At 39.6% G+C, this 262,977-nt stretch overlaps 3 protein-coding genes, 1 long non-coding RNA gene, 1 other non-coding gene and 1 pseudogene across 15 annotated transcripts; 1 reads left to right on the forward strand and 5 right to left on the reverse strand.

Moving 5' to 3' along the window:
• Positions 1-1,589: 1,589 nt before the first annotated feature.
• Positions 1,590-12,234, reverse strand: CSTA (cystatin A). Its single transcript, XM_045812630.1, has 3 exons — positions 12,090-12,234; positions 5,113-5,214; positions 1,590-1,837 (listed from the first exon to the last, which is right to left on the reverse strand). Exons 1-3 carry the CDS (start codon positions 12,153-12,155, stop codon positions 1,709-1,711), a joined length of 297 nt encoding a protein of 98 aa, XP_045668586.1. The 5' UTR covers positions 12,156-12,234; the 3' UTR covers positions 1,590-1,708.
• A 1,141-nt stretch (positions 12,235-13,375) lies between these two features.
• LOC148110236 (uncharacterized) lies at positions 13,376-26,397 on the forward strand. Its single transcript, XR_015724198.1, has 2 exons — positions 13,376-22,958; positions 25,936-26,397. It is a non-coding gene; the product is annotated as an uncharacterized LOC148110236 (long non-coding RNA).
• On the reverse strand, positions 20,186-20,258 carry TRNAR-CCU (transfer RNA arginine (anticodon CCU)). Its single transcript has one exon. It is a non-coding gene; the product is annotated as a tRNA-Arg (tRNA).
• A 10,101-nt stretch (positions 26,398-36,498) lies between the features above and the next one.
• LOC123802127 (large ribosomal subunit protein uL2 pseudogene) lies at positions 36,499-61,127 on the reverse strand (annotated as a pseudogene).
• Positions 61,128-62,865: 1,738 nt separating this feature from the next.
• CASR (calcium sensing receptor) lies at positions 62,866-143,609 on the reverse strand. 7 transcript variants are annotated; one of them, XM_045812507.2, is made up of 8 exons: positions 142,674-143,374; positions 119,641-119,766; positions 93,642-94,067; positions 90,891-91,197; positions 86,726-87,610; positions 71,140-71,370; positions 67,106-67,229; positions 62,866-65,794 (listed from the first exon to the last, which is right to left on the reverse strand). In XM_045812507.2, exons 3-8 carry the CDS (start codon positions 93,824-93,826, stop codon positions 64,287-64,289), a joined length of 3,240 nt encoding a protein of 1,079 aa, XP_045668463.1. In that variant the 5' UTR covers positions 93,827-94,067; positions 119,641-119,766; positions 142,674-143,374; the 3' UTR covers positions 62,866-64,286. The 7 variants fall into 7 exon arrangements, with proteins under 7 accessions (XP_045668463.1, XP_045668466.1, XP_045668462.1 ...); XM_045812510.2 differs by lacking the exon at positions 142,674-143,374 and adding an exon at positions 120,813-130,451; XM_045812506.2 differs by lacking the exon at positions 142,674-143,374 and adding an exon at positions 109,743-109,836 and having other exon boundaries at positions 119,641-130,451.
• Positions 143,610-181,674: 38,065 nt separating this feature from the next.
• CD86 (CD86 molecule) lies at positions 181,675-245,976 on the reverse strand. 5 transcript variants are annotated; one of them, XM_045812500.2, is made up of 8 exons: positions 245,821-245,976; positions 212,422-212,471; positions 200,459-200,794; positions 197,415-197,717; positions 194,186-194,338; positions 185,474-185,519; positions 183,280-183,356; positions 181,675-183,054 (listed from the first exon to the last, which is right to left on the reverse strand). In XM_045812500.2, exons 1-8 carry the CDS (start codon positions 245,832-245,834, stop codon positions 183,005-183,007), a joined length of 1,029 nt encoding a protein of 342 aa, XP_045668456.1. In that variant the 5' UTR covers positions 245,835-245,976; the 3' UTR covers positions 181,675-183,004. The 5 variants fall into 5 exon arrangements, with proteins under 5 accessions (XP_045668456.1, XP_045668455.1, XP_087717720.1 ...); XM_045812499.2 differs by lacking the exon at positions 245,821-245,976 and adding an exon at positions 223,573-223,663; XM_087861594.1 differs by lacking the exons at positions 194,186-194,338; positions 245,821-245,976 and adding an exon at positions 223,573-223,663.
• Positions 245,977-262,977: the final 17,001 nt, after the last annotated feature.

The following is a 262,977-nucleotide window of genomic DNA, read 5'->3' on the forward strand; positions in this document are numbered from 1 at the left end:
TTGACACTTCAAAGGACAGCATCAAAAAGTAAAAAGAACCACAGAAGGGGAGAAAATATTTACAAATCATATATCTGATAAGGGACTTGTATCCAGAATATGCAAAGAAATCTTACACCTCAGTGATAAAGACAAATAGCCTAATTTAATAATGGGCAAAGGATCTGAATAGACATTTCTTCAAGGAAGATATGCAAATGGATATTAAGATCATGAAGGATCCTTGACATCATTTGTCATCAGGGAAATGCAAAATCAAAACCATAATATGATACCACTTCATGCCCACCACCACGATGGCTAGGCTTAAAAAGGCAGATAATAACAAGTGTTCAGGATATGGAGAAATCCAAACTCTCCTACACTGCTGGTGGGAATGTAAAATGGTGCAGCTATTTTGGAAAACAGTGTAAGTTCCTTGAACAATTAAACATATAGAGTTGCCATGTGAAACAGCAATTTCATTCTTCGGTATCTACCCAAGAGAAATGAAAACATATGTACGCCCCCCGCCAAAATGTGTGCAAATGTTTATACATTGTCCATAATAGTCAAAGGCTGAAAGCAACCAAATATCCATCAACTGATAAGTGGATGAACAAAATGTAGTATATCCATAAAATTGGGTATTATTTGACCATAAAATAGAATAAAATGTAGCACATGCTACAACATAGGTGAATCTCCAAAACATAATGCTAAGTGGAAGAAGCCAGTTGCAAAAACCCATATGTGATTTCATACATATGGAATGTCTAGAACAGGCAAATTTATAGAGACACATAGGAAGTAAGTAAATTAGTGGTTGCTTAGGAGTGAAGATGTGGAGGAAGATGGGGGATGATAGCTAGAAGGTATGGGGTTTCTTTTTGAGGTGATGAAAATGTTCTAAAATTGGCTATGTGATGGTTGCACACATTTTTAAATATACTAAAAACTATTGAGTTGTATACTTTAATTGGGTGAATTATGTGGTATATAAATTATATCTTAGAGTGTTAGAAAAAAGAAAAATGGCAATTAAATGGAACACTTGGTTTTGGACTGGAGCTTTTAGCACTTAAAGACATTTTGGGGACAACTGGGGAACCTGAAGTTGTCTGGGGATTAAATGTTGTAAATGTATCAGTGTTAATTTCCTGATTTTGATGGTTGTATTTCAGTTATTCAGGAGAAAATGCTTGTTTGTAGGAAGTGCACACTAAAATATTTGTTGGTGATGGGGCATCCCTGTAGGTAACTTACTCTCAAAAGTCTGGAAAAAAAGGTTTTTTTGCAACTTATCTATAAGTTTAAGATTATTTCAAAATATAAATATATTTTGTAAAATACCTGATTTAATTTAAAAATGTGAGGCTAGGGATGGAATATTGGATTCTCTGCAACCATAGGACACTGATAGCCCATGATCTAGCCTGCCTATGCTGGTAATGGTGGTGGTGGTGGTCTTATCCTTTAGCAAAGTTGCATTGAGCCTGAATAATTTCTATAAGATTTCCAACTGATATCAGTTTTTATGGAATTTCTACTCTAAAGCAACAACATTGAGAAAGAAAAGGTAAATACTATATAATACAATGAAAGAGAAATAGTTGAAGAAATAAATTTATTTGAAAAGGAATGCTTCTTTATTGATAGTTACATTTATTAGCAGAGAACATTAATCATTAGCCAGTGGAAAATATCAGACCACTTTTCGAATATGCTGCTAAAAGCCTGTGATCTCATCATCCTTGCTTTTGTCAGTCTGGTAACCAGTAAGTGTCAAAGTTGGATTTTGTTGAGGAAGGCCTTTGAATACTTTCAGGTGAATATAACTATTATCACCTACTCGCACCTAAAAGATAAAAAAAAATGAAAAAAATGAAAAGGAAATTCATGCAGGATCTATGTCAAGTGAAAGATCTACAGACTTAAAGACTCACTGAAATAAGCTTTTCAGGAACAGTATTTCTAGATCAGCATTCTTAGTCCCTTGATTTTCATAAATCTACCACCTTATTTTATGAGAAAGGGCAGGCTAAAGGCATGGCAAGAGGCATAAGCCCTTCTTTAATTTTATTTGATCTTATCTTAATTTGTTTTGTTTTATAATTTCCTACTGCTTGGGCACAAATGAAAGTGAATTTCATTTTCAAAGCTGCACAAAGCAAGAAAACAAGTAATAATAATTGATTCTGTTTTCTTTTTTTTTTTTTTTTTTAAAGATTTTATTTATTTATTTGACAGAGATAGAGACAACCAGCGAGAGAGGGAACACAAGCAGGGGGAGTGGGAGAGAAAGAAGCAGGCTCATAGCGGAGGAGCCTGATGTGGGGCTCGATCCCGCAACGCCGGGATCACGCCCTGAGCTGAAGGCAGACGCCCAACCGCTGTGCCACCCAGGCGCCCCTGATTCTGTTTTCTGACTTCCAAATTGGGACACTTTATTTGCCACATGGTTTGAAAAGGGAGGAGAAAATTGGCATTGTCCTAAATTTGGGAGGTGGTGTTCCCATATCTATATTAGAACCTACATTATAAAAGCCCACTGATAGGACTGAGAAGACACCAGGGGATGGGCAGTCTAGTGTCCCTCTAAAGTAAAGGGATCTTGCTGGGAGGTCATTGGTATGAAAATTGAAAAGGTAGTTTGGGTGCTCGCTTCGGCAGCACATATACTAAAATTGGAACAAAAAGGTAGTTTGGGCATGAATCTGGGACCTAGAATATCATGGTGAGAATTTCTACTTTTGTTTTTGGTTGGGACAATACAAGTTTTGTCTTAGAATATTTTTTATGTTCTGATGTCCCTTCCTAAGAAACAAATACCATTTATCAGTTGTTTACTAGGATTTGGAGGCTATGACGAATATTTTATATACTTCTTACTATTGGCCTGAACAAAGGTAGAACAATGACAGTTTTACAGATGCAAAAGCAGATTAGGAGAGATTAAGTAATTTTCCATAAATCTCTCAGCTAATAAGTGACAAAGTCAAAACCTAAATCTAGACTCCAACATCAATGTTCTTTTCAGTCTATAGTGTAACTATTTTTTCTTTTCATGTAGGTTTCACACCCAGCATGGAACTCAATGCGGGGCCTGAACTCACAACCCTGAGATCAAGACCCGAGCTGAGATCAAGAGTTGGTTGAGCCACCCAGATTCCCCTACAGTGTAACCTTTTAAAAGCATTTATCCTGTGCTTGGAACAGGATATCAGCCTTTTCATACATTATTAGAAGCAGCACAGCCAGTAGTTAAGCATCAGATCACCTGGGTTCAAATCCTGGCTCTGCTTTTACATTGTATGACCTTTGTTACTCCATCTCTGTGGGTCTCCATTTTCTCAACACAAGGGAATGATCATACTTATCTCATAGATTTGATGAGAGGATTAAAAGAAATAATAGATGCCCAGGTCTTAGAACAGAGCCTGGCACACTGTAAGTACTCAGTAAATTTCTAGCTCATTTATTCCACACAATACCTGGCAAAGTAGGTTTTTATCTGCATTGTGCAGATAAGGGCATTGAGGCTCTGAGAGGATGAGACACTGAGATCACGCACGCCCTGACTAGTGGAACAAGTTGAACAAGGACGGGTTCAAACCCAGAACTATCTGACACCAAAGCCTGCAGCCCTTCCATTCCACCACCTGGCTCCTGATAGATATTTGAGAAAGAACACAGAAGGTCACATCACCAGAAAGACCTTAAATGTAGAGAGCGGATCAGAGCCGAGATCAACAACTAGACGGCTGGGAAGTAATGAGGGCACTGGGGTCAGGAGTTGTAATCCAGTAGGAGGAATCTGACCAGGCAGGTGGTCTTAAGGTATGAAATTCTCATGAGCTTTTAAAGAAATACGTGAGTTGGTTAATATATGAAATTTATGAACCTGGACTAATTGTAAATTATTAAAACAATGATCCCAATTTTGATGGAATGTTTCTTGTCTTTGAACAAAATCATTTTTAACTGGAAAAACGTTCTTTTTCAGCCGTGAAGAAAGCAGATTGAGAAAGGAGGAAACAATGTCACTGCTTTCTGAGGATAAGGTGGGATGTCATTCATGTGCGCCACCCCAGGACCTGGCATATACAAGGAGCTCAAATTTGGTAGGACTGGGCTGATCCATTTACATGACCCAGTGTTGTAGTTTCCCTGTGCTGAGCTGGTTAGGACCTCTTATTTTATTTTTTTGCTGAAAATATTTTTTAAACATTTTATATCTTAAGTAGTTAATTGTTAAAGAGAAATAAGCCAGACTGTGCCTTGGTCAAATGGTTTTGTAAAGATCAAGTACATGCATTTGAATGTCTGTTGTTATTATTCATTAAATCAGAATTATCATCTGAATACAAAAGGATGAAGATGGTTTTCAAATATCTATGGTTGACTTATTGAATTCGTTCCCTCTCAACTTTGCAAACATTTTCTTCAATTAGAACTGGATAGTGCATCATTTAATGTATTGATATAGCTATAAAATTAATCTTAAAAATTTTTTAAATGCTCCACTGTTTTAAACTATATCTACAGTGTCACAAATTGAATCCTCTTACTTGAATTGTAAAAATTATTTAAATTTTATCCATCAGAATGCTGTGTAAAGGACAACACTGGCTTCAAGTATTTTCCCACCTTAAATTACTTTAAGTCATTCATAAAATTCATTTAATTTAGACACATAGAATCACAAAGCTCTGAGTGGAATAAGCTTTAAGATAGCATCTGGTCCAGCTCCAAGCCTTCAGGCAACTGAGATAGCCTCTCATTTCACACAAAAAGCGCATGGCCACAAACTAGGCATGCTTGGAACCGTTATGAAATCTCTTTCTATACGATTTCTGAAAATTGTAATTTGTAAATTGTAATTGTAATTTGGAAAGAGTCAATATAGGAAAGCTTTCTAAATTCACAGGAAGCAGATGGTATAAATATATCATCATCTGCCGAATTTGAGAGTCTACTACTTGGGAAATTTCCTGCTAGGTAAGTACCTTCATTTAGGACAACAAGAAAGGATAAAAGGTATGGTAGGGGTGACGGGGAACATCACATGAAGTAGGAAATGCAGTATCTTTTAGTGCCAAGGTGAACCCAACAAGGATGTTGAACTCTAACCTTAATGTAGTAATTTATTCCAGCAACCACTTGAGTTTTATACTCTACAGCTTCAAATTCTTGGTAAGTCTCATTTGTTTTTTCTTCAAGCTGAGGTTTAACCTTAAGAAGAGAAAAGAGGAAACACATTATCAAAGCTATATTGGACTCCATTTATGTGATTTACAAGTCTGGAAACCTCGCGTTTCTAAAGGTCCTCAAACATGATGATGAGAGCTATTTTCAGTGTTTCAAGGAAAAGAAAAGATCTGCCTTTAATAAGATTACATGGGCTAACTAAAATGTTAAATTTTGTTGCTTTAGGCTGAATTTGCATCAACTCAGTGTGGTAATATGGCAATATAGTAATGTTTTCACTAGGAAAACTCTGATATATATGTCTTTGATTAATAAAAATAGGAGAGCAATAATCACTATTTCACTTAAAATATTTTTATTTTGAAGTAATTTCAGACTCAGAGTTGCAAAAATAGTATAGTATATCTCAAGATATTATTTCCTTTGCCATGTAAGATAGCACATTTACAGGATTCAGGGATTAGGATGTTGGCCACCATTCTGTCTCCCACAGAGGGATTATAAGCTTTGGTACCAGCATGCCTGAACCAGACATGATAAGGGAATGGAAAGTCTCAAATTCAATATGTGAACTTTTATTGGATCTACCAGTTTTCAGTATCAGTCTCTTTTCTGCCGTGAGCTGAGCCTGAGATGCTAGTTTCCACTGTGTTGTCTCTGACTCACTTTCTGTTAAGAGTATAGCTCCAGAATTCTGCCAGCTTGGAAGATGGTGAAAGGGAAGGATCTGGGGGGTGGCCTAACTGCTCCTTATACAGATCTGCTATCAGTTCTCCTGGCATTAGCCCCATGCCTCACTCTCATCTTCAAACATTCCTGGTGTTGCTAGTGCTTGAGCCATTTTGGAATTCTGCACCATGAATCCACTTGCTGCTGGCTCATCACTGCCCTCTGTGGTTGGGCTCCGTCTAAGTGACCCAGTCATTTTCCATTGTTCATTTGTTTTCCATCTTCCAAGGTTTGGTCAGTATCTCTGAGGTGGTGTTTGCCTATCTCCTCTTTCTATGTGTGGTTTTGTGCCCCTTTCCCCCTAATTTTTTCCTATCATCTAGAGGAAAAAGAAAATAGATGTGTATGTTTGATATCCCTTGTTTATTGGGAAGTTGCCTCCCTGCCCTTCACTAAAGCATTTTACATGTTTCAGGTAGGTCTCCCGAGCATCTAGATTCTCAAAGGCCATTTGGTTCTTCCCATCAGTGGGCAGACATATTGAATACATTTTCTTTCTTTTTTTTTTTTTTAAAGATTTTATTTATTTATTCGACAGAGATAGAGACAGCAGCGAGAGAGGGAACACAAGCAGGGGGAGTGGGAGAGGAAGAAGCAGGCTCCTAGTGGAGGAGCCTGATGTGGGGCTCGATCCCATAACGCCGGGATCACGCCCTGAGCCGAAGGCAGACGCTTAACCGCTGTGCCACCCAGGCGCCCCTGAATACATTTTCTATTGACGCCTCGGTTTGGGTACCAGACTGGTTTTCAAAGATGTAAACATTTCCTGACTCTTTGAGTTCTCAGACCACTTTTGAGGGTACAACACCTCAATGAACCACCACCCATTTCTCCTGTGACCTTCCGAATAGATGGGAAGAATGTACTATTGCTTTTTTGAGATGGAAAATGAAGCTTCAGAGTCAAGAAAGGAAGAAGGCAAATTGTGAGAGAAAAACACCAGAAATGGGAAGAGGTAGGGTGGAGGAGAGAGGGGAAAAAGGTAGACAGGAGTGCAGAGAGAAGTCAAGTAAGGAGAAGAGTTACTGTCCTATTGCTTCCCGTGTCTAACCCTTCTGAGCCAACGCTGTGTACCAGTCAAGTTAGGAGCTGAGTTGGAGAGGGTTAACCTCTAAACCCAAAATTATCTATTTAAACCTCATTTTACAAAGGAGGAACCTAAGGCTCTGAGGAGAATATGACTGCTTAAGGCTGAAAATTATTAATTACAGTTACTTAACATTTTCAACCCCTCGCCTGATAGCTTAAGTATCTGATTTATCTGTTGCAATGATATGTTTTCCTTCTGGTTTCCAGTCTTTTGGTTGTGGTTGTTTGTTTTTTGTTTGTTTGGGGTTTTTTTTGTTTGTTTGTTTTTACCATATGTCAGAAAAATTTATTTCTATTTGTCCTTGTCCTAAAAAATAGATCAAAATCTATAACTTTTCCACTGCATCTGTGCAGTCCCCAAGTCCAGAATTTTCCATAAGAGAGCTGATTTCCAATGTCCTCGTTTATTTTGGTAAGTGCACTGGCACTTGTCAGACTGTGTGCCATGATTTCAGGTTCACTGTACTTATATTCTGTAGCCTTACTCTGTCTTCCAGTAGAAAAGACTGGTATTCTTCTAATGTTGGATGCTATGAACCGGAAGTGGGGATAAGCTGAGGAGCAGGAAAGGGGGCAGAATAGGAAGGAACTGATCCGTGAAACCTTAATTTTCAGAAGGCAGCTTGGTGCTGAAAGACATCCCAGGGATGGGTGCTAGGAGAGTGGAGGCCAGCTGGGAGTGGTGGTCTGGGACCTGGTGGTGCATAGGCAGATGTTGAGCTGAACACCGTTGGCCTTCACCTTCCCCAGCCTGCCATACATGGTGGTAGCTGAGATGCTGGAAGAAACAATATGGGTTTGTCACTCAGACCCCAACCAGGAGAAGGATGCTCTCAGGGAGGAGTAGCTGGTAAAATACAATTACCCTAGAGCTGTTCAAGATATTTTTATTACTGCAGAGCATGAATCTTGGTGAGTTGTTAGTTCTCTGGGATCTGAGGATTTGAGCCACGCTGCACCCAACACACCGAGGCGTTTTCCCTATCTATAATCATTCTGCAGAAATTTTGGACTATGCATAATTTAGGGAAGAATGGATAGAAAGGTGACAGTGGCAACATGGGTGGGCCATATTTTAGGATGTTTACAGGGTAAGGAAGGAGAGTTTGGGTATAGCATAAAAGTATAGTAGGGCTGATGAAAAGTGACTTACAGACATTTGTCATCTGACTATGTTTTTGAAGGAAGGGGCAAGTATGGGACAAGGCACCTGGTATGCAAGAAATGATGGCACCCCACATAAGAGAGGAAGGGCAGAGTCTTAGACTGGAGGGAGGAATGAAATCCAGCAAGGGATAAGGAAATTGAGAGTATTCTTGTACCAGATGAGTGCAATCTTTTAACAGAAGGAACTGAGACCAGCTGGAGGAGCCATGGGGATGGGAGGTATTGAGAAATCAAGGAGAGTGAAGGTCCAGGTCCACCTCTCTGGGGTTTTGAGGAAAGGGCCAACAGGATGTGACTGAAAGGATGTTCTGGCAGCCCTAGGGTCCTGTTGCGGTTGTTTGCTGGCATATATTCATAGATTGGTACTGAGTGAGTTTCTGTGGTTCTGCAACTTCCTTGAGCAAAGTTCTCTGAACCTGGAGCAGAAGCAGAAGAAGAAGTTGTGACAATGGGAGTGATCTCTAATTGAGGATTGGAATGCCAGAATTTCATGGGGTCAACAGAAATCGGGGGTGGAAGAGTGCATGAATCTACCCATCATGGGTCAAGGCTGGATGAGCACTCAAGAGGGCCTAGGCATGTTCTGATGATGAAGATGGGAGGGTGAGGGCCTGAAAGATCGTGGTGTGGCTGAATGGCAGGTTCTCTGGGTGTGGGGCAGTGGGAGAGGCGATTGATGAGGAGGCTGCGGTCACAGAGGAGAACACAAATGTGTGGGTGAGTGACAGCTATGAAATGCTAAGCTCTGGGGTGTGGTGTCCATGATGGTATGCACAGGGGGTGTTTGTATGGTGTTATGTATGGTCTGTGTGGATGCCAGGAATGGCATTCAGCAATTAGGTTTGACTTAGGGTTGTGTGTGTGTGTGTGTGTGTGTGTGTGTGTGTGCATATGTGTGTGTGTTATATCAACCTATGCATGCATAATAATAGCCCTCATTTCTAAAAATAATTATTGAAATAACAGTTCTTTCCTGGACATAAACATACTCTGGAATTCTCATCCCAATTCTCAGGCCAAGTATAGCTCTTTATGTCCTTGGGCATATCTCTTATCTTTTATCTATTTTGTAAATTTCTCTGAAGGCAAGAACCATCTTTGTGTCCCTTCTGTCCCTATAGCAATTCACATAATACTGTGTACATAGTGTTTTCTGAATGAAGAAACCAGGGTTGTTTTTCTTCATGACACCTTGTCTTCCCAGAAAGGAAAGAGGATAAAAGAGGATAGCAGAGACCCACCACTAATAAAGAGAATCCTGGGGAAGGGGATTTCTTCCATGTGTACTTGGGACTCAAGCACCGTTTGCATTCTTCAGTGATACGTGATACACAACTACTATTCAGTTTCCATTATCTTCAGAATGGGGACACTCTTTTCTCCTGCCTTCAGAAATGTTAAGTCTCCTCAACTTCAAGCTCTTTTTTTTTTTAAGATTTTATTTATTTATTTGACAGAGAGAGAGACAACAAGAGAGGGAACGCAAGCAGGGGGAGTGGGAGAGGGAGAAGCAGGCTTCCTGACAAGCAGGGAGCCTGATGTGGGTCTCGATCCCAGGACCCTGGGACCATGACCTGAGCCGAAGGCAGACGCTTAACGACTGAACCACCCAGGCGCCCTAACTACAAGCTCTTTGTTTGATTTTCTTCTCTTTCTGACCTCATCTAACATCCCTCTTTCATTTTTTTTTAAGTTTTTAAAAATTTGTCAGAGAGACAGAGAGAGCACAAGCAGGGGAGTGGCAGGCAGAGGGAGAAGCCAACTTCCTGCTGAGCAGGGAGTACGATGCAGGACTCGATCCCAGGACACTGGGATCATGACCCAAGTCGAAGGCAGACATTTAACCGACTGAGCCACCCAGGCATCCCTCCCTCTTTCATTTTGATGTCAAATTCCTTAAACCTGCAGTTCTCATTTTTTCTTTGATGCTTCCCCCTCTCTATGAGATGGCTTTTCCGCTAAGAAGCTCTCTGTTAAGGACAGGGAAAGCTGATAAACTTCAGCTCCTCTAAGAATACCTGCATTTTAACAGCTGATTTAAAAAAATTAGAATACATAAAAAAATCAAAGGGATAAAATTACAAGGTAAATGACAGGTAGTGGTGGTCTTTCTTGGGACCACCTCAAATCATACTAAGTATATGACTACTAACACTTACCCATTTGCCTGACTCTGACTGGGCACCTAACTAATTCTATAATCTTGGAGTAGGTGTTGATTATATTTCTTCACCTACAGGTGGTTTTGGCAATACCTGCCTCTTGGGGTTGTTTGTGGGGAGATAAATTTTGTCATTGATGGGAAAGTGCTTCCTAAACTGACCATTCTTCTGCCTTCTAATACTTAACTGGGAATTGTCCCCTAAGGCTCTCCTTTGAGAGGGGAGCCAAATGATAACTGGGAACTTAATACCTGAAAAGCTGAACTTACTACACAGTAATTATTCACTTGAAAGTTAGGAGCTTTGCTGGGCAAACTCCAATGTCCTTCCTGGTCCCAAACCTACGATTTAAAAAATGTTCCTTATTGGGGATTGTTTTATAACATTCCAGTTATCTTGATTTCTCTAAATGGACTCTAAACTCCTTGAGAGCAGGGGCCTGAGATCATGACCTGAGCTGAATCCAAGAGTCAGAGGATCAACCGACTGCACCACCCAGACGCCCCCAGGGCTCTGCTTGTGGGAAGCCCATCTCCCATAGGCCTCTTGGATTTAGGTATCTCCAGTCCTGCAGGCCAGTGTGGTCATGGACAGCAGCTGGGGCATCATCTGGTAGCTGGTTAGAAATGCAGGCTCTCAGGCCCACCCCAGCCATATCTACTGAGTCAGAATCTGCATTTTAACAAGACCCCTGGGTAATGTACATGTACGCTGAAGTTTGTGAATACAGGCCTATACATGGAAGTTTGAGAATACTGACCTCAAATAAAGGTATTAATGACTTAACATTACCCTTCACAAGAAAGAAAAGCCCCAAAGTATCTATTTTTTAAAAGAACTCTTGAAAGGGAAACATTTATCCCCAAAGAATGAGTGGTAGAATTTCAGGCATCGAATCTCTAGAGAGCATTCCAGAGCCCTAACATAGAAATCCTATCTCTTTCACTTATGCAAGAAGCCGATCTTATTTGCCAGTGTCATAGAATGAAATTACAGAGAAAAAAAACAAGGAATGGTACAAGAAAATAGGGCAACAATTTACAAACCTAAAATGATAATTTATGTATATTTTCTTTTTGTAAAATATGCAGGATAATAAAATTTTATCATAGGGGTGATCACTAATCAAACAACACTTAGAAAAATGTATCAACTTGCTAAGAACATTGAGTTCTGTTTTCATCTTAATCAATTTCAGAATCATCATAGACTATGCCACTCCTCTTCCCTACTAGTTTAATCGTCCTCTAAATATGAAAAGACTAAAATATTTTCCTTAGTCAAATTGGCAGGAAGTGTGTAAGTGGATTGTCTTTGCAATATTGTCCTTCATTTAACCCATTTAAAAAAATTTCCCCGCAGAGCGTGTGAAGTCTAGTTTGTCAAATTGTTAACAACCCCAGAGTTTAATTACATGTTGGCTCCATTTGGTAAGATTAGAAGCTTCATCAGAAACTGAATTAGTAATCCTAGAATCATACATTGTAAGCCTATAAAGATGACCCAATATAAATTCTTTTATAAATGGGGAAACTGAGGCTCAGAGAAGGAATGTTACTTGTTCAAGATCACTCTCATAGTTGGGATTATTAGAGGTTTCAACTAAAAAGGTTTTTAGTTGTAAGGAAGCCTGAACAAAACCACACATTTCCCAATGTTCTTCTGGTTTTCATGTTCACCCATACGCTTAACGTGGCCCACCTAGGACCCCAGGTTTTGGATCAATCATTTTCATGAGGTACACCAACTCACCTTGTTAGCAATCTCCTGAATTTCCGGAGTGGCAGGTCTGGCTTCGGTTAAGCCTCCAGGTATCATTTTGGCTAATTGCTTCTTTGCTGGGCAGGATGCTGGAACTGAAGTGATCAAGTAAGCGTGGAGACTCTGGTTTTTAAAGAGGGTGTTGCTCAACAAGCCCCGCCTCCAGAAGGTTTTCTTTTTCACAAAGAGCAAAAAGGCACAGGGAAAATGAATATGTCTTGAAGCAAGCCATGCTGCTTCCTCAACAGAATCTGCCAGTAGGAATTTGGGAGAATGAGGGCTGAGGATGAACAAATGGGTGTGCCCCGCGAGTCGCGTCATCACAGGGAGTCAGACTTCCCTGCATTCTCTTTGACAGTGGTTCCATCCTGTTGCATCTGAGGAATGCAATCTAGAGTCACGACCAGAGTTTCTCAATGTTTTAAAACCTCTAATACAAAATTTTATACTTTAGAGGTATATTTATTAATAATGTCAAGGCTGATTGTTCAGAATTTACTTGACTTTATGAAGAAAGTAAAAGGGTCTGTCTGGAGAACCTTGGCTGGATGTTTGTATTTTACTGTTTGTTTGTTTTTACATTTCTAGATCTGTAGAGTAAAACAACAAGCACTTCTATTCCTATCACCTAGATTTGAAACTTTTAACATTTTATCTTACCTACTTTCCCTTTCTTCTTTTCTTTCTCCTTTTTTCTGTTCTTTTTTCTTTTTTTTTTCTTTTCTTCTCTTTTCTTTTCTTTATTCTTTTCTTTTCTTTGTAGTTGTTTTTAAGAAATACAATATAACCAGCCTCCCACTCCCACCCCCCAACTTAGGTCTCCACAGAGGGTAATTACACTGTGAGTTTGGTATCCTCCTATCCCATTTTATACATTTACTTAGTGTGTTTTTAAAAATTTACTTAAGTTGTATGCTAAACATATACTCTATATATGCTTTTTTTCTGCTTAACATGTTTTTGAGTTGTTCCGTGTTGATACACAGATTGACCAATCTAGTTTATTTCCTTTAACTGTTATTCGATGATAGATTTATCTGTCTGCCTATATCTATCTATCTATCTATCTATCTATCTATCTATCTATCTATCTATCATCTATTCTCTCTATCTAACTGCTATATGCTATTCCACATTTTACATACTTATTCCCCTACCGATGAAGACTTTTGTTCTTTCTAGTTTTTTTTTTTTAAAGATTTTATTTATTTATTTGACAGAGATAGAGACAGCCAGCGAGAGAGGGAACACAAGCAGGGGGAGTGGGAGAGGAAGAAGCAGCAGGCTCATAGCAGAGAAGCCTGATGTGGGGCTCGATGCCACAACGCCAGGATCACGCCCTGAGCCGAAGGCAGACGCTTAACCGCTGTGCCACCCAGGCGCCCCTGTTCTTTCTAGTCTTTTAACCCTTATAAACAATATTGCATTTTTTCCCCTTTTATACATGTGCGATGGCTTCTGGAGGGAATTATCTAGAAGTAAAATTGCTGTTTTGCGTGAATATTTATCTGCATTATTTTATTCAATTTTTGAGTATATAACACGTACACATGATTAAAATGTTCAAATGGAACAAAAGAGTTTAAGGGAGAATATAAGGAATTCTTCACCCACTCTATTCCTCAGCCACCCTTCTATTCTCTAGAGACTACTGTCACTAGCTTCTTTTTTTTTTTTTTAAGATTTTATTTATTTATTTGACAGAGAGACAGCCAGCGAGAGAGGGAACACAACAGGGGGAGTGGGAAAGGAAGAAGCAGGCTCCCAGTGGAGGAGTCTGATGCGGGGCTCGATCCCAGGACTTCGGGATCACGCCCTGAGCCGAAGGCAGACATTTAATGACTGAGCCACCCAGGCGCCCCTGTCACCAGCTTCTTTATCCTTCATATCCTACTGCACGAATATATAAATAATTAACTACATACATTCAAATACGTGTGTATATACTTTTCTTCCATAAATGGTACAAATGGTACTCTACCACATAATCTATTATATGCTTCACTTTATCCCTAACTATATTTTGCAAACTGTTTATTATTATATTATATATTAATACTTTCATATTATAATTAATATGCAATATGTTATATAAATTATATATTAGAAAGATACTTCATTCCTTATAAAGTTTGGCAGGTGCTTGACAAATTTTTGGAGATAAGTGGTGTCTTCCTGGATAATCTAAGGGGTGCTAGGCAGATGGATGTCCATGGAATGCCTTCATCCATGTATTGAGAAAAATAGCAAATGTGAATGACATGGTGCTCACTCAAGAGGCCACAAGGCATCTTAAGACTTAGCTCTGGCCACAGATAAACCTAGACATCTTCCTGTGACCTTTCTAAGTCAGGTCCTCTCGTATCCAGGTCTTCAACTTTTTTTTTTCAAGGCCACAGTCCATTTCCACCTCTCTGTTCACCAACTAGTTCAGGTCTAATCCCCCCAGTGGTCAGGCATGGGGTAAGCAGCATATCTTCTGTTCTTTTTCTAGAGTCTATGCCTGTTACTCTTGGGTATTCCCTGTTGATTCTCAAAAATTTCTTTTAGAAGCAATAACTGACCCAAAGTAAATATTGCTTTTGTCTTTGCATTTCTACTGTAATATCCTAACTCTTCTTAAGGTAGTATGGATGCCTCTGATAGGGAAGAGTCACATACAAGGAAGTGCAGAAAAGAAAAGCACAAAAATTAATATCTCTGTTAATAAAAATTAAAGTGACAAAAACAGATCAGAGGTTGCCTCCGGCTGGGGGTGGGAGAAGGATCTACTACTGCAAAGGGACACAAGAAATGTTTTCAGGAGATGGAACTATTCTATATCTGGTTGGGGTGGTGGTTATACAATGGTATACAATTATCCAAATTCATCAAATTGTACACTTAAAATGGGTAGACTTTACTGTATGTAAGTTACACCCCCCCCCCAAAAAAAAAGCTGAGGTAAAAAAAGCACTACCTTTTAAAAACCTTGTTTATTTGTCTCTTGGTCTTGCTTTTATACTGCTTCCTCTAATATTTTCCACCGCATCAACACGTTGCTTTAGAAATGGTTGTAAAGACCCCATTTGAAGTGTGTGCCCCCAAGGACAAAATTACTTCTCCTGGCTATGCTCATGGTGAGGGGAAAAGTAAGAAGTAAGGTTGATTGAAGATAGGTCATAGAAAACAGGTGAAAGATTTTATACTTTAGTTGTTAGGTAACAGAGGTCGCTAACATTTTTGAGCTGTACAGAAACCATGTGTGCTTTAGAAAGATAAAATCAGCAGCAATGTGTAGGCTGGATTGAGGGACAAGATCCTAAAGACAGAAAGACTGATTAGGGAGTTTTCGTAGTGGAATAGTGAAAAGTTAGTCCTGACCCGATGTTGTGTCAAGTGGCTTGGAGAGGAATGGGTATGACGATTTATAAAAACAGTATTAGGAGGGAAGCCGGGACAAGAAAAAGGGAATGAGTGGCTGATGGAGGTGTTTTGTTTGGATAACCAGGAGGATCCCTGTTCAGTGGATGTTTTTATGTTAGAGATGCACGTGGACTGTTGAGGCAGCTGGTGGGTAGCTGCCTGTGACCGTAGCAGACGCCAAAGCGTCCAGTGCCACCAACACTCCTGGAACTACAATCTCCGCTCTCCTTGCTCTACCCCAACTCCGTATGCAAGGCGAATGGCTCCTTTCTCAAACGCAACTTTTGTCCGTCTTTCCTCTGGCAAGTTAGTGCAGTGGTTTTCAAATTGCCCTCAAGGGACTCTAAAGGTTTCTCAGAGCTCCCCCGGGGCCTAGAGGCAAGGATGAGAGGAAATGGGGGAGAGGGGAAGAGCAGTCAGCTGCCCAGAAAGGCTTTGCCTCTGCTCAACCAGAGTGGTGTGGCTAAGCACAGAGAAGAGGGAGTTCTCTGAAAGAACTCCTTTCAGAAGGAGTGCTCTAGGGGCGCCTGGGTGGCTCAGTCGTTAACGTCTGCCTTCGGCTCAGGGCGTGATCCCCGCGCGTTCTGGGATCGAGCCCCACATCAGGCTTCTCTGCTGGGAGCCTGCTTCTCCCTCTCCCACTCCCCCCGCTTGTGTTCCCTCTCTCGCTGGCTATCTCTGTCATCTCAAATAAATAAATAAAATCTTAAAAAAAAAAAAAAAGAAGGAGTGCTCTATTCTTATGAAAGAATTTCCTTGTCCAGGCCTTTTGGGGAGAAAGCTGTGATTCTGTGATCTGGGTGTTGGCATCGGGGCTTGAGAAAAGCAGTTTGTATTCTGCATTCAGAGAGAAAGGGAGACAGTTCAGCTAGCCAGGTGCCAAGAGAGCCAGCCTGTGATTTAGGATGAGACTGCTCTCTGAGAATTTGAATAAAGTCAAACTAACAGAAAGTTGACTAAACTTACAAAATCCACTCCTAGAAGTGGAATTTTTTTAAATCTTTATTTATTTGTTTTTATTTATTTATTTTCGAGAGGGAGCTCATTGTCAGTGGACAGAAGGGAATCAAGAGAGTGAGCCCTTAGGGCTCAGCCAAACTCCTGGGGAGGCATGGAGTTTCCTCCTCTCCAAACTGGATCTTTTTGGCTGGGAAGTCCCCAGTTCCCATCTGGATTCCATGTATTTGGGGTTCCATGTGGGATTCTTCCCCCCCTTTTTTTTAATTGAAGCACGATTTACATGTGGCAAGATGCGCACATTTTCAGTGCACAGCTCAATAATAATGTGCTTAAATTTTGGCAGTTGTATACACCCATACAATGGGTTTGAGAAATATTTCCATCATCCCAGAAAGTTCCCTCATACCCCTTCCCAGTCATTACAGTCTGCTCAACCAGTACTTTTCCAGTTTTTAAATTTCAAATAAGTAGACTCTTATTATAGATTTTCTTTTTTAAAATTTAAATTCAGTTTTGTTAATGTATAATGTATTATTAGTTTCAGAGGTAGAATTTGGTGATTCATCAGTTGCATATAACACCCAATGCTCATTACATCACATTCCCTCCTTAATGCCCATCACCCAATTATCCCTTCCCCTTACCCACCTCCCCTCCAGCAACCCTCAGTTTGTTCCCTATAGTTGAGAGTCTCTTCTGGTTTGCTTCCCTCTCTGTTTTTATCTAATGTTATTTTTCCTTCCCTTCCCCTATGTTCATCTGTTTTGTTTCTTAAATTCCACATATGAGTGAAATCTCATACTGGAGATATTCTTTTGTGTTTGGCTTCTTTTGCTCAGCAAAATGTTTTTGACACTCATTCATGTTGTTGCTTTTATCAAATAGTTTGCTCCTTTATTTCTGTATGGTATTCTATTGTATGAATATGCCATATTTGTTTATTCTACCAATGGGCATTTGGGTTATTTCTATATTGGGCTATTTTGGATAAATCTACTATAAACAAGTCATTTCTCTTGAAGTATAGACTGAGGAGTGGAAATCCTGGGATATAAGGAAGGTGTATGTTTAACTGTATTAGAAACTGCCAAATAATTTCCAATGTGGTTGTGCCGTTTAATGTCCCATCAACAATTCATGGGAGTTCAGGTTTCACCATCAACTTCAGGTGTCTTGCCAAGGAAGTCTAGATCCAAAGAGTAAGATATGTGGAAGGAAGGGGTATATGGGTGTTAACTTTGTCCTTCTCGTGTCCCTAAGAACAATGTTCCTATTGTGTACATAGGTCTGCTGTTGGTAAAGGCATTAAATGCCATGCTTGTAACCAGTTATGTGGACCTAGGAAGTGCTGTAGCCAAAATTGTGTGGCTCTCAGATTTCCATCCCTCCCCCAACCCCCTTAGGTATTACTGTACTCACCTATTTTCCCAATCTCATCTATTAAAACTTACTCTTACAAAAGAATTTGCAAATCTTTCATAAAAAAGTATAGGTGACTAACAAAAATCACCCATGAATATTGACATTTTGGCTGAGATGAAGAAATAATGATGAAGTTTTATGCATGTGATAAAAATACATTTTGGGAAGTAGAGTGTTCGTAGTATCTATTGATCACATCAGTTTGGTGATCACCTACCTTATTTACATGTTAAAGCTGGCGTTTCCTTGTTTCAAAAACTCATTCTGACTTTGTTAGACTAGACGTTTCTTCTACCTCCAGCCTTCCTCAGGGACCCATCTCTATCTGTTCCAAAAGTCTAAAGTTGGCAAAAGTTGCTCACAAGGAAGGAGGTAGTTTTATATTATGGAAAAAACAATGTTGGAATAAATAATTTTAGAGAATAGTTGAAAACTTAACAAAAAATGTATCTAATTGTCCCCAGGTGTTTATATTCACTTACATTTTCTCTAGATTATAAGCTCTATTTAAATATACAATTTTGTGATTGGTTATTGTCTGCATTAAATCTTCTTTAATGGTTCTTGCAGGTTTGTTGAGGTATGATTGACAAAATTATAATACATTTAAAGTGTACATTGCAATGATTTGATGTACATACACATTGTGAAAGAATTCTCACAGAGGTAATGAATATATCCATCTATCCATCACCTCACATAGTTACCTTTGTGTGTGTGACAACACTTAAGTTCTACTCTCTTAGCAAATTTCAGTTATACAATACAGAATTATCAGCTAGTTACCATGTTATTCATTAGATCCTCTGATCTTATTCATATTATAACTGGAAACTTATAGCCTTTTACCAGCCTTTCACTATTTTCTCCAGTCCCAGCTTCTAGGAACCATCATTTTTTAAAAAGATTTGTTTATTTATTTTAGAGACAGGAAAGAAAGAGAGAGAGTAGGTGGGGGGCAGAGGGAAGGGGAGAGAGAGAATCTCAAGCAGACTTGCCACTGAGCATGGAGCCCAACTCAGGGGCCAGATCCCACAACGCTGAGATCATGACCTGAGCCAAAATCAAAAGCTGAGCCACCCAGGTGCCCCCTCTAGCAACCACCATTTTACTGTTTCTACAAGTTCGACTTTTTTTTTTTTTTAGATTCCACATATAAGTGATACCGTGCAGGGTTTGTCTTTCTCTGTCTGGCTTATTTCATTTAGCACGATGCCCTCCAAATTCATCCATGTGCAGGGTTTCCTTCTTTTAAGGCAGAATAATATTCGTGTGTTGTGTGTGTTCACATTTTCTTTGTGCATTCAGTTGTCAACAGACAGATTGTCTCCATACTTTGGCTATTATGAATATTGCTGCAACGAACATGGGAACATAGATATCTCTTTGAGATAGTGATTTGTTTTCTTTGAATATATATCTAGAAATTGGACTGCAGGATGATATGGTAGTTCTATTTTTAATTTCCTAAGGAACCTCCTACTGTTTTCCATCATGGCTATACCAGTTTACCTTCCTCCCAACTGTACAAGGTTACTTTCCTTCACATCCTAGCCAGCGTTTGTTATCTCTTCTCTTTTTTCCCTCAACTTTATTGAGATATTTTTTTTTAAAGATTTTATTTATTTGACAGAGATAGAGACAGCCAGAGAGAGAGGGAACACAAGCAGGGGGAGTGGGAGAGGAAGAAGCAGGCTCCCAGCGGAGGAGCCCGATGTGGGACTCGATCCCGGAACGCCGGGATCACGCCCTGAGCCGAAGGCAGACGCTTTAACGACTGTGCTACCCAGGCGCCCCTATTGAGATATTATTGACATATAGCATTGTATAAGTTTAAGGTGTGATGATTTGACATATGTACATATTTCAAAATGAGTATCACAATAAGGTTAACACAACCACCACTTCACATAGTTACTTCTTTTTTGTGGTGAGAATTTTAAACATTTACTCTCAGCAACTTTCGAGTATACAATACAGTATTATTAACTATAGACACCATGCTGTACATTACATTCCCAGAACTTATTAATCTCATAACTGGAAGTTTATACCTTTAACTACTTTCACCCACCCACCCCTTCCCCTAGCAACCACCAATTTACTTTCTGTTTCTATGAGTTCCATTTTTTTAAGATTACACATATATTGTCTTTCTCTGTCTGACTTACTTCACTTAGCTTAATGCCCTTGAAATCCATCCATGTTGTCACATGTAGCAGGATTTCCTTCTTTTTTATGGCTGAATTATATTCTGTCATATCTCTTATCTTTAAAAAGTTTTTTAAAACTGAGCTCTATGCCCAACATGGGGCTTGAACCCATGACCCCAAGATCAGGAGTCACATACTCTACTGACTGAGCCAGCCAGGTACCCCTTTTGTTTTTTTGATAGTAGACATCCTAGCAGGTGTGAGATTATCTCATTGTAGTTTTGATTTGCATTTCTCTCATGATTTGTGATCTTGCGAGTACCTTTTCAAGTACCTCTTGGCTATTTGTATGTCTTCTTTGGAAAAATGTTTATTCGGGTCATTTGCCCATTTTTAAAATGGGTTGTTTTTTTGCTATTGAGTTGTATGAGTTCCTTGATATTTTGGATATTAGCTCCTTATTGGATGTGTGGTTTGCAAATATTTTCTCCCATTCTATAGGTTACCTTTTCATTTTGATAATTGTTGCCTTTGCTGTGCAGAAGCTTTTTAGTTTGATGTAGTCTTGTTTATTTTTGCTTTAAAAAAATTTTTTTTTATTATATTATGTTAGTCACCATACAGTACATCCCTGGTTTCTGATGTAAAGTTGGATGATTCATTATTTGCATATAACACCCAGTGCACCATGCAATACGTGCCCTTCTTACTACCCATCACCAGCCTATCCCATTCCCCCACACCCCTCCCCTCTGAAGCCCTCAGTTTGTTTCCCAGAGTCCGTAGTCTCTCATACTTCATTCCCCCTTCTGATTACCCCCCTTTCTTTATCCCTTTCTTCTCCTACCGATTTTTGCTTTTTTAACCTTTGCTTTTGGTGTGAAATCTAAAAAAATCATCACCCAGACCAATGTCAAGGAGCTTATGGGGATATGTTTTCTTCTGGAAGTTTTACAGTTTCAGGTCTTATGTTCAAGTCTTTAACCCATTTTGAGTTGATTTTTATACATGGTGTGAGATAGGGGTTCAATTTCTTTCTTTTGCATGTGGCTCTCCAGTTTTTCCAACACCATTCATTGAAGAGTCTATTTTTCCCCATTGTATATTTTGGCTCCTTTGTCAAAAATTAATTGACCATGTACACCTGAAACTAATATTATACTGTATGTTAAATAACTGAAATTTAAATAAAAGCTTAAAAAATTAATTGACTATATATGGGTGGGTTTATTTCTGAGCTCTCTATTCTGTTCCATTGATCTGTGTTGTCTGTTTTTATGCCAATACCATACTGTTTTGATTATTAGCTTTGTAATATAGTCTTTATTTAGGAAGTATGATGCCTCCAGCTTTGTTTTTCTTTTTCAAGATTGCTTTGGCTATTTGGGGTCTTTTGTGGTTCTATGCAAATTTTAGGATTAAAAAAATTCTCTGAAAAATGCCATTGGAATATTGATAGGGGTTGCATTGAATCTGTAGATTACTTTGGATAGTATGGGCATTTTAACAATATTAATTTTTTCCAGTTCATGAAAACAGGATATCTTTCCATTTTTGTCTTCCTCAATTTCTTTGGTCAATGTTTTATACTTTTTAAGGTGCCAATCTTTCACTTCCTCAGTTAAATCAGTACCTAAGTATTTTATTCCGTTTGATACTATTGTAAATGGGATTGTTTTCTTAATTTCTTTCTGAGAGTTCATTAGTAGTGTATAGAAATGCAACTGATTTTTTTATATTGATGTTAAATCCTGCAACTTTTCTGAATTTGTTTATTAGTTGTAACACTTTTTTTGATGGGATCTTTAGAGTTTTCTCTATATATCATATAATCTGCAAAGAGAGACATTTTACTTCTTCCATTCCATGCCTTTTTCCCCCCTAATTGCTTTGGCTAGGACTTCCAGACTATATTGAATAAAATGGTGAGAGTGGGCACCCTTGTCTTTCCTGATCTTAAAAGGAAAGCTTTCAGCTTTTCACCATTAAGTATGATGTTAAATGATTATCATTAATTGAGCTGATAGTTATTCTTTTAAAAAGTAGAAGGTACATGGGTGCCTGGGTGGCTCAATCATTTAAGTGTCTGCCTTTGGCTCAGGTCATGATCCTGGAGTCCCAGGATAGAGTCCCAGGATCGTTGGGCTCCCTGCTCAGTGAGGAGTCTGCTTCTCCCTCTCCCTCTGCTCCTCCCCCTGCTCTCTCTCTTTTTTGCTCAATCATTCTCTCAAATAAATAAATAAAATATTTTTTTAAACAGTAGATGGTACATATGAAAGTATTTCTTAGCCAATACCATCCTAATTATTCGATACATGGTATTCTAGCTTCTTGGAGTTTCCTGGACATCCCTGACTTCTCTGCCCACGGAAAATTCTTGAAACTGCAAGAAAAATATTTCCATTGCAAAAGGTAACAAAAATTCTAGCCAAGTCAAGGCAAAGGAAAAAAAAAATTCTGGCCACGGAGGGCTCTGGCTTTCCATTGGTGGCGGTTGCCAGTAATGAGCAGAGAGTGAGGCCCCCAAGGAGATCCCCTGTAGAGAGCAAAATGGAGTCACTAAGGTCAAGCAGGGGCCTGTGTCAAGCCACAACTCAAGCCACTAAGGGCATTGCAGCTAACACCAGATATCACAGAGACCAGCACCAGCTGTTGACACACTCAGAACTGATAACCAGCAGATATGGAGGAGGTCTGCAAAGGCCAAGATTGATTAAATGCCTTTAAAAAGAGGATTTTTGCAAGTCAGACTCCTTAGACACTGACCCCTCTGTGTCTGACCATTTCAGAAAGGGAGCTGCCACCGAAGGGCTCTGCCTGATCAATCTCCGAAAAGAACAGAGATCTTTCACTGCTTGAACTTAAGAAGCAGTTAAGTGCCAAGAGCTGATCTGTACCGGACCGAGGCCTTACCTCAACTGTGCGTTCACAGACTGACTTTGTGTTTGGTTTGTTAACCTCCTAACCCCGTTCTATCTTGTTTGTTGTGTGACTTGTCTTGTGCTTTGCTTCGTGTGACACGTAAGAAGACAAGTTAAACATGTGGTGAAATGTCATTGAGTTTAGAATCCTGAACCTGCTTTATCATTATGTTAACTTTGCTTTATGACTAAATAAAGCAGACATTGTGGAGAGACACAACTCATGTGTGTGCCTTCACAGCGTGTTCATGACACTCCCAAAAGGTGAGTTCTGGACTTCATGAGTTAGAGGTGAGTGCCTTGCAGCGGAGTAGGCATGGAGATGCACTAGGGGTAGGGAAAGCTGGGATGGGGTATAAGGTGGCTTTTGACCCATATCTGCTTTTATGGTCCTTGACTTGGCTAACTTCGAAGAGGCTTATACAGGTGTGCTGAGACTGAAGGTGGGACTCACGTATTTCAAGCCAACAAGTCTGGGTGCCATGCTGGCCCCAGGGTACCCCTTTTGGTGCCAGGACACTAGGTGAGGTTGGGAACATAGTTTGGAGGGTTGTAGAAACAACAAGGTTGTCATCCTTCAAGAATAAATCTTTCAGGAACCTACAGTTTTTCTCAGTTCAAAAGTGAGTGTAACAGCAATCATTCCCCTCCTCCTTCTCCACAGGATAAAGGAACTGGTGATCTCCACAACCCTGGTGGCTTTTGGGTAATCTCAAAACAATGCAGAAAAGCTTGTCTGACCTCAGGGATCATTCAAACTTTTGCTCAGGAGCTGGTCTAAGAGTTGGGTTGCACATTTGCCCTTTGAGTGGACAGGGAAGTGAATTGTAGGGGTCTACCCACCGTGGATCTCATGAAATGAACTGGCAATACTGGAGTTGGCTGTCTATTTTTATGACTAATAATAAATGCCAGGGTGGAGTAATATTAAGCAATCAAAGTTGCTGCACCTCTCCCTAGGGAGAAAATTCTGCCCTCGCCCAAACACACACTGGGATCACAGGCATCTCCCAACATGACTTTGTGTCAGTTTACACCCTTGGAAAAATCGACTCATGCATAAGCATAGGATTCTTGGGAAATGTTAATTATGAGTTTGGCTTTGTGGATTGTAATGCTGGGTTCAACTTAGCAGTACTTCCCAACATACCATCTGAACCCCCTGGGATGCTTCCTGAGCTCTATCCCATATTTATTAAATTAACATCCCTTGGGGGTAAGCCCCAGAATCTGCATTTTAAAGAAGCTCCCTAGATGATTCTTGTGTGTACTAAATTTAGAGGCCTAGCAACTTACAGTGTTGGTGTCCTGAGTTTACAGATGCATTAGGGAGGTGAACAGTTGGAAATCTGGAAGAACAGTTCATTTTTAGAAGGCAGCCATTTTTACAAAGTGAAAACAGCTCAAGGAAAGAGTTAAAGCAAATGTTCGTAACACGTGGTATTCCAATCAAGTCACATGCATGGGTCCTGGGTTCGTGTTGCGGAACATCCAGTCGGGGGCATGTAATGTGCTGGTACTGAAAAGTGTTTGTCTTAGGCCAGTGACCAGGCCCCCAGTTGTAGCTGAGGATTCTGTGCCTGGGCAGGTGGAGCTCTTCAATCATAGTTATAACACTACCACATCACCTATCAAAACCCAAACTGATCAGTATTTCTCCACAACCTGTGGAGTCCCTTTGTCTTCTGTGTCATTTCCATTTGTTTTATGTACCCTATAGATAACCAGTGTGTGGCCAGATCAGCCCTGTGGTTCTTTTTCTTTTTTCTTTTTTTCAGCCTGTGGTTCTTATTATGATTGCAAGACACCCTCAGCAGCAGTATATTTTTTTGGGGAAAAAAGTATACTATTTACGTGTCCTGGAAGTTACATGACACATGTGGGGCCACACAGCAAAGTTACAGGCAGAGAAGTAGAGAGGGAGCATAAGAGAGGGCAAGCGTGTGCCCGGGGTTCTGCTTTTATTAAGGTCGAGGGTGAGATTTTTGCAGGGTCATTCTTTATTGGTGAATTTAAAACGTAAAAGCAGGAATTTATATTGTGGTAAGAGAAAAAATAAATAGCCCAAATGCTCTGTTGTTGAAACTGACCAAGATCTCTAAAACAGAGGAGCTTTGGTGGGGGTGAGGGGTGGGAGGAGTGGCCTGGCTCTTTATCTTGTCTGGGGCTGGCAATGAGTTTATTCAAGATAGCCATCTTTGAAGTGGATGCTTCTTTGAAGTGGATGCCCCAGCAATCAAAGCTTCTGTAGGGCACTTGATTACAAAAAAAGATAAACCTACTTTCCCGGCCTATGCTACACCATTTTAACCTTTCCAGTGTTCCTTCTCCCTTGCATGGAACCAGCCGCCCTGGGAAGGAAGTGAAGGCAGAGTTAAACTTTAAAACTCTTCACTGATATTGGAAATAGTGTATTCATCGATATTTGGAAATAGTGTATTCTTACAGAGGGACCTTCTGAAGACTGAAATAGAATATTAGCAATAAAAACCTTACACGAAACTGAATAAATGAAGTCTTGGCACAATACTTCTGAGATACTAGAAAACTCTAACTTCAAGGCTCAGCGCACAGAAACCCAGGGGCGCTATTGCCGGGAACCACTCAAATATACTGGCAGTTATGATTTCACAAGGTCTCTCAAATTCACCCTTCCTTGCTGTTTCACGGATGGCACTCCATCAAAGTTTCATCACACCCTTACCAAATTATTGCCCAAAATTTCTGTCTGGATCCCACCCTTCTAGCTCCTCCGGAAAACCAAACTCTTTCTCAAACACTTAAAAAAAATGTTGCTCCACAACTTGGGAACTTCCCATGGTTTACGAGCAATCACTTTGCCAATAGGTTGTAACTCCTTGTGGTGCCCATCTGCCTATTTGTGTCTCTCTAATGATAAAACACAGTTTCACAGATGCAAGAATGGTAAGGGTCATATTTTTCTTTTCTTTCCCCTCTCTCCTTTTCTTTCTACAGATAAACTGGGCTTATATTTTCCAGATAAGTTGAGAAATCTTTTCAGTATTTTCATACAGAAAATGGCTATGCTCCAGAGAGACAAGCAGCTCACTGGCACCCCTGCCAATGGTGAGTAGCCAGAGCCTTGGCAATCTCTGTTATGGGCAGCAACTGAGGACAAGCCAGGGACCTGGCCAGAACCAGGTGAAACAACTAAAGTGGGGTTTGACTTTACAAACAGAACCATCATTTGGCCTGGGTTATCTTTCTTTACATATCTGGGTTTAAATATAATTCACACAACCCTAATCACAACCTTCGACTTTCTGTCTTGAACTGATTTTCCATTTTTACCCTGCAATATTCTAAAAAGGATTTGAATCGACATGCCTAGGTGCTTCAAACACAGCAACAATATGAACTTTTACCATATGTAATTGAGGAAATTGGAAATGGAGGCGAGAAGGAAAATAAGAGTAAGAAGAAAAAAAAATTGAAACCAAGGTGCGGGTATTACAGTAAATGCTGGCTTTTCTAAGGTAGGGTTAGTTGTCAGAGGCAAGCTACAGATTTGGATTTTAAGGTCCTTGGAGCCAACACAAAGAGGGAAACAAGATTAATTAAACATTTCATAAGGAAGAGAAAATAAAAACAAACCAGTTTCTTTTGATAAACACAGCTATTCCCTGATGGCAAGGCCTGATGGACATTCCCTCCATAGGCCTACAAAAAGGAGAGACGGAAAGCATTGACGGAGCTGTCTTCAACATATCCCTATGGTAAATGCAAGTTCCACAAGACTTAGAAATCCTGTTTCTTATATACTGGCTGAAGGGCAGTTCAGCAAAAGCAATTTTAGTAAAATGATCAGCATGAAAATCCCTTGTGCTCACTTAAATCAAAGATAAAATCGAAAGTATCCAGAACACTAGATTCATTGGATCTCCTTTAGACATTCTTCCATAAACCTTTCTCACAGATGGGCAGTCCTGATGATCAGCTGGGCTTCAGATTCTCTGCTCGGCTGGCCAAGGGCTGTTGCAGATGTTTTGACAGTTTGCTCAGTCACTCATCTAATCTGTTCTTAAAAATGAGTTGTCGGGCAGTCTGTATGCCTGGTCTGAATTTAGGCTGAAGTCCTAGTAGTTTGATCTAAGTCGGTACAGTTATGAGGATGCTAGGTTACACAATTCCAGGGGCATTATTCACACTATATTCTAAAATGGAGCTCAAGTCTGTGGGATGTTTTTACTAAGGATACTTTCTTAATTTTCAGTGAAAATGTACTTAACTGGTGAGAAGGCTTTTATGAGATGGATTTAAATTCATCCAATGTTTCAAAGGAGAGCTCACTGGAGGTAGAAAGCATAGAGGTTAATACAATGGGCTTTGGAGTCAGAGATGGCTGTGTTCAAGAATCTGTCTGGTTCTGTAACCCTGGGCACATGACTTTGCTCTTTTGAGCACCAGTTTCATTGTCTGTGAAATATAAATAATAATAACTACCTCACAGAGCTGTGAAGGTTAAATAGAAAATGTATGTGGAACATTTCAGCCAGTGTCTGGCATATGTACTGTCCCATAAATGGAAGCTAGTCGTATTTTCATTTCCAGATATCCTAGCAACTATCCTTACATTTTGCATCCTCAGCTGCATCTTTGAAGGATCTAGAAATATAAAGAGAGACGAAGAAAATAAAACAGATTGGAAGACTGCATTTGGGTTTTTGGATTAATTTTTAATATTTGAGGTTGGTGAGATTAAAAAGCCTCATCGTTATAACCAAACCAGGGTGGGTACCTAAGTATCTTTTTTCTTCTTTCTTTTTCTGATATAAAATGTGGTCCAACAATTGTTGGAGACGATGTGGAGAAAGGGGATCCCTCCTACATTGTTGGTGGGAATGCAAGTTGGTACAGCCACTCTGGAAAACCGTGTGGAGGTCCCTTAAAAAGTTAAAAATTGAGCTACCCTATGATCCAGCCATTGCACTACTGGGTGTTTACCCCAAAGATACAGACGTAGTGAAGAGAAGGGCCATATGCACCCCAATGTTCATAGCAGCAATGTCCACAATAGCTAAATCGTGGAAGGAGCCGAGATGCCCTGCAACAGATGACTGGATTAAGAAGTTGTGGTCCATATATACAATGGAATATTACTCAGCAATCAGAAAGAATGAGTTCTCAACATTTGCTACAACATGGACGGCACTGGAGGAGATAATGCTTAGTGAAATAAGTCAAGCAGAGAAAGACAACTATCATATGATTTCTCTCATCTATGGAACATAAGAACTAGAATGATCAGTAGGGGAAGAAAGGGATAAAGAAAGGGGGGGTAATCAGAAGGGGGAATGAAACATGAGAGACTATGGACTATGAGAAACAAACTGAGGGCTACAGAGGGGAGGGGGGTGGGGGAATGGGATAGACCGGTGATGGGTAGTAAGGAGGGCACATATTGCATGGTGCACTGGGTGTTATACACAACTAATGAATCATCGAGCCTTACATCGAAAACCGGGGATGTACTGTATGGTGACTAACATAATATAATAAAAAATCATTATTAATAAAAAAAAAATAAAATGTGGTCCTTAGTGGAGCTATTGGGTAGGTAATGCTGGATGGTCTCTTGGTTGCAGGGTCTACTTCTGATGACCCCCTCCATATTCTGGTTCTTCTCCTTCTGTGTCCCATGCCTTGGTCCTCTCATTTCCCAGCTTGGAAAGATGGGTGTCACTCTCCACAGTTTGCTCACTCTCAGCCTCCTCTTCAAGTAATCACCATCTCCTGTCAGTTACAGTGGACTCCATCTACTTCTTTCCATCTGGATTGCACCACCCCCATTCGGGCCATGATTATGTGTCTCCTGAATAACTGCAGTAGCTTCTCCAGTCTCCCCCTCTTTGACTATGCTCCATTCTTATACAACAGCCAAATATGTCTTCTAAAAGGCAAATCCGATTGTATTGTTTCCTTAGTTAAAACCCTTCAATAGCATTCTATTGTTCTCAGGATACAGCTGTCACTCTTTAACATGGCTTATAAGACATTTCTGATTTGGTTCTTGCTAAATTCTCCTAAGGCACCCTTCTCTTTGCCTCTTTGCTTATGCTGGGAACCTTTCTCTGTGCTTCCATTTGCCTGTCTGACTCCTCTTTATCAGTCAGGCCTGTTGCTGGCTATGTTATGTCCGTCCCTCCCAATTCATATGTTGAAGCCCTAATCCCCAGTACCTCAGAATGTGACTGTATTTGAAGATTGGGGCTGTAAAGATGTGTTAAGCTAAAATGAGGTCACTAGGGTGGGCCCTCATCCAATATGACTGGTGTCCTTATAAGAAGAGGAAATTAGGACACAAACATACAGACAGAAGACCATGGAAAGACAAAGGGAGAAGATGACAACAGAAAAGCCAACGAGGGAGGCCTCAGTAGAAATCAACTCTGCTGACACCTTGATCTCAAACTTCTGGCCTCCAAAATTGTGAGAAAACAAATTTCTGTTGGTTAAGCCATCCGGTCTGCGGTACTTTGCTCTGGCAGCCCTAACATACTAATACAAGGCCTCAGCTGAAATGTTATTTCTCATCCCATCCCCCCACCTGCCTCAGATATAATGTTTCTCTGTTACCTACTCCCATAGCACTTTGTAATTTCTCTATCAGACGTTTTACTACAGTGTATTAGAACGGCCTATTTCTCTTTTCTTTTCTTTTTTAAAAATTGTTTATTTTGCTTTTATGTTTTTGGTCTGTACTGTCTAAACCATAAGTTTCATAGGCAGAGACTGTGTCTGTTTTGTTCAAGATTTTATCCCTGGTGCCTCACATAGTCTTATACTTCTGGGCATTCAATAAATAGTTGAATGAAAGGAATGAATGATTTGAGGATAATTAAAATCCTAGAGGCTAAACTAATGTTAAAGGTCACCTAGACCTAGATAAACAGATGTAATTTTGAGTGTTGGAGTTGGTTAAAAGAATGTTGACCGGGGTACAGTTCTTAGCACAAAGATAGAAACCATCCCCTTTCTACCACTCTAGTTACAAAACGATGCTAAAACCAAACAGAAGACAGAGGAATGACATCACTGAATGAAGCAAACCACTTTATAACTCCAAATGGAGCTAAAGATAACTGATTCAGATATAAGAAGAAAAATAAAGTGACTATAGGTTGAAATCAGACCCAGATTCAGGGATGACAGGTGGCTTCTTATTCTTCACATTCATAATTCTTCACTAGGTATGCTTGGGTCAAGTTCCAATCCTCCTTCTAAGTACCATTGCTCTTCCTCATCTAACCTGCAAGCCTATGTGAGTAGGTGGGGCTGTCAGACAGCCAGAGCAGAGCCTGGAGACAAAGGGTGGAGTCAGGAGTTATGAAGTCCAGGACAAGTAGTCAGACCAGAATTTTACCAACCGGTTCTTGATGACTCACTTAACCTGTGAACTAGGACATTGGAAACCTGTATGACATAATCAAGTTACTTCCTGATTCTGCAGTCAACTGTGGGGAGACAGTACACTCATAGTACAATCTCCTCTTTGGATCAGCAATTAGTGTACCCATGATTTGCAAAATGATTTTACTAAACATATTAATATCTGAGAATTTAAAAAAAAACAGTAGTATATTTTCTATGGCATAGCCAAGAAATTTAATTATTATAAAACATTTCTTTGATGAGCAAGAAAACCTAACCAGGGCTGAGATTATCTCAGCAGATGTTTCTTTTCTTTCTTATTCTTGTTGTTGAAGATCTCTGCTCTTGTTTATTTTATTTTTTAAAAAAGATTTTATTTATTTATTCGACAGAGATAGAGACAGCCAGCGAGACAGGGAACACAAGCAGGGGGAGTGGGAGAGGAAGAAGCAGGCTCACAGTGGAGGAGCCTGATGTGGGGCTCGATCCCATAACGCCGGGATCACGCCCTGAGCCGAAGGCAGACGCTCAACCGCTGTGCCACCCAGGCGCCCCTGTTTATTTATTTATTTTTTTTAAAGATTTTATTTATTTGAGAGAGAGAGCGTGCATTCACATGAGTGGGGAGGGGCAGAGGGAGAACGAAAAACAGATGCCTTGCTGAGCACAGAGTCCCACGTGGGGCTTGATCCCACCATCCTGAGACCATGACCTCAGCTGAAATAAAGAGTTGTATGCTTTATTGACTAAGCCACCCAGGTGCCCTGCTCTTATTTTTTAAAATCCTTTTGTTGGGGTACCTGGGTGGCTCAGTCAGTTATGCGTCTGCTTTCGGCTCAGGTCATGATCCCAGGGTCCTGGGATTGAGTCCCGGGTCGGGCTTGCTGCTCAGCGGGGGAGTCTGCTTTTCCCTCTTCCTCTCCCTCTGCCCCTGCTCATGTGCTCTCTTTCTTGCTCACTCTCTCAAATAAATTAAATCTTTAAAAAAAATCCTTTTGTTGAGGTATAGCATATAAGTAGTGCACAAATCATAAGCTCAATAAATGCTTTTGGTTTCAAATAACATTATTTCTCTGATTATGAAAACAGTATATGCACATTGCAGAGATATTTTAAAATATGGAAAGAAAATAATTATCATTAATATTCCCACTCATAATACCACCACACAGGGATCCTTTTTAACATTCTGGTAAGGAACTTTCCAACCTTTTTCTATAGGCTCTATTCAAATATGTACTTTATAAAATTGTAATTGCATAGTTTACACTGGGTTTTTTACTTTTATGGTGACTCTTTCCCTATATCATCAGATATTCTTCAGTTTGACATTTAACAGTTGCATAGAATTTTATCCTGTGATCTTACTTTATTTAAGCAATTCCCAGGGCGCCCGGGTGGCTCAGATGGTTAAGTGTCTGCTTTCAGCTTGGATCATTACACGAGGGTCCTGGGATCGAGCCCCTCATCGAGCCCCACAGCAGGTTCCCTGCTCGGCGGGAGCATGCTTCTACCTTTCCCCCTACTGCTCCCCCTGCTTGTGCTCTCTCACTCTGTCAAATAAATAAATAAAATCTTTGAAAAAAAACCCCACAACAATCCTCTATTATTGAACATTTAGAGTGTTTCTAATTTTTTGCTAATATAAATAATGCTACATAAACATTGTTCTATATAAGCTCCTGCCCACATATATGATAAATCAATAAATGATTAGAAGATGTTACTATTTCCAATTTCCTTAGTGCAGATGATCAGATGCCCTGATTTTGTGGGTCAGGTTTACTTCATGTTTTCAAGTCCTAGGATCCTTGGTATTATGGAAACATAGGGCGTCAGCAGAGAAATACTCAAATTGAGGAAAGTGCAGTTAGAAGTAAAAATGAATTTACCAACTTATTTTAATAGGGATGCTAATAACAGATACAAAATTGTGTAAGAAAGATATCTGAGAACCCATGTAAATACTGAAAAATAAAAGTGTGGTCATTTATCTGTAGTGTCATTTGCAAGTATCTTCTCCCATTCTGTGGGCTGCCTCTTAGTTTTTTTGACTGTTTCCTTGGTTGTGCAGAAGCTTTTTATCTTGATGAAGTCCCATAAGTTCATTTTATTTTTTGTTTCTCTTGCCTTTGGAGATGTGTCATGAAAAAGGTTGCTTTGGCCGATGTAGAGGTTGCTGCCTATGTTCTCCTCTAGAATTTTGATGGATTCCTGTCTCACATCGAGGTCTTTCATCCATTTGGAGTTTATCTTTGTGTATGGTGTGAGAGAGTGGTCAAGTTTCATTCTTTTGCATATAGCTGTCCAATTTTCCCAGCACCATTTATTGAAGAGACTATCTTTTTTCCACTGGATGTTTTTTCCTGCTTTGTCAAAGATTAGTTGCCCATAGAGCCAAGGGTCCATTTCTGGGTTCTCTATTCTGTTCCATTGGTCTATGTGTCTCTTTTTGTCTGGTACCATGCTGTCTTTGTGATCACAGCTTTGTAGTATAGCTTGAAATCAGGGAACGTGATGCCCCCAGCTTTGTTTTTCCTTTTCAACAATTCCTTGGTGATTTGGGGCCTTTTCTGTTTCCACACAAATTTAAAGGCTGTTTGTTCCAGCTTGAAGAATGTCATTGGTATTTTGATCGGGATGGCATTGAAAGTGTAGATTGCTCTGGGCAGCATAGACATTTTAACTATATTTATTCTTCCAATCCATGAGCATGGAATGTTTTTCCATCTTTTTGTGTCTTCCATGTCTTTCAAGAGTGATCTGTAGTTTCTAGAGTATAGATCCTTTACATCTCTAGTTAAGTTTTTTTTTTTTTTTAAAGATTTTATTTATTTATTTGACAAAGAGAGACAGCCAGCGAGAGAGGGAACACAAGCAGGGGGAGTGGGAGAGGGAGAAGCAGGATCCCAGCAGAGGAGCCTGATGTGGGGCTCGATCCCAGAACACTGGGATCACGCCCTGAGCTGAAGGCAGACGCTTAACAACTGAGCCACCCAGGTGCCCCTCTCTAGTTAAGTTAATTCCGAAATATTGTATGATTTTTGGTGCTATTGTAAATGAAATCGATTCCCTAATTTCTCTTTGTTCAGTCTCATTGTTCGTGTATAGAAATGCAACTAATTTCTGAGCATTGATTTTGTATCCTGCCACATTACTGAATTGCTCTGTAAGTTCTAGTAATTTGGGGGTAGAGTCTTTTGGGTTTTCCATATAGAGTATCATGTCATCTGCGAAGAGAAGCAGTTTGACTTCTTCTTTGCCTATTTGAATACCTTTTATCCCTTTCTGTTGTCTGATCGCTGTTGCAAGGACTTCTAGTACTATGTTGAATAATAATGGCGAGAGTGGCCATCCTTGTCGTGTTCCTGACTGGTATCCAAGATCTACAAAGAACTTCTCAAACTCAATACGTGAGAAACAAATAATCAAATCAAAAAATGGGCAGAAGATATGAACAGACACTTTTCCAATGAAGACATACAAATGGCTAACAGACACATGAAAAAAATGTTCAACATCATTAGCCATCAGGGAAATTAAAATCAAAACCACATTGAGATACCACCTTATGCCAGTTAGAATGGCAAAAATTGACAAGGCAAGAAACAGCAAATGTTGGAGAGGATGTGCAGAAAGGGGATCCCTCTTACACTGTTGGTTGGAATGCAAGCTGGTACAGCCACTGTGGAAAACAGTGTGGAGGTCCCTTAAAAAGTTAAAAATTGAGCTACCCTATGATCCAGCAATTGCACTACTGGGTATTTACCCCAAAGATACAGACGTAGTGAAGAGAAGGGCCATATGCACCCCAATGTTCATAGCAGCATTGTCCACAATAGCTAAGTTGTGGAAGGAGCCGAGATGCCCTTCAACAGACGAATGGATTAAGAAGATGTGGTCCGTATATACAATGGAATATTACTCAGCCATCAGAAAGAACAATTTCTCAACATTTGCAGCAACATGGATGGGACTGGAGGAGATTATGCTAAGTAAAATAAGTCAAGCAGAGAAAGACAATTATCATATGGTTTCACTCATTTATGGAACATAAGAAATAGCAGGGAGATCAGTAGGAGAAGGAAGGGAAGAATGAGGGGGGGTAAAGAGAAGGGGGAATGAATCACGAGAGACTATGGACTCTGGGAAACAAACTGAGGGCTTCAGAGGGGAGGGGGGTGGGGGATTGGGATAGGCCATTGATGGGTATTAAGGAGGGCACATATTGCATGGTGCACTGGGAGTTATACGCAAATAATGAATCATGGAACACTACATCAAAAACTAAGGATGTACTGTATGGTGACTAACATAACATAATAAAAAATTATTATTAAAAAAACAAAAAAAAACCCATGTTATGGGACAGCAAAAATAAATAAATAAACAAATAAATAAATAAATAAAAGTGTGGTCAGATAATGTTTCAGGTACTTACCTATATTTTTACTTTTCTTAAACTTTTCCCCTGCCCAAGGTAGTGGTCACCCTGTGCTCATTCATCTCTCAAAGGAGGGATGTTACATGTTAGAAAGCAGAAGTCTGAAAGGGTTTCTGGCTTCTGTTTCTAAGAGGTTAAATTCTAGAAGAGAGAGCAGGTAAACAAGGCATGTGTCTGAAAGTGTAGTGAGACTTGAAAATATTGTCCTGGCTAAGGGGAAGGGAAGTGATGAATGAACAGAGATCTCTGGGGGCTTAGAATGAAGGAGGATGGTAGCAAAACCTTAAAAAGGAAATAGTTTCAAGGTGCATTTAGGCATATGGATCCCAGGTAGACTTGCAAAAAGATTCCTGTGCCTGGGTGTGAGGCAGGAGCAGAGGGGTATTCTGACTGGAATGGTAGCCATCTTTACTGTAAACTGGATACACCGGAGAGCTGGAACCAGATTGTGACTCCTGTTCCCCATCTTTGGCACCATATAAGGCCCTCAAACAATGGCGTAACCCAAAGTGAGTGTGGGAAAAGAATTAGGGCAAAGAATTAAGGCTGTTTCCCTGCGAGATGAGGGCTCAAAACAGAAGCAGAAATTTAGAAAATCAAGTTCTATTTCTTTAATATTTGGGCTTATAGTTTGAGATTTATACCCACTATAATTTCTCTATTTTCTGTAGAAATTGATAAAATTTTAAAAAATCCTAACAAGAGTACTAATGGGATACAGTGTAGTTCTCAGTTACATTGCTGTAAATTCAGGTATATATTTTTATGAGGTGTACAACTTTATGGGGCAGAGTTGTAGGATATAATTCATGCAAATTCTGATAGTATCATGGAGTTATTTAGAAATAACTGAAATTCCTTCATACTGTTTCAAATGAATGAAGTAGTGCTTTGAGCATTTTAGGAATTGATTTATAGTATTTAGAAACTTTAGATTTTGCTTGAGAACTTTTAAAGTAGACTTTAGTTTTTTATATTAACTTTCACCGCAGATTAATGATGTCATATGTTTTACAATTCAGTAAATAGAGGCTTAGAGTCTCTAATGCTCTGGCTAAATCTAAGAGTTAAGGTTGTAGTATTTAGAGCATGAGCTCTATTCTCTCTGGTTATCCTTCAAAAATCACATTTCTCATAGCTGGATTTGGGATAAGGATTGGACAGAGAACACTGCAGGTTATGTTATCTGGTAAATTCTCAGTTGGCAACTTCACGTTCAAGCCTTTTCACCTAATTTGATTGGCCAACTAACTCTCAGGGGACTTTAATTATTCAAACATAAATGGCCTAATGCTTTATAGGGAGGAGACCTGGAAGTGAGACAGAAATAGAGGTAGATATGAGAGTCAGAGAGACAGACAATCAGAATGAATGGATGAATGGATAACCGCTTTTCTAGGGAGGTCTGAATTAGAGTCCTAGCTCTTCCTTGGTACCTATTCAATCTATGGGACCTGGGGTAAATGGGTTAAACTTTTGGGCCCGGATTCCTCCTGCGCCCCAAGGGTGCTAATAGTGTCTAGTGACTTCAGAAGGGGGACAGGAACTTCTTTTTTTCTTCTGAGGCTCAACAGAGAAATACTTCTATATGGGAGATGGGCCATTTTATAATCCCTGTCTCTTCCCAGAAGAAGTGTGTTGTTTTTGTTGTCATTATTTTTCATTTTTTTAAGTGGCAGATACTTAATTGAGCCTCCACAGTCTTAGTTCTCATTCTCTGGCATAGTCTTGGTTTCTCTGAGATGCCCAGTCCCCCGTGCAGCGATGAGACCTACTTTGCAGCCGGGGAGGGGTGGCATCTTTGAGGATGGTACCAGGTTTGCCGATGTGCTGGTAGTTGCCACCTCTGAAGGGATGCTCCACAGGGTTCATGGCCACACCCCACATGCGTGGCCAGCAATTCCTCTTGTCCTTATACTTGTGGTAGGCACAGTGGCCTTCAGCATGGGCTTGTAAGTGCGGCCATCTCCGGCCACGACACCGACCACAGGTTTGTTGGCTGACGACCTGACCTTCTTGGAGTCTGAGGGCAGCTTCACTTGTGGCAAGTGACAATGGTGTCGTTCGTGGAGGCTCAGGCCAGCTTGCCTCTGTCGCAGGCTTCTCCTCCAGGCAACACACGATGGCGCATCGTGCTTTCAGGAATGGTGCCCATTGGGAGCACACGGCCGATGCTGAGCTGGGCCTTCTTGCCACAGTACAGGAACTTGCTCACGTGGATGCCCTCAGCCGTGAAGAACAGCTCTGTTTCTCACAGACTAGGGACCCTGGAGGACCGCCTTAGCACGGAGCGCACCCAGCCTGCCGCGTGGATGACGTCCTTCCTGGCGCCCTTGACGTAACTGCGCGGCTCTACGAAGTAGGTGCGCAGGCGCAGAGCGCCTTTTGGTGCTACAACGCGTGCCACGTGAGCCAGTGCCTTTCTGGTTCCTCTGGGCCACACGCTGCTTGGCGTGGCTCTGGGGGTGTTTCAGGGGTATTCGCGGCCGCCCAGGCACCCCGCTACGGCCCAGGAACCTTTGGTATCCCCTCAGGAGAAGTTTCAAGGCTGCTTCTAGTCACGTAGGGATTTAAAACCAGGTAGCTACTTTCTCTCCTCTATACAATTTGAAGATATATTTTTTTAAAGATTTTATTTATTTGAGCGAGATGGAGAGAGAGCACCGGGTGGGAGCAAGGGGGAGGGGGAAGCGGGGAAAGGTAAAGGAGAGGGGGAGGGAGAAGCAGACTCTTCCTGAACCCAGAGCCCAGGGTGGCTGATCCTAGGACCCTGAGATCATGACCTGATCCCGTCAGACGTAGACGCTTAACGACTGAGTCACCCAGGCGCCCCCAGTTTGAAGCTGTTTTGCACAGACTGACGAGAGGGTGCCCTAAGTTTTGTTCTTGGAACTATTGTAACCAGTTATGTGGTTATCGAGTTGATCATATCTGGTCTCATGGTCTCAGGTGGACAGGGGAGGACAAATACAGGAATTCTTATTCCCTCTCATACTTTGGATTCTGACCAGGTGGAAGAAAGGACCGAGAGGAGGTCAAGTGGAGGTCATACCTGGAACTGGCAGTTCTACGAAGTAAGTGTTAAGTTTAGCCACCATTATTTAGAGTTCGTGGAAAACTGATGTTCTTTACTAGCAGAAAGGAGAAGTGAGGTTTTTGGAGCTTTCCAACTTGGAATTTTCAAGTCTAAGCATCTGTAAGGCAGTGATCTTCAGATGTGTGAAGACAAGTCTGGGAATCTCTTTGTGGTAAGAGGAGGAGAAGGACATGTAAAGTTTGAAAACCCATGTTTGTATATATGTTTGGAACACAGAATATTACTATTTTAAATAATCTGAGCTTAATAAGAGCGGTAATCTTTTTAATTCATATTTAATGGGTATGTGTGTAAATAAAGCTTGAGAAACTGCTTTAGGCTGTAAAAAAAGGTGCCAGAAGATGTAAATGAAGTTTAACCCCAGAGTTAGCTAAATAGGGAATCAGTAGCCGTTTAATTAACAGAGGCCTAGCCAGACCTGAGAGACAGACCATCCAGCCCAGGGATTGCCAGGCCATAGCTCCAGGAGCCAAGTCCAAGCTGGCAGCTGATTTTTAATGACCTGCTAGCTAATAATGGTTTTTACATTCTTAAATGGTTGAAAACAAAAAATGAATAATATTTCATGACATGTGGAAACTATGTGAAATTACAATTTCAGTGTCCATAAAATTTTATTGGAACAGAGCAATGCTCATTTGTTTATGTATTCTCATTTGCTGCTTTTTGTGCTGCAAGGACAGAGTTGAGTAGTTGGGACAGTGTATAGCCCATGAACCTTAAAGCATTTATTGTCTCACACTTCACAGAAAATATTTGCTGACTCTCTTGATCTTGCTCAGGGTTCAGGGAAAGAAATTAAGGCTCTGTAAAGGTGACTGGCTTGCTCAAACTCAGATGGTTAAGCAGTACTAGGTTCTTAATATTACTCATGATATCTCTTTTCAGCGTGTCTTTTTAGTTATCATTACTATGTCAGCGCTTCTTCTCTCAACCTTTTCTACCTCCAAAGATATTTCCTAACCGAATTTTCTAGAGCATATCCAGAATTATATTTTTGACAAAGACAGGATTTTGCTTTGCTTCTAGTGCCCTTTTAAAGGATATTCAGCATTTTGCTGACCTTTCCAACTAAGTCAACTTGTGACCTGCCTGAAATGTCTTTATAAATAAGTTTCTAAATCAGTTAGAAGGCTGTTTATGCCTTTTAAGGACTTTGCAGGCACTTGGGAGTCTGTTGCCACCAAGTGGCCAATGACATGTTGATTATGCTTGCCAAACTGAGCTATCATAGAATTATCATAGTGTTACAGGGTCTCATGGTTGGAGGAGATCTGAAATCCCAACCACTTAACACTAAGTTGTTAAGGAGATCATAATGCTGACTAGCCAACTGTTAGATATAAAAGTAGTTTTTTTTTTAAGTAAGCTTACATAGTCACTTTTAAAGCCAGATATAAAGACATGCAAAGTTACAAATGCACTTTGGTTCTATCCTCAGTCTTCAGTGGTCATTAATCATAGATAAAACTGGCCCTGCTGCTAGACTAATGACAACTTTCTCTTTCTATTATTTTCAATTAAATGGCCCTCAGAGGTGTTTTAAAACAGCCTGATATTTAAAGCAACCCCTGTGGCTTGCTAGTATTTATCCCTCTTTTATTTATTTTTATTTTTTATTTTTTATTTTTTTAAAGATTTTATTTATTTATTCGACAGAGACAGAGACAGCCAGCGAGAGAGGGAACACAAGCAGGGGGAGTGGGAGAGGAAGAAGCAGGCTCATAGTGGAGGAGCCTGATGTGGGCTCGATCCCAGAATGCCGGGATCACGCCCTGAGCCGAAGGCAGACGCTTAACCGCTGTGCCACCCAGGTGCCCCTATCCCTCTTTTAAAAGAGAAGTTGGTGGCCCCTGTAACTCTGTGCACAGCCTGACAGAACAGGTGCCTGCTCACCTTCACAGCCTTTTCCTCTAGCACATAATGGTGAATTGTGTATTCATATTTTTTGCCCATTTTTATATTGGGTTTTTGGTCTTTGTTTCCTTTGATTTCTAAAAATAATTTACATATAAGGTGTATTGCCCATTATCTGTGATTTTTTTAATAATAATTTTTTATTATATTATGTTAGTTACCATACAGTACATCGCTAGTTTTTGATGTAAAGTTCCATGATTCATTACTTGCGTATAACACCCAGTGCACCATGCAATACGTGCCCTCCTTAATACCCATCACCAGCCTATCCCTTCCCCCACCCCCCCTCCCCTCTAAAGCCCTCAGTTTGTTTCCCAGAGCCCATAGTCTCTCATGGTTCATTCCCCCTTCTGTTTACCCCCCCTTTCTTCTTCCCTTTCTTCTCTTACCGATCTTCCTTCTTCTTATGTTCCATAAATGAGTGAAACCATGTGATAATTGTCTTTCTCTGCTTGACTTATTTCGCTTAGCATCACTATCTGTGATATATGTTGCAAATATTTTTCTTGCAATGAGTGATTTGTCATTTGACTTTACGTTTGGTGTTCTCTTACGCGATGTGACAGTTTTTAATTTTTTTGTAGTCAACTTTATCAGTATTTTCTTTTATTGAATCTGGATTTTGAATCAGAAAAAGCCTTTTCCCACCTTCAAATTATAAAGAAATTTACCATTGATTTCATCTAGTATTTATATGATCTTCTTTCTTTTCTTTTCTTTTCTTTTCTTTTCTTTTCTTTTCTTTTCTTTTCTTTCTCCTTCCTTCCTTCCTTCCTTCCTTCCTTCCTTCCTTCCTTCCTTCTTTCCTTCCTTCCTTCCTTCCTTCCTTCCTTCTTTTTAAAAGATTTTATTTATTTATTTGAGAGAAAGAGTGAGAGAGAACATGAGCAGTGCCAGGGGAGAGGAAGAAGCAAGCTCCCTGCTGAGAGCAGGGAGTCCAGTGTCGGCTCGATCCCAGGACCCTGGGATCATGATCTGAGCTGACGGCAGATGCTTAACTGACTGAGCCACCCAGGCACTCCTGATCTTATTTCTTACTTCTAGAACTTCTGATCCATTTGGAGTCATTTTTGTGTATGATTTGAGGTATGGATCCAATTTTATCTTTTTCAAAATCATTATCAAGTTGTTCTCACACCCTGTATATGCCCCAGTGATTTTTTGATACCACTTTGATCACATTCCACATTTCCATACGTACTTAGGTTTAATTCTGGACTTTGTGTTCCATTACATAGGTCCATTTATGTGCCAGTATCAAACTTTAATTATAGAAGTTTTGTATTTAGATATTTAGTACAGCTACTTTTCCTTTATAGCCCTTCTTTTTCATTTTTTAAAAAAGCTATTCTTGCGTGTTTATTTTTCCATATGAACTTCAGTATCAGCTTTCTAGTTCTAGGAGAAAAGCATATTGGTATATTTATGAAGAATCTTATTTAATTTATAAGTTGGGGCACCTGGGTGGCACAGTCGTTAAGCGTCTGCCTTCGGCTCAGGGCGTGATCCCGGCGTTATGGGATCGAGCCCTGCATCGTGCTCCTTGGCTGGGAGCCTGCTTCTTCCTCTCCCACTCCCCCTGCTTGTGTTCCCTCTCTCGCTGGCTGTCTCTATCTCTGTCAAATAAATAAATTAAAAAAAATCTTTAATTTATAAGTTATCATAGGAAGAACAGATGTCTTTTTAATATGAGTGATCATACTTAAGAACATAAAATGTCTTTCCACTGGTTCAAGTCTACTTGTGGGTGTTTCAAGAATGTTTCCTCATGTTGATTTTGCACATTTCTTCTTAAGGTTATACCTTAGAATTTATCTTTTTTTTGGTTGCTGTTGTAAATAGGGCCTTTTTTCTCACTTATATCTTGAAACTGATTATTGTTAGTATATCTAAAGGCTGTTGATTTCTGTATGTTAGTTTTATATCTTGCTAACTTTAGAATTCTTTTGTTATTTGGGTAGATTTACCATGGATTCTCTAAGATTTTGTGGATATACAATTATGTCATCTGTATGATGCTGGGTTCAAGACTGAGGTGTATGCATTTTATTACATGAAGAAAATATCCATTAATTTCTATATTTTTGAGTGCTTTTTTTTTTACATGAAGAATACGTTTTGAGTTTTGTCAAATATTTTATAGCCTTTATGGAGATCATCATATATTTTCCTTCCTAGATCTATTGATATGGTGAATTATAGTAATTGATTTTCTAATAATGAACCACTCTTGTAGTTCCTGGAATAAATCCACTGGACATGGTGTATTATTTTCTTAATGTGGCATTGGATTCTGTTTACTATTTTATTTTAGAATTTTTGCATCAACATACATAAGTGGTATTTTTCTGTCATTTTTTAAAAAATATTTTTAAAATTTTTATTTTTAAGTAATCTCTACACCCAACATGGGGCTCAAACCTACAACCCTGAAATCAAGAGTCACATGCTCTACCTACTGAGCCAGCCGGGTGCCCAGTTCTGTCACTTTTTTTAAATAAAGATTTTATTTATTTATTTGAGAGAGAGTGAGCGAGAGAGAGAGAACACAAGCAGGAAGGGGCAGAGGGAGAAGGAGAGGCAGGCTCCCTGCTGAGCAGAGAGCCCTACGTGGGGCTCTCTCCCAGGACTCCGGGATCGCCTGAGCCAAAGGTAGACGTTTAACTGACTGAGCCACCCAGGTGCCCCTGTCATTTTCTTTATGCTATTTTTTGTCAGGTTTAGGAGTCAGTGTTATGCTTCAGTTCATGAAAATAATTTGGATGTTTCTCTTTTCTAGAACAATTTATGTTGCATTAAGATTATCTGGTCTTGGAAGACTTGTAGAATTTTCCTTTGAAACTGAGCCTGAGGGGTGGGAGAGGGAGATGGTGCTAGCCAGCTCCCTTGTTCCTGGCCCAAAGCACCTCTGCGTATGCTGCCTGTCAGGGAAGCACACCGAGAGGAGCAAATAATCTCCCTGTGTGTGTGTCCCAGGTGTTTTTCAGATTGCCGTTTCCACAGTCTTGGTCTGGGTTGTTTGCCAACCCTCTCTCCAGGGGCAGTGCTCTACCCTCTGGGCTCTGTCCTGGCCAAGCTGCTCACTTTTAAAATAAAACATACAGATGGCCAACAGCCACATGAAAAGATGCTCGACATCACCCATCATCAGGGAAATACAAATCAACACTACAGAGAGGTATCATCTCACACCAGTCAGAATGGCTATAATTAATAACGCAGGAAACAACAGGTGTTGGTGAGGATGTGGACAAAGGGGAACCCTCTTAACACTGTTGGTGGGACTACAAACTGGTACAGCCACTGTAGAAAACAGTATGGAGGTTCCTCAAAAAGTTAAAAATAGAACTACCCTGTGATCCAGGAATTGCACTACTAGGTATTTACCCAAAAGATACAGAAATACTAATTCGAAGGGGTATAAGCACCGTGATGTTTATAGCAGCGTTATCAATAATAGCCGAATTATGGGAAGAGCCCAAATGTCCATTGACTGATAAATGGATAAAGAAGTGGTATATAAACACACACAGACACACAGACACAGACACACAATGGAATATTATTCATCTAAAAAGAATGAAGTCTTGCCATTTGCAGCAACATGGATGGAGGTAGAGAAAGACAAATACCTTATGATTTCACTCATGTGAAATTTAAGAAATAAAACAACTGGTCCTAGGGGAAAACAAGAGAAAGACAAACTAAGAAACAGATTCTTAACTATTGAGAACAAACTGATGGTTACTAGAGGGGAGGTGGTGGGGGAATGGATTAAATAGGTGATGGGTATTAAGGAGTGTACTTGTGATGAGCCCTGGGTGTTGTATGTAAGTGTTGAATCACTATATTGTATACCTGAAACTAATATTACACTCTATGTTAACTAACTGAAGTTTAAATAAAGACTAAAGAAAAAAAAAAAGAAAAAGAGAAACTGAGCCTGGTACTTTTTTTGTGAGTAGTCCTTTGACAACTTTGTTTATTTTTTAAAATACTGACATTGGTCTGCTGAAGCTTTTTATCTCTGCTGGAGTCAATTTTGATAGACTGTGTTTTAGTAGGAAATTATCCATTTCATCCAGCTTTTCAAATGTATTTGCATAGTGAGGTACAAAATACTAGCTTATGATTTAAAATATTTTCTGTTTTAATGGTTATTTCCCTTTTGGTATTTATTGTTACTTTTTCTGATTTTTAAAAATTTTTCAGAGAACCAAAATTTTGATTTATTAGTTTTGCAGTTTTTCTGTTCTTTACCTCATTAATTTTGGCTTTTAGATATATTAGTTCCTTCCTTATCCTTTCTTTTAACCAAAACCAGTATTTTTCTAACTTTTTGAGTTGTGAATTTAATTCAGTTATTTTCTTTCTTTAATTTTAATTACCACGTTTAAGACTATGAATTTTCCTCAGATCACTTTTAAGTGGATCCCATAGATTCTAATATGTGGTGTTTCAGTCTCATTATTTTTTGCAAACTCAGTAATTTCAGGGAAAACTATTAATATTTTTCCTTTCATCCAAAAGGTGTTTAATAGAAAGTTTCTTTTCTTTTTTCAAACATACAGTGTTGTATTAGTTTCAGGTATACAACATAGTGATTCAGCAATTCTATACATTACTTAGTGCTCGTCAAGATAAGTGTGCTCTTGATGTCCTTTATCAATTTCACTCTTCTCCCCACCCACCTTCCCTCTGGGAACCACCAGTTTGTTTTCTGTACTTCAGAGGTTTTTGTTTGTCTCCTTTTTTCTTTGTAAATTTGTTTCTTAAATTCCACATATGAGTGAAATCATATGGTGTTTGCCTTTCTCTGAATGAGTTATTTCACTTAACATTGTACTCTCTAGCTCCATCCATGTTGCAAATGGCCAGACCTCTTTCATTTTTTATGGCTAAGTATATATAGAACACATTATTTTCATCCATTCGTTTATGAATGGACCCTTGGGTTGCTTCTGTATCTTGGCTTTTGTAAATAATGCTGAGGTAAACATAGGGGTATATATCTTTTCAAATTAGTGTTTTTGTTTTCTTTGGGTAAATACCCAGTATTGGGATTATTCGATCATATGGTAATTCTCTTTTTAATTTTTTGAGGAAACTTCATACTGTTTTCCACAGTGGCTATACCAGTTTGCATTCCCACCAACAGCGCGCAAAGGTTTCTTTTTCTCCACATCTTCACCAATACTTCTTATTCCTTGTGTTTCTTATTTTAGGCATTCTAACAGATGTGAGGTGATATCTCACTATGGTTTTGATTTGCACTTCCCTCATTAGTGATATTGATCATCTTTTCATGTGGCTGTTGGCCATCTGGATGTCTTTGGAGAAGTATTTACTCATGTCCTCTGCTCATTTTAGTCAGATTATTTGGTTTATTTTTTGGTGTTGAGTTGTATAAGTTCTTTTATGTGTTTTGGGTATTAATCCCTTATCAGATTTATCATTTGCAAATATTTTCTCCAATTTTGTTTTCTTAATGGTTTCCTTTGCTGTGCAAAAGCTTTTTATTTTGGTGTCGTTCCAATAGTTTAATTTTGCTTTTGTTTCCTTTGCCCAAGGAGACATCTAGAAAAATGTTTCTATGGCTAATGTCAAAGCAATTATTGCCTATGTTTTCTTCTGACGTTTTATGGCTTCACGTCTTGCATTTAGGTCTTTAATTCATTTTGAGTGTATTTATCTGTATGGTGTAAGAAAGTAATCCAGTTTCATTCTTTTGCATGTAGCTATCCAGTTTTTCCAGCACCATTTGTTGAAGAGACCATCTTTTCCTTGTTGTATAGTCTTGCCTCCTTTGTCATAGATTAATTGACCATGAGTGTGAGTTTATTTTGGACTCTCTATTCTGTTCTATTGATCTATGTGTCTGTTGTTGTGCCAGTACCATGATTTTTTGATTATTACAGCTTTGTAGTTTATCTTGAGATCTGGGAGTGTAATACATCCTGCTTTGTTCTTCTTTATCAAGATTGCTTTGGCTGTTTGGGTCTTTTGTGGTTGCATACAGATTTTATTATTCTTTGTTCTAGTTCTGAGAAAAATGTTGTTATATTAAATCTGTAGATTGCTTTGGGTAGTATGGACATTTTAGCAATATTGGTTCTTCCAGTCTGTGAGCATGGTATATATCTTTCCATTTGTTTGTATCCATCTTCATTTTTCCTTCATCAGTGTTTTATGATTTTTGGAGTACAGCTCTTTCATTTCCTTGGGTAAGTTTATTTCTAAGTATTTCATTATTTTTGGTGCAATTGTAAATGGATTTGTTTCTTAATTTCTTTTTCTGCTATTTTTAATAGAAGGCTTCTTAACTTCAAGGTGGAATGGCCTTTTTATTTTTGGTTTTGCCATTAATGTCTGGTTTAATTACATTGTGGTTATCTTAAATCTTTTTTTAAATAGTATCCTTCTCTTTCTCCATTGTCATTTATCTCGTATGATCTTACATATCTTGGATTTGGCTGCTTGCTTCCTCACATTATCATTTAACCTATTTTTTTATATTCTGTATTTTCTGTAAATTGCTAGTTACTCCTCAGGCTTGATTAAATTCAGGTTTAATGTTTTATGCAGTAATACTTCATGGGGATGCTATATACTTCCCATTGCAATTGATCATGAAACATGTAATGTCTTGTTCCACTTCAGTGATATAGATATTATTCACTGGGTTTAGGTGAGTAAGCCTGATCCTCCATTATAAACCTGACTGTCAACCTTTTGTGTAATAGTTTTAGCATCCACTGATGTTGTACCCTTGACCTATTATTTTAGTAGATGTAGCAAAACAATGATTTTCCTGCTATTCCTTTTGTTGTTTTTAGTTGTTGTGGTTCTATTTATTTTTTGATAGTTTTTTTGAGGTATAATTGATGTGTAATAAAATGTATGTATTTGAAGTATACAATTTAATTAGCTTTGACATATTTATATACTTACTGATGATTATATAATACATTATTATATATTGATAACTAAATTTTTCTATAAGAAGAATTTTTCTTCATCAACTATTAGATTACCCTGAAATTCAGTTAGTTCATATAGGAAAAGTCAAGCTAAATGCTTGATTCTTTCACTTAATTTATCAGTTAACAGATAATGATTTGATGCCCTGGAAACTTCCATTGGTAACAACTGAAGTTTTTCTCCCCAACACCTTTTTTTAGGGGGGGGTTTGGAAAGGTATTATTATGAACTCATGTATTTTTATATATTTGAAATGCTTCAATCAATTACAGTCGCTGTCTTTTTATTGGTGCTTATGTTATGCCACCTTAGGCTAGTGGGAGTCCCTTCAAGTTGGCTCATATCTTTTTGATAGAATTTCAGTAGTCTTTGATAGCTTCTTTGCTTTTTTGTCACAAAAAGATGTCATAGATTCATCTTGTATATTTTCTACCACAGAACTGGAATAAACCATTTTTCTAAAGAGTGCTGGTTCCTTTTAGTGGGGAATGGTATTTAGAGCTATGAACTTTTCTTTGTTTTCATTTTTAATCTTTCTAAAATGATATATTGGTTCATAACTAATGGTATACATTAGTGACATACATTACTGAATTAATATTTTTTATATTAATTTTTAAGCTAATAGTGTTTAGGTTTGTTTTTTAAATATCCGAGCTAAGAAATAATCTGTAGTCATTTAAAGTAACATTATACCTTGCCTATTATCTTTACTCATGTAGTCAGATTTTTAAAAAGATTTTATTTAGAGTGAGCAGGAGGGAGGAGCAGAGGGAGAGGGAGAGGGAGAGAGAGAATCCCAGAGTGTAGAACCCTATGGGGGGGCTTGATCTCATGACCCTGAAATCATGACCTGAGCCGAAATCAAGAGTCGGTTCCTTAACCGACTGAGCCCCCTAGGTGCCCCTGTAGTCAGATGGTACTTACCACAAAAACTATTTAGAAAGGGCATGGGTACCAACAAGTTGGGAGATCTGGGGACTCAGGCTCACTCTCTGGGTGGTATGAACTTGAATGAACCATCAGCTCTCTCTCTCTCTTTTTTTAAAGATTTTATTTATTTATTTATTTATTTATTTATTTGACACAGAGAGAGAGAGCCAGCAAGAGAGGGAACACAAGCAGGGGGAGTGGGAGAGGAAGAAGCAGGCTCCCAGCGGAGCAGGGAGCCTGGGATCACGCCCTGAGCCGAAGGCAGACGCTTAACGACTGAGCCACCCAGGCGCCCCAAATGAACCATCGGCTCTCTTAAATTTCTGACTTCTCTTTACTTAGGCAGGGGTAAAGACAATGGCCTGTCTCTGAGGACAGCTGATGGCTGTATATGCTATTGGCACATATTACTTCCTTATTGGGCATTGACAATCAGTATAGGCAGAGAAGTAAAGGCAACCGAGAGAGGATGATAAGAGTGGCCAGATAAGTTATAGACACTTGTTCCTTTCCCCTTTCAGACCAAGTAGAGGGAGAGGGGTAGGAGTGAAAGAACAGACCATAGCCGTTTCTGAGTCCCAAGCCAAAGTTGGCCTGCTGATAGGATGAGGGGAATGTGTGATCATTAAATTGGATTTGAAATTCAAATTTTACTAATACTAAAATTTTTAATAAATAGAAGTGACAAGAAAGACATAGATTCTGCCCAAAATATTGTTAAGAGATGAGAAAAAAAGATTCAGCAAAGCCTGGTCAAAGACAGTGAGGGATGGGAGAAAAGCAAAGCTATTTGAGTACGTGGCCCATTGTGTTCAGAATGTACAATAAACTGTGTGTATTTGGTAACCATAGTGGGAGAAGTTACATTTTTTTTGTGTATCAATATAAGAAACAGAGATTCTGGAATAGAAAATTTAGAAGGATTTTCTGTACTTTATTTTTACTATTTTTATTTTTTTTATTATGTTCAGTTAGCCAGCATATAAGTTTTTGTTGTAGTGTTCAATGATTTGTTAGTTGAATATAACACCCAGTGCTCATCCCAACACGTGCCCTCCTTAATACCCCAACCCCCCCTCCTGGTCACCCCAACCCCCCATCCCCCTCCCTTCTGTAACTCTGTTTGTTTCCTGGAGTCCAGAGTCTCTCATGGTTTGTCTCCCTCTCTGATTTCTTCCCATTCAGTTTTCCCTCCCTTCCCCTGTGGTCCTTCGTGCTATTCCTTATGTTCCACATATGAGTGAAACCATATGATAATTGTCTTTCTCTGCTCGACTTATTTCACTTAGCATAATCCCCTCTAGTTCCATTCATGTCGATGCAAATGGTGGGTATTCATCCTGAGATACCACCTTACACCAACTAGAATGGCCAAAATTAACAAGACAGAAAAAAACAAAAGTTGGCAAAGTTGTGGAGAAAAGGGAACCCTCTTAGACTATTGGTGGGAATGCAAGCTGGTACAGCCACTTTGGAAAGCAGTATGGAAGTTCCTCAAGATGTTCAAAATAGAGCTACCCTACAGCCCACTGATTGCACTACTAGGTATTTACCCCAGATACAGATGTAGTAAAAAGAAGGGGCACCTGCACCCCAATGTTCATAGCAGCAATGTCCACAGTAGCCAAACTGTGCAAGGAACCGAGATGTCCTTCAACAGATGAATGGATGAAGATGTGGTACATATATACAATGGAATATTACTCAGCCATCAGAAAGGATTTTCTGTACTTCAAACTAGAGATTGATAATCTCCCCCACCTACTTCTCTCAGGCTTTTCCTGTAATTCAGTCATTCTCCCCTAGGTGGCAGCAGATATCTTGGTTATGCTATCCATGAGCTCAAATTTTAATTTTTTGCTCAGATTTCATTGTAGATTTTAGCTGTATATTTTTCAAATAAAAATTAACAACATCATCTGAGTTTTTTTTTAAGGAAAGACCTGTTTTGTTTAAAGATTTTATTCATTTATTTGAGAGAGAGAGAGCAGCAGAGGGAGAGGGAGAAGCCGACTCTCCACTGAGTAAGGAGCTTGATATGGGGCTCAATCCCAGGACCCTGAGATCATGACCTGAGCTGAAGGCAGACACTTAACCGACTGAGCCACCCAGGCACCCTTCATTTGATTATTTTAATAAAAACTTTTTTAAATGTTTTTTTATTATATTATGTTAGTCACCATACAGTACATCCCTGGTTTTTGATGTAAAGTTCGATGATTCATTAGTTGCGTATAACACCCAGTGCACCTCCTTACTACCCATCACCAGCCTATCCCATTCCCCCACCCCCTCCCCCTGAAGCCCTCAGTTTGTTTCTCAGAGTCCATAGTCTCTCATGCTTCATTCCCTCTTCTGATTACCCCCCTTTCTTTATCCTTTTCTTCCCCTACCAATCTTCCTTGTTCTTATATTCCATAGATGAGAGAAATCATATGATAATTGTCTTTCTCTGCTTGAGTTATTTCACTTAGCATTATCTCCTCCAGTGCCGTCCATGTTGCAGCAAATGTTGAGAACTCGTTCTTTCTGATAGCTGAGTAATATTCCATTGTATATATGGTCCACAACTTCTTAATCCAGTCATCTGTTGAAGGGCATCTCGGTTCCTTCCATGATTTAGCTATTGTGGACAATGCTGCTATGAACATTGGGGTGCATATGGCCCTTCTCTTCACTACGTCTGTATCTTTGGGGTAAATACCTAGTAGTGCAATGGCTGGGTCATAGGGTAGCTCAATTTTTAACTTTTTAAGGGACCTCCACACTGTTTTCCAGATTGGCTGTACCAGCTTGCATTCCCACCAACAATGTAGGAGGGATCCCCTTTCTCCACATCCTCTCCAGCAATTGTTGTTTCTTCCCTTGTCAATTTCTGCCATTCTAACTGGCATAAGGTGGTATCTTAGTGTGGTTTTGATTTGAATTTCCCTGATGGCTAATGATTTTGAACATTTTTTCATGTGTCTGTTAGCCATTTGTATGTCTTCATTGGAAAAGTGTCTGTTCATATCTTCTGCCCATTTTATGATTTGTTTATTTGTTTCTCACGTATTGAGTTTGAGAAGTTCTTTGTAAATCTTGGATACCAGTCTTTTATCTGTAGTGCCATTTGCAAATATCTTCTCCCATTCCGTGGGCTGCCTCTTAGTTTTTTTGACTGTTTCCTTGGCTGTGCAGAAGCTTTTTATCTTGATGAACTCCCACAAGTTCATTTTATCTTTTGTTTCTCTTGCCCTTGGAGATGTGTCATGAAAAAGGTTGCTTTGGCCAATGTCGTAGAGGTTGCTGCCTATGTTTTCCTCTAGGATTTTGATGGATTCCTGTCTCACATCGACGTCTTTCATCCATTTGGAGTTATCTTTGTGTATGGTGTGAGAGAGTGGTCAGGTTTCATTCTTTTGCATGTAGCTGTCCAATTTTCCCAGCACCATTTATTGAAGAGAGTGTCTTTTTTCCACCGGTTGTTTTTTCCTGCTTTATCAAAGATTAATTGCCCATAGAGCCGAGGGTCCATTTCTGGGTTCTCTATTCTGTTCCATTGGTCTATGTGTCTGTTTTTGTGCCAGTACCATGCTGTCTTTGTGATCACAGCTTTGTAGTACAGCTCGAAATCCGGCATTGTGATGCCCCCAGCTTTGTTTTTCCTTTTCAACAATTCCTTGGTGATTCGGGGCTTTTTCTGGTTCCATACAAATTTAAAGACTATTTGTTCCAGTTCTTTGAAAAATGTCATTGGTATTTTGATCGGGATAGCATTGAAAGTGTAGATTGCTCTGGGTAGCATGGACATTTTAACTATGTTAATTCTTCTGATCCATGAGCATGGAATATTTTTCCATCTTTTAAAAACTTGTAAGTATTGCTTTAATATAAATAGGAAATGTTGATCAGACATATTTTTTAAAAAGTCTAAGAGGCAAACTACATAGAAATATTTTTCATTATATTACTAACTAACCCTGTTCTTATCTCTAGACTGACTAGAATGATATTTTTTAATTCCTTCTGATGTCGTTTTGTAATAATATGTTAATAGGAAATGGCTGGCACAGTTCTGAGACTTCAGTTAAATTGGATAACACAAATTTATTGCAGTTTCCCTCTGCTACTGGTTCTAGGATGTTGGGGTTTAGGGAATAATTTTTGTGTCTGTCTTTTTTTTACTTGTCCATAAGTTTCCATTTCTTATTTTCAGAGTTTCATTTTTATCCCTTCTATTGGCAAAAGCAAGAAATGAAAATCTCTGACCTGCTGAGACCAAAAATCCCCATGCCACCAGATTACTTTCTTCAATTAGAGGGCAGTAATTTTCCACTGATTCATAGAATGACATCACTTTTTTCTCATCAGCTTTCTAACTGGAAACTCATTTAAACTACTTTACATATGATAGTACTTATCTTGCCTTATCCTAGCCACAACTCTGAGTTCCTACAAATAATTTTAGAAAGTTCTACACACAAAGGGCATTTTAAGCCAAAATGTATAGTTTCTGAGCGATAGTTCAACAAACATTTATAAACAATTCTAAAAAATAAATTCCCAGGTTTTTATTACAGAGTTTTTAAACATTCAGAAAAATAGTGCAATAAATACTCCGTACCACCACTCAGATTAAATAATTAATATTTTGCTGCGTATTTAAATATATATCTTTTTTTTGGTGAAACATTTTAAAATTGCAGATACTGTGACCATTTACAGAGTAGAGTTGAGTCACATCCCCTAAAATGAGGACATTCTCTTACATAATTGTATTATTACCCCTAAGAAAATTAACAATACTTCCTTACTATTATCTTATAACCAGTCCATATTTACATTTCCCAGATTTCCCTCAAGTTCAAGTTTTACACATTACTTTGGGTTGCTGTTTAGAATATTATAATTTAGAAAGTTTTAAAAGCATTTTTTAAAAAAATAATGATACTGACGTTTTGAAGAGATGGACAGTTGTCTTATAGAATGTCCAATATTTTGGATTTGTCTAACTTTTCTTTATAGTGTCACTTGATTCTAAGAGTATATAGTCAAATTAATTTGATGACAACAATTCCTATTATGTGAAAGTTTTCAGAAGTTGCAGTGGTTTGAAGCCACAAAATGATTTTATTGACTCTTTTGTCATTCTGGAAGACTTGCAACCAGAGAATGTCAGAGCAGGAGAGCCCACTCCGACTGACACATCAGAAAGACTCAGTATGATAGATAATTATTATTGCTGCTGTAACAAGTTACCACAAATATGGTGGCTTAAAATCGCGCAGAGTTGTTATCTTACAGTTCTGGGGGTCAGACGTCCAACATGGGTCCTGGCTAAAATCAAGGTGGTGGCAGGGCTGCACTCCTTTCTGAAGATTAACTTTGTTCCTCACATTTCCCAGCTTCTCTAGGCCATGCTTTGGCTTCTGGTCCCTTCCTTCATCTTCAGCACTTTGGCTGGCTTCAGATCTCTCTCTGACCCTGACCCTGACCCTGACTTTCCTGCTTCCCTCTTCCATTTATAAAAACTACTGTGATTACACTGGTCCCACCTGAATATAATCCAGGATACTCTTCCTTTTTCGGGGTCAGATAATCAGAATCTTAGTTCCATATATAAATTAATTCTTTCTTGCCATGTGACGTAACATATTCAGAGGTTCCAGGGATTAGGACAAAGACATCATTCGGGGCCACTATTTTGCCTATGACAGGAGGTGACCTGACGAGGATTTATAAGTTACTCTCAAGAGTCTTTTCAGTACACTGCAACCTTACATGCTTATTTTGCATTGGAATTCAGTAAAAGGTGATCCTTTGTTGAACCTTGATACATCTGAAATGAGATAGTTTCATTTGTTAGTTTTCTTTTGTTTTGATAAGGAAGTTAAGTGTTTTCTTTGACTATAATTGGAGGATCTAAATGGCTCAAATCTTGTAATTCACTTCAACTCAACCTCTTAAATTCTAGTTTTCTTCTTCTGTCACTTCAGGGTATGGTGAAAGAATCCATAAACATAGGTGGGTCACACATACCTCCTTCTGGGTTATTCAAATCAGAACGGAAGTGGATCATGTTATCGACATCCAGACTCATGTAGTGTCAAGACTTAGTATTTTACCAAAAGCTGAAGTTCTGGTGTGGCCTAGGGCCACTTAGCGTACACAGGGTGCTGACTTCTTGTGATAATTTTATAACTGCTAATGCAATAGAAATTGTTTCTGGCTCAAATATTTTCCTCAGACTTAAGAAAAATCAAACTCATTGATGTCTCATTAAGTGCAATAAAATCTGTCCCACTAATGTTGATGGGGTTTTTCTGAAATGGCAAATGAAAATTGTTGGGTATTATTGATCAGGTAGAGAAATCTAGGGAAAGGAAAATGATGAGGTTTTAGTTAGTAGAGTGAAATGTTTTAAGTTAGTGAATTTTGGTGGATTTTGGGTGCAGTCAGACAAAATAAGAAGGAAGAAATGACAGAATCTTGGGTATACAATAGTTTGTTGAGCCAAGAAAATATTTAGAGTTGAACCAGGTGTATCAGAGGCTTCAGTTTAAGTAAAAATCTCTGCTCTCGGGTGCCCTGATTATGAGTCCTACTCTGTGAGTTAATGATTTTATGATGGGAAAATCCACACCCTCTACCTTGGGCAAGGTCTGGAAGCAGTTTGGGAGGGGCTTGTGCTGTAGACCAAGGCAGTGATTTTGAGGGCGTGGTCTTGGATTCCAAATAATAGTGATTATACAAGCCTGTGAGCTCAAGAACATCTTGGGAACCTCAGCTATGTTGAATGTCCCACCAAAGTGGTTGTGCCAGGGAAAGTGATTTTGTGTATACACATTGTGTTATTTATTCTTTGCAGTGGCCATTGCTACTTAGGAAGGAACCTCAGGGCCATGGGAACTTAGAGCTTATTCTTCAGCATGTTCTTAGATCCCGTCTAAGAGGGCCACCTGCATGAGCGAAAAGAGAAACTGGAGATACTGCAGAATATTTGGGAGTGAGGAGAGTGCATCACCCACATTAAGGAACCTGCAGGAGAGAGGTCCCCAGCAGTGGAGGGGGTCTCTAAGGAACACATGTAAATACTCATGCGCGAGAGTAATCTATAAACACCTGCTGGGTACCAGTCAATATGGGGACTTTCCTACCCAGGTTACTTTTTCTTCCTCTCTGTGCTGCATTCTTGGAGAGGATTGCCATATGTGTAGGGAAGAGAGGGCATAGCACCTGTGGGATAAATAGGGAAATGGCTGACCATAGCCCCTTTCCTGACTAATGGCGTCTTTCTCTGCAGTAGGCCTGAGCTGAGGGAAAAGGAGGGAGACTAAATTAAGCCAAGAGCTTGACTGTAACAGAAACTAGACATTTGAATTACTGATTAGGACCTTGTATGACCTAATAGTTACCAGAAAAGTGATACCCGAGTTTTTCCACTTAGGGAAAAGAGAACTAGGCCCATGGAGCAGATTTAGGTGGATGGGGAAACAAAAATAAAGTTACTTTAGGATTATATCCCATGAGTTTTGCTTTTTTGATAGGATTGTTACAGTTGTGAAAGTTCAGGACATAGATGTCTGGTGCCTTAATTAGCATGCTGGGGGAGAGGGGAAAGGTCAAGAGACTGGAAAACAGATTGAGGGATGGTAATAATATTTTGTTTGTTTTATATTTGGGTTAAAGTTTACTTACCCACATCTGTATAACAAAGAAAGTGTGTTTTAAAATTATTCTTTGAATGTTTTACCTTCCGCTTTATTTTTTAAGGTTTTTTTTTTTTTTTAAGATTTATTTATTTATCTTTAGAGAGAGAGAGAGCAAGAGAGAGTGCATACACACAAGTGGGAGGGGCAGAGGGAGAAGGGGAGAGAATCCCAAGCAGACTCTGCACTGAGCACAGAGCCTGACATGGGGCTAGGTTGCACGTTCCTGACATCATGACCCAAGACGAAACCAAGACTGGTGCTTAACCGACTGCGTTACCCAGGCACCCTTAAGTTTTTTTTCTCTTAAAGAGCTCTTGAGAGAGCATGAGCTTGTGGGCAGGGACAGAGGCATAGTGAGAGAATGCCAAGCAGACTCCTCGAGGGTCTCTATGCCAGGCTCCACGCAGGGCTCGACCCCACGACCCTGAGATCATGACCTGACCCAAAATAAAGAGTCTGATGCTTAAACGACTGAGCCACCCAGGCACCGCAACTTCCCAGCTTATTTAAGGTCCCTTAATATTGGCCAAGATGTAGCGAAATGGATTAACACTCTCCATAGCTTATCCAATCAAGAACTCTGATGGATTTAGCTCAAGAGCCCACAAATGATTTCTTCTCATCTACTGTCCATTATAATCTTGGCTTTATTAGTCCTTAAATCGTAGCTAAAATACCACAGGTAAGGCTGTGTTTCTTTTTCCCTCCCTCCCTCTTTCCTTCCCTCCCTCTTTCAATGATGTTATATAGCATTGCAAAAGAAAGAAAGAGGGCAGACAGTACTTTATTTTCCTTCCCTGTATTTTCTCTTCTTCCTTTTCAGTGAAGCTTCATTTGTGTTATTCTGTGTGGACACAGTATTCTGTGTCCTGCTCTCCCCCTTAGCATTACTTCTAAACTTGATGATGTGTTTTGCTATGGTACACACACTTGTCATACCTGTTGTTTGTGGGCTCTCCCACAGTGGGATTATGGTGTAATTTCCTTAGCTGTGCTCCGGATGTTGGGCATCTGGGTTCTTTCCTGTTTGTATCCCAGACCCTCGTGTGTGTCAGTGCCCCCATGGGTGCAGGCTCTGGGCATGAGGCCCTGGTGGGTTCTCATGCAGCTGGAACATGGTGCTGCTAAATAATCATTACCTGTTGGATTATTTCCTTGGGAGTGTATACATAAAAGAAATCATTGGCACAAAGGCTGAGAAGGATCTTTATAAAAACTTTTAAACCTTTTGCCAAAGGACAATACAGAAAATGAACCAGCCTGAAGTTAGTTTATCTAAGGATAGATCATAATAGAGGACGTCAGAAGATCCCAAGGAACTGGTCTTTCATCAATCTCCGAGAAGGCCTTTCTGATAGGCTTCAAGGAATTACTTTTTGAGCTTTGTTTTAAAGATCTTAATTTTATTTAAAGATTTTTGCTTTTTGACTAAAATTTTAACTGGTTTGCGGACTTTCAGATTCTCTTTGTTTGAGTGTTTGGTGGACTGACTTCTCTTGTGACAAATTGGGGCCAGTCAAATCACTGAAATTCTATTGTGTGATTTGTTTGGCTGATGAATTCTTTATTTTTTTGGCTGATTTTTTAAACATTTTCTATTATGAAGATTTTAAAAACTTAACAAAAATAGAAGGAGTAGAAATATGGAGCCCCATATACTCATTACCAAGCTTCACCAACCATTAACTTTCTGTTGTTCTTTCTTTTCTCCCTATATACTTATTTCCTCCTCACATTGTGATGTTTTATTTTATTTATTTATTTTTAAAGATTTATTTTAGAGAGAGAGAGAGAGAAGAGCACATGAGTGCGGGGGGTAAGGAGGGACAGAAGGAGAAGAGAGTCTTAAGCAGATTCCATGCTGAGTGCACAGCCCAATGCAGGGGCTTGATCTCGTGACCCTGAGATCACGACCTGAGCTGAAACCAAGGGTCAGATGCTTAACCAACTGCACTACCCAGGTGCCCCAACACATTGTGATGTTTTAAAGCAAATCCCAGGCATCATATGATTTCACCCATAAATACTTCACCCTACATCACAACTTATTAAATGACCACAGTGCATATGGCAAAGCCAATAGAGTAAAATGTTAACAGTAAGCGAATTGGGTAAAGGGATATATGTGGTCTTTGTAGTACTTATTTTTACAAATTTTCTGTAAGTTTGAAATTATTTCTAAATAAAAAGTAAAACAAAACAAAACAAAAAACCCACCCAACCAAACAAAAAACATGACCATGATAATACCACATCTGAAAATCCAAGAACAGTTTTTTCTTGTTTTACTATAAACCATACTCTTGGAAAGAAATTAAGGGAAAAACTCAGATGAATATTAAAAAGAAAATAAAAATCACTCATTATTCTAACACCCAGACACAATCACTGTTTAATGATTATGTATTTTTCTCCAGGCTGTTAAACAGACACAGATACACCCAGACAGATACACATAAAATATGCCTCTCATTTAGAAAATCAAATAGTACTAACGGGCTTATAATCAAGCACATAATTCCCATCATCCCATCCCCTCCAGTCTCCCTGCCTGAAGTACTTCCTGCTTGCTCTCTCTTATCTGCTAGCAACCACTAATGGCAAAAGGCCAGCCGCAGCTCTGTGTTCAGGGTAGTACTTCCTTATCTATCACAGCTAAGATGAAAGTGAATCCTATTTTTTCTTGCTTTTTCTCAGGAGAATGTTTTTTTCATTTTGTGTTTGATCTTAAAAATGCTTTGTTTGTGGGCACCATGTACTGCAGATTGGCTTGTCCATCATCCACTTTGACCTTCTTCTAGCAGGTCATCCTATACTGTAGAGGCTGGACAGCAAAAGCCACATTTCCAGACTCCCTTGCAGCTTGGGTTTTGCACATAGCCAGTGGGAGGCCTGGAAAGTTGATATGAATGGGGCCAAGCACAGTGGCAGAAGGGTTTGGTTCCTCCAGCTGCAATGAAGAGTCTAGTATCCAGTTCCCTGTGCCATGGGTGCTAAGTGGAAGGCAGGGGAAGTAGTGAGGTTTTTGCCAGAAGAACCCCATGGAGGGATTGGATATTTTTCCTGGCTGCATTGTTCCTGATTGTGTAGCATCCAAGCTTGGTTATCATAAATTCATAAGCATCTTAATATCCTGTAACAGATTTTTTTTTTTTTTGCTTAAACTAGCTAGAATGAATTTTATTGCATCCAACTGAGAAACTTGATAGAAGAAATTATTGAACTCTAGGACACTTCTTGAGATTCTAAAAGCAAAACCTGCAGACTTTAACCATCTGTGGTTTTGATGATTTTCTATATTTTTCCTATACTCCTGAAAAGGGGGGATACTTTTACATCAGTTATTTTATTTAGCAAATAACCAGTTATGGCAGGTAATATTGTATCTTCTTTATATAAGAAACTGAGACAAATGAATTTGGGCACTAACTACCTCACCTAAGGACATATAGTTTATCTGTTACGCTGTTTAGAATTCCACTCCTGGTGTTTCACTACTCCAATACTCGACCTATTCATGACTAACAATAAAAAATAGTCCCTAAGAGTCCTGGAACCAATTATAGTGCTAGCAAAACTTCATAAGAGTGGCAACTGACCTAACTGGGTGATTCTTATCTAATATAGTTTGCTTATCTATTTAAAACTTTACTCGTGGCAATTTTAAATTCTTTTCTTAATTTTTCTGGTATATTTTTGTGCTTAATGTACAAAATTTGTGAGCTATAATTCTAAAGAAGTGGAAATGATTAGTCCACCACAAGCAGCAGTGTCTATTATTTGAATGTTTTCATAGGTCAGATAGAAACAAAACATTTAAAGAAAATTGGGAGGTTTTGAGCAATAGCCACATCTTTGGGTTGATGTCAAGAACAACACATTCTTCCAAAAACATTTCCTGATACTTCTGTCAGGGATCAAATCCTGTACTGACTCTGAGGGTTATTCTTGGGCTTTGATCTCTTACCTAGTTCCATTATACTCACAAAGATTTGTACTCTATGTGCTGTGAACTCAGTCCTAGAGTTAATTGTTTTATTGGTTCTAGCCTCCTACTCTGGCTAGTTATCCAGGTAGCTAATGCCCCAATTTCAGAGGGAGACAGCTGGTAATAATCTCTATTGCTCTCCTACCCACTTCCTCTAATCTAGCTCTTGGTATAAACAGGTATCTTTGCCTCCACTCCAAACTCCCCCCACTCTTGTGCTTGATTCAGGGGAGGGGACGGATGTGGTGGTCATTCCAGCAGAGGAGGTGGTCCCCCTTGCCCGCTTGATGCCTGGGTCACAGCTGTGCTGCTAGTCCCTAAATACACCTTCTGCTGGTTCTGCCCAGTCTCCTGCCCCTATTTGGTTTCTTCTAGTAGTTCTCCACTTATACCACAGCTGAGCAGCTCTCTTCAAGGCTGAAACTCTTCTCCCTGTCCTTGGAATGCACCTTTGTTCCCATGACTCATCCTACCCTGTACTTGTTGTATTCCTGACCTCTACTTCACTTCTTGCATGATAGCAAAGTTCAACCAACTGCTGGTATTTCCCCATGATCCAGGACAGGAAAGCCAGGGTTTCCTGGACACAAGTGATCTCATCACAACAACTTTCTTCCACCTACCCCAGTTCCACCCACCTTCAAGATCCACCTTTATCTCCATTGGACTCCTAAAATGACCATCCAGGCTCAGACGAGGGGTGACTAACAGCACCCCTTATTAGTGTTCTGCTGCAATGCTAGCCCAGATGTGTTCAAATGCAGGAGATAACACAGGAAAACTGGCTCTGTGCATAGCTAGACCGCAGCTTCTAGGACTTAAGCCAGGCCCAAAGGAGAAATAACATTGCCCGGAAATACAACTTTAGGAGAAAGATGGAGGGAAGTCTGATTTCCCCAGAATTGAAACTAACACAGTTAGACAACTTTTGGTGATCATAGGGACTTTCAGAGTGATAATGTTACATGCTGATCGTTACCCGTGAAGTTCTAGTGTAAATTTTTAAAATCTAGGAAACTCTTTCATTTGAGTGAAAATCCTTCATAACTATATAATTCATTTTTATTTTCAAAAGAAAGATAAACAGTTTTCCATTGCCAGTGGACTCTAAAGAATCTTTTAAAAAACTCTTGACTGACTTTATACAAGAGAAAACAAACCCTCATTTGTTAAAACTACTGTTTTTCAGGTTTCTGCTACTAACAGATAATAAATGGAGAGCGAATGGCTGTTAACTATCTAAAACCGAAACCCAGAAAGACCAAGAACACAAGGTTTCTACTTCCCCAAATAGATTTGAAGGAATAGTATATAGGGCAGAACTTTCTTTTGGGAGGAGAGAGACAGAGCTAGTTGGTGGGGAGAGCATCAGAGTGAGAACAGATGGATCTCTGAGAAAGGTCCTGGCCTTGAGCTGAAAAAGCTCAGGAAAGGGAGGACAGTAAAAATGTGTTAGTTTCCTGCTGTTTCTGTAATAGTACCACAAACTTAGTGGCTTAAAACAACATAAATTTATTATCTTACAGTTCTGGATACCAACAGTCCAAAAAGGCTCTCATTGGGCTAAAATCAAGGTTTTGATAGGACTGGTTCCTTCTAGGACCTCTGGGGAGAGCTTGTTTTCTTACCTTTTCCAGCTTCTAAAAACTGCCTGTGTCTCTTGGCTCCTGGTTCCCTTCCATATTCAAAAGCAGCAATGATCTGTGGAGTCTTTTTCATATCACGTTATTCTGACACTGATTTTCTGCTTTCCTCTTCCACTTTTGAGGAGCTGGTGATGACATGGGGCCCACCTGGATAATTCAAAATAATCTCCCCCCCAAGGTCAGCTGATTAGCAACATTAATCCCATCTGCAACCATAATTCACTCTTGCCACAGAATTTATCATCACAGGTTCTGGAGATTAGGACGTGGGCATCTTTATTGTTATTCAGCCTTCAACAAATTCCTGTATAGATTTGGAGAAACGTGCCCTGTTTTCCCTCTAGCGCCTTGAAAGCTAGTCTCCCTGAATTCTCCATACCAGCATGGGGAGGCAGAGTGAAGTAGAGGCCAGGAGGCAGGGGCCTGAGAGCTGCCTGGCAGTTCCCAGTCCCCCGTGTTCTCTATTCATGAGAAAGCTGGCAGGCCTGGGAGGAGCCTAGCAGTTGGGACAAAGTAATGCAGCTATGAAAATCACCATGGATCCCATGACTGGGGACCTTATGCGGAGGCGAGTCCTCAGAGGATGCCAGTGTGGAGGCATTATAATCACTGGGGCCAGACAAGAATGTTCTCAGATGTCAGTTGGAGTTGATGGTTGAGGAACATCATGTTTCTTTTCACTAAAAACCCTCATGGAAGGGGGAGGGAAGAAACCTTTGAATTGACCCCCAGAAATCTGGATTGATTCAGAAAACTCTGAAGTTACTGAAAAACCCCAATTTAATTAAGATGAATTTCCTGTCACTAGGCTGAATGGGAATTTGAGATAGAAACTAGGTCGTTACAATAAAGCTCATGTTTTACACTCCTGATTTTGTCTGAGAGTTGTGCCTGCAACATATGAATGAGGACAATGATGTTGAGTCTACCATTCTGACAAGACTATTGGGAAATACTTCTGTATTCGTGAGCACTTGGTGAAATGGAGCTTAACGTAAATGTTGGATGTTTTCCTTGATGAGCCTCCTCCAGGTCAGCACCATGGGTGAGCTGCATGTTGAAGGATGAGTGTGTGACATTTTGCACAGAGTAACTGTGTTTCTACATGGCTATTTGACACATAAAAACCAAGCCCTCAAACTTTTCAACTTCCTTTTTTGTTTTTGTTTTAAGGTGAGGTTAAATGTCAAATATAAATCTTCACTCAGCTCTGTGCCTTGCTCAGAGGTATGACGAGGACAGGAGAAGCAGGTGGAGCCTGAGGCCAGCGCCCTTCCTGGCTTGGGGAGCAGATACCTCACCAACATCTTCCTGTGGGAGACCTCCTCTGTGTCTTACAGTGGCACACCCACATGGTGCCCTTGAGGGCCTTTTCATCCAAATTAACAACCATTCACATCAACAAGTTACTTAAAAAATCGTGGAAAGGCAGCCCTTTTGAAGAAAGTGGTCAGAGGAAGAAGTCGTCAAGAGCTGTGAAGTTGAGGCCTCACACAGACTTAATTGCTATATTTTGGCTTTGCGTAAGAGCAGCATTTAGAGTGATCTGAGAAATTGCTTCCAGACTGGTGACATTCTTCCCTTGGTGCTAGAACCAGAGACCCCCCCTGGGGGTCTGATTGACTTTTTGGTTGTCACCAGGAGCCAGTGTTCCAAGGACTGACCCCTTGAACTGGGTCCCAGAGTTCTTGGGGTTATTATGAAGAAAGTTTTTGTCATCAGTGGGCTTGTCATTAAAATCCAAATGGTAAACAAATAAGGTTTGTTTTATATTGTAAGCAAGTGAAAAAAAATAATTGCAATATCAGTAATAATATTAACTAACATTTATTGAGTGTTTATTATGTGCTAGGCACCATGCTAAGGTACTTTACATACATTATCTCTTTTAATTCACATAAGTGCTCTGAGGGAAAAGAATGATTATTACCTCTATTTTAGAGACAAAGAAACTGGGGCTTAGCAAAGTTAAGATTCCCTGCCTACGGTCACCCAACTTGCAAGTGACTGGCTTGAGCCTAGGTCTCTCTGGCTCCAGAGCCTGAATGCTCAGAAGTATGCCATTCAACCACTTTCACACCCATGGGCAGATTCCCACTGCTGGAGGGAATACAGGTATGGCATTGGGAGGGGGGCAGTGCTAGGTTAAGGTCCTGTGAGAGCTCTCTTGGAATCACACTTTCTTACCCCAGCAACCGGTAGGGGCTAACAATTGGAAGCTTATTCTACACAGGGTCAGGTGTGGATCTGGCTTCAGAAAGCCTTGGGGTCAGGGATGGGGGAAACTTCTGGATCCCTGGGACTCACCTGGGCTTAGCTCATGGAGGTGAGGGGGTTGGGGTGGGCAAGGGGTGGGCAAGGAGCTCAATAATACTGCCTTGTATTAACCAGACTGTGACATTTGTTTTCAGTTTATATTGTCCATGAGCTATTGTAACAGAAGTATTTAAAACTACATATTAGCAATATTAATTACAGATACAGCTCATTGGATTCATGCAGTCCCTTCCCAACAATTTGAGGTGATTCTTGTGATCCTGAAATCTAAACATGGCATCATTATCACATTCTTGACCACATGCGGTTGGTACAGGAGGGATGCTAACCTTCTAGATGTCCCATGATAGCAGCAGCAAGTAGGAGACCAAATATCTTACGTTTTCATAAATAGGAGGGGACATGTTCACCTTACTATTTTGAACATTTGAAGTTCTTCCCATTGTCAAGGTGCTGGACAGCACTGGTGACTTTCTGTCTTTCAGACTCTTAAATCTAGTGGTGGCCAGTCTGATGTTTTGTCACTCTGCACACTCTTGTCTCTGGGCCAGGGCGTCTGCAATGTTCAGAGCAGGCATTTCAGTGTTAAGAAAAAAAAAGAGGGAACAGGTGGGTTGCTTACAGCCTTGTTTCATCTCTGGGCTATTGGGTGGGATAGAACAGAGGAGGAGAACAGAGAAGAGACACATAGCATATCTGATTATGGTGTTCTCAATACTCTGACATATCCAACCACAGAATCACATGGCTCTCCTTCTTTTTTTAATTTTAAAGGGAGCATTAGTCAATTCACTGTTATTTAAAACAGTGCAACTAAGTTTGAGGTGTTTGGTGTGTCATCCCTCCTTCCACAGAAGAAAGGAATCTGGGGGGGTGAGATTCCTCATCCTTGTCATCGAACATGATCCCAGGAAACCTCTCTGGATCCTCCCTGGACTGGCCACCTTGTTCCATTTTATGAATGCAGTATGTTTTCTGTGACAGTGCTGCCTCCACTGCTGATGACAAAGCTTTGTGAACTGGACACTACAAGTGCTGGGGACATCTCTTCAGGGTCTTCCGTCTCTGGTCGGCGGTCCCCACCCACAGGCCCTTGGAGGCCTGTCTCCTGGGCAGTCAGGTCTGAGTCTATCTCCCTGCACTGCAGCGGGAGCAATGCCTGGTGTCTGGTCAGGGTCTCGTTGCTTCTCTGGGTCTCCAGGGAGTTCTGGTGCGTGGCATTCCTGTGAGCCATGGCACTCTTCTGAGGCTCATCAAAGCTCAGTGAGAAGGTGACGGTGCCACTGCCAAAGATGACCTTCTGCTTGCATCTGGGCTGCGGCTGTGGCTGTGGCTGCTGCTGTAGGGTCAGGGGTTGCTGTGGCTGCTGCTCTTGCTGGGTCAGGGCCAGTGGCTGCTGCTGCTTCTGCCTCTCGGGCTGTGGGAAGGGGTCTTCACTGTTGCTCTTGCTGCTGATGGAGGAGGAGGGCGTGGATCCCGTGGAGCCCCCGAGGCTGCTGGACCGCTTGCGGGAGACATTGCTGCGGCGCAGTGTGGCCCGGGCCGCCACCTTGAAAGCGTGAGCAGCAGTGCTGCAGCGCACCTCCTCGATGGTGTTCCGGGATGGCTTGAAGAGGATGATGTAGACCTTGTTGAAGAAGATGCAGGCCAGCAAGCCGAAGCTGGCTGCCAGGATGGCGATCACTTCCACGGCAGAGACAAACTTGCCGTAGGTGCTGGCGTAGGCTGGAATGAAGGAGATCCAGACAATGAAGAAGATGAGCATGCTGAAGGTGATGAACTTGGCTTCATTGAAGTTCTCTGGCAGCTTCCGGGACTTGAAGGCAAAGAAGAAGCAGATGGCGGCCAGCAAGCAGGTGTAGCCAATCAAGAAGCCCAGTGCCATAAGTGAGCCCTCATGGCATGTGATAAAGATGATCTCATCCTCCAGCTCATGGTTGCGGTAGCTTGAGGGTGGGGCGGTGTAGAGCCAGATCACACAGATGACAATCTGCATGAAGGTGCAGAGGAAGACCAGCAGGAACTGCAGGTTGAGCCCCCACCATTTGCGGTGGAAGCTTGTGGGGATCTTGGCCTCAAACACCAGGAGGACACGGTTGGTTTTCACCAGGATGCATGATATGCAGAGCACGAAGCTGATGCCAAAGGCTGGCTGGCGCAGGCGGCATGTCCAGTCCTGGGGCTCGCCAATGAAGAACAGGGAGCTGGAGAAGCAGCAGAGCAAGGAGAAGAGGAGGAGGTAGGAGAGCTCTCGGTTGGTGGCCTTGACTATGGGTGTGTTACAGAACTTGATAAAGACACCCAGCACGAAGGCTGTCAGGAAAATGCCCAGCACGGCAAAGAGGGTGAGTGCAATCCCAAAGGGCTCCGTCCAGGACAGAAACTCAATCTCTTTGGCAATGCAGGAGGTGTGGTTTTCATTGGACCAGAAGTCATCAGGGCACTTGTCACAGGCACTTGCATCTGTGAATTATTCCAGGGAAGAGTTAGTTACTGTGTGGCATGGACTATAATTTGTGAGTGTGAATGTGGTGCTAAGGGTGTACAGGTTATTGGATGTGGTCACTTTAAATTTTCTTTGTTGATGACATAATTGTGATTTTTACATTACAAACACATAGAACTCTGACTTATGTTTAATATACTTATTTAATTTCATGTATTTATAATAGTTCTATTATTTTTTTCCTTTGTACACGTGGGGGGTAGTGCTACATGTTTCCTTTAGCACTACTTAGTGATGGTTTATACCAGAGAATGATCAATCTTGCTGGACAGGTGGCTACCTGCGCACTAGGGGTCTAGCATAGTTCATCAACTTTCCATAGTGATTCGCACTCAGCCCGTCTCATTTTGGATATATGGATGGGCTTTGTGGACCTGTCAGAGCAGAATTCCTCTTAGATCAAGGCAGAGTATCCCACACAAATGACCTGTGCCTTCCTTACTCCACATCCATGGCTTTCCAATGAGGGAGACTGCAGACTCATTCAGCCAGTAGACATTTATTAAGTCTCTGCTATGTCTCAAACATCATGCAGTTTTGGGGCGTGAAAGGAGCATGGGCTTTCAGTCAGAGATTTGGATGGGAATCCTGGCTCTGCCATTTACTAGCTGTGTGACTTTGGTCAGGCTCCTTAACCTCTCTGAGTCTCAGTTTTATTCTGTGTAATGAAAGCAATAATCCCATTGTGGTGAGGATGAAATGAGATAATAACAATAACATTATAGTTAATATTTATAGAGTGCCTCCAATATGTCAGGTAAGGTTTTTATTTAACATTTATCTAGAACTTACCATGTGCTATATTAATATTAACTCATTTAATTCCACCAAACTCTATAAAATAGGCTTATTATTCCCACATTATAGATGAAGAAACCGAGGCACAGGAAAAACATAAATAAGACAGCAAATACAATGCCAGGCACCCAGCAGGCAATATATCATAGCCTATTAACTCTATGGTCTGGAACAGATAGAACTTTGTCTATTCAGGGCTACTGAGCTGTAAGAAAAGGAATATAATATTGGAGAGTGGTATCAAAGTAAAAGAAAGATGTCTAAGCTTTTATAGTATTACAAGACATCTAATATTTCTTTTCTATCCCCTCACCCAGTGCCTGGCCCAGCATGACTCTCAGACATACCTTGTTAAATGAGAAACTATGCTAAGTACCTTCTCAGCCTATCTCTTCCAGGGACTTTGCTGACCGCAGGGCCCGAAAGTGGACCAAATCTTGTATGGTGTCCATGAGGGCATGTTCCTTTACCTGTTTCATCACTGTACTCCCCATCAGGACACTCCACACACTCAAAGCAGCAGGTGGGCTCCCCCTCAATGATTCCTTTCCTGGTCCCTGCCAGGCAGTCTCGGCTGCAGTTGGAAAATGGCACCTGGAGAACCGAGAGCACAAAAGTGAAGGGCTGCAGCTGTGGGATCACTTTCACAGCTCCTTTGGCATAATTACGGGGGAGGAGTTTGTGCACAAGGACAGTACGACAGACTTCAGGCCCGTTCCAGGCAGAGGAAGCTCTAGAGATCCTTGTTCCTGTTATCTATGAAAGGGAGAGATGTCCATGGGCCAATGCGCACGCAGGTGTGCGCGCACACCCACACACCCACCCATACCCCCCCCCCCCCCACTCATGGGATTCTGGGAAGATTAGTTGTTGGGTCTCTACACGGTGACCAAAATCCTCCTTAAATAATCCCCCATTCCATTCCCTCCGAATCCCAGAGTGGGACACCTGTTTACTTTCCATAGAAATAGAAGTTTAAGACAAACTAAAAGATACAGGAACATGGACCTACACACAGAAGGACAATTGCAAGGGGATATGCTGAGATGAGAAATTTGTTTGAAAATGAGACTTTGAACTTTGCAGTGGATTGCAATTCCTGCAGTTTTATTTTAGGCTTTATAGGGAGACTTCTGAGATCTTGCAACCATTCAGCAAGGCAGGCAGGACAGGCATAGAAGGGTCAAAAATAAATGGATCAGAAAGATATGTCAGGGAATTACTATCCAAAAGAAATCTGCAATAGCTTTACATTAATTTCAGATAACAGAGATTTTATTTATTTACTTATTTATTTCCTTAGTGGACTTCAGGTGCATGGAATTTGATCATAATCCTTGTTTTTCTCCCCATCATCATTTATTCATGTTTCAGTCACTTTTAGTCAGTCGTTTTTAATGACCACCACCCAAAACAAAAGCTAGGACCAGAACAATAACCTACACCTAACTGCATGCTTTCCTCCACCATTGCTTCCTCCCCCACCACATATTCATACCCGAGATGACCACTGTTCTGTGTTTACCACAGGCAAATTACACTGAACTTTCAAAGAACAGATGAATTTAATCTTATATGAACTCTAGCAGAGGTTTAAAAGAAAAAAAGAAAAAAAAAGGAACACTCACTAACTCATTCTTATAAGACCAGTGTAACCCTGATTCCAAAACCAGACAAAAACAGTATGGAAAAGAAAAAAAAAAATTACAGGCCCATCTCACTACTTTAACTTATCTTCAGAAGCAGACCTGATTTGAGGATCTGTGTACAAGGAGTTTATAAAGAAAGTTCTCTCAAGGGAACCAGGAAGAGAATGGAGCAAGTCAGACATAGAAGGGAAGAAGACAGCAAGGGTGTGATCTTGAGCAAAGACTCTCTAGTAGCTTCTGCCTGATCCCACAGGAGAACTCTGGACTGTAAGTTTTTCCTCAGAGCTGTCCTGACCTGAGGAAAAGGGAGCCAGGGCTTTCATACTTCTGCACCACTCATTGTTAAGGGTCATCTTAAGGAAATGTAAATTCCTAGGCTTTTCTGCCTCCCTGAGCCTGTGGGCAAAGTGGGTTCCATTAGCCTGCTGGTAGTCTCCTGAAAAAGAGTGGTGAGTTCTGGTTATCGGAAGCAAAAATATACAGAAGTCCTGGAGGCATATACAAAGTATAAGGAATCTGAAAGGACCTGGAAAGAGTACAACTATTTTTTACCACTTGAAGAGAGATGAAAAATACTAAAACAATTAACTCAAAGGACATAAAAAACAATACATACCATGATCATGTTGGTTTATGCCAGGAATGCAAGCAAGTTTATCATTAGAAAATCTATAAAGGTCATCCCCTTCATTAGTAAGTTAATGCAGAAAAATCATATGATCATTGGTAGATGAAGAAAAAGCATTTGATGAAATTCAGCACAAACTCATGATTAAAAACTTAACTGAAAAAGGAGTTAGGCAATTGTTGGAGAGGATGTGGAGAAAGGGGATCCCTCCTACATTGTTGGTGGGAATGCAAGTTGGTACTACCACTCTGGAAAACAGTGTGGAGGTCCCTTAAAAAGTTAAAAATTGAGCTACCCTATGACCCAGCCATTGCACTACTGGGTGTTTACCCCAAAGATACAGACGTAGTGAAGACCCCAATGTTCATAGCAGCAATGTCCACAATAGCTAAATTGTGGAAGGAGCCGAGATGCCCTTCAACAGATGACTGGATTAAGAAGTTGTGGTCCATATATACAATGGAATATTACTCAGCTATCAGAAAGAACGAATTCTCAACATTTGCTACAACATGGACGGCACTGGAGGAGATAATGCTAAGTGAAATAAGTCAAGCAGAGAAAGACAACTATCATATGATTTCTCTCATCTATGGAACATAAGAACTAGGAAGATCGGTAGGGGAAGAAAGGGATAAAGAAAGGGGGGGTAATCAGAAGGGGGAATGAAACATGAGAGACTATGGAATATGAGAAACAAACTGAGGACTTCAGAGGGGAGGGGGGTGGGGGAATGGGATAGACCGGTGATGGGTAGTAAGGAGGGCACGTATTGCATGGTGCACTGGGTGTTATACGCAACTTATGAATCATCGAGCTTTACATCGGAAACCGGGGATATACTGTATGGTGACTAACATAATATAATAAAAAATCATTAATTAAAAAAGAAAAGTAAAAAAAAAAAAGAAAAAAAAAGAAAAAGGAGTTAGGAAGAAATATCTTTAACTAAAAAGGGTAATATAAAAAATTCTTAGGTAAACATCATTCTACATGAGAAAATATTAAAAGCATTTCTTTTAAAACAAGAATGCCCACTATCACCACTATTATTAAACATTGCAGAGTTCATAGCTAGTGGAATAAGACAAGAAAAATGAGGGCATAAATATTGGAAAGGACTCAATAAAACTGTTGTTATTTGCAGATGATACGATTGTTCACATAGAAAACTTAAAAGAAACAGCAACCCAATTATTAGAAATAATTGGGGGAGCTGCCCCAAGTTAAAATGCCATGAGCTTTTCTTACCCAGATTTCATTAGTTTTTCTTAAAAATTGACACTTCGCCTTTTGTTTGCTTTTGGTTGATTGCCAGATCCTTAAATAATTGTTTTTGACAGTTTTGTCCAATTTATTGCTTCACCATTTCAGAAGCTCTACTTCTGTCTCATGTCAGATAACATGGAGGGCTCATACTATTTGCAAAATGTCTCTTTAATACGACTCTTCCCTTCTCTTCCCACTTACCTGCTTTATTTGAGACATCTTACAAAGTTAAATGCATGGAAAGCAATAAAATAATTTCTTTGGTCTAACAGAAAAGAAATAACTGGTTTGACAAGGAGTTTTTTAAAAACTTTCAGATGACTGGCATTATCTTCTAATGAAAGAGAGATAGAAAGGGCAATATTGGACCTGATGATTTCTAAGTTTCTTGGGACCCTGGGGAGGGAAAGGAAGGAAAAGAAATAGTGAAGGACAGTACACGTTAGCACTCTCAACCATAGTAACACAGTACTCTCAGAGGTTTTATCTTTCCCAAATTACCAACCCATTTGATCTTCTAAGAAATTGTCCTTTTGATTTATAGGTCTGCCTTGAGCTATTTGGATTATAGGGAACTAACTCTGTGTGAATTGTCCAGGCCCTGCCTTGAACGATATTTATGTTTAGTTAAATATTTTGCTCTAGTTGGGGAAAGTTTTAGGTGAGGAAATTGTTAGCCATTCAGCCAAGGAGTTTTTATGAAGAATAACAAATTTATGAAGAATAACAGATTTTCCAATATAGTAAGTATGGGGCTCGGGTTCTGAGGATTCTCCTCTGTACATGAAACACTGTTGGATTTCACAGGTAGGAACCTGGGCAGTGCAGAGTTAGTGAGTTGAAGGAAGTGGACTTATCAGTTTTCAAGTCCAGTGGTGAAGTCCAAGGCCCTCCCAAAGCTCAGCACAATTTCCTGCCCATGGTGGAGGCATCTGTTGTTCTGATGGACAGCACATACCTCCCTGGAGAACCCACTCCACAGGATTTTCTCCTCATTGATGAAGAGCCTTTCTCCTTTCTTGGCATAGACGTTGTAATATCCGACTTCCTTAAACACTATGGAGCCATCTTCTGGGGAGAGGTGCCAGTTGATGATGGAGTAGTTCCCCATCAGGTCACCACATTCATCGAAAGTCACCTGCTCCCCCATATTGTTGGTAAAATTTAGGTGCCGTAGGTGCTTCAGGACCTAAAGAGGAACAAAGATTCTGAGTACAAGCCACAGGACTGCCATGTATGGTTAAATATGTTGTGTACTGCACAAGGACAGTAAACTATCTTGTTCTAACAGTGGAAGGAACATAACATTTAGGAAGAGGCACCTTTTTCTAATTTACACTAAGGTACTTGCATGTGTTAGCAGCAGCCCTGGTAAGCCATGGGCTTTACTTGGTATTCAAATTGTAACTGAGGTAGGAAACACCTTCTTGAAGTCAGGAAAGTAAAATGGGTACATCTCACCATGGCCCCTGGCCAAATCCAGTTTTCTGCAGGTACATCATCAACTGGTGGTGCCCCAGGAGGTGCAGGGTTTGTAAGCCAGAGCCATTTGTGGTGTCTTCTGAGATGGTCTTTGGGGAAAGAGTGGAGGCATGAAGTACTCTTATGATTTGCACCATCTTTGTGCTACTGCCTCTGGGGAAGTGCCTTGCCAAGATCACAGAGGAGGTGGGTAGAAGGAAGAAAGAAATGAAGCTGTGGGTGGAGACCTCACTATCACTGTTGTAATAGTCATGGCAAACCCTTAATTGTTACAGGGTTTTATATGTCACATAGCTCTTGTACAAAAAAGTAATGATAATAATTATTAAACCTTATTAGTCATTTTACTACATTTTGGGCACAGATGCTACATACTTTATATTCATTATCTAATCCTCACAACAAATAGTACTATCACCCCCATTTTATTGGTGGGGAAAGCGAGGCATAGAAATGGAAGTATCTTGTTTAGGGTCACACATTTAGCAAGTGGTGCAAAGCCTGTGCTCTTAATGGCTGTGCTCTGTTTTAGCATAATTAGGCTCCTGGCTTTGCTTCCCGTGTGCCCCTGACATGGGTCAGGAGGAGGCAGTGGACACTCAGGCCCTTTCATGTGGGATGTGCCAGGGTCACCGAGCCACCAAAAGAGATTAAGACACAGTCCAGCCTATGAATGTAGGGATGCTTACTTCTGCTGCACCTCACAAGTCACTGGGCTTTATCACTCTCCAGCTCTGAGCATATTTCCCCACTTTTGAAAGGAGATTGCTGGGCCAGAAAGGCTGCAGGGTCTCTGCAAACTCTAGTATGGACTTCTCCTGTTCTGTGGTTTGGTGGTCCCAGAAGTACATCTAGAGGCATCTCTCCCTTTTATCATTATTTTTAAGGTACCTAAAAAACCAACATCAAGTCTGACACTGGGGAAAAGTTTGGGTTGAGTCTAATGGATGTCCTTACTGAGGCCTAGCACCCATTATCCATATTAATGTGTATGACAAACTGAGCTGACCGAGCTAGACCTTTAATGTTCCACTCCTTGAGGGCACCTTCAGTGTTCCATTCCATTCCAGAATTGACACTGGTTTTTAACAATATATATTGGTATTGAGATTATTTTCAGATAAACATTTATTATAAGGAAAATTCAATGGGGAAAAGGAGTTACCTGAATTTGCTCATAAACAACTCTGGGACAATTCTGGGGACAGAGTCTATGGCAGACCACATATGCACACAAACACACCATGCTGGATGCCTCACCTAACCTTCTGTGTGTGATTTACTTCTTTAGTGTCCTCACTGCTACCCTGGTAGACTCTGGCTGCCTTGACTTTTGCCCAGACCTATGGGGGAAGGGAGGGGTGCCTCACTCCTTGCTCTCTGTTCTGTTCTGCAACCAGAACTGCTGAGCTATCCTCAAAAGAGATGGAGAATAAATCCTACTAAGGATTCATGCCACCTGTGTTCTCCAGAGCCTTCCTCAGTGGTCATCAATCTTACATTTTTTCCTTCATTTTTACTGAGCTCTTAAATCTGTCTTCAGAGAGGTGCCCCAGATATGCTCCTTTTTTATACCTCCAGCTCTCCTTCCTTATACCTCCAGTTCTCCTTCCTTTTCCTCCTTGCTCTTGGAATGATCTGGCCTCCTCCTGTACAGAGTGGAGTCACTTTTTTCTCTACCCCAATGCATCCCTGTCCTGACACAGCTTCCTTTCCCTGAGAGGAACCTACAGTAAGGCTGACCCTCTCTTGCAGCACTTAGAACCTCATTCCTCCCACCCACTCTGGAACCTTTCTGACATGTTCAGTCTACCCTTCTCCATTCTATAATCATGCTCTTCCCTCATCCTGCTGGGGACCTATCATGGCTCAGATGAAATATGCTTCAAACTTCTCTAGGTAGCTTCCAAAATCTTCCATACTTTGGTCCCACATACCCACCATTACTTTTCAGTGCAAGGGTTTTATTATCCTAATTGTACAGTTTCCATGGTCCTTTCCACAACTGTGCTAACTCTGTCTTTGATGTGTGTAAAGGAGATGAAGAGTGGAGAGGCAGGGAATTACCTCTTATTTTTTTTAGATTATTTTATTTTGTTTATTTATGTGACAGAGAGACAGCCAGCAAGAGAGGGAACACAGCAGGGGAGTTGGAGAGGAAGAAGCAGGCTCCCAGCAGAGGAGCCCGACGTGGGAGTCGATCCCGGAACGCCAGGATCACGCCCTGAGCCAAAGGCAAACGCTTAACGACTGCGCTACCAAGGCATCCCACCTCTTATTTATACTTACTATGTTCCAGGCATTGTACTAATGCTTTACACAATATCTCATTTAATCCTCACAACTCCATTAAAAAGCATATATAGCAGTAAAGCTAGAGTATTTAGCATAAATTTACTTTTTATTCAGGTTTAATTCCTTGGTTCTCAATATGCCAGGCATCGAGCTCCCTCTATCCTTTTTTCTGTCTGTGGGTTTTCTGCAGTGAAACTCTTCAGGCATCAGTGGGTGAATAGGTAAGGAAACAGGGACAATCATTTTATAATTAAATGGTTTTCTTCTACATTGGTCAGATTGGGCAGAAAAGTGACTCAAAGATCACCCCTGGCTATTTGCATTGCTATTGGCATGGGATGGAGATTTCTACCATAATCTTAATTTGAATGAACAAGGAGCTAATCTAAAACCATCCTCTTAAAGTTTCCATTAAAAAACTCATTGTAAATACAAGGTGAGATTTGTATGCTGTTAGAATCAATCAACAAGTAAATATTTATAGACTATCCACTATGTGTTCTGAACTAGGCTGCAGTAGTATAAGGCATAGTAATATAGTGCCCATGGAGTTTACAAATGGGTTAGGGAGATAAGGAATGACATAAATATTGGATGAAATAACAAATCATGTGAGATAAAATATAGTGAAGGGCTAGCTTATGAGGTATCATCTCTAAATACAGCTAAATTCAGGAAAGATGGAAATTAAAAAGGGCTGAAAAGGTCAATGCAGGCTTGAGGCATGGTAGAAATTTGGATTGGCAAAGGACAGAAGGAAGAATGGTGTTAAGAACAGTGGGAATAGCATCGACAAAGATCAAGTTAGGAATAAACATGAAGTGTTACGGGGGCAGTAAAGAAACCAGCTTCTTAAAATTTGTATATGTGCTAGAGAACAAGGGGAAATAAAGTAGATAGGTAAAGAGGAGCCAAGGCAAAGAGGCTAGATTTCAGAATAAAAGGCACAGGACTAGATAATAATGGGTTGATAAGAATATAGAGAAATCAGAATCCACCATACACTGCTGGTGGGGATGTAAAATGGTGCAGACCCTTTGAAAACATTGACACTTCTTCAAAAAGTTAAAAATAGAGTTACCACTCAACCCAGCAATTCTACTCTTATGTGTCATTCCAAGAAAAAGGAAAACATATCCACGCAAAAACTTGAACTCGGCTGCAGCAACTTCATGGAAGACACATCTCTAAAGGCAAGGGAAACAAAAGCAAAAATAAACTACTGGGACATCATCAAGATAAAAAGCTTCTGCACAGCAAAGGAAACAGTCAACAAAACTAAAAACCCTACTGAATGGGAGAAGATATTTGCAAGGACCTATCAGATAAAGGGCTGGTATCCAAGATCTATAAAGAACTTATCAAACTCAACACCCAAAAAACAAATAACCCAGTCAAGAAATGGGCAGAAGACATGAACAGACATTTTTCCAAAGAAGACATACAAATGGCCAACAGACACATGAAAAAATACTCCACGCCACTTGTCATCAGGAAAATACAAATTAAAACCACGAGATACCATCTCACACCAGTTAGAATGGCTAAAATGAACAAGACAGGAAACAACAAATGTTGGTGAGGGTGTGGAGAAAGGGGAACCGTCTTAACACTGTGTGGGAGGGCAAGCTGGTACAGCCACTCTGGAAAACAGTATGGAGGTTCCTCAAGAAGTTAAAAATAGAGCTACCCTATGACCCAGCAATTGCACTCCTCGGTATTTACCACAAAGATACAGATGTAGTGATCTGAGGGGGCACCTGCACCCCAATGTTCATAGCAGCAACGTCCACAGTAGTGAAACTGTGGAAGGAGCCAAGTTGTCCTTCAACTTGAACAAATGTGGTTTATACATACAATGGAATATTACTCAGCATCAGAATGAATACCTACCATTTACATTGACATGGAAGGTACTGGAAGGTATTATGCTAAGTGAGATAAGTTAATCAGAGAAAGACAATTATCATATGGTTTCACTCATGTGGAATATAAGAAATAGTGCAGAGGATCCTAGGGGAAGGGAGGGAAAACTGAGAAAAAATCAGAGAGAGAGACAAACCATGAGAGACTCTTGACTCTGAGAAACAAATTGAGGGTTACAGAAGGGGAGGGGGGTGGGGTGACTGGGTGATGGGCATTAAGGAAGGCACATGATGTGATGAGCACTGGGTGTTATATGCAACTGATGAATCTTTGAACACTACATCTGAAACTAATGATGTACTATATGTTGAATAATTGAATTAAAAAAACTTGAACAGAAATGTTTATAGTAGCATTATTCATAATAATCAAAAAGTGGAAACAAGCTAAGTGTCCATCAGTTGGATTAACGGACAAAGTGTTCTATCTGAATAATGGTATACTATTCTGCCATAAGAAGGAATGAAGTACTGATACATGCTGCAACATGGATGAACCTTGAAAACATGCTAAGTGGAAGAAGTCAGTCACACTGACCACATATTTTATGATTCCATTTATATGAAATGTCCAGAAATATCCAAATACAGAGAGAAAGTAGATTTGTTGTTGTTTAGTAATGGGGGGCTGAGGGGGGAAGGAGTGATAGCTAAAGAATATGAAGTCTCTTTTTGATGTGGTGAAAATGTTCTAAATTGATTGTGGTTATGGTTGCACAACTCTGCAAATATATTAAAAAGCACTTTAATAGGTAAACTGTATGGTATGTGAATTATATCTCAATAAAGCTGTTTAAAAGAGGAGGTATGGAAAGGGATTTCAAATATCCAAATATGACTTCTTTGGTGGAGTTGATATTTAGCAGCAGATAGAGACCTTGACAACAAGGTAACCTTGAGCATACTTGGTGTTGAGAATTTACTAATGAGACATAGCAATTCTAGCCTCAAATGGGACAGGGAGATAAGGATATGCAGAAGGTAAGAGCAGTACAAACATCTTATCCAAAAAAGGAAGTACCCAGAATCTTTGTGGCTAGAAATTTTATACCTGAGATTAGACAAATTTCCTCTAAAGAAGATTTATTCCTTTCTGTATCCCCAGTGATTTGTAGAGGGCCTGAATTTTAATGGATACTCAAACTGTCTGTTGAATGTTTGGTTAATAGTGTGTGCATTAAACTAACACTGTTGCATTTGTCAGGTAATGTCAAACCATGATGAGGTTTTCACCAGTCTGAGGATAAATAAGAAAAATAAGGTCAACATGGTTTCTGTATTAGTTAAAAGAGCAAGTAGGTAGAAAATCAATAAAGATATAAAAGACTTGAATGATACGTGATCAACAGACTTGACCTAATTGATATTTATAGAACACTCAACCCAATAGCAGTAGAATACACATTCTGTTCAAGGGCACATAGAATATTTACCAAGATAAACCATATCCTGGATCATAAAACAAGTTTCCATAAATTTAAAAATATTCAAACAAAGTATGTTTTTTGACTCCAGAGGATTTATTTACTTATTTATTTTTTAAAAGATTTTTATTTATTTATTTATTTATTTGACAGAGAGAGACAGCCAGTGAGAGAGGGAACACAAGCAGGGGGAGTGGGAGAGGAAGAAGCAGGCTCCCAGCAGAGGAGCCTGATGCGGGGCTCGATCCCAGAATGCCGGGATCACGGCCTGAGCCAAAGGCAGACGCTTAACGACTGAGCCACCCAGGAGACCCTGACTCCAGAGGATTTAAATTAGAAATGAATAACAGAAAGATACTTGGAAAATCTCCAGGTACTTGGAAACCAGTAACACACTTCCAAATAACCTATGGGTTAAAGAAGGAATGAAAACGAATGTTAGAATGTATTTTGAATTAAATGAAAATGAAAACATAGCATATAAAAATTTGGGAGTACACCTAATGCAACAGTTAGAGGGAGATATGTAACATTAAAATTACTATATTAGAGGAGAAGAAAGGTCTCAAATCAATGACCCCACTTTCCAAATTAAGAAACTAGAAAAAGAAGAGCGAAGTAAATTGAAATAAAGAAGGGGAAAGGAAATAATAAAGATCAGAGCAAAAAATCAGTGAAATAGAAAACAGAAAAATAGAAAGTCACTGAAACAAAAGTTGGTTCTTTGGGAAGATCAATATAATCAGTGGATCTCTACCTAGATTGATCAGAAAAAGAGGAGAAGATGCATATTTCCAAAAATGGAATGAGATCAGTAACATCACTAAAAATCTTGCAGATAGTCTGAGAATATTGTAAACAATTTAATAAACAATTTCTAAACAAATTTATGCCAATAAACTCAACAACTTAGACAGTTTTTGAAAGACAAACTATCAAAGCTGTCTTCAAAGGTAACTAGAATAGCCCTGTAAGTATTTTTTTTTAAGAGAGAGAGCGAGTATGTATATGCACGTGGAGAGCTGTGGGGTAGGGGCAGAGAGAGAGGGAGAAAGAGAGAACTTAAGCAGGATCCAGACCCAGTGGTAACCTGACACAGGGCTTGATCTCATGACCCTGAGATCATGACCTGAATCAAAATCAAGAGTTGGACACTTAACTGACTGTGCCACCCAGGCGTCCCAGCCCTGTAGGTATTGAAGAAATTGAATTTGCAGTTCAGAATTTTCCCACAAAGAAAACTGGCCCAAGCTGGGGTCACTGATGAATTCTGCCACATATTTAAGGAAGAAGTAATACCAGTTCCACACAAACTCTTTCAGAATATTGAAAAGGAGGCAGCACTTGCTAACTCATTCTTTGAAGCCAATATTACTCAGATACCAAAACCAGATCCAGATATTACTAGAAAATAAAACAATTGACCAATATCTCTCATGAACACAGAAGCAAAATTTCTTAGCCAAATGTTAACTATCTACAAAATACACTGTGACCAAGTAGAGTTTATCATAGGAATGCAAGGTTGGTTTAACATTTGACTACATTAACATAGTACAAAAGGGAAACCATATGATCATCTCAATAAACATAGAAAAAATAGTTGATAACATCCAATGTCCATTCCTGATAAAAACTCCATAATCTTGGGGCGCCTGGGTGGCACAGCGGTTAAGCCTCTGCCTTTGGCTCAGGGCGTGATCCCGGCTTTGTGGGATTGAGCCCCACATCAGGCTCCTCCGCTATGAGCCTGCTCTTCCTCTCCCACTCCCCTTGCTTGTGTTCCTTCTCTCGCTGGCTGTCTCTATCTCTGTCGAATAAATAAAAATAAAATCTTTAAAAAAAAAGATTAAAAAAAACCCTCCATAATCTAGGAGTAAAAAGGAACTTTCTGAATCCTATAAAGGACATCTATGAAAAACCTACAGTTAACATTATGTTTAGTGGTGAGAGATTGAATGTTTTTCCCCTAAGGTCAGGATCAAGACAAGAATGTCCATTCTCACTGTGGCTATACACTGTAGCTATGGAATGGAGGTTCTAGCCAGTACGGCTGGGCTGAATTCAGCTGATTCAGACTGAAAAGATAAGTTCTAAACACAAACAAAAACAAGCAAACAAACAAAAGAACTTTCAAAAAGGTGAAAAGACTTAGGATTCACTTTTTGAAAAACTTCATTGAAGACCATTAAAATTAAGGCTTTTATATAATCAGTTGTAACATAAACCTGTTTTTTAAAAGCAAAATACTTAAAATTATACTACAGGATGAAGGGCCAACACAATTTTTCCCTTTGAGATGTAACTTTAACTTAGGTTCATACATTTTGAATTAAAAAGAAAAACATTCTGGATTTAAAGAAGTAAACAAAAAATGGCACACAAGTGAATGGGGAAATATTAGAATTAGTTTTAAAATGTGCTAAAAGATTTTACTTAACAGTGGTAGGGACGAATTAGTTTTCAGAGAATAAAATGTCAACCTTTCCATAGAGGAAAAAGATCCTTATTTTTTCCCCCCTAGGGGACTATGTCCCTTGAGGTCTTTTTAGAAAGCTGAAGCTAAATATTATATTTTGCATGTCATGTTTTTGGTTACAGGCATACATTTAATTCTGAGTAAACATTCAAAACGTGGAAAAAATGGATTATAAAACTTTCACCACTTTCTTGAGGAAAAAGAAAGTTGGAATCACCATAATGTTGTAATGTTGGTGTAACAGCTGGGAGTGTCCTGAAGAGAAAGGTAAGTCTCCCAAACAACTGTTCCATATAAGATTGATGACAGAGTATGCCAGAAGATGAAGGGAGCAGCTAACACCTGAAATGTAGGACTGACAGTCCCTTAATAGAGAGAGAACCAGAATTATTCAGTTAGCTGTGATAAAGTAATTCAAACTAATTGCAAGGAAGGACGAGCCCCTCTCCCCTTTTAAAAATAAAAAAGAATGCCAAGATAGATTTTTTTAAAAAAAGTTTCTCTTCTCCTTTTAGGGATATTCATTGGTACAAAGTAGGCTAAAAATTGTTCCTGATTCTTAGGAAGTCTGTGTCATTTAAAAATAAGAACAAAATTTAATTGTTTCTGTATCTTCATGTCTCAATAATCCTGTTTGTACTCTATTTTTTTAATACTCTTAAAAATCATTACTGAAGTGGTATTTTCCCCATCATTTATCTCATTGCTAATGAAGAGGTAAGTTTCAGCCCACATTTATGAAGTCAGAATTATTATGTTTTTTTTTTACATGAGCATTTTATGCTGACTTCTTTCAGACCACTCACTTTCTCTTTAATCTATGCCTATGTCTCTGTATTGTTTTGTAGTTATCCACTTAAGAACTGTCTTCTCTCAGTATCTACCATTGTCCCATTCTCTTTCTTTGTTCATTCAACAAGTATTTATTAAGCACCTAATATGGGCCAAACGGGCACTTTTTTAGTGACAAGAGATACAGTTATATTCAATATGGACAAAGGGATGTTTGGTATTACTCTAATTTGGTCAGTTGTGTCCACTCTTACTTATTTGCACACTGTACTTTGTGTCTTTATATGAATTAGTTTCAGGATGGTTGGGTTTCCTCTGGTGATGACCTAGGTTTAGGATGAAACCCAGGTTTTCACTGTGAAACTATTGGCTGACCCTGCAGCTGCTTAGGAGCTAGAAAGCATGTGCCCGGAGGGACAACTGGGTACATGGTTCTTTTAACAGTCATCTTGGTGTCATAAGGGGAACAGACTGCCTGGGGCAGATGTGGGCTTTCTTACTGGCTAGACATATGACTTTGGGCAAATCATTTTGGCTTCTTTAGGTCTTATTTTCCTCACCTGCAAAAGAATAATACTTGACTAATATTTACTGAACACTTACTATGTATAGGCAGTATCCTAAGCACTTTATACATATTAACTAATGTCATCCTTATAATGAACTTATACATTTCATTATCTCCATTTTTCAGGTGAGGGAAGTGAGGCACAGGCACATTAAGTGACAGCCCAAGGTCATACAACTGTTAAGTAGCAATTGGAATTTAGATCTAGTTAGTTTGGCTCTAGGGTCCAAACTGTCAACCATTATACTATATACTGTCTACTCAGGTGTAGGAGTCAGACTAGGTAGTCTATCTATTACATTGTCTATTGCTAGTTACAACAGGTTAACTGGTGTAAAATTTAGTTTGAGAAGATAGGCTTATTTTTAAAATGGGATCATGGAGACATGTATAATGCTTGTGGCAACACAAGAGACCTTAATTGGAAAAGAGGTCCACTGCATGGCCTGAGCTTTCCCACTCCAGGGACTTTTCATTGTTTTATATTTTTAATCAGCTATACTGAAGTATAGTTTACATAGGATAAAATATGCCTATTTTAAGAGTATAGTTCTGAGTTCTGGCGAATATGCCTGTGTAACCACCACTACTGTCATCTCAAAAGGTTCCCAGATGTCCCTTCCAAATTAGTCCCCACCGCCACTTGGAGCCCTAGGTCACTGTGGATCTGTTTTCTTTCTATCATTAGAGAAAGCGGATCTGTTTTCTTTCTATCATTAGAGAGAGGATATCATATAAATGTGTAGTAATAAAAGAGAATGCCTCTTTTAAGTCTGGATTTTTTTGCTTAGCATGATGTTTTGGGGATTTACCTATGTTGTGTATTTGCCTTTGAATTTGACATTTTCTCCAAGGAATAGACCCTTTCCAAAAATCCTGTCCATCCTTCAAGGCCCATCTCAGATGATATCTTTTGTTTTCGTCCTTATTTCAAATCCTAACCAGCATAGGATTGTAGTGTTTCATCCTCACAGCAGGTGTATGAATAAAATCATGAGTACTGAATTTTTCTAGTCAAAATTTGTACCTTGTCCATTAATGGTCAATTATTTGTTTTCTAAGTCATATGTCTAAGTCATCCTTTTAGATATCTTTAATGTTTCTTTGGCATATTGACTTTCAAGTTTGGCTTTGAACACCTAATTTTCTACATTAATACCTTGCATAACAGGGAAGGTTGAGATGGAAACTGTTTCACCCTTAAAAGCAATGGCATGGAATCTTTAAATGATAATCATTGACCTACAAAAGAGCCAACATACATCACAAAATAATTTAGATATTTTCCCCAGAGAGAACACTCTTCTTTTTGGAATTTTAAAAGACGGGACTAATAGTTCCATTAAAAAAGAAAATATAAAATTTTACTTGAGATTACAATCCAGTGTAATATGCTTCTAAATTATTTTACTTGGGGATAAATATGAGGAAAATAAGAATAAATGAAGGGGAAGAGAAAGGAAAACAGTTAATGGAAAGACTTAAATATGAAAATAATATACAGACAAAGAAACTGACAGGCTCATAAAGAAACTAAACACTGTGAAAGACACAGTAAAAGAGGGACAAGTACTTAAAATGTGCACACACTGAGATGGTCATATACTATCTTTTATGTGGTATTATTTCCATCTTGTGGCCTTTTAGGGTATTTCCTCTAAAGGATTTTAAAGTCAAACTATTGCTCATTGTAAGCATAAATGGGAACCACCTCTTGGCACATACTCTAATGGTTAATTGAAATAAACCAAAGACTAGAGACTAGAAACCTCCCACTATTGTCTAGGATTTCCAGCTCTTACACATGGCATCACAGCACAGAGGGAAGATGGGATATACAAAGCACCCCATCCACACAGGGGTGAATGAGGGTTGGTTTACACAGATAAGGAGACTATTGTTTCTTGCCCACTTCCTATACTAAGAGTGTTGGGAAGATCCAGGACCAGTTCCCTTCTCTAACCTCAGCCATATTTCCTTATCTACCCTCCGTCTCTTCTGGTTTTAACCCCAATTCACTCCCTCTGCAAATCCCAACAGTACTCACAATTCCTGGAGAGCAATTCCATTTGACTTCTGTTATCACCGTAGTTCTGTCATTACGCATACCTATTTTTTGACTAGTGAGTGGTTGGTATAAGGTGGGGGAAAGTAGGAAGCATGCCTTATGTATAATCATCCTGAGAGAAGGAAGAAGGTGGTTCCAGACTTCCTTACATAGTGTTCCATACAAATTTGGCTGTTGGGAATGTGACACAGGCTTATCTAATCAGAGTCTAGAGTACTTGGACCAGAGTGATTGACTCAAGGATGGGTTGTTGGGTTGAACACTTTTCTGCAAGGACTCTAGTTGTCAGGCCAAATCAACTAGATTTCTATTCTTTCTTTCGTTTATTCTATACATACTCAGGTGTCGGGTGTTCTGGACATAGTGCTGAAAAGTACATTAGAGGAGTCAGAGTGAAGAGAGCGCTGAGGAGCAGTGGAGAAGGACTTGGGGTCTCTGAGGATGTCAGGAGGGAATTGTGTGCTGTGTGCTCATAAATTATCTGTTAGTGATACTTTAAGGCATATGACTTGATTGACAAATTTTAGGGGTGGTAAAAGTCAACAAAAGAAAAAACTTGTGATCTAATTTAACTAGAAGTTTAATTAATAAGAATCTATTTCAGTCAACTGAAGAGTTATAGAAGCTTAAGTTGAATAGATAAGTGGCAAAAATGAGGAAGAAAGAGTGGTCATAAAGAGTGTGTGTGGGAGTATGACTTGCAGAGACTTCTAGGAGAAAGTGAGTTTTGAAAAAGGGTTAAAACTTCATGGTGGACAGTGGATACAGGAAACAAAAATTGATGGCCCCTCAGGTGTGGGATGTGATCTAAGCCAAAATGCTCTGCCAAAACCTCATAGATGCTTTTGTGGGGAGGTGCCAGGCAGGTTGGCTTATAAGAGAATTGAGAGAAGATGGGGATGGAATTCCAGGCTGAGATCTTTGGATTAGATTATGTGTACTCTACAGGTGATAGGTTTCCATGTAGGTCTTCATAATGAGAGTGAATAATTGTTGGTCCATCTCCTGATAGATAAAGACATGGCCAATATCATTAAATTCCAGAATGCCCACCCAACTGCCTATGTTCCTGAGGCTTAAAGGAGACTTACAGCTAGCACACGGGACGTTTTGGCCAATGACCACATATTATTCCTCCCTAGAGCTGCGACCCTATTTTCCTATCTGTCTCCTGTCCTGGATGAATTGTTCCAGACTGTGTGTGAGCCGGGGGTGGGGGGGCACATCTTAACCTGTACTTAACCTGTCAGCTGAGGTGTCTGTGTGGTGGATCTTTATTTTGCCTGCTTTGCTTCTCTTTTTCCCTCCTTTTGGTAACAGCATCCTGATTTCTCTTTGGGGATCCACTCCCCCTCTTTACTCTCTGTCTATATAGTTTGAAAGGATTCCACTCCTAGCTTCAGGGATGGATATGTGATCCTGGACTGGTCAATCAACATGGGTTCTGGAACTTTTACAGGAGATCCTGGGAAGTAAGAGCCTAACAGTAAAGATTCTGTGAGCCTGAAGCTACTGTAGAGGCTGAAAACTGCTAACCCTGAGGAATAAGGAACAGAGGAGGAGATGAAAGCATCTACTTGTATCTAAAATACTTCTCCAATTTTCAGCATTACGAGCTGCAATAATATGAGTTTCTTCTGCTTAAGCCAATTTGGTTTGGGTTTTCTACCGTATGGAACTAAAAGTCCCAGTTTTGACTATAGCCTCCTTCTTACAGCTTTTTTCGCATATGTCCAAGCTCTGGTCTTGACCATCTGGATCTTAATTCTTTGTTTGGAGAGGAGCCATTGAAGAACAGAACTGTGAAACTACACACTGGAAGCCTCTTTCCCCTTCAACCTCACCCTCGTCCTGTAGGCTTTTCAAGAGCTGGAGTCTTTCTTTCAGGGGACATGGAAGGGAAGGGAGGAAACACAACAGTATTTACTAAAATATTGTACCTTTATTCCTCTTTCTTAAGACTCCCCTCCTTATTATTATGGCTCCTGAAGTCTTTTTTGTTTTTGACTGTCATTAGAACCCCTCTTTTTTTTTTTTTCCGCTGGGGTGCAGGAAGGGGATGGTGCAGTGCAAGGAAAGAGACTTTAAGTACCTCATAGAGATGAGAAACTTTAGCCAACAATGACATCTGAGTGAGATTTTCCCTACACAAGAACGGTTAAGAAGTACTTGCGGTCCTGGCTCATTCTGCCACCCTAGACAGTCTGTTTTGATCCCATGAGAGTCTCTAAAGACTGACATAGGTTGTACATTCTTTGTTTCTTGGTATCTTTTCCCAGGGGTTTGTGGTAGTTGGTTTGTACATACACAGTTATTGTAGTTACCATTTTTAACCTGATTGCTTAATTAGAGGCATATTGAAATACTACTATAATAATCATCATCCATTTAGAGCTTGAAAATTTATAAATTGCTTTCACATATGTCATCACATTTCATCTTCAAAAGAACCTGGGGTGGAAAGTAGGCTAGATATTAGGGCCATTTTGCAGATGAAGAGATTGACTTAAAGCAGTGGCTTGCCAGGGCTTGCCAGTGATTGACTTACAGTGGCTTGCCATCCCCCAAATGATGCAGCTAGTATTTGGGGGAGTTGGAGCTGAAGCTGGAGTCTGGGTCATTCAGCTCATGTTCAGGAATGTCGCCTTCCCCTTTCCCTAATAATCATGCACTGTCTGATAGGTCAGTCTGGAGCCGAGGAAGATACAAAAGGAGTGTAAAACAAGGTTTGGTTGAAAAATCAAGGTACTGTGCAAGACATGAACAACTATGTAGTATTTAAGTCAGGGAGACTTTTATCTTCAGAATTTTTATGAAATGAAAAAGATTATGATGGCTCTTTTATGTGTAATTCAAATAAAAAATACAACATAAGACTAAACCATAAAATGAGTAGGAATTCCACCTTCATCTAATCATTTTCTATGATAACCACTTCAGTGTTTCTTTTTGAAATATCCAATATCAAATCTTTTTAAGAAGAGTTTTTTGTTTTTTTCCTGCGCCCTTGATTTGCTAGTGTCCTAAGCTTAGTTGGCTTACTGGGTTGTGCAGCACATTATATTGTGAATAATATTACGGTAAAAGTAGTGGCTAAATACAGTAACACTAATTTTATGCCCCTTAGTGTATGGAATATAATAGGTACTCAACAAATACTTGTTATAAGGGAATAATATCTGTAATACAAGCATTGTAAAAATACTCCACACAATATTAAATCTGTTCCAGGATATTTAAAAACTTATAGGGGCCATACTCTAGGTATTCTGAACCATTGGACTAAAGAACAGTTGATCCAAGGCTTTAAACAGATAATCAAAATAAATGATTATTAATTTTGCAGAAGTCAGTAGCTCAGATGTTTGAAAAGGCAATTTGAGTCCAAAGCTACATATAGCAACGTCATTTAGATATTGCCTTTTTGAGGTAACCACTTTATCTGTCTCGCCTGGATCCGCCCGACTCTGCCTTAATACACAGTGAACTGTTATCTAAGTGAAGGATATACCTGCCAGGCCTCAACCTTCTTGATATCTGCACAGGAACCGTTGGTGAAGAGCCCTCTTCCAGGTAAGCATGTGTATATATCTTGCAGGGCATGAGCAATGGAATAGACCGCTAAGTAGACATTGTAGGATATCCGTAAGTGTGTATAATCCATGTAAGGGGTCTCCACGCTGCTGATGTTCTCATCCCCTGTACAAAGAGGTCGGAAGGCAGTGGAGCTGTTGCTTATCCTGCCACCACCTTCTTCGTGACCTCTCAGGAAAGTGTCCATGGACAAAGGCCCTTTAGCACCTTCTTGGAGGTGGCAGTTAAATGTTTCTTCCCAAAACTCCTTGGCAAAACCATTGTGGACAGACTTCCTGGGATGGACTTTCTGCAGGAATTCCCGGAAACCTGGGATCTGCCCAGCCTTCAGAGCGAATCCAATGGTGCCTCCAACCACATGGAAGTACTCGGGCATGGCAATCAAGGAAGAGCTGGCCCAGGCCTCACTGGCCAGCCAGATCCTCCCTGTGATATTGCGCCGGACGATCTCCTTGATGAGGGGTTCAAGGTCTGGGCCACTGGAGAAAACAACAATGACTTTGGCTGTGGAATTCTGGATCACCTCCACCACTTGCTGGATCTCTTCCTCATCAGAATACTGGGAGATGAGTTCACTGAAGTCAATGCATATGTCCCTCTCCTCCGCTTCCTCTCGAAACTTCTCAATCCCTGGCCGGCCATAGTCATCATCAGCTGCAATTGTGCCCACCCAGTTCCAGCGGAAATACTCAATAATGTCTGCCATGGCGGTGGCCTGGTGTTCATCATTGGGGATGGTACGGAGGAAGGACTTGAACTGGTTTTTGTTGCTGAGGAGTCTGCTGGAGGAGGCATAGCTGACCTGCAAAGAACACAGGATGAATGAGTGAGGTACCAGTGAGTGAGGCTGTGCATAGGTGCTTTTTTGAGCATTCACTAATTTAATTTATCAAACATGCTTTTCACGGCAGATGGGATGAAAGGGTGAAGACAGCCATAATCTGTTCCTCTCCATTGTGAACACTCAAGCATCTGTCTTTCAGGGGGCATTCTAATTCCCAGTGGGTGATTCTTCACAATGCTACCTTCAGAAATGGGTCTGGCCATAAAGTCAACTCAGTAGTAGAATCTACTTAACCTTTCAAGGGCAGTCTTCATCCACTGTTCCATAGTTGCTCCTAACTTCCTCTGGTACATGGTTATAATATATCCATGTACACATCTTTTTCCCGTTAGGTCCAGGTTCTGATCTGAACGTTTTAGCTTCCCCTTTACTGTGATGAACACTTTGTCCATGACTCACTTCTGGAAGGAATGAGGTTCCCTGTGGGTTATAAACCTAAGGCTCTTCAGAGGAGACCCAAAGGTCTTCTTTCCTATTCTTCCTAGTTTCTCTCTTCCAGTCTCCAGTTATTCTCTCTCTTGGTAATGAAAGAGTGTTTAATATCTCTTGTTCTCCAGTTTTCTAGAGAGATTTTAAAGGAAACCAAGTTGAAAAAACTGGGGGGAATGTTTTTTTAATATTTCTCACCAGTTGAAACAATTAGTTTTCTATGTTCAATGTTTTAAAATGAGTTTTTGTTTTTTTAGATATTTTTTAAATTTAAATTCAATTAGCCAACATACAGTACACCATTACTTTTTGACATAGTGTTCAATGATTCATTAGTTGCATATGACACCCAGTGCTCACCACCTCACGTGCCCTCCTTGAATTTTCCAATATATTCCTTCTTATCAATGAATAGTTTCTACACCAAAAACATGAAAGACATTGGTGTATGAAAGATCAGGGCCAGGGCACATGGGTGGCTGAGTCAGTTGAGCATCTGACTCTTGATTTCAGCTCAGGTCATGATCTTGGTTGTGAGATCAAGCCCTGGGTCGGGCTCGTGCTGGTCGTGGAGCCTGCTTAAAATTCTCTCTCACCCTCTCCTTCTGCCCTCCCCTCTCCACCACTACTAAAGAAAAAAAAAAAAAAAAAAAGACCGAGGCCAACTTTGGTAAGGGGGCATGATTTTTCTGATAAGAGCTTTGATTTTGGAAGTTATAATATGAAATTGACAATTTTTTCTTGTTGTTACGAGAGTTCATGAGGTGTAGGTAGTTTAGACTAAGTAATTTGTTGAGATGTTATTGTTTTTATGGAGCTCTACTTGCAGACCCAAACAGCAGGCTTCTGAATCAGACTTTTGCAAATGAGAAACCTACTCAGGGAAAACATTTTAAAAGGATTAAAATTACAAACGAACATATCTACTATGGATATGGTTCTCTTAAAGTGTATTTATAATATTTGTCCAGTTTTTTTAAAGAAACTAGAAAAGTGGGGATGAGTACTACTTCATTACCTGTTCTCCCCACCAAAAAACAAAACAAAGCAGAACAAAACAAAAAACCCTGAAAAACACAAAACTTTTTTTTATTGTAAGAGGGGAGAATTTCATGAATGATTCAGAAAACTTCTAACCACAACTGTTCTAGCTGGTCCGCTTATTCCATCCACTTGGTGGCATGAGTGGTATAAGAAATACCACAGGGCCTCTGCCCCCACCTGCACAGCAGCGGCTCCCAACTCTGCTGCAGATTAGGATTACCTGGGGAGCTTTCAAAACTGCCGCCCAGGCTGCCTCTCAGATCAGTTAAACCCAAATCTCTGTGGTGTGAGACCCAAACATCGGCATTTTTTTTTAAATAATAATTTTTTATTAGGTTAGTCACCATACAGTACATCCTTGGTTTTTGATGTAGTGTTAAGCTCCCCATGTGATTCCAACATTCAGTCACAGCAGAGAACCACTGCTGTAGATACATTTAACATTGTTTTGACTGAGAATTGGTATAGTCTTCGCTTTTCTAGTTCAAATTCAGTTAGCCTCATCTTTCATCCAAATCACAAAGAATTAAAACCTTTACTTTGGGTTCTTTATTTACTTGGTGGCAATTATATCTTGTGCCTCCTGGCTACAACAACTCACTTTAACTGTCATTTTGAAAAAATTCTGTACAATATGCCAAAATCTTAAGATGCATATTTGCATATTGCCCAGCACATTTACTGATAAGGGCATTGTTAGATCATTTTGCACAAAAGTTATAGAGTCAGGGCTTCCCCATGGGAAACACCTTTAATTCCCTGAAGTAAGGATTCGGGAAATGATGACAAAACTTTTTTAGTTGCCACATGTATATAAAAGGATAATGTCTATTACCAAAGAAAGGGAGACTCCCAACATATAAATGTGAATTTATGAAAGGTACTCTTACAAATTTTAAATATTAGACATTGAAAAGGTAAATTCAATTATCATTTGTAATTTAATTTAGAAATTGTTATAAAGGATGTTCACAATTGAACTGATTCTCCCATCTGTGGACATTTAGGTTGTTTCCAATTTTTCACTATTATAAAATGATGTCATAGATCTATGAATATTAACATGAAAAAAGGTTTACTTCATAGGCGAAAAATATGCAACTTTGAATAAATGTGTATTATAGCACTTGTTTCAGTGAACTGTTCACTAGTATTTGAAAATATAGACATCTCCTCACCTAGGCTGAGTTCCTGCAGGGTGGACACTATTATTCATATGTGTTCTATAAATATTTATTGAATGAAATGGAGTATTTTCCATTTCTAGAATGTGCAAGACAATGGTTAAGTTCCTGTTCTGTGAGAAAGTATACTCTGCTTCCACCTGAGCTAAACTGTCAACCAGAAGGTAGAGAGGTAGACTTTTAAGGAAATAGGATTAGGGACAGATATTTTGAGTTTGAAAGCTGGGGTTTACATCTCATGGTCTCATTCACTTCAGTAAAGACAGAAGAATGGGCATTTACTAAAGGAAGGGAGTGAAAAGTAAATAACTGAACACTTTGATAAAAAAAGACAAAGTTTTATACATGGTATGTTTAAAAGAATTTTGGAAGAGTTGTGAAGGTTTAGTTGACATGGTTGACATGGGGGTCTCAGAAATCCCAAATGGTCATGGTACAGTGCCCCGACTAATTAAAAGGTCTTTTATGCTAAGGTAAAGCTTAGGTAGGAAAATAGCGAGCTGTATGGACAGTGGGCATGGCAGCCCTTTGAGTCCTGATCCCTGCTTACTCTGCTGCCCCATCTAAGAAGGCGCGTGTACCTGGGGGATGTAGAAGAGGCCCAGCAGGTTTGCCACCGCCGTGGAGACGCCCGAGCCAGTTGCTCCCACCACAGCGATAGTAGAGGGGATATGTTCAGAGCAGTTGCAGAACTCGTCAAGGTTCAGAGAATCAATTTTATTCTGTGCCACAAAACTCAGGGTGGCCTCCAAGGCTTTAGAAACAGTGTTGCAAGTATCAAATATTCTGTATCCCAGTGTCATGTTGGGAAGAAGGGCTGGGCTGCTATTGATTTCCTCGATGGCAAATATCATTGCTTGTAACCAACGAAACCCACGGAAATTGTACCTGGAAGAAAGAAGAAATGGAAGAAAATGGGAGGCTTTCTGGTCAATCACTTCAGAGTAGGGACCGGGTAAACCTGGGTTTGAATCACGGCTCTGTTACTCTTTGGTTTCATGATGTGTTCTTTGAAACTCAGAGTCCTCTCTGTAAAATGGGCACAGTGCCTACCTCACATGGTGGCTGTGAACATGAGATAATTATGCAACATTCTCAGCCTGGTGCTTTACACAGAGGGAGCAATGATAGCAAAGATTATTGTAACTAATAGAATGAATAATTTGTATCTGCTTCATTCAGCAAAGAGTTTGAAGTTGCTGATGTGAAGTGTTAAAAATAATACAGAGATTTTTTTTAAAAAGGACTAAGGAAAATATAAATAAGATTAGGATTTTAGGGGCACCTGGGTGGCACAGTGGTTAAGCGTCTGCCTTCGGCCCAGGGCGTGATCCCGGTGTTGTGGGATCGAGCCCCACATCAGGCTCCTCTGCTATGAGCCTGCTTCTTCCTCTCCCACTCCCCCTGCTTGTGTTCCCTCTCTCTCTCTGGCTGTCTCTATCTCTGTCAAATAAATAAATAAAATCTTAAAAAAAAAAAAAAAGATTAGGATTTTAATAGGTGAGAGCCTAAAAATAAGTTCAGGTTTACAAAGTCACAAATTTAGATTATGACATTACTGGAGGTCAGAGGGGAAAGGGAAATGATGGGTCTCATCTTTGTAAACTAACAAACATATACAGAAGGACTGTTTACAAACTGGTTATTTCTGGGTGGTGGAGTGATGGGTTTTTAAATTGTGGGCTTTTGTTTTGTTTATATATTCTGTTTTAAAAAATGAGCATGCTTTGCTTTTCAAAGAACATTATTTTAAATAAATATCAAGCAAATTAAACAAAGAGAAGTAGGGTGAGTGACATAGTTTTCACTCTCCCAAGATTTGGCTCAGAGTGAGGGTTAGATAAGTGTGCTGAATCAGTGTATCAGTGCCCAAAGGAAGAAATGTAACAAGTCTGCAGGTTCTTTCTTTATGCGGTAGGTTATAGGAACTCAGTGACGGGAGGTAAGAAGTACAGTTTGCTACGCTCCACTGTATTGTTTAGGTTCCTAACTTTTAATATGACGTTTTTCTCCTAGTCATTTTTTTTTGTTTAGTTGTTTGTTTTAAACCTGCAACGTTAGGAGAGATTACAGAGTATTTCTTTACATAAAACACTTATACTGCTTTTACTATCTTTCTTTAGTATAATTTTAAAAATATAGTATTTCAGGTCTTCGTGCTTGATCTTAAGTATATACATAGCACATGCACAACTCTGTCCAGGAGGTCACAGCAAAGAGGATATATTTGTCCACATGGGTTATGTGAGGGATGTAATCAGCATAATTGAAATTCTGTACTTAGTTTTTCTGTATTCATGAGGAAAATGTGAAAATGTTAATTTTCCAACTTTCATTACAATATGAACAAAATCCAGTTTTGTTGGAGCAATTGTAGTTTTCATTTTAATTTTCCAGCAATCCAGAAGAGCAGGAAAAAATGCTGGATCCCTTCTGAACGTTGCAAGTCTTAGAGAGAAAGTGGTATTTTCTCTTAGAAGTTGGGAAAAAACTTGGAGTACAGTCATGGTCTCCGATACCCTGGTGAAGAGAGGTGATACACAGTCCATTCTACTCTGCAGAAGTCAGATCTTGTTTGAAGAAATTGTGCCTAATTCTAGATGCCATATCATAGTCATGACAAATTAAGGAGCATTACACGGAGGGCAATGAGAATGGTGAGGGGTCTGGAAATCATGTCATGAAGTAATTGTTCAGAAAGCAGAGACGGGTTTGGAAAAGAAGCGATTCAGTGGGACGTGTTAGCTGTCCTCCGATGGCTGAAGAGAGAGTTCAGTGAGACACTTGGATGGATTCTATGTTTTCTCCATGGGTGTTAGGCAGCAGGATTTTAGCCTTCTATAAGAAGGACTTCCAGAATCCTGTGGGCTGCATTTTGAAGATGCCTGCATTTTGAAGATGAATTTTAAAATCCTTTTTAAAAAAAAAAAAAGTGAGAGGCAGCCAACACTCAGGTATTACTGACCTTAATAGCTGGGGCACTTAAGGTAAATGGGAGATTTTCTAAAGTTTGCAAGACCTGTAAGAAATTTCCTTCTAAGTCCGCAGTCTTTCATTCGGCAACACTCCTGCCAGATGAACGGTGATGATTCAGTTACCAAGTGACCAGGCACAGACTCCCAATAGGCCATGGATTTTTCTACTCAATATTTTTGACATTTTACTTTTTGAAAAATTTCTTTTTAAAAAGGGGGATGGAATAATTTCAGAATGACTACCAGTCACCATTTTTGAAAAGAGAAAACCAAGTTTGAAAAAATTACTTTGGGTTTGGTACAGTTTTTCTACAACCACCAGCAGAGAAGAGACTCTGACTTGGCTCCTCTCCTTACCTGATACATTCCACAGACTCCGGCCTTGACTTTAGATCTTGATCTTTGGCTGCTACTCCAAAATGAATAGGAAAGAGTCCCCCGAGGATAATGTCCCCTTTCTTCTGGGCTCGTTGGTCAGGCCCATAGGCAGAAGTGCACCAGGTAATTGCCAAGAGGGTTAAACAGCAGCTATAAAATGCCATAGTTCTGCTTTCTCTCCAGGGGAGAGACAAGAGTGCTGGTGGTGTGGGGGCCCCTGGAACTTTCCCCCTTGGTTCAGTTCACTCCCTATAGTGGGGGCATATGTCTACAGAGTGAGTAATAACAGAACGGAGGCTGTGGTGTTTGAATATCCATTTCTGACTTTCCCATTGCAGACTAGTAAGGTGGGTGGTCCTTGAGTCTTTAGAAGCCACATCATGTGAAGGGTGTCTGTGATGCTTTCTAAAAGAAAAGAGAAACAAAATGAATTCAGCTAAACCTAAATCCTATCTTGTTATGATGACTGCAACTGACATGGCTTAGCATTTCCATTTAGAGAGGCTGAGGGGTAGCAGGAAGGAAGGCATGACTTAGAGTCTCATTTTTATAGCACTTTGTGAAGATACAGAAAACTTTACTCGCTCATGTTGGAGAAGGACTGTGTTCAGGTGTGAGGCCACCCTTTAAAGAAGTCATTGATAAGCTAAGGCCTCCGCTGATGCTGTTGCTGGATTTTAATTCGTTCATTCTTCTGCATGGATAATGCATAGAATTTTCTTAGTAGAAGCAGTTCCTTGCATTATTGTAATATAAATGATATTTTATTCAGCACCTATGTCCTTATAGAAAATACAGAATGAGTCATATTTTAGTTTAAATCTGTCTTTAAATCAAACAAAAATGTCAGAATAGGCCATTTATTATGGTAGATTCCCTTTTTTGTACCTTCTTATCACAGATCTGTTTCAGTTTATAATATGACACTCCATAAACCTTTGAGAAATGGTTCTTGTAAAGGATGCAGCTAAATCGAAGGTCAGATTATGCTGATAAGGCTCAACAGCTGGATCTAGGGAAAAGTCCTTCTGCTAGGAAATCTTCGTTCTTCTCTACACTCTCTCACCCACTTCCTGGGTCAACTACCAACGATACGTTGATGTTGGGTAACTATACAGCTTCTCCTGAGGTTCAGGGCCAGCACTGAACTGTCAGCTGGCCATCTCCACCTGGATGACAGGTGCTTCCAACTTGACAGGCTCTACACTCACCTTCCTCCCAAACTTCTTGCTACTTCATTGTTTTCTAATCTCAGCAAATGATGTATCATCCACAAAGACACAAAATAAGGAGTCATCTTAGCCTCATCCCTCTTCTCATCATTGCCTTTCATATTCAAACAACCACCAAGTGTTTTAGTCTTTTACATCTTGCATCTTGGAGTTCTCCTCTTGGGAGATTTTTCATACTTGATTATAATTACATGCATAATGTCTGATTCCAGAGCCCGAACCCTTAATCATTGTCACATGCTGCCTCTTGCCCTTTAGGAAACCCACCTCCTCCAATAGCTATTCTAGCAGAGGCTACTGGCCCCCACGTGGAAGGAGTACTCCCACAGACTCTCAGCATTCATGGAATTGTCTCCAATAATGTCTGAACATGCCCATGACCTTACATCTGAGCACCCATGATCCATCCAGAACTACCATGTAGTAGTTCTCTGACCCCAGTCCTGCATTTAGATTTTTGGCTTCATTTTTTGGACCTTGGTCATACATTGATTCATACATTTAATAAGTACATATGTTAAGAACTGGGAATATAAAGGTAACAAACATATGCATGTTCCCTGCCCTCAGGAGCTCCTCGTCTAGTAGGCAGGCACATTGGTGTAGAGGATCAGAATTTACCTCAACATTCAGAAGTGAAAAAAAAATATTATAACTTTGGTTTCAAGAACTAAACTCAGCTATGTTCCCCAGCACTTAGCTCAGTGTCTGAAATAGTAACTGCTGAATAAATGTTGAATGAATGTATAAAAAAAGAAAGCACTTTGGAAGGACACAGAAACTAGCATTTATTGAACCAGGCCTTGTGTCAGGTCCTTTAAACATCCAGTGTATTTTAAATTTCACAACTGCAGTACCAACTCCACTTTCTAGATGGGGGCATAGATTCTCTATATATTCAGCTTACTCAAGTGAGAAATTCTGGCACTTGAATTAAGAATGCCTCAAGAACTGAGAATTTTAAGGAGTCCCAAGTAGTGTACTGAATTAGGAGAGGGAACATTCTGACTGGTTAAGGTAGGTCACTAAGACCTGTTAAATTTTTCCTGTGAAAGATTAACTACTTGGAGAAATTTATTAACTTCATTAGTCCATTCAAGAGAAAATTCATGGCGTGAAGTAATAGATCAAGGAGAGATTTGGGGTCATTTTGCAGCAGTTAACTCCCCCAGTCTAATGCAGTCTCTAAACCGCCCTGTTTAGTCCAATTACTAGGGTCTAATTTGCTTTAAAGCTAAATCATTCTAGATCCTCCCTCTCCCTTTCCTCCAATATCCAACCACTTTGTCCTGCTGATTCTACCATCTTTCTCCACCCTGTCTTCTCCTTTCGATTGCCCTTGCCCTGCCTTACCCAGACTCCCACTGCCCCCCAATTTCCTTGTTGCAAAGGCTTTCTTTTCCTTCTATCTCACTCCTGCTGTCATTGATAGTGGCAATCAGAACAGTACCAATTGTGATCATAGCACAGTGGATTAACAGTTGGAGTTCATCATTGTGACTTCAGCTTGCAGTAATCAGAATACAGTAGTTCTGGAATAATCACTAATATTTCAGTGGCAGTATCTGCAGTAGAGACATCTGATTGTATCCTTCATGTCTGTACTCCTTTTATGCCACACTAAAATTTTTTTTAGCTGGATATGTGGTTATCCAAAATAAAAACCACTTCCCTCAACTTCCTTAATAATCATATGTGGTCAATGGGATGTAAGCTGAAGTGCCTGTGGCAGCCTCCAAGAAACTGCTTAAGAGTTAGGGTTTATCCTTTGTCCCTTCATCCCTCTTCCTTCATTCTGCAGCATGGAGATATAGGTGACAGCTGGAGCCCATCTTGAACCATGCACCATATCTTAGGGAATGATGGTACCATGAGCTGATGATTTCATGGAGCAGAACCTCTATGTCAGACAGTTTTTGGACTTTTACATGATACGTTAAAAGGCTTCTAGCTTGTTTAAGCCATTGTTATTATATTTCTTCTTTCTGTAGCTATATTAACAGTATCTATCCAAGAGTTGCAAGTAAACTCATTTGTTTTCCTTACTATAAGTTCATTCCATGTAAATCATATATAATCATGTTTGCCCTCCTGCAAAAAAGTATTGTAAACACAAGCTGAAGCTAGTATTTGTTCTTTATCTCAATGGCAAATATATTTGGAAGAAGAAATGACCCGTGTACCAGCTGGTTTTATGTTCAGAAAGTCCTTGAAATCATGAGGAGTGTTTCAGTACTAACAGATGACTGATCACTGAGTTCCTAATCCAAGAGATGTGGCATGGGAGGTTGATCTATGGCTCCATAGGTTCATTAATTTGTAAATTCATGCAATTATTTATTCATTCAAAAACATTTATTGAGCTCCCCTATGTGTTAGACACTAGGGAGTGTGAGACACCCAGGAGAGAAAGCTGAGATTGTTACCTTCAAGGTACTCATGGTTTTAAAGGAGACAAAGATATGTATTATAAGTACAGTGATGCAAGCACTAGAAAGAGGCATGAAGTAGGTGTTGAGGGAGTACAGAGGCAGATGCTGCCAAGAGAATTAATTCAGAGTGGAGACCAGAAGCTTCCGAGGGTATGGCCTGTCTCTTCTCATCACTGTAGCTTGGCACTCAGCACAACTTAGTATGTGCTCCACAAATATTTGCTGAATGAATGAATGAAGCATGACCAGTAAAAACCAGGGGTTGGTTGGGCAATTGTAGGACAGAACAGAGAAGGGGTCACCCCACAAGACCAAAGGTTCCTGAGGGGAGGGTCTTCATCATGATCGCAGTTGCATTCCCAGCACTGAACATCGAACCTCGTGCTGAAAGTTATCAAAATATGTTGAACTTGCATTTGTCCAAAAAGTTCCAGAGTCAAGGCTGAATTAACAGAAGATAGAAGGGCAAGGTTAGAAGGCAACAAACATTGCAACATTTCAATTTCCATCAAAGTAAAAACCATCTTGACTCATGTCCCTTGGCTTTAATATTTCCAGAAATTGTGTAACTCAAGAGTGATTTTACCTCTGTTTCAGCTACACAAAACCGAATCATAGACCTCTAAACATAGACCCACTCAGAAATACATACATAATGCTAAGTGAAATAAGTCAAGCAGAGAAAGACAATTATCATATGATTTCTCTCATCTATGGAACATAAGAACTAGTAAGATCAGTAGGGGAAGAAAGGGATAAAGAAAGGGGGGTAATCAGAAGGGGGAGTGAAGCATGGGAGACTATGGACTCTGAGAAACAAACCGAGGGCTTCAGAGGGGAGGGGGGTGGGGGAATGGGATAGACTGGTGATGGGTAGTAAGGAGGGCACATATTGCATGGTGCGCTGGGTGTTATACGCAACTAATGAATCGAACCTTGCATCAGAAACCAGGGATGTACTGTATGGTGACTAACATAATGTAATAAAAAAACATTAAACAAAACAAAACAAAAACAAACAAAACAAAACAAAACAAAAAAGAAATACATACATACATACATACATACATACATAAAACCACTCAGTAAATTAGAGGCATGGCAAACCCAAAAACTACAATTTGTTAATTCCTAGCCTGCAGAAATAAAAATTCCAGGTTGCCTAGAGAAAAGGTGGTTATGAACCCAAAATCGATTTCCAGCAGAAATCATTTATCTACATAGGGTGAGTACATTGATTTGTCTGTGATTTATTGTACTATAATCTTTGCCCTCTTTTGTCACTGATCATAAAGAATAGTAACAGTAGGTGTAAAGCCACCATTGCATAAAGGTGAAACACATACATTTTAAGGAGGGTGAATAGGGAAAAACCTGAGAAACTTCAACCAATATCACAAAACCCGTGTACCTGGCTCTGGTTACAGCTTTCTTTACCTTTTGCTGAGGACACATCCCCAATGTGGGTTTTTATATGCACCTGGTGTGCATTTGCTAAAGAATTAGGGACATCTTATCTGTCATCATTAGTGTGACCATCCTCAGGTCTGTGTCAGACCTCATTCCTTCTGTATTAAAGCAAGGGACATCTTGTTTTCAAATGAGGGCCCTCTGTCAGCACTGGGGGAACATGAGCTGCCGAGTCACACTCGGCTGCCTCCCTCCAGCCCTGCCTGCTGTTCGCTCGCCAGCTGCACAGGTTCCTACCCTCCATCTCCCTGACAACAGGTGTGACTTTTGGAGAGTCCATGCCTCATTTAGCCCTGGTAATGGCTTAATTGAGTCGGAAAAATGCAAGGACAGGAGCGTGATAAAACCAGCTGAGCTGGGTTCCTGTTAGTCACTGGAAAAAACTATCAAGGAAGGGAGGAGAAAGGATGAACAAGAGTGGGGAGGAACAGCGTGGGGTGTCAAGCAATATGGGGAGAAAGAACCAAGACAAAGCAAATAAAGGAGATAAGTAGGAGAGGAAATGAACATTCATTAATGTTGTACTATGAGCCCTCGGCAACATGGCCTGGTCTGTCCCGTTCGTGGCCCAGAACCCAGAGGGGCTCTGTAAATGATTAGGTGAGTGAATATATATACGTGGGGTCCCCACATCCCCATAAACCAGCTTAGGAGTTTATAAAGCCATCTCAAGAAGAAGGAAACAGAAAAAGAAAAAGAGAAAAAGAAATAGAATGGGAGTTGAGGGAAGGTGAAAAATTCAAGGTTAAAAAATGATGAGAAATGCTCATTCTCTGCTCTAGAATCTTATGAGTTGAAATGTGTGCTGGCTTTGGGCTTTGACATTGCCAATGCCTGGTTTCCACAACAGGACGGAGTGAGTTCCTGGGGACACAGGCCATGGAGTTAAGAAATTTTTTTATCCTGAAATGATTCCCTTCATGCCTTAAGTAAGCTCTGCTGATGGATATGTGGACACCTCTGGAATTAATGAAATGGTTGAGGTGAAAAGCAAAAACACACAACTCATGTTTTTATAAAGAAAAATGCGAGAGGTTCAAGTCGTACATGAAAAAAATATTTCTGTGCAATAATGTCCTTTCAAAACTGCAAGAAACCCTGATTAGCCAGGTGTTTTTCAGTCTGGTGTCCCAAGATGTGCTACTACAGTGTCCTTGGGTAAAGTAAGTTTGGGAATTGATGTACACTGGGCCACAAGGACATATTTGCCTCCCAAAGGCTCTGAGAAGTCCTGCAGTAAAGATAACTTTAACCCACTCATTCTCAAATTTATTTCAGCATGGGACTTTTGTTAACAATGCTGTGAAACACAGGCTTGAGAAATGTTAACCTCATGGAAAGTATACAATCCTTCCCTGGAGCCTACCCGTTCTCTCTGGATGCATTTTTGAATGGGGAGGTATGTCCGTCCCTCACTGGGCATAGCATTTCTCGTAATCCCAGGAATGAAATTCCAAAGGGTAAGATTGGAAAGAAGAAAGGACTGAGGGGTGGGGTATGCTGATGCATACTCCAGTCATTCTCTGATCTCGGGGATAGGTGTTCCTGCTCTCTTCTTCTGCAGGATGTCTCTGCGGCACTCAGCAAGCTTGTACACCAAGCCTTTCTCCCTCCTACTTGCAGCAACTCTGGCCTAGAAGTGTTCCCCCACAAGGATCTTTGGAACATGCAGGGGCGTTCTGGTAAACTGGCTCTCTGGAGGCAAAAATAAGAGAGAAAAGGAAAAAAATGAAAGAAAAAATGACCTGATTTGTAGTGTTTGCTGAATATTCCCACCATGGCAGATTTCAAGCTACCAGTGATTTCATAGCCAACTTGCAAAAATCCTTGCTATTTAACCATTGGCTCTCATGGGCTTGTAGAAGCCTGTTGCAACATACTTCTGGGACACAGCTCTAAGCAAATGGAAATACTGGTCTTTGGAAAAACTGGCCCCAATTATTTTATGGACATTATTATGAATCTTTTCTTTCCTCCTGTTTCCTTCTCTGCTCTGACTGCTATGAAGCTGAGGCCAAATCTGAGGCCCAGCTCCAGATAATATAGAAACCAAAGAGTGCATTTATGTGTTCTAACATTACTCAATGTATTACTTTTTCTTCCCATGCTTATTTCACCCCCATTTCCTCACCCTATTAAATCTTTTATTTTTATAAGCAATGATAGGGATATAAACACACACAAAAACATATATTGGGGGTTCTGCTATGGGGAATAAGAAATGTCCCCGGAGAAGACTCCCTGTACAGTGAGAAGGAGGGGTCTGGGAAAGCCATTCTTGCCTCAGTAACTGAGTGGGTAGATTTAAGGGGGCTGTTTTGGGAGGCCAGGTCATTAATCTACACTGGGTGTTATATGCAACTAATGAATCGTTGAACACTACATCAAAAACTAATGATGTGCTATATGTTGGCTAATTGAACATAATAAGAAAATAAAAAATAAAATGTGGAATTTTAGAGGTAGAAGGGACCTGGGAAGCATAACTTGTTCACACTGAAACCTTCTGACACCTCAATTATTGTATCATGGTGGCCACTCTTATCAAGTGTAGGAGTTGGAATTCAGAACTCATGGAAAAAACTGTGTGAGATTCAGCAACGGAAGGGAAGGGAAGTCATTTTCTTTTTTCCTCTGATTTGTCAGTGCCCCCTAGTGTGACTTAGTAATAGCATTTTAGGTTTTTAGGAGACTAAACTTAGTTTCATTTTCAGCATAAAATCTATTATGGGAATTCCTGGAGTTTTAACTGGCCCTTAGGTGTATAGAGTTGGATTAATCATAATCCTTGCTTGGTGACACATCCTCACCATTGGTCCGTGACTGTTCCATTTTTATTTATTAAGTTATTTTAATTTATGAAAATTTTTCTGTTCATTTATCTTTCTCATTATTCTATCAGTTTTGGGCTTTTTCCCCTCCAATTTTAAGAGTTCTTTATATATTACGAATATTAGCCCTTAAGGTGTGAGGTATACTACAAATATTTTCATCAAATTTGGCAGCTCTTTGACTTTATTTTACCACGCTACTTTAAAGAACATTTTTTATGTGGTCAAATTTGTGACTTATTTCCCTTATTGCCCCTGGATTTTGAATTAATGTTAGAAAGCTTTTCCCTACACTGAGTTTATAGAAGAGTTCAACATATTTTTCCACTTTAATTTATTAATTTACTTTCTATCTAATTCTGTTTTTTTTTTACATTTAGTTTCCTGATCAGTGTGGAGTTTATTTTTGTGTATGGTATGAGCTATGGATCTGGTTTTACCTTGTTTTCCAAGTAGCTACCTAGTTGTGCCAGCAACATTTTTTAAAAAGCTCATCTTAAAATAAATAAGTAAAGAAATAGCCCATCTTTGCTTCTGTGGTTGAAGATGCAACCTTTATCTATTCTATTCTTGTCTGTATGGCTATTCTTAGGGCAGTGGCAGTAGCACTCTGTTTTTATTTTTGTTTTTAAGTATACTCCACACCCAGCATGAAGCCCCAACATGGGCTTGAATTTATGACCCTGAGATCAAGACCTACGTTGAGATGAAGAGTCTCACTCTTAACCGACTGAGCCAGGCAGGTGCCCCAGTAGCACCCTGTTTTAATTATGGGGACTCATAGTATAGTTTAATACCTGGTAGGACTAGTCTACATTTATAGTTTTTTTATTTCTTAGTGGGTTCTAGGCTATTCCTGCATGCTTGTTTTTCCTTGTAAACTTTGGCATTAACTTATCCAGCTCCATAAAAAAAGCTTATAGATATTTTTATGGGGATTGTGTTACATTGACATCTTGATGGTGTTGAGTTGTCTTATCCAAGAACTTCAAGGATGCATTTCCTTTTGTTTCAAGTCTAATTTCATGTCTTTCAAGAGTGTTTCCCCTCATTGGTTTTGCACATTTTTGTTAAACTTGTTCCTAAGTATTTATTTTTGTTGCTATTATAAATGGGGCTTTCTTTACCATTATATCCTCTAGCTGATTATTATTTGTGTTTATGAAAGCTGTTGATTTTCGTATGTTAATTACATATGTTGATACCTTACTGACTTCTTTTATTATTTAAATTACTTCCATTGTTCATTGATTCTCTAGTATTGTCTGGAGATATTTTTACTTTTTTTATTGAGATAGACTTGACATTGTAACATTACATTAGTTTCAGGTACACAACATAATGATTCGATATTTGTGGGTATTGTGAAATGATCACCACAATAAGTCTGGTTAACATCCATCACCACACACAGTTACAAATTTTTTTTCTTGTGATGAGAAGTTTTACCACACGTTCATCATTTCTTTGCTTTCCTCTCCACCCCCTCCAACCATGCTTTAAAATTTTTTTTTAAAATCATAACAAAGACTGGGAGGATACACATCAAAATGTTGAGTGATTTGTTTTCAGTGGTAGAATTATGGATTTCTTCCCTGTTTTGCTCTTTGTTTTTGAAACTAAAAAAAAGGTATGATTTTGGAGGTTCTAGCAGGGGAGCGCAGCTACTTGTATACCCTTGACCCAAGAACGGTCCTCCTCTATCGGGAAAGGTTGTCCTCTTTGACGAAGCACGCAGCTTTGGGAGGGACACACATGGAGCGGTGACAATTGGACAGCTACACGAAAAAGAATGAAACTTGACCACTCTCTCACGCCATACACAAAGATAAACTCCAAATGGATGAAAGACCTCGATGTGAGGCAGGAATCCATCAAAATCCTAGAGCAGAACATAGGCAGCAACCTCTTTGACATCGGCCACAGCAACTTTTCTCATGACACATCTCCAAAGGCAAGAGAAACAAAAGAAAAAATGAACTCGTGGGGCTTCATCAAGATAAAAAGCTTCTGCACAGCCAAGGAAACAGTCAAAAAAACTAAGAGACAGCCCACAGAATGGGAGAAGATATTTGCAAATGACACTACAGATAAAAGATTAGTATCCAAGATCTACAAAGAACTTCTCAAACTCAATACACGTGAAACAAATAATCAAATCAAAAAATGGGCAGAAGATATGAACAGACACTTTTCCAATGAAGACATACAAATGGCTAACAGACACATGAAAAAATGTTCAAAATCATTAGCCATCAGGGAAATTCAAATCAAAACCACATTGAGATACCACCTTACGCCAGTTAGAATGGCAAAAATTGACAAGGCAGGAAACAACAAATGTTGGAGAGGATGTGCAGAAAGGGGATCCCTCCTACATTGTTGGTGGGAATGCAAGTTGGTACAGCCACTCTGGAAAACAGTGTGGAGGTCCCTTAAAAAGTTAAAAATTGAGCTACCCTATGATCCAGCAATTGCACTACTGGGTATTTACCCCAAAGATACAGATATAGTGAAGAGAAGGGCCATATGCACCCCAATGTTCATAGCAGCATTGTCCACAATAGCTAAATTGTGGAAGGAGCCGAGATGCCCTTCAATAGATGACTGGGATTAAGAAGATGTGGTCCATATATACAATGGAATATTACTCAGCCATCAAAAAGAACGATTTCTCAACATTTGCTGCAACATGGATGGGACTGGAGGAGATAATGCTAAGCGAAACAAGTCAATCAGAGAAAGACAATTATCATATGGTTTCACTCATTTATGGAACATAAGAAGTCGGAAGATCGGTAGGAGAAGAAAGGGAAGAAGAAGGGGGGTAAACAGAAGGGGGAATGAACCATGAAAGACTATGGACTCTGGGAAACAAACTGAGGACTTCAGAGGGGCGTGGGGTGGGAGACTGGAATAGGCTGGTGATGGGTAGTAAGGAGGGCACGTATTGCATGGTGCACTGGGTGTTATACGCAAGTAATGAACCATGGAACTTTACATCAAAAACTAGGGATGTACTGTATGGTGACTAACATAATATAATAAAAATTATTATACAAAATGTATGATTTTTTAAATCAGAAAAGATGTTGTTGTAAAATGTTATTTAAAAGGATGGCTATGTAATTAGACATAAACATTAAACATGAAGGAAAAACATTGCAAAAATGATTTTACTGTTTAGTCATACTAAATATACTTTGAAATATATTTTGAAACATAGGCTTATGGGTACTACTACTTCATATCTTCTATTTTTTTAATAAAATTTTTACCTCCCTTTTCTCTTTTCTCTGTCTCTCAAACTTTTAATGGCAATATAAGACATCAAGACATATACACAAATCATAAGTGAATTTTCACGATGTAAACACATCCATGAAACGAGCATCCAAAAAACTAGATTGAGAAATAGAACCAGAACCCCAGAGGCCCCACTCATGTCTCCTCCCAGTCATTATCCTCATCTAAGGTAACCAGTAGCCTGACCTTTACCATCACAAATCAGTTTTTCATGTTTTTGACCTTTATATACATGGAATTATGTAGTATATACTCTTTTGTGTCTGGCTTCTTTTTTCCAACATTATGTTTGCAAGATTCATCTATATTGTTTTGTGTAACCATGGTTTGTTTTTTCTCACTGTTGCACATTACATACCCATTCCTCTGTTAATGAACAGGTTTTTTTGTTTGTTTGTTTTTTTAAGATTTTATTTATTCATGGGGCACCTGGGTGGCTCAGTTGTTAAAGCTACTGCCTTCGGCTCAGGTCATGATCCCAGAGCCCTGGCATTGAGTCCCACATAGGGCTCCCTGCTCGGTGGGGAGCCTGCTTCTCCTTCTGACCCTCCCCCCTCTCGTGCTCTCTCTCTCTCTCGCTCACTCTCTCTCAAAATAAATAAATGATATCTTTTTTAAAAAAATATTTTATTTATTCATTTTGAGAGAGAGAGAGAAAGAGCATGCAAGTTGGGGGTGGAGCAGAGAGAGAGAGAGAGTGATAATCAAGCCTGCCTCACGCTGAGCATGGAGCCCAGGGCAGGGCTCGACCTCACGACCCTAATACCATGACCTGAGCCGAAAGCAACCGACTGAGCCGCCCAGGAGCCCCGCAGTTTGAGGTTTTAATGAATAGTGCTGCCGTGAACATTCTTGAATATGTCTTTTTGTGAGATATGTTAAGTACATGCCTGAAGTGGAATTGCTGGGTCACAGAGTTTGTGTATGTTTAACTTAGTAGGTAATACCAAAAAGTTTTTCAAATGGTTGTAACCAGTTTATCTTCCCATGAGCAGTATATGGGAATTTCCACTGATCCATATCCTTGCCCACCCGTGATATTGGCAGTCTTTTTCACTGCAGTCATCTCTTGTTTTCCTTTTATGTGGTTATGTTGTATTTACCTGTAGTCCTAAGAAGCCTTAAAATTTTAAACATTATAAAAGGGCCTCACGCTATATGTAATCTTCTGAGACGTACTTTTTTCACTTAATATTATATTAGTAAGATTCATCTATGTTATTATGTGTACGATCACTCATCATTTTGATTGCTGATAGCCCACTGTGTGAACAGATCACAGTTTATTCATGCACTTTCCCGTCGATTGGCATTTGGGCTGTTTCAGTGATAATGGCAGGTCTTTCCTTCAGGTTTGCTCCCATCTGTGCAGGAATTATGAAAGAGTTCTATGAAATTCCCGACTGCTATTAGCCTTTTGCAAAATCCAAGGCCCAAAATGACATACCCCACCATCCTATTTTAAAGAACATTCTGCCTTAAAGTTAACCAAAATCACAAATATTTTAAAAATTAGGGCCATTTCTTTTTTGCTTACATTATCACTGCAGCAAAAGACCAGATGCAGAAAACTCTAATTCATTTAAAGGTAGCATAGAGTTGCCCTCCTTTTTTTCCAGGCTTAACAATCCAAATTTCTTTCACACCTTTCTGCTTAGGGCTATTTCATATTTTTCTAGAGATACATGTTAATATCCTGTGAACTTTTTCTAACTTCTTCATGTCATTCTTTAGAGTATGCTAACAAAAATGGGACCATGCTTGAGACTGACTTGAGGTTGAGATGCATTATGTCCCGACCCTTTTGTGACAGATTTCAGGACATATTTGTAGCCTTTTATCCACACGCTATAATTTGGCTGACTCGCATCAACATTCTGGTCATCTAGGTTCTGCTTGTTTTTCTAATATATATTTGTTTTCACAGTCCTTTCAGAACCTGTATTGGTATTTTAAAAAATCTCCAGATATATCACATTGCAGTTGTTCAAACTGAATTTTATTTCTGAAGAACTATTGCCCCGTTAAATTCATTTTGAATTTTGTTCCCATTTTTGGAGGACCCCATCCCCCTGGCAAGAAATGTCAGGAAATAACTGGCCTATCCAACTTTGTACTTGTTGGAGACTCATGAATTATCATTTAAAAACATAAATCCTGGAACATGCTGCATTCAGTTGCCCCCATGAGAAGACTCTGCACTGGGCCCTTGCAGCTGTTCTGAAGGAAGACTATCTCAAAGTACAGTAACCCTTCCCCTAAATAAAGCCATGTATGTTTCCATAAACCTGACTTTGAAGCTGGATTATCCAACATACCCTCACACCTGGTGGAAACCCATCCAATTCATTTCCTGCAATGTGGTAAATCTCAGGCAGAAACGTAATGTTATTGAATAGATTCTCACATCTGTCAGGCACTCGGCTGGGTACAGGGCAGTGGGTCTCAAAGTCAAGTCCCTGGACTACCACCACCAGCAACATCATCACCTGGGAACTTGTTAGAAATACAAATTCCTGTGTTGTGGTGTGCACTGGGTGTTATACGTGACTAATGAATCATTGAACACTACATCAAAAACTAATGATGTACTATACAGTGGCTTAATGAACGTAATAAAAAAAAGAAATACAAATTCCTGCATCCCACCCTGACCTACTGAATTAGATACTCTGGGGTGGGGTCCAGCAATCTGGTTTTAACAAGCTCTGTATCTAATATATACTCAAGCTCTGTATCTAATATATACTCAAGCTCTGTATCTAATATATACTCATATCTTAACAATTCTTTTTTATCTGCATTGGCATAGTTTACTAGTCTGTTCTTGGCTCTAAAAAATCTGGTTCCTAAGAATAATTTCAAAATGAACCTTTTTTTCCCAACACTGTCACTTTTTTTCTCTAAGCATAACCTAGCAAGGCAAAAATACATTGGAGCACATACACAATAGTTTCCTGTCAATTTATTCTTCAGTTTCTCTGAAATTTTTCTCATGTAATAATTGATAACATTTTATGACACCAGTATTCCAGGAAACATAGTTCATAAATCATTGCTCTGTAGCTAGGGTAACTTTCTGAATCTATAAAAAGTACGCATGATTTGTGAACTAGAGAAAATGACCATCAACCACAGATTGGCCACTTCTTGCCTTCTCTCCCAGCCAGGGGATTTATCTATCTAGTGATCATTCTCTTCTACCTTTCTCTGGCAGAATCTTGGGAGCTCTACTTTTAAACTGAAATCTTTCATTACTAAATTCCTCTTTCAAATTTGCCAAATGGATATATATTCCACACAACCAGTGGATTAGCTCCAGACAGGAAGGTCCAGCATCCTGTTTATATGTGACCATTAGAAGTCACTTTCACAGGGGCGCCTGTGTGGCTCAGTTGGTTAAGCGTCTGTCTTCAGCTCAGGTCATGATCTCAGGGTCCTGGGATGGAGCCCTACATCAAGCTCCCTGCTCAGCAGGGAGTCTGCTTCTCCCTCTGCCCCTCCCCCTGCTTGTGCTTGTATGCTCTCTCTCTCAAATAAATTAATAAAATCTTTAAAAATAAAGTCACTTTCACAAATCCCCTCTGTCCAGTACCCCCTGTTCTCTTCTGCTCTCTCTGCCAGCCCTTCTGGGGGCTCAGAAAGGCCTCTTCTTCAGGAGCTGGAATGGTCCTGAACATTCTGCAACCTATGGCTATCCAGGGCACTCTCAGTGTCTCTTTGCCCAGTCCTGAGCCTGTTAGAGGCTCCCGAAGACCTGGTCAGGGTAAGAGGAGGCCACAGAGGCCTTACAAAGAGCTCTTTCCACTTTGATGCCTCCATTCCTCTTTTGAAATGAAATCCTATTTTATTTTGATTTTCTTCTCTCTTCTTTCCCTCTTTTGCTTTCTTTTGTCTTTCAGAAGTTTCCAAACTGGTTTTTAAGATTTCTCCCAATCTCTATCATGAGAAACAAGCTCTTTTAAAAGTAATGGTATTATTCCTGTTCCTATTTAGCTATGCCCATGTGCTGATTATACTAGACCAGGGGGCAAACTATGATCAGATTTGGCCCACCTATTTTTGTAAACATTTTATTGCAATATATGCATGCCTATTCACTTGCGTATTATCTGTGGTTGGTTTTGTGCTACAAGGGCAGATTTGAGTAGTTACAACAGATATTGGCCCACAAAGCCTAAAATATTTACTATTTGGTCCTTTACACAGAAAGTTTGCTGACCCCCGAATTAAACTGAACACAGAGAAAACTCCATCTTTGTTATGACTGTACGCTGACAGCTTTGGAAATAGTTAATGTGCCTGGTGTGCAGAACGGTTTCTGCAAGTTAAAAAGAGCGGATTCCATTAGCCTTTTCAACTAGAGCAATGAGTCCAACAGCCTGTTTTGTGACCAGAGAAACAGGTCACTTCTTCTCCTTGGTTGCCATCTGACTCAGGAGTCATCAGGGGTCTTGTTTGTTTGCCATTTTCTCACATGAAGAGAACGGAGTGGGTTGTGTGGTGGGGACTCCCCCCAGTGAAAAAACTAGCTAAAGATGGGAAGTCCAAGCTGAGATGCTGAATCACCAGCAGCAACAATTTTTACCCCCTTTGATGCTGCCAAATGAGTCAGTTCCCTGGGAACCGGCTACCTTCCTGTGAAGATGACCTTAAGGGAGAGTATGATTGGTGTGGTTTGGTTGGGAAACAGAAATACCACTACCTCCCATGTAGCCCATGCATGGTCTGGGCGGGGTGGAGGCCTGAAAGGAGGAGGCCCAGCACTTCAAGAGAGAGAAGAAATGTTTGCTTTCATTCTGCTCTTACCATTGATGGATGCAAATTCCCCTGTGAAGCTGTCCTCTTGGATTTCTCTCATTTTCTTCTTCTCCTCCACTTCACAGCTCCTCTTCCCAACACCCTGAGGCTCAGAGTAGGGTGAGATTAGAGAGCTTTGGAAGGAGAGGGGACCTATGTCAATGCTCTTCAGCCAAGCACCACCAGGACAGAGGGAAGGGAGGCACCCAGGGTGCAGAATGGGAGAGGCACTGCTTGTTGTGGCTGGCCCTCGTCCTGGCCCTTTTGGAGGAACAGCCCTATGGTCGGACAAGTGTGGTTTGTTACTCACTACAGAGAAGTAGAACTGTGGGTCATCTCAGAGAAGGTAGTAGAAAGAACTACAGGATGAGGCTTGTGTGAGGGGATTTGGGGGAAGGCATCTTAGTGACTGTTGTCTAAAGGGAAGGGAGACCAGAATGAGGCTGAAGCTGTAATTGGTAAAGATGCAGTAGCCATCTGAGCCAGGATAGGGTGATGTTTGGTTGTTTTTGTGGTTTGGATAATGTTAGTATTATTATTTTTTAATCTGTGCTCAGACATGATTGTGGAGTGCTTTTGTTTCTGTCTTTGTCCTTCATAGTCACAGAGTGGTCTTGTTTGATGGTGATGTTCTATGAAGTTACATATGTTCAGCAGGAAAACATCAAGGCCTCACTGATAGTACCACCCAGCTCCCCGGTATCCAGAGCCAGTTTTCTCTTTCTGACCAGTTAGTCTCACTGACTCACTCTTTTCCACTTTCCTTAAAGTCACAAAATCACACAATAGTGGAGCCAGAAAGGACTTTAGAAACCATCTAGTTCAAACCTTGCATGTTTAAGTTAAGGAAAGGGAAGATCAGAGAGATGTTGCCTGCCTTGCCAACATCACACTGCCAGTTAGGACTGTGTAGGTGGAGGGACAGCCTATACCACTCTCCTTCCTGTGCTCCAGTCTGCCCATCCCTTCACTTCTTCCAAGGGCCAGGTTCTTTATTGTCTCAGGCCCTTCCCACAAATTGTTTCCTCAGCTTAGAATGCTCTTCCCCCACTCTGCCCTGCACATATTGCTTAATCCATTCCCACTCATCCTTCAGGGTTGGCTCAAATCCCATCACCTCACAAGGAAGCCCCTCCTGACTCTCTAGGCCTCCCTCTTCCTAATGCTCTCTGCATCTTCCTAGCATTTCCCTGCTAGTCCCTCTGAATCTCCTCCAGGCAGTCAGGGATCCGGTCTCTTTCACTGCCCTATGCTCTGGACATAGCAGAGCCTCAGTATGAATGGACACTTTGCCCCAAGACTGGTGGAGGTTCCACCACTGGAATTCTTTTTATAGTACAACAATAATAATAAAAAAGGATTCTGAAATCTTTTCTTGGTGCCTCTATATAAACTTAGAGTCTGGTTGCAAGTAAAGAATACAACAGGCTAAAGCAAAAATGCTGAGGTGTTGCAAGTAGGTGGAGGATGAATTTGATGACCCCATCCCAATGCCGTCCTTCCTGTGATCACTATCTGGACATGCGGGTGTGCTGGAAAGGCCAGCATGCAGCCAGGAGCCCTTCACATCCCTGAACCAGAGAGAGGTCCCAGAGTGTGAAGCTGCTATTGCATCATTATTTAAAATGTTAAAAGACAGTGTAGAGTGGGCTGTTTGGCAAAAAAAAGGGCTATAAAGATGAGATAGTCCAGACAGCTTATTTATATGGATCTCTGAAATGCTGATGAAAACTATGTCTGCTCTTCCCAGAAAAATGCACATCTGCACATAATTCCATATGTTTCAGGTGTTTCATATACCTGAAAAGCAAGGTTATGTGATTTGAGGTTTTTCTCCCTGTGGAGAGGTACTTCTCTGTTACCTCCGTGAAGAAGCAGGGCAAGAATGGAAGCTAAATTTCCTTATTCCCCATCTTTTATCCTTTATCCTAACATCAAAATGTTCATTCCATCATGAGAGACAACAGGGCATAACAGTTGAAGGCACAGGCTCTGAATGAACCCAGGGTTCAAATCTCTGCTTTGACAATGACTCGGTGACTTGGGGCAAGTTGTATAATTTCTGTGCTTTTGTTATCTCATCTGTAACCCAAGAATAATGATAGTGGGGTTGCTGTAAGGATTACATTAAAATAATCTTGTAAGAATTTATCACAGAGCCTAGCACACAGTAGATACTAGATAAAAGTTAGTTCTTAACATGATGATAGCAATGCCCCCCACCTCTCCCCTCTTACTTGAATTGAGCGGAAAGGTTACTTTGCTGTTTCTCTCTGGTCCCAGAATACACCTGGTTTAGCTCACCCACAGCATAGCTACCTTCAAACAGCACATGTATGATGATGAGACAGGACTGGGACAGAAAGTCAGGCACGCCACCTAACAGCTGGATTAGAGATGCAGTTAGCATCCTGTCCACAGGGTGGATATTGCTGTGTGACACACTCCTACAGCGGGAGCATGATCAGGACGTTTTCTGATGTCTACCAGGGTGACCACAGGCCAGAGGATGACACTGAGAAAGTGGCAAACACTCTGAGCTGATGGCCGGTAGAACAAGCAAGGAAGGTCTGCTGTAAACCCCGCAGCAGAGAATGGGCTTCAGGTTTCAACTGTGCGAATCTCGGATCTTTTATTAATCAGTCTGATAGGTCAGTACAACAACTTGGAAGCATGGTTGTCAAGAAACCAAGAAAAAGCCCTTTGGCTGAAAAACCCTGTTGGAGACAGAGGACTAGCAGGGGTCAGGAGACCCTGGTTCTAGTCTCGGTTCTGCCGCTCCCCCTGGGGGACCAGCTGTTGTCCTTCTCCGGGCTTTGGCCTCTTTATCTGTAAGATGGTTGAGCTGGGCGCGGATTTGGTGAGCCGTGCAGGCGGAGCCTCAGTAGAGGGCTGGGCTTAGAAGTGGCCGCTCTGCCTGCCCCCTCCCCTCCTCTTCTACGGGTGAGAGAGCGGGTCTCCCTCCTCCCTTCAGCCAACCCCGTGGGCTCAGCGACTGTCTTGGGCGGGGGCGGCGGGGGTTGGGTAGCGGTGGCGGGAGGCGCGGGGAGAGGACGCCAGTCGCGGGAGCTGGCTCCTTTCCCCGCCGTCAGCAGCCCCCGCCGGCCGCTCTCGCGCAGCCCGGCGTCGTTCCGTCCGCGAGTCCACGCGCCCGCATCGGCCAGGGGCCAGGCTGTGCTGGAGCAGAAAGATCGCAGATCGATTTCCAGCCCCAGCCCGGCGTGGCGTCAGCAGGGCAGAGAGATTGTTTTGATTTGTTAATGCGCGGAGAGAGAAGCCCTCTCTGGCCTTGAGCGTCGGCCCCGTGGCAACAAGGGGACACTGCCTTTGCACTTCTCCGCTCCAGCAGGCGACTCAGCAAACAAACGGCCGCCCCTGCGCGCCTCGGACCGGCGTGGGGGATCGCGTCCCAAGGCCTTAGGCTCCTCTAGGAGTTATTGATCATTTAAGACCAGAGACACTGAGCAAGATGAAATACATAATCGGAATCCAGTAAAACCCTGGCGGCATGTCTATGTTTAGTCTAAATCTGCCATTTACAAACGGGTTAACTGAGGCTCAGGGAGGGGAAACGACTTGCCAAGGGCACATGGCCAGACTTCGGCTGTGCTAGGGGTAGAACGTGAATGTTCATTCTCTCGCTTCATGTTGCTTACTTCGGTAAGGGGTGGAAGTTTTGTTCTTTTTAATTTTTAGTGTGCAAACTTTTTACAAAAGAAAGTAAACCACAAAAGAAAAGATCCATCGCTTTGGACCATTAAAACATTATGTCCAAATGATACAGAATTCTAAATTTGTAAAGTATATTAGAGGTCTTTTAGCTCACTCCCATTTTAGTTATCAACTGCTTGGTGTAGACACCTGTGGACCCTGTCTGCTGCCACAGTTGTTCTTAAATAAACAAACTCACCTTAACAGAAATGCAAATGAACCTCATAAACACACTTAAGTAGGAAAGTAGGAAATTTTGCTTCTAGTGTGTGTCCTAATTTTGAGGGAGGGGTGGAGCTGGGAGAGAAATAGGCTGGGAAAAAAAGTTTAGCAGACTTAAAGTGTATATTTTAAATTTAAGACTGTTTACAATAAAATAAACATTCGGCATAGATTATCTTCATAGTATTGTGGGATCATTAAATTTTAACAATACTTTCAGAAAAACAGGAGTTTCTCTATCTTGTAGGCACTTTATTGCACATAGGCAAGGCTGTGCAAATCAACTGTGGTAACCCAAAGAATCTGAGAGTTAGATCATTTATAATAAAATGCTACATATGTGATTGGGAATTCCAGATAGGAGAAGGCAGTGGGTATCTGGGGGAGGTACCTGAGAGGAGTAGCGCATTGGGGGATGGAAGGTGTAGATGGGGGAGGGAAGGGAGCATTGTGCTGGGGAGTAGAGTGCGTGATGGCACAGGAGCAGGTAGCACAGGGGTAGTTCTGGTCCCCTCTCAGCTTCCCCTGTCAACATGGTAGCTACTAGTGAGCGCAGATTTAGTTCACCCTTGCTAGGGCAGGTATAGTGGGCACAACCTTTATCTCACAGGGTTGTTCTAACAGACATAAAAGTGTCTGGTACCTCAATTCCCAGTAAACAGACACAGCTCCTACCCTGTTCTGAGCCTCCTCCTCTCTTCTAAGAGACCAGTCCTTCAGTCCTTCCTGTTTTCAGGGTCTCAATTCCAGCCAGAGACAGACAAGTCTGTGCAAGTAGCACACAAGAGGTGCGATCTCAATTTGAGAAGCCCAGGTTCTTTCCTTTTCTTTGCACCTGGCAACACTATTCCTTCCCTTCCTCGTTCTTTCCTCCCTCCCTCCCTTCCTCCCTTCTCTCTCTTTCTTTCTTTCTCTTTTTTATTTAAAGATTTTCTTTATTTATTTGACAGAGAGAGCATGAGTGGGGTGGGCAGGGGTAGAGGGAGAAGCAGCCCCCCCCCCCCAGCAGGGAGCCCAATGCGGGACTCCATCCTAGGACCCTGGGACCACAACCTGAGCAGAAGGCAGACGCTCAACTGACTGAGCCACCCAGGCATCCCAACACTGTTTATTTCTTTTTTTTTTTTTTTTAAAGATTTTATTTATTTATTTATTTGACAGAGATAGAGACAGCCAGCTAGAGAGGGAACACAAGCAGGGGGAGTGGGAGAGGAAGAAGCAGGCTCATAGCGGAGGAGCCTGATGTGGGGCTCGATCCCAGAACGCCGGGATCACGCCCTGAGCCGAAGGCAGACGCTTAACCGCTGTGCCACCCAGGCGCCCCCCAACACTGTTTATTTCTAATAGCAAAAATGGAACTCCATGTCCCACAAGTGAGGATTGGCATGCCAAGATGGTACAGTCTCAGTCCTTAAAAAGGTAATAAAACCACCTAAAGACATAGGACAATACTCATAGTATGCTGTTAAATAAATTAAAAAACAAATTTACAGAACAGCATGTGCAGTGAAACCAGCTGGTTTAAAAATATGAATAGACATAGAAAGAAAAGATGGAGCATTATTAACATCTCTGTGAGCTAGACAGGGAAGGGATTCATAGTGTTAGACCCATAATGCTGAAAACAAACAAACAACACAGCAACAACAAGGTTACCCGAGACTGAGGGGTATTAAGTGATTTGCCCTGTATCACACAGCTGGTAAGTGGCAAAGCCTCAGCTGGAACCAGATTTCCCACTCAGTTTTCTTCCCCTGGACCATTCCAATCCACTCCTTCCTCAGACTGCTGGTGTCCCTCATAGGTATGTACATTTCAGGAAGGACTTGTTACTTTGTTTTTTTTAATAATAATTTTTTATTATGTTATGTTAGTCACCATACAGTACATCCCTAGTTTTTGATGTAATGTTCCATTATTCATTAGTTGCATATAACACCCAGTGCTCCATGCAATTTGTGCCCTCCTTAATACCAATCACCAGCCTATCCCCATCTCCCACCCCCCCTTTCCTCTGAAGCCCTCAGTTTGTTTCCCAGAGTCCATAGTCTCTCATGGTTCTTCCCCCTTCTTTTTACCCCCACTTCATTCTTCCCTTCCTTCTCCTACTGATCTCCCTGCTATTTCTTATGCTCCATAAATGAGTGAAACCATATGATAATTGTCTTTCTCTGCTTGACTTATTTCACTTAGCATTATCTCCTCCAGTCCCGTCCATGTTGCTGCAAATGTTGGGTAATCATTCTTTCTGATGGCTGAGTATATTCCATTGTATATATGGACCACATCTTCTTAATCCAGTCAACTGTTGAAGGGCATCTTGGCTCCTTCCACAACTTAGCTATTGTGGACAGAGCTGCTATGAACATTGGGGTGCATATGGCCCTTCTCTTCACTACGTCTGTATCTTCGTGGTAAATACCCAGTAGTGCAATTGCTGGATCATAGGGTAGCAGACTTGTTACTTTGAAGTAGTCACATTGACCCAGCTAGAGGGTCATTTAGATGCCAATAGAAAAAGTTTCGTTTTTATTTGCTTTAAGAAATGGTACAGTAATGGCTCAACAGACATCCTCCCGGCTTCCTGAACCTCTCATGGGCAAGTGGTGTGGGCAAGCTGCCAGGCACTTTATGCACACACCCTGGGTACGTGGGCGATCAGAGCTGGTGGGGACTTGGGGAATTACTTAGCAAATGAGAAAACCAAGGGTCAAGACAAAGTGAATTGTCTTTACCCCCAGCTGGGCATGGATCCTCCCAAAGGCCTCCATTACTCACTCTGTGGAATCTGTTCTGAAGTAATGATGCTGTCTTTTAGAGGCTTTCTCAGAGAAAACCAACCCCACTTCAGTCCTAGAAGACAGTGGCCAGCCCAGTTCTCCCTTTCTGACAGAATTCTCAGTTAACATGCCTGTGGCAGGAAGGAGAATAGCTGTGGATTCAGGTGTTTGTGTGGAAAATGTGCTAGCTTCATGTATCTAAAAGGAAGTGGGAGGAGATGGGAGTTAAATGCCAGATAAGAGAGGTGAGGAAAGGTATATTTGCCATAGTTGTTCATTAAGATTCAATGAGTTCAGAGTTCAGTTCTCAAGGTGGCTTAATGAAAACTGCAGAAATAGAGCCTTTTCCATACCACCAGTTTCATTCTTCATATTCATTGCATGAAAGTTGAAATAATTCAGAGTTCCCTCTGAACTCCTCTTAGATCCCCATTCTGCCCCATGTGGACCATCTAGGTGAAAATTTGCTATGGGTAGAGAGGTCCTAACTCTGGGGTAGGGAGAGGCTGGGGTTGGAGCTAAGACAAGAGAGACTTTATAGCACCAAATTGGCAGCTGGAATGGTGAGCTTTGATGATTCTCCAAGGAAGAAAATGAGGGGGAAAAAAAAGATAGCCTTAGAGTACAATTTCCCAAAGTGTTCTTGATCAAATATATAAAGAAACATTGTGTGAAATAAAAGTAAACATGTCTATTGACTGTAGGACTTATCAATGCCTTCAGTAGTCTAATGTGCTTTATAGAATCTCCAAGAAAAGGACAAAGTAAATAAAGTTGAAAGGCAAGACAAATATAATTTCATTCTGTTGTTTTTCTTCTTATTTTTTCTCTTCTCCTGGATCTCAAGTTCATACTGCTGTAAATCCTTGGTGTTCTATGATTGATTGATTTATTTGTATTTAACTGTGATCATCAGGGATACTGATGATGACTAAGAGGGATGATGCTCTGTAGTTCTCTAGAAAATTTCAGACTGTGTCACACTGAATTACCAATAGTTGGAAAAAATCAGTACTATCTGACACTTCATTGGACCTGGCTTATTGTCATAAATTGCCACCCTTTCTATATGTTGCTGGGCAGCGTTCACATAGGCTGGGGATTGAGACTGGAAGCAGGGCAGCAAGGAGTGGTCAGATGTCAGCAAGCTCTGGAGAGGAGACACGCTGCTGCTCCTTGGGATTGATATCAGAATGGACCATCCTTCTTTTGTCTTGTCTGCCTTGGGTTCAGGTATCTCTTCTATCTCTCTCTTTAATAAAAACATTTTTATTGAGGTATAACTTACATATAATAAAGTTCACAAATTATAAAACTACAACTTGGTGAATTTTTACAAATGTACAACAGCCATATAAACACCATCCACATCAAGACGTAGAACATTCCCAGCACACTAGAAGACTCCCTCATGCCTTCTCCCACTTACACCCTCAAATTCTATTCTGATTTCTATCACTCTAGCTTAGTTTTGCTTATTCTTTAACTTCATAGCAAGCTCAGAGATGCTTGTTGCCCTGCAGATTAATGCACCTGGATGTAGACATTCCTCATACCCCAGCTGCCACACATGCTCATCATGGTTGATTCAATGTGTATATATACATATGTACATGCAGACACAGCAGTATGGCAGCGCTGAGCTGAGACTTGTCACAGAATTCTGAATATTTTCCCTTATGTGCACAATGTTGTTGACATGGAGAGAAACAGAGAATGGGATCAGGGAGGCTAGTACGTTCCTAGTGAGGCTGCCCAAAGGCCTCACACTCTAGATCAAACCAAGTCTGTGAGGCAGGAACTCCTCTTGTCTAAATCACAAGAAGCTGAACAACATCGAGATCATAGTTTTTGATATTCTACAATAGAGCTCACATGTGTGAATCATCCACTAAATATCTTATCAAACTGGTATCATAGATGGTACCTCTTCATCCCTCTAACCTTGAACTGGTGGGTTTGCCACTCTAACCTTCATGGTTGGCCCAGACCTGACCCAGGTTTTGAATCAGTTCCCACTTCTGGCTCCGGGAAGGCACCGCTTGTACAGACCTAGCTCAACAGATTCCCCCTTCACTCTGGGCTATGGTGACTTTGGTGACCTTAGTCCTGGTGAACCCTGATCCCAGTTACCATGGCCGGTTTTGATCTCTGATCCCTGATCCAGGCTGGGTCTCCCTAGTGCCAGCAACCTGCTATTTTGGAGCTTGGACAAATGCAGCCCTACCCTTGCCTGGATTCCAGAGATGAATTGTAGACCCTGTTTCTATGAGTAGGTTACACCATCCTGATGACCTCTGCAGCTGAATCAAGCCACCACTGTTTTAGGGGCCATTTGGATCTTAAATGAAGCTCGTTGGATTTATCTACAAAATGTATCTGTCCACCTCATATCTGTCTACTTCTCCTTAGTTCACACCCCTAGTTCGAGCCATCATTTTCTATCACCTGATCCTACCTGAACTCCCTGCTTTTACTCTTGCTCTAAAATCATCCAGTTTCCCCCATTTTTCATATAGCAGTTAGTCTTTTAAACCCTGATAAGGATATGCTTCTGTAGCCCCATTTTGTATGACTCCCCCTTTGTTCATTATTTTTAATCACCCTTGTCTCTTACCCGTTCCTGGAACACACCAAGCTCTTTGGCCTCACTGTTACCTCTACCTGGAATGTTTTTCTCTTGGCTGCTTCCTTCTCATCCTTCAGGTCAGACCTTAAATGTCACTTTTATTGGTAGGTCTTTCCTGACTACCCTATCAAAAGTTACCCTCAACCCAGTTGTCTGATATCCCTGTGTTTTTCTTCTTCGTAGCACTTCTGTCACACACTCTGCAACATGTAATTGCAATTTCCAAATGCAAACATGATTGTTTATCTGTTTGCTTATTATCAACACTCTAGCTCCAAATCTAGATTGTAACCCCTTGAGGGTAAGGACCTGTCTGTCTTGTTCACAAATGAATCCTCAGTACTTAGCACAGTGTCTGAAATTTAGTAGGAGCTCAATAAATATTTATGATGAATGAGTGAGTAGATTATTTGTATCCCCCCTTTCCTACCTTCTATATCCATTTTATCATGAGATTCTGGAGATTTTTCCACTTAAATAACTTAATTCTTTCTACTTCTTTCCAGCTCCACCACTACCACCCTAGGTCAAGCTACCATCAACCCTCACGTGACCTGCTTCTCACCTTGCATCCCTGCTTCAGTTGGGCTCTCCTCCAATCCATTCTTCTCCTTGCAGTGGGAGTGATCTTTGAATACAGAAATCTGGTCCTTTCATGTTCTTGCTTAAATGACTTCAGAGGCTTCCTTTGCTGTGGAGATCAACACCACAATCCTTACAGTAGTCTGCAAGGCCCTGGTTGGTTTAGTCCCCTCCAGTTCCCAATCTCATTTTCTGCTCTACAACCTATTATTCTCACTACTCCAGATGTGACTATGCCCTGTTCCTTCCAGCCTCAAGGCCTTTGCATCTGTTCCTCCACTGGGAATCTGCTCCTCCCCATTCTTTGCTACATTAGTCCTGTTCACTCTTTGGATCTTAGCTCACATGTCATTTACTTAAGAAAACTCCCTGAATCCTTTTTCCTACTCCCCCTTCCTCCACATAAGATTGGGTCCACTGAGCTACCTGACCTCATAGAATTACACTTTCCCATCATTGCACTTAAAAGAAGTTCTAATAGAACATTTATTTCCATGATTATTTGTTTACTGTTTGTTGTCTTCATAGTAAGCTCCATGGGGATGAGGGTGATGTCTGTTTGGTTCACTGTTGTATCTCCAGTGGATAGTACAGTGCCTTATATATAGTAAAGACTCAGTAAATCCATGTTGAATGAATAAAATATAAACTGCAAAACAATTCCACGTGGTGAAATTAAATCTCTATACCTGAGTAACATTAGCTCATTATTGATGAGGTGCTCTTTCATATGCCAAAAGTCACTGATAGCATGTACACTGACATCTTTATAACTTAGAGTCTGTGAATCCCAATCTTTGTATTAATAATAACACCTAGTTATTACACCTAATAATGACACCTAATAATAACATCTAGTAATAAAAATACTAGACTGTACTGGCTACATAAATAGTGCCTAAAATGTAGTCCTCGCAACCACCTCTTAGGATGGTACAGTTATTATTCCCATTTTTGTAGATGAGATAACTATAGTTTTTAATCTTTCTTGCCCCTTTTAATGCATCATGGGAACTCCTAACTATTCTGATTCCTTTGTTCTGTGAGAGATAACGTAAAAAAAAAAAAAAAGAAAACAAACCTTTCAGATAAATGATAAATTGACCAGATCCTTTTAAAATTCCAAAACAGACATCCCAGACTGAGATCACTTACCACTCCCTTCCCCTCAGGCTCCTGAAAGCTGGAAATGCCAGTAGTGGTGATTCAAACTACATCCCACCAGTTCTTCTCTGATTTCCCTTGCCCACGCTCAGGTATTGGAAAAATCAGGTAAAATGATCATGAGGTCAACGGCAAGGCAGACTTGAAGGGATAAACCTGCAGCCGAAGGAAACCCGGAAGGGAAGAGAATAGTCCTATGCACTTATGCTTTGACGATGTGGCCATCCATGGAGACTGTATCTGTAGGAGGTGTGCCCATCATGAAACAAGATTAATTTGACAGACATACTTAAAGCATAGTGCCTTACATTTGTACAGGGCTTGACAGTTTGCAAAAGTGCTTTCATGTCCATGATCGAATTAGAGTCTCATAACTGCTCATGAAAAGTGGACATTATGAACATCCCATTAAAGATGAGCAAACAGAGGCTCCTCAAGGGTAAGGACCTGACTGAGGCCCACAGCTGGCTCAATTCCAGAGGTTGTGATTCTCAAGGCCTCTGCCACCCCATGCACACATCCTGCAGAGACAGCCCCTCAGAGGATAGCTCTTGTTGGAGTTCAGAGCACTTCTGACACGGGTGCCTCTCTTAGAGCCAATTTCTGAGCTGTCCTAGAAAACCAATTACACCTGACTTGGCACCAAAATCTTGTCGCTCAGCTTAATCATTACCTTATTCACCAGACTCAGCTGGCTCCTGGCAACTTTGACCTATTTCAAAAATCAAATCCTTCCTCAAAGGTGGAAACTTTGTCAAAAGTGATGATATTCAAAAGAATGGGATATATAGAGAAATTCCTGGAATTTCCACCAAATATTAATGATGGACTTTTAGGTGTTTAAAAAACCTTTCAATTTTTGTTCTTTTCTGCATTGCTTGAAACCTCTATAATAAGCCATGTTTTGCTCTAATGAGAAAGCATAGAAACAGATTTCTTAAAGAAAAACGTTGGAAGCGAATATGGCAAAATATTCACAGCTAATTCTAACTTGTAGATATAGATGATTGTCATTTGTGTGCATGTGTGTTTTCCTGCACCCAACTCCCCCAAAATCTTTTGAGGAAACAGAACCATCATGCAATAAGTGGAAAGCCTTTCAAGGGGCTTTACTTAAAAGGAGACCACACTCATTAGGCTGTGCACATAAAAGTGTGTTGATTTAAAATAAATTAGTCATTTTATGCCTCATTCATAGCCTGAGTGTCTAGTTGTGCCTTTTGGTTCACTCCTGGAGGCAGGGGGCTTTAATCATAGCACGGCTCAGCTTTCTCTTGTGTGGGCAAAAACTCTCTATCATTTCTATTATTCAGGGTAGTGAGGCAGCCATATTTGGCAGAATAGCAAAGGCAAGGATAAACCTACTTCCTCCTTTCTTTCTACCCTCCCCCTTAGTGGTCCAGAAAACTCTGGTTTATGTCCTTCCAGTGGCAAAGATTAGTCTCTTGGTGATGCATTCCACACTCCTGAGGTTAATAAATGACTTGGAAGAAAAGCAAGTCATTTATCATGGGCTTTTATGTGACCCTTTGTCCAGTCATTGAAAAAAATACTATTCTATGAGTGCTTTCAAACAAGGAATTGGCCTTACTGCTCTGTTGCCATGTGTCCAGTTAGAGAACATGGTCTTTTCTTTGTTATTTTCATTCCAAGGACTCCTTAACAGCCCAGAGAGATTTTATTTGGCTAAATTCTCACCATTAGAGTCTAGACTGTAAAGCATTCCTGTACAATCCAAGTACAGATGAATGACAGCTGAGTTTACCTGAATAGTAGTACATCTTTCTCTGTTGGGCCAGAGATGCACTCAGATGTGTTCAGCATGTGTCATTCGATGATCTTGATGTTCCCAGTTCACTCTCACCCCTCCTGCCTAGTTCACTATCGCCCTGGGGTTTTTGAGCACTCTGAACTAAGAGAGAACAGTAAGGTTGTGTCTGCATCCTCTTCTCTTAGTCATACAAGTGAGAGATTGGAGAACTTGATTCTCTTCCAGCTCTGAAATTGCTTGTCTATACCCCCTTTTAAGATACCATAAAGCTACTGTAGCATATTTTTAGAGAAGTTCTGAAGAAAGCTTTTAGAAGCCAGCACAAATCAAAGACTTTAATGAGCAAAATGGATATTCTCCATCAAAGACTCTTAAAAGGATCTTCAAGAGGATACTGTAGGCAGAAAAAAAAGAGAGCAGAGTCATAAGGTAGAATCAACAAACCTAAAAGAGCAAATGAAAGAATCTGGTAAATGAAAGATCAGAGGGACAAAGGGATAAGGAAATAGTATATGACAACAACAAAAATGTAAGTACTTCCAAAAGTCACCTTGGAATTTTCAAGAAGAGGGGATAACAGAGGGTCAAGTGTTAAGGAGCTAAATGTGGGTAGTACACTGATATAGGTCCAGGCCAATTGGCAGAATTTGGGCAAGAGGAACAAGCACATGGAAGAAATGAGAAAGATATCTTTAAGTGGAGGACTTGCACCTCTTAGAAACCACAGCTGAAATAGGAACCAGCTTATGCAAGTCATCTTAAATTATCTTTGACCTCTCTTTGCTATGGTTGTCAGATTGATGGATAAAAAAATGAGTGTTGATTTGAGTAATTTAGATAGGTGTTTTGATACTGGCTTAGCAACTATATCTAAATAGTAAGAAAAAAGAAGGGGTTTATAATGCCTGTAGGCAATATATGAGTCACAGGGTCAGGTGGCTCCTAAAGCAGTGGATGTTAACAAGGACGAGGAGGAGAAGGACCAAGAACCCTATCATACCCAGCCTTGGCCTACACTTCCTATGTCACACGGTGTCCAGGTATGTATATTTCAGTCTTAGAGAAGGGGATCCAGACAAGCTGGCTTATGTCTAGAGAAGGCAAACAGGACAATGAAAGCTTGAAAATGAAGCTATGGGATGCCTGGGTGACTCAGTCTGACTCCTGGTTTCTGCTCAGGTCACAATCTCAGGGTCATGAGATGGAGCCTTGTGTTGTTGGGCTCTGTGCTCAGTGGGGAGTCTGCTTGTCCCTCTCACTCTGGTCCCCCTGCCCCCCGAATCATGCTCTTTCTCTCTCTCTCAAATAAATAAATAAAATTAAAAAAAAAAGAAAAAAGAAAATGAAGCCATGAGGAGGAAACAGATGTGGGAACTAACACTGATAGTTTGTTGGGAGAAAAGAACTCTTGGTTGGGACATGACTGGAGTCCTCAGGATGGTGAAAGAGGTCTTAGGTTTTTTTCTTGGTGGGTATCAAGAATAGGACAGAACAGACAGGCAGAGATTCCAGGGAGACAGATTTTGGTGTGATGTAAGAAAGAATTTTCTAACAAAACTGTATAAGGTACAAACCTAGTAGGTTTTCAAAAGCGTGAGAAAAGCTTCCTATTATGACAGTACGATGCAACAATGGAAATACATGCTTTCTAAAGTGAGGGTGTAAAAGTGTTCAGGAAGAGGCTGGAGGAGCAGGTGTAAGGGCAGCGGAGGGGACATCTGGCCATGGGTGAGTGTGGACAGGTGATCTGCCTATCCCAGTAGAAGAATATACAATTCTAAGAACTATCTTGAATTTATACTGTACCTTTCTTTCTTGGAACTTAAAGTGCTTTTACTTCTAGCCTCACAAGAGCAGTGAGTCACAGAATAATGAAGCAACTTGCTTAGAAATTGTTTGAGCTAATTTGGGATCAAAATCCTTCATAGGGATATAATTCTCAATGGTTTCTATACACTTATACATATGAAGCTACTTGAGTTTACCTAGAGGCAACATGCTACGTATATCAAAGGCAAGCTTTTCAGGTTTTATAGGGTAAATATGGAGATGCTGATTTATATGTTTTAATATGTAAAGAAATTGAATCAAACAGTCTTAATGACAAATACGTAAAATAAAATAAATGAATGCAGTTACCTAAGTTGACTTTTGGTTAGTCGCTCCTGCTATATGGGCCCAGCAGGTGAGGACCACCTCTGTGGTTCCTTCCAGCTTTGAGATGTTGTACACTATCAAAGCCAGAGACAGCTTTATTTATTTTTTTTTTAAAGATTTTATTTATTTATGTGACAGAGAGACAGCCAGCGAGAGAAGGAACACAGCAGGGGGAGTGGGAGAGGAAGAAGCAGGCTCACAGCAGAGGAGCCCGATGTGGGACTCGATCCCGGTACGCCGGGATCACGCCCTGAGCCGAAGGCAGACGCTTTAACGACTGCGCTACCCAGGCGCCCCAGAGACAGCTTTAAAACATGATGTCCCAGAGAGCCAGCTAGCCCGTGACAGGAAGTTGGCTGGCAGCAGGTATGGAAGGGGAATGGAGAACTTATGTCCTTCCTATTTTTTATCAGTTGCTTATTTGCACTTGTAGGTGAGTAAAAGCCCAGTATTAAAAACATCATATGATTCCAGTCCTATGTGCAGAGTTAGTCTTTTGCTCTCCCTGGCACCTCTGGTATTGCTTTCCCTCCGGTAGGGCAATGAATCCAACTTCTTCCTTACGTGATTCTCCCTGTCCTACCTCTGCCACTTCACTGTCCCTGAGCCCAAGTAAAAGTGTCTCTGGCAGGACTGCAGCTCCTGAAATGATGAACATGACTTTAAGGCTTGTCTGCTTGCAGTACCTTACCTTTTATTGTGTACTTTAAGAATAAATCCAGTTTATCTGCTTAATAGGAAACTTGCATTAAGTTTGTTACTTCCTGGGGCTTGGGTTTCTGACCTGTCTAGCACTTACTGTCGTGGCAGAGGCCCACCTCTTTGTGGAACAGATCTTAGCAAGGAATTGTCGCTTAAATGGCCATCTTGTCACTGCCCCATCCCCAAAGCTATGTAGGTCTCACTGTCATCCTTCCCCTCCATGTCTTTTGTTGGATACAGACTGAATAATCAGTCCCACCTGATTTATTTGGTTATTTGTGGTCTCCTTCATGCTTTCCTATAAGTTCCTTTCATTGTTCTGTCCCAAATCTCCCATTTCCTCCTGTATTTCCCTCTTCTTTCATTTCTCCCATGTTTGGAGTGGCCATCTGTCATGCTCCAGTCATGGAGTCCAGGGGTGGTATTCATGGTTGCAGTCTCCCTCTTTCCTTCTCAGACACTTTAATAATTTTGTTTCCTTGTCTCTCAATTGTCACTGTTGGGATGTTTTAAGGAGGTGGTATTAGGACAGTATTTTGATTTTGTTTTAAAGTAGGCTCCACACCCAGTGTAGGCTTGAACTCACGACCCTGAGATCAAGATATGTGCTGAGACCCAGACCAAGATTTGAGCTGAGATTGAGAGTTGGATGCTTAACCAAGTGAGCTGGGACAGTGTTTTTCTAAGTATGGTTCTAGGACTCACAGCATCAGCATCACCTGGGAACTTCTTAGAAATGCAAATTCTCAGGCCCCATCCCAGGCCTGCTGAGTCATAAACTCTGGGGTGGGGCCCAACAATGTTTGATCCTGATACCCACCCAACTGCATTAGGAAGTGGTTTTGGCTGGGACTCAGAACTACTCAAATCCTGCCCTCAAGGTTTCAGAGGAAAATGTTTGTACAGAGAATATTAGCTGAGGCTTTGGTCCCAAACCCCAATGTCAAATTGTAGTGGGCCACATAGAAAATTATTTTTCTGTAGTACATTAGCCTAAGTAATCTAGATCTAAGGCATATGATTTTGCCTCTTGCTCCAAGGCTAAACTTGATTTGAACACTTCCTAATCAAGTATGAGAAAACTGTGGTCCAACATACAGGGCATCTCCATGCTAGACATGCCAAACACTATATGTAATGATGAAATTTTAAAAGCCCTCCTTTCAAAATCAGGAACAAGAAAAGGATGCCCCATAATCATTTCTCTTTAACATTTTCTTAAAAGTTTTATTTATTTATTAATAATTTTTTTATTTTAGTCACCATACTTCTCAAAGGTTTTAGACAATTTAGTAATACAGCAGGATGGTATCAAAAGTGTAAGGTTTGGAAAGGAAAAATAAAATTATCAATTATAGACAACATGACAATCTTAGAATCTACATACATATAACTAGAATTCATAAGAGAATTTAGCAAAGTTGCCAGTAATATAGTAGATAAAAGCCAATTGTGTTTCTATTAATCACCAATAACAGAAATATATACTTTGTAAATAGATACTATTTATAATAGAAAAAAGTAAGTTTCTTAAGAAGAGAATGAACTAAAGATGTGCAAGAACTTTTTTGAGAAAATTTCACATTATTGAAAGACACCGAAGAAAATCTAAATAAATTGAGATCTCTACTGTGTTCATGGAAGACTCAATATTGTTATCATGTCAATTCTCCCCAGATTGATCTATAGATTCACTACAATTCTAATAAAAATTTCAACAGACGTGTGTACGTGTGTGTGTGTTGCATAAGCACACCTTGACAAACTGCTTCTATAATTTTTATGGATGAACAAAGGCCTAGAATATTCAATATTCCTGAAGAAGAAGTAAGTGGAAGGGAGGAGGCTCACCTTACCAGATGCTAAAACAATATTATGCTGGAATAATTGAGACAGTTGATAATGGCAGGGAAGACAAATAGTATAGAACAGAGAACACAGAAACAAGGCATTCCATTTTCCATTAATAAAGTTTATGGTTCACAAAAAATTTTTTTAGAATATAGACTGTCTTATAACCCCAAGTATGGAAAGATTTCTTAAGCAAGTTTAAAAAAACACAAATAATACAAGAAAAGATGACAAATTCAACTACATTAAACTAAGAAATGCTCATAAAAAGATCCTATAACGTGAAAAGACAGGCTGCAAACAGGAAGGGGATAGTTGCAGCAATGTAAGTGAAAAAGGATTAGTATTCAGAACGTACAGCATTCCTATAGAAAGAAAAATAGAGCCTCCCAATGGAAAAGCAATGGGCAAAAGACATGTACAGGCATTTCAGAGGGAAAAAAATATGAATAGACCAGGAAAGAAACACATACACATCGCTAACCAACGAAAACTACAACAATTTGGCAACAACTCAACTGTTGGCAAGGATGTAGATAAATGAGAACTCTCACACAGTAATCGTGGAAGTTTAAATTGGTAAAATCACTTTGGAAATCTATCTCACATTGTCTAGTAAACATGAAGATGTGCATACCCTAAACCTAGCACTTTTACCCCTAGGTAGAATGCCCTAGAAACTCTTGCATATGTGCCAAGGAGTCATGTACAAAACTGTTTATAACAACATTTTAAAAATAATACCAGAGAACTGCAAATACCAACTGCTGATCAATAGGAAAATAGATAAACTTTGGCATACTCATAGAATGAAATTCTGTACAGCAGTGAAAATGGATGAACCACAGCTATAGTCATTAACATGGATTACTCTCACAAATATAATATTTTTAGAAATGCACACTGAAATATGCAAATAGCATGATTCCATTTGTACAAAATTCAAAACAATGCAAATTAAACAATATTGTTTAGGGATACAGGTGTCTCTTATATAATGTAATATATGTATTAAAAAAACTCATTCTGTAAAACCATTCATTAACAGTAACAAGATTATAGACTATTTTCCTTTGGAAAAATAGAAAAAAAATCCTAGATAACTTTATAAACAGAATACTAATAAAATAAATAAAAATCCTAGCGAAAACATTTTGTAGTTACAAGACATATTACATTCTTAATAAATAAGTATGTCTGCAAATATGAGAATTGATCTTATGAAAAAGAGGAAGATAGCTTCTTAGAAGAAGGCTGAAGGAAGGTTGAGGAAGCTGCCTTAGGACAAAGATCCTAAGCCTGAAGGTCAGGAAGAACTGTGTAGTAAGTACTTCCTAGATAGGTACAGGCACTTCCCAGACAGATGATGAGCCTAAGATGAGCCAAGAGAAAAACTTGGGGTGGATGAGTTTTGTTTACAGAGATTCACAGCTTGCTGCATTCAGCCTTGTGAGTGTACTCTGCAGTTAGCTACTGCTCCTTAGTAGGACAGAACATTTATGTGTGGAGAAAAATATTATACAAACAATGTGACTTTTGTGCATATTGACACAATTCCCTTATTTGCTCATTGCATATGAACTAGTGTGCATTAAAGTAACACAAGTTGTAGCATAATCAACTGAACATATATATATTTCATAAAACTGTAAGGTAAGGGAATGTGAAATACAAAGTGGGAGTATTTACCTCTTTGAAGGAAGGAACAGGATGGGCTTGATTAGAGACACAGAGGGATTCCAAAGAATTAATTTTCTTAAGCTGATTATGGATACACAGGTATCTATTTTATTATTATTCTTTAAACCATACACATATATTACATATCTCTAGTATGAATGACATATTTCATAATAAGTCAAACGATGTTTGATATTTTCATTCTAAAATGTTAGGAAAATATAAAAGGAAGAATCAGAAATTGAAGTTAGTTATGTAATGTACCAAGAAAAGAAACTAAGTGTTTTTTTGTTTTAAAAACAATGTTTACTAACTGTAAAATATATAAACCATGTACAAAGATATAAAGGAGACATCAAAAGAAACAGAAAATTAAAAATCACCCAAAAGCCCATCACCAAGAGACCTCCTTCTGGTGACTATATATACATATACATGTATAATTTTACAGAACGGGATCATGTTATACATTCTGGACAGCAACCCATTTTTTTTTTCATTCTCAAATGTATCTATTTCCATAAATACGTAACAACCATATTTAGTGGCTTCATAGTGATTAATGGTATAAATGAGTTAAAATTTATGTAACCAATCATCTACTGCTAGGCATTTAAAATATTTCTTATTTTTTTTCCTATTACGAACTATTTCAATTAACCTATCTTCAAATACTTCTTTAACACTTGTCTGACTATCTCCTTAGGATTAATTTCAAGAGGTGGAAATACTGTGTCATGAGCTTTTTTTGGTCATGGATAATTTGCTCTTTTCAAAGATTGCTTGCTTTTTTTTTTTTAACCAATATATACATTTTTTAAAATACAGGGAGTGCCAAACTGATTTTTTGTTTTAGTATTTTATTTTCTAAGGTTAAACTATTCATTCTACAACTGATATGCTCTAAAGAAAAAGGCATGCATGAGTCAGAAAGCTCCACACCCCCTTCAGGAGCCTGAGCGGTGGAACTTGCTTTAAAAATATCTGAAAAAACACTTCAGAGAAGGTTCAAATAAAAGGCTAAAATGATTACACTAAGGATTACCAGCTGAATGGAGGGTACAAATAGATGAGAGACAGATAGGTAGACTGTCTAGAAGCAAAAATGGGGACTGCAAAGCAATCAATGAAGGAAGCCAGCAGAAAGATGATCAAAGCGATGAGAACAGAAAGAAAGCAAGAATGAGGGGTGTCTTCCAAAGACACCCTGAGACCTCAAAGAAGGGGAGGCAATATGATGAGTATAGGAGATATATATGAGTCAGTGGCACAAAGCAGTTGGGAGGTGACCGGGTCAGGAAACCAAAGTGAACTGAGTCAAAGAAAAAAATGAATGAAAACCTGCATTAAGAAAAAAAAGTTATTAAAGAAGCTGAGAGAAGGAAGGGAAAAATGAAGGGGGGGGTAAACAGAGAGAGAAATGAACTATGAGAGACTATGGACTCTGGGAAACAAACTGAGGGTTTTAGTGGGGAGGGGGTGGGGGAATGGGCTAGCCCGGTAATGGGTATTAAGGAGGGCACATATTGCATGGAGCACTGGGTGTTATATGCAAACAATGAATCATGGAACACTACATCAAAAACTAATGATGTACTGTATGGTCATTAACATACCATAATTTTAAAAAAAGCTGAGAAGATGGAACTCAAGTGTCTGTAGAAAAGGTTGTTTGTGGAGGAAATTATAAAAAGAGCACTGGTAAATATGAACAGTGGTCAAAGATTTTGTTATTAAAAAAAAGTGTGAAATTTTCTTCACAGTGTGAGTGAAGGTAAGGAAAGGTGGCACTCCTGCTCTATAGGAAAAATAAGGGTTGCCAGGCACAGAACCAGGTAGCAGAGGGAAGAGGAGAGGGCGTTTAGTTAGTTTAGACCAGGAAAAGGATTTGGATCAAACAAGCTATAAATTTGCTACTTGAACCACAAGGTACAAAATACCAGACAAGAGCTTACTTTCATGCAAACATTTCCAGCACATATGATCAGCTCCCCAGCTCAGCCCTGCAGGTGGGTGGGCAAAAAGAACAATCTAAGAAGTCTTCAGCATAAAAGCACTAACAGAGGAAATGACCAAGATGCAGTTCCAAAGACCCTATGTCTTCAAACAACACACAGACATTTTTCCAATTCAAGAAGAAAAATAAGTTTTAAAAAACTTCAGTGCCAATTTAAAAAGTACACAAAACGATAAAAGAAGAAAATAAAAATTAATCTTAATTCTATCCCATTAATCTCACAACTCTTTGCATTTTTTATATATACTACATATCTGTGTCTCTAGCTCTGTATCATTTCTCTTTGAATCTATTTTGTCATCTGTTTTTACAAAAATGGATGTAATCTGAAATCCTATAGTAGTTACTATATCATGAACACATTTCTGTGCCACTGAACATTCTTTTTCCAAACAATTTATAATGGCTACTTGGTATTTCATTACCTCTATGTATCATACTTAATTCCCTTCTGTTGGACATGGAACCTATTTCAAATTTTTCATATTATGAATATTGCCTCCCTAATCTTCCTTAGGGTTAAATCTTTGAACATATTAATGATTCTTTCCTTAGTATAAATTCAGACATGGGAATTGTTAAAGGATAAGAACATTTAAAAAACTTATCTTCCAATAAGGGTGTTTCCATTTATACTGTCATGGAAGTACACGAGAGAGCTTTTGGCAAAACCATCATATTTTTTGAAGAATGGAACAAAGTTCCCAGAAACTAAATTTTGACTACGGGCTTTGGAATATGTGACATAGGTTTGAATCTAGGCTGTTCCACTTACTGGCCATGAGACCTCAGGCAAGTCACTTAACCTAACTTAACCTCAGTTTTTTCATTGTATTGGGATAATACCCAACCTAAGTTCCCCCCCCCTTTTTATAATAATTTTTTATTATGTTATGTTAGTCACCATACAGTATATCCTTAGTTTCTAATGTAGTGTTCCATGATTCATTTTTTTCATATAACACCCAGTGTTCCATGCAATATGTGCCCTCCTTAATACCCATCACCAGCCTATCCCAATCCCCCACCCCCCTCCCTTTTGAAGCCCTCAGTTTGTTTCCCAGAGTCCACAGTCTCTCATGGTTCATTCCCCCTTCTGTTTACCCCCCACTTCATTCTTCCCTTCCTTCTCCTACCGATCTTCCTTTTTCTTAAGTTCCATAAATGAGTGAAACCATATGATAATTGTCTTTCTCTCTTGACTTATTTTGCTTAGCATTATCTCCTCCAGTCCCGTCCATGTTGCTGCAAATGTTGGGTAATCGTTCTTTTTGATGGCTGAGTAATATTCCATTGTATATATGGACCATATCTTCTTAATCCAGTCATCTGTTGAAGGGCATCTCGGCTCCTTCCACAATTTAGCTGTTGTGGACAATGCTGCTATGAACATTGGGGTGCATATGGCCCTTCTCTTCACTACATCTGTATCTTTGGGGTAAATACCAACCAAAGTTTTTGGTAGGATTAAACAAAGCAAGGTATAAAAATTCTTAGCGCTATGTCCAATACATTGTAAACACTAAAGAAACAGTAAATGGTATTACTTAGAATTTTTTTTTCTTACGGTTTCATATTGAAAGCTACCAAAAATAGCACACAGGATGAGGCACCACAGAGAAGGAATTCAGATTGCAGGGGATACTAAAGGAAAGCATCAGGGCCACCACAAAACTGGCTCATTAATGTGGGTCAGAAAAGAGCCTTCTTCAATTAGAAAACTAATTGACTCTAAAATTATGTCCTAATGGTGTCATTTTAGCAGCATAGCTGCATGAGGCTGCAACACAAACACAGGGAGCACTTTTCCGACTAATGGTCAGGGAGGAAATGACAGCGCCGTGGACAATCTCACCCCTTTGCTATGAGGCCCAGCTGCTCTGCAGACCCCTTACAAGGAGAAAATGACAAGTTTTGGGAAAATTACAAAAGGAAGATTTTAAGCCCTGAGATGTGTAAGCTGTCATAGTGGGTTGATAACATCATTCAAGCAATAACAGGAATAGTGACCTCAAAAAGAAGGAGGAAGGCAGGAATGGAAAGAGGGAGGGAAGTAGGGGAGATGGGAGGGGAAAAAATAACCAAAGTGTGCAGACCAAATGAATGGGTCCCACCATACTGGCCCTAATAGATTTCATTAGGGGGGAAGTAGCTCCGCAGATGTACAAACTGGGAGTGGGCAGTTGAGAACTGACATACTTGAATGAAGACATTCAGTGAAGGATGCAGAGTGAAACTGGGAAGTAAAATAATGGAAACGGAATTTGAGTAAATATGGAAGGAGAGGAGGGGTGTCTGGAAACCCTCAAAAAGAACCAGGGGTTACAGGGCATTGCTAGTGCTTCTCTGCCAAATACAGGGTCTTCTAGAAAAGTTCCTTCTCATGATAGTGTGGAACAACAGGGCAAACACTAGCAAGTAACCCACAGCTGCAATGCAGGGGAGGGGAAAGAAGGGTTAAGGTTGGCTTATTTTTTGACTTCTTGTTGATGGGGCTTGATTTCACCAAATTAGGAAGGGACAAGGTAGAGACAGGGGGATAGGAAAGGAAAAGAGTAGGAAGAGGGGTGTGGGTAAGGGAAGCAATCAATCCCCACAATGGCTACTCCAAGGGGGACCCAGAGATGCATGAGATGGGGCCTGCTTTCAAGGAGTTTCAAATTCAGTTAGGAAGACAAAATCCCTTAATATAAAAATGCAAACACATATGATAAATGGCCAGGTAAGAACATAAGATGAGGTGTGCTGTTGGCTGTGGACAGGTGTAGCTGGGAAAGCTTTCTGGCATAGAAGGCTTGGATGGGATCTGGATAGATGATGAGGAGAGAGGGGGTTCTAGATTGGGGACTCAGCAGGAGCTAGGTAGCTGAGGCACAACTGAGAAGGCATTTTGACTGGAGACCTGGTGACACATACCACCATGGACAGGACAGTAAAATGGAAAGAGCTTCGGCTTTGGGGCCAAAAGGACTTGTTCCTCCCACTTCCTAGGAATCCTAGGACCTCAGTTTTCTCACCTCTAGAACAAGGATTGTTGAAAGGATGAAAAAAAGTAGTATGAATAAAGCACTAACACAGTTACTGGAGCATAATAAGTGCTTAGAAAGTGATAGAAAATTTTATTACATGATTACTTCTGGAAATAAAAGCACAGCATAGGAAGGACCTCTCCTTGACTGGAGAATGATAACATAAAAAACAAGTTGAAGATTTCCAGAAAGGTACAATGTAAGAGGTGATACAAATTAAAGAGGGAATGGATCTGAGCAGAGCTACCTAAAGTGTGGTCCATAGATCAGCATCCCCAGCACCACCTTGGGAACTGGGAAGAATCATAGACATTTGCTTCTACCCCAGAACTACCTAATCAGAATTTCTGGGGGTGGAGCTCAGCAATCTACATGTTAAGAATATCCCCAACCTGAAGTTTGAAAGTCCTGGGCTGGAGGAATTGGAAAAATTTCTTGGCCAAGAGATTGGCTCAAAGTAGATATATCTGATTCCAGTTAGCTTTGACCTCAAAGTTAATCTTTTCACAAGTGCATGAAGGTTATTAATTTATAAAGAACTTTAGAGATTCTTCATGGAAAGTAAAACTATGGAAAAGGATTAAGATAGATGATAGTCACAAAATATGGGTATAGTAAGTGGGATTAGGTTATGTCAGTTTATGTCAGTCCAGTTATGTCTTGTTGGTAATGAAATTATAAAAAACCATTAGTCCCAAAGGTTTTTAGGGCTTTGAGGATTTTGGAATTGTAAATGATATTGATTCATTTAAGCCACAAAACAAGCCTATGTGGTAGGTACTCTTGTCATCCCCTTTGTGTAGATGAGAAAAGTAAGGCATGGAGAGGTTTCCAAGGTTACATGCTAATATGTGGCAGAGCCAGGATTTGAACCCACGTGGTGAAACTCCAGAATCCATGCTTCTAGCTGCTAAACTATGCTGCTTTTCCCCCACCATAATTGATACAACTACTCCTTTACTATTGGACACATAGGTTGTCTCTAACATCTCACTTTCATAAACACTGTGCAGGACCTCTTCAGGTATAAGACTCTAACCATATTCCTGATAATTTCTTTAGGACAGAGTCTCAGAAACTGAAATCCTTGGTCAAGGGCCACAAACAATTTTAAGGCCATTGTTTTCCAGATAATGTGTTACAGGGTAGCCATTTCATCCCACTCCACCTACATTATCTTTAAAGTCTTAGTATTCCTAATAAACAAACTAGTATACCATTTTAAAAAATTCTTATTTCTTTTATTCATGTAAAGTTAAAATATTTGTATATGTTCACCAACCACATGCTTTTCTTTATTTGAAAACAACAGTCCTTTGCCCACTTTTTTGAAATGTTCTTCCTATTCAATTCTATGTGCTTTTTAGATACTGAAACTTTTAACCTTTTGGCATATTTGGTACAATTTGTTTTAGTTTGTTTTCCTTTTGACTTTAATATGTAGTATTTTAAATGTTTATGAAATAAAATATATTAATATTTTCCTTCATGATTTTCTGCTACTTTCACACTGAGAAAGAATTTCCTCATTTCCATAAAAAAATCCTCTGTTTTCCTCCCCACACCCCTAAAGAGAAACTTTCCAAACTTCAAGTTTAACTTGAAGTTACAATTTGAGGGAGTATATTTACAGTAAGAAGTTCATTTCTTCAGAAAGATACAAGAGCTATGTGTATTCACTTTTGCTATTAGATATCTGTTGAGTTCCATGAAATCTGCATAAGATCAAGAGACAGCCAGGTAGTGGGAAGAGTCAAGGGCCAGAAATAAATGCACTCAGGAGTATTAATCCACTCTATCATCCATAGTCGTGTTTTCTCTGGCAAGTCATTCTGCTGCTCAGTGCTCTGATTTTCTCATTTGTAAGCTGGAGATGATGATAGGTATCCCGCTCATCCCCCTTATTTACCTCCTGAGATGTTCTGAGGATCATATGAGTTAATATTAGGAAAGTGCTTTATTGCCACTGAGTGTTATAGCAGTCTACATCTTGAGAGTCATTCCTTCGTTCAGCTCCCCCAATGGACTCTGGGGTTTCAACACCTGAATAAGACCTGCTGTCTGTGCTGGATGAGGTTGAACAATGTGTATTAACTCTTTTAAGTCCTTTAACAACCAACAAGTGGGTGAAATGAGGTGGGTGAAATGGATGAAGGGCATCAAAAGGTACAAACTTCCAGTTATAAAATAAGTCATGGGGATGTAATGAACAGCATGGTGACTGTATTGCATATTTGAGAGTTGCTAAGAGAGTAGATCTTAATTCTTCACAAGAAAAAAATTGTTTATGTTGATGGATGTTAACTAGACTTATTTTGGTGATCATTTTGCAATATATACAAATACCAAATCATTATGTTGTATACCTGAAACTAACATCATGTATATCAATTATAACTCAATTAAAAAACCCCAATGAACTAGGTGATATTAATAATCCCAGTTTATAGATAAGGAAACTGGAGCACAGAGAGGTTAAATACCTCACCCAAGTTCACACAACTAGTAAGTTGTAGAGCTGGGACACGGGCCCAGGCAGAGTAACTCCGAAGTCCAGACTTTTAACCATGAGGCTGTGCTGCCTCTCAAAAGATGAGGGTGATAATTAGATAACTGCAGAGTGAAACTTTATTTGGAATATTTTCATTTTTAAGAATACAGAAAGAGAAGGCCATATGGCCTCCTCACTACCTTTATCTCTTGATCTCTCCATTGACAAACAGTGTAAAAGGACTCCCTTGGACAGGGGTTTGGGGTGTAGGGAGGAGCAGACTGGGATCTTGACCTGAAGGAGCTCATGATCTGATGGACTGGGGGCCTGAAGCTATGGTAGAGAACTTTGGTCTGGTGGTTCTGCTCTCTTTGGCTCTCTCTGATCAGCCGGCACGTCCACTCCTCTACATACACACCCTCTTCCACAAGGGCTACCAGATTGGAGAGCTGGGTCAAGACTGGCCTGAGTGTGTAGTGATAACTTAATGCCTGACACACAGCTGGAGCTCAAACAATGCTTGCTGAACTAAAAAACTAAAGGCTTATGTCAAATTACAGAATATTTAGAAGGACTAAATGGAGGATGTGATAATTTTTTCAACCATCAACTTCTATTAAGAGGAGAAAAACAACTTATTTCCTAAGGACAAAGAGCTCACAATTATTGTTGGGGGTTGAGGGAAACAGTAACAGTATCTTTGAGCCTGCTTCTTTCTTTCTACATGAAAAACAACAAATAAACATGAAACATGCTTGTTAGGAACTCCACCAACAAAAAACATGGAAGAAAGAAGTCAGATCACTTCATTTCCTTACTGTTAGTAATTTTGCTTGCATATATGTGGAAGACTTGTTGAAAGAATAGCTAAAATTAGTTTTCTCCCTGCAGGTATCATATTACCTTTGCCCCCATCATACTGATAAGCATTCCGGGAGGGTGGAGGAAAACAAGTTTCCACCCTAGTTTCTAGGGAAAAAAATCAATTATAGATGAGAAACACATAAAAGCCAATTAATTCAGGTTGCTTAACCTAAGAAATCTTCATTCTTCCTGCTTTATCAGTATAAGGAAAGATCTCAGACAGGGGCTGAGCCAAAGGATGTGGACCAGTTAAGCAGCTACCATATGCCAGGCATTGTTAAGCATTTTCCCTATATAGTTCATTTAACCCTCACAACCACCCTTTGAAGGAGACATTACCTCTGTTTTACAGATATCCAAAGGAATATCCACCAATAAAAACAGGCTTAGAGAGGTGAGATATGTTGCCCAAAGTCACAGAGATGGCCAGTCCACTTTTATCCAAACTCTAGACTGTCTAGGGCAGAGGCAGACCTTACTTTTCTTCATTTTACACTTTACCACCTCACTCATTGGCCCTGCCTAATTATAATGTCTGTTCATTTCTGTGGCTTCAAGTAATTATACAGTTGTTCAAGCAAGTGAATCCAACATTCAGTCAGCATTTCCTAGGATCCACATTTGGGGGAAACAGGCACAAAATTTCCAACAACTTTTCAGCAAACACTACCACACACATCTGGATTATTTTCCATCTCACGAACGGATGCTATGGTTACCAAGACTACACTGCATTATAAAACAGGGACCACCTAAATCCTCTGATTCTCACTAGCTTTAGTAAAGGCACCTTAGCCTGTGCATATTGAATTGTGAGAGGGCATTTGAGAAAAATAGAGAAAAAATTCAATCAGGTTAGTGTCAGGCAAGAGTAAAAACCAAACTACCAGGCACGAGTGAGTGTTGTATGTGGCACTTTATGACAGCGGCAAATGGATGAAATCTAATGTTCACTCACCTTGAACTAAAAGCCTCCCAGAGATGAGAGAGACCGAGAGAGAGATAATGGCTTTTGTTTGTAATGGATCAACTAAGCCTTCCTGATGCTATTTTATGTTGTAACATAGAAGTTGTCAAGGAGTCTTCTCAGTTACAAAGACAGCTTCTTCTTCTTCTTCTTCTTCTTCTTCTTTTTTTTTTTTGTTCCAATCATTAAGTCCTCTGCACAGAAGCAGTTCCTAGATACCTGATCCCTAGTCCTGGTTGATACCTGGTTTCCTTTTGTTATCCTAAAATCACTTAGATGACAGAACCAAAAATGTAGCAGACCAGAATCCCACTCCCCACAAATAATGAGTAATTGAGTTTTGTGGAGTTTACCTTGCAGACACCTCAAGCTTTGGTTCCTTTTCTCTATGGCCACTGCCATGGTCACCATGGTTCGGGCTATCATCATCATCATCTGAATGGGTATAATTTCTGTAAGTGGGTTCTCTGTTCCAAACTTGCCCCCCTTTAACTCAGCATCCTTATGCAGCCAGAATGAATATGGTCTAAATAAAAATGCCCATTAAGTCACTCCTCTACTTAAAACCCTATAGTGACTTCCTTTGCATAAGGATAAATAATGAAAAAAAAAAGCCAATAATAACTAGATGCATAATCTGTGCCAGGTACTACCTGACTTATCCTCAGTTCTTGCAGGAACCCAATAAAGGAGGTACAACCTTCAATACCATTACTTATTGAAGTCAAAAAAGTGGCAGAGCAGTGACTCAAACTTGGGTCTGTATGCCTTCACAGTGTCTATTTTAAAACCACCACCTATCCATGTGATGGCATGCAGGTTCTCTGTGACCTGGCCTGCTCACCACTCCAGCCTCATCTCTTCATGAGTCCCTTTTTGCTCCTGATGCTTCAGCTCTTTGAGCCACTTTTGTGTCCTGGACCTTGACATGCTGTTTCCCACTTCTGTCTTTGTTTTTGCACACAAGTCCCTTCTTCTCTAATGCCCTGTTTCCTTTGTTTATCTTGTGGAATGTCTCGTCTTTCAAGATTCATCTCAAGTGTTAACTCATCCATGAACCTTTCCTCAACCCCTCCTCTCCTTGGTGGAATTTACCCCTCCACTCCCTGTGTATCACTAATTAGGGCAACCACAACGCTTTCCTATCCTTACATGGATAAGGATGACTCCCCCATTTTAGACTTCTATGAATTCCTTAAATGCTGGGACCATGTCTTACTAATCCATTTTATCCATAGTATCTAGCACAGTGCTGGGCATATAGAAGGTTTATTGCAAATATTGTTGAATGAATGAAAATATTTGTTTGCACTTGAAGTATGTTGCTTGGTCAGAGCGCCCCATGCCGTTACATTGTGAGATTTATATTGCTTTTACTTAGAGCATCAATTGCAATTAGTAATTTTTTTCTTTACTAAAGGACTGAATATTCTGAAGAGGCACATGCAGCTTTAGAGTCAATAAACATTTTGAATCCTACCAATTAGAGCAGTGGATAAGAATGGAGAGAAGATATTGTAGTCTACCTGCCACACTTCTTTTCACCTGGGAAAGTGATAACAATGAGTTGTCACTGTACAAGCCAAATTTGGTATGGCAGTTACATACATACCTACCTTAGCAATGGGAATATGGATGATTCATATTTGAACCACAATGCACATATTTTATTATGCTCAGTAAAATAAACCGATAAGAATGAAATTAAACATTTAATTTAAAAGCAAGAATAACAGCAATGGAAAACCATGACCAACTCAAGGCAGCACAGATGATACTGTGATAGGAAGGAATCCTTCCCCAAAATTCCAGAAATGCCAATTCTACACGTATACAAATGCCGTCTGGCAAACACTATGTGGCAGCCAGACTTTTTGATTACTAGCAGCCAAATGCAATTTCTAGCCGATACATTTTGCTCCTACCTCAAAACCATATGGATCGTCAATATTTCCACCTACTCTTGAATATCAGCTCAAGGGAAACCTCCTTGAGAAGCCTTCCTTGCTCTTGCTGTACAGTGTGTATACACCCTCAAAGAACTTTCTTTCTTTCCTTTAGGGAACTTATTTTAGTTTGTAATTACGTATTCAATACTTTGTTATTTTACTAACAGTTGCCTCCCTAAAGCATCTATAAGCTCCAGGAGATCAGAGATCTTGCCTGGTTTTATTCACCATTTTTCCTCCAGTGACTGACACATAGCCAGGCACTCTATAAACATTATGAATGAATGAATGAATTATTGCCATGTTCTCTTAAGAATTATACCTGATTCCTTATGAGACCCAAGCTGGTGCTCAATTCATTCCTCCTGATTATTTCCCTACCCTACCACAAGGATCTGTCCTTATTTTCAAATCTACTCCCCTATTAACCTTCATTCAAAAAGGCTTCTTACAAGTGGTGGGTTCTAACCAGCCTGAACTTTCTGACATGTGTGGGATACAGGTCTAGGTCATGCAACATGAAAAACATGAATAAAATAAAGGAAATGTAGTGACTTAGAGTACCTATTTGGTTATTTTATTTAAGTATTTTTTTAAAGATTTATTTCTTTCAAAGAGAGAGAGAGGGGGGAGGGAGGGGGAGAGGGAGAGGGAGAGAGAGTCTTAAGCTGATTCTGCACTGAGCACAGAGTCCGACTAGGGGCTCCATCCCACGACCCTGAGATCATGACCTAAGCTGCAACCAAGAGTCAACTGCTTGACCAACTGTGCCACCCAGGTGCCCCCATTAGGTTATTTTAAACACTCTACACAACTCCTAAAAAACCTATTAGTTCATTAAAAACAATTTAAACTACTTCTATTTTATCATATAGATAAAAATGGGTTTATTCGCTGATTTTTTCCCATTTCTCAATATATTTTGGCCTTGCATAGTAAAAGCCTTGGAACAGAGTTGATTGTGCTGATTGTTAGCAAGAAGTTAAGCCACATGTGTGTCTTATAGCAAAATTATCTGGAGATTATTCCTAAATGATAGAGCCCTGTGCTTCAGGATTCTTCTCCACTCAAGAATCTTGGCCTGCTCCTCACTTCCTACTTCTGTGTTCCTCTCTCACCCTTCTTCTACATCTCTCTCTGCCAGCCCCCACCCCCATTGTCTGCCACAAAGCTATGTCCCTGAGCCCCTTCACAGGTATAAAACTTCCATCTTTTGAGGTTCTTCCAGAGGAAGAATCCTATGCCTGCTACTCTGCTGGGCCTGGGTAGAGAAGGGAGAGGCAATGTAAAGCTGTAATTGGCAAAGTTCTGCTTTCAGGCATAGGAACTCATGAGGTGTTTAATTCCTGGAAATCGAGCGCATTTTAGGAAATACCCTTCATTAATTCCCCTCAGTACCAGACTCTACTAAATCACACTTGGAAAGTCTAGTTTAAGGGAAAGAACATAGTATAGCACTCATCATGGACTCCTCCCTAATGTGGGGAGAGTTAAGGAAAGTAAATGAAGTGTCCTATCGGTAGCGGGCTCCCTACCCCAAGGTCCACCCCAATGAAAGACTTTGAAGACAGCAGGGGCGGTGCCAGTGGGCAACACTGGAGATTATGGGATGCAGGCAGTGGCAGTGATGTCACATTTTCTTCTGGTACTTTCATTAGGCAGGAGGTGGGATAAAGAATCAAAAGGGGGGGGAAAGAGCAAGAGTAAGAAAGGACATGAGAAAAAAAAAGAGCTATAAACTAGAAGATAAACTTTTGCATTATTTGATTTTAAAAACATGTGCATGTGTTATCTGTTTAAAATTACAATTTTAAAATAATCTAAAAAATAATAAAAGACCCCATTTGTCTGGTACCTTTTTTTTTTTCACCCCAAGGAATGTGGCAGCTGGTGATCAGGTCTGACACCCTAATTTGGTGCCATGGAGGCGGTGTCCTCAAGCACCTGGAGCCTTTGGCCAAGGAGGATGGGTGCTGACACTGTGGCCCTCCCTTTCCTTTGCGAACACACTAGAAAGCTGCCCGTATTCTTGTTAACACACAGGGAAAGGGAGCTCTTTCTGACGGCGCCACAGGCAGAAACAAGGCGCAGGCACAACACACTACCCACAGCCTGTGTCTTGGTACGCACTCCTGTTCATCCGAGAGGGCGACCCCCAGCAACTTCTGCGGGTAACTGAACAGTCCGGTCCTGCGCCTTAAGTCTTTGGTCTTGTAACTTTGCCCTGACTTCCCCCACGCCCCGCACCCGGTGTTCCCAGGGCTGAACCGCTTCGGCGGGCGCCCTTCCTTTGGCTCCTGAGCCCGTGAGGTCTCTGGACGCCGCCACTGCCCATCATGCATCGGGTCGCTTTCCGCTCGCCCTCCTCGCGTACCTTGGTCCTACCTGCCGCCCTGGCCCGGGCTCCCTCACCAGGGGCAGCGCCGGCCCGTTGGCTGTGGATCTACACGAGGATCCGCTGGAAGTTGAGTTCAGGGCGCCAGGTGGGCCCAGCTCCCGATGCCATCCAAGGCCACGGTCTCGGAGAGGCGCCAGCTGTCGGGGCCGGCCACAGCAGCCCCCGCAGACCCTCTGGGTAGCAGCCGCGGCCCCGGCCTTGGAGCTCCGCCCCTCTCCCGCTCCCCGCCCGCCTGCCCCCTGGGGATCCCAGACTGCGGAGCCCAGCTCCCTTCGGAGCCCACTCGGCGGCTGCTCCGTAACCTCGCACCCCCGGCAGCCCCAGTACGCTCACGGTCTTCCCATGCAGATGCAGCTGCGCTAACTCCTCTGGAGCCCGGCGCCGAAGGCGCCTCTTTTCTCTCCCGGGGGCCACTCGTTGGGTCTGTTTCCCAGGGACAGCGGGCCCGCGCTCGGGTCCCCTCCTGTCCTCTCCGCACCAGGAATTCCCGGTCCCCAGATCCTGCTCCAGCAGTCAGAGAGAACCCCTTACCTTCTCCTTGGAAATAAAAAGAGGCGTTAAGGTGTTGGGGGCTTAGGACTCCACCAACGTTCTCTGTGCCAAGAGCGGGAAACTTTTTTTTTTTTTTTTTGGTAAAAGGCCAGAGAGTCACAGTAAAATATAAATCCCATGCCCAAACTCTTACTCATTCTGCAAGACTCCGGTCAAGCGCTGCCCACGCTGCAAGACTTTCTCGGTGCTCGAAAACAGCTCCCTCCTCTCTTCTGTCCACGCTCCTGCGCCAAAGAGCTCTCGGTCCTCCTTGGCTAGTGGCAGCCACCTGTAGCGTGTGGTTTCCTCTACCGACCCGACCCTGCGCTCCTTGAAGACCGGGACCCTATGCCTTGCGCATTTCAGTCCCCAGTCCCTGGCATGGCGCCCGCCACCTATCAGGCACTCGAATATTTTTCGAATAAGGGAAAATTAATGTCTTTTGTAGAAAACCAGTGTTTTTCTTTTTATCCTCAAGCAACACGTACTCCTTTGGGTGGGCGGTTTGCTAGTTCCTATAAAGAACCACAAAAATTATTGTCCCTTTGACGCAGTAATTTCATTCTTGGGGAAATTTCCAAAACAAAATAATGTTCATGTGCAGATGTTCGTAGCAAGATTATTATTTTTTTACATAAATTAATAGTAATAAAAAACACAAAAAGCAAACAAACAAAGCCAAACTGTTGACAATAGGAAATCGGTTAAATTATGGGAGGATAACTTAAAAAGATATTACACAATCTTTGAAATGAAAAGCATCAAGGCAAGAGTGCCTCAAAATGTTTTTAGAACAAGAAGGAGTATTTATTTTTAAAGAAAAAAAAGGAAAATACGAAGTAACATGATGAAGTGTTTGCAAAACAGCATTAAGCCAAAAGAGTAAAAAGTTGCATAGTTACTAAGCTTAACAACTTCAAGTAAAAAACGCAGATTTCTTCTCTGTAAAATGGGGATAACACATAGAGGGATTCTTGGAATATTAAATGTAATTAAATATTTGGGGAAAATGCCGGATACATAGTGATTAGTCAGCAAAAAGTTTCCATTTTCTTGCTTCAAAGGAGCACAGACTCACATCTAGTCTCTCAAATACATCCTCATCATAGCCAGGTTCTGCCCATTGACTTACTTCCCCTCAAACACACCATAAGGAGAGTTGAACAAATGTTTAAGCACCAGGAGAAAGAGGAGAACTAGTTAATAAGAATAAATGCCAAGTCCTTCCTCAGGCCCAAACGCCCAGCAAGGCAATTCACAGAGGGGGATTTAGCTCAGTATTAGTTCGTATCAAAATGTCTTAAAAGATTGTAGTTGGCTGCAAGCACCAGGTAGTCAGGCCCAAAGGCTGAATTAATTCCACCCCAAAACTGAATGATACTGCAGCCTTAGGCTGAATTAATACTTTTCAATGATCAACTTACACCTGGCATAATGTTCAAATGTCTTTAATTAAGAAAGTGTCACTCTGAAGAGCTATTATTACATTTCAAAGATGAAGAAACTGAAGCTTACAGCAGTTAAGAGGTGGCAGAAGCATGACCTGAAATCTGATTCGTTTGACCACAGCCAAGGTGTTTGACCCCTTTGCCAGTGAGTCCCAGTGTGTACATCTCCCGCTGGAGGTATAGTAGATGGTTTTGAGTGGTATATAGTTGATGATGCTAAGTAACAGTGGATCACATGGTGAAAAAAGTTATGTCCTTCTCAGTTCTCTTGATTCTATCGATTATGTCTAGGTAGAACTATCATTTTTGTGCTTCTTTGTCTTTACACCTCTCTAACACTTGCTAATCTGTTTTTAACAAAGAGAAAGCCTGCCTCAGGCTCAGTGCCTTTGCTAGGCAACAGTTCCTAAGTAGAATTTAATATCATCGCTTTCTCTTCCTTCTGATATTATTCCTTACACTGTTAATTTCTGACCGATACAGGTTTTCCACTTACAAGTTGTTTTTGTTTTCATTTAAGGTAAATTTACTTACATAAGAAAAATGGGTAACTTCAAAGAAAAATATTAAAGAACGAGTAAGACCAGTGGTACTTGGATATAATAGAAATGGCAAAATGATGAAGGTGATACACAGTTGCCTGACCTTTGGGAAATCCTGCCTCACACTCCATTATGACCAGCGGATGGAAGGTATGGTGAGGCAGGTTTCAGTTCAAAATGAATGAGAACTTCCTGACAATGAGAGCTGTGTGGGAAGATTTGAAAGGGCTGCCATGGGGGTGTTTACCACATTGCCTTCCCTCCAGGAGTTGCAGCAGGGGTTAGATGCCTGCTTGCCACTAGTGATGGCAAGGGAAGTCAAACACACTAGATAGGCTAGAAGCTTTGAAGCTCCTGCCAACCAGGAGAATCTGACATTCTTGACAGCAGAGCTTCTCAGGGACCTGACCACTGGAGAGACTGCATTTTGAAGTAAGTTACATTAACTGCCCTTGCAGACAAGTCCAAAAGAAGGGTTCCAAGTGAGCTTTGAGGAACAGCAGCACCGATGTGACATTTGTATTATGTATGGAACACTGGCAGATTACTCTCAAGGTAATTGCTTTGAAAGAGATAGCATTTTGGGACGTTTGAAAATGTTAGGGTGTTTATAATTCAATCATTTGCTCTTTAATTGCACTTTCTTCTGGTGTCATCTGTATTCATAACCATCTCCAAGGGCCAGGAGGACAAGGCTGCTCTTCCTTCTTTCAGATATCAGCATCTCCCAGTCTCAGGCTTGTGTGGTGTCTACTTACCCCAAAGCAGCTGCCTGTGCTGTTCATTTTAACCCATTTTGACCAGTATAAAAATGCATGTGTGGTGAAAAAGGTACACAGCAGTTAAAAATTTACTTTGGTGTAGGAAATTTATTTTGCAATCGTATGGGCTAAAAATTCATGATGTACAGGATCATGATCGAACTGCCTTAAAGCTCCAGAATATTTGGCACGTGCAATATCTTAGAGGTCACCGGGGCCTATTGTCTCTAAGGGCAGGAATCCTCTTAGGATCTTATGACAGGTAAGCTAGAAGGAAAAGAGCATTCAGATGGAATGAGTAACTGCCCACATTAGAATAACTGCATCCAGGGAAGCTCATTCAATGGACAGCTCTTTAGGTTGGAAAGTTCTTTCCTAAGGTATCCCTGAAAGACCTCTCTTTCCCTCACATTCCATACCCAATCCATCTGCAAGTCATGCTGGCTCTAATTTCAAAATACAGCCAGAATCAACCTCTTTTCTCCATGTCCACCACTACCAACTTCATCCAAACCAGCATCTCTTAGAAAACCTTCTAATTTTTCCTGCATCCACCTTTGCCTCTCTGCAATCTATTCTTATAGCAACTGGAGCAATACATTTGACACAACTTGGATTATGTCATTTCTTTGTTCAAAACCCTGTCTGTAATGACTTCCTATCTCACTCAGACTAAAATCCAGTAAAATTCATGGCCCATAAAAGCCAGCATCAACTGGCTATTTCTCTGATCTCATCTCTGATCTCATCTCCTATAATCCTTCTTGGCTCCTATATACTGGTTTCCTTGTTGGGTTTTGAATGTGCTCAGCAGATCCTGCCTCAGAGACTTTCATTTACCTTTCCCAATCGAACATTATTTTTGCTTTCTATTCAAGGGTTACCTTTTCAGAGATGCATTCCTCTGGGATTCCTATCCCCTAACAGCATAGCCCCTCTTCCAACCACATCACCCCTATTTCTTTACTCTGCTTTACCATTTTTTTAGGGTGTTGTGAACTTTATGGCTTGAGGGAAATAAAGTTGGGGAGAGAGGTGATGGGGTCAGAGAAGTTAGAGCAAATTGCAGCACAGAAAACAACTTAAAAATGAATATGTAATACTCTGTTCTTTACAAACACGTAGGAATCCAGCTGCCATGAATTTCTCCTTGGCGGTCTTTCCTCCTGGGTTCCTAGTTTCCTGCCTTGTTGCTAGAGGGTGTTTTCACACTCTCATCTCTAGCCCACATCCTTCTTTCACCCTAATCTTTCTCAAAATGCACTAAGAAATTCAGATGGAGCCTAATCATTTTGTTTTTGTCTTAATTAACAAATTTTATTGAAGTGGAACACATGTTTAGAAATACATACAACTTGATCAGCACTTGTACCTTTTTCCATTCTGTAAAACTCCCAGAAAGTAACCATTGTCCTGACTTATAACACCATATTTATATTTATATTAATGGAATCATTCAGTAAATACTCTTTTATATCTAACTTTTTTCACTCAACAACTTGTGACATTCAACCACATTGTGCAGTAGTTTGTTCCTATTCATTGCTGCAGAATATTCTCCTGTATGATTGTATCACAATTTATTGACCCATTTCACTTGATGGACATGTTGCTTCCAGTTTTGAGCTATTATGAATAATGCTGCCATGAATATTTTTTGGTGTATATGTGCTTGCATTTCTGTTGGGCAATATATCAGCGTAGAATTACTGGGTTAATAAGATAAATAAGAACTCTCATTTACTACTGGTGAAAATAGAAATCAGTATGACTACTTCGGAAAATTCTTTGGCAATCTCTTCTAGTGCTAAACATTTGCATACCTTTTATATTCTAGGTTCTTTGCAATTATTGATATTAAAAATGTCTTTTCCAATTCTGTGGTTCTTAATATTAAGTGCCTTTTCATGAACAGATATTTTTAATGTAGTCTTTTCCTTTATGGTTAGTGTGTTTGGTCCTGCTTAAGAAAGCTTTGCCTACACCAAGTCATGAATATATTCTCCATTGTTATCTTCTGGAAGCTTTATTGTTTTCTTTTTACTTTAAGATCTAGGATCCTCCTGGAATTGATTTTTCTATGGTCAACTTTCATTTTTTTCCCAATGAATATCCAATTGACTTGGTACCATTATTGGAAAGATCAACATTTGCCTTCTGTTCTATGTGTCATCTTTGTCATGAAATACCAAATCGTGTGGGTCTGCTTCTAGACTCTCTATTGTATATGTATTTGCCTATTGTTATGCTGAGATAGCAAATTGTCTTTTTTATTGTGGCTTTATAGTAAGTTTGGAAATTTGGTACAGTAAGTTCTCTACCTTTATTCCTCTCTAAGATCATATGGGCTGCTACTGGTCCTTTGCATTTCCATATACATTTTTAGAGTCAGCTTGTCCACACACACACACACACACACACACACACACACACCCCTCTGGATTTTTTACTGGAATTACATTGAATTTATAGATCAATTTTGGAGAAAATTGACATCTCGTAGTTAGACTTGCAATATACAAACATGAAATATTCTCCCACTTATTTAAGTCTTCTTTAACTTCTCTCATTAATAATTTAGAGTTTTCTGTGTATAAGTTTTGTATATATTTTCCTAGATTTATTCCTAAGTGTTTGATGCTTTATTTTTAAAGATTTATTTATTTACTTTTTAGAGAGGAAGTGAGCAAGTGGGGTGAGGGGCAGAAGGAGAGGGAGAGAATCCTTCAACAGACTCCCCACTAAGTGCAGAGCCCCATGTGGAGCTTGATTCCAGAACCCTGAGATCATGACCTGACCTGAAATCAGGAGTCAGATGCTTAACCTACTGAGCCACCCAGGTACCACTAGATGGCTTTTGATACAATTATATTTGGTATCATTTTAAAATTTCATTCTTAATTGTTTGTCGCTGATATTTTTCTTTTTTTCTTTTTTTAAGATACATCACCACTTCATCACCTGACATATTCGTGTGTTATTATCTATCTCTCTTACAAAACATACACTCTTTGAGAATAGAGATTTTGTCCATTTTGATCACTGCTTTATTCCCAGTGCCTCAAACAATTCCTGGCAAAGAATAGGTGCCTTAAATATTTGTTGAGTTGAATTGACTTATATTGAACTGACATCTTGCAACTCATACTTCCTTCCTCTGGACAATACAGAATAAGTCTTTTTCTTTTTTTTTTTAAGATTTTATTTACTCACTTGAGAGAGAGAGCAAGAGAGAGCACAAGCAGGGGGAGAAGCAGAGGGAGAGGGAGAGGCAGACTCTCCACCGAGCTGAGAGCCCCACATGGGGCTTGATCCCAGGACCTGAAGATCATGACCAGAGCCGAAGGCAGACGCTTAACTATCTGAGCCACCCAGGCACCCCTAATAAGTCTTTTTCTTGTACATGTTGGCTCTTCAACTATTCCCCAGCAGGACTCCCTTCTCAGAGGCAAGTGCTTCAAATCCTTCAGCAGTTCCTCAAAAACAGGTTTTAAGACTCTCTCATCATATTGTCTTCATTCCTTAGTATGAGCTCTGGTTTGCAATGTTCTCTTTCAGTCTGGGCTCCCAGACTGATTTGACTGATGCATATGGTAAATTTAGAATATTACTTGCCTGAATTGGCTCTTTTTTTCCCTCTGTCACAATATTGATGCACAATAAGATTGTAGTCAAACAATATCCCCAGCCTGTATTTTTGAAATAAAGTTCAATTATTTTAACATAAATGCAGAACTTTTGCCAGAGGTAGTTATACCTTAAAGCTAATAAAGTTTAAAGTCAGGATACTTCATTTGTATGGCCCCTGTGAATTAGCACAGGGATGCTGGGTATAAAATAAGGGGACCTTAACTCCAAGGCTGTGGTGATTTCTTTATCACACTATAAATATTCACTGTATTTTTTGTATTCATAATGTTGCATTTTTAATTTTAAAAATTAATTTAATTTTATTATTTTTTTCCTATTTTATTGAGATAAAATTGACATAATACTGTATTAGTTTTAGGTGTATATACAATATGATGAAGTGATATATGTATATTTTGTGAAATGACTACCATAATAAGTTTAGTTAACATCACCATATATAGTTACAAATTTTTTTTCTTGTGATGAGAAATTTAAAATTTTAAGATCAGCTCTCCCAGCAACTTTCAAATATATGGTACAATATTTTTACCTTTAGTCACCATGGTGTTCATTACATCCCCAGAACTTGTTTATCTTATAATTGGAAGCTTGTAAACTTTTGACCACCTTTACCCATTTTCCCCTTCCTCATCCCCAACTACCCCCTGCCTAAACCTGCCCTGCATCTGGCAACCACCAGTCTGTTCTCTGTATCTGTGAGTTTGGGGGATTTTTTTTGGTGAGTTCTTTTTCCCCTCTGGATTTCATATATAAATGAGATTATACAGTATTTGTCTTTCTCTGACTTACTTCACTTAGCATAATGCTCTCATGGACCATCCATGTTGTCACAAATGTCAGAATTTCCTTCTTTTTTGTGGCTGACTAACATGGAATAATATATATGTATGTATTTATATAAGTCTATATCCATTTTTTTGTTGATGGACACTCAGGTTGTTTCCATGTCTTGGTTATTATAAAAAATGCTGCAGTGAGCGTGGAAGTGCAGATATCTTTTTGAGATAGTAATTTTATTCTCTCTGGATACATATCCAGAAATGGAATTGCTGGATTATATGGTAGTTCCATTTTTAATTTTTTGAGGAAACTCCATTCTGTTTTCCATAGTGGCTGCACTTGGGAAGTGCCCTTTTCTCTGCATCCTCACTAACACTTGTTATCTCCTGTTTTTTTGGTACTAGCCATTCTAACAGGTGTGAGGTTTGAAATGCATTTCCCTGATGATTAGTGATGTTGAGCACCTTTTCATGTCCCTGTTGGCTATCTGCATATCTTTTTGGGAAAAATTCAGGTCTATTCAGTTCATCTTAACTGACATTGTGTTGTACACCTAAAACTAATATAATGTTATATGCCAATTATACCTCAGTAGAGAGAGAGAGAACTGCTAGAGATAAGCAACTCCTCACATACGAGGAATCCTCAATAAGATCAAGAGCTGATAGAATTCTCAGAAACTATAGAGGTCATAAGGCAGAGGACTGACATACTCAAGTACTGAAAGAAAAAAAAAATGTGAACCAAGAATTCTATTTTCAGCAAAATTTTACTTCAGAGCCAGAGGAGAAATCAAGGTGTTCCCAGATAATAAAAAGTGAGAAACCTGCTCTACAAGAAATACTAAGTGTATGTTGTGATGAGCACCAGGTGTTGTATGTAGAGTTGAGTCACTAAATTCTACACCTGAAACTAATATTATGCTGTATGTTGACTAACTGGAATTTAAATAAAAACTTGAAGAAAAGAGAAATACTAAGTGTAGTCCTTTAGGTTCAAATGAAAGGACACTAGACAGTAACTCAAATTCACATGAAGAAGTAAAAAGCACAAGTAAAGGTAATTACATAGATATATAAAAAAGAGGATATAAATGTACTTTTTGTTTGTAATTGAAATCATATAAAACATGTTTTCTGGCCACAGTGGAATGAAATTAGAAATTAATTACAGGAAAAAATTTGGGAAATCACAAATATGTGCAAATTAAAACACACTTTTAAATAACAAATATGTCAAAGGAAAATTATAAGGTAGATTAGAAATTTTTTGAGATGAGCAACATACCAAACATACGAGATGCAGGTAAAGCAGTGCTTAGAGAGAAATTTATAGCTGAAAACATCTATATGGAAAAGAAATATCTTAAATCAATAATCTAGGCTTACATCATAAGAAACAAGCAGATAAAGATGGGAAAACTAAACACATAGCAAGCAGAAGGAAGGAAAAAAGGACTAGAGTGGAAATAAGTGAAGTAGAGAATAGAAAACTAATAAAATCAAACAAAAATTTAGTTCTTGAAAAGATCAACAAAATTAACAAACCTTTAGCTAGTTTAACTAGAAAAAAGAAAACACAGATTACTAAAATAAATGAATGAAAGAGGTAGCGTAGCTACCAACTTTACAGAAATAAAAAGCATTATAAGAGAATGTTATGAAAAGTTATACATCAGCAAATTAGAAAATCTAAATGAAATGGATGTTACTAGAAAGACAGAAACTAAAGAATGACTCAGGAAGAAATAGAAAATTGGATTAGACACATAATCAGTAAAGATATTGAATTAGTAATCAAAAAACTTCCTACAAGGAAATGTCCAGGCCCAAATGGCTTCACAGATTAATTATACCAAACGTTTAAAGAAGAATTAATACCAATTCTTCAGAGACTCTTCCCAAATGTAGAAAAAAAGGAAACACTTTTCAACTCATTATATGAAGCTACTATTACTCTGATAGTAGAAAACATTCAAAGACATCACAAGAAAACTACAGCTCAATATTCCTTATGAATATAGAAACAAAATCTTGAACAAAATACTAGCAAACCAATCCAGCAACACATACAGAGGATTATATACATGAACAAGTGAATTTATCCCAGTCATATAAGGTTGGCTTAGCATCTGAAAATCAATTATTGTAATATGCTGTATTATTAAAATAAAGAACAAAAACTCATGCTCATCTCAACAGATGCAGAAAAAGCATTTGACAAAATCCAACACCCTTTCATTAAGATAGAAACACTAAAAAACTAGGAATAGAAGAGGACTTCCTTAACCTGATAAAGTGCATTTTTGAAATATCCACAGCTATCATCATACATAACAGCGAAAGACTAGTTCTTTAGATAAAGAACAAGATGAGTATGTCTGCTCTTACCACTACTATTCAACATTGTTCTGGAGGGTTTAGCAAGGGCAGTTAGGCAAGAAAAAGAAATAAAAAACATCCAGGTTGGAAAGAAAGAAGTAAAACTATCTTACGACATTATCTTCTATATAAAAATACAATTAAGAAATCTATAAAAATTATAAGAATGGATAAATGAGTTCAGCTAGGTTGCAGAATATATAATCAATATGCAAAATCAGGTGTGTTTCTATACACCAACAATGAACAATCTGAAAATGAAATTAAGAAAAAAATTCCATTTTTTATAGGATTAGAGAAAGAGAAATACTTAACAATAAATTTAAGTAAAAACAAATGTACTCTGAAAATTAACAAAACATAATTGAAAAATTAAAGAAAACCTCAATATGTGGAAAGACACCTTATGTTCATGATTCAGAAGAGCTAATATTATTAGGATGGTAATACTTCCCCAAATTGGTCTATAGAGTCATTGTAATCCTTACCAGAATCCTAGCTGACTTTTTATAGAAATTGACTAAGTTGATTCTAAAATTCATATGGAATTGCAGGGCACCTAGAATAGCCAAAACAATTTTGAAAAAGAACAAAGTTGAGGACTCACATTTTTTAAATTTCAAAAACTAGTACAAAACTATGGTCATCAAGATCATGTACTAACTACTGGCATAAGAATAGACATACACATCAATGGGATAGAATGGAGAGTCCAGGAAAAAAACCCATGAATCTGTGGTCAACTGTTTTTTTTTTTTCTTCAATTTTTTAATTTAAATTCTGGTTAGTTAACATACAGTGTAGTATTTGTTTCAGGTGTAGAATTTAGTGATTCATCACTTGCATACAACATCCAGTGCTCATCATAAGTGCCCTCCTTAATACTCATCACCCATTTAACCCATCTCCCCGCCTACCTCCCCTCCAACAACTCTCTTTGTTCTCTATAGTTAAAGTCTATTTTCTGGTTTGCCTCTCTTTTTTCCGCCTTATATTCATCTGTTTTGTTTCTTAAATTCCACATATGAGTGAAATCATATGGTATCTGTCTTTCTCTGAGTGATTTATTTTATCGTAATACTCTCTAGCTCCATCCATGTCATTGCAAATGGCAAGATTTCACTCTTTTTATGGCCGAGTAATACTCCATTGTGTGTGTTTGTGTGTGTATACCATATTTTCTTTATCTATTCATCAGTCGATGGACATTTGGGTTTTTTCCATAATTTGGCTATTGTTAATAATGCCATAAACATTGGAGTGCACATATCCTTTTGAATCAGTATTTTTGTATCCTTTGGGTAAGTACCTAGTAGTCAACTGATTTTTGACAAGTGTACCAAGACCATTCAATGGGCGAAAGAATAGTCTTCTCAATAAATGCCGCTGAGAAAACATGATGACCACATGCAAAAGAATGAAGGTGGATCCCTACCTCACACCTTAAAATAGATCATAAACCTAAATAAGAGCTGAAACTATAAAGCTCTTAGAAGAAAACACAGGAGTAATGGTCAATAAGCACATGAAAAGATGCTCAACTTCATCAGTCATTAGGGAAATGCAAATCAAAACCACAATGGGATACATCATACTAAGATGGCTATAATAAAAAAAAAATAACATGTGTTGGCGAGGAGGTGGAGAAATTGGGATTCTTATAAATTGCTGGTGGGGATGTAAAATGGGTATAATCACTTTGGAACACAGTTTGGCAGTTCCTCAAAATGTTATAGAATTATCATATGACCCAGTACTTCCAGGTATGTATAACTGTATATACCTATATCCTAGGGTATATGCCAAAGAGAACTGAAAACACATGTCCACCAAAAGCTTACATACAAGTATTCATAGCAGCATTATCGTAACAGTCAAAAGTGGAAACAACCCAAATACCCATCAGCTGATATATAAAGAAAACACACACACACACACACACACACACACACACACACACACACAATGGAATGTCATTCATCCATAAAAAAGAAGGAAATCCTGCCATTTGCAACAGCATAGATGGACCTAGAGGGCATTAAGCTAAGTGAAAAAGGCAGAGAAAACAAATACTGTATGATCTCACTTATATGTGCGACTTGATAAAATAAAAACTCATAGCAACCAAGAGAGATTGGTGTTTGCCAGAGACAGAGGAGGGGTGAGGGAAATGGTTGAAGGTGCTCAGAAGGTATAAACTTTCATTATGAGATAAGTAAGTTCTGGGGCTATAATGTACAGCATGGTTACTACAGCTAATAATACAGTATTATATATTTGAAAGCTGCTAAGAGAATTGATCTTAAAAGTTCTCATCACAAGAAAAAAATTATACTATGTGAGATGATGAATGTTTAAACTTATTGTGGTGCTCATTTTGATATATAGACATTCATATATGTATAATATACATGTATAGTCATTATCTTTTACACTTTAAACTTACACAATGTTATATGTCAATTATATCTCAATGAAACTAAGAAAAAAAAGATAATCAAGACAAAGTGAAAAATTTGAAGATATCAATCAAAATAGAAAAGTAGTCCAATAAATAAGTAAATGGAGAGTGATGCCATTTTATGCACGGAAAAATTTAATATTATTACCAAGGTATTTTATCAAGGTGTATTATTTATCTCCAAATTAACATAAATTTAGTGTAATCTCAATGAAAATTAATTGCTTTTTAAAAAGGTAATCCTTTTCTAGATGATTCTAAAGTTTACTTGAAAACATATATATGCAAGAAATCAATAAAATTTTAAAATAGGAAAGATATCAAGGAGATATTTGTCTTCAGTAGAATAAAATCCATTATGAAGTTAATAATTAGAGAATGTAAAACTCAATCCAAGAAGATTATGGATTTAGTTTGTGATAAATGGACAACTTGTCATTTATTTTAGAAAAATAAAATCGCACTTTGCAACATATACAAAACAAAATTCCATTCAATTTAAATAGCTAAATATAAAAAAATTATTAGAATAAAACTTCTGAGAGTATTTTTATAATCGTGGGGTGGGTAAGACCTTTCGAAGTGAGATAAAAACGCAGGTGCCAATAGGGAGAGACAGGTAGATCTGACTATTTAGGAAAATTAAAAATTTCTGTACAATAAAAGGCATTAAAGACAAAGAAGGCAGGAAATATTTGCAATATACATAATAGGCAATGTGTTTTGGTAATATTTAGAGGACTTCTGCAAATCAATAAGTAAAATATGAATAACTTAATAGAATAATAGGCAAGGTATATGAATAGGCAATTCACAGATGAAAAAACACAAGTAGCTAAAAATATGAAAAAATAGCCTCCTTAGCAGTTGTGAAAATATAAACTAGGATGATATGATATTTTTGACCATCAGACTGACCAAAAATAGTTATTTTGAGTTTTATAGTACCCATGGTCTGCAACCATGGGAGGAGTGAATATTTTCATATGTGATTGATGTATGAACATTATGGTTGGGAGTTTAAATGATATCACCTATTTGGAAGGTGATTTAGCATTGTCTCCCAAAAGTTCAAATATGTGTACATTTTTGACTTAGCAATTTTATCTTTAAGGATGTAGCCTCTAAAAATATCTGTCAGTCTAAGAAATCTCCCTCCAGGGAATGAACAGAACTTAATAGAGAGCTTCCCTTGTGCAGAGAAACTGGGATCCCCATCATTATTAATGGAAATAAAAAAATATATCAATATTTATCAAAAGTTCAAAAATTTCATACCATTTGGCCTGGTAAATGCCATTGCTGATAATGTACCATGAGGGAATTATCCTATGATAAAAAATGTTATACATAATGATATTCATAGTATCATCATCCTTTATAGCTAAAATTGTGAATTTATTTAAAAGTCTATTATACAGAAATATTAAGTAAACCATAGCACATCTGCTCAACAGACTATTTTGAAACCATTGGAAATGATATTTATGAAGAAAATGTATTAGTAACATAGAAAGTACTTCTGACATTATATTTTGCAAAAAAGTCAGGGTACTGGATTGCACATGAATTATCACCACAGATGTGTTAAACAAATAAATGTCTACTATTTGGAAAGCCCCTCACTTATAATAGCCCCAAGGCCCTCTATGCTCATCCACCTGTTCCCCCATTCCCTGCCCCCTTTTCTGCACGATTCTCTTGTGTCTACCTCTCTCTGAGTTTGTCCACTCTGCAGCCTGCCTCTCTACTGTTTCCTGGCTTCTACCATCTTTCAGCATCTGTGGTCCTGTCTTCCTGTGCTTCATTTCATATAGACAGCACCCTTCTTCCTCCATTCCCTAAGGCGGCAGGAATATTAAGGTGGTTATCTATATTAGATTCTGACTGAGGAGTTAGGGAGCTCAGAGGGGAATTTGAAAGTAGCACTGAAAAAAGGGTCAGAAGAATGTACATTACTGTTGCTAGAACTAATTGTTCTCTTCCCTCAGTAGAATTCCATGCTAACTGTTGAAATAATAATGTGTTTTTCTTTCCTAGTGAAAAAATAATATGAATTGTTGAACTTAAGAAACATATGGTGGTTTTACTCACACATGCCTACTCTGGTTGGCGGGGCTGCCAACACTTCTGAATTCTGAGGCTGGGCTTAGGTTCAGTGAGAAGGAATTAATGCTGTTCTCGGCCATAGCCCAGGGAGGGCCTCCAGTCTGCCATCTTACTCAGGTTAGTGTTAACAATCTGTCATTAAATAGGGTCAGATACTGAGCCCATTTCCACGAAAAGAGAAGAAATCAAATTCTCCAGCCTCAGAATAGGGACAGCTTGTGCTGTCCCAGAAGCACATTAAACAATATAAAACAAAATTGTGCTTTCCTGTGAGATGGTGCTGCCCTCATATCCATATGCTGGAAGATGGATGAATCATGGCTCTGTGTCCTGGTCAGCCATGTCCACAGGCTGCTGCTGGGAGTCAAGCACAGGGCAGGAAATGACTCTGAGTTGCTTACCACAGTTTGTTGCTAGAGAGGAAAGCCGCCAATATCTTCAGGATATTTAAAGGGGGATGCAATCTTATTAAGCCCCTGTTAATAAGCACAACTTCCTTATTTATCAGGATAATGTGGTCTGGGATTAGAGAGAGAGCCTAGTCTTTAGCTTTCAGGAAATAAACTATTTTTTTTTCTGTTTTACCCCACAGCTGTGAACCCAAGATTAACCATTTTACTGTCACAGGATTGACCTTAACTATGATGTATCAAATTCATATCTGAATGCTTAATTCTGTCTCCATTCTTGATTTATAAAATTGTTGCCAGCTGATTACTAAGAAACCCATAATTATAAATATCAAACTTCCTTTCCAAAAAGTGCCTCAGGCTCTTTTGAAAAGAAAAATTCTGACCTTATTTTTCTTTGTGGTAGGAGCAAATTTCCTTGAATTTTAGATGATTTATTGATTAGGTCCATCAAATTTTCCATCAAAATTTCTAAGATGAACTTTACCCTTTCAGGTGGGGAGCCCTGCAGAATGTCTCTCCTTCTCTGAGAATCCCTTCTTATTCTGTGTCCCAGACTGGCTTGGGACCAAGTGCAGTTCAGAGGGAGTCTCTTTCTACCCCAGGTACCAGGCCCCCAACAACAGAGTTTCCTGTAGAGCTGAAGTTTCCATTAAATACTCAGGGAAGCAGCCAGAGGTGGTGACCTTGCAGGCAGCTCCTACTCCATCGTCTGACAGTTCATGATTTGGCATTTTGTAGCTATGGTGGTGAAGCAGATGATAGACTAAAGAAGATAATTTCTGCTGCTCCATGGAGAAAGTTAAAACTTTCCCCACATGAACTGACTGAAGACCACCAGGGTGTGGGATAGAACTTTGGTCAGGAAAGAGGTGTGGGTCCTGGGACTAGGTCAGTGGTCTTCTGTGTAAAGCTAACGCCATGCAACTGTTACTGATAGGAGAGTCTACGTTGTGTGGATGGAGGTCTTGGTTCTTGGATTCCCCATGAAAGATTTATATGAGGATCTGTACTTTAATAAAGATAGCCAGAAAGTAAGTAGTAAGCACAAAGCAGTTTATTAAGGACAGTACACTCTCAAGAAGGGAGAGTGGGCAGGCCCTTCAGGTGTGCCCTGAGTCTATAGGGGTCTTTTCCTTTTATGTAAGCTAGGTCTTGGGTCATGGAGGGTGGTCTCTAGTGAAGGCTGCTTCCAAGCATTTGGGGCACTCCTCTCACAAGTTGGGAGGGGGAGTTTTTGACCCTACAAGGTTTTTACCAGAACAGTCATGGCAGCCTTCCCCCATGGGGGGACTAAAATCATAGTGCAAATGCACTATAATGAGTCTATGGGTTACCTTGGGGCAGAAATGGAAGGGGAAAGTGCATGTGCTGCACCAGTGGCTCTTGGTCTGTTAGTCCTGGGGTCTTGGAAGCCACAAGACCAGGATGTTGAGGGGTTTTGAAAGCCACAAAGTCAGGATGCTGTGCCCCCAATCTTCTAATGTGTAACCTATTTATCAGTGTTCTTGCCTGCAGCTCATGTCTAACTAACTGCCTACTCTATCACAACCTTATATGTTGAGCAGGTCATTGGCAAAGCTCCTCTAGTCAGTTTGAGTTTTCTTTTTAGCTCAGCTTGACTAAGAATGTTTATAAGCATTACCCAGTGTTATTTATTTATTTATTCATTCATTCATTCATTCATTTATTTAAAGAATATGTAAATTGTTCTGTTTCTGTGACCATGTCTACCTAGGGAGGTGGAAGATAAATAGGTCAAGCAAGGCACCTGACCTAGGCAAACGGAGGAAGTCTTTCTTTTCCTTTCCATGCTTGGGGGCTTAGCTGGGTGAATGTGTCTTGGAATGCCCCTGTGTCACTCTTTGCAGACCTGGTCACCAGGCCTCTGAAATCCTCTGTGGGGCTGCAGAGACCACCTACTCATTTATCTTAGAGATGCATGCTCACTATTTGAGAGAGGCCCCAATAATAAAGGTACAGCTCATAGAACAAAAAACATTTATTGAGCATCTAATATGTGCTCAGCACTGAGCTGGATGCTGAAAAAATTATATATTATAAAATTATAATGCCTATTATATATTAAGTATTAAAACCACCATTATTATTCACATTTTATGATGAGGAATTGAGCTCAAAGTGAGTAAGATTAAACAATCTCCCTAAGACCATGCAGCTGGTGGAGCAGAAATTTGATGGTAAATGCCCTTAGCTCAAAGAAGGCACTGAAAGGCCCTTTCCTGTCATTTTAGGACTTCTTTTAAGATCCTGAAATCCTGAGGATATAATGGCTTATTTTCCAGACTATGGTATTAGGGAAAATGTGGATTCATTGACTGCATGTTCGGTTCTGTCTTCTGTTTTTTCACAGTCCAAATATTTACGTTTGGTTTTGTCACAAGATCTCTATTACTGTGAGGGCTTTTCTCAAGGCACAGGAAGTATTTATGTGCCACTATTTCAAACAGTACTCAAAATATACTTTTATTTACTTCACTATCTGTTTGCTCATCTAAGCACAGAGTATTTTATCTGGATCAGGTTCATCTGACAACTCCAGAGTGATTTTTCCACCCCTACATGCTCCAAATCCCTTACGCTAGGAGTTTTATTTTTCTTTTACCTTTTCATTGGCTCAGTTTTCTCAGAACTTTGTTTCTCAGGGCCAGAGTGACTCATGCCATGCTAGGTCAGCAGGGTGGCCAGGGGAAAGGGAAGCAGAGTCAAACTTGGGTGTATCCCTATTAGGGATGATGGCTCAGAGAGGAATAGTGTCAGACAAAAGACAAGTTGGTAGCCAAGGAATAATAGCCACAGGTATCAGACTATTACAATAAATCATGATGTGAGCTTTCATGGAGGTAAGTGAGGTACAGTGGAAGCTCCAACACCCATTCTGTCTCCCAAAATTTTTTCTCTTTCATCATATTTACTACAATATGAAATGAGTGTGAATGTTTAATTACCTCTTAAACGTATGTTCTTTCTACTAGACTGTGAGCTCCATGAGGGCAGGGATCTTATCTGCTTTATTCACTACTGTATATCCAAGTTTATTTATCCACTATGCCTGAAACATAGTAAGTACTCAGTATTAATTGAATAAATGAATGAATGAATGACAACCATTCTATTCTGAGAAGGACCAGGAATTTCATCTCATAGTAGATGCAATGTAGAAATGTTTAACAACAAACTAGATATAGGTAAAGATAATTAGTGAATTATGAGATAGGGCAGAAAAAATGTCTAGAGGAAAAAAAAATTGGAGAATACAGATGAAAAGTTAAGAGGCAAGGAGGATAGTATGGGAAGACCTAAATCAATTAATCAGAATTGTAGTAGGAGAAGAAAGAGAAATTTGGAAAAACAATATATGAAGAGATAATAGATAAAAATTTATAGGAAATGAAAAAGATACTTCAATACAACAATTTAAGTAGCTTAATGAAACCAAGCAACATAAATAAAAAGAAATCCATACCTCGACACGTCATAATGAAACTTCAGAACTCCAAAGACAAAGTGATTTTAAAAGAAGCCAGAGGGGGAAAAAAAGACAGATTGCTTTCAAAGGAGTGACAGATTGTCAGTTGACTTCTCAACGTAACAAGCAGAGCGAGAAGACAGTGGGGTAATATCTTTAATGCACACACACACACAAAAAATTGCCAACATAGAATTTTGTATCTGTCAAGAATAAGGGTAAATAAACAAAACAGAGAGTTTTTCAACAGTAGACCCTCACTGAAAGAAGGTCTAATGCATATGCCTTAAATAGACTGAAAATCATCCTAGAGGGATCCTTAGAGAGAAGGCCTACAGTTTAAGAAGAAATAAAAGATAGTAAAAGTAGTAAATATATGGGTAAATTGACTATACAAAACAGTAATGATGTCTTGTAGTATTAAAAAAAAAAGAAAATATATGGTTAAAGTACATGACAAAAATAACATGTAAGTTGGAAGGGTTTTAAATGGTATTAAAAGTATACTTGGGCTTTGTATTTTCCAAGAGGAGATGGTGATTAATTGTACACTTTGATAATTTTTTATATTGTTGTTTCTATAGAAATCTTCAAAATAACGGAAACAAAATATTTAATTTCACACTTAGCAGAGAATAAAAGATTCTAGAATACTGGAAAATACTAAATCTAAGAGAAGGCAAAAAAGGAGAGAAAAATACACATAGAACAGATGGAACAAATAAAAAGCACAAAATAAAATGATATATTTAAACAAAATATATCAGCAATTACAATAAATATAATAATAATTAATAAACTGGATTTATAAAAACTAAGAATAAATGTTTAGACACATCTAAACCATAAAGACAGTAAGAGGTATCTTAAAAGAATGAAAAAGATACAGTATGCAAATACACCAACAAGTATGGTATGGTTAATAAACATAACACAAAGTATACTTAAAGATAAAAAGAATTACCATATGCAATGAGAACCACTCTATAACAATAAAAGGCTTAATTCACCAGGAAAACATTACAATTTGAAATTTATAATGCATCTAATTTATAGCCTTAAAACATACAAAGCAAAAATTGACAGAATTGTAAGAAATAGAAAAATGCACAGCTATCATGAGAAAATTAAAAAGTTTCTCTCAGTAGTTGATAGAATAACAATACAAAAAAGATCAATAAGGATTTAAATGATTTAACTAACATTAACAGATTTGACACAGTGAATTTATATAGGACACTGTACCCAACAACTACAAAAGTACTTCCATTTCAAACCCACAAGGAGCATAGTAAAAAATTTGACAATATACTGAGCCGTAAAGAACAAAAAGCCACAGACTGGGAATCATGCAGATCATGTTCTCTGCCTATGATGTAATTAATCTAAAAATTGGTAAAAACAAAACAAAAACAAAACCTAGAAAATCCCTAAATGTTTAGATAATGAGAAATACATTTATAAGTAACCCATGAGTTATATAAGAAATCACAATAGAATTTAGAAAATATTTTGAACTGAACAATAATGTATATGCTGCATAGCATACTATTGGGATATAATTAAAGCAGTTTTTAAACAGAATTTATAGCCTTAAGTAAGTAGATCAGAAAGGAAATACACCTGAATGAGTCATCTATTTAAAGAAGTTAGAAAAAGCATGACAAAATAAGCCAAAAGAAAGTAGAAGGAAAGAAATAACAAATATAAGAGCAGAAATGAGTGAAGTAGGAAACAGAATAAAATAGGATCAACAAAACCAAAAGGTAGTTTTTGGGAAGACTAATAAAATTGACAAATCTCTGGTGAGATTGAGTGCATGTGTGGGAGAAAGGTTGGCATGGGGGGAGAGAAAGGGAAAATAAAGGTACAAATAACCAATGTTAGGAATGACAAAAGAGCCATCACTACAGATCTTGCACACATTAATATGATACCAAGAAGATTTGTCAATAAATTTGAAAAGTTAGGTAGATGGGAAATTTTCCCAGAAAAATATAATAAACGAAACTGATTTAAAGAGAAAAAAGTAAAATGAATAGTGCTATAAACTAAAGAAATTGAATCAGTAGTCAAAATCTGCTTATAAGAAAACTCCTGGCACAGATGGCTTTACCAGCGAGGTCTGTCAAATATTCTATATAGAAATAATTTTAGGAAAACCTGGGTGGCTCAGTTGGTTAAGCTTCTGTCTATCGCTCAGTTCATGATCCCAGGGTCCTGGGATTGAGTTATGTTTTGGGCTCCTTGCTCAAGAGGGAGTCTGTTTCTCCCTCTGCTTGCCACTCCCCCTGCTTGTGCTCTCTCTCTCTGACAAATAAAAAAAAAGAAAGAAAAAAGAAAGAAATGATTCTAGTACGAGACAAACTCTTTTAGAAAATAGAAAAAGTAACATTTCTCTAACTCATTATTGGAAACTAATATACTTTTGATACCAAAACTGGACTAGGACAAGATAACTGGACAGGAAAGGAAAATTACCAGACATCTGACTCATGAAAATGGGTACAAAAGTCTGAAGCCAAATATTTAGCAAGCCAAATCTCATCATATATAAAAAGGATCAAGACCAAATTGCATTTATCCCAGAAATATAAAATTGAATAACTTTAGAAATACAATTAATATAATTAACCACATTAATGGAATGATGTAGAAAAATTGTATTATTGTCCCAAAAGATACAGAAAACCATTTGATAACATTAAGTATTCATTTATAATAATAGGATAAAAAATCTCTTAAACTAGGAACAAAAAGGTATTTAAGCTGATAATGAATATGGACAATAACCTACTGCAAACATTCTTAATGGTGAAACATTGAAAAGCATCTCCTTTGGGATCAAGAATAAAACAATGCCTGCTATCACTTCTAATCAGTGTTGTACTAAAAATCCTAGGAAATACAGTAAGTCAAGGGAAAAAATAGATGGTATAAAAATTGGAAAGGAAATAAAACTATTGCTAGTCCCAGATGACACGACTGTGTAAGTAGAAAACCTGAAAGAATCTACAGATAAATTAGTAGAATTAACAAGAGCATTTAGGAAGTTTTCTGGATACAAAATCAATGTATGAAAGTAAATTGTAGTTCTAGATAACAGCAATGGTTCATTAGACATGAAATAAAACTAAAAATATCACATCAAGTGCCAAGGATCATGTCTATCAAAAGATGAGCAAGTGAGCATGGATACCATGGAGAAAATTCTAGCATTTTATTGAAAGACATCAAAGAAGACATAAATGATTGGACAGTTCTACCATATTCGTAGGATGGATAACATGATTTTGTGAAGATGCCCATTCTTTACAAATTGATTCGTAGATTTAATGTTGTGACAGTCAAAATTCAAAAAGATCTATTTGTGGAATTTGGTAAGCAAATTCTAAAACATATATGAAAGTGCTAATGGCTAAGAATAGTCAAGATAGAAAGTGGAAGAACTTGTTTACTAGACTTTAAGTTTAAGACTGCTTGGTAAGCCCTAACCAGACAGTGTGGTGGTATTGGTATAAGGACGGAAAATAGATAAATGGATAAAACAGAGAGCCCCCCCCCAACAGATCCATGCATATCTGGACAAGTGACTTGTGATAGAGGTAGTATATGGAGCAGTGGAGAAAGGGTAGATTTTTTAGTAAACAGTGCTGGGAATATTAGGTATCCAAATTGAAAAAAAAATACTATTTGGGATATATACTTTATACAATACACAAAAATAAATTGTAAATAGTACTTAACATGTGAAAGGAAAAGACAAAAATATTTTAGAGCATAACACGGGAGGAGAATATCTTCATGACTTTGCATGCAGGGACTGATTTCTTAAACAATATCTGAAAAGCACTGATCATAAAGGAAAAAATTGATGCTTTTGACTACATTAAAATGAAGAACTTCTGTTAACCAGAAGATACAATAAAAAGAATAAAAAGACAAGCTATGGAAGAGGAGACAATATTAATAACATATAAAACTGATAGAAAAACCTCACTAGTAATCAAAATATATAAAGAACACCTATGAATCAAAAAGAAAAAGGTAGACAATCTAATATAAAAACTGAATAAATGGGTACTTCATAATACAGCAAATTTAGTTAGCCAATAAGCATATGAAAAGATGTAATCAGGGAAATGCAAATTAAAACCAACCAACCACAAATGAAATGCCATCACACACCCACTAGACTGGCAAAATTAAAAAGACTGACAATACCAAGATTTGACAAGGATGTAAAGTAGGGAAAACTGTCATAAATGTTGGTGGGAATTTAAATTGGAACAACTTTGGAAGAGGTTGGGTTTATCTAATAAAATAGAAACTAACCATGGCCCATGAACTTATGTATGAACCCTGGAGCACTTGTTCACATGTGCACCAGGACATGTGTATGAGAATGTCAACAATGGTATTTTCCATAACAGCTGTGCTTGGGAAAAATTAAACTGTCCATCAAGATTAAGTGGATTTTCAAAACCATGCTGAGTCAAAGAAGCCAGTCACAAAAGAATAATAATACATACTAGTTGTAGAATCACTATGTTGTACACCTGAAACTAATGTAACATGGTGTGTCAACTATACTTCAATAAAATTTTTTTAATTAAAAAAGGAATACATACTGTATGGTTTCATTTATGTAAAATACTTGAAAATCAATCTATCATCTATAAAACAATCTATAATGACAAAAAGCAGATCAGTGGTTGTCTGGGGGCCAGGATGGAGGAAGGAGTGGACTGCAAAGGACATAAGGAATCTTTTGGGAGATGTTCTGAATCTTGGTTTTGGCAGCAGCTTCACGGGTGTATAAATTATGTCAAAACTCATCTAATTATACATTTTTTAAAAGCTTCATTTATTTATTTTAGAGTGAGGGGCGGGTAAGGGCAGAGGGAGAGAGAAACCCAAGCGGATGCTGTGCGATTGCAGAGCCCCACTCAGGACTCCACCCGATGACCCTGAGAGATCACAACCTGAGCCAAAACCAAATATGTGCTCAACTGACTGCACCACCCAGCCGTCCCAAATTATACATTTTTATATAGGTACAATTTTTAAGGTTTGCAAATTGATTTAAATAGCAGCTGACAAACAACTATAGGATCAGGGCTGACCACATCATTTGGCAGGCCCAGTGCCAAATGAAAATGTGGGCACCTTCAAAAAGCAAGAAGAAAGCCTTGTCCTTTCTTCTGTGGTTTCTCTTGACCTGTCACAGTGTTTATGATTTGTTATTTAATGTCATGCTCTCCTGGGTTCTGGGACATTCATGGAACAAGTGCAGATCCTCCCAGGCACTTGGGAGCCCTACCTCATGACTCCATATTGGCATAGGCATGAAACCCACCAACTGCTGGGTTACTCTTCCCACCAGCTTCCAGACCTGACCCCCAAAGTTGAGGCAGTCATCTCCCCTTCTAACCCACAAAGTATTGCAACTTCATGCCTGGAAGTGCTAGGTTCTTGGGCATGGGTCGATGAGAGGTTCGTCCCCATCAAGTCACCTCTGAATTCGCCATGGCATTCCCAGCGTAGGACAGGGACTATTGCCATCATACTCTGCTCCCCCACCCCCCGCCCAGATACTGTAGAACATTATCCTGACCCTCTTTGTGCCCTTGACCAGACCTCTAGTAGGGGGTTAGCCATTGCTGCATGGGGCTGGGACCAGGAAGCCTGGGATGACTGGGGTGGGGAGTGGTTGGCTGAAAACCTACTCAAGGAAGATAGCAGTAGGTAGGATCGTTCTTGAGCCAAGACTTCAAGCCTGCAGCACATGCTGCATTGTTCCATCAGACTTCCCTTACAAAACTAAAATTCAAAGATAAAATTATTAAACCAAGAACAGGTCCTTCTGAGTGTGGGACCCTGTATGACTGCCTTGGTTGCAAGTCCCATGAAACAGACCTTGTAGGATATTCATGTGATGGAATAACATGGAGCACACACATAATATATGTAAATCTCACAAACATAATATAGAGTGAAGGAAATTAGTCACACATAAGAAAACATATAGTATAATTTTATTTATATAAAAGTTGGAAACTGAGGGAAACTAAATTATATTGTTTAGGGTACATACATAGGCTGAAAAATAATAAATCAAACAAGAAAAGTTAAGCACAGGGGCACCTGGTGGCTCAGTTGGTTGAGTGTCTGCCTTTGGCTCAGGTCATAATCCCAGGGTCCTGGGTTTGAGCCCCACATTGGGCTCTCTACTCAGTGGACAGCCTGCTTCTCCCTCTCCCTCTGCCTGCTGCTCCCCCTGCTTGTGCTCTCTCTCTCCCTCTTTCTCTCTGTCAAATAAATAAATAAAATCTTTAAAAAAAAAAAAGAAAGAAAACTTTTATCACAAAGATAAAGATTACCTCTAGGTGTGGGGGGATGGTGGGCTTGTGACCTCAGTTTTCTTATCTGTTCTTGATCCTTTTTGTTTACATATGTTAAACAGGACCTCTGAGGGTGGTCCATCTCTTTGCCCTTAGGGATACCATTTCTACAAGCCATCCCTAGGGATCACTGAGGCCCCCTGCCGACCGTTCCAAACTTGCTGCTGTTTAAGTGCTGCCCCTGCCCTCTAGTATTCCAGGGTCATGTCATCTTCCATGTTTTTAAAAGCCCACTCCGTAACAGCATCTTCTACTGTCAGTCCTCATATACAGAAAACAAATATTACTAGGTTTTCAACAATGCTTACGTCCCCTCTCACCAGCATACTTTTTACTGCTTTGGTTAATGAAGTGTCTTCTAGGCCCTCCTGATCAATGGACAGTGATAGGTGTTCCATGTTTATAGAGTAGGCTCATTTTAGCATTCTGACTTCTCTAAGCCTTCTGAGACTTTCCTCCACAGTTTGCCATCACAGTTCTGGCACCTCTACTTCATTTACAATGGGCCATGTTTTTTTTCTAATCTTCAAGTACCATTTCAGTAATATATTTGAACTGTCACCCAGGACCCTTTTACAGCCAGGTGTTAAATCCTTTATCTAGATTTTCATTCTTCCGCCCTTGAAGAGGCATCAACTCCCAGGAATACTTTCCCAGTTCCTGCCAGTACATGCCAGCCAGGTCCTTTAGCTCTTTTGGTATATTTTCTCTTCTGTTCCATTAGCAAGCCTCAGACTTCCCAGTCAGGTTTTACTTAGACGTGATAATGTGTCCAGTAGCCAGATGGAGGTGGGGGCAGATTATGAATAGGGCAAGAATTGCCTTAAAAATAGGATTTCCAGGGGTGCCTGGGTGGCTCAGTCGGTTAAGCGTCCCACTTCTTGGTTTTGGCTCGGGTCATGATCTCGTGGGTCGTGCGATCAAGCCCCATCTTGGGCTCTTGGGCTAGAGATGGAGCCTGCTTGATGATTTTCTCCCTCTGCCCGTCCCCCCTCCAAAACGAATAAATAAATCTTATAAAAAAGAGGGTTGCCAGCTTTAGCAAGTAAAAATACAGGATACAGGAGACTGGGATACTAAAAAATTATTCATTGTTTATCTGAAATTCAAATGTAACTGGGCATCTTGCATCTTATCTGGCAACCCAACTTGTAAAGCACTGCCTCATTGAGATCTCCTTATAGCCTTTAAGGAGTATGAGGGCTCTATCTTTCAACAAGGGAAAGTTGGTCAGTTTTGTAGGCCTAGGCGTTTCAGGCAACCACAAGTTCTCGATCTATCCTCAGCCTGGTCTTCAGCCATGCCTCCCCTCCAGCTGTAGGAAATGAGTGTCTCTTTAAATGTGTTGTCAAGGAGATACTCTGATGTTTCCACTGTTTAAAATTGTGCATTAATAAACTTGAGCCTGTGATTTTTCTCTCTGCAAAGAATTAGTGAGTACCAAGAGCTATCCAATTCCACAGTCCTTTCTTACAGTCACTATTGCTCCCATACCCCTCAATTGCCTGAGACAGTATTCCTAAACTTGTCAGCACATTGAAATCACCGGGGAGTTTCTAAAGATATTGGTGCCTGTGTCCTTCCCCCCAAGAAATTGTGATGCAGTTGTCTTATATGTGGTCTGGGCTTAGGAATTTTTAGAGATTCTAGGTGACTTTAATGCTAGGACATTGTACCAGTTAATGCATCTTCTTGTGTCTGGATCCCATAATAGCTCACTACAGGTAAGTTTTAATAATCTACTACTACAGCATCCAGGCAGTATCAAAACCTACTTCTCATTGTTATCTAGCTGGTGTGTAATTGAATTACAGAAACTCACCTTTAGTGTCTACTTTCTAGAACCCTTCCTGGTATCAACTGTTTTAGGTAGGGTTCCCTGAAGACAGGGATTCTTATCCATGTAAGTTGCTGGGAATGCTCTCAGAAAAAGAGACTGAGGAAGGCAGAAATGAGGTAGGAATAAAAACCCGCAAGAATGTGGGCCCAGCTGGAGCCTAACTATAGGATCCAATCCCATGGGAAGCTCCTACTCCAGGGTTAGCCCTGTCTTGAGGCAATGGGGCTGACCTTTTGTCCGCTCACGTCAGTTAATCATTGACTGAGATCCATCCCCAGAGGGGATGTTGGAGGGCTGGCGATAGCTTCTTAGCCAGGGCCAGGACTAGGGTGAGGGGAGCAGGGTAAAATTTGAAGGGTGGCAAAAACTCAGGAATCAAGATGAATACTATTTTAATGCAACATTTTAAGTAAATCAAAATTAATTTAAAAAATCATAATGAACAAAATCAAATTTTAAAGATAGAATTAGGGGAAGGAAATTCCTATTTGGCCTAGGGCAAGTCTCAGAGAAAGAAGGCAGCTATTGGTAGTTTATAGGTAGTTTAGTGTCGACATTCACAGCTTCCTGGGGGATGGGTGCATTGGCCAGATAAAGGGAACCTGGGTGGGGTACCAACATCCATTACACCGCTTTACCCCATACAACATTTTCTTGTATTCCAGTTTGAGTTGACTCCACTCCCCTGGGATTTTTGGGAGGGAGAAGTGAGAGCAATACTTGGACCTGTTTATTAAGGTCAGAAATCCCTGGCCATGGCGATTGGTTCAGGGATGAACTTGTGACCCAAACAAACCAATCAACATCTTCTCAAGAATATTTCTGCTGGAGCTAACAAAAAAGATTCCCCAGACAGCATAAGCTGGAACTTCTGGTGACCATCTTTCCTAGCTGTATTGAAGGAATCTGCCTGTAATAGGAGAGGAGGTCAACATGCAAAGAAAAGCCAAGCCAAAATGAAGCGGGGAGAGGGAGTAGCTTGAAGATCTTGATTGCACCTTTGGACTCAGCTGTATCAAGACATTCCCTTCTGTGATGTATCAATTAAGAATAAAAAGTCTGACTTAAGGAATAAAACCAACTTGAGGAATAAAAAAGGGTGGGAGGGGAGAAGAAGAGGGAGAGAGAGAGAGAGAGAGAGAAACCATTGGCTCACATAACCAAAGGTGTGGCTGGAAACAGGGCCTGCAGGACGTCACCATGATCTATTTCTTGGATCCGCTTTCTTGGGACTGGCTCCATCTTCAGGTTAAACATGAATCAAGCAATAAGCTGGGGGAGATACTCTGGTTTCCTCAAAATCTACTTACACTCTTGGCAATTGTTCCATGATGCCTGAATATTCATACCTGAATTCTTTCTTTAGGAATTATTTCCTAGTAGTATCAGTTTTCTTTGACAGCTCTGTCCTCATGATCACTTATACCCGACTCTTAATGTAGGACTACACCTCCCCATCCTGCTCCAGTACAGTGCTCCAGTACAGTAAAATACTTGTTCAATGCTGCTGTCATACTTTTTCCTCCCTTCTCTAAATTCTGGTACTACCTTACTTCACTATCCTTTCCTTTTGGTTCTCCCTTCTCAAACAAGTTCTTAAACTTCTGGATGATGCAGCCTTTCTTCCTTCTTCCCAAGATAATACACATAAGGTGGTTAACATAGTGCCTGACATATGGTATGCTTAATAAATAGCTGTGATGATGATGATGATGATGATGATGATGATGACAACTACGATGACGACAACAATGATGTAGCATCCCTTCCTTACATAGTTTTGGGAAGATTTGACCAAACCAATGCTTAAGACCCTGATGTAATATTGTCTTTATAACTTACCTATACTTCCTGCTGCAAATAAACTATTTCTAGGAAGTTCTGAATATAAGCAATTACTCAGGGAGAATGAAATTCTTAAAATTTTCGTTGATCTGTCACCTTGTTTAAGTCTTGCTAAAGTTTTTTGGTTTTGTTTTTTTCCCACTCAAGACACTTTAAACCCTAAGGACATTCACGTATGTTAATATGCATGCCTGGTTTGGACATAGGAGTAGAATTTATTTTTAATATTAAAAAAAGCATTCCTTTTTTTTTTCTTTCTAAATTGATAATGAGACTCTCAAACTCTGAGACTATAACTCTAAGAGTGTTCAACAAATAAACTGAAAACTAGAGGAAAAAGTAAATCAGTAAAGAAACCCACTATGTTTTGATTGTTTGGGTTGGCTTGCTTTTTTTTTTTTTTTAATGGAATAGACTTGATGTTTTCCCATCAAGTGGATACAGCTCAACTGTTTTACAAAGGTTGTGGGTCCTGAAGCCTGAGGGCACATACTTGAAGTGTGCAGTTAAAAAGTGGCAGGTGGACTGGTGAAAACAGCATGTAACTAGTTTGTGTTGTCAGTCAGCATGGCAACCCTATCCTGGCATGTTCTAGTAAGAACCTTCAGGTATATGCTGTGGGTTGCAAATATGAACCTAAAGAGTTTTAATTATTTGGCAGTCAGTGCGCTGGAAGCAAAGAAACTCTGCTTCCTGCTTTGTGTCTTTTGGGTCTCGTTTCTGAAATTACCTTTGCCTTACCTTCATACTGGATCTCTGAAATAGAAAAGGATCTTTTCATCTTGGTGACTATAGCAAAGACTGTGATTTATTTATTTATTAATTTTCTTGAAAGATAACAGTTTTATTACTGAAAACTTAATGTTTCCATTTTATTAAAGAATCTAGGTTTTTTTTCCTTCTTTAAATTTTAAGTCTAGTGTAGTTAACGTACAGTGTTATATCAGTTTCAGGTGTAGAATATAGTGATTCAGCACTTCCACATATTATTTAATGCTCATCTAAATAAGTGTACTCTTAATCTCTTTCACCTATTTCACCTCTCCCCTACCTCCCCTCTGGTAACCATCTGTTATCTATAGTTAAGGGTTTGTTTTTTGGTTTGTCTCTTTTTTTCCTTTGTTTATTTGTTTCTTAAATTCCACATATGATTAAATCATGTATTTTCTTTCTCTGATTGGCCTATTTCACTTAGCATTATCCTCTCTAGTTCCATCCACGTCATTGCAAATGACAAGATTTCATTCATTTCATGGATGAATAATATTCTAATAATATGTAGACATATAGATATATAGATAAATCTCACATCTTCTTTATCTATTTGTCTATCGATGGACACTTTGGCTGCTGCCATAATTTGGCTATTGTAAATGATGCTGCAATAAATAATGCATATATCTTTTTGAATTAGTGTTTTCATTTTCTTTGGGTAAATACCCAGTATGGTATTACTGGATCATATGGTAGACCTATTTTTAATTTTTTGTGGAACTTCCATACTGTTTTCCACAGTGACTGTACCAGTTACCCCAGTTTGCATTCTCACCAACAGTGCATGAGTGTTCCTTTCTCTCTACATCCTCACCAACTTGTTTCTTGTGTTTTGGATTCTAGCCATTCTAACAGGTGTCACTGTAGTTTTGATTTGTATTTCCCTGATGATAAGTGATGTTGAACATCTTTTCATTTCTCTGTTGGTCATCTGTATGTCTTCTTTGGAGAAATGTCTGTTCATAGCTTCTGCCATTTTTGAAAAAAGATTTTATTTATTTATTTATTTGAGAAAGAGAGAGTGGAGAGAAGGGCAAATGGAGAGGGAGAGTGAAAATCTCAGGAAGACTCCACCCTGTGTGTGGAGCCCAACATGGGGCTCAAACTCACAACACTGAGATCATGACCTGAGCTGAAATCAAGAGTCAGATGTTTAAAGGACTGAGCCACCCAGATGCCCCTCTTATGCCCATTTTTAAATTGGATTATTTGGGGTTTTTTTGGTGTTGAGTTTTAAAAGTTCTGTATTTTGATACTGATGCTTTATCACATATGTCATTTGCAAATATCTTCTCCCATACCATAGGCTGTCTTTTAGTTTTGTTGATTGTTTCCTTCGCTGTGCAGAAATTTTTTATTTTGATGTAGTCCCAATAGTTTAATTTTACTTTTGTTTCCCTTCCCTCAGGAGACATATCTACAAAATGTTGGCTACAGCCAATGTCAGAAAAATTACTGCCTGTGCTCTCTTCTAGAATTGTTATGGTTTCAGGTCTCATATTTAGGTCCTTAATCCATTTTAAGTTTATTTTTGTGTGTCATGTAAGAAAGTGGTCCAGCTTCATTCTTTTGCATGTTGCTGTCCAGTTTTCCCACCACCATTTGTTGAAGAGATTATCTTTTTCTCAATGCATATTCTTGCCTCTTTTGTTGAAGAGTAATTTATTCAAAGACTATGATTTATACTACTATTTTTAGTCTGGTAGCTGTACCTGAATCATCTCACCTTTCCAACATAGTTTAGGTTTTCTTTCATCCCATTCTGATTGAGTGCAGAGAACTCCTGTGGTCCATCTCTCCTAAAGCATCTCCCTTAAGTTTCCTTTTCCCTGTCATTTGGATTTGCTTCTGTAGTGGAGTGTATTTAGCCCTGCCCCTGATCTGATGAACCTAGGCACCAGGATCCAGCTTGGAAATGTAAGGAGGCTCTTCTAGTTCAGCAACTTAGAAATGCCAAACTTACAGGGGCTAATTGTGCCCATTTTCTAACTGGTTTTCCTGCCTCCAATTTGTACACCCTTACCCTCCAAAACCATTTTCTGCATGATTGCCCTCTAAGGCAAAAGTCTTCCAAATCTGGACTGGGATCCCTTTGCCCTTGAGAGACCCTTTTTGTCTCTCAGCCTGACTGTACAGAATTTCATGTTTTATTTAGTAAGGGCAGAACTTTCTGCCACCTTGACAGAGAGGTAGGTGTTCTTGAGTCTGGAAATAATCTTGACAAAGATAAAGGTCTTAAAAAGATGACTCTGGCTTCAGCAGTAAGAATGGAAAGGTCCCATGCATGTAAGGTGATTGCACGGATCATCTCAGGCCGTGGGTTGAGATGCTGAATGAAGGACTTCTCTTCAAGTGAAGCTGATGTAGGAGGAATTGTAGGAGCATTTCTGGCTTTCAGCAGGGTGTGGAGGGACTTCTGGGCTGAGTGTTATATGAAAGAATCCACATTCACCACTACTAGTCCACGATGGCTTCCTGTTCCCATCCTCCCACTACTAAAGCTCACTCACCACCTCCCAACCCACCCTACACCCACAAGCTACACAACTGCTTGTTTCCTGTATCCTTCCCCTTCCCTCCCCGCCTTTTCTCTTTTTCTCTCCTCTCTTCTCAAATGTATAATCCTCATCTTTTTTTTGATTGTGCTTGATCTCATGAAGTAGGTATTATTAGCCCTATTTTACACATAAAGAAACCTACAATCAGAGAGATTAAATTGCCCAAGGTCATATGCCAACTCCAGCAATGCCAGGTCTATCTGACCCTGATGTCCATGCTTTTGCAGCATTTTAATCTGTTGACACCCATCCCCCAGCTCTTCCAGCTAACAGGAAGCACAGAAGGCACTATAAAGTGGAAAGCACCAACCTGAAGGTCAGGAACTTGAGTTCTGGTGCTGGGTTTCTCTGATGTTTGGTTAATCCCTCTCCTCTCCGCCCTTGTTTGCTACATAAAATGAAAGGGCTCTACTAGACACTTTCTCTATTTCTTCCATGTCTAATAGACTGTTAGGATAATTTAGTGACTTTTTACTTTGTTTACTTTATTTTGGAAACCTTTGAGTTCACAGTGTGTAATCTCAGGAACAGTGCTATACAGTCGGATCATGGGAAAAGAAGCCACTGTGCCTCATGCAATGGGTAGGAGTAAGCTGGCACTACTGCTAGGGTGGAGAGCTACTTTCTGAAATAACTTCACATATATTTTTAAAGGGCTTCTTTTCACAATAAAACATTTAAAAAGTAGTAAGTACTCTAATCTTTGTCATGTTACACTTGTTTATAAAAAACTACTACATTGTTCTTGTGTATATGTGAATAGGGAACAATGTAAATGGCACCAGGATGAAGAAGGCATAGGTACTTAGTTTTCTCTGAAAACGTCATTAGTAGACAGCCTTGACCCAAGATACAGCATCTATGGTTCCAACCCCAACTCTGAGATTCTGATTTAGACTTTACAGGTGTAGGGCCCTACAAAAACTGAGGTGTATTCTCATTCACTAACAACAATTTATTAATTGCTATAAGCAAAAGTGTAGGTTAATAGGAAATAATTTGAGAAGTGGGAAATCTTATGTACTTTTTCATAAGACGTGAAAACTACTGATTCTGATCTCTTTTCTGTTTCATTCATTATCTGTGCCTTTTATTCTTAATGCTTGTTAATGCACTATTTTCAGACAAATATTTTATTAGGAAATGTATAAGGAACAGACAAAAATAACTGCTCACATAATTAGAAATGTTTTAGGACATGCCAGCAAACTTAAAGTGTAGTAAGGTTCAGAAATGTTGTTGTAAACAGTTTTCATTTTCTATTCCACTTTAACTTTGCCACCACCCTACCCATCTCTGAGGGAATCTTCCTTTTCTGTTTCCACATCTCTCCAGACCCTGCTTCTCAATTCCTGTGGTATCCAGCTTCCACCTCCCATGAAGGCCAAGGACTGTTTGAGTTCCTCTAAGCTCTAAGATTATATGATTCCATGAAATGAGAGGTTTTACTTAAGTTAATGAGAATGTCTACTAAAATTGAGGAGTAGATACAGGGCACACCTTTACCTCCTGTGTAGGGCCATGTGACTGTAATCCTGCTTCCTGTTGGCTGGGAAGATCTGGTCTAGTGTGACTGCTCTGAAATAATGGGCTCAGAAGGCTGAGATGGGTCAAGGGATGATTATCCTGGGTGGCCAGAGGCAGCTTTTTTAGGGAGTGAATCCAAGTCATACTTAATGTGGGGAAACTAAGATTTTAATCTGGTTGAGGGAGATGATTGTCAGATCTAAGTGGTATGGCAAGGACAGGAGGCAATTGGGTGATCAAAAGCCAAAGCTAGGATGGTTGGGAGAAGTTGGCATGTAGAGCATGAAACTACCCAGAGCAAGGGGTTTAAGACGAAGGCTATATATAACAAGATAACACTTGCTTATTTCGTGGCTTGAAGTCCCCCTGGAAACCTGGAGCTCCTCTATATATTGTTTGATGGCCAGAATCATGGTGCTTGGTGGGGAAGGAAAGTTTAAGGATAGGAATGAATTATTGCTGGAATGAGTATTCTGTGATCCAAGGATATGGTGTCACTACAAAGCCTGGGTAGTGTTTAGGTATGTGGCCCAACAGAGGTAGTGGTATTTGAGGCAGGCTTTAATGATGAACAAGAGTCCAATAAACAGAGAAAGATGGGGAGAAATATTCCAGAGATACAGAATAGCATAAATGGAAACAACCTGGATAATACAGGCTATATTTCAGAAATTATTAGTAGCTAAATCTGGCAGTGTCATGGTTTTCCAATAAAGACTGGTGAAGAGTTGAGTTAGTTTCAAGTCCCACTGTTGATGACTTTGGATGTTATATTGAAGGCACTCAATGGTAGAGTGGGAGAATAGTGGAGTTCCAGGTACAATGGTAGATTAAATACATACATCTAATTCCATTACCTTCTGAATTCCACTAAAACTAAAGAAAAATTATTTATTTAAGTGGAAAAATTTAACAGTACAAGAATAGGAGGGGAGACAACAGTTTGGAATCTGAAAAGTAGATGGATGAGTGATAACTAACTTAATAAGGCAGGACAGCCAAGTCTTACCTATCAGTGCAGAAACCCAAGAAACAATCCAGTTTATACTCCAGAAACATCAAAAGCCTCAGGAACTGGCAGAACTGAGAACCAATTGAGGATGAAGTTTGGGTGGAATGATAAGGGTCAAAATAAGGAAGACTGGGTAAAAGTTGTTTGATAGGAGTTATTGCTGAGCTCTTGTTTCCCATTCCATACCACTGGGCAACTTCCCTCTCCCACCCTGGTAGAAGTCTAGAGTCTTGTTCTCTGGAGCGCGTAAAGCAGAAAGTGTTTCATTTGGGAAACATCTCACACATTTGAGGATGGAGTTACCATACTGAAAGTGTATAGATTAATACATTTATTCATATTGAATAAAACCTGCACAGACCCCACCACTATCACATGTGCGCGCGCAAACACACACACACACACACACACACACACAAACACACACACGAGCACACACACCTCTTTTCTCTCACTCGCTTCCAAAGTGCTGACACCCAGACTTCCACCTTTTAGGCAAGATACTGTAAAACTACCAGCAGAAGAGGAAAGATCTAAATATGGTTTCCCAGCAAAGGCCCACCTAGGTCCCTTTACTGTAATGCTAAAGTTGACAAGCTCATCCATAGACTTAGGTCCTCCAAACAAATTTTTAATTCCTTACTCTTAATCATGAACAATCAAGCATCATCAGACATCTGAGGAATCCTCCAACATGGATAATATAGACCAAAGCAAACACACAGGAAGAAACAACTTGGAGGACACAGAGATAAGGGAGGAAAAGCACTTAAACACCTATCATTAACATCTTCAGAGAGCCGAAAGATGATATTGCACAATTAAGAATGGACTCCTTGAAGAAAGAAACATTCAGAAGCCAAAAAAGAACTCTTGAAAATTAAAATATGATAGCAGAATACAACAGAAAGTTTGGAAGATAAACTTGAGGAAATCTTTAAGAAATAGAACAAAAGACAAAAAGATGGAAAAGAGGAGAGAAAGATAAGACAATGGGAGGATCAGTGTAGGAGATCCAACATCAGAATCCATATCACAGAATGAGAAATTAGTGAAATAGAGGGGAAAAATTAATCAATGAAATAATTCAGGAAAATTTCCTTAGAGTGAAGGACATGCGTTTTCAGATATAAAAGGCCACCTCAGTGTAAATCACAGTGGATGAATAGCCATTTCATTACAAAATTTAAGAACACTGGACATAGAAGATCTTAAAAGCTTCCACATATAAAGAGTCAGAATTTCTGTAGCTTTCTCAAGAACCACACTGAAAACTAGAAACAGTGGAAATAATTTCTAATCCAAAATTCCATATCACGCCAAAAGATTAATTAAGTGGGAAAGTAGGATAAAGACATTTTCAGATACACAAAATCTCATTAAATTAATTTCCCATATATCCTTTCTCAGAAAGCTACTGGAGTATATATACCACCAAAGTGAGGGAGTAAATCAAGAAAGACAAAAAATGACACACAGGAAATGGGAGATCCAGTTCAGGGTGACTGTTGTTGACCAGACCTACAGTAAAACTTGTTCAAATTGGAGCAGGCTCAAAAATTTGTGTCTAAAGGGATGCCTGAGTGGCTCAGTTGGTTAAGCATCCCACTCTTGGTTTTGGCTTAGGTCATGATCTCAGGGTTGTGAAATTGAGCGCTGCTTTGGGCTCCTGTGCTGGGTGTGGAGCCTGCTTGGGATTCTCTCTCTCCCTCTGCCCCTTCCCCCACAGTACCCCCAACCCCCACTGCTTGCACATATTCTCTCTTAAAAAAAATTGTGTCTGAGGATAGTGCAGGACTGTATAAGTATTTTTTCTTATGGAGTGAACAGGCAGACATGGTGAAAGCCAATGGAATCTCACTTTGATCACAAGATCTACAATAATGCTGGTATAATGGGTGAGACTGAAAACGGATACAGTAATATGTTTTTAATATGAAGAATTATACTGACGGCTGGTGTCTCTCTTAATCATCTTAGCAGAAGTCTTATGTTTAGGCTGTTTAGTTAGGTGTAGAATAAAACCAAATCTACCTAATAAGGGGAAAAATACGTACCCATACAAGCACACACACTTTTATGTATGTATATGTATATATGCATGTACACTATTTTTATGTATGTATATGTACACATACACACATATAGGCATAGTGTGTCTATGGAAAGATACATAAGAACTTGGAGATTGTAGTTGCCTCTGTGTGTCTACAGAAAAAGAATGTGAGGAGACCTTTTTTTCACTATTTATCTCCTTGTTCCTTTTGATGTTTTGGACAGAACACAGGGGAAGAGAGACAGTAGACTAGGATCCGTTGGGTAGTGATTGTCATGCTCTTGGATTGAGGAAATAAGGACCTGAATGAGAAAAGAAAGGGTGGTTGCTGAAGTCAGAGGAATATTTGCATGGTCTTGTGATAACCAAATGTGGCAGGAAGGTGGGGTGGCAGTGGGTACTGAGGGAAAGTTTGGAGGGCAGTAGTCAGAGGTGACTCTTTGCTTTCTAACCCAAGTTAACAAATGTGAGAACACTGAGTGGATGAAACTGGTTTCAGAATGGCAGAGGGAGGTAGGTGGATTGCAAAAGAGTAAGTAGTAGGGGTGGAGGGGGAGGAGTTGGAGGCAGCAGTTGTAGTTTGCTTTCCCTCTGAGCAAAAACTCAGTTCTTTTCTCCTTCTTCTTCTTCTTCTTCTTCTTTTTTTTTGGTTTGCCAGTTTTTAATGATGAATTTAAAAGTTTTTCACATCTAAACTTTTAACATGGCAGATAGTTCTTCCTAAATTCATTGTCTCAAAGTCCATTTAGTTATTCTGCCCTTTGGGGAGGGTCGGGGAAATATGATTTATATTTCCCCATCTATACAAGTTTTAGTGTGTTCTTTTTTTAATTTAAAATCAATTAATTAACATATAATGTATTATTAGTTTCAGAGGTAGAGGTCAGTGATTCATCAGTCTTATATAATACCCAGTGCTCATTACATCACATGCCAAAAACTCATTTCTGCTGGTCATATCATGTGCCTTATCATCCACAGCTTCTGGCCTTATGAGATGCTGGCATGGCTTCTGGAAAACTCAATAATGCATCCTCTAGAGGCACCACCTCGGAGGGCTGAGGGAGTGTAGTGTAGGATGTGGTGTAGGCGCTCAACCTACAACCATCCAAAGTGTTGTCTCTTCTAGGGCTGGGAAACAAAGGGGTAGAAAGAGTGATGCTTTGCAGAATTTTCCCCAGTTCTGTCATTTAGTGACCTTGGGTTAATTGCTTTGACCTGTCCATGTCTAGGTTTCCTCATCAGCAAAATTGTCATACTATCCACATACCTACATCACAGGGTCATTGTGAGGAATAAATGGGATAATGAGTTTAACAGTTTAGAAGAGTCCCCGGTACAAGGTGAGTATCAGGAGTGTTAACTAGTACTATTATTATACTTAATGACCTCTTTCAACTTTTCTTGGCTTTTCTTTCCCCAGATTTGGAACATAGAAAATCTAGAGAATTTAACATACAACGGAGGGATGTTTTCACCAGAACACACATTAATGTTTCATTCAATCTTTGAACAAATACCTTTGAGGTACTTTTGGGTGCCCAGGATTCATTGGTAAAGAAATTAGATACATTGTTGCCCTCACAGAACCTGGAGTTTTCTTTTTTCCAGAATTTTCCTGGGTCTTCTCACATTGTCATATATATATTGCTACATGTAGCAATATGTGCTAAGTGCATGCAATATACATACATTTATTTATTTTTAGTTGAGGTATAATAGGCATATAATGTACTAATTTTAGGTATACAACATAATAATAATATATATCAAATTATTATATATATTTTATAGATATATAATATATATTATCAAATTATTATATATATAGTGAAATGATTGACACAACAAGTTTTGTTAACATCCATCACTACACATAGATGCAAACTTTTTTTTCTTGTGATGAGAACTTTCGAGATTTACTCTCTTGGCAACTCTAGAAATATACAAAATAGTTATAAGCATTCATTTTGTAATCAAGGCATTTTAAGGAATATTTTACATTAAGCTTTTGCTTAATGTACATATGAGTACATAGTTTAAAATTACAGAATATAAGAAGTTACAAACTAAAAAGCAAGTATCTCTTTCCTAACTCTAAATTTCCCAATTGTCCTCAGAAAGAACCTTCTTTGCTTGATTTTTTATGTCTCATAACTGAGATAAACATTTAGAATCATGTAAGCCCCCCTTTTTTATATAATTGTTAAGGGAAATGGGAAGAGGAGAGGGTTTGGATGAGTCAGAGGCCTCCAGCCAGGGTGACTGGAGAATGAGGCTTCCATGGAGACATTGAGAGGGAGGAAGTACATTAGGAGGGCAGAGGAAGTAATGTCAGACTACAAGGGTTGAGTAGTACTATTGAAGTAGAAGCAGAAAATGGAGACTTTCAAATCAATTTAAGAAAAATTTATTAAGAGCTCACTGTATAAAACATGTTAGGAACCAACAAGATGCTTAGAGCTTAATGAAGTCAGAGGCGGGGCACAACACACAAATGGTAATATTACAAGGCAAGCATGGCTAGCACAGCTGTCTACAATCTTCTAGGTTCCTTTATATAGAATAAGAAGAAATATTTCTGTGGGTTGGGCCTCCCAAAGTTCTCTTTCAGTTTGGACTGAGGCTGCTCCATCCATTAGTGATGCTGCCTTAGTGATGCCAGGGTCACCTAACTCATTTCTACCAGGCTAGTATAGTCCTCTTGTGCACCTAGCTTTCCCATCGTTGAGAATGACATAGACAGTCCTCAGACACAAATCTGCGAGTCCTGCTCTGGGCCAGCTGATCCCTTCCTAGGACACCTGCCAGCTATGTTGGCCTCTGGATGATTTGCATCTTGGTCCTCCAAATCCACTCTAGATCCTTCTCTCCCAGCCATGAGTTGGGAGAGTACTAAGCCTCCTTCCATTTATCCCATTATCAAGATGATAGCTGTCCCTCCCCAGCTCTGCCTCCAGCCAGATGGAAAATCACAATAACTTGAATATTATCCAAACTTCTCACCAACCACCAGGGAAGGTGCTGTCTGTCTCCAGTCCTTTTGGACAGTTTGTTCACCTGTTGCTTGCTGGAGGACTGGACAGATAGGACATTCATGCGCATCTCTGTCAGTCAAAAGCTTTCCTTCTCTCTCTCTCTTTTGAGTATTGTGATCTCTCAGTTGTTCTTGAACAGTTACCCTGGGCCATCATCTCAGTCTTTTCTTTCAAGAAGAGAAGCAGGGATCACAGTGCATAGTGCTTTCCTGCTTTACACAGTGCTCTCTGCTAAGACTTATTAATAGCTTGTTGGGCAGGTGGATCCTCCTCGGATTCACAGCAGCCCAGACAGAAGTGGCTCCAGGATTCAGAGCTCGTTCTATCTCCATCATGCCTAATTTTCCAAATTTTGATTTGGTCCGCACACCAAGCCATCATTTTCTTACTGACCCTCACAGAGCAGTGGGTAGACTTTTCTCAGGGCATAGTAATTACATTATTATAGTACACATCTCTTTATGTTTCAAAATATTAATAGCAACACTATAAAGCCATAACATACATAACTCCCACCCAGAGTGAAGAGGTAGTCACAAATATACAAGATGGAATGAGGCACTATTTGAGAATTAAGCATAGATAAAAGCCATTATTCCAGTAATTGGGGGGTTCTACATAAAACACAATTTATAAAATTAAGAAAAGAAGGCTGAATCTGAAACAGGAGGTGTTGGTCTTAAACATTAGTCCCGAGCCAGGAGCGAGTCAGGTGAGCTCGGCCCACAAGTGTGCTCTGAAATGAAAAGAAGCCGTTAAAACCTGCTCCTGACATAGGGAGCAGAACTGGCAGTATAGGGAGGCTATCTCACTTAGAGGGAGCCCCAGAGCCTCTGCTATTATTAATGGTAATAATAATATTAATGGACAAGAAAAAAAGTAACCCAAAATTTGAAAGCGAAGGCATATAAACAATGGATGGTCATATGGACTTTACTCTTTAATTAAAAATGTGTAGTACTTTTGTCGCCCGAGGTTGTCTTCGAAATGTTAACACACTGGGCTTCATCAGCTCTTTCAGGTACATGGGGTTGTAGTCTGGAAAAACAACAACAGAAAAGGAATTGGGTGAGATTTCACAATTGACCCACTTTCTTTTTCTAGATTTCAGTGATAGGGCAGAATACAGGGAGCCATTGAAATAGCAACAAGGAGAAACAAACTGTTGAAGAGAATGGTGGAGATGTGCTGTTCATGCTTCCTTCAATTCACTTGCCTTTATTTTTGTCTGGACCTGCCCCTGTCATATGTTGATTACTTCCTGCCTTCTCCTTGGAGGCTCTTCTGGACCATATCTGAACTGAGTCTAAGAGGGCAGGCAAGACCTCAGCACCTGCGCTCACCATCCAGGATTCCTAGACTCACTGCAGCGTGCGTATTCAGGTACATGCTGGGCACTCTGGGGCTGTTAACCCTGGGGTATTGACTATATCTTTGTGACCAGGCTTTTGACTTAGGATTGCCTGACCCTATGACTGTGTGGCCAGAGCCCTGATATTCTTGAGAGCCCTGTTCTTCAGGGAGGATGGAGGTACAAATAATCTGATTCCATCATGTTGTGAAAGGAATGATTGCCAGGAATCTTTATGTGTTCCTTCATGCATACATTCATTCTTTCAACAAATACTTATTACAATAACCAAGGTACGGAAACAACCTAAGTGTCCATTGATAGATGAATGGATAAAGAAATTACGGTATATACATATAATGGAATATTATTCAGCCATAAAAATGAATGAGATTTTGCCATTTAGGGCATCATGGATGGACCTTGAGAGCATTATGATAAGGGAAATAAGTCAGACAGAGAAAAAAGACAAACACCATATGATCTCTCTTATATGTGAAATCTAAAAATAAATAATAAAAAACCCACCTCATAGACACAGAGAGGAGATTGGTGGTTGCCAGAAGTGGGGGGTGAGGGTGAGAGATTGGGTGAAATTTTTGGTTTTCAGTTTGAATAAATTGAATTTAAAAACAACTGAAAACTTGAACTCTTAAAAAAAAGCACCTCACCACATTTGTCTTCTATAGCCCCTACTATGTGGACAAAGGAGAATATAAAGAAAAGAATATATACATTTCCCTTGTGCTATATTTAGGATTGCTTATTTGAATATGATTAGGTTAAGAATCTAGAAAGTAAGCAAATAAATGAAAAATAAATAAAAATCAAACAACTTATAATATTGCTCAGCTGAAAGCAAATGTAAGCTAAACCCTGATGAATAGCGTTTACACTTCCATGAAACTCTTTTTCAACATGTTATATATTTATCAAACCATGACAGTGTAAATTTTATGAGTAAGTCCCATTATCTGTAAACCAGTAGATGCCATGAAATTATAACTACAGAAAATTGTTAGTATTATAAAAAGGCTACTTTCTATGGATTAAAAAATATCTGCTGCTACAATTTCACCGTAGAAAAAAATTATTGAGCAACTACTATATGCCGGCACTAGGTGCTAGCAGCACAATGATAAGCCTAACTGATATGATCTCTACCCTCTATAAAGTTTGGTGTAGTTCATAGAGTTTAATAATGTAATTATTCAAAAATGAAGTATTACCTGGTGTTATGAAGAAAAAGCATAGGGATCCATATGACACGATAACAGGCTAACATACTCTAGTTTAAAAAAGGGTTGTTTTTTTTAGAAGTGCAGCTTGAACCAAGATCTGAAGAATGAGATAAAGAAGTGGCAGAAGAACATTCCAAGCAGAGGGCACAGCAGGTGCAAAGACCCTGAAGCTAAAGGGAACATGTCATCACTCCTCATTTATTTATTTATTTATTCATTCATTCATTCCACACATGTAGGATTCCCACTAGTCCAGTCACCATGATAGGTACTGGGGTTGCCATGGTGAATAATATACAGCCCATACACAACACAGACCACTTTGCTATTAATTTTTTACTTTACCTTGACTCAGCTTGCTGTGCCCCTTGAGCATTGTGCATTGGACATCCTGCCATCCACTTATAGCTAGAACATTTCTTTCCAGATCCTAACTTTCCTTTCCCTCTCTATTAGTTCATTTTTGCTGAGGTCTCAGCATGCCTCAGACTTAACTGATGGTCAAGTTATAGATCCTCTGGAGATGGTACCTCTTTCAGCAATGTTGTAAGGTCAGGACTCACCTTTCCATGGCCTGTTCACTCTCTTTTCTCTCCATTTTGTTGGTTTCTGAAAGAGACCAAAACAACTTCAGAAAATGTATTGCCTGTAGATAGTAAAAGAGGGAAAGTTTGAAGAGAATCCAAAGTCTTAGGACTCAGAGAGAAATCATTCTGTCCTAATATGTGGAATAGATGGTTACTTGATGCAACTGAGGAGGTTTTTTTGCATCCAAAAACCAAATGCCTACCTTTATTCACCGTGCCTTAAGTTCTAATGTTGGAAATAGGTTTTTCGCTTACAGCTCTATTCTTTACTAAAATAAAAATACCGCCGGGAGGGGTAACACACTTAGTTTTAGCAATCATTTAGTGATTGGAAAAGTTTTCGATCCTTTTCTGAAAGTAAGGTTTAGAAGAAGAAAAGGAAATCTTGGAGATATTGCTGCCTTAATGGGGCACTACCAGTCAGCCGGCGCTACCAGTATGACAGTGTGGCATGGATGGGCCCAAGTGGGAAAACCTCTAACTGGCTAGACCTCCCAAAGCCTGAGCTGCTATTGGTATGGGCTTACCACTGATGCAACTTGGGGTTTAAATTCCTTTCGGTTGACTGTTGTGATAGTGCCCTTGTCCCACTCAGAGCCTTGCAGCAGGGGTTGTTAACCTGGGTATCCATGCAGGACTTTAGGGAGTGAAACAACATCCTTAATGGTTTTGAACACTTCCTACCATTGGCAGTTCTCAGATGTGTGCACGTGTGTGTGTTTAAAAATAATCAGCTTTATTGAGGTATAATTAATACACAAAAAATCCAATAATTTTCTATATAGATTTTGGTGAGTTTAGCAAATGTATAACTCATGTAACTACCACCATCACCAAGACATAGAACATTTATATAAGCCCCAAAAGTTCCCTCCTGTCTCCTTTCAGTTGGTATCTTTCCCCATCCCAACCCCTGATAACTACTGATCTGGTTAATGTCACAATAGTTTTACATTTTTTAGAATTTTATAATTCAGAATGATCATAAATGTGTGGTCATGTGGTCTTTTTGTGCCTGGTGTCTTTCTCCTAGTGTACTGCTTTTTTTTCACCGTAGAAATACTAAATGAAGTGTTTTAGAAAATTCTAAATATTATCTGATTTATAAATTTAAAACCCATTAGTAACACAAAATAAGAATGCAAGTTGGTACAGCCACTCTGGAAAACAGTGTGGAGGTCCCTTAAAAAGTTAAAAATTGAGCTACCCTATGATCCAGCCATTGCACTACTGGGTGTTTACCCCAAAGATACAGACGTAGTAAAGAGAAGGGCCATATGCACCCCAATGTTCATAGCAGCATTGTCCACAATAGCTAAATCGTGGAAGGAGCCGAGATGCCCTTCAACAGATGACTGGATTAAGAAGTTGTGGTCCATATATACAATGGAATATTACTCAGCTATCAGAAAGAACGAGTTCTCAACATTTGCTACAACATGGACAGCACTGGAGGAGACAATGCTAAGTGAAATAAGTCAAGCAGAGAAAGACAACTATCATATGATTTCTCTCATCTATGGAACATAAAAACTAGGAAGATAGGTAGGAGAAGAAAGGGATAAAGAAAGGGGGGGTTATCAGAAGGGGGAATGAAACATGAGAGACTATGGACTATGAGAAACAGACTGAGGGCCTCAGAGGGGAGGGGGGTGGGGGAATGGGATAGACCGGTGATGGGTAGTAAGGAGGGCACGTATCGCATGGTGCACTGGGTGTTATACACAACTAATGAATCATCAAGCCTTACATCGGAAACCAGGGATGTACTGTATGGTGACTAACATAATATAATAAAAAATCATTAAAAGAAAAAAAAAAGAAATGGGCAGAAGACATGAACAGACATTTCTCCAAAGAAGACATACAAGTGGCCAACAGCCACATGAAAAAATGTTCAACATCACTCATCATCAGGGAAATACGAATCAAAACCACAATGCAATACCACCTCACACCAGTCAGAATGGCTAAAATTAACAACACAGAAAATAACAGATGTTGACAAGAATGCAGAGAAAGGGGAACCTTCTTACACTATTGGTGGGAATGCAAGCTAGTACAGCCACTCTTAAAAACAGTATGGAGGTAGCATACAGCTTTTGAAATCCATCCATGTTGTAGCATGTTACTAGTAGTCTATTCCTTTCTATAGCTCAGCAGTATTTCCTTATATGAATATATCACCATTTGTTTATCTACTCACCAACTGATGAAAATTTAGGACGCAAGGCTTTCAATATTATGAAGAAAGTTGCTATGAACATTTGTGTGTGTCTTTGTGAGGACATATGTTTTTATTTCTCATGGGCAAATATCTAAGATTGCTGGGTTGTGTAGCAGTGTATGAGAGTTTCAATTGTGTCACATCCTCTCCAGCACTTGATAGTTACCAGGCCTTTTAATTTTAGTCATGTTAGTGGGTGTGTAGTGGTATCTCATTATAGCTTTAACTTGTATTTCCCTAATGACTAATGATGTTGTGACTGTGTGACTGTGCTTATTGGCCATTTGTATATTTTCTTCTGTGAAGTATGTGTTCAAGTCTTTTTCTCCCAACCTTTTGTTAAATGGATAGTGTTCTTTAGTGGGTAGTAATATATAATTATACATTATGAATATAAGTCCTTTTGAGATACGTATTTTTCAAACATTTTCTCCTAGTCTGTGGCTGGCTTGAGTTTAATTTTCTTAACAAAGTCAAAGGGCAAAGTTTTTAATTTTGATGAAGTTCAGCTTATCAATTTTTACTTTTTATGCTATGCTTTGTGCTTACTGTGTCCTATTTAAGATCTGCATACCCTAAGATCACAAAGATTTTCTCCAGTTTTTTTTAAGTCTTCTAATTTTAGCTCTTATTTTTAGGTCTATCGTCCACTTCAAGTTATTTTTTGTGTGTTGAGGTTCATATTTTTCCATGTGGCTATCTAATTGTCCCAAAACCGTTGTTGGAAAGACTACTCTTTTCTGCATGGAATTACCTTGGCTCCTCTGTCCAAATCAGTTGACCATGTGAATTTACTTTTTGATTACCCATCTTGTTCCATTGGTTGGTATGTCTGCTTTCACCAATATCACACTGTCTTGATTACTATAGCTGTATAGGAAACCTTGACATTAGGTAGTGTAAGTTGTCTGTGTTTGATCTTGTTTTTCAGAATTGTTTGGCAATTCTGTTTTTTGCATTTCCAAGAAACTTAGAATTAGCTTTTATTTATTTATTTATTTTTAAAGATTTATTTGACAGAGACAGCCAGCGAGAGAGGGAACGCAAGCAGGGGGAGTGGAAGAGGAAGAAGCAGGCTCCCAGCGGAAGAGCTTGACGTGGGGCTCGATCCCAGAACACTGGGATCACGCCCTGAGCCAAAGGCAGACGCTTAACGACTGTGCCACCCAGGCACCCCTAGAATTAGCTTTTAAATTTACACTGAAGAGCCTGCCAGAATGTTGATTAGTATATCATTGAATCCATAGTTCAGTTTGGGCTGAACTGATATCATTTTAAAAAAAGATTTTATTTATTTATTTGAGAGAGAGAGAGAGAGAGAGCAGAAGCAGGGGGGAGAAGCAACTCCTGCTGAGCAGGGAGCCCAAGAGCCAGTCTCAGGGCTCCATCCCAGGACCCTGAGATAATGACAGAGCCAAAGGCAGATGCTTAACAGACTGAACCATCCAGGTGCCCCTGGGCTGAATTGATATCTTAATATCTACTCCTCTGATCCATGAACATGGCATAGTTCTCCATTTATTTAGGCCTACCTTAATTTCTGTCAATAGTAATGTCTTTTAGCTTTTAGTGTATAGGTCTTTTACTTGTTTTTAAAAACTTACTCCCAAGCTTTTAATATTATTTGATGCTATTGTAAATGCTATTTAAAAATTTTTTCAGTGTCCAAATTGTTTGTTGTGAGTATATAGAAATGTAACTGATTTTGGTGTTTTTTTCTTAATTTGTAACTATTTTATTAGGAAGGAGGCTGACTATATTTTTGACTTTCTTAGCCATTTACTTCAGATACACAAATTGTTTTTGAAAATGCATTGCTTTTATGTACTAGGATCTGTGTGTTTTCATCCCCTTCTTTCAAGGAAAGAATGGCGATTTTTTCATAAAATATAACTGATTTTGATTTTGTGTATTGACCTTGTATCTGGAGATTTAGCTACACGCAATTAGTTCTTTTTTTTTTTTTTTAAGATTTTTTATTTATTTATTTGACAGAGAGAGAGAGCACAAGCAGGGTGAGTGGCAGGCAGAGGCAGAGGGAGAAGCAGGCTCTCCGCTGAGCAGAGAGCCTGATGCAGGACTCCATCCCAGGATCCTGGGATCATGACCTGAGCAGAAGGCAAACACTCAACCGACTGAGCCACTAAGATGCCCACACAATTAGTTCTAATAGTTTTTTTATGGATGCCTTAAGCTTTTCTACAAACATGGTCATGTTATCTGTGGGGAAAAAAAAAGTTTACTTCTTCCCTTCCAATATGTATGCCTTTTATTTTTTTCCCTGATTGTTGCATTGGCTAGGACCTCCAGTATAATGTTGAAGAAATGTAGTGAGAGTGGTATCCTTGCCTCATTCCTGATCTTATGGGGAAAGCAGTCAGTCTTTCATCATTAAATATGATGCTAACTGAAGGATTTTTGTATATGTCCTTTGTCAGATTGAGGAAATTCCTCTATATTCCTACTTTTATGACAGTTTTTCTTTCTTTTTTAAAATTATGAATGGGTATTAATTTTGCCAAATGCTTTTTTTATATCCACTGACGTGATTACATGTTTTTTCTTTTTAGTTTGCCAATATGGCGAATTTTATTGCTTGATTTTTGTACATTGAACCTAGCTTATATTCCTGGAATAAACCCCACTTGATCGTGATGTATCATACTTTTAATAGCTTGCTAGATTGTAGTTGGTAATTTTGTTAAGGATTTTGCCATCTATTTTCACAAGATATGTATAGTGTTCTTTTTTTGTAATGTTTTTTTCCAGTTTTGGTATCAGGGCTGCCCCTACTTTTAGGGTAGCCTGGAAACTGACTCCAGGCAGTAAGTTGTGGGCAATCATAGGGCTCACCTTATCTTTTTCCTTCTTTCATGGACTACAGTTTTCTACAGCTTATTGTCTTATGACTGAAAACAGTTGTTTCATATTTTGTCTGATTTCTAGTTGTTTACAGTAGGAGGGACATTCCTGTAGCAGTTAATCTTTCATAGGAGGAAGAAGTTTTTGTCTTCTATATAATTTTAAAAGAGCCGTAACTGTTGGAAAATTCAGTCTTATTTCTTTACATCTTCTCATACTGTTCATGCACTGAGATGCCCTTTGGAGCCACAGCTAAGTAAGATCTTTGTACCCTGTGACAGCTTTTAAGATATTTGAAGGGAACACTTTTCTCCTCCCCAAGACTTCTTTTCTGGCTAAGCATTCTCAGTTACTTGAACAATTTCTTATTTGACTGAGCTTCTAGACACTGTAAATCTGGTTAGGTTTTATTTTTTTCAAACTTTCTCTTAAAAAAATGCTTACTTGTAACTGAATATAGTATTTCAGATGTCTGCAGACCAACATAGAATACTTATATTGTCCTTTCATACCCATGACAAAATCATCACCATTTCAAAAAAAAAAGTTTCTATTTTGAATGAATGGAAGCAGACAATAAAAAGGCAGATTCTAAACTTGTGGATTTGATTACAAATTTAGCATTTTGAAGGCCAGATGTGATGATATCATCAACTTTCAGTTTTTAAGTCCTGTGAAGGTTTCTGTCTAAATAGTGGTTAAAATTATTTATTTCAGAAAAGACACTTGCCCTTTAAGAAATCATTCCTGAAAGAGCCGAGACTCTTCCAGGGTTGGTGGAAGGCAGCAAACTGTAAAAACTGTTGGTTGCTAGGGCTCTATTACATACAGATATCAGTCACACAAGACCCAAATGAGGAAGTAAAACTTTAGGAGGAGCTATTTTAGTCTCTCTCCCCCATGGGTAAGCTGATAGGGTAACTTCTGATTGGGAAAAGACTGTAATTCAAGGTTACAATTTCTCATGCCTAGTCTGCCCTATTTGACAAATCAAAAAAGAGAAGAGAGATTAGAAACCAGCTAGAATAACAGTGGCATTTCCCTTTCTGTTTGGCCCCAACACAGTAAATGTGGATGGTTGGGGCCTTGAAAAACTATAACTACCGAACAAACACTGTAAAGGACTTTTGATGCCCAGTTAGTTTGAGGGCCATCTCCTCTGAGAAATGGATTAATGTTGGATTAGGGGGAAGCACCATTTTTGGAGAAATTCCTACCGGAATTTCTTACTTATCAGTAAGCTTGTGTCTCTGTGGATGGATCATATGGCTTCCATGTCTGTTTTTCAGCAGAATTTAGTTCCTTGTGGTTGTGTGACTGAGATCTCCATTTCCTTGCTGGCTCTCAGCTGAGGGCCAGTCACAGATTCTAGAGGCCACCCACATTCCTTGTCTCATGTCCCCTTCCTCCAAATTCAAAGCTAGCAATGGTGGGTTAAGCCTGTCTCAAGATTTGGATCTCTCCTCCTTCCATCTCATCTCTCTAACCCAGCCTGGGAAAGGGGCTCTGACTCATGTGATTAGATGGGGCCCACCTAATCTCATCATCTTAAAGTCAGTACCTTAAGCACATATGCAAATTCCCTTTTGCCATGTGAGATAACATATAATAGGTTCTGTGACTAGGAGGTGGACATCTTGTTGGGGACATTACGCAGTCTATCATACAGAAAATTCCAGAGGTATCCACAAAGGAAGTGCAGACATTGCTGAATTACAGAACCCAAATTTACAAACATATCTACATGGCATGGTTACTTGGTACATCTTCCTCCTCCAGTGATATCAAGACTCTTCTTTTTGACCAAAGTCACTAGCACAGGTGACTATCTGACCAAAATTTCCTAGCAATATTCTTTATCACATTCTTGGGGGGAGGAGGTCATATGTTATATTCTCTTGTCATAGTCTGCCTTTTACCACTCACAGCTCGATTTGGCCATTTCCTATGCACACACACACAGCTTCTTGAACTCTGTTCTCCTGAATTTTTCTGATTGTGTCTTGGGGGAAGAAACATTCTTCCTTTCTTTTTCTCCTTATTCTTTGTTTCATTTGTAAGCTAATCAGTCCAATGTGAAAGTAAATTAGGAAACAGCTTATTTCCAAGCTGAAGGAGCTTCTGCATAGTTAGCTAATTTTAAATGGCAATGAGATTGAAAGAAACAGCTCAAAATTCTCACCTTGAAAAGCCAAAGCTTCAATAAGCATGATATATCTGTACATCTGTCCCTGTGCTCTGAATTTTACACTTTTATAGCATAGAAATCTATTATTACATCAGCACACCCCATATTTTAGCAGTTTGAATATGACTCTACCATAAGCGTTGTATTCATTTCTTGAAATTGGATACTCACGCCACAATTTACTGTTTTTAAAATATATCGGGATGAAATGAGTGACTGCTAATGTCATCCATCTATTTTCTAGTGGATCTTAAAATCGGTACAGTGAAATCTTAAATAAGATGCTGATCAGAAGCATTACTCATCTGGTGCTTTTTACGAAAGTGAGTAAGAAAGTTACCTTAATTATTAGCACCAACCAAACTTCTAGTACAGTCATTACTGAGATAAAGTCCAACCTTACCTTGCAACTTTGCCCAAACCAGCCCAAACCACAAAGAGGCATAAGATTATTATAAAGTCAGGGACCTCTTTGTCCCCCATTAAGCACAGTGCCACTTTTACAAAAGTCAATGAGGAGGCTGCTCAGTGCAGTGCTATTTACAATAACAAAACTATGGGAACAATCTAACTCTTCTACAATGTGGAGTTGGTTGAATAAATTAAGGTGTATCCACAAAATGGAATATCTCACAGCCATTTAAAATGATGCTATAGAATGATAATTAATGACACTGAAAGTTTTCTTACTATGTCTAGTACAAATAAATTAGAAAACAGCATATATGATATTATCTAAACTGTGAAAAACAGTCCTTATAATATTATTTCACTTACAGAAAATAACATAGATTCCAGAAAAATCTGGAAGATATACACCAAAATGTTGTCTGTATAACCATTTCTTTCCTACTAGTAGAACTAAAGATATTTTTTTCAGCATATTTGGTAATGGGTATATAATACTTGGTAATCAATAAAAGTTAATATTATTTTTAAAAAGTCAATGGGGAACAATTCATCCTGCTTTTTTTCTCAGAAACCTAGACTTTTAGAGATAAGAAAGTAAATTTTATGGTCATCTAATCCTCCTCCCCCCACCCCCAAGATTCCCTGATTGAACACTGCCAGGTCCATAGTCATTAACACTTAGAAGTGTTTTCGTGATTTTACTTCTTTGAATCCTCACAGTAACTTTATGAAGTGAGGTAGCTAAAGCAAGGAATGATCAGCTTTGTCTGGAAACCAGAAGTACATTTGTAGACCTTAGTTTAGAAATGTTGCCTCTCCTAGAAATCCAGAGCACTGTTGAGTCCCATCTATACGGGCTCCAAACCCTGAGGGAAAACCTTTTCCTCCAACCACTTGCTGACTTTTTGCTAATCTGAGCTCAGCCAATGAGCTCCAGAAGGCAGCTGACCAGAGGTAGCTGCAAAATGGCAATCTGCAGAGGGGACAAGCACTGACTCACCACATTCATGAGAGGGGCCAGGCTGCTTCTTCTTCCTTTTCCTTAGTGTTAGAAAGCACACCAACACCATCCCACACAAAATGACCAACATTACAAGTAGAGCCGCAATCCAGAGGATGGGGTCTTGGGCAGGGGGGGGTTTCGTATGTGCATCTAGAAATGACCACAAGTTTTTAATCAGCCAGGAAGATCGATTATAAAAGGTTTATAATTACTGTTGTCTTCATTTACAAGTCAGCATCTCCCCAGGGCTCTACTGCCAGAGGAGCCTGAAATCCACAATATGAGGTCATAGAAAGTCCCAGGCTTAGGGCCTTAGCAGCTTAGAACCAAACCAGTGCTTCTGGCCAAATGCCTGGACTAAGCTGCCTTCCCTTCCCAAAGGTTGGGATGACAATGACTGTGATCTAGAAGAAGAAAGTCAACCTGGCCCTTAGTTCTGCATGTAGGTATGGTACCCACGCTTAAGCTTTGAATGTATAGTCATCTGTGCAACACCCTGCTTCTTTAGCCCATGTATAGCCAGGCCTGAGGTCCTGAAGTTTCCCTTGTCATAATTTCTCCATCCACTATCATCTCTAGATCAGGCTTCAGACACACCTCATTTGGACAAATATAACAGGATAAATACCTCCGGTTTTGCTTGTTTGTTTGTTTTTCCACTGAGGTTACAGTGGAAGAAACAGGGCTTTCAGAATGTATCACCTACTAGAAAACCTTTGATATCTCTTTGTTCCCTGAGGAATCAGGGTTAGAATCAGCTCCTGGGAGGTCAGGACTTTCTTCCTTGCATGGGGACTTCTAATTTTCCAGGAAGTTGAAAAACAGATTTTGAGGGGAAAGCTTAGAACTGAATGGCCCATTTTATAGACATTTATGGGACTCATTCTGATAGTTAATCTCAAATTACAAGAAAGTAATACCAGCTGACCTATTAGTTTAGCTGCAACTTGTGGACACATGCCCCGTTCCTGGGACATTAGGAAAAGGACATTAGGATATGGCCTGCAATGCAGCAGGCCATATCCAACACTGTTTGAGTCTGTCCTAGTTTTATCCCACTTGAGCCTGTTTGGCATTACCAGTAAAGGGGGGTTATACTTGATAACATGGAGACTGCTACCTTTTGACACCCAAAAAGATTCCTTGCTTCAATGGCCTATACTATCTCTGGTTAAGCCATAGAACAGGGATACAGAGAGGCAAGCCCTGGCTTCCTGAGGCAGCTGGAGCTGAAATGTTTCTGAAGATTGTGGTAGCTGGGAAGGTTTGGGCAGTAGTTGAGAAACAGCAGAAAGGTGAGCCATGATGAAGCTATAGGGATGGCAAGGCCCTATTCATTTGTAGACTCTGGGAGCCATGGCAGAGGAAGCCATGACAGAAGGCCCCAAGGCATGTCATGTGTGGTGGTGTTGCTGGCTCCAAACAGGGATAGTTTGAGAGAGGCTTCCTTTTTTTTTTTTTTTTTTTTTTTTTTGAGAGAGGCTTCTATTAGGCCAAGAGAGGCTACAGTAAAAGCAACCAGGCTCCTGTGCAGCCTAACTACTTACTGGGCTCTCAGAGGCAGAGATGTATTAGAAGAAGGAAATCAGTACCAAGAGAAGGGATTGGCCCACTTGTATAGCTTACTGAGAGGGACTGGCTCCAGGGGCTGTCCATAAGAATGTGTCCATAGACCAAGTTATGTTTGAACAATGAGACAGCAGGAGAAAGGAAGCAGCAAGGTTAGAGGATGAAGCAAGGAGTTCGATGGATGCCTCAGGAGAGGGAAAACCAAAGGGCCAGAATTGGAGAAGGGGCCAAGGTAAGCAGAAGGCCGATGTGTGGGAAGAGAGGGGTCAGGATCAGAAGAAGCACTGATAGGGACAGTGTGGGTGCCAGAGTGCCTTTATACCAGGAGACAATCTTGCAGTTACTGCTCCTCAAAAGTGGGGTCTCAAACACGGATTTCCCCCAGGGCAAAGCCAGGACTTTAAAATGTTAGGCTTCTTTCTATTAGCGGACATTGCTTTAGTTTCAAGCCTTTCCTCCAGCTGGACTGGACCCTGTACCACACTGTCAACATGCCACAAGAATTTTTGCTTCTTAGTCTTTCCTTGACACTTCTGCCCACCACCACAACCTGTGCCCATATCAAATACTGTTAACTGATTTTTGTCCTCTCACCTTCTCAGCTTGGATGCTGTCTGAGAATTTTTCTTTCTGTTCAGGAAACCACAAGTCTGATACCTGTCCTTTCTTCACCATACTTTTATTTTTTTTACTTTTTTTCCCCTAAAGATTTTATTTATTTATTTGAGAGAAAGTGAGAGAGAGAGAGAGCACAAGTGGGGGTAGGAGCAGAAAGAGAGGGAGAAGCAGACTCTGGCTGAGCGGAGAGCTGGACATGGGGCTTGATCCCCGGACCCTGAGATCGTGACCGGAGCCGAAGGCAAACCCTTAACTGACTGAGCCATCCAGGCACCCCTTCACCATACTTTTAAAGCCCAGTTATCTTTTATGGTGTTTTAAGGTCCCATTTCCTTTAGGAAGACTTCCCTGGCCCTCAAGGAACCTAACTACCTCTGAATGCCTATAAAGTTGATTATCAGTCACTCATATTTTTAAATTTATTTGCATATTTCCATGGGATATGCTTTAGATCCCAATTCAATCTTTTTAAAATCCAGTTTTTCATGTGTGTACATAATGGGGTTCTGATTCTTTTGGAAGTACTTGAAGGCAAAGAGCCCCCATGTCTTACACATTTTAGGTTTCATGTCTGCAGCCAACAACATCTATAATAGTTCTGTACTCAGAGCATGTACTGCATGTATGAATGAATGGATGGATGATGATGATGATGATGATGATGACGATGATGATGATGATGATGATGTGTGTGTGTGTGTGTGTGTGTGTGTGTGTGTGTGTATGAATGGATGAATTCTAGCCTGGAGGAATCTTGCATTTTCTGACTTAAACTTCAGAATCTTCTACCCAAAGGTAGCCCAGAAGACTGGGTCAGTTTCAGGTCTAAGAACATACTTCCTCAAGTGCAGCATATATTTATAGTCTCTGGGACCCTGCAGCAGATGAAGAGAGGAGCTTTCCATCTAGTTCCTTCCTAATACCACCACAAAATGGCCCTGTTGGAGGCTTCTTGGCAAGCAGGGCATATTGAATGATCTGCCTCAACCATTTGGGTATAATACCTGATGAAAGAAATAGTCTTGGGAAGCAGCTTTACCTATATTGTACGGTAGGGAGTGAAGTTCCATTGACTCAAGTTGCAGGACACAGGTGATGCTCACATTGCTTGCTTCAGGGACTGAAAAAGACAAGCTGATAGAAATGTTGTACAGTTCTGTGACATTATTTTGAGATTTCTTCATGGCAGTATCATACTTAGTAGTTGAATTCTCGGTTTTTAGCTTAAAATACATCTCCTTAGGTTCTGGGTAACCTTGTACAGATGAGCAGGTCAAATTTATGATGCCAGAATTTTCTGTTCTATTAGAAGTTACCATTATTTCAGGTTGAGTGAAGTTAGCTGAAAGCAGAATAAAGATACAAAAGAAAAAAAAAGAAATCAGTCTAAAATTTAGATGTGTCTAGAAGACAACTGCAAATAACTGGCTCTGATCTGGGAACTTACTGGGGGCACACTTGGGAGCCTCTGGGTGTCTAAAGTGTGGGCCTCAGCCCATGGTGAGAGCCACATATGGACCCCACATTTATTTTTCAAGAATGGAGCTTTGGGCCATGCTTACTTCCTGCTTACATAAATCAGGGTGGGGGGGTGCTCTCTGATTGACGGGAGGGCTGAAATTGAGTCACCAAAGATTCGCAATGAGGCGTTGTTCTGAGGAGTGGAGTTTTGGGATGGAGAAGTAGTCTGACGTTAGAAACCAGCTGTCTCGTGGGGTACATTGCAGCTTGCCAGACTAAGCATCAGAAAGGGACTGACACTAACAGAGTTCATGGTGCTGGCATGCTCTGGGCCATATCTTCTAGAAACCCAGGCAGGATAGTGATAAGTGAGTGGATGGGGATTTTGGATTTAAAAATCAGAATAAAGCAAACACAACTGATGGCATTAATGAGGAAAGGGTAGTTAACCTGATTACAGTATATAACATATCTAAACATAATAAATCATTTTTTCTGGGGAAAAAAATAAAAAAATAAATAAATATCATAAAAAAAAATCAGAATATTGGTTTTGGGTATTATTGTCAAGCTTTCTTCATGATGTACTATAAGATGAAGGCCAAACCAAGCCATTTTTGGGAAAATGTATGATTTTGATAAACGCAGAGCTTCTCTCACCTTGGTTTGCCATTCAGATTTTGATGGCTGTCAAAGATCACTGGCACCTAGCCTTTCGCTAGGCCAAATCCCTTGATATTCTTCAATAGTTACTATAGTTTTCAGGTTCTACATACTAATTTCTAATTTACCTTATTGTCTCTAAAACCAGTGATTTGCATGTCACCTTTCTAAGTTTGCCGTATCAACACACTACTTAAGCACTCCGCTTGTACTTTATGTGGTCTGTAGGAAGTGCATTGTCACGGTGCTACCTCCTTTGCCCTCCTTAACATTATCTGTGAAATCACAGGTTGGATAAGTTAGTTATTGTTTTTCCTAATACATTAAAATAAATATAAGATGGTTAAAATAAAAAAAAAATGATCGTGTCCCACCTAAAATATACCATGTTCCTCAATGGTATCTGTCCATATCTTGAAAACACTTATTTATCACTTGGCAAAATGTTCTAAAAGTCCTACAGCCTAGTTTGAATCACATAAGGCTTAATTAAAGGGAGGGCTCCTCATTCTATTTCTACTTTCGCCTTTTCTTTACTCTGTGGTTTCAGACTCGGTGTTGATCTGCCTTTTCCAGTTTCATCAAAAGTCAATCTGAATCTAGTAATGCCACACCTGGGTATCCACCTTAGAGAAACGAAAACTTATGTTCACACTTATACGTGTTTACAGCAGCTATTTATAATAGCCCCAAACTAAAAAAATCCCAGTGTCTTTCCGTGGGTTGAGTGGATAAAACAGAATGCTCCTCAGCAATAATAAGGAACAGGCTTTTGATACATGCAACAACTTAGATAAATCTCAAAGACATTATGTTGAATAAAAGAAACCAATCTTAAAAGGTCACATGCTATATGTCTCTGTTTATGTGATGTTCTCAAAAAAGAGAAGACTTGGGGCACCTGGGGGGCTCAGTTGTTAAGCATCTGCCTTCAGCTCAGGTCATGATTCCAGGGTCCTGGGATGGAGCCCTACATCGGGCTCCCTGCTCAGCAGGGAGCCTGCTTCTCCTTCTCCCACTCCCCCTTCCCCCTGCTGGTGTTCTCTCTCTCTCTCTCCCTCTCTCTCTCTCTCTCTCTCTCTCTCTCTCTCTCTCGCTGTGTCTCTCTGTCAAATAAATATAATCTTAAAAAAAAAAAAAGTCCAGACTGTAGGATGCAAAACAGGGCTTAAGGGTATGGAGAGGTTACGATTATAAAGCAAAAGCATGAAGAAATTTTTTTAGGGTGTTGGAAATGTTTTGTATTCTATTTATAGTGGTGGTTACAAAAATGTATATGTATGTTAAAATTAACAGAACTGTGCATCAAAATAAAAAATAATTAATTTTACAGCATTATAATAAAAAAGGTCTGTAGTGATATTTAGGCTTTTCAAGGCCTGGAAAAAAAAAGAGGAGCTGATTTGTCAGCTTCAGGATTATGTGTGCTGGGTTATTTCCCTTTTGTCTAGCAGGCTTTTAGTTGGGCAGCAAACAACTCATAAGTGACCACCAGGGGGCTGAAGGAAAAACCCAAATCAATCAGCTGTCACCTTCACTAGGAGCTCTAGGCAAAGACTCAGTGGGTGAGAAATCTTGGACCAAAGGAAAAAAATGAATGTAAAAGAGATCTGAGGCCTGTATAGTTATGTAAACTTAGTAATGGCCAAATTACTCGTGGTTTTCCCTTAGCCACATTACCTTTGTTCAGTTAGCTCTAGTTTGTCCCCAAAGCAAATTCTTACTGATCCTTCAGAAGCAAACTATAAAAAGTACAAAGGATTTTCAGTTCCCTATCACCAAACCCTTCATTCCCTTCAAATGGACTTCCCAGAAATGGCTATCTCCTGCCTTCTCTCTACAGGTACCACTCACAACCCTCCCACCCCCTCGGCCCCCCTCCCACACACACACAACATTTCTCTGCTCATTGCTGTCTCTGAGAAGACCAGGGATCTGAATGTGCCCTTGACTACATACCAAGCACTGATAGCTCTGAACCCATGTGGTACATGGGAACTAGTCCTTTGGGCCCTTTATGGTGAATGAAACATTGATATGAGCCCATGTCCTTGATCTGAATGTTGTGGAGTTTCAGGGTCCAGTTGTCCTTGTCAAAGCTTGTGCGGCCTTTATACTTGGGATGGACATTTTGAGGGTTCTCTTTGCCTCGGTATAGCTCATACAGAACCAGCTTATCCTGGTCCTGCCAAAATACTACCAACTCATCCAGGCTTATGTTTTGAGAGTTTGTAAAATGGCACGGCAGTTCTCCAGTCTTGTTGAAATACCCTTGACTCGTCATGGAAGCAGCACCTAAAAAAAGGAAAGGTAGAGATTAGGGAAGGAGAAACAAGAAGGAAGAAGAAAAAAACAACTCCGTTTCTCTTTATTCAATACCCAGATGCTATCTTACCAGTAATAATACTGAAGAACTAGGTATTAAACTCTGGAATGTGCATACATACTGGCATCTAGAGAATGGAACTTTTGTCCTCACTCCACTGCTAACTAAACGTAGGCCTTGTGCAAACTGCAACCACTATCAGGCTGAGTTTCCTTACCAGTTTAGTGAAGGGGTGGACTAAGTGTTCCAAGAATCTTCCCAGTATTATGGTTCTGTGAATTTAAATCCCAGACCAGGAAAAAACAGCAGAGTTAGACAATGCATCCACCCATCTGTTAACCTTCCTATAACCTAAATACTGATTCTCTTCACTGTAGCTGTTTCAAGCTCCATTACTTCTATACCATTACCAAAAGTTCTCCTTCCCCTCCTCATCCCCTTATTCCTTGGCCTGTTACAGTGAAAAGATTTCTGATAATGGTAATAAATTTAATATCCATCCCCCTTTCATTATGCCTTACTAGTTGGGTATCGCATTGAGTAATATCTTTGAAATTCAAATAGTTCCCTTTATAGAGCTTTCCTCATGAATGCTACTTCCATGGCCAGCTTGCCCAAGGATGTAAAACAGTTTGAAAATGACACAGTCAACCAAAGCCTCTATTTTCAGTGACCTCTCTAAGCTCATTCAGGGATCAGAAGGAGAACTGGGCCAATATGATGGTTGTTTTGGGATTGTGGTGGTCAAAGACCATTTAAGGTACATGAATGAAATGCTGGAAATGAATCATAGATGAGAAGGTGAGGATGTGCTTTTGGAGTATTGGGAAAACCCCAGGTACGAGACACTTGCTCTTTCCAGTATGCATCGCCACTGGAAATTTTTACAACCCCTGGAGGACATGCTGGAAGAGTTTAGGGAAAGGCTTCCACCCCTGAACATATTGTAGTTTGTGGAAGGGATGTGTGCCACCTAACTCCTTAAATGTGATCAATTATAGGGCTTTGTAGGGCCTATTCTCTGTCACAGAATTACTTGAGAGTTGGCCAAGAAATTAAGCAGTGGTGGGTGAGAATTGCAGGGTTAGTGGGAAATGCTGTTTCTTAGTTAATATAAAGTTAAATGCTGCCCTGGGGAGAATGTTAGGGTGGGTTTTGAATAATGCGTCATCATTCCAGACTTCAGTGAAGAGTCATTGACATTAAGGGGGAAAGGGGAGGTAGGTTGATGAGAGAGATGAGAGGAGTTTCCTTTGAGGTGTTCTTTAAGAAATTAAATTGATCTAATCAATGGGTTTCTCTTCTAAGAGGGAGTAGGACAAAAAACAGTGACATGAACTTGGCAAAATTGAACTGTCCACAGAGTGGCCCAGTGAGAACACAATCAAGAGGGTTGGTGGTGGTCTTGAATTCTAAGGGAAGAAGACTCAGGCACCTGTGAGAGTCAGCACAAGTTCAAATCACTGCCTATTGCAATTGTGCTTACTGTGTGAAGCACTTGGCAAGTATAAAATGCAGCATATGTACAGGATGTGTTCCCCTATTGGAGGGTGGTGGGAAATTTTACCTGAGCACCTGGAACTATGAAAGGGGAACCTAAGGAAGATTTACTGTATTCAGCAATTGCCTTACAAGGCAGTCCTGGGGCTCCTGCTACTTCTTTGCTAAATTCTGAATGATAATGTAAGAGTGCCACCTGCTGTAAAAGCTTCTAGCAGCTATATCTCTGGGGAAACTCATTCTGGTTTTAGGGCAGATGACCTAAGGGAGAAACCAAACTCATAGTTGAAAATTCTGCCAGTTAACGGTCACCGTTTTGTTATTGCTTACTAGTCAATTGTACCTCCTGTGATCGGAAATTACTTCACCTTTGGCTTCTTCTCTCTTCTTGATTTATGACTATTTCTCTGCAGAACCTCACAGTATCTTCTCTCCTTCCCACCCACTCTTTCCAATAATAGACCAGTCTAAATTCTCTGACTCAGGTCCCCCCTCCCAAAGATTATAAGGGCTTTTCCTTATACCCATCTGACTGCCCCACTCCTCACCTACCAATCAAAAGTATCGTCTGTGTTCTAAAGGCATGGGCATCACCAGGGGGCTGGTCAGAAATATGGAATCTCTGCCCCCCACCACACCTGCTGAGTCAAAATCTGCATTTTAACAATAGCTCAGTTTGCGAAGCTGCAAGAAAGGATCTCTATCTCTGTCTCCAGAGTAGAACAGAGAAGGTAATGATAGGAAAAATGTGTTCCTATCTGTCCCTCCTCCTTCTCCCCTCACTCGGGGGTGGAAATCACTCTGAGGTCCATTTTGAGTGGAACTGAAAGTATTTCACAATTTATGCTCTATAGTTCCTCACCAACCACTGCCTTCCATGACATCACTCAGAGCTATACGTGGTACACATGCTAATTCCTGATGAAATGGGAAAGATTTAGCTCAAGGTCTACTTTTCCTAAACAGCTTCAGGCCTCTGCTATGATGAATCCACATCTTAGGTCACCCAGCTGCTGGACTCACTGGGACTCCATTGGTGGGTACGCACTGAGATTCTCTCCCTTGCCCAGGACTTGGGTAAAATAAGGGTCTGGGTCTAGTTATAACTGGTTGCTATGATGATGTCAGGAGCTAGGCATGCAAGAATCCATCTAGACACCTCCCTAATCAGATAGAGAAGTTCGTTCCTTAGCAATATACTGTTTGAATGCTACACAAAAACTGTAGTCTTCTAACCTTGTGAGATCTCTGACAATACCTGGGAGATCTCTGACTACACCTGGGACTTCAGTCTTCCCTGGCCACTACCCCAAATGCACATCTTTTACATTCAAGAACCATCTTTTTCTCAAGTTACTATGGTTGTCTGTACTCATAAGTTTTTTCTCTTTTACTAAACTTCCTTCAAAGCTTTACTAGGTCCTCTGGAAATCTCATTCCATTGTTATAAACTCTTCTGCATCTCAACCTCTTCATCAAATGTTTCCCACAAGGTTATGCTTTCACTGAAATCTGGCCCTAAACAAAGGACACCCCTTGTCCTCAGTCACTGCTTGTTTTAGCACACTTCACAGGGAACTTGAGCAACAACATCCTTCCCGTTTTGAGGTGCCCACCTCTCTCACTGTTGTTAGCTACTAATCATTTGTCATTACTTCTTGGTCACTGAAGATTTTGGCAGTAGACCTAAGGTCCTTCTTTCCAACCAGCTATTACTATCAATTTGAGCTATTTCAGCATGGATAAGTTCACCAACAACCTTGCTTCAAAATTCTTTGGTCTTTTCCATTTCAAAGCTCTTCATTCACAGGCTATTTGAGCAGCTCCTCTCCTACGACATAACCCTGAACCTTTTCGCCAAGAACAGCTCTGCTCCTAAAATCTTAAGCCACAATGTACCTATCTCTGTCCACAAGATATCTTCCTCCAACATTTGTTCTTTGACTTCATCAAGACCTCAGCTCTATCCAGTATAGACCCTGTAGTGCAGTGCTTTCCAAAAGGCCTCTCTGCAATGATGGAAATGTTCTATATTTGTGCTGACCAACGTGATAGTCACCAGCCACTGTAGCCATTGAGCACTTAATATGTAGCCAGTGTGACTGAGAAAGTGAATTTTTAATCTTTTTAAATTTTAATTAATTTAAATTTAAATAGCCACATGGAGCTAGTGGCTATCATATTAGATAGCACAGCAATAGTATACCTTTCCAATCATTCTCTTGCCAATAAACTTGCCTCCTTGTGCAGAATTCATCCTAAGAACACTTCACTGTTGATCTACATACCTGTTCTTACAACTAAATGTTTGAGCAATACTGGAGGAAATTATTCAATTGTTCAGACTGATGATGTTACAAATCTGTTCCTGTCCCATTTAATTTGTTCTGTGGGCTGGTTACCCTGCTTATTACCCTCTCCCTTCCTCAGAGCAGTTTCTTCAGCAATTCCCTTTGCTACTGCTTTTAGTTTCTTTTTCTCTTATAGTCAAATTCCCTGAAGGAGTAAGTAGCAATTGCCGCCTCCACCCCTAGCCTCTGGCCCCCACCTCTCTGCCAAAACTTCCCTCACAAGGCTTGTTAGTGACTTCCCATCAGTGCCAAATTCAGAGCTCTTTTCAGACCTCATGTGATTTGACCACTCTGTTGAATGTCGCAGTGTTGGCCTTATCTCCTTCTGGAAACTCTCTTCCTTCCCATTCTCTGACCTCCTGGTCAATTTTCTCTGATCATGCCTTAAATGCTGATTATCTTGAGTGCCTGTTCTTGATCTTCTCCTTACTTTCCACTCTCTCTGGTTTTTCTCTTCTATCCCAATGGATTCAACTGCCAAGTATAAGCTATTAATTCACAGGTGCTTATTTCCAGCCAATCACTTTCACTAGAGTTCCAGATACCCATATTTAACTATGTTGGATACTGCTGTTTATATGTCAGCAGACACTCTCTTCCTCCCTTGTCTCCACCTCAGTGAAAGGTTCCCCCACTTGTTGCTGTCAGTACTTATCTGAACCATCTGTAGAAAATACCCAAGAGAGGGTCTGCACAGATGTGGCTGAGGAGATGTAGAACTATGATAACCAGAGCTGAACTCTAATATGGGTAAGAGAAGGGTGAGGAGACAGTATGAAGCAAAGAAAAAATGGCTTTGTATTTATCCAGAGATCTTGGAGACATCATCTTTTACGCATGATAGAGACTCTTGGCTTGATCAAAATTTATTCAGGCCCATTATCCTTGTTTCCCTTTAGAAATTTTCCATCCACTGACCGCCCCCTACCCTGCCCCCAACTTTCTCCTTGGCTATAAATTCCCACCTGCCCATGCTATATTTGGAGTTGGCTAAATATCTCTCCCTCACTGTAAAATCCCTCTGCAGTGGTCCCTATGCCTATCTCAATAGCACTCCCACCCCTTGGATAAAGTCTTCTTGACTGTGCTTTAACAAGTGTCATCTAATTTTTTTTTCTTTAATAGTAAACTAAAGAGAGATCCTCTATTGTAGAGCAGGGATGGTTCTTCAGGAGTTTTCATGGCCTACATGGTATTTCTGTTAAAACTAGCTTTGATTCATTTCAAGCTTACCATGTATCCTATTATCTATATAAATAAATATATATATATATTTATACATTATACATAATATCTGTATATGTTTTGTAAAATTATAAAAATACACTGTATGTTTTATGAGATATGATTGATTAAAATTTATGAAGCATCATATAATGTAAAATGGAAAACACATCATTTATATGTTAAAAAAAAAAGCCAACTCCTTCAAAGTGCAAGCCATCAGACTATACTACCCACAATCCCTCATGGCTGCTGCTGTTCATCTTCCTCCTTGGTGCCCCTTATTCACTGAAGATCTGAGCACCTGGCTTGCTGCAGCCAACTTCTCCTGCCTTCTCCTTCACTGCCCCTGTCTAGGTGATTTCAGCCTCATGAACACAGTGTGGAACCTCTCACTTTCTTGTCCTCTTCCTCTCCAGTGGTCTTGTTGTCCACTCTGCCCCAGCCATCTCCTCCTTGGACCAGACCCCAGACCAAAGTGCTCCCTCTATATCTCCTAAAAACTCTCAATATCAAGCACCTCACCTTATTACCACAACCTCCCATCTTTTCATTTCATTCCGTCTCCTACCCCCATTCCATCAATTCTTCTGCCTCACTGAGATAGATTATGAATTGGAATATTTTTCACTGGGTCTGCAGATACTAACCTTGGCCAAGCCTCCATTACTGCTTGACTGGATAATTGCAATTGCCTCCTAATTGCCCACTTTCCTCCTTGCCCCCCAAGTCTAGTTCCTCAAGCCCAAATCATCCTTTAAAATGTATCTCCGATGACATAATTCTCCTGTTCAGAAGTCCCTGATGACTTCCCACCACACTGAAAATTAAATCTAAATCCTTTCCCATCACACTGAGAACTAAATCCAAAATCCTTCCCTGGCCTACAAGGTCTCATGTAATCTGGTCACTGGTACCTTTCAAACCTCTTTCCCTCATTTACTCGGCTCCAGCCACACTGGCTTCCTTGCCATTCCTCCAAAAGGCAGGCACATTCTATCCAAGGCCTTTTCTCATATCAATCCCCCTGCCTAGAAGACTCTTCCTCCATATAGTCTCGTAGTCACTTCTTCACTTCTATAAGTCTCTCATAAAATGTTACCCCCTTGGGAGATTTGTCTGACCATCTTATTGAAATAGCATCCTTGTCACTCCTTATTTCTTACACTGACTTATTTTTTTTTATCAGAATACTTATCATGATCTGGCATGATGTGGTATGTTGGTTATTGTCTGTTTCTCCTGAGGAATCTAACTTCTAGCTAAAAACCTATGTTAATTTTTTTTGTCTTAATCCTAGGCAATTACAAAGGTTTTACCTAGCAGGCTTCACTGGGGAAAACTGTCCTCTCCACACCAGATTTGTTGCACAGCCCATGCACAGCAGTCCCTGACGGGAGTTGTAGTCAAAACTCAAGATCTGTGGCCAGTCACGCTCATTCACATATTTACATTCATAGACCAGGCACCTTCATTCCTAGATTTCTTTATCTGAGGCCTCAAGTAGAGGTCTTCATCAGATGCCTCTGCTGAGGCCTCCTCACGTTGGGGAGGAGGGAGAGCCTTGAAGACACTTTTCTTCATGATGACTTATTATGTCCACCCCAGCCCTTCCCCACCCCCCACCCCAGGGTCCATAACATGGCTGGAGCCTTTTGTTCTGGGCTCCCTCAACAATGAGAAGAACCCCTTCCTCCATCTATGCTGATCCACCTGAGCCTCGGTTGGCATGCTGTATACAGAAAGAAAGAAGTAAAAATGTGGAAGAACAGATTAAGAGTCATTAACAGTCTGAGAAACTCTAGAGTTTCTTGAGAAGAGAACGGAGGGAATGGTAGATAAACAATAGTTGAAGAGATAGATCGTGAATATTCAAATTGAGCAGAACATGAGTCCTCAGATCAAAAGTTCATTCTAAGTACCACACAAGATAAATGAAAATAAATCCACACCTAGAAATATTGTGGTGAAGCTGCTAAACATAAAGTATAAAATATTTTGTCAAACTTACAAGCTTAGTCTTCAAAAACTGGAGAAAGAATATCTATAAAATGATGACAATTAGATTGAAAGCTCCTTAGCAACCAAAGAAGACAGTGAAGCCATAACTTCTAAATGAATAAAACACACATGCGCACACACACACAAAATAAACCAAATTATATCTTCAATTCAAGGGACTAATGCAATTTCAAAAATTATAAAAACGAAAATCATCTAGAAACTTTAGAAAGTATGTATGAAACAATATTAAGTAAAACATATTCAGGGATTTGCATATATATTGTGATCATAACTATATATAACTATTTTTACTCTAGTCTGTTGTTTTATAGTAAGAACCAGAAAAGTGACTTTTAAATGGAGAAAGGAGTTGAATACTTTTTAATAGAGACCTCTGTAAGAAGAAGTGAAAGAAAGTGAAAACGAAACCAAGAATGGGTAAATACTCTTAGAGGGTGTTAAAATTGTTTTCATAGTTCTGAGGTCCTGGAACTTGGCCCTGTGGCCTGGCAATATAAGAGAGGTCACCTCTGGGGAATAGATCAGCTCTAGAGGTAAAATCTTGCCTATATAGTAAGGGCTACCAGTGTTTGTTTTTGTTTCCATAAATCTCAACAGTCCTGGGGTGGGGTAGGGGCAAAATCCAGAGTTACATATTCTGGAAATTAGATTAAGATCTCTCAAAAAGGAAAAATAAACCAGTCTGCCAAACTCCTGCTCCTTCCTGAAGGGGTCTGCCTACCATTGCAGCCTCTGTATTCCCTATTCAAATGGAGCAGGACAAGAGTTCTCAGATCAAAAGTGCATTCATTCTAAGTACCAAGCAAGATAAATGAAAATAAATCCACACTTAGAAAAAGTCTTTGTTCCCAGTTTCATTCTTGCTTCCAAACAACCCTACACTTATCCTATTTGGTGAATAACTTCCACTAAATTATCATGGCTGACAGCCCGTACTCTTTGGAACGTACTCTACTAAAATGATTAATTACTTTGAGGGTAAGATACTCCCTACTGGGTAGCATACATGTATTTCAAAAGACCTGAAACAGTAGCTTATCACGAAGGAGTGACTCCAATAGGAGAACTATTAGGCTTCATGACAATTCTTTGGAAATTTTGGAATTAAGTCTGAATTATCTGTTCACTGCCAGGGGGTGATTTTAGCGACCACTATCAACAGTAGCAGGAAATAGGAGTTAAAGTAACCATATAAACATAATCCCCATGCAATCACCCACTAGGAACCTGCAAAAATCTGGGGGGAAATAGCAGAACTTTCCATAAGATGTGAATGAGGGTTTGAGCTAATTTTATGTGAATTTTAAAGTGAAGAAAGATTTTCAGCTACACTCCGGTTACATTCATTGGACCAGCGGTATTGTTCAAGAGAAATGGGAAGCAGTACGACCCAGAGAACCCCCAGACAGTAAGAGAGCCACCATCGAAAGTCAAACTAGAAAGAAATTTCCTTCGGACGTGTGAACTAGTGATTTTCCAAATAGCACTCTGACTCCAGCTTTAAAGAGTTATGGAGGCGCTGGGCTAGCAGCAAACAGAAATTGACAGTTAAAGGTGCCTCTGCAAGTTGCACTTAGAAGTTCCTTTACCTTTATAAATGCAAAGCACAAATGGTAACCTAATTCTGCAAAGCTGTCCAGCCCTTTTCAGTCTTAAACTCTCATCCAGTTTTCACCTCAAGGGCAGGAGCAGCAACTATGATGTCTAATTTCCCTGACTGGGGGAGGACGCAGAACATATGGGGGAGAGGAAAAACAGAATTATTTTGCTGCACTGTTTTATCTCTGCCATCAAATAAATTATCCAGCCCTGCATTTTTGCTGTGGATTAACTAGGCCAATTGCATCTCCTTTCTCCCCTTGGATGCCTGCCTATGGCCAGGTCAGTGCTCAGCAGCCCAGTAAGCAGAGATGTGTCCTGAGAAGAAAGCTAAAATTCAAGTTCATTCTTTTCCTTCGTTAAAAAAGAATGGTATCTATTTTGTTGTTTTTCTTGTTGTTGCTGTTTTTAATAGCATGTGAAGTATTGGTAATGTGATGTTCTAATCTGGTGTCACCATCTCAGTATTGAAATTTATACTGCCAAATATATAATCACTTATCCTTTTACTGCCATAAAACTTAACCAGTTACCATTTGGGGAGGTTATTTTTAAGGTTTCAATATTGGTAATTCTCTTTTCTAAGGCCAAGAAGTATCCAAGCAGGGCACTTTGAAACTTCAAAGGCGAGGCAAGGACAAAAGTGACATCTGGACTCAGCTTCGATAGGGCTTCTCAGCTTTATTCTCACTTTCAGTGTGCAGAGTCAGAAAGTTTGGGGGGAAATGGTATCAGACTTTTCTAAAAATTTGTTTCTAGGCCATTTTTCTTCATTTTTTCCCCCAAGTCATAAGAACTAGACTGGTCAATCCAATGGGTGGGGGGCCAGCATTAGGAACAGATGAGGTGCTGGCTGCAGGAAAGGTGATGGATGTGCTTGTGAGAAGCTTGTGAACTTGGCTGAGGCATAAGTGACATTATCCACCAAAGTTGTTTGGGTCTGTACGGAACAAATCCTACCACTTATGATTAGTTCATGAGCAAGAGTTGGAAGAAGCAGTATAAAGTCCAGGTGAAGTGAACAGATGCTGAATCTACACTGCGTGGGGTGAATCTAAGCTCTGCTACTCCTTAGCCAAGTTGATCTTAGACAAATTACTTAACCTCTCTGGGCATTACTTTCCACATCTATAAAATGGTAAATCATAAGACCTAAAGCAGCAAGTTATTATAATATTTAAATAAGTTATCATTTATAAAATGTTTAGAACAGTACCTGGCACAAAGTGCTACATCTAAGTATTTGTCAAGTCAACAGAATAGGAAGTGGAATGGGAAAGGCTTTCTGCTGGATAACATTCTCCAGAGCCTTGTCTTATCTTCTTCCTCACAAGTACAGTTTGCGTCCCCAAGAGCTAAAGCTAGCAGGTCATTGGCCCTGCTAAGTAGAAGCTTCTGTTCTGACCTATATTAGTGAAGTGGTTAGTTAGCACATCTATAGACACACGCTCAGGGACTCAAGGAGCTCCAAGGTGCTAAGCAGAAAACAGAAATCACAAAAGGCCTGTCCCAGCCAGCATCATTCGGAGGGAGCATCTCTCCCTAGAGCCTTGACTCTTTGCCACACACAGCAGGCATGAGGACAGCGGCCAAGGGCCTGGTGCGTAGCCATCTGGAGGATGTGAACTCATGGGCAGGCCAGTTAGTCAGGGGCAGCCTGCCTGCTGCTGTGGCCGAGCTCAGGCTCACCCCTCACCCCCTGTCGGCCCCACATCAAGACTGGAATGGCTTCCCTCTCAGCACTGAGAGTGGGGAAGATGTGCACCAGGAAAGGGCGGGAGAGAAGAAACTAAAGGCACCCAGTCACAGGATGTGTGGCAGGAACCTCAGCCAACCCCAGGTTATAGATGAAGAAACTGAAACTCAGAGAGGAGCAGCAAACAGGGAAGATCTGAGTTTTGTGAGGCTGACTCTTCTAAAACTTCTTTTTTGGGGGGTGGGGGGGTGGGGTGCTCTTTAAGAGAGAATATAGAATTCAAGTACAAAATGCTTGTGGCCACTACCATGCCACCCAACAGAGGGAGAATGTGATGAAGGGAAAAGTTGTAGTGGAAAGAGACAGTGGTCTTAACTATTGTGGTTAAAATATCATACTTATGAAGATTTTACCAAAGAATAAGACATGTGACCACACTGGTAGGGCCCCCAATGGAGGCTTGAAGGGGACTTCGGAAAGGGCTTGTGTAAGTGAGAAACACTGAAGCTCAGCTTCATTCACTTCATGGTGACTCGGCTGATGCAGCTAGCTAGCTGAAGTGCAGTGAAGTGGGGAGTAGCGGGGCTGGGCTTCTTGATCCTCCCTTGATTGCTCCGTAAGCAGGGGCAACTGTGATCTATGGGCATCGACTTGTAGGGAAGCCTGTGGAGGAGGAGAGGGAAGGTAGGGAACATGGAAACCAATGTTCCCTAATGGAAGGCTTTTAGAAGCCCATTGGCTATTTTCTAAAAGCCTGAGAATGCCAGGAGTGGGAACACAGAAGACCAGAAGGAAGTACATGTGGAGCAAAAGAGTTAAGCCTCAGGGGTGTCAGAGCAGGGAACTTCCCCTAGCTCCCTGGGTGCTGCTGGACAGGCCAGTCTACCCTACTTTGTGCATCCAGTACCATGGGAGTAAGATGGCAGAGGGGAGGATGCAGAGAGGGGTGGGGCACCATCCCAGGCTAGACCTGCCATCAGCTGAGATACCTGTTCTCCATCATGATGCTTCTTTCTTCTCCAGGAAAGTTGCGTTTTTTGGTTTTTGTTGTTGTTGTTGTTGTTGTTGTTTTGCGTGTGGTGTTATGCAACACTGGATAGAAATAAGTAAAACCACCAAGTCTCAGGCCTGGGCTTGCAGTGGCCAGTTCATCAGGAAACATAGAAGGATCTAGGACTTTATAAAGCCAAAAGGTTCTTACCAGAGATCAGGAGGGCCATCCCAAGGAGAATGTTACTCAGTCCCATAGTGCTAGAGTTAGAAAAGAAAAGATAAAACTTGATTAGAAAATGACTAAAAACCAAAACATAAGTGGAGCTTGGGATTCACTTAGGCCCATGCTATGTGTTCACTAAGGTCATTTCCTTTTCCTTCTAACTCCACAGATAAGCCCTACATCCCAGCCTCCCCTGCAGTTAGGTGGGCCATGTGGGGGGCCGTGATTGGGTTCTGGCCAATGGAATTGTGGATGGAAAAGACTGGGGTTACTTCCAGACCTGCCACTGAAGGCTCTCTCTCTTTCCTCCCTCTCCTTTCTTCTTGGATGCAGAGAATTCAGAGGAGGAGTCCAAGGCCCTAGGGGATGTCAAAGCCTCACTCTGAAAGGAAGCTGGGTTGGTGAACAAATTAATAAAGCAGCTCTTTCCACCCTAAAGTGATCCATATTGGACTGTGACTTGAGCAAAACATAAACTTTTATTGTGACAAGCTAATGAAATTTGGGGGATTGTTTATTGGAGTAGCTAGCATTACTTATTTTGACCAAGACAATGGGTGTGATGGGGCAAATGAAGAATATTTATGTTTAGAGATCGACTTGCCTGTGATTCTCAAACTTTACTGTGCCTAAGAATCACCTGGAAGATCATGTTAAAGCCGTTGTCTGGGCTTTGTCCACAGAGATTCTGATTTAGTAGGCTCAGTGAAACCCTCGTCAACAAACTCACAGGTGATGTGGTGCCGCTGGTCTAAGGACCCCACTTTGAGAACATGATGAGCCAAGGAAAGCAGCAGGTATTGCTTTATAACTTCTATCCTCCCATTCTTCCTCTCCCTTCCTCCCTCCCTCTTCACTCACCCACTTACTCCAACTTAGACCAAAAAGGCTATAGAGTGGCTTAGAATGACCAAAATTAGAAACAGCTAAAAAGCAAACCAAATGCAAGAATATAAAATAGAGCCTGATACAAGTCCAATGCTAAATATCTGCCATTTAGAAATCTGCCCACCTTGCATGGTTCAGGTCACAGGTTTGGCCTATATCTTTTTAACAGCCAAAGTGAAAATGAAAACCTCATTGGTGAATTAATTTACAGATTTGTCCATTAGAATAAAACAAGCCAATGCTCAGGACAAGATGCACAGCTATTTGTGGTCCAATAGCAGAAATTTCTTCCTTGGGGGTGGTTGGTCTAGAAGCCATTCCTGATCCGTTTGGGCTACGCTAGACACCCTTCCTCTCTGCTCCCATAGCACTCAGGACACGGCTTTGGGCTAAACGTGTCTGTTAGGTTTCTTCCCTTCTAGACTATAATCTCTCTTTCTAGTTAAAAAAATTTGATTAAGTCATACCTGCACATGGTACTAAATTTAAAAGGTACAGGTGATAAATAGTGGAAAACAAGTCTTTTTCCCAACCCTGTCCCTTAGCTATCAAGTTTTCCCCCACAGACATCACTGGAGTGACCACTGTTACCTGTTAACAGCTTCCTACCTCTACTTACAGTGATTTTAGGCAAAACAAAATGAAAACATAGACCCATATTCTTTATTCATTTTATTTTTAAACACATGGTAGCAATTAATATGTAATTTTGCGCACTTGCCATTACCTTAGGGGTTGTTCTGTATCAGCATGTACTGGGTAACTTCATTCTAACAGTTGCATATTCTGTTGTATTCTATTGAGTGACAATAATTTTTTTACCAGCCTCTATCAATGGACATTTAGGTGTTTACAATATTCTACTGCAATGAAAAACCTTGGTCAAATGCCAAAACATGTTTGTGGGAGTAAGCTATCTTCCTAGAAGTAGAAATGGCTTGACCAAAGGGTCAAAGGGTAATTGCAATTTTAATTTTTAAAGACATTGAAAAATTGTTCTCCCCTAAGATTATATGTTTATGCTCCCCTGCAGCAAAACATGAGCATGCTTATTCTCACATAGCTTTTGCCAACATAGCATGTTTTCTATCTTGTGATCTTTACCAATAGGGAAAGTTAAAATGACATCTCATTGTCATTTTTAAAAATTATTTTTCATTGTGGTAAAATACATAGAACATAAAATTTATCATCTTACTCATTTTTTAAGTGGTATTAAGTACATTGTTGTGCAACCATCACCACCATCCATCTCTAGAATTCATCATCTTGCAAAACTGAAACTCCTTACTTACTAAACACTAACACCCTGTTCTCTTCTCCACCCAGGCCCTGGAAACCACCATTCCATCTTCTGTCTCCATGAATTTAACTACTCTAGCTACCTTGTATTAGTGAAATCATACAGTGTTTGTCTTTTTGTGATTGGCTTATTTCACTTCACGTAATTTATTCAAGGTGCGTCCATGTTGAGCATGTGTCAGAATTTCCTTCATTTTTAAAGCTGAATAATATCTCCACTGTATATATGTAGGCCACATTTTGTTTATCCATTCATCTGTTGTTGGATATTTGAGTTGCTTCCACCTTTTGGCTGTTATGAATAATGCTACTGTGAACATGGATGTACAAATATCTCTTTGAGGCCCTGCTTTCATTTCTTTTGGGTGTATAGTCAGAAGTGGAATTACTGGATCATATGGTAATTCTATTTTTAATTTTTGAGGAACTGATATACTGTTTTCCACAGCAACTACATAATTTTACATTCCCATTAACAGTGCACAATTGCCCTGTTGCAATTTTCCACATCTTTGTCAACACCTGTTATTTTTTTCCTTATGGTATCCATCCTAACGGATGTGAGGTGGTGCTCACTGTGATTTTAAAATGAATTTCTTTTATTATGAGCTTGAACATCTTTTCAAATGTATAAGAGATAACTTTCCTTTTTTTTAGAGAGAGGGAGAGAGAGATGGGAGTGGCAGAAGGAGAGGGAGAGAGAGAATCTCAAGCAGGCTCCGTGCCCAGGGTGGAGCCAGATGCAGGCTTGATCTCACAACCCTGAGATCATGGTCTGAGCTGAAACCAAGAGCTGGCTGCTCAACCAACTGAGCCACACGCACCCCAAGAGATAACATTTCTGTTTCCATGTACTATCCGTACATTTCTTCCACCAGTTCTTAATTTGAGTCTTTGGGCTTTTTATAAATTTTTCTTAATTTGTAGGAGCTCTTTAATATTTAAAAAAGTAGTGTAAATTAGTAACTACTTAGAAAGGCAATGCTTTGTGACAATGAGTTGCACATATACTCAGTTGTTGAAGCACACAGTAGGTGTTCAGTATATGAACCTCACACTTACTCCTGATTACCCTCTTTCTCCCTTCCAATGATTTCAATAGGTTACAGAGCTTGGGCATTAACTGTTGGGCCAAAGCTGACACCACTCAATGGTAGAGCCTGGAAAGAGAGTTCTCTGTTCGATTCCTGTGCACTTCCTCATACTAAACACCACCAGCATCCTGTTTGTCATAGAATCTGAGGACTGGGAATCCTCTGAATCTGAACTCCCATGTAATTTAGGAATCTCCCATTGTTTGCAAACCCCAAAAACCAGCATGCTTGACCTAACAAAAGATTTGTTTTTCCTTGGGGTGATGTGTTGAACGGGGACACAAAATCAAATTATATTTTACTATAAATTTAACAAATCACCTTTAATTCAAATTATTACATGAATCAGTATGGCCCATGATATCTTCGACAAATGGTCCCTGTAATTCATGCACTGGGGAGAAGCACTGGGTATGACAAGGAAATCAATACCATTTTAACTTCTCTATTTGGAAATTCTCTCTTCCCCTGAGCAAGAAACTGCCTCTCCTTAACTTCCTCTCATTAATACTGGTGTCATTCTCTGGAGCTATGCAGAGAAATCTTAACATACTCTGGCAAAGCCCTTTAAGAATTTGGGGACAGAGATCACATTCCTCCTCAAAATCCTGGCCCAGCAGTGAGTCTTTCTAATATACTTTTCTAACATTAATTTGAAGATTGGACACTGTCCTGGACAACACTTTGGACACTTCATTTGTCAGAGACCCTAATAAACTATGATGCTAAAATATTTGAGATTGACATGATCCTCTATACCCCATGTGATGAATTTCTCTCAACTCTAGCCATGGAATATGTTTGAGGATGGGGGCTTGGGTTAGGAAACCAGTTTCTTCAATGTTGTTGGCTCTGAAGAAGGGCGAAATGTCACTGTTCCCTCCGGAATGAACTTTCAACCACAACCACGAGTCATTGCTTTCTCCAGAGGGCCTGAGAAGTAGAAACCCTGGCTTTTGAAGGGAGGGAGCAAAAAGGGGAATGGGAGAGGAAAGAACCTAAGAATTTACGGGGGGATTCTCGGAGAAGAGATTTCTGCCAGCTCTGTTTAGAATAAGTTCTGTAAGTGGGTGAACTGGCCAAAAACCTAAAGCAAGTATCTTCCATGTAGCTGAAGGTTCATTACAGAAACCAAAGGGCACCTACCGTACAGCGCTTTTCTTTACTATGTGTGCCTGGCTCATCATAGACCATGAGTGAGAGACAGATGAATGACTAGTTACACTCTTATTCCTCACAACAAAGTGGGATTACTTGCCCCCCACCCCACGTTACAGATGAAGAAATGGAGGCTCAGAGAGGTTAAGGAACTTACCCTAGCCACCAAGTAGTAAATGATAGAATTGAGTTTTAAACGCACACAGCTTCGATGTGTTCTTTTTAACACTGGTATAGTTCCTTTAAAAGTTCCAGCCAGTTTCAGCTGGGCTGTGGGAACAAGGAGATAGGATTCTGATTCTACCTAGTCTTTAGGTAGCGGGGAGCAGCACACCCCAAAGGCCAGGTGTGAGAGTGGCTCCTGGGATCAGAGTGCACGTTCATGGGAGAGAGGCTGCACTGGGGAAAGGAGGACCCAAAGGGTCCCTCCCTATCAGGAGAGTTTCTGTCCTAAGCTTCCATTCATCCCACAAATATTACGTGAGCACCCTTTACATGCCAAGCAGAGAATGCTTCTCTCTACTCCAGCCCTGGACATGTTATCAGTTTCCTAGCATGGACCTAGCTCCAGGCATGCATTAGTGTGTTTCAGCAAGTCGCACCTAGAAGAGCTCTGAGGAAATACGTGTATTTTGGGCAGAAAGAGAAGGGGATAAAGAAGGGATCTTTTGTGTCTCAGATCTAAGGAAGATGTGGGATCTAGTTCAGGCAAAAGACTGTATGAAGGGATGTGGGGTGGTGGTGGCCAGCCAGAGGGTGGGACGGGAGTGCAGATACCGTGACACAGGAATAGAGAGAAGAATTCAAGGTAGAAGTTGGGGATCAACAGAGAAAAATGTTCCCTGTTTCACAACTTTGTCTAGAATATTAGTGGTGTCAGGATATCAGGAAATGTGCTAAGTTTGCTGGTATCTAAGCAAAATTGTTCATTGAGATCGTCTTTCATGTAAACATTTACTGAATTTACTCAGTGACAGGCTTGTTCTAGAGGTTGTGGGGGAAATAAAGATGTGTGGGCCTTGCTCCTTCACCCAGTACTAAAAAGAAAGATAGGGTGTACACATATAACTACAATTTAAGCTCTAGGATCAGTGTGGAAGGTGGCAATGCATATTTCCTCCTGGTACATATGAGAGTCCTTGCTTTAGGCAAAGTAGGAGATGATGCTACAACTTCCAAGGAGGGAGGATTAGGTCAGCCTCAGCCCAGTGCTCAGGGCCTTCTGTCAGTTCATCCTGTCACTGGACAAACCAAGCTTGCTGGACTGGCATCGTGAATGAGGTTCAGGAGGACCACAAGCTGCCTGAGGCCTTGGTTTGCCTCTGGTTTGACATGCTGCGTGAATTACTTCTCAGAGCACCAGAACCTGAAGCTATACTGTTAGAGCAGCTATTACTACCTTTGAGGTATTGGGAGGAATAGGGTAGGCTTATTTCCTTTTTTATAAAGTTTCTGAACTACAAAATAATAAAGTTGCTGGGAATGGAATGTGTCTGAATTTTAACAAGGCTTCTGACAAGCTGTTTTGTGATATGCTTGAGAACAATACGGAGAAATGTGGGATTGATATTAACTAGTACAGTTAATGGCTGAAAAGCTGTGCCCTTATGTTGTTCATTCATTCAACAAATATTTATTGAGCCAGGCATTGTTTTAGGTGCTTGGAATATAATAATGAAAAAAAAAAAAAACAGAAAGAGCTCCTTGTCACATGGTTGCTTATATAGTGGAGGAGCAAGATAATCACACGAATAAGTGTAAACGTGTAATGATGACAAGTGCTACAAAGGAGAGGTTCGTGGTACTTTGAATGTCTATTATAGGACTAGTCTAAACTGAGATTTGAAGAATGATGTGATAGATTACAGATGGACATGTATTCTTTGCTACTCCCCCCATGAAGAAGCAAAGTCTAATCTCTTCTCCTTAAATCTGGGCTGGCTTGAGAGACTTGTTTGACCAATAGAACGCAGCAGAAAGGATGTTTGGGACTTGAGAGGATAGATCATAAGAAGCTTTACAGTTTCTATTTTTCTTGGAATACTCTTTCTCGGGCTCTGAAACATCATGTAAGATGTCTCACTACCCTGAGACCACCATGCCAAAGAGGCCATGTGTTGGTGTTTGGGTCAACAGTCTCAGCTGAGTCCTGCCTTCCAGCCAGTTCTGCCAAGCCACCAGACATAGGAATAAAATCTTGGATCTTCTAGATCACAGGTCAGCAAACTGCAGCCTGCAGACCAAATCTGGCCACCACCTATTTTTACAAATAAAGTTTTGTTGGAATGCACCTGTACCCATTTATTTAATTATTGTCTATGGCTGCTTTTCCATTATAGTCGTAGAGATGAGTAGCTGTGTTAGGAACCATATGGCCTGAAAAACGGAAAATATTTTCTATATGGCCTGTTACAGAAAAAAATGCTGACCTTTGCTATACATCAGCACTGTCCAATAAAAATACAATGCAACCACATATATTTTGAAAATTTCGAGTAGCCACATTAAAAAATTAAAAAGAAATACATAAAAATTAATTTTAATGATATATTTTATTTAATTCAGTATATCTAAAATACTATAATCTCAACATATAACCAATATAAAATTATTAATGGATATTTTACATTCTTTTTTCTGAATAAAATCTTGTAGGTATTTTATACTTATAACACTTAGATGAGCTACATTTCAAATGATCAGTAGCCACATGTAGCTAGGGCCTACTGAATTGGACAGTGCAGTTCTAGACTACCTATTCACCAGATTAATACCAACCACCAAGTGACTTCAGCTGATGTCATGAGGAACAGAAAAATCACTCAAAAGCCTGCCCAAATTTCTGGCCCACGACATAGTAAGGTAGAGTAAATATTTGTTGTTTTAAGCTGCTAAGTTTGGGGGCAGTTTGTTATGCACTAATAGGTAAACAGAACAAATTGAATAAGTGTTTTATAGGTGAAGAGGAGTGGCTTGTAAGGATTCTAGGCAAAAGGAACAGCAGGTGCAAAGGCACTGGGGCAAGAGGGAGCATGAGGGAAGGTTGGTGTGGCTTAAATGACTAGAGAAGTGGGGAGAGAAGCCTGCCTAGGTCAGCCGGGACCAGACCACGCTTATCTTAGGGGTCAGTGAAGGATTTTGGTGTTTATTCTGAGTGCAACATGAACCACTAAAGAAATTAGATGAGTGACATTATGAGTTTTGCATTTTGAAAAGACAGCTTGGCTACTATGTAGCAAATGGATGGTAGGGAAGCCAGAACAGATGCCAGAAGACCAATCAGTTGGCTACTACAGTCATTTAAATGAAAAAAGATGGCCGCTTTGTCTAGGGTGGTAGTAGGAGAAGTAGAAGCGGATAGGTTCAAGCAATATGTAGGATTATAATCAACAGGATGTGAAGATGAGGATAAGGTATTGATTACTGATTGATTGATTGATTGATTCAGTCATTCATTCATTCAACAACTGAGTGCCAGGAATCACTCTTGTTTAATAGACTAACACAGTGGATGCTATGGGGCTTTTTTACTTTTTCACTTGCACAAATAATGGGATATTCATTTCTCTAAGTAGAGTAGGATAGCTTAATGGAGTCTGGAATGCCAGATGAGTTTGTATTTGATGTGATAGAAAATTGAAAGTTTGGGATTAATATTTGGGAGCAGAAAAATTATGTAATGAAAGTTTAAAGAAAATAAGCGGGTCAGTGTCCTGAGGAAGGAGGTGAGAGCTGGTACCAGGGTGATTAAGAAAGCCAATATTAAAGTCTCATAGACCTGAGATGAAGAGGCTGAATCAGCATAGGGGCAGTGGGTATGACAAGAAAGAGATGAGCATGAGTGACGCCTTGATGAAAACGTGAACCCTCCCTGGTGTATGGTGGACACAGGAGATAGTGATTAGCTATGGATGCGCATCATGCATCTTGAGCTTTACTGAGCTCCCCTACCAGCCATGTCTCTTTCTAGCTCAGGCTAGATCATATGTCTGACTTGGTTTCCAGTCTTGTCTTGGAGCAAATCCTCCTGGCCCCCCGTTTGTGGAGAATTTTTCATACATAACACTGCCTTACTTTGAGTAGCTGTCCTTCCCCTCACCCATCTGGGAGCATGGTGTTTCCACACAGATATGAGGGGAACAGCATCAGTGATGCATAGGCACCAAGAAGAAATGTCTATGTAGACTCATAAGGAGGAGAAGGCTGCTTTTATTCATCCCTGATGTTGTGCGTAACTAAGTATTAAAATCAAGAGTCCATTCCCCTCACTCACCCAAAAGAAGGAGCATAACATGGTGAGAGCATTTAGCTTTTCAGTCTCCTTATAACAAGTTTGTGTACAAGACAGATGTCCAGTTCTTCTAGTCATATCTAGAATCAGATCTTTTTGAGTCAAGGAGCATCACTTTTCCAAATTATCAATAGTTTTGCAAACCATTTTTTCCTTTTCTACCAAAAAGTGCCTGTGGGTAAGCATCATGAAAAATTTTACAGGTGAGTCTGTACACATGTTCAAGGGCTCCGCCTACCACAAATAAGACCCACAGAACTCACTAAAAGATATTTATGCCAATCCTGGCCCTGTAAGAGGGCCCCTTCCTGTTCTCTCAGAACCAGAATCATGGTCAAAGAGAGAAAGCCAATGTTTCAAGGGCACAATTTGAGGGACGTCCCCTCTCCCCAATCTATGTACCAACCCTACCCTGGTGCCTGGAATTCCCAAATTACTCATTCCTTGGGTTAAGGCATTTTTGAAAGCCCCTATTAAAATGCAAATGCTAGCTAGAAGGGAGCAATGTTTTTTGTTTTTAGCCATTAAGAGTTAAGTTCAAATTAATTTATCTAAATAGGAAATGGAACTCAGAAAGGAATCATACATGTCAAAAGAAGGAAAATAGTGAATGGGAACCTTGCTATTCTGATGCGGAGATGGAAAGTGCTGAAGACACATTTTTCTTCTACACATATTCAAAATGGCGTCTATTTCCCAAACCTTACCCTGAGTGTACTACAACCTCAGGGAGTTCAGAAACGAGTCTCCATATTAGGTTAGAGATGAGGATAAAGGTCCAATAAAGGATTGTGTGCCCAGCCTATGGCCTGATCCTTCTATTCCGCCCCCTAAATACTCTTTATTTGCCTGACCAAGAAAGGTGAATTGTCAATATTTGCTTGGAATCTGGAAAACTACTTAGGAACCTTCCCCCCACCCTCCTTGCTTGTTTCAGACATGTTTTGTTCTTGTTCTATTTCTTCATAGCTTTAGTCTCCTGGCCCAGAGACCGCTGAACTTACCTCCCACCTCTATCCAGTTTTGAAACATGGTATTTGAATCTCGATTTTCTCCTAAAGAATCTGGCTTGGCTTACCTTTTCACCTCTTATCCTCTTTCCTTTCCCACCTTAGCCTCAATTCCATAACATCCAATCCTCATCTCCCAGAAAGAGACATCTGATATCCAGGGATAATAGGGTACACAAAATATCAAGCTCAAAGACATAGTTATTAAACAGTGAGCAAAATCAAAAGAAGCCATTTCCCTGCCTTCAAAGCATTGTTGCCATACAATCATTTTAGTGTGACTATCTAATTAATACTGTTCTCCCACTAGTCTAAAATCTTCAAGAGTAAAAGTACCATGTCTTTTATGCTCCCTGTTAAAAACCCACTACCTATGACATAGTTGAGCCCTCGATAAGAAGTATATTTAGAACATACCAATGAACAGAGATTTATAAAAGTTTATACACAGGATAGCTCATGTAAATAGCATTAATGGTACCTGCAAGCAAACACGTGAAATAATACAGAACTACAAGCTTGTGCACATACTTAGACTCGTTTAAGTCCAGAGTCTTAGTTCCAAGATTGAGGTTACCAATCCTGGCCCTATGTCAGAGGAATAGACCATCTCCTTAGTTATTACAATTTGAGAGGAGTGGGAAGTTCCCTTGGCCAAAAATTATTTTCACCTGTCTCTCCTTAAATAACTATTAGTGGAGGCACTATTTTAAGCCTATTTGCAAATGCAAATATGTTCATGGTATACAGAACACGAGAAACCACTGCCTGGGCTCTTTTTTGACCTAAGACTTTCTTTTCAAATGAGCTATTGGTCTCTGGTGCCAAGAGGAGACAATATTGTGATGGGGCATTTTGATGGGAAGAAGAAATGGAGAAAAGAGAAAAAAAAGAGAGAGAGAGAGAGAGAGAGAGAGAGAGAGAGACAGGAAGAGAAAGGCCAAATAAGAAAGCAGAGACTATGCAGAGGCTGTGGGTTTTGCTCCAGTTCTCTGGACTTCTCACTGGCACAAGGGGCTCAGGCAGGGCCAGGATCCTTGGATAGCTTCTCCTGCAGCAGAGCTACTTGGAGCCCCCAGCACCCTGAGGCCAAGGGTGGCTGCTGGTTGTTTGGTAAGTGGTGCCTTCTGTTTCCTGCCTGTCCTGTCTCTTAGCTCACCAAAGCAGACAAAGGGATCTGGCTGGAAGAGACAAGTTTTTGTAATGTCCTACCTCCAACGTAGCCAGACTCAGAATCAAGCCTGATGATCAAAAGCTTTATGCATGTACTCCACAACCCTTCTTAAGAACCCACTCCCTTTCCAGCCGTCAGACCCACCTCTGAACATCTGCCCCAGACGCAGCTTCATCTAACACCATGCTCCCCAGGCATACGAGCTTCATAAGAACATACCTGTCACAAATGCCCATCCACTGCAGCTCCCAGAGACCAGATGCATAAGCCCAGTGGCATTCCCGAGGAACACAGAAGCAAGGTATTAAGAATAAACAAAGAAGAGCCTTTGTGAGCTCCCCAGAACCTCCTAATACTCCTTGTAGAGAAACAAATAATGTCAGGGCTGAGGCTAGAACTCAAATGCAGAAAGGGGAACTGACAAGAAAGAAATAGCACCACAGACAGGGGCTGGTTCCAGATAACTTCTGATGGCAGGTGGGCATTTCCACCGATGAAAATGACTACAAATGCACTGGTGGAGAGTGAGTGAATGTAAAGCCCTGAGGAAACTCCCCAAAGACAGCCCAGCCACAAACATGACAAAGACTGACAGAGATCCAGGAGTGCTGCCTTTGAGGCCCAAAGGTAAAGGTTCAGCTCAGTTTAACAAGTGTTTTACTGGGCAGCCATGTACCCCGTACTGTTTCTGGCTTGGCAGGGCAGCAGGAGACAGTCTGCAACCAGAGAACCCAGAGACTGGGTATTTTTCTTCTCCTACCCCCAAACCATTCATTTGAGTATACCTTCATGGATCCTGTTAGAAACCAATTAACATACACGGCCCTTTTAAAAATTATCCGAATCTAATCCTCATTGTCTTAATCTAGAATGTTTCTATTACCTTGGCTCCTATTCCTGGAAGTGGGTGGTACTCTTGAGCCTGGGAACAAATCACAAGCAGAAGACTGAAAGCTGTGTGAATGCCAAGTGGATTTTTCCAAACCTACTGCTTCCGCTGGGACAGCCTTCACACATACAATAATCCTGCCTCAAATGTATGGTTTCTTTTCTGACCCAATCAGGCCCTGAAAAGTCCTCTGCTCGATGGTGTGTGTGTGTGTGTGTGTGTGTGTGTGTGTGTGTGTGCGCGCGCGCGCGCGCGCGCATTTATGTGTCTTCTGAGCCGTCAGCATTTGCCCTCAGGAGAGAAGGCATGCCTCCCTCTGAGCATGCCTCCTCCACTCTCTTGGAGGCTAGCTGTGCCCTGCAGGGCTGGAGAAATTAAAAGTAACAAAGGGAAAGCTGTTTGTTGCCAGGGTTGAGAAGGAGCACCCAAGCAAAGACCTGTGGTGCAGGGGAAGTAGCATAGCATGGGTTTGGAACTGGTGGCCCAAGGTCAAATCCTGGCTTGACCACTGAGCCCTGAACAAGTTCTGAACATCTCCCCATCTCAGTCTTCTCATGCAGAAAATGTGACCAGCATCCTTGCTGCATTGTTCTGAAAGACAAATGGGATCTTGCTTGTCAATCGCCTGGCACAGAGCACGCTATGCAGCTCCCTAGTCTTCATTATTACTTTTCTGTCTTCCTTTCAGACTTTCCAGTTCTCACTTTGACCTTTTTTGACCACAAAGATTATCCTTAACCACTGGAAAGGTGATGGTCATTCTTCCCAAAACTGGCCTGTCAGTCAACTCCTTCACCTTCCATCTAGGGCCTCTCAAAGCCATAGGGCTCCTGTGTGGGTCCTGGCCCCTGACTCATACGGTCTTCACTTCCTCTCACCCATTCTGTGTGCATACCTTGGAAACTTCATCCTTTATGCGGATAGGCCCCACCTGGGGTTTTCCTCTGGATTTTACAATCATATATATTTTTTTTATTTGAAAGGGTCCATTTAGTTTCCTTATTGTAACACATGAAATTACCCATGTATCAGGGCACAGGAGTTAATTTACATTCCCCTCAGTTTTTAAGTTTCCTTCTTTTCCTTGTACTCAGCAGTCCAAATACAAAATAGGCTAAATTGGGAAGTCTTGCTGTCAAAATGTTTGGAATAGTATTTCCCAAACTACAGTCATTCTAGCTACTGGTACCACTTCATATCTATGTCAAATCTGTGTTATTTTTTATACACTTATTTTCTCTTGACTTACTTTGAGTCAGTTTATTTTAAAAGGAATCTCTTATCAATATGAAAAATTCTAAAACCCAGTATCATTTACCATAAATGAGGGGTGAGTAAAAATAACACCTCACATAGAGCTTTGGAATTACAGAGACCTGGGTTCAAACTCTGGCTCCACTAGTTGATATGTGTGTGTTCTTGGGGAAGTCACTTAACTTCTCTGAACCCTAGTTTCATCAAAGAGGTAATACTAAATATCTCATAAGCTTGTTGTGAGGATTAAATAGGAACACATATAGATGGTACTTCACACGGATCCTGATATATAGGAGGTTTTTTTTTTTAAAAAAAAAGTTGTTTTATTGTGTTCTCTTTTCCATATCTTCTCTCATCTCTTCATTTCAGCTCCTGCTTAGAGCAGTGTCCAAGGCACTGCAACATCAAATTAATGGGAGATAAGGGGTGAGGCCGGCAGCAGAAACAAAGGACAACGTGGTGCATGGAATTCTCTTACTCTATGACTTCATTAGCATTGCAGGGTTGTCTAAGGGGCCTCAGAAGTCCTCCCAGTCTCTCACTGTGAAGCAAGGACCCCTTCAATGTTATCTCTAGTAGATGGATGTCCAGTGTTTGCTTTCTCACTTATGTTGGAAAACTCACTACCTGATAAGACAGTTACAAGAGAAAGGTCTTCTTTATAGTAATCTCACATCTCTTACCTTTCCCTCCCCAGCCCTATAAGTACCATCTAGTTGTGTCTGCCATTTTCTAAAACTACTGGTATATGTATTTTTAATCCCTTTACATAGAACACTCCAAATAGTTGAAAGCAGATATCAGAAATTTCCTCAATAGTCTATTTTCTCAGCTAAATAGCATCAGTGTCCTCAACTTTTCCTCATACGACATGGTCTCTAGAACCCTAACCAACCTGGTGGTTCTCCCACTGGCACCTGACTCCCTGAATTTATCAACATACCTCTTTGCAGAGAGGGCTCACAGAATGGAATGCATGGTGATAAGATCACTTTCATTAATGAGTCAGAGATCACATAAGCCTGTGAAGAGTTGTACTGGAGTAGCTGACCATGATTTTTTTTTAAATGTCATGTCAGATCACCACCTCCTGGCCCCATCTTATTTGTGTGTTAGTGTTCAGCCAATCAAAATTACTCTGAATCCCATATATGTCTTTCATTGTATTAGTCATCCCTCCAAACCTTATGCCACTCAAAAATTTGTTAAGGAGGACTTACTCAAAGGTCATCAGAGCCAAGGATGGATGGGGTTCAGCAGTGATGGTGATCGACAGTATCAAATGCTGAGATGAGGTTAATAAGCAAAATGAAGATCAGTTCCTTGTGTTTAGTAAGGAGGAAGTTACTAGTAACCTCAGAAAGCTGCTTTCTGTGTGGGGCTGCTTCCTCCATGTCTCACTCCCAGATGTTCTAACGTCTGAGGAGACCAAGGCTACAAGAAAAAGCAGCAGGAGGGGAGGGGCCATAGATGGTAGCTGGGTCAGGGAAATAGATACCTTCATGATGTTCTTGCTCAACTGTGCCCAAGAGATATTCCTCTGGGACCACATAGTTAGGATCTACTCTGGGGGCAGGAAAGGGCAGAGCTAGGAACTTGTGGACATTTGGAAAGATCAAACACTTGGCCAAATTTTCCAATTCCAGCCATATATTTGTTTGTTATACTTAAATGGCTTCCTGTGGTTACTGGTCAAGAGCCAATATAAAAATATTCTAGGTTGTAGTGGTTCCAATATTGCACAAGATAGTTTCCACAAATAATTGTAGCAGCATTATTTATTGATATGTTAGCGTTTGTTTTCTGAGATTTCTTTTTTCAAGATTTACTTATTTATCTGACAGAAAGAGAGAGCACAAGCAGGGGGAGGAATAGCGGGAACGGGAGAAGCAGGTTCCCTGCTGAGGAAAGACTGACCTGGGGCTTGATCCCAGGACCCTGGGATCATGACCTGAGCAGAAGACGGACACTTAACAGACTGAGCCACCCAGACATCCCTGTTTTCTGAAATTTCTTGACACATAGATTTTTTGCAGGGGAGAAAGCAGAAGAGACCTAAAGTCAAGGCACTTTTGGACTTTGGTGAAAGCCCATGGAAGAGATACAGGTGTTCTAGAGGAGAATAAAAAAGAGAGTGCTTTTGAGATGCAAGAGGAAGGAGGGGCAGAGGTGTTTGGGTCCTGTGAACGTGGAATCCAAGCACCCCCTTCTCAGTGCTCCCAAGAGGATAAAATCTTTGGGAGTGATGGCTCTTGTCTACAGAGGCAGTGCACTTGGCTCATGGGCCTCAGTTGATAACCTCATTCCCCACTGTGGCATGGGGACAGAGAGCTGCCAGATTTCACAGACTACCATGGTTCAGATAGTTAGGTTGCCAATGGCAACCAAGACATTCCTCCATTTCTAGGCATCAGGTAAGCTTCCTGAATTCTGACTGGGCTGCAGGAAGGGAAGGGCACCCCTGTATGATCAAGATGGAATCTCTTACACAACTGGTCTCACAGGTGAGATTATGTTGAATTAAAGGAAACACGAAAAGTGATTATCTCTTACATACCTGGATTCCTGGCCAAATTCAGACTCTATGCATAGTTCCTAAACAGTTTTTAGTTTAGAAGTCATGCAGCTGAGGAGGGTTCTGTTCTTGTTTCTAGCCCTGCTACACAAACTCTCTTAGTGTAGGATAGCCAGCCACGGCTCCCAGACCTGACTCTTTCCTTCAACGAAACTCTTCTGGGTTCACAGACAGGGTTCCCTGATACCACTTGAGAGGGAGCGTAAAACATTTGCTATACAGTTTTTCTTTTACTGTTGTTGTAAAATGTGTTTCTAAAACGCTTCCTCCTTGAAGCATAAACACAGTAACTGCTCAGGGAATGAAAAGATAAGCCACAAAGTGGAAAACATATTTGCAAAGCACGAACCTGATAAAGGACTGATACCCAAAATGTACACAGAACTCTTAAAACTCAAGAAAAAGAACAACTTCGTCTAAAAATGGGCAAAAGATCCGATCATACGCCTTACCAAAGATGATATACAGATGGTAGCTAAGCATATTAAAAGATGCTCGGTATCATATGTCATTAGGGAATTGCTAATTAAAACAATAATGAGCTTCTACACACCTATTAGAATAGCTAAAATTAAAAAAAAAAAAAACCTGACAATACCAAATGCCGACAGGGATGTGGAAAAATGGGAACTCCCCTTAATTGCTGGTGGGAATGCAAAATGAAATAGGCACTTTGGAACTCATTGTGGCAGTTCCTTACAACACTTAACATAAGCCTCCCATGTTATCCACCAATCATACGCGTAGGTATTTACCTAAGCGAATTGAAAACTTATGTCCACACAAAGACCTGTATTTGAATATTTATAGCAGCTTTCTTTATAATTGCCCCAAACTGAAAGCAACTAAGATGCCCTTCGGTAAGTGAATGGACAAACTGCGGTACATCCATACAGTGGAATATTATTCAGTGATAAATAGAGATGAGGTATCAAGCCATGAAAAGACAGACAAACTTTAAATGCATATTTAATGAAAGAAGATGTTTAATGAAAGAAGCCAACCTCAAAAGGCTATGAACTGTATACTTCCAACTAGATGAAATTCTGGAAAAGGAAAAACCATTGAGACAGTAAAAAGATCAGTGGTTGCCCAGGAATGTAAGAAGGGATGACTAGTGCAGCACAGTAAAACTTTCTGCATGATACTGTAATGGTGGATATATGTTTTAAATTTGTCAAAGCCCATAGAACTATAGAACCCAAAGAGGGGCACTTAATGTAAGGATGAGTTTTAATTAACAATATTCGTTCATTAATTGTAACAAATGTACCACACTAATGCATGATCATAATAATAGGGAAAACCGTGTGCAGGGGAGAGGATATATGGGAATTCTCTGTACTGTCTGCTCAATTTTTCTGTAAATCTAAAACTGTTCTAAAATAAAGTCTATTAATTAAACACACACATGCACACACACACACTAACCACATGCACTGATTTCTGGTAAAGCAACTAAGTTAATGACATGATATTTTAGAGGGCTTCTACACTAGTGGGTAAGAAAATTAGCATCAGTTTCACGGTCCACTGTTCACTTCTCCATGTTGCACACTCATAATCAAACACCACACATAAAACATTGCTGCAAAACATCTCTAATTTTGTATTTCTGCCCTCTATTTCGACATTTTCTGCATCTTTCTGGTGCAGAATCATAGGTTTTTATGTCAGTTCCTTAGGTACGTTAAAAAGTCCCATTGTTTTCTAAGGGCCAGATCAATAAAAAATAGCTTTCAGTTCCATGTTTCTGGAGGAACATTCTTAGAAACGTAGTTGAGTTTCTTTTTTCTTTGAGGGGGAGATACAGTGTTGGCCTACATTTAAAAGCAATTTTATACAGTTAAGCTTTGGGGGTTGAGTCTTTTTCTTTTTCTTAGCCCAAGTTTTGCAGCCTCCATTTTTATATTTTAGAAGAGGGTAGGGAGGGACCCTCACTCTTAAAACCTCTAGCTCAAGTCCTCTCTAGTCCTGGGCTGGTGTCCCTAGCTGCCCTGGGGAGTCTTATTTTATTCATGAGAAAGTGAATTCACTTTCTCGTGATGCAAATTCACACCCATCATTCATGCGTGCTAAGAAAGAAGGAACATGTATTGTTTCTTAATTTATATTCGATCGACTTCTGAGCACAGAAACTAGGACTCAGTGACACACTTTTGCCTAGATGTCCTCTAAGGAGAAGTCAGAAACAGAAAGGACACCAACAGTTATTTACAAGATTCTATCAAGTGAATGCAAAAGATTCTCATCTATACTTTTTCTCAAAACCAAATGGTGGCTTCATAGAACATATCCAAACTTCAGCAACAAGATACATTTGTTTGGACTGAGGATTACATTAGCATGTAGTAAAAGGCAGGATAAGGAAAAATTGTCAAAAGGCAAGTATCAGAATATGCACATTTTAGAAAAAGAAGTACTGTTGTACCTGGGATGGGTGTGGCCTTTAGATGAACTGTTACTTTAGCAGCATGGGCAAGTGGGGAAGTTGAAGAATGTGGCACCACGCAGAGCTCAGGCTAAGGACAGCAACTCCGAAAGGTAAGGAGCCAGCCATCCCAAACCCAGGCTCTGAGAAGGGTTGGGTATCTGGTGGAGACATGGCAGAGTGGGGTGGAGGTGTCCTGTGGCATACCCAGAATTGGGATTTTCTGGGAAGTGTGATTGCTACAGTGTGGTAGGGGGAGACACTTCGTTGTTTCTTCCAGTGGAACAAGACCCATCACTGGAGGATAGGCTCCAGGGGCCCATTGGGAACTGGACCACAGATCAGGAAACAAAGCCAAGCCAGAGAAGAACAACAGCTTGGGGAACTGAGAGACTCACAGCTCACTCCCTGGACACTAGACATCAGAATTGTAGCAGCAAGACCACATCCAGAGCACCCTTCCCACTGTGCCTGCCTGCTATCTGTACAAACATGTCAGAAAAGGGACTGGCCAGAGCTTCAAGGGTGGTTCCAGGGTGTCCATGGGAACTGGTAACAGCTGTAGACTCTCGTAACAAACAAATACACATATTTTATGCTTCACCTTTGTTTCTACCCATCTTTGTATCTTAACAATATTTCCCATTTTCCAATAATACTTTAAAATCCAGTGATGTAATTGCACCACTTGGAATTTCTACTTTTTAGTTTGCTCTCATCCATTCAATAAATGCTTCACTAGCCTTAATTGAGTGTAGGCTTGGGCTGGTCCTAGGATACAAAATGAGCAAAAGTAGAGGGTCTCTGCTCTGCGAGAGCCTGCAGGTGAGGGCAGGAGACCTATACCAGTCTAATAATGTCAAGGGACCTGCCCCAAGTGATTTTCAACATAAACAACTTCAGTTATGTAGGATGTCCTAATGATTAAATAACTTCTTAAGAGCATGTGGTAGATTCTAACTAGGTTGTATAGGTCTCAGTTAAGAAAAAGGAATAGGCTTCTCTAAGAAATGTTGGTTCTTCCTCATTTCATATTTTAAATGGTCACTGTGTCTGCATGACCATCAGTCATGGGTGGCAGAGTAGAGAACTCACTCGAGAGAAGGGTGGACTAAAATGATACTTAACTTCTAATTTAATAATTCAATATTCTAGCTATCTAGTAATGTTTACAATACAATCGTAGAATCTCAGAACTTCTGAGAGTTTAAACAAAAGATGGCCTATTAGTTAACAAAATAATTATTAGATGGCCTATTAGTTAACAAAATAACAAATAACAAAACTATGTAAAATCTTTCCAAGATGAATGAAACACATACAGCAGTAAGTTTAAAAATTGATACCAATAAACTACCAACATCAGTGATGGCACCTTTCAGAATTCAACAAAGTAAATATATGATTCCAAATGTATTATTCTTTCAATCTTGAGTGTTACCTGGGAACGTTAAACCCAAATTCAGAAGATTGTGATCTCTGAATTTAAAGTGGCCCATTTGCTTAAGGGTATGCTCTTACACATTCTGAGAAACTGTCATTTCTTTCACAAAGCATCTGACATTTACCATTTCCTTTAAACCTTAGTTAGAAAAAATAAAATGAGGTAATATTCTAAATGTAAAAGTGGCTTGAAGAGTTAGGTCCATATGCTTTTTCCTATTTGTGCAGAGGAAGGAATATAATACATAACAAAACTAACACATTTTAACAAATGGCAGCATATCTCAAATTTAGGGAAGCATGATCTGTGAAAGCACCTTTTTATGCAAAATATTTATATAAGAGCATAAATAAAATGTGCTCTACAAAGTAAAATAAAATAGATTGGGGCATTTAGAACACAGCCAATATGACTAGGCTTGTTGAAAAAACAAAACATAACAAAAAACCACTGGATTTTTTAAAGCTTCCATTTCACAACAGGGTTGAGGGAGGGGACATTGCACACTCAGAGGCTCACTTTCTTGTGGCATCTCTGTAACCAAAAGCAATGCACAGAAGACTTCTGGGAACCCTTAAAATATACATTTATCAACCTGGATTTGCAATTTTCAAGTTGATGGTACAGAACCATTGAGATGTAATTTTGCAGCTCCCTTCACATGCCTTTCTCTGGAAGATTCTAAAGGTCCACCACCACACAGACACATTGCTACCTGGAAGAAATTTTCCAGTAAAACAATATGTCACTCTTCCTACTCTTCAGCCATGTGAGTAAAGGGTAGCTTCTTTTGAAAAGTGCCTTAAATAGCTGTCCTCAAATCTGGTTTAAGATGGAAAATAATCTCAGATAAGCCTTGTACCAGTTGGCAAGTTTTAACAAGAGGAGTTGGAATTCTTTTTTTTTTTTAATGTATCTTTACCTTTTTTTTAAAAGATTTTTATTTATTTATTAATTCGACAGAGATAGAGACAGCCAGCGAGAGAGGGAACACAAGCAAGGGGAGTGGGGGAGGAAGAAGCAGGCTCCCAGCAGAGGAGCCTGATGTGGGGTTCAATCCCATAACGCTGGGATCACGCCCTGAGCCGAAGGCAGACGCTTAACCGCTGTGCCTCCCAGGTGCCCCAGGAGTTGGAATTCTTAAGGACAGCATTCGTAAACCAATCTTTGTGATTCATGTATTGGAGGCAAAATATTGTATTTGTCATCATACTTGAGTTGCATTTTCACTGTGCCTGGCCTATTTGCATACAAACAAAAGAGACTATTTTTAAAAGAGGTTTTCTGTGTTTTTGTTTTGGTTCTTTGGGATGACTGTGGTAAATAAGGGAGCAAGCCATTTTCATACCTTGGATTTGACACATTGTGTTTATGTCATTCTTCATTCCTCTTCCTCATTACCCACTTCCAATTCATTGGTGGCCAGTTTTGGGGTCTCTGTCACCTCTTGTCTGGACTACTGCAATAGCTTCCTGGGTGTTTCCCTTTCACTCTCCTTACCCCATCATTACCCTTCACCAAAAGCAATCTGATTATGAAACCTCCTTACTTTGAAGACTTGCTCCCTTTTCCCTCATGACCTAGTGGCCATACTTCTTAGGAAGACACAGAAAGCCCTTCACAGCCAGAATCCAACTTTTCTCTTCTGCTTTTATCAGTCAACCCACATAACTTACCTTCTAGTCGCACTTGAACTGTTTCACTGTCCCTTGACCCTCCTAGACCTTTCAGGACTTTCTGTATTCTTTGCCTTTGCACAAGCTATTCCATCTGCCTGGGATGCCTTTCTTGCCTTTCTGTATGCAAAACTCCCCTGTTCCTTTGAGATCCAGATCACTCCACAGTTCACAGTTGGAATCTTCCCTGCCATCCTTCCCTCCTTTTTCACTGTATCTGTATCTTCCTCCCTCCCAAATCACATCATTTACTCTTTCATTATAACAGTTTCCTCCTTGTGTTAAAATTTCACTGCTCATATGGATGTCCTGTCCTGACTTCCACAAGGGCAGGGAACATGTTTAATTCGTTTTGCATTCCTGATACTTAGTGCAGGTCCAGGAAACATTTTAAAGTTAATATCTGTTAACTGATCACTTATAAGCTAGCCATTCTGTTAAGTACTTTAAGTGCATTACTTCAATTAATCTATACAATAAATGTAGAAAGTTTTGCAGATGAGGAAAGTGAGTTTCAGAGAAGTTAAGCCACTTGCCTAGGGACAAGCAGCTGGTGATCTCAAGGTTTTAGCAAGATATAGAATTGAATCTGTTTTCATTTCTAGCTGATAATGCTATATGACTATCATTAGAATGTCAGTGTACTTTTTTGGTGTGGTTTGGCTCTTTATAAGTAAGTCTCTCCACTCTACATTTTACTAATTTTGCAACCTTGAGTAAGTTACCAAACCTCTCTAAACCTCAATTTCCTCATTTTTTTTCAATGGGGAAAATAATACCTAATGTATATGGTTATTGTAAAGATTCAGGGACAACACCTATGTAAGGTTCCCAACCCCACCGCTGCCCATCACAGCAATCACTTATTCCTCCTGCTCTCAGCCGTGTACTTCATATTCTTCCATTCACTCACTTCATCCTTACCCTCTGAAAATTGGAAACTATTAAACCTTCTAACAGATGAAGAAACAGGCTTAGAGATGTAAATAACCTGCCCAAAGTTCCTTTAATCCAAGGAAATTTTCTTCCTCAGTTCCCCCAGAACTAAATAGTACCCTCAGATCAGTACCTAAGTGGTGTGTAAAGGGATCACTCTGCCTGTATGTGTGAAAACACAACTAGAGGCATTAAAGAGATTGAGTTTGCATTTTTTTTTAAACTTTTTTCCCCCTGGCAACCATGAACACTTAACAAGCCAGAGAATTTTCTTGAAAACAGAATCTTGGGTGAGCCACTGCATGGACATATTAACTTTTCTGCTCCCTGCTGTCTAAATTCTCCATGTCCCTCAAATTTCCACCTCTCCACTGAGGCCTCAATCAAGTTCCCCTCTCTCTACCAATCCACTTCCTTCCAACCCCCAAGCAAAGATCTTGGGACCACTTCCAGCCCAGTCAGAAGGGAAGAGGTAAATGCTCTGCCTTAGGATCTGGCACCCTGGGGAAGTGTCTTGCTGGGTCCACATTCTCGAAACCCCTAGCTTCTGTAACTCTCAGCTCTCACCTGTCTTATTCCATTTGGTTATTCCTTCCCACCTGCTGATTCCTCACTGTCTAGGCCAAGGCTTTTAGACTCAAGTGCCTGCAGGGTCCTGGCAGATAATGGAAATCAATGAGCAAAGTAGGCCACATAGGAAAAGGAGAACTTATACCCCATTGGAAATTGAGCAGCCTCTTCCAGATTCACCAGTTGTTACCATATGGGAATGTGGGCCCAGCATTACTGGGTATTCTGATTTATGTGAATTCTCCAGATTTTTTTTAAGTATTGGTAACTAATTATAATTTAAGTTTTAAAATTTTTTTATTTTTTATTTTTTATTTTTAAAAATTATTTATTTTTATTATGTCCAATTAGCCGACATATAGTACATCATTAGTTTTTTATGTAGTGCTCAACGATTCATTAGTTGCCTATAACACCCAGTGCTCATCACCACACGTGCCCTCCTTAATACCCATCACCTGGTTACTCCATCCCCCCACTCCCTTCCCTTCTGTAACCCTCAGTTTGGTTCCCTGAGTCCAGAGTCTCTCATGGTTTGTCTCCCTCTCTAATTTCTTCTCGTTCAGTTTTCCCTTCCTTCTCCTGTGGTCCTCCACGCTATTCCTTGTGTTCCACAAGTGAGCAAAACCATATGATAATTGTCTTTCTCTGCTTGACTTATTTCACTTAGCATAATCTCCTCCAGTTCCATCCATGTCGATGCAAATGGCGGGTATTCATCCTTTAATTCTTATCTTTATCACTTGGTTGCCAGAGGTTGTTTTGGACCCTGACACAACACAGCTCTCTCCTGAGCACAAATCTTTCCACGCACAGATCTGTCTTGCTGCTAAGAGTAATCTCATCCTTTCCTGACTCCCATAATATATGCTCTCATAATGCTTGTTCAGAGCTTTGGTCTGGTATTAGACTCTGTATCAGCTATGCGACCTGGACAAATTATTTAACATCTCTAAGATTTAGTTTTCACTTGTGGAAAATGGGGGATAATAATACTACCTACCTCCTGGAGTTGTAAGGATTAAATGAAATAATATATGATGTGATATAGTATGCCATAATGCCTGCCACGTGTAATGAAGTTTCCACCATTCATGTGCCATGAGGGTATAATAAACTATAGGCCTGCATCACACTTCTGTTATCTGAGAGTCTCTATGGGCATTCTGTGATTGCCACTCCTGACTTACAGACTGTATCTCACCACTAGATTGCTTTTTAACTTGATTTCATCCTGCTTAGCAGAGCAATATAAATTCACTGTAGATTTAGCAATTTCAAAGAAAAAAAAACCCTATTTCTGTAATCCCACCAATCTAGAGATAACCAGTATGACTATTTTGACATACTTGATGCTATGTTGTTTCTATGCATTATTTTCCTTATAATTCCATAACCTTATGATTCCTTCTATCATTAAAAAGTAATCAACACATGTGCACGTACACACACATACACACACAAGTCATCAACAAATTCATTTTTAATTTACTTAACCATTCACCTACTATGAAAAATTTAGGTTGATTCTTATTTTTCATTATATTAAATAATGCTATAATAAACATTTTGTACACAAATCTTTTCCATGTCTCTTATTATCTATATCCTTGAAGGTGAAATTATTATAGAAGAGGAATAAACATTTTTATGATAAACAAAAATGGTAATTTATATATCTTCTAGAATTAGAAGTGCGAATTTGAATACGTTACCCATGATGACTAATAAGCAAACAAGTCTTTATAAATTAAGAGCAGACATTAGCAGACGTAACATACTTGAAGTCCAGAAGGCTAAACCACGGCTTTCATAGCTTTGTGAAGATGTACGTAATTACCAATTATAGGACAAGATTCTTTTTTAAATGTTTTTGGCATCCTACCTTACATAAAATATATTTTAGGTGGTTTTGTTGTTTGGCTTTCACCTTATTCACCTGCATTGAGCCTGCCCTTCTCTTATTAGAGGTTTCCTATAGTGACTTCTGGGTTTTAAGGAAGAATCCATTTGCTAGAACTGAATCAGAAAAGGCAAAGCTAAAGAAATTTAAGACAATTTAAAATACAGAAAACAATAGATTTAAAGAAAAAGAATGTGAAGACCGAAATATTTTATTTCCACGAGACTTCACGTCCACCATAAATTCTAATAAGCCTCATGGCATTGGTGAGTACTCATAGCCACATTTTACAGATGAAGGCACTGAAGTTCAGGGGGCAAGGTAACTTCCCCAGGGTGACACTGCTGGTAAACAGAGAACTACTTATTAACTACTTATTGTTTGACACCAGCCAGACTGACTCAAAACTCTGGCACTTAGCCAAGACATACTGCCTATGGACAAATGGAAAGCAGCTACCTTTGTTCTCCTGTGGAACCTCGCACACTTCATTGTTACTTTTTAAAAATCATCATATTTGATATATTTACCTTGAGAAATCATGTTACTCATTTTGGTGTATTTCTAATGTGTAGCCAAGGACCTGGAACAAAGGTGCTGAATGAACTGAAAAATGACTAAGAACAGAGAAATAGGCAGTTGGCCAGAATGGGTGTTTTTAAGCATTTTTAAGCTTCTTATAGTTGGCAAATTGCTTTCCAGAAAGGTTATCATCATTCATAATCCTACAATCAATAGTATATGAAAGTACCATTCTTCTTGTATACTTATTATTATTAGAGAGCGAGAGAGAGAGAGAGAGAGAGAGAGAATCCTAAGAGGGGGAGGGAGAGAGAGAGAGAGAGAGAAAGAATCCTAAGCAGGCTCCACATCCTGCATGGAGCCCTACACAGGGCTTGATCTCACTACCCTGAGATCATGCCCTGGGCCGAAATCAAGAGTCAGACACTTAAGCTACTGAGCCACCCAGGTGCCCCCTCATTAGCATTATTATCTCCACCCCAACAAAACATAGTTAATTTGATAAATAAAAATATGTAATTGGTATTTGCATTAGCATTTCTTTAGTGTTTAGTGAAGTGAACATTTTAGGTTTTTTTAAATTACTTTCTTTAAATTACTTTTTAATTAACTTTAATTCAAGTATTGTTAACATACAGTATTCTATTAGTTTCAGGTGTACAATATAATGATTCAACAATTCTATACATTACTCAGCGCTTATCAATATAAGTGTACTCTTTAATCCCCATCACCTGTTTCACCCATCCACCCATCCCATCTCCCCTCTGGTATCCATCAGCTTGTTCTCTGTAGTTAAGAATCAGTTTTTTGGTTTCTCTCTCTCTTTTTTTCCCTTTGCTCATTTGTTTTTTTCTTAAATTCCACATATGAGTGACATCACTGGTATTTATCTTTCTGTGACTTATTTCACATAGTATAATACCCTCTAGCTCCATCCATGTTGTTGCAAATGGTAAGATTTAATTCTTTTTTATGTCTGAGTAATATTCCATTGTATACATATATACACCACATCTTCTTTATCCATTCATCTATCGATGGACACTTGGGCTGCTTCCATAATTTGGGTATTGCAAATACTGCTGCAATAAGCAGGGGTGTGTGTATCCCTTTGAATTAGCATTTTTGTATTTTGGAGGTAAATACCCAGTAGTTCAATTACTGGATGATAGGGAGGTTCTATTTTTAACTCTTTGAGGAACCTCCATACTGTTTTCTACAGTGGCTGCACCAGTTTGCATTCCAGCCAAACAGTGCACAAGGGTTCCTTTTTCTCCACATTTTTGCTAACACTTGTTTCTTGTGTTTTTGATTGCAGCCATTCTGACAAGTGTGAGGTAATATCTCAGTGTAGTTTTGATTTGCGTTTCCCTGATAAAGAGTGATTTTGAGCATCTTTTCATGTGTCTGTTGATCATTTGTACGTCTTTGAAGAAATGTCTGTTCATGTCCTCTGCCCATTTTTTAATTGGATTATTTGTTTTTTGGGTGTTGAGTTGTATCTTTAAATTACTTTTTAGATGTTTTATTTTGAAATAATTTAAGATGCCAAGAAAGTTGGAAAAAAATGTATAAGGAGGTCTTTTGTACCTTTCACCCGCTTTCCCCCAATGGTAACATCTTGTATAACTGCAGTACAACAGTTAAAACCAGGAAATGGACATTGGTATAACCCACAGAGTTTATTTAGATTTCACCAGTTTTATGTTTTATGTGCCTTCATCTGGGTGTATGAGTGTGTGTGTGTGTGTGTGCGCGCATACAATTTTATCACATGTGCAAATTCATGTAACAACTGTCATTCATGTAATAAGGAAATATTTCATTACCACAAGTCTCCCTTGTGCTAACCCTTTGTAGCTGCATACCTCCTCCTTTCTCCAGCACCCATGGCTAAACCACCGATCTGCTTTCTTGTCTTTATGATTTTGTTATTTCAAGAATGACCTATAAATGGAATCAGATGATATGTAACATTTTGGGATTGGCATTTTCACTTCACATAATTCTCTGGAGATTCATCCAAGTTTTTGTGTCTATCAATAGTTCTTTCCTTTTATTGCTGAGTAGTATTCCATGGTACATATGTACCACAGTTGTTTAACCATTCACTCGATGGATATGTTTCCCCCGTTTTTTACTATTATGAATAAGTCTGGTATGAATATTCATGTATTGATTTTTGTGTGAACATAGGTTTTTCATTTCTCTGGGATAAATGCCCAAGACTGAAACTGCTGGGTCATATGGTAACTGTATGTTTAGTTTTGTAAGAAACTGTCAAACTGTTTTTCCAGAGTGGCTGTACCATTTTATACTCCTAACAGCAAAATATGAATGATCCAGTTTCTCTGCATTTGGCAATCATCTGATGTTACCATTATTATTTTTTTTTAGTCATTCTAATAGATGTGTAGTGATATCTCACTGTGGGTTTAATTTTTATTCTCATAATGACTAATGATGTTAAACATCTTTTCATGTGCTTACTTGTCATCTGAATATCCTCTTTGAGAAAATGTCTTTGTATATCTTCTGCCCATTTTTGAATCGGATTGTTTGTTTACTCTTTAATCTGATAAATGAAAATATCTCATTGGAACCTGAATTGGCATTTATTTAACACCTAGTAAAAAGGATCATTTTTTATCATTTATATTTATCTTTAAAAATAGCTTAATTATTAACTACATTGGATTACTTTTGTCAATTTACAATTGTTGGTCTCTATTCCTAATTACACAATAAAGAGTACATGTTAGTTATTTTTTTTCTGTATTCTACACAGTTCCTTAAAATGATCAGGTTCTTGAAAAGGTGTATTGTTTTCTTGGTTGAAAATAGTTGCAAGATGAGGGTGCTGATCTAGGTTTATCTTTTGGGTAGTTATTTTTTCAGGTTTTTTCCCATAGTTAGTTTCTGGCTGATATTGACTAATTGGTTTATTTAGCTAACTATTAATTAATTCCTTTTTATTTTTATTAGGTTTTTTAGTACAGTCAAATTGCATTCATTTGATCCCATATAATATAGAACTGTGACATTTGGATTGTTTGATAATTTCCCTAAGACTATAGAAAGCAAATTTTAGACTCAATTTGACTTCAGAGCTTTCTAAGAAAATGCTTTAATACTTCTTCTTTCTAATTCTACTATATTTTCTGTTTAAATCATGAGTGAGCCCCAAAATTCCGCTTGTGTTTGTTTTCTTCTTTACATCACCAGATTTACCACAGTCTTCATCTCTGAGAAGTCTCAAGTAACAACTTTCTTATGGCTTTACAAAGTAGAATGGAATCTCTTTTGTGTCAGTACTAAAAATCTAATTTGTAAAATGATAGCTGCAAAAATCTTTTTCTTCCTGAAAGCCTTCTCAAACCATTTTGGTGGGGAAAAGTATCTGTTTTTTTTAGCAATTAAAGTAGAGAAAGGAAAACTCCAGGTCTGGCTGACTGGACTCTAGGTTGTTTCCATGCGGCGGTTATGGACAGCAGACGTGCGTTTGGTCCATTGAGGAGATCTCCTTTCATTGCCAAATGTTTGCAGGAGTGGTCCCTGTGCTGCCTCTGTATTCTCAGCTCTATGATTTACTCCCTCTACTCAACTGGGAGATCTCTGCAAAGGTCACCAAAGGCCTCTGGACTGACATTTTCAGTCATTCTCCTACTTCACCTTTCTGCAGAATTTGGCACTGTGGCTACCCTCTGCTTTGTGAAGTATTTTCCTTCTCTTAGCTTAGGTAACATAATCCTTTTTCTTCCCTCCCTCCCCTATACACTTATCCCTAGTTTCTTTCTCTGGCTGTATGAACTCTTCTCACCAAGGTATTATGCACACTACCAAGTGTATTAGTTTGCTAGGGTCGTAGTAACAAAGCACCACAAACTGTGGCTTAAACAACAGAAGTTTATTATCTCACAGTTCTGGAAGCCAGAAGTCCTAAATGAGGGTGTCAGCATTGCTCGTTCCTTCTGAGGGATGTGAGGGATGGATCTGTTCCTGGTCTCTCTCCTTAGCTTGTGAATGGCCTTCTTCTCCATATCTCTTCACATTGTCTTCTCTCTCTATGCATGTTTCTCTGTCTAAATTTTCTCACCTATCATCTTGGATTAGGGCCTACTCTATTAACCTCATTTTGGCTTGATTATCACTGTAAAGACCCTATCTCCAAATGTGGTCACATTCTGAGGTAGTGGGGTTAAGACTTCAGCGTATCAATTTTGAGGGGACACAATTCAATCATTGACAGTCCTTAGACACATTTTTTTCTGTTGTATCTCAGGTGTTTCAATGTAGAAGTTTGGTAAATACTGTTTGCCTTTCCCTGGGGATCTCCTATTCTTGCTTGCATCTATCTCCTCCCTTGGTTTTTATGACATCACTTTTCTCCTGCTTTGCTCCAATCTCTCTAGTCCCTCTGTGATGTCTACTGTGGACGCTTCATCCTCATCTCCCTCCTTAAATGTCAAGGTTTTCCAGGTTCCATCCTTGGCATCTTCTCACTCCATCATCCTTTCTCCCTAGTGATCTCACCCACAATGAGAATTTTAGCCTTCAGCTGTACTCATGCTGAATACTGTTAATATCTATTCCAGCCTATACCTCTTCTTTGAGTTTTGCACCTGTATATTCATTGGGCATCACCATCCAGTTGCTCCACAGGATCTCAAATTCAGCATGTTCAAAAATGAACTCACCTTTGGTCCTCTCCTTCCCCTGGCTCAAACCCAGTCCACTTCCTATATCCCCCACTTTATGAAGGATGCCACTGTGTACTTAGATCTCTCCTTCCAAGCTTCACATCTTTCAGAAAAGAAATCCTGTCAATTCTTGTGCTTAAACATCTTCTAAATGCATCCTCTCCTCTCTGATCCCACCATAATTGCCCTGGTTTCATATCCTCAACACCTCTCCTTGGATTATTTCAATAATTTCCTAAATGATCTCCTTGTCACCCAAATTATTTCTGCACTCTGCTGCCAGAGGAATTGTTTAAAACAAATGTTATCATACCTTTGCTTGTTTATTATTCTTCAAACTTAGGCTGTAACTTTAAGATAATCACGGCTGGATACCCGGGCTCCAGGTTTCCTTGTTCTGGCCCTCCTAGTTTCTACCTCATCTTCTGTTATTGCTATCTGTCAGGCACCTTCTCACAGCAATACTTGCAGCCCCTCCACCCCCCATCTGTCTATTTAATCACCCAGACCTTGGGTCTTTAAACCATGTTGACCCCCCATGAAACTCTCAGCTGGTGGTCTATAAAAGCCTCAGCAGATCTCTGAGCCGTCTCTTCTCTTCTGCTCTATCTCTGCTCCTGGCTTCATCCCTGCATCGAAATTGACTCTCTGCTTTCTTAACTTCACCCCTATTTCCAGTATTTGGCTTCTCATTGTAATCAGAGTCATTCCCAGGAAGTTGCTGGCCTTGTCCTTGGGCTCTGTCTATTTCAAGTCAGCTTCACTGGGAACCCAGGCTGTCTTAATAGGCTAAGAGGGTACTGCACACTTCTGTTGGAAAAAACCTTCCTGAATTCTAGTTCTAGCATTGCCATCAAGTAATTGCGTGATCTTCGACGGATCACTTCCCCTCTATTTCTTAATCCTAATAGTAATAGTAATAAAAACAACTAATAATGATTACTGAGTACTTATCAGAGCAAGGTTCTAAGCACTTTACAGGGGTTCTCTCTCACAATCACTTATGACTTATCGTAATTATCCCCATTGTACAGATAAGAAACTGAGGATCACAGTTTTTAAGCAACTTGTCCAAGGTTATACAGTCAGAAAGCAGAAGCTAGGATTCAAGCCCCAGCACTCCGGTTCCAAAGCATGACCACTTAACAACTGCCCTGTTCTTCCTTCCAATATGCAGCTCACTCCAGAGCCATGCCATCACATCTGTAAAATACGGAAGTGAGCTGTCTGGTCTTTCCACATAGAACATTCTACGAAAACCAGCCTATTAGGATCTAGTGAGTATATTTGAAGTTAAACACAAAAGGCCAAAACCCTAAAAATGGAATTCTACAAATTATGAGTGACCATGTAGTACTAGACAGCTGTCTCCTTTTCTGAGAGAAGCCAAATATTGATTTATTTTTTTAATTATCTAGTTTTATTTTTCTGCCTGCAGATGTGATCCAAGTTCAAAAGCACAAAGTAGAAAATAAAAATCATCTGTATTTCTGATTAACATTGTGTATATACATTTATCATGTATAAAAGTAGTAACACTGTACATTCTGCTTTTTTTCTTTAGCTAAACACATTAAAAATCATTCTACAATAGAATTTTTAATGGTTCATGGTATTCCATTATGGATGTTCCATAATTAACCAACTACTTATTTTAAGGCATTTAAGTTGTTTCTAAGATTTTCATCATTAGAAACAATGACAAGAAAAATATTTGTGTCACTAAAATTCACAAACATATATGATTATGTCTTTATAATAAATTTGTAAAAGTTGAACTTCTTGTTTAAACGGCACATACATCTTAAGGACTTTTGATTTGTATCACCAAATTTTTGTTCAGAAAGATTATATTACCATCAGCAGGTAATAAGGGTATAAATGTTCCTCCTGCCTTAGAAACTTGTAGGCTTCTTGCTTGCATGCTAGTTGCTTCTTAAAAAGAAACCTGCCATTTTGATAAAGAAAAATAATACTTCACTGTTTTAATTAGCATTTCTTTTATTTCTGTTGAGAGTCCACATTATTTATTGGTTATTTATATTTTAAAATTTTTCTGTTCATTATCAATTTTCAGGCACTGTGAAACAGTGAATCTTAACAAGAACAATATAGACAGTAGCCTGTGGTTCGATGGATGTCTGCAGGCAGCATTAGCATAATTAAATAGTATCACTGCTACAGTTTCACAAAAAGGATAAATTCAGAATCTTTTTCATACATGTGTAATATTTCCAAATTTTACTGCAAGGAAAAAGACTCTTTCCTTGGAAATTAAATTCTAATCTTCTGAAAAAGAATCAGCAAAGCTGTTTCCTGAACCAGTAAGCACTGCATAGACAAGTGTTACTTAGATTTTCGAAGAACAATAATAAATAATGACTGATTCCAGCTGGAGGGTGGATGTGACTGCTTCCAGTAAGTCACAGCCACAGGGCTGTGTCACACATGAAGAAACCTTGTGGTGCAGAGCAAAGCAGCAAGAAAGATTTTAGCTTTACATGAGCAGTGTGATCCTAGCAAGTTATTTAGGCTCTTTAAGCCACAGTATCTTATCTATAAAACAGAATGATACTATCTGTCTGAGAGTCATTGTGAAGATTAAAATCCAATGACTATATCATGAATAAAGTACACAATACATCATGTATGTTCAATACTGCGGAGCTAATTGAATTATTACTCTACTTTTTTCTACTATCTCACCCTGCTCAGAATCTCCCATGGCCTGTTTGTGACTCATTTTCTGGCTTCTGCATTTTCTTCTTACACCTCTTTTTCCTCTTCCTTTTCCTTGGCCTCTCTCCTTCTACCTTCTCTATCTCATTCCTCTGCCCCCAGGCCAAACTGTCCTTGGCATACACAAAATTTACTCTTGACTTTGTAATGCTTATGCAGACATTTAAACTTTTCCTGATTCTTAAAATCAACAACTGCAACATTTAAATATTCGAAAAACAAATTTACAAAATCAAAATTAATCACTTAAAAAAACACAGCAACCACTAAACTTTTTGGCATCTCAAATAATTCTTAACTTTGAGTGGCAAACATCTTCGGTAGAAATTTCTTTAAAAGATCCCCTGTGCTGGAGCTACAGGATCGACCGAGAGTGGATGCTCTCAGAAGGAGAGAATGGCTTCCGGGACTTCATCTAATTTTTCACAGCGTAGATTGTTCTGTATCCCAGGTGTTCGTGCTTTTGGCTTGTGTATAACCTTGCCCTTAATACATATTAGCACTCTTGAGCAGGAAGGACAGAAAACAGAGCACCATCCTCAACCTCAGCCTTCTGCTGAGGTAACTTACCTCCATTTTTTTTTTAAAGATTTTATTTATTTGAGAGAGAGAGAGCACAAGAGTAGGGTGAGGGGCAGAAGGAGAAGCAGACTGCCCACTGAGCAGGGAAACAGATGAGGGGCTCAATGCTGGGCTGGATCCCGGGACTCCAGGATCATGACCTGAGCCAAAGGCAGACGCTTAACCGACTGAGCCACCCAGTGCGTCTGAGGAAACTTAACCTTAACTGCCTGTCAAATAATAATAAGAATGATCACTCACCATCTGAGATACATCTTGGCTGCGGCGGCTCTCGTGCTAACGTCTGGGAATGACTCTTGTCTGTCTGTACTAATCTGTGTTACGGTGGAAGGAGGAGCAACTCCCTCTATGCCTGTGAAAGCCTTCCTCTCAATGACTGTATATCCTGTAACTTTTTTCAATAAAGGCTGTTCCTCTTTTTTCTACAGATTTTGCCAACACTTGTGGAAGAAATTTAACCCTTTCCTTGCATTTGAATTCACTGACCTAGGTCTAAATATTTTTTTAAAAACAATTCAGTGGCTTGAGTTCCAGACCTGACATTAAGATGAGACTGACTAAAATTCCCCCTCTTGAAATTCCCTCAAAAAACCTAGAAAATAAAATAATTAAAAAGAAAAAAAATCTCTGCATTTATAAATAGAATAAAGAATATTCTACAATTTTGGTAAGATAATAACAAGTATGATTTATTATGGATATGGATTGGGAGTGATTAGCCTCTTCCTTCTGATTTCCACCACAGAGATAATAGAGGATTTCACTGAACTTTGGGAGCAAGGGAAAGTCCTGTGAAAGCTGCACAACCAAGGAGGGCAAACAAAAACTACTGCTTTTATTATTTCATTCTTACTAGAGGCAAAGATTAAATTGATCAAAGAGAAATTTCCTGAAATAGAGGACTGGAAAAAAAAAAAAGCAGTATCCTAAAATTAAGAGATGCACCTGAGAGAGAAACATAAAATTCATCAAGTAGAAACTATTTTCAGACGAAAAGAAATTTCCACATATGAACTGAAAGGGACACTATGAAGGAATTCAAAGGATTCAGATTGTCAAAAAAAAACTTTAAGAAAATTAGTTTTCCTCCAGATAAATCACAGTGAGCATTTCAAATTGCAAAGACATTGAAAGCTAAAAGCAAAATGAAAAAGTAGGATGACTACAGAGAAAGATAAACCAGCTTGACCTCTTACTCAATCCTAAATGTCAAAAAACCACAAAACAATATCTATAGTTTTGAGGTATCATTCTCTACCTAAAGAAGATGCCAATTAAGTGGGAAGGTCAACAGAAATATATCACCAAGCAGACAGAATAACAAAAATACCACTGCAAAGACAACCTTCCTAAATAAATTACTTGAAGATGTGTTCCAGGAGAGTAAGAGACAAATTAAGGGTGAAAGCATAGGATACAGAAGTTATTGTCTTGATTGCCTGCTCCAAAAAGGAGAAAAAAGAGAAAAATGGAGGAGGAGGAAGGGCACAGTGAAAGCAAGTGCTAAGGTGGAAATTTATAGATGTAAACACTTATTTTAAAAATTAAGAAAGATCTCAGAAAAAAAAAAAAGAAAGAAAGATTTCAAATCAACAACTTAACTTTACAACTTAAGGAACTAGAAAAAGAACAAACTAAACCCAAAGATGGCAGAAGGAAGGAAACTGTAAAGATTAAAACAGAGATAAATGAAATAGAGAATAGAAAAAAAAATAGAGAAAATCAATGAACCAACCCCAAGGTTGGTTCTTCAAAAAAAAATTTAAAAAATTCACAAAACTTTAGCTACAATAGACTATGAAAATAAGAGAAGACTCAAATTACTAAATAAGAAGTAACCAGCGGATCAAAGAAATCAGAAGGAAAATCAAAAAAGAATCTTGAGGCAGGCAAAAATGAAAACAAAAACTTATGGGATGTAGCAAAAGCAGTTCTAAGAGGGAAGTTCATAGAAATAAATGCTTACATTGAGAAAAAAGTAAGATCTCAAATAAACAATTTAACTTTGCACTGCAAGGACCTAGAAAAAGAACAAACTAACCCAAAAGTTAGCAGAAGGAAGGAAATAATAAAGATTAAAGCAGAAATAAATGAAATAGAGACTAGAAAGACAATAGAAAAGATCCTCAAAACTAATAGTTGGTTTTATTTTTTTAAAAGATTTTATTTAATTACTTGAGAGAGAGAGAGAGCAGGAACAGAGGGAAGGGCAGAGGAAGAAGCAGACTCCCTGCTGAGGAGGAAGCCACTTAAAGGACTGAGCCACCCAGGCACCCTAATTGTTGGTTTTAAAAAGATAAACGAAATTGACAAACCTTTAACTAGATTAAGGACAAAGGAGAGAAGACTCAAATCAATAAAGTTATAAATGAAAGAGGAGACATTACAACTGATACCACAGAAATACAAAAGATAGTAAGAGAATATGATAAACAATTGTATGCCAATAAGAGAGGCACATGAAAAGGAGCCCAGCATCACTAATCATCACGGAAATGCAACTCAAAACCACAATGAGATACCACCTTCCACCTGTCAGAATGGTTAGGATCAAAAAGACAAGAAATAATAAATGTTGGTAAGGATGTGGAGAAAAAGGAACACTTGCGCACTATTGGTAGGAATGTAAATTGGTGCAGCCATTGTGGGAAAACAGTATGGAGGTTCCTCAAAAAATTAAAAATAGAAATACCAGGGCGCCTCAGTGGCTCAGTCGTTAAGCGTCTGCCTTTGGCTCAGGGTATGATCCTGGTGTTCTGGGATTGAGCCCCGCGTCGGGCTCCTCTGCTAGGAACTTGCTTCTTCCTCTCCCACTCCCCCTGCTGTGTTCCCTCTCTCCCTGGCTGTCTCTCTCTCTGTCGAATGAATAAATGAAATCTTTAAAAAATAAAATAAAATAAAATAAAAAATAAAAATAGAAATACCATATAATCCAGTAATTCCACTACTGGGTATTTACACAAAAAAAGGAAAACATTAATTTGAAAAGATATATACATCTCTATGTTTATTGCAGCATTATTTATAATAGCCAAGATATGGAACCAACCCAAGTGCCCATCCATAGGTGAATGGATAAAGAAAATACAGTATATATGCCCAATAGAATATTAGTCAGCCATAAAAAAGGATGAGCTCTTCCCATTTGTGACAACATAATAGATCTAGAGGGTATTATGCTAAGGGAAATAAGTCAGACATAGAAAGGCAAAAACCATATGATTTCATAAGATGTAGAATCTTAAAAAACAAAACAAATGAATAAACAAACAAAAAGCAGAAACAGGCCCATGGTTCCCAGAGGGGAGGGTAGTGGAGGGATGGGTAAAATGGGTAAAGGAGAGTAGGAGATACAGGCTTCTAGTTATAGAATGAATAAGTCACAGTAATAAAAGGTACAGGGTAAGGAATATAGTCAATAGTATTCTAATAGTGTTATATGGTGACAGATGGTAGCTACACTTCTGGTGAGCATAGAATAACATATAAACTTGTCAAATCACTATGTTGTACACCTGAAACTAAAGTAACATTGTGTGTCAACTATACTTCAATTAAAAGTGAATAAATAGAATTGGCAAAATATATATATACACCAACAAATTGGATAACTTAGAAAAAATGGATAAAATCCTAGAAACATAAACCTATCAAGACTGAATCACAAAGAACAGAAAATCTGAAGAGACTAATAAGGAGTAAGGAGATTGAAGCAGTTATCAAAAACTACAACCAAGAAAATGCCCAGGACCTGATGGCTTCACAGGTGAATTCTACCAAACATTTAAAGAGGAATAATGCCAATCCAACTCAAACTCTTCCAAAAAATCGAAGAGTAGGGAACAATTCCAAACTCATTTTACAAGGCCAGCTTTAGTCTCATTACAAAGCTAGATAAGGGCACTATCATAAACAAGAAAATTACAGGCTAATACTCCTGATGAACATAGATGCAAAAACTCTTAACAAAATACTAGCAAACTGACTTCAGCAGTACATTAAAACGTCATACACCATGATCAGATGGAATTTATCCCTGGGTTTCAAGGATGATACAGCATATGCAAATCAATAAACATGATATACCACATTAACAGAATGAAGGGTAAATATCATATAATCATCTTAATAGAAATGCAGAAAAAGCATTTGACTAAATTTAACATCCTTTCTTGATTAAAAAATAAAAAACAAAAAACCTCTTGACAAATTGGTATAGAAGAAATGTACCTCAACATAATAAAGGCCATATATAGCTAACATTATGCTCAATAGTAAAAAGCTTAAAGCTTTTTCTCTAAGATCAGGAATAAGATAAAGATGCCAGTTCTCACTGAAATCCTAAAATGTGTATGGAACCACAAAAGACTGAAGAGCCAAAGCAATCTTGAGAAAGAAAAACAAAGATGAAAGCATCACACTTCCCAATTTCAAAGTATATTACAGCTTTTCTTTCAGCACTTTAAATATGTCACTCCACTGTCTTCTTACTTGCATGGTTTCTGGGAGAAAAAGTCCACTGCAATTCTTATCCTTTCTCTTCTGTAGGTAATTTTTTTTCCTCTGTGTATTTTCAAGATATCCCTTTGGTTTTGGTTTCCAGCAGTTTGATTTTAGTATAGACTGAATTGTGTCCCTCTGAAATTCAAATGTTGAAGTCCTAACCCCAAGTACCTCAGAATGTGACTGTAATTTGGAGATATGGCCTTTAAAGGGGTGATTAAATTAAAATGAGGCCAATATGGTGGCTGCTAATCCAATCTGACTGGTGTCCTTATAAGAAGAGGAAGTTTGGACACAAAAAAAGACACCGTGGATGACATCCATGGACAGAGGCATGACCATGTGAAGATACAGCAAACAGGTGGCCGTCTTCAAACCAAGAGGAGATGCCTCAGAAAAAACTAACCCTGCTAGCACCTGGATCTTGAATTCACAACATTCAGAACTGTGAGAAATACATTTCTGTTGTTTTAGCCACCCAGTCTGTAATATTTTGTTATGGTAGCCCTAGGAGACTAATACAAATATGATATGTTTAGAAGTGGGGTTTGTGTTAGTTTCTCTTGTTTTGTTTTTGGTATTTATCCTTCATGGTGTTTACTGAGCTTCTTAGATCTGTGGTTTGAGGCATGGCATCAATTTTAGAAAATTCATAGTCATTATTTCTTCTATCTCATACTTTCTCTCTGTTCCTTCTGAGATTCCAGTTACATGTATATTATGTTTGATATTTTCCTTCAGCTCTTGGTTGCTATGTTCTGTTTATTTCTCTCCCATTCTAGTTTTTCCTCTTGCTTATCAGGTTAATGATTTTTATTCACCTATTTTCAAGTTCCATGATTTCTTCTTTTGCTATGTCAGGTCTACTAATGGGCCTATTTAAAGCATTTTTCATCCCTATTGCTACATTTTTTTTATTTCTAGCATTTCCATTTGATTCTCTTGTTTATAGTTTATATTTCTCTGCTAAAATTATCTGTCTGATCCTGCATGCTGTCCCTATAAGATAGTTCCAACATGTCATATTTGTGCCTGTTTTTTTTTAAAGATTTATTTATGAGAGAGAAAGCGCACGCACGAGCATGAGGAGGGGTGGGGGTGCTGGGAGGGGCAGGGGCAGAGGGAGAAGCAGACTCCCTGCTGAGCAGGCAGTCCCCCTGATGCGGGACTCAATCCCAGGACCCTGGGATCATGACCTGAGCTGAAGGCAGATGCTTAACCCACTGAGCCACCCAAATGCCCTTGTGTCTGGTTCTGATGATTGTTTTGTCTCTTCAGATTTTGATTTTTTTTTTTTTTTGGCCATTTTGTATTCCTCTGCTATAGATTGAATTGTATCCTCTCACAAATTCATGTGTTGAGGCTCTAACTCCCAATGTGATGATATTTGGAGAAGAGGCCTTTGACAGGCAATTAGGTTTAGATGAGATCATGAGGGTGGGGATTTCATGATGGGATTAGTGCTCATACAAAATGAGATACCAGAGACCTTGCTCTCTTTGTGTCTCCACCACGTGAGCACGTAGTGAGAAGGCACTTATCTAAAACCCACAAAGAATTCTCACCAGAACTCAGCCATGCTGGCATTCTGATCTTGGACTTGTCAGCCTCCAGAACTGTGAGAAATAAATTTCTGCCCAGGCTATGGTATTTTGTTATGACAGCTTAGCAGACTAAGACAGCCTCATGATTTTTTGTTCAAAGTCAGACATGTTATATAAGATAATGGATACTGAGGTATACATATTTTATGCCTAGAGATAAGCGTACCTTTCCTTTTGCTAGGCCCTTAGTGATACACAGATTTGTGTTAAGTTTGTCTGGAGTTGAGTTGGGCTGGAAGTTCGGTGTTGCTATGGTTAACCTCAGTGTACCACAGGCTTTCAAATTTCTCTAGTGATACCTTGTGTGGGCTCTTTGTCAGAGTGTTTCTCTCAATATCTGCTCTACACTTGGCTTCATGTGTTTCTGCTTTCCTTTGAGTCTTCCCTTTGAACTGCTTCCCCCAAATAATCTGTCTTTTGAAGCTCTCCTAGCTGTATTCCATTCTTATTTTTACTTACTGTTTATTAGAGTAGTTATGGGGAGGGGGGTAGGTAAGGCTTAGGTCTCTGATGTTCTAATTGCTTCAGTTTTTATCAGACATTGTGAACCTGTGGGCTTTTACTAGTGTTCTTGCCTTCCACTGGACCTAGTGCTGGGCCAGAACCTATTCTTAACTTACTCCCAGGGTAAACATTTATTCTCCTATTTTCCTCCCCCAGTGGCAGTGGGCTTCCACCAGTGCCCTAAGGATACAGTTTTTGTTTCCATTATCCCTGCATATTGAGCCTTTTGTTTCATAAAAGAGATAGAATAGATGGGTTTGAGCAGAGTTTTGACAATGACTTCTAGTCCCCCTCATCCAGCCATCCCTGAAGGAAAATGTCCTCAGAGTTTTCTTCACTTTTCTTTGTGAGCTCCTGGTGAGGTTCTCACAGAAAAACCCTTCAAGAAGGGTCCACACTGGTCCACACTCAGCCTTTAGAAATTTATTATAGGTTTCCAGCTATTCTTGTTACTGGCTTATATGGCATTGGGAGGCATCTGCCCCAGATAATCAAATGTTCTGATTATGTTTTTCTATAAAGGAGTTGTCTCTCCCCAATTTTGGGTTACATTTTTGCCCTGTGATAGCAATTCTCTTAAGGCTTCAAGAATCTATTAGTTTTGCAGTTTGTCCAGTATTTTCTTGTTGTAAGGGTGGGAACAACTCTCTTCATAGCTCTCTATACCTCTGAAGTGAAACCTGAAGTAATTCCTATATTTTTTTCATATATTTCATACAATTTCTAGGACTTGACCAAAATAACCAGACACACCAGTTTGCTGAATACAAGGTCAATATACAAAATCAACTGAATGTCTATACACCAGCCATAAACAATAGAAAATATAATTTTTAAAATGATATTTAAATTGATATAATTTACCATCAAATTATATCAATACCTACAAATAAGCCTCATGAAGATGTATGATATTTCTACCCAAAAAAACTAAAAAATATATATATTAAGAAAAATTGAAGAATATAAAAGAAATAGAGGTATATACTAAGTTCATAAATTGGAAAGCTCAAAAATATAAAAATGGCAATTCCTCCCAAATTGATCTATTGATATAAGGCAATCCCAATTAAGATCCTAGCAGATTTTTGTGTAAATTAGCAAGTTGATTCTAAAATGTGTATGGAAATGCAAAGGACTGAGAATAGTCAAGTCATTCTTGAAGAAGAAAATGAAATGAAAGGACTTGCTCTAGTAGGTGTGAAGAGCTGTTATGAGGCTATAATAATTGAAAGAGTGTGGTATTGGCACAAGGGTAGGCAAACAAATAGAAAGACCAGTGAAAGAAAATGGAGAGTCCAGAATAAGATATACACATGTATGGACACTTCACTTTTGGAAAAGCTGACATTGTTAAACAGAAGGGAAAGGAATTAACTCTTCCTTCTTTTCTTTTTTCTTTCTTTCTTTCTTTCTTTCTTTCTTTCTTTCTTTCTTTCTTTCTTTCTTTTTTCTTTCTTTCTTTCTTTCTTTCTTTCTTTCTTTCTTTCTTTCTTTCTTTCCTCTTTTTTAGTGTACCCCCAAGCAAACACAGGAATTAATATTCAATAATTAGTCTTGGTCAATTGGATATCTGTATGAGAAAAAAAATGGAGGGGTACCTGGCTGGCTTAGTCAGTAGAGCATGTGACTCTTGATCTTAGGGTCATGAGTTTAAGCCCCACGTTGGGTGTGGAGCCTACTTAAAAAAGAGAGAGAGAGAGAAAGAGAGAGAGAGAGAAATGGAATTTAACTCCCTACTTCATAAGTCAGTTCTACGTGGATTGTAGATCTAAATGTAAAAAGCAAATATAATGCTCCTTGGAGATGACAGAGGAAAATATCTTCATGACCCTAGAAAAGGCACGTATTTCTTAAAAACACTAAAATTTCAAAGACATTAAAAGAGAAGATTGATAAATTAAACTTCTCCAAAATAAATAATAAAAACCCCTGCTCATCAAACAATATCATTTAGAGAGCAAAAGACAAGTCACAAATTGGGAGAAGATATTTTTAACCTGTATAACCACAGAAAGGACCATATCCAGAATACAATAAGAAACTCCTGTAAATCAAGAAAACAACAGAAAACTGAATAGAAAAAAATAAGCAAAAGATTCTACCAAAGACAAAAAAGGATATCCCGAAGTCCTGAAGGCCGATAAACATATGAAAAAGTGTTCAAGTTCATTAGTCATCAGGGAAATGCAAATTAAACCACAATACAGTACCATTACACACCCACCAGTAGAGCTATAATTGAAGACTGTCAATCCCAAATATAGCCAAGGATGTGGAACATTAACACTTTCATACATTAGTGGTATGTAGGTAAATTTGGAAAAACCTAAGTCTGAACATATGTTTACTATACTGGTAATCTATTGCTGCATAACAGCAATATTGTTTCAGTGGCTTAAAATAACAAACATATATTGTCTCTCTTTCTGTGGGTCAGGAATTTGACAGTAGCTTAGTTGTGTGGGTTTTGGCTCAGGGTCTCTCATGAGTTTAGTCAAAATGTTAGCTCTTCTGAAGACGTGACTGCAGCTAGAAAATTTCCATCCAAGTAGGTTTATTCATATGGCTATTGACAGTAAGCCTTATTTCCTCACCATGTGGACTTCTCCATAGGACTGCCTTAGTGTCCTCATGATATTGCAGCTGGCTTCCCCCAGATTGGGCAGAAAGAAGCTGTAATACTTTTTATGACCCAGTCTTGGAGGTAACACACTGTCACTTCTGCTGTTCTGTTCATTAGAAGTAAGTCACTAAGTCCAGCCTACACTTGAGGGTCATGGATTTATGCTCCCCCCTTTTGAAGAGAGGAGGGTCAGAGAACTTGGGGATATATATTGAAATCACCACACAAAGCCCATGAACAATTTTACTCTGGGAGTTACAGAAGCAAAAATGGGTGAGTGTAAGGCTCTCCAAACATTTACAACAATGTTTATAGCATCATTATTCATAATAGCCGAATAGTAGAAACAAAATGCTTATCAACAATACAATAGATACATAAATTGTGCTATATTCTAACAATATAATACTATTCATAAGTAAAAATTAACATAGATACATGCAAAACCACAGATGAATCTTGCTAATACTAAGATTGAGCAAAAGAGACAAACTCCAAAAATGTGTACTACATTACTTTCTTTATATAAATGTTAAAAGAGGCAAAACCAATCTATACTGTAAGAAGTCAAGATGGTGGTTACTTCTGGGGAGGAGAAGGGTGGGAATGATTAAGAGGGGTTATAAGGAGGTGCTTCTGAAATCACCATTTCATTACTGATCTATAACTTGCCCAGAGTGGTAGTTGCAAAGATATGTTTACATTGTTATAGTTCATGGAGCCATATACATCTGATTTGTGCAGATTTCAGAATTGTCTTATACTTCAAATTTGGAAAATTTTACAAAGATGCCAAAGAAAGAAAGTATTCTTCGGGTAAAAACAAAACATGTCTGTGTGCTGAATTTGGTCTGCAAATAGCCAGTTTGTAATATCTGCTTTAGACCAGGTTGATAAATATGATCTTCAGTAGGCCTCAAAGCATATGGGTTATGTTAGACTTTGGTGGTAGAATAAATCTATTCCTGTAGAATTTAGAATTGTCGAATGTTGGTTATGGAAAACCCTTCTGGATCAGTTAATCCACTGATTTTTCAAATGGACCTCTCTGGCAGAGGCAACCCTTTAGGTACTCCACAGACTGCAAGTGCTTCTCAGAACACAGTGTAAAAACCACTGATCTAGCTAATGCCCTTGTGTTACAAATAAAGAAACTGAGGTTTAGAGAGACTGTTATTTGTTCAAACAACCACTTGGTGGTAATGTCCTGAGATTTACTCCCACGTGGAGGTACCATGAGTGTATTGTGATGCCCTGGTGAAGAAACCCAAAAAGGGAAAAGTTACATATCTCAGGACCTTGGTCTTTGGAGTAGAAACTCTCCAGTTCTGTCATTCACGGTGGTGGTAAAGCAGAATTATCAAAGATAAGCTGAGACAAGAAATGTGTTGGAAAGTGTTCTGTTTAGGGACTGCCCTGGGGAATACCCTATTTGCTAACAAAGATGTGGGGCATTCTCTCATCCAGCTCACCCTTCAACTAGCTTCTCAACTCTGGCTGTACATTAGAACCACCTGGGAACTTTTGAAAAAATACTGCTTCCTGGGTCTCCCCATAGAGTAATTGAATCAGATTTTCTGGAGTGGGCTGGAAAGAACTGGATATTCTGATCCCTGCTGAGCTTTACTGAGATGTATATGGACTGAGCTCATCATGTCAGAGAAGCTCTGCATCTAAACAACAAATTGGGCCTTGCCACAAGATGAAAAAACACTAGAGAGAGAGAAAAAAATCCCTCTGGTGGTTGCAAAACAGGCTGCCTACCTTTATTACTATGAGGACTTGGACCTCTTCTGTGTGGTTCTGGCCTCAGGAAAGCAGCCCCTCATTTGTCCCTAGTTTTTCTCCTTATAATAAAATATTGGGAACACCAGATTCTTAGGCCTTACGTGAAAAGTGCAATTAAAGCACCTTGGTTTCATGCATGGCTTTCGCAGAACATGGAGTCTATACCTCTGCTTAGAATGGGTAGAGCCCATTCTCTGAGGAAAGTTACCCTTAGGGATCCTTTGTTCTGTATTCCTCTATCCAGTCAAGGGACATCTTCCTACTCTGCGTCCTTCTCACCTTTGTAGAATACTAGAAGTGTGAAGGACCAAAGAGGTTATTTCACCCAGTTTCCCACTGATAAAAACATTCTTGGCCATAAGTAACTTACTGAAAGTCATACGGGATATCAGTGGAAATGTCATGGCACAAATACACATGGTCTGATTCTGTACCCCGTGCTCACTCTTTTTTGTCTTAAAAGTATTTTTAATTACAAAATATGCTGAAGATAGAGAAAAGCATATGAAATTTAACTGATTTTACATTTTTAGCATATATTTCAGATATTTTTTTAAAAAATAAAATATTACAGGGGCGCCTGGGTGGCACAGCGGTTAAGCGTCTGCCTTCCGCTCAGGGCGTGATCCGGGCGTTATGGTATTGAGCCCCACATCAGGCTCCTCTGCTATGAGCCTGCTTCTTCCTCTCCCACTTCCCCTGCTTGTGTTCCCTCTCTTGCTGGCTGTCTCTATCTCTGTCAAATAAATAAATAAAATCTTTAAAAAAAATAAAATATTACAGATTTAGCTGAAGTCCCTCCTAACCCATACCTCTCTTCCCTCCCTCTCACAAATAACAGCACTCAAAGATTGGTGAATCCTATTCCCTGGAATGTTGTTATACTTTGTTCTACATATATATGAATCTTCCATAATACTATATGATATTGTTTCTTGTCTTAAAATTTGACAAAATATTATAAATAGTATCTTGCAACTTCTTTATTCATATATATATATATTATATATGGTTTAGATTTACTTAATTCATTTTAACAGTGTCATATTATCTCATTTCATTGATAAGTCCCATTTTATTTACTTATTCCCCTCTGATGGAAAGTTGTTTCCAGGTTTTGCACAAATTGTTTCACAGCCAACATCCTTGACATGCACCTCTGTGTACAAGAGTGAGAATTTCTGTAGATTGGAGACATAGAAGGGAAATCACAATTCCTGGATATATGCACCTTCAGCTTTAAGATATTTTGTCAAATTGTTCTCCAAAGTAGTTGAACCAATTTACACTTCTCACATCTTTACCAATACTTTGTTTGCTCAGACTTTTACATTTTAATCAATTTGTCACAGGTGAAATAGCATTGTTTTAAATTTGTAATTTCTGATTACTAGTCAAGTTGAGCATCTTTTCATATAATTAATAGTGAATCAGATTCCCTCTTATATGAACTGGCTATTCATCTCCCTTACCATTGGGTTGTCTCCTTACTTTTTAGGAGTGTTTTAAAAACATATGGTGGAGATTATATATATATATATATATATATATATATATATATATATATATATATATATATATATATATATATATATCTTTTTAAATGCACAGAAAATATCTTTCTCCAGTTTGTGGTTTGGTTTTTCATTTTGTATTTATTGTCTTTTGCTTATAGAACTTTCAAATTTAATATAGTCTTCTGTATCAGCCTTTCTCAATGAATTATTCTTTTTGTTTTCTGTTTAAGAAATCGTTGTTTTCCTCAAGGTCATACGGGTATTCTACCATATTTTCTTCTAAAAGCTTGAAATTTTTGCTTCTAATATTTAGATTTTAATCAGTTTGGAATTTTGTATGTAGTATGAATAAAAGATATCTTACCTTTTAACGTAATAAACACTAATTGTCCTAGCATCACTTAGTGAATAGTTTATGGTTGTCCCATTGAATCATGCCACCTTTGTTACATATCAAGTTCCCAGCTATATGGGTATCTATTTACAGAATCTCTTTATGTTCTACTTGTCTGTTTGCCTATCTATGCCAGTGCCACATTGTTTTAAGTGCTCTAGCTTTATCATTTAAAGAGGCAACTTCCCCTCTTCCTTATTTTTTTTCCAAAATTATCTTGGCTATTTACCACTGTATTCCATTTAATTTTAGGAAATCTTGTGAAGTTCTGGGGAGATTTTTCAGGTTTGTGTTAGAAATATTTAGAATTTATTATGATCAGCGTGATACATCATATCAACAAGAAAAGACTCAGGAACCATATGATCCTCTCAATTGATGCAGAAAAAGCATTTGACAAAATACAGCATCCTTTCCTGATTAAAACCCTTCAGAGTGTAGGAATAGAGGATACATTTCTCAATCTCATAAAAGCCATCTATGAAAAGCCTACAGCAAATATTATTCTCAATGGGGAAAAGCTGGAAGCCTTTCCCTTAAGATCAGGAACACGACAAGGATGCCCACTCTCGCCACTATTATTCAACATAGTACTAGAAGTCCTTGCAACAGCAATCAGACAACAAAAAGGGATCAAAGGTATCCAAATCGGCAGAGAAGAAGTCAAAATGTCTTTCTTCGCAGATGACATGATACTCTATATGGAAAACCCAAAAGAATCCACTCCCAAACTATTAGAAGTTATAGAGCAATTCAGTAATGTGGTGGGATACAAAATCAATGCTCAGAAATCAGTTGCATTTCTATACACGAATAACGAGACTGAAGAAAGAGAAATTAGGGAATCCATCCCATTTACAATAGCACCAAAAACCATACGTTACCTTGGAATTAACTTAACCAGAGACGTAAAGGACTTATATTCTAAAAACTATAAATCCCTCTTGAAAGACATTGAGGAAGACATAAAAAGATGGAAAGATATTCCATGCTCATGGATCGGAAGAATTAACATAGTGAAAATGTCCATGCTACCCAGAGCAATCTACACTTTCAATGCTATCCTGATCAAAATACCGAGGACATTTTTCAAAGAACTGGAAAAAATAGTCCTTAAATTTGTATGGAAACAGACAAGGCCCCGAATCTCCAAGGAATTGTTGAAAAGGAAAAACTAAGCTGGGGGCATCACAATGCCGGATTTCGAGCTGTACTACAAAGCTGTGATCACAAAGACAGCATGGTACTGGCACAAAAACAGACACATAGACCAATGGAACAGAATAGAGAGCCCAGAAATGGACCCTCGGCTCTTTGGGCAACTAATCTTTGATAAAGCAGGAAAAAACATCCGGTGGAAAAAAGACAGTCTCTTCAATAAATGGTGCTGGGAAAATTGGACAGCTACATGCAAAAGAATGAAACTTGGCCACTCTCTCACACCATACACAAAAATAAACTCCAAATGGATGAAAGACCTCGATGTGAGACAGGAATCCATCAAAATTCTAGAGGTGAACATAGGCAGCAACCTCTACGACATCGGCCAAAGCAACCTTTTTCATGACACATCCCCAAAGGCAAGAGAAACAAAAGATAAAATGAACTTGTGGGACTTCATCAAGATAAAAAGCTTCTGCACAGCCAAGGAAACAGTCAAAAAAACTAAGAGGCAGCCCACGGAATGGGAGAATATATTTGCAAATGACACTACAGATAAAGGACTGGTATCCAAGATCTACAAAGAACTTCTCAAACTCAACACACGAGAAACAAATAAACAAATCAAAAAATGGGCAGAAGATATGAACAGACACTTTTCCAATGAAGACATACAAATGGCTAACAGACACATGAAAAAATGTTCAAAATCATTAGCCATCAGGGAAATTCAAATCAAAACCACACTGAGATACCACCTTACGCCAGTTAGAATGGCAAAAATTAACAAGGCAGGAAACAACAATTGTTGGAGAGGATGTGGAGAAAGGGGATCCCTCCTACATTGTTGGTGGGAATGCAAGTTGGTACAGCCACTCTGGAAAACAGTGTGGAGGTCTCTTAAAAAGTTAAAAATTGAGCTACCCTATGATCCAGCCATTGCACTACCGGGTATTTACCCCAAAGATACAGACGCAGTGAAGAGAAGGGCCATATGCACCCCAATGTTCATAGCAGCAATGTCCACAATAGCTAAATCGTGGAAAGAGCCAAGATGCCCTTCAACAGATGACTGGATTAAGAAGTTGTGGTCCATATATACAATGGAATATTACTCAGCTATCAGAAAGAACGAGTTCTCAACATTTGCTACAACATGGACGGCACTGGAGGAGATAATGCTAAGTGAAATAAGTCAAGCAGAGAAAGACAATTATCATATGATTTCTCTCATCTATGGAACATAAGAACTAGGATGATCAGTAGGAGAAGAAAGGGATAAAGAAAGGGGGGGGTAATCAGAAGGGGGAGTGAAGCATGAGAGACTATGGACTATGAGAAACAAACTGAGGGCCTCAGAGGGGAGGGGGGTGGGGGAATGGGATAGGCCGGTGATGGGTAGTAAGGAGGGCACGTATTGCATGGTGCACTGGGTGTTATACGCAACTAATGAATCATCGAGCCTTACATCGGAAACCGGGGATGTACTGTATGGTGACTAACATAATATAATAAAAAATCGTTAAAAAAAAAGAAATATTTAGAATTTATTAATTTGAAAAAATTATCGTCCTTAGTGATATTGTTTCTTTCCGTGAATATGGTACATCTTTGCATTTATTTACATCTTTGAAAACTGTTTTCATTAACTTTTTACAATTTTCTCCATAGAGCTATTTCACATATATTGTTAGATTTATTCCTAGTTACTTTATAGATTTGCTTCTATTACAAATATATATTTTAAAGTAATATCTTCAAAATGGATGTTATTGGTATATACAGATGTCAGTGACATTAATGTATTGACCTTGTTTTCAGCAACCTCTTTTGTTAGTCCTTATACGTATAGATTCTCTTCAGCAGTCTGTGTAATCATAACACTGTGAATAACAACATCTTTATTCTTCATTTTTGGCCTTTGAATTTTCTTATTGTGCTAATTAGAAGATTCAGCATAATGTTGAGTAGGAGTATTAATAATGAACAAATTTGTTCCCAAACTCCTTTCACTAGATTCCACCACCTCCTGCTTTTAGCCCTACTCCAGGGTGAATTGTATCTTGGGTTATATCCCACTGACCAAAAAGTAGGTCTCCCAGTTCCTACTGACCCAGACCTCCCTTATCAAGCATGCAGCTCCTACCAACCTCATTCAACCAATTGCACTTAATAAAGGTGTCCAACCATCCAGAGGGGTTTCATTTGGATACTCCACTATTCTCTCAGGTGCAATGTGTCTGAAATGATTCAAAACTTTTCTATATATCTGTGTTCTTTAATGGCATCACCATCCACACTGACTCAATAATCAGAAACCTATATTCTCTCAATTCCCACATCTAATTTACCATCAATCTTGTCAATTCCACATTCTAAGTATCTGCCGAGGTATTTTCTCTTCTCCATTCTCAACACCAGTGACTGAGTTGAGCCCTCAGTATTTCCATCTTGACCATAATAACAGTTTCCTAACTGATCTCTACACCTTTCATCTCAATTCTTGCTTACAATTCTTCTCATTGCTGTCAAGTTTAGTTTCCTAATATGCAAGTCTGATCATGCCTCACCCAGCTTAAAACCCTTCACTGCTTTCCCATTGTCTACTGTATGAAGTCTTAGTTCTCCAGCTGGTCATACAAGGCCCTTTATTTACCCTGGCTCTCTAACATATTTTCCTACCACTCCCCACCTTGCCCTAGCAAAACTGAAGTGCTTATAGTTCAACTGTGCTATTCCCTGGTGCTATGATTTTTGCACATAGTCTTTCTGTTTGGATTGCTCTGGCAAAATCTTTTCACTTTCAAACCCAGCTCACATGTCACTTCTTTCAGAAACTATGGATAAAGAGCTCAGCAATATTTATTGAGCACCACCTATATGTCAGCTAGATGCCAGACATACAAAATGCATAAGATGTGTTCCAAACGTTGTGGCATCAGTTAGCTAGTTTCATTTCTTGCCTCCCTTTAGGTTTAATGGCCTGGAGCAGTATTTTTACTTACATGCTTATTTTCTTCCTTTCATTCTTTTTTTAAAAAAATATTTTATTTCTTTATTTCACAGAGAGTATAAGCAGGGGGAGCAGCAGGCAGAGGGAGAGGGAAAGGAGACTCCCTGCTCAGCAGGTAGCCCAATATGGGCCTTGATCCCAGGACGCTGGGATCATGAGCTGAGCTGAAGGCAGATCTTAACCGATTGAGCCACCCAGGCGCCCCTCTTTCTTTCGTTCTTGATAAATACACAGTTAGATATAAAAATATCACACTTTTCTTAAGAAGAGATGTACATGCATATAGA

Source organism: Ursus americanus, chromosome 4 (assembly GCF_024610735.1).
Source record: "Ursus americanus isolate L20-20 chromosome 4, mUrsAme1.1.p, whole genome shotgun sequence".
In the NCBI taxonomy this organism is placed as follows: Eukaryota; Metazoa; Chordata; class Mammalia; order Carnivora; family Ursidae; genus Ursus; species Ursus americanus.

Bases quoted from the DNA above. Each gene is read 5' to 3' on its own strand.
- CD86 (XM_045812499.2), bottom strand. The intron at 200,795-212,421 runs GTAAGAACCTTT...TCCTTTTTTTAG, and splicing joins GATGGCCCTCCTGATCTCTG to GTGCTGCTTCCATGACGAGT. The intron at 197,718-200,458 runs GTATGTAGTCAA...TTCTGCTTTCAG, and splicing joins TTCAGAGCTATCAGTGCTTG to CTAACTTCACTCAACCTGAA.
- CSTA (XM_045812630.1), bottom strand. From the start codon at position 12,155: ATGATACCTGGAGGCTTAACCGAAGCCAGACCTGCCACTCCGGAAATT. The intron at 5,215-12,089 runs GTGAGTTGGTGT...TCTCTTCTTAAG, and splicing joins TTCAGGAGATTGCTAACAAG to GTTAAACCTCAGCTTGAAGA. The intron at 1,838-5,112 runs GTTAGAGTTCAA...TTTATCTTTTAG, and splicing joins GAATAAATTACTACATTAAG to GTGCGAGTAGGTGATAATAG.
- CASR (XM_045812508.2), bottom strand. From the start codon at position 93,826: ATGGCATTTTATAGCTGCTGTTTAACCCTCTTGGCAATTACCTGGTGC. The intron at 71,371-86,725 runs GTATATCCTTCA...GTTCCTCTTTAG, and splicing joins AGAAGGTTGAGGCCTGGCAG to GTCCTGAAGCACCTACGGCA. The intron at 67,230-71,139 runs GTATGTGCTGTC...TCGGTTCTCCAG, and splicing joins GGAGTGGGTTCTCCAGGGAG to GTGCCATTTTCCAACTGCAG.